This window comes from Budorcas taxicolor, chromosome 9 (genome assembly GCF_023091745.1).
Source record: "Budorcas taxicolor isolate Tak-1 chromosome 9, Takin1.1, whole genome shotgun sequence".
NCBI lineage: Eukaryota > Metazoa > Chordata > Mammalia > Artiodactyla > Bovidae > Budorcas > Budorcas taxicolor.
Window position 1 is genome coordinate 25,376,941 of NC_068918.1, and position 288,358 is coordinate 25,665,298.

General features: G+C 37.7%; 8 protein-coding genes and 1 pseudogene across 8 annotated transcripts; 5 read left to right on the forward strand and 4 right to left on the reverse strand.

Moving 5' to 3' along the window:
- Positions 1-24,711: 24,711 nt before the first annotated feature.
- Positions 24,712-47,700, forward strand: GPRC6A (G protein-coupled receptor class C group 6 member A). The gene is given in 16 exon segments (XM_052646095.1): positions 24,712-24,806; positions 27,826-27,862; positions 27,864-27,981; positions 27,984-28,017; positions 30,687-30,995; positions 33,356-33,399; positions 33,402-33,512; positions 33,515-33,654; positions 41,357-41,396; positions 42,124-42,213; positions 42,216-42,295; positions 45,679-45,780; positions 45,782-45,803; positions 46,625-46,950; positions 46,953-47,356; positions 47,358-47,700. Coding segments are annotated over 16 exon segments (2,295 nt in total).
- Positions 47,701-68,466: 20,766 nt separating this feature from the next.
- On the forward strand, positions 68,467-78,986 carry FAM162B (family with sequence similarity 162 member B). Its single transcript, XM_052646049.1, has 4 exons — positions 68,467-68,638; positions 68,775-68,886; positions 71,207-71,315; positions 78,888-78,986. The coding sequence occupies exons 1-4, from the start codon at positions 68,467-68,469 to the stop codon at positions 78,984-78,986; spliced, it is 492 nt and encodes a 163-aa protein (XP_052502009.1).
- A 5,503-nt stretch (positions 78,987-84,489) lies between these two features.
- KPNA5 (karyopherin subunit alpha 5) lies at positions 84,490-130,998 on the reverse strand. Its single transcript, XM_052645715.1, has 14 exons — positions 130,946-130,998; positions 126,780-126,915; positions 125,332-125,433; positions 125,122-125,221; positions 123,632-123,726; positions 116,970-117,101; positions 114,970-115,058; positions 99,228-99,327; positions 95,086-95,249; positions 92,736-92,814; positions 90,659-90,784; positions 89,732-89,859; positions 87,195-87,373; positions 84,490-84,677 (listed from the first exon to the last, which is right to left on the reverse strand). Exons 2-14 carry the CDS (start codon positions 126,906-126,908, stop codon positions 84,490-84,492), a joined length of 1,611 nt encoding a protein of 536 aa, XP_052501675.1. The 5' UTR covers positions 126,909-126,915; positions 130,946-130,998.
- Positions 130,999-133,046: 2,048 nt separating this feature from the next.
- On the forward strand, positions 133,047-155,113 carry ZUP1 (zinc finger containing ubiquitin peptidase 1). The gene is made up of 10 exons (XM_052645714.1): positions 133,047-133,151; positions 134,811-135,383; positions 139,547-139,657; positions 141,596-141,717; positions 143,575-143,743; positions 146,597-146,785; positions 147,076-147,241; positions 151,813-151,964; positions 153,031-153,251; positions 154,974-155,113. Exons 2-10 carry the CDS (start codon positions 134,825-134,827, stop codon positions 155,019-155,021), a joined length of 1,737 nt encoding a protein of 578 aa, XP_052501674.1. The 5' UTR covers positions 133,047-133,151; positions 134,811-134,824; the 3' UTR covers positions 155,022-155,113.
- A 2,531-nt stretch (positions 155,114-157,644) lies between these two features.
- Positions 157,645-171,325, reverse strand: RSPH4A (radial spoke head component 4A). The gene is made up of 6 exons (XM_052646005.1): positions 170,640-171,325; positions 166,066-166,300; positions 163,459-164,199; positions 161,775-161,916; positions 159,759-159,876; positions 157,645-157,873 (listed from the first exon to the last, which is right to left on the reverse strand). The coding sequence occupies exons 1-6, from the start codon at positions 171,323-171,325 to the stop codon at positions 157,645-157,647; spliced, it is 2,151 nt and encodes a 716-aa protein (XP_052501965.1).
- Positions 171,326-186,153: 14,828 nt separating this feature from the next.
- Positions 186,154-186,696, reverse strand: LOC128053581 (transmembrane protein 230-like). The gene has a single exon (XM_052646096.1). The coding sequence runs from the start codon at positions 186,694-186,696 to the stop codon at positions 186,154-186,156; it is 543 nt and encodes a 180-aa protein (XP_052502056.1).
- Positions 186,697-203,841: 17,145 nt separating this feature from the next.
- LOC128053582 (amine sulfotransferase-like) lies at positions 203,842-228,015 on the reverse strand. The gene is given in 8 exon segments (XM_052646097.1): positions 203,842-203,963; positions 206,956-207,142; positions 210,921-211,005; positions 211,856-211,872; positions 212,837-212,919; positions 212,922-212,954; positions 218,802-219,024; positions 227,866-228,015. Coding segments are annotated over 8 exon segments (900 nt in total).
- On the forward strand, positions 225,879-257,482 carry LOC128053523 (amine sulfotransferase-like). Its single transcript, XM_052646041.1, has 7 exons — positions 225,879-225,923; positions 229,291-229,441; positions 231,468-231,676; positions 238,886-239,012; positions 239,874-239,968; positions 252,119-252,305; positions 257,361-257,482. Exons 2-7 carry the CDS (start codon positions 229,300-229,302, stop codon positions 257,480-257,482), a joined length of 882 nt encoding a protein of 293 aa, XP_052502001.1. The 5' UTR covers positions 225,879-225,923; positions 229,291-229,299.
- A 3,997-nt stretch (positions 257,483-261,479) lies between these two features.
- On the forward strand, positions 261,480-277,525 carry LOC128053583 (amine sulfotransferase-like; annotated as a pseudogene).
- Positions 277,526-288,358: the final 10,833 nt, after the last annotated feature.

Below are 288,358 nucleotides of genomic sequence, written 5' to 3' on the forward strand. Positions count from 1 at the left end.
TGAAGAAGATATACAGATGGACAATGGGTACATGAAAAGATGCTCAAAATTGCTATTATAATTAGAGACATGCAAATCAAAACTACAATAAGATATCACCTCACATCAGTCAGAATCAGTTCAGTTCAGTTCAGTTCAGTCACTCTGTTGTGTCCGACTCTTTGCAACCCCATGAATCGCAGCACACTAGACCTCTCTGTCCATCACCAACTCCCGGAGTTCACTCAAACTCATGTCCATCGAGTCGGTGATGCCATCCAGCCATCTAATTCTCTGTCGTCCCCTTCTCCTCCTGCCCACAATCCCTCCCAGCATCAGGGTCTTTTCCAATGAGTCAACTCTTCACATGAGGTGGCCAAAGTACTGGAGTTTAAGCTTTAGCATCAGTCTTTCCAAAGAACACCCAGGACTGATCTCCTTTAGGATGGGCTGGTTGGACCTCCTTGCAGTCCAAAGGACTCTCAAGAGTCTTCTCCAACACCACAGTTCAAAAGCATCAATTCTTCGGTGCTCAGTCTTCTTCACAGTCCAACTCTCACATCCATACCTGACCACTGGAAAAACCATAGTCTTGACTAGATGGACCTTAGTCGGCAAAGTAATGTCTCTGCTTTTGAATATGCTATCTAGGTTGGTCATAACTTTCCTTCCAAGGAGTAAGCATCTTTTAATTTCATGGCTGCAGTCACCATCTGCGGTGATTTTGGAGCCCCCAAAAATAAAGTCTGACACTGTTTCCACTGTTTCCCCATCTATTTCCTATGAAGTGATAGGACCAGATGCCATGATCTTCGTTTTCTGAATGTTGAGCTTTAAGCCAACTTTTTCACTCTCCTCTTTCACTTTCATCAAGAGGCTCTTTAGTTCCTCTTCACTTTCTGCCATAAGGATGGTGTCATCTGCATATCTGAGGTTATTGATATTTCTCTCAGCAATCTTGATTCCAGCTTGAGCTTCTTCCAGTCCAGCATTTCTCATGATGTACTCTGCATAGAAGTTAAATAAGCAGGGTGACAATATACAGCCTTTATGTACTCCTTTTCCTATTTGGAACCAGTCGGTTGTTCCATGTCCAGTTCTAACTGTTGCTTCCCGACCTGCATATAGGTTTCTCAAGAGGCAAGTCAGGTGGTCTGGTATTCCCATCTCTTTCAGAATTTTCCATAGTTTATTGTGATCCACACAGTCAAAGGCTTTGGCATAGTCAATAAAGCAGAAATAGATGTTTTTCTGGAACTCTCTTGCTTTTTTGATGATCCAGCATATGTTGGCAATTTGATCTCTGATTCCTCTGCCTTTTCTAAAACCAGCTTGAACATCTGGAAGTTCATGGTTCACGTACTGCTGAAGCCTGGCTTGGAGAATTTTGAGCATTACTTTACTAGCGTGTGAGATGACTGCAATTGTGCAGTAGTTTGAGCATTCTTTGGCATTGCCTTTCTTTGGGATTGGAATGAAAACTGACCTTGTCCAGTCCTGTGGCCACTGCTGAGTTTTCCAAATTTGCTGGCATATCAAGTGAACACTTTCACAGCATCATCTTTCAGGATTTGAAATAGCTCAACTGCAATGCCATCACCTCCACCAGCTTTGTTCGTAGTGATGCTTTCTAAGGCCCACTTGACTTCACATTCCAGGATCTCTGGCTCTAGATGAGTGATCACACCATCGTGATTATCTGGGTCATGAAGCTCTTTTTTGTACAGTTCTTCTGTGTATTCTTGCCACCTCTTCTTAATAGCTTCTGCTTCTGTTTCTCCTATGAAGACCTACAAGACCTTTTAGAAGTAACACCCAAGAAAGATGTTCTTTTCATTATTGGGAACTGGAATGCAAAAGTAGGAAGTCAAGAAACACCTGGAGTAACAGGCAGATTTGGCCTTGGAATACGGAATGAAGCAGGGCAAAGGCTAACAGAGTTTTGCCAAGAGAACGCACTGATCATAGCAAACACCATCTTCCAACAACACAAGAGAAGACTCTACACATGGACATCACCAGATGGTCAACACCAAAATCAGATTGATTATATTCTTTGCAGCCAAAGATGGAGAAGCTCTGTACTGTCAACAATAACAAGACCAGGAGCTGACTGTGGCTCAGATCATGAACTCCCTATTGCCAAATTCAGACTTAAAGAAAGTCGGGAAAACCACTAGACCATTCAGGTATGACCTAAATCAAATCCCTTATGATTATACAGTGGAAGTGAGAAATAGATTTAAGGGACTAGATTTGATAGACAGAGTGCCTGATGAACTATGGAGGGAAGTTCATGACATTGTACAGGAGACAGGGATCAAGACCACCCCATGGAAAAGAAATGCAAAAAAACAAAATGGCTCTCTGAGGAGGCCTTACAAATAGCTTTGAAAAGAAGAGAAGCGAAAAGCAAAGGAGAAAAGGAAAGATATAAGCATCTGAATGCAGAGTTCCAAAGAACAGCTAGGAGAGATAAGAAAGCCTTCCTCAGTGATCAATGCAAAGAAATAGAGGAAAACAACAGAATGGGAAAGACTAGAAATCTCTTCAAGAAAATTAGAGATACCAAGGGAACATTTCATGCAAAGATGGGCTCGATAAAGGACAGAAATGGTATGGACCTAAGAGAAGCAGAAGATATTAAGAAAAGGTGTATTCTTATACACAGAAGAACTGTACAAAAAAGAGCTTCATGACCCAGCTAATCAGTCAGAATAGGCATTATCTAAAAGTCTACAAATAATAAACACTAGGGAGGGTGTGGAGAAAAGGGAAACCTTTTGCACTGTTGGTGGGAAAGTAAGTTGGTGAAGCCACTATGGAGAACTTCCCTGGTGGCTCAGAGGTTAAAGCAGCTGTCTAGAATGCGGGAGACCCGGGTTCGATCCCTGGGTTGGGAAGATTCCCTGGAGAAGAAAATGGCAACCCACTCCAGTACTCTTTCCTGGAGAATCCCATGGAGGGAGAATCCCATGGAGGGAGGAGCCTGGTAGGCTACAGTCCATGGGGTTGCAAAAGAGTCAGACATGACTGAGCAACTTCATTTTCACTTTTCATGGAGGTTCCTTAAAAAACTAATAATAGAGTTACCATATGATCCAATAATCTCACTCCTGGGCCTATATCCAGAGAAGATGAAAATTAATTCAAAAAGATAATATATGCCAATGTTAATAGCAGCATTAATTACTAATAGCCCAGACACGGAAACAACCTAAGCACCCATCAACAGATGAATGGATAAAGAAGATGTGTTATGTGTATGTATGTGTGTGTATATGTATATGTAGTGGAATATCACTAACCATAAAAAAAGAATAAAATAATGCCATTTGCAGCAACATGGGTGGACTTAGAGATGATCACATTAAGAGAAATAAGTTGGGCAGAGAAAGATAAATATCATGATATACTTATATGTGGAATCTTAAAAAATGATACAAAAGAGTTTATTTACAAAGCAGAAACAGACTCACAGACCCACAGAACAAACTTATAATTACCAAAAGGGAAAAGGGGGAAGGACAGATAAATTAGGAGCTTGGGATTAACAGATACAAACTACTATATATAAAATGGATAAACAAGGACCTACGGTATATCACAGGGAGGTATATTCAATATCTTATAATAACCTATATGGAAAATCACTTTGCTGTACACCTGAAACTAACACAATATTGGGAATCAACTATATTTTAATTTAAAAAATCCGAAAGTGAAAACAGTAGACAACTTCATGTCATATCAGTGCTTACTTGGGAGAAATGGGCAAAACCAGAAATGCTTTTTAGTCCTAATATTCTCATCAAAACAAGGCAAATAATTAAAAGATTATATTGTAAGTATGAATTTTCAGTCATGTTATATATACTGTCATGGACAATTTTGAAGAAATTAAATTATCTCAAATTTAAGGTAGGATACATGATTTATCATAATTTCATCCTTATATTTAACAAAAAAATCAATAGTATACTTAGTTCAATAGTATACTTAGTATACTAGGTATACTTTCTGTTTATCATTGCCCAGTTGTGACATACAAGCTAAATGATTCCCTTACTTAAAATTTCCGTTCCATGAATATTGAAGATTGTAGCTTTTATTTTTTCTCAACCTTTCCATTTTTGTATTTTATAAAATTAACATGTGAATATATTGATTACAATAACTTTATTGTATATCATCATTTGACTAATAATCACTAGTACTTTTGATGAAATACATTGCTTTTTAATGTAATACTGAAATCAATAACTCTTTTCAGAACTCATGTAATTTCCTCAAGTTAAACAAGATTAGTTTTGCTTAAATCACTAATTTTGTAACTTGTCACTGAGTGGAATGGATACTATGCCTACTAACTGCAAGCTGTGGTTCTAAGACTGTGTGTACAATATATTTATTCCTCATCTCTCACTGTGTTTGAAAGCTTTTGAGACCAATACATCATCTTTACGGAACAATCTATCAATTGGAGGAGCTGAGTAAATGTTGCTCTTTCCATGACATATTGCTTTTGGGCGCCAGTAAAGGATAAATAACAATGGGACAACATAATAAGTAAGTAAACATTAGGTCAAAAGAAGAGGTAGGTTGTTAGACCTAATGTAAGGCTTAAAATGGCACTTCTTGAAGTTGGACCATCTGCACCAGAATTACCTGAAGTACATGTGAAATATGCAGATAACCAGGGAATCACTGCAAGAAATAGATTTATCGACATAGTGTCATAAATGTCTCACATCAAGACAAGGAAAATTTGCTTTTTGAAGATATGAGGGAGGAAAATATCTCTCAGCCTTAGCCACAGTCTAAAACCTTAGAAGCATAACAAAGGATCTGTCAACTGGATTTGATTTGGCATCAGCTCATTTAGAATGACAATAGGGAGGAGAGAGTTGGAGAAAGGAGAAGGGAACACATATGGAGGAATAATAATATAATAATAACACATATGGAGGCTGAGGAATAAGAAGGTGATCACAATCTCTCAATAGTCTCAACAGTGCTTTCCTAGTCTCAACAGTGTTTTTTTCACACCATGGCACATGTAGAAAATGATAATGTTATATCCAACACACTAGGGTAAACAGATGAGTCTTCTCACAGACAGAAGTAAGCAGACAAGAGACTCTGAATCCCCTAAAAGAGACTGAGGGGAATCAATACTTTCCCTTGGGGACACTGTGTTGGGAACAGCCATCAGTCTCTCTGTTAGCATGTATACCACAATACACTGTTACCAATGCCTGGCACTGCCTGCATGTTCTCTGCTTTGAAGAATATAAAAGTTAGTCCCAAGAAGTTGCGAGATCTTTCTCTAGCTCCTTATGAAGTCATGGGATAATTTTTTCATTTCCATAGTCAACTAGCGAATGCTATTAAATGAATAGAATACTACATGTGGAGTATTTTTGATTATTACAAGACATAATTTAAATTTGAATGAAATAATTTAATAATTATTATAAAAATCTGGAAGAGATGGACAAGTTCTTAGAAAAGTACAACCTTCTAAAACTGAACAAGGAAGAAACAGAAATCACGAACAGGCCAATCATAAGCACTTAAATCAAAACTGATAGAAAATCTTCCAACAAAGAAAAGTCCAGGACTAGATGGCTTCACAGGCAAATTCTACCAAGTTTCGAGATGAACTAATACCTATCCTGCTCAATCTCTTCTAGAAAATTGCAGAGGAAGGAAAACTCCAAACTCATTCTGTAAGGCCACCATCACCCTGATACTGCCACGCTCCTCTGTCCATGGAATTCTCCAGGCAAGAATACTGGAATGGGTAGCCATTCCCTTCTCCAGAGAATATTCCTGACCCAAGGATTGAACCTGAGTCTCCTGCATTGCAGACAGATTCTTTACTGTCTGAGCCACCAGAGGAAAGATATCATCAAAAAAGAAAATTACAGGCCAATATCCCTGATGAACATAGATGAAAAAATCCTCAGCAAAATTCTAGCAAATAGAATCCAACAACACATTAACGGGATCATACACCATGATCAAGAGGGATTTATCCCAGGATACAAGGATTCTTCAACATATGCAAATCAACCCCATCAACAAACTGAAAGATAAAAACTATATGATCATCTCAAAAGATGCAGAGAAAGCCTTCACAAAATTCAAAGCCCATTTATGATAAAAACTCTTCAAAAAGTAGGCATAGAAGGAACCTACCGCAACATAATAAAGGCCATATAAGACAAACTCACAGCAAACATTATTCTCGGTGAAAAACTGAAAGCATTTCCTTTAAAATCAGGAATAAGACAAGGGTGCCCACTCTCACCACTATTATTTAACATAGTTTTGGAAGTCCTAGCCATGGCAATCAGAGAAGAAAAAGAAATAAAAGGAATCCAGATGGGAAAAGAAGTAGTAAAACTCATGCTATTAGCAGATGACATGATACTATACATAGAAAATCCTAAACGTCCCACCAGAAAATTATTAGCTATTCAATGAAAATAGTGAAGTCACGGGATATAAAATTAATACACAGAAATCCCGTGCACTCTTATACAATAACAATGAAAACTTAGAAAGAGAAGGAAACAATTCCATTCACCATTGAAAGAAAAAGAATAAAATACCTAGGAATAAACCTACCTAAAGAGATGAAAGACCTATATGCAGAAAACTACAAGACACTGATGAAAGAAATCAAAGATGACACAGCACATGGAGATATATATAATGTTCTTGGATTGAAAGAATCAATATTGTGAAAAATCACTATGTTACCCAAAGCAATCTACAGATTCAAGGCAATACCTATCAAACTATCAACAGTATTTTTCACAGAATTAGAACAAAATTTTCACAATTTTCATGGAAACACAAAAGACCTCAAATAGCCAAAGCAATCCTGACAAAGAAAAAATGGAGCTGAAGGAATCAACCTTCCTGACTTCAGACTGTACTACAAAGTTACAGCCATTAAGAAAGTATGGTATTGGCACAAAAACAGAAATGTAGACCAATGGGATGAGAGAGAAGGCCCAGAGATAAACTTATATACCTATGCGGGCTTTATCTTTGACAAATTGACAAAGGAGTCAAGAATATACAATGGAGAAAAGATAGCCTCTTCAATAAGTGGTGCTGGAAAAACTGGACAACTACATGCAAAGACTGAAACTAGAACACTTCCTAACACCATATCCAAAAATAAACTCAAATGGATTAAAGACTTAAGTGTAATGTCAGACACTATAAAGCTCTTAGAGGAAAACACAAGCAGTATGTTTTCATCATAAATCACACCAATCCTCTGTGACCCACCTCCTAGAGTAATGGAAATAAAAACAAAAATAAACAAATGGACCTAATTAAACTTAAAAGCTTTTGCACAGCAAAGGAAACAATCAGTTCAGTTCAGCCACTCAGTCATGTCTGACTCTTTGCAACCCAATGGACTGCAGCACACCAGGCCTCCCTGTCCATCACCAACCCCTGGAGTTTACTCAAACTCATGTTCATTGAGTCGGTGATGCCATCCAGCCATCTCATCCTCTGTCGTCCCCTTCTCCTCCTGCCTTCAATTTTTCCCAGCTTCAGGGTCTTCTCAAATGAGTCAGTTCTTCACATCAGGTGGCCAAAGTATTGGAGTTTCAGCTTCAGCATCAGTCCTTCCAATGAATATTCAAGACTGAGTTCCTTTAGGATGGACTGGTTGGATCTCTTTGCAGTCCAAGAGATTCTCAAGAGTCTTCTCCAACACCACAGTACAAAAGCATCAGTTCTTCGGTGCTCAGCTTTCTTTATACTCCAACTCTCACATCCATACATGATTACTGGAAAAACCATAGCTTTGACTAGATGGGCCTTTGTTGGCAAAGTAATGTCTCTGTTTTTTAAAATGTTGTCTAGGCTGGTCATAACTTTCCTTCCAAGCTGTAAGCATCTTTTAATTTCATGGCTGCAGTCACCATCTGCAGTGATTTTGGAGCCTCCAAAAATAAAGTCTGTCACTGTTTCCCCTGTTTCCCCATCTATTTGCCATGAAGTGATAGGACCAGATGCCATGATCTTCGTTTTCTAATGTTGAGCTTTAAGCCAACTTTTTCACTCTCCTCTTTCACTTTCATCAAGAGGCTCTTCAGTTCCTCTTCACTTTCTGCCATAAGGGTGGTGTCATCTGCATATCTGAGGTTATTGATATTTCTCCCGGCAATCTTGATTCCAGCTTGTGCTTCATCCAGCCCAGAGTTTCTTATGATGTACTCTGCATATAAGTTAAATAAGCAGGGTGACAATATACAGCCTTGATGTATTCCTTTTCCGATTTGGAACCAATCTGTTGTTCCATGTCCAGTTCTAACTGTTGCTTCCTGACTTGCATACAGATTTCTCAAGAGACCGGTCAGGTGGTCTGATATTCCCATCTCTTGAAGAATTTTCCACAGTTTGTTGTGATCCACACAGTCAAAGGCTTTGGCATAGTCAATAAAGCAGAAATAGATGTTTTTTTCTGGAATTCTCTTGTTTTTCGATGATCCAGAGGATGTTGGCAATTTGATCTCTGGTTCCTCTGCTTTTTCTAAAACCAGCTTGAACATCTGGAAGTTCATGGTTTATGTACTGTTGTTCACCCCACGTCCAAGGTCAGAGAAGCCCCAGCAAGATGGTAAACGCTGGAGTGGTGGCTGCGCAGTGCTGGAGCAACTTTGAGGAGATATCCCACTTCCAAGGGCTAAGGAGAAGCCCCAGTAAGACGGTAGGAGGGGCGAATTTGTGTTTAGAATCAAACCCCATTCCCACTAGAAATGCTCAGACAGCTCAAACAAACCTTGCATGCATCAGGACCCAGAGACCCCACAGAGACAGACAGAACTGCATTTGAGCATCTGCTGTAGGGGTACGGGTCAGCAGTGGACTGCCACAGGGGCAAGGGCTCTGGGTGCAGCAGACTTGGGTATGGCATAAGCCCTCTTGGAGGAGGTTGCCATTTAATCCCACCATGGAGCTTCCAGAACTTACACAGGACTGGGAAACAGCCTCTTGGAGGGCACAAACAGAACCCTGTGTGCACCAGGACCCAGGAGAAAGGAGCAGTGACCCCACAAGAGACTGACTCAGACTTGCCTGTGAGTGTCCAGGAGTCTCCAGTGGAGGTGTGGGTCAGTGGTGGCCTGCTGCAGGGTTGGGAGCCGTGAGTGTAGCAGTACATGCATGGGAACTTTTGAAGGAGGTCCCCATTATATTCATTACCTCCACCACAGTTTGGTTCCAGGTAAATAACAGGGAGGGAACACAGCTCCACCCATCAACAGAAAATTGGATTAAAGATTTACTGAGCATGGCCTCACCCATCAGAACAAGACCTAGTTTCCCTCTCAGTCTCTCCCATCAAGAAGCTTCCATAAGCCTCTTATCCTTCTCCATCAGAGGGCAGACAGACTGAAAACCACAGTCCCAAAAAACTAACCAATCTGATCACACGGACCACAGCCTTGTCTAATTCAATGAAACAATGAGCCATGCCCTGTAGGGCCACCCAAGATGGACGGGTCATGGTGGAGAGTTCTGATAGAATGTGGTCCACTGGAGAAGGGAATGGCAAACCACTTCAGTATTCTTGCCTTGAGAATCCCATGAAGAGTATGAACAGGCAAAATGATAGGACACTGAAAGATGAACTCCCCAGCTCAGTAGGTGTCCAATATGCTACTGGAGATCAGTGGAGAAATAACTCCAGAAAGAATGAAGGGATGGAGCCAAAACAAAAACAACACCCAGTTGTGGATGTGACTGGTGATAGAAGTAAAGTCCGATGCTGTAAAGAGCAATATTGCATAGGAACCTGGAATGTTAGGTCCACAGATCAAGGCAAATTGGAAGTGGTCAAACAGGAGATGGCAAGAGTGAATGTCAACATTTTAGGAATTGGTGAACTAAAGTGGACTGGAATAGGTGAATTTAACTCAGATGACCATTATATCTACTACTGTGGGCAGGAATCCCTTAGAAGAAACGGAGTAGCCATTGTAGTCAACAAAAGAGTCTGAAATGCAGTACTTGGATGTAATCTCAAAAACTACAGAACGATCTCTGTTGGTTTCCAAGGCAAACCATTCAATGTCACTGTAATCCAAGTCTATACCCTGACCAGTAATGCTGAAGAAGCTGAAGTTGAATGGTTCTATGAAGACCTACAAGACCTTCTAGAATTTACACCCCTAAAAGATGTCCTTTTCATTACAGGGAACTGGAATGCAAAAGTAGGAAGTCAAGGAAATTATAAACAAAATTAAAAGACAGCCCTAAGAATGTGAGAAAATAACTGCAAATGAAACAACTGACAAAGGATTAATCTCTAGAATATATAAGCAGCTCATACAGCTCAATACCAGGAAAACAAACAGCCCAATCACAAAATGGGCAGAAGACCTAAGCAGACATTTCTCCAAAGAAGACCTACAGATGACTAATAAACATATAAAAAGATGCTCAACGTCACTAATTATTAGAGAAATGCAAATTAAAACTACAATGATGTATCATCTCACACCAGTCAGAAAGGCCATTATCAAAAAAATCTACAAACAATAAATGCTGGAGAGGATGTGGAGGAAAGGGAACCCTCCTACACTGTTGGTGGGAATGTAAACTGATACAGCCATTATGGAGAAGAGTATGGAGATTCCTTTAAAAAAAAAAAGCCTAGGAATAAATCAACCATATGACCCAGCAACCCTACTACTAGGCATATATCCTGAGAAAACCATAATCAAAGAAGACACATGTACCTCAATGTTCATAACAGCATTGTTTACAATAGCCAGAACATGGAAGCAACCAAGATGTCCATCAACAGATGAATGGATAAAGAAGATATGGTACATATATACAATAGAACATTACTCAGCCATAAAAAGAATGAATTTGAGCCCTTTCTAATGAGGTGGATGAACCTGGAGATTGTTATGAAGAGTGAAGTAAATCAGAAAGAGAAAAACAAATATAGTATACTAACACATATATATGAAATCTAGAAAGATGGTACTGATCAGTCTATCTGCAGGGAAGGAATGGAGACACATATGTAGACAATGGACTTGTGAACACAGTCAGGGTGGGAGAGAGTGGGATGAATGGAGAAAGCAGCATCTATATATGTATATAAAATGTATATATATTATCAGATGTAAGATGGAAAGCTGGAAAGCTGGTGAGATGTTGCTGTGTGGCACAGAAAGCCCAGTCTGGCTCTCTGTAATAACCTGGAGGGATGGGATGCGGGGAGAGGAGGGAAGCTAAGGAGGGGGGAGATGTATACATAATTACGGTTGATTTGCTTTGCTGTATGGCAGAAACCAACACAACACTGTAAAATTTTTTTTAAAATATTTAAATAAAAAATAGAAAAAATTATTGTATCAGAAAGCATGTTACATATGTTATCTTTTTGATAAGCCATATATAGATGATGTGAGGGTTTCCCAGGTGGCACTAATGGTAAACAATCCACCTGCCAATGCAGGAGATGTAAGAGACACAGGTTTGATCCCTGTGTCAAGAAGATCCCCTGGAGGAGAAAATGGAAACCCACTCTAATATTCTTTCCTGGAGAATCCCATGGACAGAGGAGTCCATGGGATTGCAAAGAGTTGGACATGATTGAAGCAACCTAGCACACATGCACAGATGATGTGAAGTGAAATTTCAAGAGAATTTTTACTATTCTACATAAAATAAAGAAATATAAACTATAACATTAAAAATGCAAGATACATAAAAACCCATTTATTGTGATAGAACCCATTTTTATCCTTGGATGAAAACTGCTAATCATGTCGGCAAACAAACAAAAAAAAAAAATCATGCATTTCAGGTTAAAAAAAATAAATAAAGGTGAACAGGAGGAGGAGTTAATAAGAGAAAGAAAAGCAAAAAAGTGGCTTTGATATTAACTTTATAAAACCAAAACAGCTAAAAACATCAAGTGATTAATATTTCAAATACAAAGCCTTATGGATCATTTTCCTAAAATCTGTAGTACTAAAAATGTAATCCATATACACAATAAGTCAACTATGTTGAATTTTAACAGTACGTCTTTCAACATAAATTGTATGCATAAAAGTAAATTAGAAAATCTACCACTTTGAAAATAATACAACTTAAAAAATTAAATGGCACAGTAGTAAAGTATACTACAGTAACATTTACATTAATATGGAAAACAAATAATTACATACCATTATACATCTTAGGCTGATCTATCTGTAATTTCTGTTTGTTCACATCTCTAGGAACTTAATTCATTAACGCGTAAGGCAACATAAAATCTGATGTAAAACCAAAGTGTATATTAAACCTAGTCACAAACTTAGAATAAATGTGAAATAAGCGTCACTTTTACAAACAGAATAAATAGGCACTTCATCCTCACAGCATAGCTACTGTAACTATTAAAAGGGTGGTTGATTATCTGTTTCTAACCATGAGTTAATTTTGAAGGGAGACATAGGAGACATAAAAGTCAATTGGTCCCTCCAGGGATTCTAGGCAAATTGTCAAGGTCATTACTTGGTGGAGGATCACATAAGGAGAATTAAACTAATGGAAAATTCTCCTACAAAGAGTTTCCATTAAATAATCTATGAATTACCAGCTGCCTTCAGCATTCACTTAGTTAGAAATAAAAGGATCAAAGACCATAAATAAAAAAAGAAATACCAATAGTTGAGACAGGAAGTGATTAAGGTAAAAAGATGGACTTGAGTAGAGTCAGGGTCACGGTAAGGATGATTTCTGTTTTGACCCTGTTCCGGTATGTTGATAATTACAAGCCTATAGAGTGAAAAAGTAATTCCATGGTGCCAACAGCAGGCATATGTTAGACTTTCCATTATTTTATCATCCACTTTGATGGGAATGAGCCCAAATTTTTAAGCTAGAAAATGAAAATTTGTAGGGATATGAATACATGTCATGGATAATGTAATCTGAATTTAACTTAAAAGTTAAGATTGTGAAGTCATTTTTTTTTTCAAATTCATGACATTCTGATGTTTTCAGATTCATTGTGCCAGAGAATGGAAGGATATGATGTTTTCACTGCTTCATTCTGTGAGCAGCAGGCCTGAAGCCCTCTCTGAAGGGGTAGCTTTGTGAAAAACCCTACTCTTTTGTAGGAAGCAAGGCTCCCTCCTTCTCAGGGATGCACTTTGATTCTTGCATTAAGAGGACACACCCAGACTTGCTGAGGAAGCAGGCTGCCTAGCCTCACCCAACAGAATGATCTCTTCTGTACACAGACTGATGACATAGAGAGCTGAGCCTCACATTCACCTGTGGACAGTCCTGATGTCCAGCAGGGAAATAAGAGATGCTAATGAGACTATGGAGAATGAGAGAAGGGAAATTCAAAACAATCCCCAAACTAAGATTTTGATATATCTGAATGCAAATTCAAGACCCAGAAGAAATAACTGGGATAAACTGAAAGGGGTAGAATTCTTTGTACTTGGAAAAAAAACACACAGTAGAAGGATAGCACGTTGAATCCTTTAAGCCAGAATGGACACAAGTTCCTCGGGAATGAAAGAATAAATACAAAACATTTATCAATATCTGTATCATTAACAGTATATAGCACTTTGCTTATAATTGGTATTCAATATTCATTATAGGGATTAATAAACTTTGGGAGTTTTAATAACACTACATTGCATACCAGGGCTTCCCTTGTGGCTCAGTGGTGAAGAATCCGCCTGGGATGCAGAAGACGAAGGAAAGCTGGATTCAATCCCTAGTTCGGGAAGATCCCCTGGAGGAGGACACAGCCACCCAGTCCAGTATCCTTGCCTAGAGAATCCCATGGACTGAGGATCCTGGGGGGCTACAGTGCATAGAGTTGCGAAGAGCTGGACACAATGAAGCAACTTAGCACACACACACATGCATACCAAACACGAGTGCTGAGCACTGTGTTAAGTACTTTATATGTTATGTGGTTTTATCCTCACTGATTCTTTGAGATAGATGAAAACATGAGTTTTTTATAGATGAAAAAACTGAGATTCAAAGAATTTAAGTTACTTGCCTGAGGTCTCATGGTTAGTAAATGAGGAATCAGGATCGAATCCAGCCTGGCTTGATTTAAAGGGTCACAGTCTTATCAGTACGATAGCAAGCTTGCTAGACCGCCTACCAGCAAAGGGTCTGTGTCGTACACACTTGTATCAGTGGTTCTCAGCCCTATAAACCCACACCTCCACATCCCATTGTTATAAGAAATATTTTGTAATACTCACTTTACTAGAGAAATTCATAGATAAGTACACACATATTTAATCAATATAATGCACTGGCTCCAATATAAAGAGTGAACTAAAGAAAAATAATTAATAATAAGCAATATGCATTTCAAAATAGATATTCAACAGATACACTAAAACACTTTGTTAAGAAATCTGGTGCTTGTATCTAACCATAGAATCACCATGAAAAGAACAATTATACATGTAGGGTAATATTGGTGTGGGATTCTTACATGGAGCCTCAGAGTACCCAGACTATTCCAAGAATGAAGAAGTGCCCATTTCTAAAGACCTGGGCCTGGAAATTTGCATTGTGTCACTTCTGTGATATCGTATCAAAGAAATTCTAGAACCAGCCAAGATTCAAGGAGAGGGGCCATGGATCTCACATGCCATCTCTTGGTGACAAGTGTCAAAAAATGTATGACAAGCACTACAGTCCATTCTGTGACCACAGATTACTTTCATTCCTCTCACTTGTAAAATACACTCCCTCTCTTTCCAAATTCCAAAATGTATCATCCCCTTACAGCACCAGGCTCAGGCTAAGTTCCAGGGTCTCATTATCTACATCACAATCTCTTTCCCTATCTCCCATTTTCCCCAGTGTATGAGCTCTTATTCTAATCAGGATGGAATACCATCATACATTTTTTTTTCAAATCAACTTTAAAAGGCAAATACTTCATGTTCTCTTGACTTTGGGGCTTCATCTTTAAATCTTTTTCTCCCACAAGTTCAACCCTATCAGGTGAAAGTATTGGCTTGAAGACTTGTCTCTGATAAAAAAATTTAAAAGTCTTTTTCAAAATGTCTATCCAGAAACTTTTTTCCTTTGTTTTTAATCTGTATAAGAAAATAAATGTGACAGTACAGAATGGATACACCTGGGGAAAAAAATGGAGGCTGAGAGGTAATTTAGGAGGCTGTGTGATTTTGTACACCTGAGATGATGTGGACCCAAAATCCTGCTTTGGATTGAGTCAGTGATTTGTCCTCTTACCGAACGATAATGTTGAAAATTATTATTTCTTCCTTAGGTTATATTGACTCAATCCAAAAAACAGTTTATTATTCTGCCATTTGCCCTTTCATAAAATTCTTGATAAGTTCTCCACAACCTTAAAGTGCTCAGTATATGTTAATCATTATTATTAGCAGTAGTACTTTATATCTTTAAAAGTAAGAATTTTCAGTTTTCACTAATTGAATAATATTATTTAGAGTTACCAGTAGGTGGGGATGTTGAACAATATTTTTCTGGGATGTCACAAGCGTTGTTCCTGACTTAAAAAAAAAAAAAAAAAAAAAAAAAAGCCTAAAAATAAAGAACTTCCCTACTGTATTACAAAATCTCTTATTAATGGAAATTTTTTTTCAAAATTTACAAATAACTTTTTTTAAAAGTATTTAAAATAACCATTAAAAAAAAGATTGGGTTCAGCTTAGAATATGAACTCTAGAGCTCCTGGAGGGAGGTATGGTCACTGAAAGGTCAGTCTCTTGCCTCTGGGCTGCTTAGTGGACTTTACATCAATGTCTCATCTCAATTTTGGACCCAGTACTTTGAGAGTAGATTACAAAATAGAAATAAAGAATAAGTGCCTGTATCTGATCCACATGTCAAAAATACTAGGATAGAGTCTGACTCTACTTCTTTCACTAATAGTAGCTATTTAGCAACTATAGGCGGAGAAGGCAATGGCACCCCACTCCAGTACTCTTGCCTGGAAAATCCCATGGATGGAGGAGCCTGGTGGACTCAGCCCATAGGGTCGCTAAGAGTCGGACACGACTGAGTGACTTCACTTCACTTTTCACTATCATGCACTGGAAAAGGAAATGGCAACCCACTCCAGTGTTCTTGCCTGGAGAATCCCAGGGACAGGGGAGCCTGGTGGGCTGCCGTCTATGGGGTCGCACAGAGTCGGACATGACTAAAGTGACTTAGCAGCAGCAGCAGCAGCAACTACAAGTGCCAGGTGCTAAATTAGGTGCTCTTCAGATTTGGTAAGAAGGCTGAGCATCGAAGAATTGATGCTTTTGAACTGTGGTGTTGGAGAAGACTCTTGAGAGTCCCTTGGACTGCAAGGAGATCAGTCCTAAAGGAAACCAGTCCTGAATATTCACTGGAAAGACTGATGCTGAAGCTGAAGCTCCAATACTTTGGCCACATGATGCGAAAAGCTGACTCATTAGAAAAGACCCTGATACTGGGAAAAATTGAAGGCAGGAGGCGAAGGGGACAACAAAGGATAAAATGGTTGGATGGCATCACTGACTCAATGGACATGAGTTTGAGCAAGCTCTGGGAGATGGTGAAGGACAGGGAAGCCTGGCATGCTGCGGTCCATGAGGTTGCAAAGAATCAGACACAACTGAGCGAGTGAACAACAACAACAAATTCTCATAGCAACCCTAGGAGGTCGATATCATTAGCTCTATTTACAGATATGAGAACTGAGGAATTAAGTTACTTAGCTAGTTTCATTCAACTATTAGATGGTGGAGACAGAATTTCATCTCTGCCTTCATTGATTCTTCTGTTTTGCTTGCAAGCCTGTGTGTGTGCTAAGTCACTTCAGTCGTGTCCGACTTTTCCACTCCTTGTGACGCTATGGACGTAGCCCTCCAGGCTCATCTGTCCATGGGATTTTCCAGGCAAAAATAGTGAAGAATATCCTTTCTTCCCCACTCAGGGATTTTCCCCATCCAGGGATCTTCCCCACCCATCTCTGCATCTCCTGCATCTCTTACATCTCCTGCATTGACAACTGATGGTCTATGTTTTATCCTAGGAGTCAATTCTGACTAAATATCCTAAAGATGACGTGAAACCAGCAAATATCTCCCCCAGTGCCAAACTACAGCATTCAGATGAATCTGCAGCTTCAGTCTCATTGTGGCATTTATGGAAAATGAGACTTCATTTTTGAAGTTGGCATCTGTGGAAACTTCAGTTTAGCAACAAAAGAACCATCATTTCCTGACTTACCCATGAAGTTGTTTCCTTGATCTTGTCATTCTAACCTAAATGGGACATTATTTTTCTCCAATATCCTAGGGACTAACAATGGAGAGAGGTTTGAGAAGACAAGATACAGAGTGTTAGAAAATAATTTTAATTCATATATGTAGCAGAATTTATAAAGAAACCTTAAGAAGGTACAACCCTATTTTCAAATGGACAAAGCACTTAGCAGGTGCATTTTGTAAATATCTCCATGTGTCTGTACCTCTCTAGGGTAAAGGCTGAGAAATCAGAGACCTTGGCTGGGGCAAGGGATTTGGGGGGATATGCCTACTTAGTCTAATGCAAAGTTTCCCATTTAATTAAATAAAAATCCTTTTATCAAAGGACAACTATTAACATCTTAAGAAAGTTTGGGAAACATTGACCTGGAGATTTTATTTTTTCTCTTCTCTAGTTGCTCACATAAAATTCTCTCTCAGATCTTCCTAGTACTCGAACTAGGAAGTCATCAGACACCTCTCTTGCCAGAATTCTATCGTTCGTTGAAATTGTAACTCATAAGTGTTTTGTTTTTCTTATATCTCCTGGAAGATTATTTTCTTAAGTGGAGTTTAAATTTTTGGTTTACTTCACAATCAAAAGAAAGTGCTTTTATCATCTCTTGTTTACTAAAGCAAGTTCTAGTAGTTTTAAACTGAGCATGAAAGTGAAGTGTGGAAACACACCAAGTAAGAGAGAGTGGCAGAGTTCAAAAGCTGAAAAATGTCAATGATTATTCTTTTCCTGTTTGTCCTTTACTGTCTTTGAAGCCAAATGTTTGATCTTTCGCATTTTCCAAGATGGACATATTATGCTGTTGTTAGGTAAACACCAAGAAAGAACCATGAAGCTCAAAATAAATGTTTCAGCCACACTTCATTAAAAATAATATTTACTACATACTTAGTAAGAGAAAAATACAAACTGTTATATCTTTTATCTCATTTTATTGAATATTTCAGGAAAAATAGTGATAGTACAAAGTTAGAGAAATATTATGTAGTTTTTCTTGAACATTTACCTATTTCAAAATATAGGTTCTATAGCCAAATAATTTGACTTCCTGAATCTATACCCATATCCTTAGTGTAGGTATAATGGAAATTGAAAAAAGAAAAAAATTTGAATTTTAGAGTTGGCAATTTTTCTAAGTAAGTCAGCAACTTCTGTTGGCTGTGGTTTTTAAATATATCTAGAACTTGACTACTTCTGACTTTCTCTGCTATTACTAGACTCACCAGAGCCACCATCATCTTGCCTAAATTATTGTAATGACTACCAACTCTCTTCTGATCTACTCTCAACACAGAAACAAACTGACCCTTTAACAAGTTAAATCAGGTAACAACATTGTAAATCAACTATACTCCAATAAAAGCTTGTTAAAAAAGACATGAAAAAGCAATGCAGTGCTCTAAAACATGTAAATTAAGATATATATCACTCTACGATTCAAAACCTTTCAATAACTTCTCATTTAAAGTCCTTACAATGATCTACAAGGCCCTCATATGTGGCCCCCAGTCATTTCTATAATTCATCTCTTTCTGCCCCCCTCCTTACTCCCTTTACTCCAAACGCTACTCTTTGCTATTCTGGATGCTCTCTATTCAACTTTTTGTTTTTTTAAGTCTTTATTGCTTCTGCTTTATGTTTTGTTTTTTTGACCGCAAATCATGTGGGATCCTAGTTCCATGAGCAAGGATCAGACTACGTGCACTGACTGCAAGCGAAGTCTTAACCACTAGGCTGCCAGGAAAGTCTCCCTCTTCAAGCCTTTGTAACTGGATCACTCTTTTCTCCCATATCCACAGGCTCCTCTCCCTCACCTTTTAAAAATCTTTGTTCAAATGTCTTATCTTCTCAGCAAGCCCTTGAACGACCAACTTGCCTTACCAACTCTGGAACTTTCTATCTCCCTCTCTGCTGCTTTATTCTTTACAACCTTCTTAATACCTTCTAATATATTATAAAACATACATTTTCTGTAATTATTGGCCTCCTCCATTAGAGTGTAAGCCTCACGAGAGATGGATTTCTTTTTCTGTTTTGTTCACTTTTGTTTCTCCAGCACCTATGCTAGAGACAAAGAAGACACCTAAGTATTTATTGAATACAAATATAGTGTAGGCACAGTTTAATATGCCTTTTAACCAAGAAAGGAAAGAATGTATAAACAAATGAAAAGTAACTTTGATCAATGGCCAGGCAACTGAGACTATTTTAGATAAATTATACCTGAGAATAGAATTGTAAGTATAACTGATCCAAGTTCTCTCTACATTTCTCCTAAAGCATTGAGTTGCTACATGATCAGTTTACCTTTGATAGAAATGGATAGTAGTCTATCAGCACACGAATGTTTATGTTTCAATTTTATTCTTGTTTCCAATTCTCATATTCTACTTTATACATTTAAAGAGTTATATACATTTATTTCTACAATGTTTGAGGACAAATTGAATGGATTCAAAGAGCTAAACGATGCTGGTCAATCTAACCAACTAGGATTCTATATAGCAGTCATAAGTATAATTGTTATCTTTCTTAGTAAGATATCTGTTTCACTGTCTTTTGTAATCATAACAGAGAAGATTTTTACCTGTTTGTTTTCAATAGTTCTGTTATCTCTTTCTATAAGTAAACTTTGAAAAAACCCTTCAGTGATTGCTTGCCAACAGAAGCAGCTAGATCTGCAATAATTCACCAACCTGGTTTAACCAAATTTGTCTGCCTTTGTTTGAGGGATTAAATCTGTTGATTATCTGGACTCTCAAGGGTGGAAAAGTTGAGCTTGTCTCTTACACTGGGTCCTATTTTCCACTCAAACTCACAACCTCTTCACTTCTGCCTATGTTGATGAGGAACCTATAAAGGGAAATAGCCCCATTCCTGAGCAACTTTGCTGTTTTTCCACTGATGAGCTGTTCATATGACAGAGTTCTGAGTTTCTTGTCTACTTACTTATGACTTACTTTGGCCTGTTCCTATTAGTGATTTAAATTGAACAGCTGCATGTGTAGCAATAAAAAAGGTATTTATCCTTAAAATTCTCACATGTGACATTCACAATGTGAACTGCGAACCTGATGGAGTATGTTGAAAACAAATAACAGGTCAGTAGTGAACAGTCTGTTGGGGCTACAATCAGCCAGGTGCTCACTATTTCAACTCATTAGGAGTGGAAGGCGGAGAATGAATAAATAGGGGAGCAGGTATCATTGACTTCAATACAAATCTTCCTTCTGCGATCACAAACCAGAGAAAACCAATGTGAACTTGGGAGGTTCTATTTTTAGCTGCTTTTTTTGTAGGATTCACCAATATTCAGCTTTAAGGGTTTCTATGTGTGCTGTAGATTCCTAAAGCTATGTGCACTCAGTCAAGAACAGCGGTCTAAACTGTAGCCATTCATTTTTGTCCTGTTTCAAAGTATGCATTCATTTGTCCAACAGCTTGTTATTGAGTGTCTACCATGTGCTGGGCCTGTATAAGATACTGGATACAGTCAAGTAACCTTATGGACATAATCTCTATCCTTGTAGAGTTTTAAAATATAATGGAAGACATGGACAGTAAACAAATAACTCATGGTGGGAGATATTAATAAATGCTGTGAAGAAAATGAGTAAGTTCTCTAAGGAACTTACACATTTAAAGCCAAAACAAAATACAAACAGGTTGAAAACAGTATCAACATCAGTAGGGTAACAAAAAGTGATCTTTAGACTTTTTCAACTTTGGGCTCAACAGAGTAACCTGGGTAAGAAGGAACAGGTTTATCACTAACACAAGCATTGTGTGCAGAATGTTTAGTAGGGAATGTGGGGATACAGGAACACAGTTTAGAAATTTCTGAAGAAAGTTTATTTAATAAATTAAGCATTACTTATTATCAATCACAATAAACTGTGGAAAATTCTGAAAGAGATGGGAATACCAGACCACCTGACCTGCCGCTTGAGAAACCTATATGCAGGTCAGGAAGCAACAGTTAGAACTGGACATGGAACAACAGACTGGTTCCAAATAGGAAAAGGAGTACGACAAGGCTGTATATTGTCACCCTGCTTATTTAACTTCTATGCAGAGTACATCATGAGAAATGCTGGGCTGGAAGAAACATAAGCTGGAATCAAGATTGCTGGGAGAAATATCAATAACCTCAGAAATGCAGATGACACCACCCTTATGGCAGAAAGTGAAGAGGAGCTAAAAAGCCTCTTGATGAAAGTGAAAGAAGAGAGTGCAAAAGTTGGCTTAAAGCTCAACATTAGAAAACTAAGATCATGGCATCTGGTCCCATCACTTCATGGGAAACAGATGGGGAAACAGTGTCAGGCTTTATTTTTGGGGGCTCCAAAATCACTGCAGATGGTGACTGCAGCCATGAAATTAAAAGATGCTTACTCTTCGGAAGGAAAGTTATGACGAACCTAGATAGCATATTCAAAAGCAGAGATATTACTTTGCCAACAAAGGTCCGTCTAGTCAAGGCTATGGTTTTTCCAGTGGTCATGTATGGATGTGAGAGTTGGACTGTGAAGAAGACTGAGCACCAAAGAATTGATGCTTTTGAGCTGTGGTGTTGGAGAAGACTCTTGAGAGTTCTTTGGACTGCAAGGAGATCCAACCAGTCCATTCTCAAGGAGATCAGTCCTGGGTGTTCTTTGGAAGGAATAATGCTAAAGCTGAAACTCCAGTACTTTGGCCATCTCATACGACGAGTTGACTCATTGGAAAAGACCCTGATGCTGGGAGGGATTGGGGGCAGGAGGAGAAGGGGACGACAGAGGATGAGATGGCTGGATGGCATCACCGACTCGATGGACGTGAGTTTAAGTGAACTCCGGGAGTTGGTGATGGACAGGGAGGCATGGTGTGCTGTGGTTCATGGGGTCACAAAGAGTCGGACACAACTGAGCGACTGAACTGAACTGAATTGATTCATCACAGAGAAAAGAAAGCTTAGAGCTTGTCTTGGACTATATGTGCACATCAAAAAACTGAAAAGTGAAACATTCAATCAGCCAATTGTATCAACAACTTGAAAGTAGTGATTCAGCAGATATATTTTTTTCAAAGAATTTATGGCTTTTTTTCAAAGAAAATGGCTTTCAAGTATGTGCAACTTAGACGAAAGATGAAAGCCTTATAACTTTTTATAACTCCACTGAAGATAAGTGTGGGAGATTCAATTAATGCATAAAAAGAAGGCTGAAACAGTGATTGGATACTGAGGTTAATCGTCTGGGATTTTTATTTCCTTGCCTAATTTACAATTAGGGCTGAGCTGGGCAAAAGAAGTATTTGTATAACTGGAACAGTATATCAGAGTTAAAAGAGAAGATGATAAAATGCTATATTACCATTCCATGTGAGACTGTGAAAGGTAGATCTCAATGGCAACCTAAATTACTAAAGTTCTCCTCTTAGAGAGGGGAACATGCACACACCCTCAAATTATAACAAAGTATTTATTTTAATAACAGCATTTTTGCATGATTGGCAAAAAAAAAAAAAAAAGAGAAAATGAAAATAGCTTTGCACAATGAACATTTGGTCTGTTCTGTTTTGAAGTAATGAAACAGTAAAGACTGTTTTGGCTGCTTAACTTCACCAGGAAACAGCAATCCTTCCCTTCATTTTGTGGTCAGTATGGTAAGTAGGTTTTCTTAGGGTGGTGATCTAGTTGTGATCTGCTTTGCAAGTGATGAGAAGTACTTTGTGGGTCTTTTGACTGGTGGTTTTAAATGACGACTAGATATCAAGCCAATGATGAAGTTGTTAGTGGAAGATTAGTGAGAATGATTGGAGGTACAAATGGATAACAACAAAAGCAGTATCATTATCTTGGAAAACATTCCCTTGTTTCCTGGGAAGCAAGGCTCCAATCAATTCTAATAGACAGTAGTGCTTCACTTCTCTGTGGGAAACAGACTAGGAGAATCTGATAAAAGCACTGCCTACTCTCCCCCCAAAAAACACACACATGCATATCCACTCAAAATTTTTATACAATTTTAAGGGATTCACAGACTTTCATGGATATACTAGGGTGACCTGAGTAGGATAATATCCCCTATGCTGACCATTCAAGAACACTAACTTTCAAATGCTAAATCTATATATTACACACAAACAAAATGCTAGGAGAGAAATTTCAGTTACAGGCAGGAGTACAGCAGATGGTGTATGATGGAGCAGAAGTGTTGCAGTGATAACTGACAGTTCAGTGAGGAGTACCCAATGATGGAATACAGACAAGGTGAGTAAACAAAGAGGAACAAAGGAACTGGCAGATGAAAAATTGCAAGAACACCAAAATTTGACTCAATTATTTTATAATCTTCTTAAGAACCAAGTCTAAAATTACTTACATATTTGAAATCCAACTACTTTCAAAATTTGAAATTCAAATACTTACATATCTGAAATCGCTCAGTCTTGTCCAACTCTTAGCGACCCTGGACTAGTCCATGGATTATAATTATAAAGCCCATGGAATTCTCCAGGCCAGAATACTGGAAAGGGTGGCCTTTTCCTTCTCCAGGGGATCTTCCCAACCCAGGGATTGAACTCAGGTCTCCCGCATTGCGGGCAGATTCTTTACCAGCTGAGCCACAAGGGAAGCCCAAGAATACTGGAGTGGGTGGCCTATCCTTTCTCCAGGGGAGCTTCCCAACCCAGAAATCCAACCAGGGTCTCCCGCCTTGCAGGTGGATTCTATACCAACTGAGCTATCAGGGAAGCCTGGAAATCCAACTGAATGAAATCAATTACTTAGCTACACAGCTAACTAGTTCCACTGGTGATTTAGGCCTCAGCCATCTAATTTTACCTCTAGCTGAAGTTCGCTGTACTTTGTGACATACGACACAGTGGTATCCCTCTAGCATCCAATGCTACTTAAACATCATATGCATTGATTATTTGATTAATGCAAGTGGGCAATAATAGTAATAGCCCATCTCAGATGCTGATCATATCTAGTAACCACTGTAGCTCAGATTAGCTTACTGGGCTGCAGCAACTCACCCTATCAAAGTGCTATACACTAATGATAGTGCAAAGCACGCTTAGTCATTGATTTTGCATCCCTTACTGTACTTGTCCAAGCAGGGTAATGGTGTCTTTATGAGAATTACTTGGCTAGTGCTCTCACTTCTGTACTATCAGCTTTAAATGATATTAGCCAGATATGCCTTCACATAAAGAAAATTTCAAAGAAATATAGAACCTTGAGATCAGAGGAGGAGTAAGCTAGTGCCATTAGTAATTCAACTCACTGGAAATTTTTTTCCAATTTTTATCTTTCAGAAGCAGTTAATTAAAAAAAATCTTTTGGAATAGTAGCAATTATTATTGTAATTTTAAAGTCTTTTAAAATTGCATAAAATGTATAGTAATTATAGATTCAAAATGATGGCTAAAACTTTTGTCCCTGGTCCAAAATTAAATCTTGATAGTAATAGAAACTACAACAATGAAGATAACATGCCCAGTGAAATTCTGAAGTAATTAATATACCCTTATCTTTGCTTATGCTGAACTTAGTAATTGATTTACATTCTAGGGAGACTATAGCCAGCTAATGGTTCTACCACAAACATCATCATTTCCACCAGGCATGCATTTAAGATATTTGAGAAAGAGCTTTGAACAATGATTTACTTAGCCAGTTGTGGAAAGCACTCCACATTTAGGAATTAATAACTTTCAGTTTGGTTTTAGGAAGGAACATGAGGGAACTGCTATGTTCTGAATGCTTATATCCTCCCAAAATTCAGATGTTAAAACCTAAGCCTAGAAGAGATGACAAGAATACACAGAAGAACGGTACAAAAAAGATCTTCACGACCCGGATAATCATGATGGTGTGATCACTCATTTAGAGCCAGACATCCTGGAATGTGAAGTCAAGTGGGCCTTAGAAAGCATCACTACGAACAAAGCTAGTGGAGGTGATGGCATTGCAGTTGAGCTATTTCAAATTCTGAAAGATGATGCTGTGAAAGTGCTGCACTCAATATGCCAGCAAATTTGGAAAACTCAGCAGTGGCCACAGGACTGGAAAAGGTCAGTTTTCATTCCAATTCCAAAGAAAGGCAATGCCAAAGAATGCTCAAACTACCACACAATTGCACTCATCTCACATGCTAGTAAAGTAACGCTCAAAATTCTCCAAGCCAGGCTTCAGCAATACATGAACCGTGAACTTCCTGATGTTCAAGCTGGTTTAAGAAAAGGCAGAGGAATCAGAGATCAAATTGCCAATATCCGCTGGATCATCGACAAAGCAAGAGAGTTCCAGAAAGACATCTATTTCTGCTTTATTGACTATGCCACAGCCTCTGACCCTGTGTGGATCACAATAAACTGTGGAAAATTCTGAGAGAGATGGGAATACCAGACCACCTGATCTGCCTCTTGAGAAATCTGTATGCAGGTTAGGAAGCAACAGTTAGAACTGGACATGGAACAACAGACTGGTTCCAAATAGGAAAAGGAGTACGACAAGGCTGTATATTGTCACCCTGCTTATTTAACTTATATGCAGAATACATCATGAGAAACGCTGGGCTGGAAGAAACACAAGCTGGAATCAAGATTGCCGGGAGAACTATCAATAACCTCAGATATGCCAATGACACCACCCTTATGGCAGAAAGTGAAGAGGAACTAAAAAGCCTCTTGATGAAAGTGAAAGAAGAGAGTGCAAAAGTTGGCTTAAAGCTCAACATGCAGAAAACTAAGATCATGGCATCTGGTCCCATCACTTCATGGGAAATAGATGGGGAAACAGTGGAAACAGTGTCAGACTTTATTTTTGGGGGCTCCAAAATCACTGCAGATGGTGATTGCAGCCATGAAATTAAAAGACGCTTACTCCTTGGAAGAAAAGTTATGACCAACCTAGATAGCATATTCAAAAGCAGAGACATTACTTTGCCGACTAAGGTCCATCTAGTCAAGGCTATGGTTTTTCCAGTAGTCATATATGGATGTGAGAGTTGGACTGTGAAGAAGACTGAGCACCAAAGAATTGATGCTTTTGAGCTGTGGTGCTGGAGAAGACTCTTGAGAGTCCCTTGGACTCCAAGGAGATCCAACCAGTCCATTCTGAAGGAGATCAGCCCTGGGATTTCTTTGGAAGGAATGATGCTAAAGCTGAAACTCCATTACTTTGGCCACCTCATGTGAAGAGTTGACTCACTGGAAAAGACCCTGATGCTGGGAGGGATTGGGGGCAGGAGGAGAAAGGAACAACAGAGGATGAGATGGCTGGGTGGCATCACTGACTCGATGGACATGAATCTGAGTGAACTCCGGGAGTTGGTGATGGACAGGGAGGCCTGGCGTGCTGGGATTCATGGGGTCGCAAAGAGTCGGACATGACTGAGCGACTGAACTGAACTGAAAGGTGATGGTATTAGGAGGTGGGGCCTTCTGGAGGTGATTAGGTCATGAGAGCAGGGCCCTCCCAGTTGGGTTAGTGCCTATATGAAAGCAGCCTTGAGAAAGTTCCCTTGCCCTTTCTGCCATGTGAGGTTTATAGCAAGCTGTCAGTAGACACTGAATCTGCCAGCTCCATGATTTTGGACTTCACAGCCTTCAGTACTGTGAGAAATAAGTGTTTGTTGATTCTAGGCCAACCAGTTTACAGTATTTCTGTGACAGCAGCCTTGATCAACTAAGACAGGAGCCAATTACTGAGTGCCTACTAATATTAAGGAGCTTTACAAATCGATTCAGCTCAAGTTTCAGAACATATCCATGAGACAGAGTATCTTACCTATTTTATATATGAGAAAATTATTGTCCAGAAAAGTTCAGTAATTCATTCGTGGTCACATGCTAAGTGGTAGGGAGAGTCAACCAATCTGTCAGTTTGCAAAGTCTAAGCACTTTCTGCCACATGACACTGAGTTTTATAGCGCAAAGTTTTGAAACTTTCTGTTTTTCTACCTTCATAAGGCTTCTTAATAGAAATAGATTTTTCAACTTAGATTAAACTGAAAATCACAAATATCTATATTTAACTGAATTTCATTTTTTACATAGAGTTTTTCTGGGAAAATAAATTTGGGATGTTATTTTTTATAAACTGCCTTACAGTTTTTGTGCCTTGAATTTGATACCTTTGAAAATACGTAACTGTCCATTTCCAAAGTGAGAAAATGTTCCCAAACTGCTCCCTCTTAAAGATTCTATATCCCACTTCAAAAGAAATACCAACATGACTCAAAGCCTTTGACACGTCAGAAGAGTAAAAGATGCTATCACAGCGAGGACCTGTGTATAAACACACACATCACATATCAACAATGGGATATGAGAGGGTCTGATATGTTCGTATTGGTGAAGAACTGTTTTGACCATCATCAGATATCTGAACACTGGGTGTTTCTGGCCCTTGACAGTGTCCCATGCTGTATACGTGTTTACAGGTGAAATAGGAATCATGTTCCTGCCACCTGTGAGCTCAGGGATTCCTAAGAACTCTCAAGAAGTGAGCAAATGAGGCAGAAACAGGGTACTATTGATAGTACTGATAACCTGTTTTGTGATGACCTGTTTTTGCTGCTTCTCAGCCTTGCCAGACCCCCGATGACTTTGTGGCTGCCACTTCTTCAGGACACATCATGATTGGAGGTTTGCCATTCACAAAAAAAATGCTGTCCTCAGAAGAATACCCAGAAGGCCAGAAATCCAGAAGTGTGCCAGGTGAGTAAAGCCTCAGAGAACACATTCAGATTTCAAACTTGTACTGTGAGACTAGGGCATGTAAATGTTTACTTGTATTAACATCTAAATCATTTTAATAAAATTTAAACTCATATACTTTTAAGTTGCATATATTACTTCTTGCTATTCTTCCTTAAAAGAAAACTATATTAGCACTATATGTATAATCAGCCTCCAAGTACAGAGGCTATGAATGCTTCCCATTAATGTATTTATTTGGATTTTGCCTAAAAAGAATAACCCCAGAAGTTACATGAGAAAACCAATGAGAAGACACAATAGTAGCCTGTCCACCACATGCACACATAGAACATTTATATTTCTATCACCCACAGATGCAGGTTGTTCCAAACATGAATCTTAATTCTTCAAAATAGACTGCACTTAAAATTTTTCTCTACACTAATGTTTTTGTCAACACTGTACTTATTTCATTCTTGAAATAATCTAATTCTTTCATAATAAATTAAGACCCTACTTCAACTCAGAGTGTTCATATGTGAACACTTTACATTGTGAAAGCTGGGCTATAGAACAGACATTTGTCATGGTGTATTATAGAAGAGTTAAGCTGAATGGCATATTGCAGATAGCTTTCTTTAAGGAGAGCAGACTATTTGAATTCTAATTTCACTTTGGGGACAAAGTGATTTTGTAGATTTAGGCACATCATTTAAACTCTTTGAGATCCAGTTTCTGATTTTTCTCTTCTGTAAAACAAGGGCCTAGATAACTTTTACAGGCAGGCGGCATCAGCTTCTGCTGCTCTGGCAATGAGATTCCAGCGCTTCCTGCTAACTGCCAAACCTTGATTTTTTTTATCTTGATATTTTTGGATGCAAATTTTATCTCATTTTCTCATCTCTCTTTTTTTTTTTAAAAAAAAGCTTTTTATTTTGTATTAGGGTATAGCCCATTAACAATGTTGTGATAGTTTCAGGTGAACAGCAAAGGGACTCAGCCATACATATACATGTATCCATTCTCCCCCAAACTCCTGTCCCATCCAGGCTGCCACATAACATTGAATAGAGTTCCATATGCTATACAGTAGGTCCTTCTTGTTTATCCATTTAAAATATAGTGTGTACACGTCCATCCCAAACTCCCTAACCATCCCTTCCTCCATCCTTCCCCAGCAATTATCTGTTTTTTAAAATTCAAAAGTATTTCGCAAGTCCTATGTGAATGCTTTCAGGTAAAATGTGTTCCCATGTCATTCTAATATTCCTTCCTATCATTCTCTCCAGAAATTGGGCATTTTGAGCTACTGGCATCTTCATCATTGATTATCAAGTATACCAGTGAACACTGCAGAAAACATTAATGACGATTTTTCAGAGCACTAATTGGCACCCAAAAAGTGACTATAGATTTAAGGCCACAATCATAGGTCAACTAATAAGGATGGAAAATGTTTTTTAAAAATGTCATCTTGTTTAAAAAAACTTATTCCCAAAAAAGGTCACTGAACATCCTTTGGTCTTATTGTCACTCCTTGAGAGAAACGGTATTCACTCAACACTGAACAACTCTTATTAAATGTCTATATTACCTTGGCCCTATTCTAGGCATGGGTGGTACTGAGGTGAACAAAAGAGATTCAGACTCCCATAGAGCTAACGCATAGGGGACTCTGAAAATAGTATGCATTTTATTTGCCAGACAACTCATTACTTTAACTCTCTCTCTTTTGTATCTTTCTTTAAGTTAAAAACTTAAAGCTCATTGCCAAACTTCACATTTAGATGACAGTGACAAACAGCATTATCCAAATATAATTTAATTTATGTTAACTAAATGAATTAAAAGAAACTTGAAAATATCTGTTCATTCAAAAAATATGTCTTGAATTCTTACTATATATTAGGCACTGTTTATAACCTTTTGTATATAGTGGTGGGTGAAGTAAGCGTAACAGTGTGTCGATAATCAAACAATTCAGTGCTCTGGAATAATTACAAGTCCCGAAGTCAACTGGAAAAACCCACTAAATGAGGAAATACCCATGCCTCGGAACTAAAATATTGCACGTTATCTAGGAGAAAGCTACTGGTCTTTTACCCAGAGCCTGTTTTGTAAGTAATTCTTAAGACTCTTATTCATCTGTTTTCCAACCACAATAGCTTAGCATCACAAAACTAAAAAATGGGGAAGTGAGTCTATAAGAGCAGATTCTTGAACAGCAATAAAATGCTGACATCTAACTACAAAAAGGAACAGATATCAGATACATCTTCATACTGTAGAATACTAAGTTGAGTATTCAAAATCATCCTGAATAATCAAGAAAAGGTTAAATCCTGTTACACAGACTCCATTCGAAAAGCTGTGGATTCCTATATACATTAAAAAATATTTTTTTTGGCTGTGCCGTGCAGCATTGAAAACACTAGACTACCAGGGTAGTCCCACTATATACTCCTGAGAAAGGTGTCATTTTAAATGAGATTAAATTTGCATCCAAAAATATCAAGAAAGATGACATTTTAAAAACCTGTTTTTAAATAAAGTTTGGATCCTCCGAAAGGTAAACTTCACTGATTCAGGAATTGTCCATCATAAGGCAGAAATTAGGATAAAGTTGGATATTAACATGTCTGAAGAAGAGCTATGTTCTAATTTCAAAAACACTTGTTTCTCAACAGCTTTGAAATATCAACTTTTCTTCAAACTCTTGCCATGATACACAGCATTGAGATGATCAATAATTCAACACTATTGTCTGGAATCAAACTAGGGTACAAAATCTATGACACGTGTACAGACATCACAGAGGCGATGGCAGCTGCTCTGAGGTGTGTTTCTAAGTTCAACAGCTCCACAGAAATCGTGGAGTTTGAGTGTGACTATTCCAACCTCATGCCAAGGGTTAAGGCTGTCATAGGTGCTGGCTACTCAGAAATAACCATGGCTGTCTCCCGGATGTTGAGTTTACAGCTCATGGCCACAGGTGGGTTTTGTTCTACCACCATTGGGTGGGTGTGATCATATTCTTCATCCTAAACGGATCAGGGTAATCTAGGAAACTAGTTGAGGAGATACCTATACTTTAACTTTTCTTTCTCTTCAGAAAGAAATAAAGGATGTGCCCTAATATGGATAGTATAGTGATCAAAGTACTAAGGAGTAGTCACCCCTCAATCTGCCAGGTCTAGTTTCTGACAGCTTTTAGCATGATTTAGATGAGACAGATGCCTCTAAGCCACTCAACTGTCTTGTTTCTAAAGTCACATCAGTTAGATGCCATGAACAAAACTGAAAAGGAAGTGAGAGGTAAAGGGGCCCAGAAGTCCAGGAATACTCTCAAGGAAATGATGGCTAGCCTGAAACTTGAATGAGAAGAGACAGCCAAGAGAAGATGGGGGAGGAGTGGAAGGCATCTAGGCTGAGAAAACAGTTAAGTGCAAAGATGAAATGTCCCAAGAAAAGCAAAAATCGACAGGGCTAGACCAGTCTGAGCAGAAAGGTACAGACTAAGAGATGCATTCACAGAGATGTGTAGGGGCCGGGCATGCAGCATCCTGTAAGCTACGGTGTGCCTGGTATTTCATTCTGAGTATTACGGAAGGGCTTTGAGCAGAGACTGGAATTACTGAGCTTCCTATAATGTAAGCCTTTACCAGGAAGTAAGCAACACGGTCTCTGAAAGACCAAAGCATGTGTTTGAGAGCCCTGCACTTAGTTCCTGTGCATTACTCAAACAAGTACCCCGACTTTAATTTTGAACTAACCTTCATATGACATCACTCTATAACTCAGTAGATCACTGCTTCCAAAGCTCAAGGAAGATTAGAAGCCAAAAGTTAGACAAGAAGTGACCATCTGATAGAAGTGAACAGATAAAAATATATATGAATAATATAATAAATATGTGTAAGAATTCAAATTATATAACTCTCTGGAGCCAGACTAAATAAATGTGTATATCCCTGTAAGACTCTGAGAATTCCATTATATTGTAGCCTAGCAAAGTTGATAATGAAAAGTTTAAACTAAAAAAATAAAAAAGAACTATTCCTCCAAATATCTCAGAGATAAGGCTTTGGCCCAAAATTTCTAGACTATGTATAAAACTAGTTAGGTGACAAGTAAGAAAAGTAGAATATTTTTAACAATGGATGTTTAATGTAAAAATGTAATTTCCATGATAGCACAATAGTAGAGAGGACTCGCCATGGTAACACAGATTTCACAGAAGCCCAGGTAGCAGAGTGAAGGTGAGCATAGCAATGTCTCTGGAGGTAATTAAGGTTTAGTGAATGAATGTCCACTGTGTGCCAATATCCATTTAAATCATTTACATTTTCTCCTTCAGTCTTCACAAGAATCCTGTCATTTCACAGCGAAAGAAATGTTAACTAACTTTGTCAAATTTATTGCAGTTGGGATTCTAACAGTTTGTTTGACTTTAAAGTGTATTGTGTTTCCTTGCATACCAGTAGCTGCTATAAATAGTAAAAAAAAAAAAGAAGGAAAAAAATTCACTGAGCAAGTGGCATGGTGCAATGGCAACTCTGGAAGGTAATCACTCTCCCTAGAATAAAACCAACACAGCTGTAAATTAGGCAAAACTTTGCACACAGTAGGGAGATTTTCCAAAATGCTACTGCTCATTTGAGTAGATTAGGAGTCAGAAAACTATATAGCCTGTGGATCAAATGTGGCTCTCAAGGTCTTGAGTTCTCAAGCTAAGAACGATTTTTACATATTTTTTTGAAAGTTTGTTACAAAAAAATACAAACATAATATATGACAGAGACCATATGTGACCAACAAAGCTTAAAATATTTTACATTAGGTCCTTTACAGAAAAAAGTTTGCTGACCCCTGGACAGATGATTCTTTGTCTGGATGATTTATCTAGAATAAAAGTCATCAAAGTTGCCATTTATACAAATTTTGAACAAACAAGGAGTCCCAAAAGTCATGGTGCTTATTTGACTGGTTGCATTTTCTCATATTTATTTCTAAGTTTGTAAATAATATACACTGGTAGCCCTGACCTGAGATATAAGATAGATATAAATAAATACAGGCATGTAGACAGAGTTATAATACAGAGCCTGAACCTTTGCTTATACTATACACAGACAAAACAAGTGAGAGGCAATGACTCAACAGTCGTCAGGTCCTAACTATCATGATTTAAGCTATTTATAAAGTAGTTCGTTGAAGGGGAAGGATAGAAAGGATCAAAGAATTTAGAAAACTTTATGGAAACTCACAGAAATCAAAGAGACGAACATCTACTATGAATAGCCACCTGCAGCTCATCAACACCACAACTAAGATATTCTGTCCATTTCCAGGTGAGTTACGAATCTACTGCAGAAACCCTAAGTGACAAAATTCAGTTTCCTCATTTTTATGGACAGTGCCCAGTGACTTCTACCAAACTAAAGCAATGGCCCACCTGAATCAGAAATCTAGACGGAATTGGATTGGCATCCTAACCACAGATGATGGCTATGGACTCTCAACACTTTTGCAGTTCAAATGGCAGCAAATAATGTGTGCATAGCCTTCAGAGAAGCTCTCCCAGCCTTCCTCTCAGATACTACCATTGAAGTCAGGATCAATCAGACACTTGAGAGAATCATAGCAGAAGCTGAGGTTAATGTCATTGTGGTGTTTCTGAGTCAATTCCATGTTTTCAATCTCTTCAGTAAAGCCCTTGAAAGGAATATAAATAAGACCTGGATTGTTAGCTGCTGCTGCTGCTGCTGCAGCTAAGTCACTTCAGTCGTGTCCGACTCTGTGCAACCCCATAGATGGCAGCCCACCAGGCTCCTCCATCTCCGGGATTCTCCAGGCAAGAACACTGGAGTGGGTTGCCATTGCCTTCTTCATAGCTAGAGCTGGTCAACATCCACCAAGATTGCTACCATTCCTGATATTAAAAGGACTGGCAAAGTTGTGGGGTTTACCTTTAGAAGAGGGAACGTGTCCTCTTTCCATTCCTGTCTTCAAAATCTGTGTGTGTTTCCCAGTGATAACAACAAACACTTAGATGAATCTGCCATGCCCTAATCTGCTTTGTGCACATGCTGAAGACAGTGATCTGGGTCGATGTATCTCCAACTGCTCTCAGGGCACTTTGGCCACTAAGGACACAGAAAGGAACTTCTTCCTGAGAACTGACTTCCTGTGGGATTACACCGAACTGGGACTTGTTCACAGTATTCAGCTAGCAGTATTGGCCCTTAGTTATGCCATTCAGGATCTGTGACAAGCTTGAGACTATCAGAACCCCAATGCCTTTCAATCATGGGAGGTAGTAACTCACACATACAAGAAAATTCCCCTACCATCATTTCTTTCTTTCCTTTAATTTGCAATATTGCTATAAACTGCTCTAAATTTTAATTCTTTTATAAGTAGATACTGTCAGTGTTGAATAACCTTCATTTCTATTATTAGTTCTTTGTTCTTAAGCATAACAGAGTTATTTTACCTTCACCTTCTATTCTTTTCCACCAAAGTTGTATTCTCTTATTTTCCAAGAAGATTCTGCTGATAGTGTTATTTTCCTTTAGCTTGTGGATTTATATCTGATCTTGCAGTTTTTCAAAACTTCATACAAATTATCTCTTCTGATGCTCTTAACAACACAAGACCAGGCATGTTTAATGATCCCTTTTATTATTGCTAAATATTGTGGGTAAGGAAGCTAAAGCCAAAAGTACTAGACTCTAGTCTGGGTCTTCTGACTCCATACCCTTTGGGTGATTACAGACCAACGCCTTCAGTTAGGACTCTTTCTTAGGGCAGTCTTTCTAGGACTCCAGTCTTCTTCAAAAGAATGTTATTAGGTCAATCATAACAAGTCCTGTGTTATCTCAGGTTTAAATGAACCACTAATTGTGTAAAAGTCTTTCTCTTTCTTCTCTTCAATCAGTTTGTAGAAACTCTAATTAGAGTGGCCCTATTTAGTGAAGATTATCCACTGTGTCTTTAAAATGTTCATAAACAAGGCGTTTGAAAGCAAACTGCTGCTTTGTATGATAAATTTAACTCATCAAAAACAAATTTCTCAGCATTCAAACTTGTCTATCTTAAGAATCATGTTCTAAAATTTATTTCTTTTAAATTTGTTAGGGAAAAAAGGTAAAAGGGAATAAGATCCAGTTTTTTCTGATCACACAAGTGATCTGAACAGGGCTGGATCAGTCCAGGGCTGTTTCTACTTGTGTCATTTTTAAACATCCACAACCACAAGCTCCGAGGTTTGAGGTGATCAGCTTTGGGTGAATCATGTGATGGTCAGAGGGTGTTTTAAGTGGCTCACATTAAAACTAGTTTTCACTTCGTAAATGCAAGGCAAAAAAGAAAATAATGAAGAGGTAAGACTAGAGATTAGGGTTTTTATTTTTAATTAAAAGTCTCTTTAAAATATATAGCACTATACACACACACATGCATATTTATATGTCTAGTTATTTTAAGGTGGCTATTTGAAAGCATACTCTTTGTAACATAAAACTTTAACAATGGATTAGTTAAAAAAAAAAAAAAACCTATACATTAAGTGGACCAACATAATAAAACCTACTAGGTGAAATTTTTAAGAATGAGAGGTGAGAGCTAGTAATGGAGAGAAAACAGACAATTGGAGACAGATGGGATAAAGGGGAGGAGCTATAAAGAGACTTGTAAGAAAAAAGAAATACAAATAGCAATAGTTACTTATCCTCTGGGAAAGTATTTTAAATCAGGAATAAGTCTCAAACATTCTGAGGAAGATCTTGAGAAAATATAATCGAAGCAGCTCTTCTAAAATGTTTTATTTAAACACTGGGAGCCTGGGGTCATTCTTTATTCACCCCCTGGGACATGGTAATCCAGAAACAGACAGAAACAGCTTGGAAATGAGGAGGAGAGGAGTGTCTTGGTCCTTTGATCACCAGTGAGCCATGTCCCGGCCAGATCCAATAGGACAAATACAATAATGCAAACGGTTGTCTTTTTAGGAAGAAATCTCCATATAGATATTAAATTGAAAAGATCAGCAATATTTAGGGTCACTAAACAAGGATATCGTCCTCAAAATTATTTTGTCCCCTGGCAAAATTCACTAATACTTAAATAATACTTTCTGAGTGATTTTAGAGTCAAATAACATCAAAGGAGTTAGTTTTCTCCAGTATTGAGGATAATCCTTACTTTGGCTCCACATTTGGTGACATCTGTGAGTAGTATTCAGGGAGAGTGCAACCATATTTGTTTTACTGCAACAGATTTTTTTATGTTCCTCAGATGTGTGTGAGGACTATTACCTCCTCGTCCTGAATAGTAATTATGGTTTCCTTGCTTGTTTTCCTTTATTCTGGATCAGGTACAAGGTAGTGAGTGAGGTATGTGGGACAAGAGAATGTATAAGAGCCAAACTACTATTCACACAATTATTTGCCAAATATTTATTGGATGTCTCGGTGTTCCGGCCATGGTGTTGAATTTTGAAAATATTATGGGCAACGAGATAATTCTCTCCCTGAAGGAGTCATGTGTCTAGAGGAGTAAGCAGTCAAAGAATTAAGGAGCTGATTACAGTGCAGAATAATGCATTACAATGTTTCATATAAATACAAGACGGCAGAGAATACTCTCCAGAGATCGTGACATCCCTGGTGAATATGATAGATGACTGGGTGCTAAGCAGGACAGAAACACTCCAGCAAAGTCACAGAGAGAGAAAGCATGGCATCTTCAGGGATCAGAAAGTGGCACCACAGAATTGGAGTCTTTTGTGGAAATTACAGAGTGAAGGGTTAGTGAAGCATTCATCATTAGGGCTTGACGATCAGAGCATCTCAAGCTCTGCTGGAGTGTTAATTACCTGGTAATCTTATTATCATGTTGATGCTAATTCAGTAGTTCCAGTGAGGGGGACCTGAATGTCTGCACTTCTAACAACCTCTCAGATGATTCTGATTATTGCTGGTACAAAGACCACCCTTTCAATGGGAAGTCTGCAAGCTATGTTTAAAGGTTTGGACTTGAGAAAGCAAAGGGGAGCCAATTAGAGCTATTTTTAGACAGAAGAGTGATGTGACCTACCATTGTAGAAATGGTATTTCTACTGCAACGTGCGTTGATTAGATGAACACAAGACTAGCCAGAGAACGTTTGTTAACCCAGGAATACATTAAGTATGCCTTATACTTCAGGTATAAGTACTACAGGTACTAAGAATGTGACAATGAGGAAGGAGTGATATACACTTAAGAGAAAAGATGAAGAGTCTTTGGAGATAGATTGGATGTAAAGAATGAGAGAGAAAAGCAAAGATGCTGCAAATGATTCTAAATTTTGGCAACTGGTGCCACTTATTGAGTTGAAAATGCAGAGAAAAGTGAAGGTCTGGTAAAGAGAAGAAGTATTTAGCATTCCATTTTGGACATGTTGAATTTGAAGAACTTAGAACACATTCAAGTGTACTGGTCTGGAAGTCAGAGGAGACATTGGGACTAGAAGGGAAAGATTGCGAAGTGATGAGGACAATAATAACTAATAATTAAGGCTTACCAAACCAAGCCTTGGGGCTTCCCTCATAGCTCACTTGGTAAAGAATCCACCTGCAGTGCAGGAGACCCCAGTTTAATTCCTGGGTCAGGAAGATCCACTGGAGAAGGGATAGGCTACCCACTCCAGTATTCTTGGGCTTCCCTTGTGGCTCAGCTGGTAAAGAATCCGCCCGCAATGTGGGAGACCTGGGTTCGATCCCTGGGTTGGGAAGATCCCCTGGAGAAGGGAAAGGCTACCCATTCCAGTATTCCAGCCTGGAGAATTCCATGGACTATACAGTCCACAGGGTCGCAAATAGTTGAACACAACTGAGTGACTTTCACTTCACTTCACAAACTAAGCATTAACATACCTCATCTCTGATCTTAAACTATTATGGTAGGTCCACAGATTCATGTTCACTGCACTTCATCCTAAAGAACTGGCAGGTTTTCCTGGTGACTGAGACTCGCAGCAGTTTAGAGATGGGGGGACCTCAATTGCAAGGATCTGGGGCCCATCAATAGCCACAGATGAGCAGCAAAACTCTCCCAGTCTTAGTCATGTACTTCTGCTACACCATGGAAAACTTTACAAAAGTAAAAGACATGGGTTGGGTACCAGATAGAGATGCAAGGGTGCTTCCTCTGCAAGTCTCTGCTTGACTCACATAGATGTCTCTTTTCCCAAGCACAGCTCACTTACAGAGTTGCAGTGGGCAGCAGAGCGGCTGAGGACATGGAAAACAACATGGACCACAGCAGCTTAATGGGAGCGGCCTCCTGACCTTGTGTTCTCAAAAATAGGTCATCACCATACTGAGGTGAATTATATAATCAAGGAAATGCAAATCCTACTCTCTAAATATTTTGGGGTCAACTTATCATGAGGGTCAGAGTCTTGATGAAAAACAAATAAGTAATGGATGGAAGAAGTCTTTAACAGCTTAATAATCGTAGCATTAGTGTTCAGAATTTAATCCAGAGCAAACATTCAAAAGAATATTTAACAAGTAATGAATACACTGGTTTGTTTCCATCCTCTTTCCTGAAAGAACAAAGGTGGAATTGTGCCATTTTATTTACATCATACAATGTTATCATTATTTACAGAACATATATGTGTCAGAAATTTACTCTGTAAAACCTAATTAAATACAGGAAAAAAGCTGGTGGAAATTATAGTTCAAACAAGAGAATGGAAGAGGATTTGCTCCCTAAAGAACTAAGATACTAGGGCTTACATGTGTATATTGCTTAAGGAAGCAATGGAAGAAAAACCAATACACAGAGGCAGAGTTGGGAACACTGAAAGCTTGGATTTTTTTTGTTTTTTTTTTTGCCTATTTTTGTTCCCTCCATTAATTAAAAGAACTAGAAGTCTGCAAAGACATATAATAAAATCAATACACACGCTTAAAGATTTTGCTAGTTATATTTGGTCATTGACCTGACTACTGTAGCTAATATATTCACTTAAAATACAACTTGATTTTCTTACATTGTATTTGCCAAAGGGGGAAAAAACTGAAGGAAGGAAATATTCATAAAGGATTAACTGAGAAAAAACAGAGGAAGAATAACTCTGTTCAAGTAGAATAACTTCTGCCTTGTTCCATAGATTTTTGCACCCAGCAAGAACCACAGAAGCATCACAGGTACAGATGTGATGGTATTTGCTTAGCCATGATTATATATCACATTAACGATGGAGCCAGAACTCAAATGTTTTCCTCCTTCTCAGCCTAGTATTCTCTCCTGCACCACAAGTTCAATATGGCTGCCTCCTTTGTCAGTGAAACATTTTCTGTTCTAGCTGTACTGCATACAAGTTCTCACTGTACAAACTGAGTAATAAGAAGAGTAATTTTCCATTATATTTCTTTCTTCTCAGGTTAAAAACATCATTTTCTGAACTAAATTGGAAATAGAATTTAGAGGTCTCTTTATTATACCCTGGGGCTTCCCCAGTGGTTCAGTGCTAAAGAATTCACCTGCAATGCAGGAGACATGGGTTTGATCCCTGGGTTGGGAAGATCCTCTGGAGGAGGAAATGGCAACCCACTCTGGTATTCTTGCCTGGGAAATTCCATGGACAGAGGAGCTTGGCAGGCTACAGTCCATAGGGTTGCAAAAGAGTCAGACACAACTTAGCAGCTAAACAACAATTACTATACCCTCTGTTACTGAAACAGACTTAAAAACCATTGGTGATGGTAAGATTCCCCACCTTCCACCCAATGAGTATGGACTCAAAGGGAGGTCAGTAGCAGTTACTCTGTGCTCAATTGTGTCTGACACTTCTGTGACCGCACGGACTGTAACCTGCCTGACTCCTCTGTCCATGGGATTTCTCAGGCAAGAATGGAGCGGGTTGCCATTTCCTTCTTCAAGCGCTCTTTCTGACCCAGGGACTGAACCCAAGTCTCCTGCTTTGCAGGTGGATTCTTTACCAGGAAGACATCTGGGAAGCCCTAGAAGTTACATTAGGTCCACCAGTTAAACTTCTCAGGTAGGGATGCACCCAAGAACAGGGTGCATTTGTTACTGAACTCTCTGGCTTTGCAGCTCTGTCACCTCAGCCTTCATTTTGGGGCTGGTGAGCATGACAACTCCTGGCTTGGATCACCTGCTGAGACTTGGGTCAAAGACCCAGGCTGAGTGTGACTCTAGGAGAGGATGAATTTTCCTGCTTCCAAATGGCACTTTGATTATGGCTTTGAGTCAGAAGGGAAAAAAAGAAAAACACAGTGAGGAGAATTTAAACTAATATATCATTAGGTGCAACAGAAAGACCCCATAATGAAAGTCAAGATGTGTATCTTCAGAGAAGGTCTTTCACTCCTTGGCTGGGGTCCTCCTCTGAGAAAAGAGGAAGATGATCCCTGCTAAGTGTGCTTCACTGAGTTGTTATGGAGTAAAAGGGCATCACAGATTTGAGTATTAGAAAGTAGCATTTGAATGTCAGGTGACTTTATTACTTGATAGACTCAAAGCATCTTCATTTATTTGCACATCATCCCTGTTAGCTAATTATAGGTATTTAAAAGTATTAAGCTAATCTCTATTAACCCTTAATCTGTTCCTAATGCTAGGCTAAAGTGTTCACACACATGTGTGTGTGTGCTCAGTTGCTCAGTCGTGTCCAACTCTTTGGTGACCCTATGGACTGTAGCCTGCCAGGCTCCTCTGTCCATGGGATTTTCCAGGCAAGAATACTGGAGTGGGTTACCATCTCCTTCTCCTGGGGAACCACCCAATCCAGGGATTGAACCCACATCTCTTGCATCTCCTGCATTGGCAGGCAGACCCCTTATGCTGCAGCCACCTGGGAACAATTACATTTAATTCTTACAACAATCCTATTAAGTATAATAGGTTTCATTTATCTCAACTGAGGCCTAAAAAGAAGTTGTAAATGTCAAGATCACACCACTAATGAAATTTGGAACCAGAATGAGAGTGGCATCTGCTCTAGAGGACCCATTCTGAAATTATGCAAAGTGGACTACATGAAGGTGCTCAGATTTCAGTTCTGTAAGTAAGAGAATCTACCTCCATAAACATTAACTTGCTTTCTCAAATTCACAGAGCAAGACATCAGAAATTCTCAACAATTCTCAAATTGTTGCCTCATAGTTCAGAACTACTAGTCCTCAAGTAGTTTTCACACTCAGGGATCCAGAATATCCTTTTTTTTTTTTTTTTTTTATTTTTAAGTGATATTCCTTGCAAGAAAGTGTTATAATTGGGATAATGGATACACTTAAAATATTTCTATCAGTCTTTATTTCTGTTTTTATTTTTCATAGTTACTTGCTGTACTGAAAAATGTCACATTCATGGAGGGCTGCTGCTGCTAAATTCCTTCAGCCATGTCTGACTCTGTGCAACCCCATAGACAGAAGCCCACCAGGCTCCCCTGTCCCTGGGATTTTCCAGGCAAGAACACTGGAGTGGGTTGCCATTTCCTTCTCCAATGTTTCCAGTGGTCATGTATGGATGTGAGACTTGGACTGTAAAGAAAAATGAGCACAGAAGAATTGATGCTTTTGAACTGTGGTGTTGGAGAAGACTCTTGAGAGTCCCTTGGACTGCAAGGAGATCCAACCAGTCCATCCTAAAGGAGATCAGTCCTGGGCGTTCATTGGAAGGACTGATGTTGAAGCTGAAACTCCAATACTTTGGCCACTTGATGTGAAGAGCTGACTCATTGGAAAAGACCCTGATGCTGGGAGGGATTGGGGGCAGGAGGAGAAGGGGACGGCAGAGGAAGAGATCGTTGGATGGCATCATAGACTCGATGGACATGGATTCGAGTGGACTCTGGGAGGTGGTGATGGACAGGAAGGCCTGGCGTGCTGCGGTTCATGGGGTCGCAAAGAGTCAGCACAACTGAGTGACTGAACTGAACGGAACTGAATGCATGAAAGTGAAAAGTGAAAGTGAAGTCACTCAGTCGAGTCTGACTTTTAGCGACCCCATGGACTGCAGCCTACCAGACTCCTTCATCCACGGGATTTTCCAGACAAGAGTACTGGAGTGGGTTGCCATTGCCTTCTCCAATTCATGGATGGAGGGAGTTCATTTCATTCTGATGCTCATGGAGCTATGAATACTGGATACAATATTGTGCTCTGGAGGGAGATCAATGGCCACATGACTGTTACAGGATGACACAATATGACCTGAAGAATGATGTCTTCATTGTCACAAATCAAGAAACAAAAAATGAGCACAGGAATCTTGAGGTAATTTTGTATTGGTTGCTTTGTAGCATTCAAATCAATTGATACTTCAACTGCAAAAGTCCTTGTCCCCACCAGACCCTTCAGTGGCCCTACTGCCTGTTCAATGTTCCCAACTTCCCTCCTGAAATTCCATGGTCAACTTGTATATTACTGCCTTGTACACACCCTCAGTTTCCTTGCCCATCTCTCTATTCATCATTCATTGGACCAAAGTATAATCCTGATTATATTAAACTTTGTCTAACCAATACAGCTGATCTTGGCAAAAACAAACAAACAAAAAAACCCACCAACTTTGCTAACTGTTCTCACTTAAAATTCATGATCTCTAACTTCCATTGGGTTCTAAATGCTGTTGGGAAATCAGACTACTATCCTAGTCCATTCGTTTGTCTACCATCCTAGATGGTTATCTATACTTTCTTTTCTGTCCTTTTACTCCAGCACACCTTTCCTATCTTCACTTCCAGTGACCCTGCTTCCTATGTGACTGACAAAACTGAGACAATGAAAAGGGGCTGGCTGCCCCCACCACATCTGTGCTGCGCCTCTGCTTTCCATCTGGGACTGTGCGTGGGCTCTCCGGGCTCTGAGCCAAGGTCAGCTCCTCTGAATCCCAGCGCCTTTTACTTGCTCAAAGATATTTCTCTGGCAATTCTCCACTCTCTTCTGCACCCTCAATTATTGTCTCTTCTGTGTTATCTAAATGGTGACACAAATAAGCTGTTCTTCCTTCCATCTTAAGGGAAAAAAAAAATCCAAAGAACTGTATTGATTCCCGTCTTCCTCCTTCGTATACTGCCCGTTCCTGTTTCCCTTTACGGCAAAACTCCTTGAAAAAGTTGAATATATTTACTGGCCTCAATTTCTCTCCTCCCATAATTCTTTTAAATTCTTTTCAGTCCATCAAAATTATTTCTTTCTGGTTAATAAATACAAACATCATCTTACTTCGCTTACTGGCTAATTATTCTCCCCTCCGTGAAACACTTTATTTGCTTCCACGACAGCACACTCCCTGGGTTTCTTCTTCTGTGTCTGTCCACAGCTTCTCAGCCTCCTTTGCCCTTTCCTTACCATTCCTGCTCCCTCTGAACACTGATAGACCCAGAATTCAGAACTGCTCCTTTAAAAATTTTTTTTTTATTTTGGCTACACCCTGTGGCATGTGGGATCTTAGTTCCCAGACCAGGGATCAAACCTGTGCCCTATAAACTGAAAGTGTACAGTCTTAACCACTGGACCACCAGGGAAGTTCCCTGTTCTTTTCTATCTGCACTTTTCCTTAGTGATCTCATCCATGCACTTAGACAATGTCATTATATAGAAGGCAGATGACTCCCACATATTTATCTTCTGAATTTCAACTCAAGTAAATATACAATTGTCTATCTGACATCTCTACCTGGGTGTCTAATAGTTTTTCATCTTAACTGATTATCTCCAAGACTGACCTCCAAAACCTACCTCCGTCCCAGTAAATGGTAACTCATCTCTCCTAGCTGCTTATGAAAACACCCTAGTGGGATCCTTGTTACTTCTCTTCCTGTCACGCTTCCTAGCCATTCTAGGTCACACTCTCAAGATACACAGTCTACACTTTTGTCCTCTACTCCGTTGCTGCCACCACCCTGATCCAAGCTCCAATCACCTCTCACCCAGACTCATTTTCTTATTGCCACCTTTTATGTGGGGAGAGAGAAAAAAACTGTACAGCTGGGAAGAAAGGTTTCACTTTTATCCCCATAATGATGCTCAGCTTTATCTCATAGTTCAATCCTTTTGTGTCTTCTGAGCATCCTTTAGGAGTGTGGATACTCTGGACTAAGTTTTCCCTGGGGAATCCACAGGGCAGATATCCTGCCTGCTGAAAACCCAGATCAGACATAGCTGTGGTGAAGACAAGAAAGCCAGCATCTGCGAACCCAGAGCTGCTAACCTTGGCTCCTTTTCTCTCTCTCTCAGATCATTTTCATGTCCCAAAGAAAAGACTAGTTAGCTAAGGGCTTCATTTTCCAGGCTAGGAATAGCTGTTAAGACACTCTAGAGAAAGTCTCATTTACTTGTTCAGCTTTGGCTTCCCAAGGGTAAGAGTGAGACCAAAAAAAAAAATTTATCTCACAAGATGTGCCATGAGAAAGGGATTAGGAATGGGAAAAAAAAAAAAAAAAAAAAAGCTGAAATGCAAAGAGTTACTAGCTATATTGAAAAGAGATGGTTCCATAAAAGTAGAAGAGTATGTGTGACTCACATCATGACATGCAGAATTAAAACTGAAATTTTCAAGATGAATTAAATATTAAATTTTATTTATATATCAAGGGTTATCTTTTAAACTAATACTTTAATGGTTTTAAATTATAATTTTTCCATTATTTTGTTTTTCAAGATTAGGGTGAGCATGCTCCTTGGACGCCATGATTAATAACCTTCATCTAAAGTATATGAAAGTCCAATGATTCTTATATATAGTTGAACTCTTTATATAGCACAGGATTGAAAATTTCCAAAACATCATTTCTCCATTAGTTCCACCACTACACATTCTTACATCTGCTAGTGAAATTAAAAGACGCTTATGCCTTGGAAGGAAAGTTGTGACCAACCTAGATAGCATATTCGAAAGCAGAGACATTACTTTGCCAACAAAGGTCCATCTAGTCAAGGCTATGGTTTTTCCAGTGGTCGTGTATGGATGTGAGAGTTGGACTGTGAAGAAAGCTGAGTGCCGAAGAATTGATGCTTTTGAACTGTGGTGTTGAAGAAGACTCTTGAGAGTCCCTTGGACTGCAAGGAGAATCAGTTAGTCCATTCTAAAGATCAGTCCTGGGTGTTCTTTGGAAGGACTGATGCTAAAGCTGAAACTCCAGTACTTTGGCCACCTCATGCGAAGAGTTGACTCATTGGAAAAGACTCTGATGCTGGGAGGAGTTGGGGGCAGGAGGAGAAGGGAACGACAGAGGATGAGATGGCTGGATGGCATCACCGACTCGATGGACGTGATTCTGAGTGAACTCTGGGAGTTGTTGATGGACAGGGATGCCTGGCGTGCTGCGATTCATGGGGTTGCAAAGAGTTGGACACGACTGAGCGACTGAACTGAACTGAGTGACTTTTTAAAAGAGTTAATTTCCTTATTTGCTTACAAAATTTATTAATGTGACAAAAACTGTATTCTTCCTGAGCAGTTTCACTATCTGAAATACTTTCTATTTTTTTAAAGTTGTTGAAATTCCTCCAGATGACAAAAGAATTCGTTTACACTATGAAGAAAAAAACACCAAAATACTATTTTGTAAATAAATCTTTAAATTAAATCAGAGATATTATAGTTAGGGTAAATCTTTTAAAAAATTTATTTAGAATTTATTTTCACTTTGCAGAAAATTCAATCTAAATTCTCCAAGGAATGAAGTCCTGGGCAAATGAAGAAAACCACAAAAAGTCAAGATATTTGCTGCTGTGAATGTGTGACCTGTCCTGAAAAATCACTATAGTGATCAGACAGGCAATTAATTACACTCCCTACAACATGCATAGTGATACACCTGAACCATTTCTCTTAAAGCTGATTTTTTAACATGAATTCTATTTGGTTTATTTTTTTCATTTCAAAAAGTAAAAAGTGTTTTATGCTTCTGCAGCAGATGAACACTCAATACCTAACAGATGTAAAAGTAACTTCACTTCCAAGGGAAGATGTTGTTCCTCTACTAGACTTCCTCTCCCAGCACCTCTTAAAATAAGGCAAGTTCTCTGTCAGTTTTTGTCTATGTATCCCACACAGACGTGTCTGATTTGTAACTGAGACACAGTAACTATAGATAAATAAATGCTGAATTAACTAAACTGAGCATGATGGAAACCCAGAGGTGTGCATACCCTACAGATCTCATTATTCCTACCAACAGGCACTAGTTCAGTCAGCTTGTTCAAGATTACAGGACCCATAAGGGATAGAGAAAGGGCTGGAAATATGTCTGGTACCAAAGCTCTTATTCTTGACAGTCCCTGAACTGCCACCTATCATAGCAAGTTCATGAGAGGCTAGCATCTATCTTGAGTATATTAATTTTCTAAAGACTCATGGCCCGGATGAATTTTTCTCTTATCCTTTTCTCTCCCACGCTTCCTGTTCCCTCACTGTCACCCTTTCTTTCTCACCTTCCTGGGTCATGTGCATGCTTTATTTTAATAAGTAACCGATGTGACAATTATCTATATCCAGTTTCCAGTCAGAACTCTCACTGAGGAGTCTCATCTGTAGCACTGGGGACAATCACCTGGTTTAAATATTTGCAATGTAACCAAATCTGCTGTGTCTTTTAGATACGGATCATTGCCTTTTATGCAACAACGAAACTCACTGGGCCCCTGTAGGGAGCACAATGTGCTTTGAAAAGGAAATGGAGTACCTTGACTCCTTGGCTATCTTGCTCCTGGCCCTCTCTCTGCTGGGAATCCTGTTTGTTCTGGCCATTGGCATAATATTTACAAGAAACCTGAACACACCCGTTGTGAAATCATCCGGGGAACTGATGGTCTGCTACGTAATCCTCTTCTGTCCTTTCCTCCACTTTGCCGGCACAGGCTTTTTCATTAGAGAACCACAAAGCTTCACGGGTAAAACCAGGCAGACACTATTTGGCATGAGCTTTTTACTCTCTGCATCGCCTACATTCTGATGAAGTCCCTGAAAATTCTGCTGGCCTTCAGCTGTGATCCCAAGCTGCAGAACGTCCTGAAGTGCTGCTATAAACCCATCCCCATCATTTTCACTTGCACGGGCATCCTGGTTGTCGTTTGCACCCTCTAGCTCATCCTTGCAGCCCTTGCTGTGGGACAGAATGTCCCCTTGCCCAGAGTCATTATCTCTGAATGTGAGGAGGGGTCCATTCTTGCATTTGGCTCCATGCTGGGCTATACCGCCATCCCGGCCTTCATGTGCTTCATTCGTGCCTTCAAAGGCAGGAAATTACCTGAGAATTACAATGAGGCCAAATGCATAACATTTGGCATGCTCATTTGCTTCATAGCTTGGATCACCTTCATCCCCATCTACCACGTTTGGCAAATATATGCTGGTTGTGGAGATCATCATTATTTTAATATCTAACTACAGGATCCTATGTTGCATGTTCTTCCCCAAATGCTATGTTACACTTTCTAAGCAAGAGACTAACACAAAATCTGTCTTTCTCAAGATGATTTACAGTTACTCTTCCCACAGTGCAGGCAGCCTTGCCATGAGCCATAACAACGTCACAATAAGCAACCCCAGCTCTGCTGGTGGGTCTGCAATCCAGTAGAAAAGCAGAGATCTTCAGGTACGAGGCTTTGCACACATATGCAGAGAAAATGCTACATGCAGATCTAAAGCTTTGCCTCAAAAAAAATATGAATGAGTAAGACATGATATGCTTCAGAATGAAATGTTTTCTAGGGTCTTTGCATTTAAGATGTGCATTTACTTCCTGAACAAATATACACTATGTTTCTTCACTACTACTACCTGCACCAAATTTCCCCCTGTTCAACCACCTGTGGAACAAAGGAAATAGAGCCCTCAACCTGAAACTCCTTTCATTCCTTAGCCACCCCCATCAGCCTCCATCTTTACCTACTTCTTTTTAGGCACAGAGTCAAAGGTATCTTTTCTATCGAAATCAATCCGTAATGCATCATCCTTATTCCATTCTCTATAACCTCTCCTCAAACCTCTTTGTATGGGTTCTCCTCCTCTCTTGAGCATCTTTACCTTCTAGCCTTGTCTGCTGAACAGGCAGTTGATCAATTAAGGTCAGTTAAATAAGAAGTTGAGCAGTTACCATGTTCAGGTGATATGCTAAATACAAAGGTACAAAAAGGATTGAGGCATCATTTCTGACTTTAAAGAGCTCAGAATCCTGGGGAAAACAGTCACAAAATCATTGTTCCGTCGCTCAGTCGTGTCTGACTCTTTGTGACCCCATGGACTGCACCACGCCAGGCTTCCCTGTCCTTCACCATCTCCTGGAGCTTGCTCAAACTCATGTCCATTGAGTCGGTGATGCCGTCCAACCATCTTGTCCTCTGTCGACCCCTTCTCTTCCTGCCTTCAACCTTTCCCAGCATCAGGGTCTTTTCTAATGAATAGGCTCTTTGCATCAGGAAGCCAAAGTAGTGGAGCTTCAGCTTCAGCATCAGTCCTTCCAATGAATATTCAGAGTTCAATTCCTTTAGGACTGATTGGTTTACACTCCTTGCATCCAAGGGACTCTTAAGAGTCTTTTTGAAAGCATCAATCAATTCAGAGCAGTTGTGATTGATGGTTGTAATGTGAGTAGGGCACTATAATCATATCGTGAAGTAGCACTTAGCCACTGGGGGAATAATGGGAGGGTTTTAAAGAAAGTTAAATAAAGAATGTGATATTTAGCTGAAGTCCTGAAAAATGAGTAAGAGTCATGGCTACTCAAAGAAAGTACAGAAAGCTGTTCCAGATAAAGTGGGAAAACAGCAGCAGAAAATGTATCAAGAGTATGTACCCAGGGAAGGACAGTCATTTTGTATGACTAAAGAGAAGTCTTCAGCCATATGTAAAGGTGAAATTATAAATGAATGTCACAGACCAGAGTTCTTTTATGAAAACCTTAGGTCTTTATCTTATGGGTTGAAGGTGACCATCAAAGAAAGATAACAGGTTCAAAGTCTTGTTCTAGCAATTTGAATGTACTTCATGCCACTGAACAGTGTACTTAAAATTGTCAAAACAGTAAATTTATGTTGGTGGTTTAGTCACTAAGTCGTGTCTGACTCTTTGTGACCCCATGGACTGTAGCCCAACAGGCTCCTTTTTCCTTGGAATTCTCCAGGCAAAATTACTAGAGTGGGTTGCCATTTCCTTCTCCAGGGGATCTTCCCAATCCAGGGCTCAAACCTGGGTCTCCTGGATTGCAGGAAGATTCCTTACTGATTGAGCCTCCAGGGAAGCTCAAATTCATTTTATATATATTTTATCACAATAGAAAAAAGGTATGCAAAAAGAGTCCTATTTAAGGCAGATCACTCTGACACAGGCGATGGATGGAGTCTAGTTAACAGAGGATTAAGATCTATGCCAGGGAACAGAAAGAAGGATGTGGGGTGTGTGTGTGTTTATGTGTGTGTGTGTGTGTTTACGCGTGTCTTTGTGTGTTTGTGTGTGTGTGCGTACTCAAGCTATATAGGAGGTGGGAATTTATTTTGAAGTAGTTGTTGAAGGTTAAGGTAATAGGCTTCTAGCTTGGTTCATTGAAGGGTGGCATAGAATACTGGAGAAAGACTAATTTAAAGTAAATGAAGAATATTGGACTTGCCTGGAGTCTAATATTGGAGGTGCCTGGAGTCATCTCAAGATGTAACGGGCATTTACATGGATATAAGACTCTGAGCTCAGGGAATAGTCAGGCTGGTGATAAGGATTTGGATGCATGTTCATATCATTTCTATCCTTATAAAATAAATGACAAAATAATATCTCCCTCCTTTTCCTAACTGAATGCTTGAGGGAATAGTGTCATAAATGACTTGTAATCTATTTACTCTGAGATCACTAAAATCTGGCCTCTAGATGCACCAGTCTACAAAAAAGATCTCAGAAAAATGAGGCTTTTTAATCTATCAAATTCAACGGTCATTTTAAAGCATCTCCTTTGAATCTTAATGGCATTTGTGGTATAATTCCTCCTCCTTGAAATTCTCTTTCTTCATTACCGCCATAGTTTTTTTTTAAGCTTTCAATTATTCCTCAATCTAATGCAAAGGCTCTTTTGGTTCTACTCTGACATCCCTGACCATTCAGATTTGGTCTCCATTGCTGATACGTCTTCCTCCTTTTGACTCTAAATGTGGTCATTCCCCAGAGTTCCTCCACCAGTATGAGTCTCGCTTCTTTCAACCCCCTTTCTCACTACAATATTATCCCATCTTCATGTCTTAACTTTGATGCAGATAACTCGCCAGACTCTCTGGTCCAGGTCATTCTCTAATCAAACTACCTGCTTGTCGCTCTAACACTTCAAAGTCAGTATGCCTAAAATTTATTCCATTATTTCCTCCTCCTCACTCCTCCTTCTGGTGTTTTCCATTTCTCAGCTTGTTGTACTACCACTGGACTAGGTGGAACCCTGGAATTCATCCTAGTCACCTTTAACTTCACTATTTCCTTCATTCTTCTCCATTTTTAATTCATCACCTATATATTTTTAAGTCTTTTTTAATTTGTTACAATATCATTTCTGTTTTATATTTCGGTTTTTTTGGCTGTGAAGCAGGTTGGACTCTTATCTCCAAGACCAGGGAATGAACCCACACACCCTGCACTGGAAGGAAGGAAGGAAGTGTTAGCTGCTCAGTTGCGCCCAACTTGTTGCCACCCCATGGACTGTGACCCACCAGGCTGCTCTGTCCATGGAATTCACCAGGCGAGAATACAGGAGTGGGTTGCCATTCCCTTCTCCAGGGGAATCTTCCTGGCTCAGGGATCGAACCCTGGTCTCCTGCATTGCAGGCAGATTCTTTACTGTCTGAGCCACCAGAAGGCAAAGTCTTAACTACTGGATAGCCAGGGAAGTTCCTGTCTTTTATTTTCTAATTCCTGCATTTTCTCAAAATCTTGCCAAGATCTTTACCCCTGTCTTTAGTTCCTTACGCTAAGGAAGGCCTTCTTACATAGATTATTGCAGTAGGCTTCAAATCGACTCTGGTCTCTCAATGTTTTATTCTAAACATAGAGAAGGACTCACTAAACCTTCCACTCATTTCTGATACACATATTTCTATATTAAAAACCTCTTTGCTTTACTCATTTGTTTTTAAACCTGCAGTTAGCCAAAACTCCTTATCCAGATGCTCAAATTCCACAAGTCCAGCTCCAACATGTAGGTAATGTCTAGTGCCACCCTGGGGAAATGGCCACCTGCTGGAGATTGTCTGTTCCAGCCCCTCAGAACCCACCTCTTCCCCCTGCCTTAATGTCCTCTCCACCCCTCTGTCCTCCTCACTGGTTCATCAGATACAATTCAACCATCTCCTTTTCTACCAAGATTTTCTTTCTGCTTCTGTCAAAGCACATATTACATTTTACTGCATTCATCTGTTTTCATTCTAATGCATTCTACTAACATTTATCAAATGTTTTACTATACACAGGCATACCATTCTATGCAAGGGGGATATAGAAATGATGCAAGACAAACAAGTTCTCACCTCTTGAGCAGTTTACATTCTAGTGTTTCCATCATTTTGCAGTGAGCAGTCAATTCTCCTTTAGAAAGAGCTCTTTCAACTGCCCTTTCCTCTCTGCTATTACTACTGTCGGCATCACAATTTAAGCCCTTATGACTTTATCTCTCTCTTGTTGGAAAATTCCATACTAGTTACCTACCCCAAGAGTCCCCTTCTGATACACAGAATACATCATTCCAGATCAACCTCCAACAAGTTTGTTCCAATACTATCGTTTTCCTATTCAGAAAATTGAATAACCTCCTATTGCCTTCAGAATTAAATTACCCCACCTTGCTAAGCAAGACCTTCCACAGTCTTATCTCAGCATGGACTAAACAGTTAAGATAAATAAACAAATAAGCAAATGAAAAGAACAAAGATATTAACCCTAGGTGACTGCTTAGCTTAAATGTATTTACATACAATATGGTGATAATATCTCATAAAATTGTTAAGGGTATAAAATGTTCTGATGTACATGAAAGTGTTAAGAAATGAGTATTTTGTTTGTCATTTCATTAACTCATTGTGCTGTTGATATGAAAACAGTTTCTCCTGTTTACATGGGAGCAAAGCTGTGGGAACACTTTCAGATTCTCAAGTATAATCACACAAAACAGAAATCCCAGCACTGTTGTGCCAACAGAACAATAAAAGAAATATTGTTTCATAGGAGTTGTGAGCTTTACTACAGTTACAAAGCTTTCAACAGTTATTCCACAAGAAAATGCTACTCAACCTATGAAATTAAGTTCTGAATCCTTTAAACCCAAAGCTACCTCCTTGCTTCCATGTAAAATGAACAACTAAATGAATGACTAGTGTACCTTTCATTTTTCTGTTAACTTTTGAGGTTTCTGAATTCAACTAGGTATAAATTCAATGATTTTCTTACTATTTGTCATAAAGGGCTTATTTTTTATTATAAAGACAGTATACAAATATTATAAAAATGAAAACATAAATTTATTATTTCTTCCCTGGTAGCTTGTATTGTAAAGAATCTGCCTGCAGTGCAAGAGACCTGGGTTTGATCCCTGGGTTGGGAAGATTCCCCTGGAGAAGGGAATGGCTACGCACTCCAGTATTCTAGCCTGGAGAATCCCATGGACAGGGGAGCCGGGTGGGCTACAGTCTTTGGGGTTGGAAAGAGTTGGACAGGACTGAGCAACTAATACTAATACTACTAAGCAGATAAAAATAAGCAAATGAACACTCAAAAAAGGACCCATATAGTCATCTCCTTCCTCTGTTTGTGGAGATACACTAATATATTTTATTGCTAAAATGCAGGGGTGGGGAAATAATATACATCGTACCACCACTTTTATTGGCAGAATGAAATCAGAAGCCTATCAGCCCAGGGCGTGAGGATCCCAAGCGCAAGGTCCAAGTGTAATTGTGCACTCTGGGTTTGGTATAAGGCCACCTCCGAAACTGGCATTCAATACACGTTAAATGAGCGATTTTAATGTTCTCACCAATTTTCCTTACATCTCGGTCAGCACAATAACTCAGTGTTTGTGTTCCCAACTTTCTCCACAGTTCTTGAGCTATCTTTAAACCAATCCTTCAGATAGGCCCTTCACTGCCATGATCAACAAAATTAGACTTTCAGAGCAGAAAACAATGAATTGCACAACCTTCAAAAGATGGCTTAAAATAAGGTGGAGAATAAGCATGTGAGCAATGAAACATGGAAGTAAGTGACACTTCCACAGTGATACTAAAAGGAAAGGATATGCCCTCTCCCAGCTTCTTTTCCCTTCTTGCTGCTTCTGTGGAGCAATGGAGCTATGATCTCAGATCATGAGATAGAATCTGCAAGTTGAAGACAGCAGAGCAACAAACCAGAGGAAGACTTGGTCCCCCACACTCTAGCACTGCTTTTTCAGCCCTGGATTACTTATGCTTAGAGAATATGTAAGAAACACAAACAGCCTGATAAATTCATGTATGGGCTGCTTGTCTGCTTTAATGAGTGGCCAGCTACAAAATCAATGTCAAGTACTGGAAGACAAAGCACACAAATAGATGTATACATCAAAAGGTCTTTGGAGGAAAATCTCAATTGACATTTCTTGCATTTCATAATTTCTGCTCTTATATAATTTTTCTGGTACCTGGTATTATGTTTCCAGCCAAAATCAGATTATAGGAAAATAAAATTTTGAGAATGCCAGACCTAAAACAAATTAATCAAAGATCTTCTCATTTTTGCAAATAGCCATTCCTTCACATCTATAAATATGTGAACTTGATCTGTTTCTTGCTTGTTAGAAATAGAAGGCAGGACTAGAAGATGTACAAGCTGACAGTGTGAAATCTAGTCAGCAGTTAACCAGTGGGCCTGTGTTAGATTATTTCCCATCTAAAGAGCTATCAATTGTAAATACTTTAGATAAACAAAACCTGGAGGTCAAATTCTGCAAGTTAACAATGTAAAACTAATGGAATTCAGGATATTAGTCCTTACATGCCACTGTATAGACATAAGAACTGATAGTAAGAGATGCCCATGTTGGTAAAAAGCATAAGAAGAGTGAAGTGTTGAAGGGTGCAAGTTATTTATTTTATTTGCAACCACCTATTTCCAAAAAGACATCTGCAGTGTATTTTTTAAAAGGAAAATACATATAATAGAATTCTTAAACATTCTAGAAGGCAAATAATAGAAAGGCATTCTAGAAAGGCAATTAATAACTGAAATTGAAGCCAGGAGTAGTGATTGCTTTTGTGCTAAACTTAGCTCTGGGCATCTTGGCAGACAAGGGAAGTGGACACCAGCGCCCTCAGCAGGCATAACCTGCAGTGCGGTTGGGAAGTTCATCGTCTCCGAGGCTTGTTTTCTGGTCTCAGCTCCTTCTGCATTTGCTGTGTTCCAAGTCTCCATCCCTCTTTATAATTCTTTGAGGAGCTGTCTGCTCCACGTGACACTGAAAGGACTGTCAGTCCTGGAGCACTACAAGGGTGGAAAGCGTCTGTGACTGAGCCAGCCACAGAGTCCTGGCTCCTCTCTGCACTGGGAAGCAGGCAGAAAGACCCTCCTTGATTTCAGTTTGTGAACGATAGGGCTATCATACCTTCACCTTCCCTGCCACATGAAGGAAACCTGTTTGAGACAGAAGATAATGAGTTCAAATGAAAGGTGAAACTGAGCCAAGTAATACAGAAGAGGGAAGCGGGTAGAGGGGAAGAAGAAGAGGGGAGGGAGACCAACATTTGAACTTCTCGATACAGCAGTAACTAAAGCTGAACTCTCTTTAGACTATTGGCTATGAAAGCAAATAATTTTCCTGTTTTCCTCAGTTTATTTTTCTTGGATGTCTACTAATTGAAACTAAAGAATCATGGCTAAAACACTTGTGTCTCACATCACAGGTTACATGTTCTCACCTGTAAAATGAAAGACATGGAATAAATTGATTTCAAGCTTCCCTTTCCCATCTAAAATTCTATAGTTCTGACTAGATTAATATGTGAATTCCTTCACCACAAGGATATTATCTCATCAACTTTGGTATCAAAAATTTGTGCCACTTAGAAGACTCTCAATAGCTATGTCTGGGAATCAATTGAAAAAAAATAGGTGGGCCACTCTTCAAACCTATTCTATAATTATTTATTTCTAATTTTGCTTACTTATTCCCCATCTGTATCCCAAATAAAGCAGTATCAGATATATGCTCATAGGTTCTCATTCCTGGAAAAAGAGCTAAATAATGCAGCTAAATCACTGAATGTGTTTACAACCCAAGTGAGAAATACACATTGAACTATAAGTCTGATTTCATGGGAAATATAATATTCCAAGAGAGTTATTTATTAGTGACATAGTTCAAGTTAGGGAGAAAATTATTAATCATTCCACTCATAATGAACACTTAAGATTTGAATCAGAGGGAGTATAAAAGCATTTACTGGATCAGTAGCTTTAAAAAGTAGAAGCCAAACTTTGGAACTTTAGCTCATGAATCTGTTAATGTCAAGACTTATTTTCTTTCAAGTATCTACTCCTACTCCGCAGATAGAAATAAAAATGCACATTTACATACATGTCCTCCAGGATGGGGAAGAAGATGACAAATCACTCTGCTAAGCCACATGAAAGAGGGTCCTTTTCTGATTCACCTCTAAGAGCCAGTGTGTATTTTGTTCAGGAGCTATTCCTACTAACCTAGTGTGTGGAAGGCTGCAAATCAGTGCTTGTAATGAAGCTCTAGTGGAAGCTGAGAAAATAGAAGGTGCAAATTATATGCAGAACCAAGGCTTCCAGTGGTGGAAGACACAAGAGGAAACTTGCCTATTCTATTTCCAGTGGGCATAGGTGAGTGAATTGCTATACAAAAGCAATGGCTGTCTAATAATTCATAGTACTTTTATAAATTTATAAATAACACACACACATTTCTATTTTCTAGTAATTAAACTTTTCTCCATAACTATATTCAAAGAGTTTTGGCGGGAAAAGCAGAGGGAGACCTGTTGGTCACAGACTGGTCTTCTCATAGTAAACATCCTTAGGAACATTGGAAGAAATATCATATACACACAGGAGCCCCGGAAATGCTTTGCTAGGAATATTTATGTAAGTGTCCTTGTCCTTGGTATTACCTTTGTGTAGTAAGATTAGCTTCTCAAAGAAATATTCCTTGATACTGTTACCACATCTTAACTGTGCCTTAGTTTTCTTATATGCAAAAATGATGATAAAATGTGTATTCCACCTGCCATATAGGGTTACTATAAAGATCTTCCCTGGCAGCTCAGCTGGTAAAGACTCTGCCTGCAGTTCAGGAGACCCTGGTTCGATCCTTGGGTTGGGAAGTTCCCCTGGAGAAGGGATAGGCTACCCATTCCAGTATTTTGGGGCTTTCCTAGTGGCTCAGATGGTAAAGAATCCACCTGCAATGTGGGACACCTGGGTTTGATCCCTGGGTCGGGAAGATCCCCTGGAGGAAGCCATGGCAACCCCCTCCAGTATTCTTGCCTGGAGAGTCCCCATGGACAGAGGAGCCTGGTGGGCTACAGTCCATGGGGCTGCAAAGAGTTGGACATGACTGAGCGACTAAGCACAGCACAGCATAAAGACCTAAAGAGATAATGCACCATTAATGTGTTTCAAAAGCTACAAATCACTAGTCAAAAATATTATTATTATCCTCATCACTGTTATTACTAGTTTTCACAACAATCTTGTGAAGTTGGTAACTATTACCAAGGAGGATATTATGGAACAGTAAGATTAAGCATCTTGCCTGAAGTCTACAGCTATTTAGTGTCCAAACAGATGTGAATTCAGACACTCCAACTTGCTGCTAGACCATACAAATCTATGTACTCTGCAAATTTCAAGCAGAAAAGGCTTTCAGAGTTGTACATCAACACTTTTTTCATGTCTTTGACCTAAAAATGTTTAAACTTAAGGGGATACATCAGATGACTTTACAGACATCCACGTATCAGGTTAGAATCATAAACCTGTTTCTCCAGTGAGTCAATCAAAACCAGATACAGAACAAGAGGAAAGCGTGTGTTGAACACAGTGTTTACTCAACCAGGAAAAGATATTCTTGAAACCTTCAAATTGTGTTAAATTTACTAGTTTGGAAATAGGAATTATTATATACTGTAGATGAAACAGTAATTCAGGACAACTTTTTGAAGGTCAATTTGTCAGTATTTATCACAATTAAAGAACAGTCTCTGACTTAGCAATTCTCCTGCTAGAACATTCATACCTCAGAAATAAATTCTCAACTACACAGAAATATATTTATTTACAAGATATTCCTTGTAAAAAACCATATAAGGATAAATTTATTTTAAAAATATCAATTTAATACCAAAAATAAAATAAAAAATTTTTTAATTTCAAATGTTAAATGTCTATAAAGAATTCACTAAATAAATTATGGCACATTTGTTCAATAAATGACTGTTCAGCCACTTGAAAAAGTGAAGTAAGTTTATACGAACAGGTATTGAAAGCCCTACCTTCCATTCTGAATGTTGAAAATCAGTTGCAGAATAGTAAATTTTTTGCATATATAATATATATAAAGATTGGAAAGATAAGAATCTAACTGAAAACACTAGTTTTCCCTAAAGAATACTTGGTTGAGTAGACTTTCATTTGCTATGTTTCATTACTGTTTAAATTTTCATTGCAATGAGCCTGTTTCATTTCAGAATAAAAATTTTAATAAAAATAATTTCTCAATTTAGCCCATTCACTTTTTTTGTGTTATCGAAATGAAAATCATAAAAAGCTGTTTTATATATTAAAAATGGAAAATAAGTGGCAAAGAATATTCTAAAAGAGAATAAGAATGATAAAGGTGGGAGAAGTACCAGGAGTCAGTAGTGCTTCCAGATAAAGTAACAATAATTAAATGATGCAATATTGAAACAAAAACAAACATAAGTAAAACAGAACTTTAAAATCCAAATTAATCCGTTTATATATCCTCAGCGACCCCATGGACTGCAGCCTACCAGGCTCCTCCATCCATGGGATTTTCCAGGCAATAGTGCTGGAGTGGGGTGCCATTGCCTTCTCCAATATTATAGTTAAGCAGTCAGTAAAATAAGAATCATATAATTCCAGGAAAGTGATTATTATGTAACAAACAGAGAGGGATATTGAAGTACAGTTTAGAGGAAATTGATTTAGATCTAAAACGTACACTCTGAATGAACTCTCTGTCAACTATTTGATTATAGAAAAGTGACAAAAAAAGTAAAGCATTACTTACAAAAAATAAAGTTATGATAAAATTCACAGAATTTAAGTGAAGTCTGAAGAAATATCATAACATTGTTTTACTTGGACATTTTTGTTTGTGTGAACTGTGGACGTGAGTCTGAGTGAACTCCGGGAGTTGGTGATGGACAGGGAGGTCTGGCGTGCTGCGGTTCACAGGGTCACAAAGAGTCGGACATGACTGAGTGACTGATCTGAACTGAACTGAAAGTTAGAAACAACCTATGTCTACCATATAAATTAAAATAAATTATAATATATCTTTATAGCTAAATATTAAGATGCTGTATAAAAAGATAAATATAAAGATTAAGCTGTAAAATGGAAATGATTAATCATCTAATAAGTGAAAAATCTTAGATATTATGGATACTGTAATTAGAACTGTATAAATGTAGATCTGCTTGCTGATGCAGGAGACATAAGAGACACGGTTTCAATCTCTGGGTCAGGAAGATCCCCTGGAAAAAGAAAATGGCAACCCACTCCAATATTCTTGCCTGGAGAAGTCTATGGACAGAGGAGCCTGGCAGGCTATGGTCCATGGGGTTACATAGAGCCAGATACGACTAAGCGGCTGAGCACAGCACTTCAAGGAAGCATAAGAAATAGAAAATATTTGTGTTCAGGATGTGAGAATGTGGAAATTTTATGTTACCTTTAATATGACCTTAATAATATATAATGTAAATAATGTAATGGAGTACAGTGAAATTTACAAATGAAAAGACTGAGATTGTTCCCATCAACTTGCAATTCTGTTGCCACTAGTTAGAGCAAAAGTAGACTGTGAAGTAAATATAATAACCGTGAACTGAATGCCCTAAAGCACAGCTGCTTTCTAATGATAAATAATAGTTTTAATTGTCTGGAGGCTGAGAAAAATCATGAAAAAAAAAGCAAGGCCTGAAACCAAATACATTTTTAGTGGAAAAACTATCAAAGAATGTCTATTAGATTAACCTTTGGGGAGCTGCGTTTATGGCACACACCTCACATAACCGCTTGGTTGCTCAGAATCCACACTGGCAAAAAAAGACTACAGTAAACTCAGTTTCTTTTCTGATATTTGAGAATAGTCTGTATTTACATTTTTTAGCTACAAAAAGGGGAAAGGAAAAAAACAAAGTACATATACAGCTGTGGAATTCAGACTCTGAGCTAGCTGAGGGCAGGGACAGAACTTATCCTTTTCACACCTATCATGAGAATTTAGGAAGACTCTATTTTGTAGGTGTGCATTCCTAGAACCTGAGAAGCCAGTGGCAACCCACTCCAGTACTCTTGCCCAGAAAATCCAATGGACAGAGGAGCCTGGAACAATTTGGAATTCTGCTGCCACCTAGTGGGCAATCATATTTTTACTATTTATGGCCAATAGCATAATAGGAACTAGGACCCTTATAGAATGATTTTAGAATGACTTCATGATAAAAACTTATATTTATGTCTCTGTTTAATTCAATACTAACAAGCATTAAATGAAAATGTATATTTTATTAGTTTACAAGATAAAGTATTTAAGAAAGCAAACACTCTTCCAACAACACAAGAGAAGACTCTACACATGGACATCACCAGATGGTCAACACTGAAATCAGACTGATAACATTTTTTGCAGCCAAAGATGGAGAAGCTCTATACAGTCAGCAAAAAGAGACCAGGAACTGACTGTGGCTCAGATCATGAACTCCTTATTGCCAAATTCAGATTTCAATTGAAGAAAGTAGGGAAAACCGCTAGACCATTCAGGTATGACCTAAATCAAATCCCTTATGACTATACATTGGAAGTGAGAAATAGATTTAAGAGACTAGATCTGATAGATAGAGTGCCTGATGAACTATGGTTGGAGGTTCATGACATCGTACAGGAGACAGGAATCAAGACCATCCCCATGGAAAAGAAATACAAAAAAGCAAAATGGCTGTCTGAGAAGGGCTTACAAATAGCTGTGAAAAGAAGAGAAGCGAAAAGCAAAGGAGAAAAGGAAAGATATTCCCATTTGAATGCAGAATTCCAAAGAATAGCAAGGAGAGATAAGAAGGCCTTCCTCAGCGATCAATAGAAAGAAATAGAGGAAAACAACAGAATGGGAAAGACTAGAGATCTATTCAAGAAAATTAGAGATACCAAGGGAACATTTCATGTAAAGATGGGCTCAATAAAGGACAGAAATGGCAGGGACCTAACAGAAGCAGAAGATATTAAGAAGAGGTGGCAAGAATATACAGAAGAACTGTACAAAAAAGATCTTCATGACCAAGATAATCACGATGGTGTGATCACTCACCTAGAGCCAGACATCCTGGAATGTGAAGTCAAGTGGGCCTTAGAAAGCATCACTATGAACAAAGCTAGTGGAGGTGATGGAATTCCAGTTGAGCTGTATCAAATCCTGAAAGATGATGCTGTGAAAGTCTGCACTCAATATGCCAGCAAATTTTCCAGTCCAGCGGCCACAGGACTGGAAAAGGTCAGTTTTCATTCCAATCCCAAAGAAAGGCAATGCCAAAGAATGCTCAAACTACTGCACAATTGCACTCATCTCACACGCTAGTAAAGTAATGCTCAAAATTCTCCAAGCCAGGCTTTAGCAGTATGTGAACTGCGAAATTCCAGATGTTCAAGCTGGTTTTAGAAAAGGCAGAGGAACCAGAGATCAAATTGTCAACATCCGCGGGATCATTGACAAAGCAAGACAGTTCCAGAAAAACATCTACTTCTGCTTTATTGACTATGCCAAAGCCTTTGACAATGTGGATCACAATAAACTGTGGAGAATACTAAAAGAGATGGGAATACCAGACCACCTGGGAATACCTGCCTCTTGAGAAACCTATATGCAGGTCAGGAAGCAACAGTTAGAACTGGACATGGAACAACAGACTGGTTCCAAATAGGAAAAGGAGTACGTCAAGGCTGTATATTGTCACCATGCGTATCTAACTTATATGCAGAGTACATCATGAGAAATGCTGGGCTAGAGGAAGCACAAGCTGGAATCAAGATTGCTGGGAGAAATATCAATAACCTCAGATATGCAGATGACACCACCCTTAAGGCAGAAAGTGAAGAGGAACTAAAACGCCTCTTGATGAAAGTGAAAGAAGAGAGTGAAAAAGTTGGCTTAAAGCTAAACATGCAGAAAACTAAGATCATGGCATCTGGTGTCATCACTTCATGGGAAATAGATGGGGAAACAGTGAAAACAGTGTCAGACTTTATTTTGGGGGCTCCAAAATCACTGCAGATGGTGATTGCAGCCATGAAATTAAAAGACGCTTACTCCTTGGAAGGAAAGTTATGACCAACCTAGATAGCATATTCAAAAGCAGAGACATTATTTGCCAACAAAGGTCCGTCTAGTCAAGGCTATGGTTTTTCCAGTGGTCATGTATGGATGTGAGAGTTGGACTATAAAGAAAGCTGAGCACTGAAGAATTGATGCTTTTGAACTGTGGTGCTGGAGAAGACTCTTGAGAGTCCCTTGGACTGCAAGGAGAATCAGCCAGTCCATCCTAAAGGAGACCAGTCCTGGGTGTTCATTAGAAGGACTGATGCTGAAGCTGAAACTCCAATAATTCTTTGGCCACCTCATGCGAAGAGTTGACTCATTGGAAAAGACCCTGATGCTAGGAGGTATTGGGGGCAGGAGGAGAAGGGGACAACAGAGGATGAGATGGCTGGATGGCATCACTGACTTGATGCACATGAGTTTGGGTAACTCTGGGAGTTGGTGATGGACAGGGAGGCCTGGCGTGCTGCAATTCATGGGGTCGAAAAGAGTTGGACACGACTGAGCGACTAAACTGAACTGAACTGAATGTCAAGATATATCCTTAGGAGCAAAGAATTTGCTTTTAAATTGACTCAAAAAATTACAAGTTTTCATTTTGTCAAGGCAATGAACCCTATTTTCAACCTTTAAACATTTTTTTCTTTGGGGAAAACTGGTTATAGAAATGGCTTTTTTCCCTAAAGAGTCAAACTATAACACATATGAACAAAATCTTCACAATATTTTTTAAAAGTTTCCCACCATTTATTCATTCACTCAGCATTTCTTATTGTAGCCTTTCTTTTTTCATTTAAAGAAGCTCTTTTTAACACTCCTATAAAGTTGGTTCAGGTTGATGAACACTATTTTTTTCTGTCTGAGAAGCTTTCTCTCCCCTTCAATTCTGAATTACAACCATCCTGGGTAAAGTATCCTAGATCATAGGATTATAGTTTGTTTCCCCCCCGCCTCCCTTTGAGTACTTTAATTATATCACGCCACTCCCTTCTGACCTTATAACTCAATTTTTAAATACAGTGCTTACACAACTAGTAAGTACTTTAATGGCCTCTTAGAGTAGTCTAGCTTTTTATGAACCAGCTTTCAAGATTTTAGATGACTACTAGAGGAAGCCAGGAAACATTTCAAACTCAGAACATGATGTTTGTAATAGAAGTAAAGAGTATTTAACATTCAGGTACCTCTGTCTCTGTTTCCATTTAACTTTGTTAGTTTTTTTTTTTTTTTTGAATTATCTAAACAAAACTTTGTTATTGAATCAATATGTTTCAGCCTCCCAGTGTCATAATTTTTTTTGTTTTATAACTGCCATTTAGTCAAAATACACATGGAAATTCCAATAACAAGTATGTATTCAAGGAGATAGCTTTTTTAATATTATTAATGTTTTATTTTTGGATAGTCTACTAGGGTTGACTCATTGGAAAAGACTCTGATGCTGGGAAGGATTGGGGGCAGGAGGAGAAGGGGACAACAGAGGATGAGATGGCTGGATGGCATCACGGACTTGATGAACGTGAGTCTGAGTGAACTCTGGGAGATGGTGATGGACAGGGAGGCCTGGCGTGCAGCAATTCATGGGGTCGCAAAGAGTCGGACACGACTGAGCGACCGAACTGAACTGAACTGAGTAGGGTTGACTCTTGGATGTTTAGTAGTTTAAGCTTTTGAGAATAGTGAAAGAATGAAGGAATAATAAACTAATAATAGCTGATTTTTAACCTATATAACATTCTGTATCCTGGGCCATCTAGTTTTGACCTTAAAATATTTCCCTAGATTTTGATTTTTTTACCTAGCTCTCTTGTAGGAGAGCTCTGATAATTTAAGTGACTTGTGGTATTAGTGTCCTGTCAATTATCTTTAACAAATTCTGTTGCTAATCTTCATTATCACAGTCATAAATAGTAAATAATAATTTAGTGTGAATTTGTAGATGGTGGTGTAAGGAGAAATATGAAAAAAAAAAAACCTCTTGAGACTCTACCCTTTTAATTAGCTGTGCCAAGATATAATTAGACTTCACATTGGAAATCAGAAATCAGTATGAGTAGCCCCAAGAAAAAAGGGTCACAATAGCAAAAAGAAAATTATTCTGATAAGCTGATCTCTTTATCCCTGAATAGGGAAAACATTCAAATAGGCCAATTCCCCATTTCCTAGAAAATATGATCACATGAAGGACTTCCCTGGTGGCTCAGACGGTAATGCGTCTGTCTACGACGCGGGAGACCTGGGTTCGATCCCTGGGTCAGGAAGATCCGCTGGAGAAGAAAATGGCAATCCACTCCAGTACTATTGCTTGGAAAATCCCATGGACAGAGGAGCCTGGTTGGCTACAGTCCATGGGGTCGCAAAGAGTCGGACACGACTGAGCGACGTTCCTGTTCCTGTACCTGTATGATCACATGAACCAAGAGAGAGAAGAGCAGCCGAGAGAAGCTGAAGCTCTGAATAGAGGCATGTAGGGAAAGAGGCAGTTGTTTTAAGAGAACGTGAGATGGCATCATTCACATCATGCGTATGAAAAAAAACACCACCACCTTCTTCAATTGTAACTGTATAAGTAAGGTATTATATCACACATTTATAAGGGACCTTTCCTATTCGTGTGTAAGGAGGATGATGTGGGACTCGGAGCTGGAGAAGTACTAGCAAGCCATTATAAATTTCTATTGCAAGATACAGGTTTGAACCACATAAAGGCATGACTGTGCCTCAAGGGTGTGAAGTCTGTAGCAAATTCAGGGTTGGAGACCATAAAATCCTCATTTTTGTCATAAAAGATTGTTACTAGGAATTCTGGAGTTTGAAATTGATCATGGGTGCCAGAGGCTGCTCTGCCAAAAATGACTAGCAATTACATAAAATCTGACATTTATGTGTCTTTATAGACATTCAAGCAGGCTACAAAAATAACATTTCAGCCAAAAAAAGTGAGAGACATGACCACTACAGATGCCTCTTCACTGTCCTAGGGGACAGTTTGCATAAGTAGTACTTCATAAATATGCTTATATCTCAGACTTGCTATTTCTAGAAAAAAATGCAAGCTATGTATTACTGAAAATATAAAAGGCTTTGATTGGTGCAGAAGCAGCTAATGCAGCCTGGTTTCTTCTGAATGTATTTCTCAGACTAATGTTTAGAACAATGGGACAACAAGCAACTCAGTCAGTCAGAACTCAGCCGTGCCCTGATGAGTACTGTGCCTACCCAGCTATATAAGCCAGAACTAAACCGTGATGTTAGTTGATTGCTGTTGTGTGTCACTATTAGCACAGAGTAATTCAATGTAATCTACCTACCTGTGCTTAGTGACATTTTAAATGTCTAGGGATATGACAAGGGCATAGATTTGAATCAAACTAGGCAAAATATCAAAGCAGAAGACTTTAAGAGTCCTCCCTGCCTCACTATAAGTTTTTTCAGGGTCCTTTTTGTAGTCTGGGGGTCGGGATGTGGGGAGCAGGATTAGAAAAGGAATAGGGAAGAGACTGGCACCAACCATGAAAGTTTTACACGATAACATCCATGTTTTAGAAAACTATTTCTGGCAACTAGGCAGAGAAAGGACTGGAGATGGAATTGACCAGAGACAGGGAAGATACTTTGGAGGTCCTTACAATAGGATGATTGAAAGAGAATAAAAGACTGAGCTGCAGCAATGAAAACGGAAATTAAAAGGAATAACATGAAGAGAAGTACATAGATCTTTTCAGTTTTCGAGATCTCATTTTGAACTTTGGCTGGTGTCCTCAGCACACACGTAGTACAGAGCAGGTAATCCAACACTTACCTGGACCACCCACTTGGTAAGGCTGCCTGAACCACTGGACACCACTGTAACCTGGGTCTGCCAGGAAACTGTCACTTTAGAACTTTCCCTACAGAGGGACTAGTAGGGGATTGGAAACAGATTAGTTAAAATCCCTCCCAGCTCCTCCTTTGGGAGCAAGGCATTTCCTGATGAGGGAATATCATCCCAGCCAAACTGGGAACTTCTCCCGGACTGTGGCAGTCTTTGCATTTCCTACCTTCGCCCTGTGCTGAGCACACACTAGCTTTCAATAATAAAAAATGATAATAATTAAAAATTGCCTACACTTTCCACTTACTTTATGTAATAACTTTATTCTAAAAAGTTATATATCTATAACACAAGTAAATAAATTAACTGTAGGAAATGGGAAAGTAAACTATACTAATCCAAACAAGCTTTGAAGGAGCAAAACTGAAAACAGTACATGCAAATTAGATGAACCATCGGACTGAGAAATAATATTGAATGGAATGGGTAAACTGACAGCGCCATGGATTAGTAATAAGCTCTATGAGAAACAAAAAATTTTGTATGTTTACCTGCTATGCTATGACCTCAAAGCCCAGAACAGTACTCAGTGCACAGGAGACACTCAATGAACATCTGTGGAATGAAGAAATGAACTGTCCTGGTTTAAAAGAAAGAAAGAAATATAATTGGCGTTTTTTTTTTCTATTAGGAGTTGATTTGAGTTTGTTTATGTTTTTGTTTGGTTGTCCCAATTCTAGAGCTAAAGAAAATATCTCTCATGCTGCTGTAACTTTTTAAAAAATGGAGAACACTGCCAAATAGTGGTATTTTAATCCCATCAGGAACAGAGAACAGAATGCAAACTGTTCTTTCTCTCATGACGTAAGCCACGATTCTCTTTGCCCTGTGGTTCTGCAATGCTAGAGAAGGCTGAGATAGAAAACCATGTGTCGATGCCTGACATTTGGTTCTCTCCAGGGAAATAAATTTATTTAACTAGTTTAATATTTCTTGGTGCACTATTAATGACCGGCTGATTCACAGAGATGTTTTTCTCTAGCTCTATGGATATACTCGATGACGTGTAGAAAATTAAAATAATAAAGGAAAAAACAACACATTTGAATAATGGGAGAATTTTCAAGTGGCATATACGTGCAACCATCAAATATTACCTTATGGCAACATAATTTTTCAGGTAGGAATTCATTCTGTTTATCACGCAGCATGTCCTAAGTGTCCAGTATCTTCTTAAACTCGCCCAGATGCAGTCTATTTTATTATTGAAGATTCACATTAATTTTTTCATTTGTGTAAGATTAAAATTAAGTATCTATTAAGAGCCAGTGTTTGGGCTATACCCATAGAGAGCTCATAGCCTCCTACAGTTCCCTACAAGGGATTTCATGAATTAAAATGCACTTGTGCTTGGGAACTAGTTAAAGAATGTGAAGGGAAAGAAACATCTTTGAAAGGTTATTAACGTGCCAGGGACATTTAGAAGGGTATCCTTAACCCTCCTCTCTAAATAGTTTCTACCTCATGTCTGCTTACTTTTTCTCATCCTGGTCTTTTTTCCCTCTTCATATGCTAATCCCCACTAGACATTGTTCACTGCTCTATGCCCAGCTCTGAGGAGTAGCTGGGCATAGAGCAGGGTGGTGGTGTTTTTTTATAGCTGTTGCATGAATGAACTTGAAAGGAAGCCATTCTTATTTTACAAATGAGACCAACACTAATGACTTAAATGATTTGCTAATAATTGTGCAACTCTTAAATCACAAATTAGGGGTTTAAACCTTGGTGTGAACACAAAGCTCATGGTACTTTCCATTATCACATCTCTCAACGCATGTTTCTTTACGGAGATATGAATGTTTTCTTTTGTTGAACACGTTACATGAAAGATGCAAAGTTACAGAGATATTGCCCTCAAGAGCTGGACACTTCTAGTTAGGAAGGAAAGAAGTATCTGGAGACCCAACTAAAAGTAGCTCAGTGTCTGGGTTCAGAAAAACCTCAGAGACAGAAACAGGGAGGGTGAGCTGGCCTGCGCTCCCTCCAGGGGAGCACTTTAACTTGGATGGGGTCTGTGGTCCCTTGAATCTGAGGAAGTTGCGTGTTATGTTAGTCCTCAGTCCTGCTGGCTCTTTGCAATCCCATGAACTGTAGCTCTCCAGGCTCCTCTAACCACGGAATTCTCCAGGCAAGAATATTGGAGTGGGCTCCCATTCCCTTCTCCAGGGGCTCTCCCCCACCCAGGGAACCCACGTCTCCTCATAGCAGGCAGATTCTTTTTCCTCTGAGCCACCAGGGAACATGAGGACATAGAATAAGTATATTTCTTTAGAGTTGACAGTTTTCCTACAAGCCTTTTTTTTTCTGAGTTCCTATCCTCATTTAGATGCCAAAGAATAGAGGATTCTCCCCTCTTTTTGAGAGGGAAGATGGTAGAAATGTAGAAAGGCTCATTTTGAAGAGTGTTTGCAGAGTTTGCGGTCTAAGAAATGAAGAGGTGGAAAAAAACTGTAGGAACTGAGGTTGTTTTGTCTGGAAAAGAGAAAAGTATGGGAGTGGAGGGTGAGGTGAAGAGCTAACTTCAAAAAGTCGCCTGACGGGAAAGTCAGAAGTTGGTTGAAAGCCCTTACACTTGCTTGGTAAACAACTGAAACGACCTGCACTAGAAGGCCTGACTGTTGGCTTTCCCTGGAAGAGAGAGAGGTGAAATTCATTCTCTTAAGCGCCGAACAGTGAAATTTAAAAATACATATATATGTGATGGAAACACGTTTCTATTCAATACCAAGAATTGCCTTTAAAAGGCATGGAGCTGTTCGGGAGGAAAGTCTTCCGCGGCGCTCCAGGGGACCGACAGCCCCAGGGTCAAGACGCCCGATCGGGGGGTCGCAGGCTGGGGGCGGGGACCCGGAGCCCAGGGTGCGCACGTCAGACTCCAGCTGCGCATCCGGGGCTCCCCTGGGAGCGGCGCGGGGCGGGGCGGCAGGGGTCCCGGGAGCTCCGGCCCTGGCTGGGCTGAGGGCGCCGGACCAGAGCTCAGCAGCATGCTGGCCACGGTCGGGAGCCTCCTGCGCCTCCGCCTAGGGCGCATCCCCTGCTGCGCCCCGGGAGCGCCCCCAGATGTCGAGAGGCGGCCGGTCGCGTCTCTCTGGCCCCGGGGTCACCCCCAGTACTCCAGTGGCGGGAGCCCCGGCCGCTCGGAGCCCCCAGGTTCTGGTGAGCAGGGGCTGGGAACGACCCGGGAGGGACGGGTCCGTGGAGCGCTGAGGCTGGAGGATGGAGGCGTGAGTGCGCCCCGATCACTGGGCCGTCGGTCTCTCTGTCACTCTGTATGTCCCTGTCGCTTTCGCAGCCGAGAAGGTCCATAGGGTCCCCGCTGAGCACAAGCCGTCGCAATTCGACAAGAGAATCCTGCTGTGGACCGGGCGTTTCAAAGCGATGGAGGATATCCCGCCTCGGATTCCGTAAGTGTGCCGGGCCGGGTTGAGGGCCCCCTGGAGGGTCCGCCCCAGGCCTGGAAGGCTCGGGGTCCACCCACTTCCCGACCTGGGCGCACAGAGGTCGGGAGAGGTGTGCAGAGCCACACGGGTCTTCATAGTACTACTTACCACTCTAAAGGAATTACTCACGCGCCCCTAGTGCGGTTAAATGCCAAGCTCCTTTACTGGACTGTGAGAGACAAGCTAAGCTTATGGGGAGACTGTTGAAGTCGGGTGAAAAAAAATCCCGAAGTTCAGTGGGTACTTCCACGGTCACTCAGATATCCGCCCCTGGCAAGCTCCGGGCCGGGAGGCAGTGGAGCCCTTAAGCCAAACAAAAACCAAGGTCCTCGCATACGCCCGGCTGGCTGAGAGGCGGAGGGGCCCTGGCCTGGGCTGGGGAGGGGTGGAGTTGCGGCTCCCTGATCCACCCAAGGAAGGATCATGACTCGCGGGGTGGCCGGAGAGTCTCTGGGAAGAAGCCACATCCATGTGACCTCCTCTTCTGGGGCGGGAGATGCCTGGTGTACGCGGTTCTGCAGCCCTCTGAGCGCGGGTTTTCTGGGACTAGGAGCCAGGGCGCATCTGTGTCTCTGGCCTCCTCATCCCATACCCAAGACAGACGCTCGCTTGATAAAACCTAAGCTGACAACTTCAACACCAGGGTAAATGTAATCTTTTACGAAAACAAAAATAAAGTAAACGTCACCCGTAAAAAACATTTTTTACAGCTTCAGTTTATGCAAAGCCCAGAAATCTTCCCAGCACCTTACAAGGGAGTGGTTAAAAGGGGAAGGAAGGAAACTAAAGATAAAGCCAATCTACCACTTTTTAAACTGATCTCAAAAAAGAAGTGAGACTAGAACTATAAAATCAAATAAGTATTTCAGATGTTCAAGTATTATTTTATATGATGTGATCAATGCCTGTTAGAATAGATGATGGAAACTCGGTCTACAGCTTGTTCTGTGCATATTGTGCACACTTTTTATTGATTGTTAATTTATTAGTCATCAAAAGCATTTCAAATGGGAAAAATACGGTGGAAAATGTTCAGTAATGAATTCTCAAGCATTTTTATCCCTTTCTTGGATTAAATGATTTAATGAGGAATGGACATGGAATTTGAACTCTGTTTTCAGCACTTATTCACCATGGAGATCTTTTTTTTTAATATTATAAAACAAATTTTGTTTTCCTTGAGATCTATAATTTAGCTCAGAGCAGAAATTAGCCCCAGAAAAGCTTAAAAAGACCATCCTCAGTGTTTTTGGATTTTGGATTTTAGGGCTATATGAGAGTAATCAAAAATGTAAAGAACCTGCATTATTGTAAATTAACGCATGTCTAGAGATTCTAGACCTAATATTATAGCAATATAGCTGTATATGTGAAGAGACCCATTTTACAGAAATAATTCTTCCCCAGGATCACAGTCAAAGAAATATCGTAAAAAAGGAGAAATTCTGTTAAATTAACTTTGAGCAAGGTGCCTAGGAAAAGTATTGTAGTTTTGGGTTGGAGACATGAAAGTATTTGAATATTTTTTATTATTTTCTATAATTTTCAAATCATTGCTATTTAGGAGAGATATGCCTCCTAAGCTAACTGTTAGATTTACAATGTAAACAGCTTTCACTTTTATGCTTTTAATGGACATATAATTAACAAGTGACCTACAATTTTTGTACCATACACTAACGATATTTAATAATGACTGTACTTTTCCCTTTCTTTTTAGTGTTAAACTAATTTGGTATAGCAGTTCAAAGACAGATGGATGGGTAAAAAAGATCAGATCTTTCAGGTTCCATCTGGAACAAAAATCAACAAGTGTAATCTAATAATGTACTAATATTCACCTGTTTGCAACTAATATCTTAAAACTTATATTAATCTGGCTAAAACCTGAGGAAAACAGGCTAGATATTGGTTTTCTGTGTTCTTTCAACTAGTGGAAAGTTAAAGATATATTTTTTAAGAGGAATTGCTTTTTTTTATGTTACTGCATTCTATTGAAAAGACATAGATAAGAAAAAATACTGCTGAATACTTTCTCAGAAATCATTCTTTACTTATATCTATTTATAAGCTGCCACTTCATATTACTGCAGCAATATAAATAATAAATATCTGTTAATTTGAAATTAGTAAGATAATGTACTAGAATGTGTAAGGCTTTCACATCTGCCAGTTGCATTCAGGGAAATTTTTGGAATATTTATGTAAAAAATCATTGTCTGTTATGCCAGTCAGGAAATCATATTGCTTTAATGTAATTAATAGAATACACATCTTGGTTTAGGCCAGAAATGATAGATGCTGCAAGAAACAAAGCTCGGGTGAAAGCTTGTTACATAATGATTGGACTCACAATCATTGCCTGCTTTGCAGTGATAGCATCAGCCAAAAGGGTGAGTACCACTTTAAAGTAAAAACAGACTTGTGAATTTTAAGAAGGATTATGAGCTTTGTTCTCATTTGGGGGATTATTGCTAGTTTTCCAATATAAGAACAGTCTCATCTCAGACAGCTTGACCCATCCTCACTTATCAGTTGTACTGAAAACAACACTTTCATGGAAATTTGAGTCAACAAATTAACTATCTGGACAGAAGGGACAGAAGCTTGTTTCCATTTATAAGACAAAGAAAAATGAGAAATTACAGTTTATAACCTGGTTAAAATAGGCGAAGGAAGAACTTTTTTGTATGAAAGTTATCCAAACTACACCCTTCCTTAAATCATGAACTGTTTAGCTATGGCATCAGTTCAGTTCAGTGGCTCAGTCATGTCCGACTCTTTGCAACCCCATGAACCGCAGCACGCCAGGCTTCCCTGTCCATCACCAACTCCTGGAGTGTACACTCATGACCATCGAGTCGGTGATGCCATCCAATCATCTCATCCTCTGTCGTTCCATTCTCCTCCCACCTTCAATCTTTCCCAACATCAGGGTCTTTTCCAATGAGTCAGTCCTTCGCATCAGGTGGCCAAAGTATTGGCATTTCAGCTTCAGCATCAGTCCTTCCAATGAATATTCAGGATTGATCTCCTTTAGGATGGACTGGTTGGATCTCCTTGCAGTCCAAGGGACTCTCAACAGTCTTCTCCAACACCACAGTTCAAAAGCATCAATTCTTTGGCACTCAGCTTTCTTTACAGTCCAACTCTCACATCCATACATGACTACTGGAAAAACCATAGCCTTGAGACTATGTAAAAGATATTGCAATAAACTAGGCAACAGATGGTTATCTCAGACAAGGGTGATATCAGGAGAGACAATGTGGAGTGGTCCAACTGGGATATATTTTTAAACAGAGCCAATAGGATTGCTGGTGTATAATGACTTACTTATGAGTAGCTGGGAAGATAATAAAATAGTACCTGAGTGAGAGTGTTTCAGATGCAGTGGTTAGGGAAGCTCACTCTGAGAAGAATGAGAATAAGTCATCAGGGTAAGGCCAAGAGAATGAGGAAAGCCTATAGAGAGTAAAGTGTCTGGTGTATTAAAAACAAAACAAAACAAAACACACAGAACTAATGTGGCTGAAGTATAAAGGGAAGACAGTTTGAAACATGAAGGGTCCAGGCAGTATTGGAATCCAGTCTGTCATTTAGGAGCTAGAGAATCACCAACTGGATAGGCAGGTTACTAAGTAGGTTAAAAACTAGAGATGACTGAATTTCTTTATTTTTATGTGTAAGTGTTCATCCCAATAAACATTTACTAAAATTTCCATTTGATAAGAATAATTTCAAAGGCTAAGTTATTTGCCAAGCCAACAGAAAGAAACAGATATGTATAAGGACTTCCCTGATGGTCCAGTGGTTAAGACCATGTTTCCACTGCAGGGGCAAGGCTTCCATCCCTGGTCTGAGAACTAAGATCCCCACATGCCACGTGGCATGGCCAAAATAAAAGAATAGATATATAGGTAACATCAGGGCTTCCTAGATGGCACTAGTGATAAAGAACCCGCATGACAGTGCAGGAGACATAAGACACATATAGGAAACAGGAGACACGGGTTCAATCCTTGGGTCGAGATCATCCCCTAGAAGAGGGCATGGTAACCCACTCCAGTATTCTTTCCTGGAGAATCCCGGGGACAGAGCTGCCTGGCAGGCTACAGTCCATAGCATCACAGAGAGTCAAAGATGCTTGGTTGGTTCCAGGCAAACTATTCTGTGTGATGAGGCTACCAAAATCCAGTTCCATCCCTGGCTGTGTTACTAAAACACAATTCCAAAACAAAGAAGTTATAATTACACTCTAATGGGCTCAGTTGTAGGTGCCACCATGAAGAAGGACACTGATAAACTGGAGTGTGTCCAGAGGAGAGTTCAACACAGAGGAAAGTTGTTAGGGATGGAGAAAATCAGACTAGAGAAAAGATGATGCACAGAGATATCAATATTTGTGGGGCTGCATTTCATGGTAAAAACTAATCAGCAGATGCAAGAATTGGGGAAAAGCAAGAAGCAAAATTAGAGAGTTATTACCTCATAATTTCCCTTCAGAAAATACATATTAGAGATGGCAAGGAAAAGGGCTCATATACAGGACACAGGCAAACTAGACTCCGTGGTCATCACTTCAAAATTTTGCACTTCTAAATATTTCATGATTCTATGCCACAGACATCCTGGAATGTGAAGTCAGGTGGGCCTTAGAAAGCATCACTACGAACAAAGTTAGTGGAGGTGATAAAATTCCAGTTGAGCTATTTCAAATCCTGAAAGATGATGCTGGGAAAGTGCTGCATTCAATATGTCAGCAAATTTGGAAAACTCAGCAGTGGCCACAGGACTGGAAAGGGTCAGTTTTCATTCCAATCCCAAAGAAAGGCAACGCCAAAGATGCTCACAGTACATACAATTGCACTCATCTCACACACTAGTAAAGTGATGCTCAAAATTCTCCAAGCCAGGCTTCAGCAATATGTGAACTGTGAACTTCAGATGTTCAGGTTGGTTCTCGAAAAGGCAGAGGAACCAGAGATCAAATTGCCGACATCCGCTGGATCATGGAAAAACCAAGACAGTGCCAGAAAAACATCTATTTCTGTTTTATGTCTATAAAGAAGCCTTTGACTGTGTGGATCACAATAAACTGTGAAAAATTCTGAAAGAGATGGGAATACCAGACCACCTCTTGAGAAACCTATATGCAGGTCAGGAAGCAACAGTTAGAACTGGACATGGAACAACAGACTGGTTCCAAATGGGAAAAGGAGTACGTCAGGGCTGCATATTGTCACCCTGCTTATTTAACTTACATGCAGAGTACATCAGGAGAAAGCTGGGCTGGAGGAAGCAAAAGCTGGAGTCAAGATTGCCAGGAGAAATATCAATAAACTCAGATATGCAGATGACACCACCCTTATGGCAGAAAGTGAAGAGGAACTAAAGAGCCTCTTGATGAAAGTGAAAGAAGAGAGTGAAAAAGTTGGCTTAAAGCTCAACATTCAGAAAACTAAGATCATGGCATCCGGTCCCATCACTTCATGGCAAATAGTTGGGGAATCAGTGGAAACAGTGGCTGACTTTATTTTTCTGGGCTCCAGAATCACTGTGGATGGTGATTGCAGCCATGAAATTAAAAGATGCTTACTCCTTGAAAGAAAAGTTATGACCAAACTAGATAGCATATTAAAAAGCAGAGACATTACTTTGTCAACAAAGGTCCGTCTGGTCAGTTCAGTTCAGTTCAGTTGCTCAGTTGTGTCTGACTCTTTGCGACCCCATGAACCGCAGCACGCCAGGCCTCCCTGTCCATCACCAACTCCTGGAGTCCACCCAAGCCCATGAGTTGGTGGTGCCATCCAACCGTCTCATCCTCTGTCGTCCCCTTCTCCTCCTGCCCTCAATCTTTCCCAGCATCAGGATCTTTTCAAATGAGTCAGCTCTTCTCATCAAGTGGCCAAAGTATTGGAGTTTCAGCTTTAGCATCAGTCCTTCCAATGAACACCCAGGGCTGATCTCTTTTAGAATGGACTGGTTGGATCTCCTTGCAGTCCAAGGAACTCTCAAGTCTTCTCCAGCACCACAGTTCAAAAGCATCAATTCTTCAGTGCTCAGCTGTCTTCACAGTCCAACTCTCACATCCATACATGGCTACTGGAAAAACCATAGCCTTGACTAGACAGACCTTTGTTGCAAAGTAATGTCTCTGCTTTTTAAAAATATGCTGTCTAGGTGGGTCATAACTTTTCTTCCAAGAAGCAAGCGTCTTTTAATTTCATGGCTGCAATCACCATCCACAGTGATTTTGGAGCCCAGAAAAATAAAGTCAGCCACTGTTTCCACTGATTCTTCATCTATTTGCCATGAAGTGATGGGACCAGATGTCATGGATTTTAGTTTTCTGAATGTTGAGCTTTAAGCCAACTTTTTCACTCTCTTCTTTCACTTTCATCAAGAGGCTCTTTAGTTCCTCTTCACTTTCTGCCATAAGGGTGGTGTCATCTGCATATCTGAGGTTATTGATATTTCTCCTGGCAATCTTGATTCTAGCTTGTGCTTCTTCCAGCCCAGCATTTCTCATGATGTACTCTGCATGTAAGTTAAATAAGCAGGGTGACAATATGCAGCCCTGACGTACTCCTTTTCCCATTTGGAACCAGTCGGTTGTTCCATGTCCAGTTCTAACTGTTGCTTCCTGACCTGCATATAGGTTTCTCAAGAGGTGGTCTGGTATTCCTATCTCTTTCAGAATTTTCCAGTTTATTGTGATCCACATTGTCAAAGGCTTCGTTATAGTCAATAAAGCAGAAATAGATGTTTTTCTGGAACTCTCTTACTTTTTTGATGATCCAGTGGATGTTGGCAATTTGATCTTTGGTTCCTGTGCTTTCTCGAAAACCAACTTGAACTTCTGGAAGTTCACAGTTCATGTATTGCTAAAGCCTGGCTTGGAGAATTTTGAGCATCACTTTACTAGTGTGTGAGATGAGTGCAGTTGTATGGTAGTGTGAGCATCTTTGGTGTTGCCTTTCTTTGGGATTGGAATGAAAACTGACCTTTTCCGGTCCTGTGGCCACTGCTGAGTTTTCAAAATTTGCTAGCATATTGAGTGCAGCACTTTCACAGCATCATCTTTCAGGATTTCAAACAGCTCAACAGGAATTCCATCACCTCCACTAACTTTGTTCGTAGTGCTGCTTTCTAAGGCCCACTTGACTTCACATTCCAGGATGTCTGGCTCTAGGTAAGTGATCACACCATCGTGATTATCTGGGTTGTGAAGATCTTTTTTGTACAGTTCTTCTATGTATTCTTGCCACCTCTTCTTAATATCTTCTGCTTCTGTTAGGTCCCTGCCATTTCTGTCCTTTATTGAGCCCATCTTTGCATGAAATGTTCCCTTGGTATCTCTAATTTTCTTGAACAGACCTCTAGTCTTTCCCATTCTATTGTTTTCTTCTGTTTCTTTGCATTGATCACTGAGGAAGGCTTTCTTATCTCTCCTTGCTATGCTTTGGAACTCTGCATTCAAATGGGTATATCTTTCCTTTTCTCCTTTGCTTTTCACTTCCCTTCTTTTCACAGCTATTTGTAAAGCCTCCTCAGACAGCCATTTTGCTTTTTTGCATTTCTTTTCCATGGGGATGGTCTTGATTCCTGTTTCCTGTACAATGTCATGAACATCCATCCATAGTTCATCAGGCACTCTATCAGATCTAGTCCCTTAAATCTATTTCTTACTTCCACTGTATAGTCATAAGGGATTTGATTTAGGTCATACCTGAATGGTCTAGTGGTTTTCTCCACTTGCTTCAGTTTCAATCTGAATTTGGCAATAAGGAGTTCATGATCTGAGCCACAGTCAGTTCCCAGTCTTGTTTTTGCTGACTGTATAGAGCTTCTCCATCTTTGGCTGCAAAGAATATAATCAGTCTGATTTTGGTGTTGACCATCTGGTGATGTCCATGTGTAGAGTCTTCTCTTGTGTTGTTGAAGAGGGTGTTTGCTATGACCAGTGCGTTCTCTTGGCAGAACTCTATTAGCCTTTGCCTTGCTTCATTCTGTACTCCAAGGCCAAACTTGCCTATTACTCCAGGTGTTTCTTGACTTCGTACTTTTGCATTCTAGTCCCCTATACTGAAAAGGACATCTTTTTTTGGGTTTTAGTTCTAGAAGGTCTTGTAAGTCTTCTTAGAACTGTTCAACTTCAGCTTCTTCAGCGTTATTGGTCGGGGCATAGACTTGGATTACTGTGATATATAATGATTTGCCTTGGAAATGAACAAAGATCATTCTGTCGTTTTTGAGACTGCATCCAAGTACTGCATTTTGGACTCTTTTGTTGACCATGATGGCTACTCCATTTCTTCTAAGGGATTCCTAAGCTATGGTTTTTCCAGTAGTCACGTATGGATGTGAGTTGGACTATAAAGAAAGCTGAGCTCCAAAGAATTGATGCTTTTGAACTGTGGTGTTGGAGAGGACTCTTGAGAGTCTCCTGGACTGCAAGGAGATTCAACCAGTCCATCCTAAAGGAGATCAGTCCTGGGTGTTCATTGGAAGGTCTGATGTTGAAGCTGAAACTCCAATACTTTGGACACCTGATGCGAAGAGCTGACTCGTTTGAAAAGACCCTGATGCCTGGAAAGATTGAGGGCAGGAGGAGGATGGCATCACCAACTCAATGGTTTGAGTTGGGTAGGCTCTCTGAGTTGGTGATGGACAGGGAGACCTGGCATGCTGCGGTTCATGGGTTGCAAAGAGTCGGACACAACTGAGCAACTGAACTGAACTGTATCCATCTTCTTTCTCTCCAATCACCTGTCACTTTGAATAATTAATATGTTACCTTATCTAAGATGCTGTCAGATAGAGATGGAGAAATGGTTAGCAATTTGAGATGTGTTCGGAAAGGTAAAAAGGATAGACCTTTATGGTAAGTTCAGTGTGGGAAGAGAAAACAAAATGGAAGAATGACATCAAAAAAGCCTGGATTTCTGCCTTTAGAATGTAAGATGGATGGTGTTGCCATTCCCCATGTGTACAGCTGGGGAAAGAACTGGTAGGCCTGACAGACAAAATATATCAAGTCCTCTATTTTGGATATGTTAAGTGTGATATGCATAACAGACTTCCATCAATATCTATTAGATTTTTTTTTTTTTCCTGCAAAGTACTTTGTATGTTCTTCAGTCTGAGGGACCTATAGCTTTGCTCACTTCTGAAAAAGTGTAAGCTGTTATTACTTCAAATATGACCTCTCCCCTCATTCTAATAACTCACCTGGTGGGAATATGTGTTGGAATTTCTAATTTATTATCCATGTCTCTTAACGTCTCTATTTTTTTGTACTTATATCTCTGTGCTGCATTTAGATTATTTCCTCTGATCCGTTTTGTAGCTAGAGTTCTTTCCTCCTGATCACAATGCTAATTATCTTCTCTTTTTACAAGTAATTTTTTCTCCCCCAGGTAAATGCTTAGTGTTCTTGCCAGTTATCAAGCTGGTAAGAGCTTTAGTCATTTCACAGGAATACCTCAGCTCCATGCCCATGATCTAAATCCTGAACTTGCCTATTGGTATAGCGATTCAACTTCTAGCCCACAGCTGTTAAAGCCATTATTTCCCCCTAATAAAGCCATTTCTGTCTATCCTGGCTTTTGTCCTTCTCATTCCCCATCAACTTATGCCTTTTGCATTCTTTTTGTAAAAGGTACCTGAGGATTTCCCTTTCTTGATTTTGAGTTTAACTATTTGAAAGTGATTTATTTTTTGTCCAACAACTATATCTTTGCGTGCCAAGAGGAGGTGGGGGCAGATTTCTGATACAGCGGTACTGTTGTCTAGAAGTCTAATAACTTAGGCAGATTTTTTCTGTATCAAAGTATCGTTTTTCTTAAATGCTACATGTGATTGATGCTTTGTTATTTTTCTTCTTTCATGGAGTCTGCTATGTATCTCTAAAATACAAATTTTTCCAGAGCGTCAAAATGCTTTGCCTTTTGCTTCTGCAGGCTGCAGAACGACATGAATCTTTAACAAGTTGGAACCTGGCAAAGAAGGCAAAATGGCGTGAAGAAGCAGCGCTGGCTGCACAGGCCAAGGCTAAATGATATTCTAACTGACAAAGTGTTCATCGGAATATCATCACTATTACCAGCAACAATAAATGATAGGTAAAAGAGAATATTTAACAAAGTACTTGTCAAGGCTTTATTTTGGTAACAAGAATGGCAAAATCTTTTTTTATTTCTACTTTTAGTAAATTTTTGCTGAAGTATAACATACATTTAGAAAGTGCACAAAAGTGTACACAGTTTGATAGAATTTTAGTGAACACTCCTGTATAACTGTTCAGGTCAAGACGTAAAACATCTCCTTTCTGCCTTATTTCTGCCCTCAGTCATTACCACACAGACAAAAAAAGATGTTGTTTTATCACCGTAGACTAGTTTTGCTTGTTTTAACTTTATATACACAGAATTATATAATATACACTTGTGTAAATTCTTATACTCAGTATTATACTGTGAGATTCATCAACAGACTGTGAGTAGCAAGAAGTCATTCATTTTCATTGTTATAGTATTCCAGTTTATCTGGTTATTTGGTCCAGTTTTTAGCCACTAGAGATAATGCTAAAATGAGCATCCTGGGGACTTCCTTGGCGGTGCAGTAGTTGAGACTCTGCACTTCCACCACACGGGGCACAGGATTCATCCCTGGTTGGGAAACTAAGATCCCACATGCCTCGGGAACAAAAGTAAAACAAACTTCCCCTACCACACATCACGATGTAGTCACAAAACAGAACAGTGAACAGCAAAGAGAATGAACAAACCACACATACATGCATCAACATGAATCTCAAAAAATGTTAACACTGAGCCAAAACCCAAAACTCCCAGATATAGAAAATATATGTAAACTTCCAGTTTACACATTTAGAAAACAGATAAGTGAGGCTATATTTCTTAGGGATATATACACACAAGATGAAACAATGAAGAAAAGCACAAGGATTATTAATAAAATCCAGAGTAATAGTTACAAGGGACTGATAATAATTAAATTGGATGGTGAATACACAGGAGTTTTATTATTCAACTGTCTTCTTACACATTATTCTTTTTGTGTATTTTATAATAAAACAATTTAGAAGGTGGAATGCTCAGAAAATAATGATTCAAGTTAAACCCCTAAAATTTTGCCATACTCTTTTAGACAACAGTTTAAAAAAACAACCATGACTGAAAGGGAACAAGAGGGATCCCTCAAAAGTAAAGCTGTCTGAAGTTTAGAACTCCCAATTTTTAAATAACAGGTACTTTTGAGCATTACACATTAAATTCCCCAAATTGCCTACTGCTTCCAAATTTAAATGTTTATGCAAAAGCTAGGTGGGCTGCCGTCTATGGGGTCGCACAGAGTCAGACACGACTGAAGTGACTTAGCAGTAGCAGCAGTGAGCATTTTAAGCTTTTTACTTGGTGGGGTTGCTCCCAATCAACATTTTAGTTCTGGTGGTGCTGTACAGCAATGCTTGCAAGTGCAACTATTTGATTGAATCGCTAGTCTATGTCTGACGCAGGATACAGCATGCTTGGGGCTGGTGCATGGGGATGACCCACAGAGATGTTATAGGGAGGGAGGTGGGAGGGGGGTTCATGTTTGGGAACACATGTAAGAATTAAAGATTTTAAAATTAAAAAAAAAAAATCAAAAAAAAAAAAAGAATGGAAAATTGAAATGTTAAAGTGACTAATAATGATATGATGTATGTGTCTCTTAAAATTGCAGATGGCTTTATTGAGAGCAAGAAACCCTAAAAATAACTGACATAACTACTTTTACTACTCTATGATTAACAAAGTTTCAAATACTGAAGGAAATGAGGCCAGATGAAGCAAAAACAAAAAAAATGGTAGTAGAATAAGAAAATAAAAACACTAAACTAGGGGCGGAGGCTAAGCTTGGCTACTGTGTGATTTTGTGTTTCAGAGCACACTAAGAAAGTTTAAATCAGATATTCCCTTCTATTTCCATATATTAGGTTTAAAACTCTAAGCCTTAAATAAATTCAGTGTATTGCATTAAAATAATAGAAAAGGAAAAATAATCTCAGCTGAAACATGTGAATGTCCCATTAATTGCCAAGGCATGAGATACAAACATAAATTAGATACATCCTCCATTATAGTTGAATATATAAGGTCTAAAATAAACGCAACATACTACTTTATCAGATAGTCCTACTAACGAAATCTTACTGGTTTTAGAAAGGGGATGGAATTTTAATCGAGGGCATCTATTTTTGCTCCGTTAGGAATACACAATCGTAAGTGAGAACAAATGAAACAGACATGCTTATATAAATGCAACTGTAAAATAGCATTTTATTGTTTTTAATATAGTGCTGTAACATTTCATAATATTGCATATTACTCAAATGTTGACTTTTTTTAGTCGAGAACATCTTCCCCATCCCACTTCCCAATCAGAACTTAAAGACACATTATCCTTCTAGAGCTCTATCATATGGGCTCCTAATATGTTACATTCTGTGAAACAGTAATGCTATGAACTAAAATGAATAAAGGTTAACAATTACTTTGATTTCACAGTTTCACAAAGCAGCTGAATTTAGAACAGCAACAAAAATCCACTAAGACTTTGTATTGTAATTACTTTTTCCATAATGCTCCTTCTTAAGAGAAGAAAAAATATGAAGGCAAAGGTAATGTTTTGTCCAACAAAAGTCCTTTATCAACAAATCAATCTTTATCCGCATATAGGTTTTACAGTTACCGAATGATATGCTGTTTCTGTGCCAGCAGATTTTACTACACTTTTTTTGTTTTTATTTTTTGCTTTCCTGTTCTAGTGCTACCAATAAGTGAACAAAATGACACTAAAAATTAAGTTCTAGAAACAGTTTTCAAAATAAAACTGATAGTAAAAACACCCGGGTCATTGAGTCAAGTACTTACAAATATAAAACAAGTAAGCATAATTGCATAGATTAGCTAGGAAAAATTCAAATTCAGACAAAACTAAAACACCAAATTTAATTAAACGTAAAGGACTCTTTCAAGTATTTTTTTTTATTTCTGCATTAATGTTGCATGCATTGCCCTTTAGAACATGTTTTCTTTTCTTTTTTTTGGCACAGTTTCTCTCGGATTTAAATATAATAAAGCTTAGGAAAGCAAGTTGAAAAAAGAAAAAAATTTCCCACAAGGGCCAGGGAAGATTAAGGAAAATACATTTTGGAGCATTTAAAATAGCACATTTGAAAAGAGTAGTCATATTAAGAAAAAATTTAGAAACAAGTATTTGCTAGTATTGGTTCAATAAAGTTATTACCATACTAATAGCTGGTCCTAACAATTACATATTGCCCCTTGCACTTAAATCTAATCAAATCAATTATCCTAGTAACAGATCCAATGAGTTAAATATAATTTTTGTATATAAATGCCTAAAATATGGTCAAATTCTATACTTAGAGGTATAATGCTTGCTTTACTGGGAAAAATTTAAAATTAAAGGCCATTCTATTATTTCCATTATTTTTCCTTCTGTAAGAACTGTTTTGTTTGAAAAACGTGGCTTAGAGATTTATTAATATAAATCTCCTAAACTGACTACAGGGTCCTCAAAATAAAAGCAGGCACAGCTGGTTAGTTTATGAATTATGCTGCATTATCAAGTTCAATTGATTAGAAAGAGTGGAATACCCTGTCACCTGATACTTATACTATCAGCATCACAAAAAAGTGTTGATCTGATAAATTCACCATCAGTTTGGTAATCTTTAATATAACTACCCTGTTCTTTTGAATATACACATACTGAACTTCATAACTTCTACTACAATAAAAAGGGCACAGATACAATACTCTACTGAACAATATAAAAGAGGTTTGGCAGATGCAGTCAGCGTTATGGACACCATTTAAACCTGTACTCTATAGCCTGTAGGTTTTAAGTGTCTTGCCAAAAGCTTAGTTTCATGATATATAATTTTACAAAGTGTCATACTGTTTAAAAGTACTTCTGTATACATTTTCTTCTTGTTAACATGCCTCTGATTCCCAGCAGAAACATTATAAATGATACCATAAATGAAATCTTTCTTTACAGAATAGACTATGAGTCATATCAAAAATGCTTTTAGTTTCTATCTTAAAACAGCAATAAACTAATTTTTAAATAAGTATTTTAGATATATAACTGGAAATGTAAATAGCCTGTATGTAACTATAAATGAAAAGACTGAGTTCAACAGTACCATATCTGCTTAGAAAACTACCGAGTATAGTACCGTGAAAAAAAACACATAAGACACATGCATATATATGGATCTATAAATAAATATATATATATATAATTTTCTATTGAAACTTTCTTAAGTTTCACAATATGAAGAGGTTTTTGCTGTTAATACATAAACACTTACATTATATTAACCAATCTGATACAAATGTAATCTAATACAATGGTACATTGATAAGCAGCAGTATGACCCTTTGAGTATTACCAAAGGGGAAAAAAATCCTAATATAGGTTTCAACCAATTAAAGAAGCCTTAGTAATTTTCATTAGTATCATCCTTTTGTGTCCAAACATTACGTACATTTAATAAAATTTAATACATAACAAGGTGATTTCTTCAGGACAATTTTGCCATTCAAGTACCTAAGTTCATTATTACACAGAAAGTGAAACTTCTCAATTACTGCTCTGAAAAATCAGAGAAAGGAATACAGTATTATTTTTGCTATGCAGCACTACTTTAGATTCATAATGGCATCTCTATCATGATGCTCTCTAAAATGAGCAGTGAAAAAATAAAAAAACACTATTTCAAAAATGTTAGCATATTTGGTCAAAATATAAAATATAGCATTTATATGTTAAAAACACAAATATTTAAATGTTGTGTAATTATTTTAATGTGTTCAATATGAAGAACAGCTTCTCTCTTCACAATTGCTACATTTTAATTATCAGTACAATATTTTTCCTATATTTTATAAGTAACTTTTACAGGTTTTGTCCAACCTTTTTTTTTTTGCAAAGTATAACCTAGAGCACAGTGATTTATAATTTCTGGTAACATCTATCTTTACATTCTAATTTAGCCTCTTCTCTATTTCACGCTTCTGAAGCTTTTTTGTTTTGTTTTTGCTTTGAGAGGTAGATTTAGTAGAGAACGGGAATGTCCAACACTGCCAAAATGCAATTATCAACAGCTGTACTGTTAATGTGCAGTTTCCAAGAGCGCTAGAAAAATTCAGAACCATTATTGTCATACTTTACCAAAATTCTCCTTCTCAGGCTTAAATTATTAAATAATGTATTTACCTGTTCTCAGATAGACACAAAAAAAGATAAAACAATGAAAGATATATATACAGGCAGGCCAACATAACAACAAAACTATAATAAAAGGTTGCATATGAATGGAAACTTTTGCTTTGCTTTCTAAAAGTGCATCTTCTTTGTTTTTTTGTTCTACACAAAAACACATCAAATATTCCTACTGACAATGCAAGAAAGGGGAGATATGTAAAGCTACCCTTCTTAGCCATTAATTTACCTCCTACCAAGTTAAAGTTGGAACCCTTCCATTGGTGCTTCCTGCTGCTGAAATACAAACTGTTGCTGATTTTCATCCACTTGAGGTACAATACTGGGGTCATCATCTTCTACACCAAAGTAATGTTCAATCAGATCAAAAGCCTTTTGGTAAATTTCCTGATTTTCATGGCTTTGCAGAAATTCAATTTTATCTAGACCTATTATATAAAGCATATATATAAAATCAAAGTTATTACTCAGATTTCAACATATATTTAAATCAAAATAATGAATCAATAGATCACCAGTCCACTGTCAATGGAACTGTTATTTTTAATCTAATTTTAAAAATTAAAACATAATTTTTAAAGGTTGTATTCCATTTACAGTTATTACAAAACATTGGCTATATTCCCTCTGTTGTACAATACATCCTTGAGCCTATCTTACCCAATAATTTGCACTCCACCCCCACTGGTTGCACTGGTAACCACTAGTTTATATGAGTCTACTTCTCTTTTGTTATAGTCACTAGTTTGTAGCATTTTTTAGATTACACATTTCAGTGATTCTGTAGCTTTTATCTGATTTTTGCATATAATGATAGTCAATACTTATGCTTTATAGTTCACAAATAAAAATATTGGGCAATAAGGTATGAAGAGTAAGCATAGGCTGGGCAGTAGAAAGATCATAGAATCCACCTTTCTAGTTGTATGATTTTTCCCAAATAAGTTTGATTCCTCTGTACTTCAGTTTCTGAGTTTTAAAATGACAGTTTTAGATCATGTAAACTCCACAAGTTGTTTCCAGGGTAATCATGTTAAATAAAAAGCACAAAAAGGGAAAGCAACAAAACAACAACAACAACAAAAAAACCCTAAAATTAATGAGCAAACTAACAATAAGTTCTCTCACAGAATAAGCCAAAGTGTATCAATAAGGAATAAATGAATACTATTTGTAAATCCAATACAGTTTATAAGTGAAACTTAAAAAACCCATTTTCATAGTGTAAGGAGAATCTACGGTGTTTTATTTTACTGCTCACAAGAAAATAATCCACATGTAAGTCTGGATGATGCTAAAAGTATTTTTCACTTAATTATAGATAAACCTCTTCAATTTGTTGCAGGATATAAATATATCAAGTAATCATATCTATATATACTCATAGAATAGCTTAAACTCTAGTATAACTTGGGGCCAAAATAATGATTGTAGCAGGAAATATTCTTAAATCAGCGATTAATATCTTTCGTTTATATGATGTCTTAACCAGTGACATTATGTAATTTGAAATAAAGGCAAAGTGGTCTCCCAGGTGTGGCTGAATGGATATAATAGGACTTAAGACAGAAAGTGAATATTTAATGGAAATACACTGAGAGGAAAAAGAACTGACTTAAGATTCATGCCTCATCTGGAAATAAATTCCATGGTGTTGGTTACAGTTGTTTGAATTCTGGATCTGATGCCAAACACAAAGGACAAAAAAGTAAAAATAAACAAGTGGGACCACATTAAACTAAAAATCTTCTGCACAGCAAAGGAAAAGATCAGCAATATGAAAAGATAACCTAGGAAATGAGAGAAAGTATTTGTGAATCATATACCTAGTAGGGGGTTAATATTTAAAATATATAAAGAACTCATATAACTCAATACCCCAAAACCAAACTATCTGATTAAAAAATGGGCAGACAATCTGAATGAACATTTTTTCAAGGGAGATACACAGATGCCCAATAGGTATATGACAAGATGCTCAACATTATTAATCATTAGGGAAATGGAAATGAAAACCACAATAAGATTTCACCTTACACCTGTTAGAATGACCACTGTCAAAAAGATGAGACAGAAAGTGTTGGTAAGGATGTGGGAAAAGGAAACCCTTGTGCACTATTGGTGGGAATGTAAACTGGTGCAATCCCTATGGATAACAATATGGATTATATGGCAGTTCTAGTTTTAACTTTTCACATTTATTTCTTAAAATATAATCCAGCAATTTCACTTCTTGATATTTATCTCAAGAAAATGAAAAAAAAAAAAATGAACTCAAAGATATTATGAACCCCCGTGTTCACTTCAGCATTATTTACCACATCCCAGACATGGGAGCTATCTTATCTATCAAAGAATGAATTGATAAAGAAACTGTGGTACATATACACACAAACACATACACATACAGAGGAACAGTATTCAGTTTTTTTAAAAAAGAAGAAAACCTTGCCATCTGCAACAACCTGGATGGACCTTGGGGGCATTACACTCACTGAAACAAGTCACAGATACAGACAAATACCCTATAATCTCACTTATATGCAGAATCTAAACAAACAAAGAGCTCAGAGTAAGTGCATTGATACAGGGTACAGACTGGCTGTTGTTCGAGACAGGAGGTGAGGGGTTGAATTAAATGGGTGAAAGGGGCTGTCAAAAGGCACAAACTTCTAGTCTGTATAAGCTTTGGGGAAGTAATATACAGTGATGGGGACCACATTTAATAATACTGTAATATATATATGAAAGCTGCTAAGAGTAAATCTGAAGAGTTCTCACTACAAGAAAAAAAATTTTAACTATGGTGACATGAACTATAATTATTACATTCATTTTGCAGTATACACAAATACTGAATCATTATGTTATACACATGAAACCAATGTGTCACTTGGATCTCAATTAAAACATTGATAGCAATATAAATTTTACTGAATGCTCACCATATGCTTCTTCAATGAGTGCACAGTATGGATTAATGCCTATTCCATTCTGCTTAGATTCTTGTTCCCCAAGCCGTAAAATATTTTCAAGTCCATTTAAAGCCACTTGAACTATTTTAGAGTCCATAACAGTCAACAGATCACAAAGTGGTTTAATGCAGCCTAAGGCTACCAAATACCTTCAGAATAATTAAAAAAAAAATGTGGAGGAGAAACATTTTAAAATACTTAAATATTTATAGCAATGACATGAAAACATTCTTCAGTGAAATGTTACATAAACACTTAAGTATTCTTAAAAATACTTAAATTTTTACTTATATAGGAACCTGAAAATTCTTACTCTTATTTTCATAATTTAACATAATTAGCAATTAATGGTATTACAAATATTACAAAAATACATATAAGCAAATTGGTACTTATAGTTGTTTTTGCATAGCATATGAGTGCAAAGAATAGTTGGCTCAAGGTTTATTTTTGTTTTAAAGGTTAGTTAGCCCGTGTAACACATGAAGCCATATCGGGGTAGGTAGAAATGAAGACGGAAAAGAGACACCTAAATCAAACTGAAAGAAATTTTCCACAGAAACAATCGTAGTTAATGTTCTAAAATATAGGCTGTGTTTCAGAAGCACAGAAGGCTTCTAGAAGCAAAACAGGCCATGTTGTGAATAATCTTAATAAACAATGATCACAAAAATTGTTCTACTCATTTCCTAATGCTTTTTCCTTTTCTAGTTGTTATTAGATCTTTAAAATAGCTAATTTCTTCACCTGGCAAAAAGTCCATATTAAGCATGTTCTAAAGTCCATGTTAAACATGCTCTGAAGCCAAACTGCATGGTTTCAAGTCCTAATCCCACTCCTTATTAGTTGTGTGCTTTTGTGTAACCTCTCTGTGCCTCAGTTTCCACATCAAAAGTGGAAATAATAATAGTACTAAACTAGAATGTTGCTGTGAGAATACTGCAAATATTCAGTAGAAGTTAGTTTTCATCCCCACCTCTTTTAAATGTGCATATCTTCACTGGAATACTCACTTGCCATATACTAACCTGTGACTGATCAAATATAACTGCTGAATGAATAACTATCTCATAGTTATAAAGTTAATGGAAATAAAATACATGAAAGCATCTGATGTACTACTGATGCTCAACAACTGAAATGACTTAGCATAACAACTAGCAGTCAATAAAAATTAGTGATATGAATGCTGAACCTTATCTGAGATCAAGTCTTCTTCCCCTATATGTAGAGTTAATGCAATGATGGAAATGGCTAGAAAAATAATTATCTCAATTTGGACACCTGATTCATACTAATACATTTTAAGGAACAGACACAAAGATGAAAATAAATTGAAAAATAAAATACAACTGTTTATAAACTGTTTACAAACTTTGGGCCCCAAAACAGACAAAAATAACATCAGCATCAAAAAAATATACAAGTTAGAACAAATGAAAGATCTTATTTTATTACTATTTGTATTCATGACACAAATGAAATGAAAATAATACTGATTAAATCAAAGAGGAGGAATGAAAAATAAAAGGCAGAGACAGATGGTATCAACATATCTGAGAAAAGAAAATAACAGTAGAAATGAAGGCAATAATAGACAATGATCTCCCAAAAAGTAGATTTCAAAATCCTCCTAGTGATTTATAAATTGGCATAGCAGCCTAACTTCTTTTGTATAAATTAAGAATTAAATAAACATGTATTAGAAAATATTTCCTAAATAAGCACTTCAAGAAAGCAAAAAAGTATCGAGTTTCAAGAAGTGATCCTCACAACAAGAAGATTCTGTAGAAAGTCAGGCTTTTCTAGAACAGCAAAGTAGAACTTTCCTATGGAGGAAAAAAGAGTGAAAGCAGGGAATTCTCTGGCAGTCAAGTGGTTAGAATTCTGTGTTTCCACTGCAGGGGATATGGATTTGATCCCTGTCCAGGAACTAAGATCCCGCAAACCACACAAAGCAGGAAGAAAAAAAGGTGACAGCAGAAAAGAGAATACCGATAATAAAAATTAATGATGATTACAAATAATAATGATAATAGCTAATCTTAGTAGAGAGCTTAATGTTTAGGCACCATGCTAAAGCACTGTAAGACTGTAAGTGTACAAATTACATTTAATTGTCAATATACTACCATAACGTACTATCCATTATTCAATCATTTAAAAAATTGAAGACAATCATGGATTAGAGACATGCATGAGATTTTAATGGTCAAAAAAATACTTAATGCCCATAATAGTATAGTTTTCAAATTAACATATACTTCTTTTTCAGATTTTTAATCTCTGATTTTTCAGTTTGCCTAGGAGAATATCAATTATACTTTGACAAAAATAAACCACTGTGAATGAATAAAAGATATAACAAATGCTATCATTTCACATTAGAAATGCTTACAAAACTTACTTAGAAATAATGTTTTAGTTTTATCAACAAATAAAAAGTATGTATTATTCCAAATTTTGTCCTATTTATATTTAAAAAACAATTAAAAAATTTTTCTCACCTGATCTGTTCTGGAGTGCCTCCTGATGTTGCATTAGTTACAGCCCAAGCTGCTTCTTTCCTAGTGCGAAACTCTGCTTTCTGAAGAATCTCAATTAAAACAGGAAAAATATTTGCATCTATAACAGCCTGAGGAGAAAAAATGATATAGCATAATCAATGCAAATAGTGTCTTATAAATATTATGAATTAGAAGAATCCTGAAACTTGTTGGCTTTAAAACGTCAGACTTTTTGGAAACACCTTTAGAAATAATTTATTTCTAAATTTTCAACAAACTCTCACATACTTTCCTTTAAAGACTGGAAAATATATTAGCAGAATATAAATTTTAAAGATGATAAAGCACAGGCTGGTCATTGATCAAGATGAAATTAGTATTAATGACTCAAGCAGCTTGATGGGACACTAATAAATCATTATTTAAAAGCAGTGAGAGGAAGATTATTGCCTAGTGTGTTAGTTGCTCAGTCATGTCTGATTCTCTGTAACTCCATGGACAGTAGCCCGTCAGGCTCCTCTATCCATGGGATTTTCCAGGCAAGAACACTGGAGTGGGTAGCCATTCCAAGAATACTGGAGTGGGTAGCCAATCTTTCCAACCCAGGGATCAAACCTGGGTCTCTTGCAGGCAGATTCTTCACCATCTGACCCACCAGGGAAGTCCAATCATTGCTGATATTGAAACCTAATGAAATTCAAGCTCTTCTTAATGACTGTTACATGTCAGGCACTATACTAGAATACCTACAACAGGTAAATGTTATTATTTTAGAGGAGGAAAATTCAGTTTCTATAAAAAACTTTTCAAGGATCTTTTGAGAAAATGTTTTTAGTAACTCACTAAAAATATCACTGATAAAATGCTGACTTTTGTCCAAAATAACTCCTGAGGTCTCCTTTTTTTTCAGATATGAAAGCTATTTACCTGAATCTGAGCTCTGTTTCCAGCAGTGATATTTGAAACAGTCCAGCAGGCTTCTTTTCTGATTGACTCCTTTGAGCTACTCAATAAGTGTAAAAGACAGGGTAAAGCAGAGCAATTCAAAATTACCTAAAACAACAATAACAAAATGAAAAGTTTTATTGGAAAAGAACTACACAAAAATATACTATTTAGAAACACAATAATAATTCTGGAAAACGTATTAAGAAAAAAGAAATTTCTCTCAAAGTAAAACTTAGTTAGGCACTTGCTGTCTTCTACTCTCCCAATTTGCCAAAACTTGGTGTAGTGAAGTGCCCTGTTCTCCATCCACTCATTTGCAAATATGAAGAAAACAGAGGTGTGCCCTTCAAGTTTACAAATACATTCAGAGCTCAACTGACACAACTATTTGAACAGAGATTTAGTGATTGGTCAGGATCCAACCACTTAAGTTTTGCCAAATAAATTAATGGGGAAAATGTATCTATATTTATACCTCAAACAGTTTGAATGTATCCAACTCCGTAACTGTTAAGAAATAGTGTCTATTAAGAAATTGTTAAGAAATGTGTATATTAAGTCTATTTGTTTCATTAAAATTTATACTGTCCTATTTTCCTTTTGTAAGTAAGTACAGTTTGCTTCCCTGGTAACTCAGCTGGTAAAGAATCTGCCTGCAATGCAGGAGACCCTGGTTCAATTCCTGGGTCAGAAGATCCTTTGGAGAAGGGAAAGACCACCCACTCAAGTATTCTTAGGAGCTTCCCTAGTGGCTCAGACAGCAAAGAATCTGCCTGTAATGCAGGAGATCCGGGTTTGATCCCTGGGTTGGGAAGATCCCCTGGAGGAGGGCATGGCAACCCACTCCAGTATTCTTGCCTGGAGAATCCCATGGACAGAGGAGCCTGGTGGGCTTCAGTCCATGGGGTCACAAAGAGTCGGACATGACTGAGTGACTAAGCACAGCATGGTTTGCTTTGTCTCTTTACATTCTTTATTTCACAGCAAGATTAATTATGCTCCATTTTCACAATAACCACAATGATTTACATTAAGTTTACTTGGTGAAGAACATATGAAGCAGTGCACCAAAATTCTGCTGAAAACAGTGTATGTGTGGAAGTGCATTTTATTTTAAAGAGCTATTTTAAATTAATAGTTATCAATTACTAAAGATCTGTTTAATAACTAAATATCTAAATATGACTTCAAAAGACTAAAACTTAAAGAATGTAGATTAGAATATATAGTTCATGATAGCAATGGATAATTTAATGTTTCTGAGTTTAAGTTTGTATCTTTAAGAAAGAATATTCCAGATCTGAAATCAGTTTGACATCACACCTTTTTTTTAAGTCTCACCATCATCCAAGACAGGCAAACAAACACGTAGACACACACAGACACACACACATGCAGACACAGACACACAGTTAGTTATCAATGTGGGAAAATGTTTCCTTGCTATCCCTCCTTCAACTCTCATAATCTAATTTTCAATCTATTACAAAGACCCTTGCATTTCCAACCCAACTTTTAACCTGTAAACATCTCCTAAGCAGTTTTTTTTCCAGCCAAGTTTAACACCTCTTAATCATAACTCACACATGTGTGCCTCTACCTTATGACCACATAAATTTCTTCCAGTCTACTGAAATTCTTCTCCAGCTGTAATTCCAACTCCTTTACGGAATCGACAAAGATTTCTCAGCACACCAATTAAAAAAAAATTTATAGTATTTAAGGACAAATCAGTTCTCAGGAAACATACTACCTTAGGTAATTTGCTTTATTTCATTATATATTTTCTCCTCAACTGAAATGTAAACGCCTCAAGAGCCAAAGTCCTATCCTATACTTCTTTACATTGATATAGGTCTATGATAGTGCCTTCATATAGGGGTATTTGAGATGGATTACTTATTACTGAGAATATACTTACTGACATGTAACAGATGCCTGCATAATTATGGTAATACTAACATCTTGATTAACATGTACTCAAGTCATATGAAAATGATAAACTTCTTAAAAGTTCCTTATGTTACCAATTTATCATATTAAAGTCTGAACTCACCTGTGTTTGAATATCATCACCAGTCACAATATTACCAACTGCTCTTAATGCAGGTGATACAACTTTATAATCATTGTGCCTAAAAGTAATAAAAATATGAACTTACATTCTATATTAAAATTTACAAAAAATTTGCAAAAATAGTACAGAAAATTCCTCCATACTCTACCAGAGATCCTTTTCAAGTTTCACTAATTTTCCCAGTAATATTCCTCTAACAAAGAAATCTAACCCAGAATCATGTGTTGTACCCATGTCTTTCCAGTCTCTTTGAAGTCAAAAGAATTCCTTAGTTTTCCCTGTGACAATCAAAAGCTAATTATTTGGTTTTGTTCAGGGATTAAGATGAAGTTATATGCTTTTGGCTGAGATATCAGAAATGCTACAGTCTTTTCATTACATAGTATTATATGGCATATGGTATCTATTTTGTCCACTATAGTGGCACTGGCCTCTGTCACTTAAATAAGATGGTGTCCACCAGATTTCTTCACTACTGTTTTTCCCCTTATAGTGTTTTGTGAGAAAATAATACTTTTAGACTATGTAAAATACCATTCCTTAATCCACTTTCACCACTAACTTTAGCATATTCTGATATTTATTGTCTGAATTAATAATCATTATTGTTGCCAATGATGAGTTTCTAATACTATCACTTACACTATATATCTTTTTTTTAAATCTATTGATCTATCTACTTATTTAAGTGTGGACTTATGGATTGCTATTTTATTCAAAAAAGTTGTAATGTTACTACAATTTATTTCAATGTTCAAATCATTCCAGGTTTAAACTGTAGAAGTCCCTTCAAGTGGCCTTCTGTGTCCTTTTGATATTTCTCTCTTCTTTGAGCTGGAGAAGGCAATGGCAACCCACTCCAGTACTCTTGCCTGGAAAATCCCATGGATGGAGGAGCCTGGTAGGCTGCAGTCCATGGGGTCGCAAAGAGTTGGACATGACTGAGTGACTTCACCTTCACTTTTCACTTTCATGCATTGGAGAAGGAAATGGCAACCCATTCCTGTGTTCTTGCCTGGAGAAACCCAGGGACGGGGCAGCCTGGTGGGCTGCCGTCTATGGGGTCGCACAGAGTCAGACAAGACTGAAGCAACTTAGCAGCAGCAGCTTCTTTGAGCTCTCAATACTTTCTGGGTTCATCTTGCCTTTTTTTTTTATGCTCAGCCCTGGTATTAGTCATTTTTCAAGAACCCATGACTCTACTTGATGAGAGCAGTGTTTAAAAACCAAGACTTGTCCATTTGGTGTGCCCATCTTGTTAGTATAGGTTTGTCACTGCTCTCAGGCCCTCTAAGAGGAAACATATACACACATACATGTATATGTACATATTTATTTATTTCTGTCTCTTTATGATGAAAGCCATGAGGCCACATTGATACCTTTACTTCTGATCTAGCACCATAACATTATTCTGGCTTTTCTCCTTTCCATGCATCTATCTCCATTTTCTAAGAATAAGAAGCTGGCTTCCATTATCACAACCTCCCTATGTATGACCAGCTTCTGATTCAGCTAGACTGCTATCAGGTACTGGTTCCAATTCCTGCTCCAGCCTGCTTATCTGCTCTGTTCTAGTGGGTGTCATCGTCAGTATGGGCCCTGATCCGATCCCTCGGTCGCACTGTGTTCCCCTCTTCCTCAGATGCTGTCTTCAAGCTAGGGTCACAACCTCTTACTGAACCTCTCTTTTGTACCATCTTCCTTGTTTGAGACTACCTGATGACTATTTGAAAAAAGAAAAATGGCAGAAAAATAACACACTTTTTTAAAAGAAGAGGATGAGGAAACTAAAATAATCTTTTTAAAACAAGTTTTCTTACAAGTTTTTAATTTCTTTCATAGAAAATCTGTTCTTTTTAATAAAGTAGCAACAATAGCCCAGCAAAGAAAAACATGATCTTTAATACAAGCAAAATACTAAATGTTTTTCACTGCATGGACACATACACAAATTGATTACTATAATGAACAGTTAACTAGATTATTGGTTCTGTGAGAGCAGAACTGTGTTCCATACATTATTAACATATTGCACAACACTCTAGCAGGTGATAGGCATTCAATAACTACTTGGTGAATTAAGTCCTGCCCATTTATGAAGAGATTAAACTAGTAATATTCATTAACAAACTGTTAGTTCCAAATAGAGGATATGAAAGCTAAGTTTAAGGGTCAGATTTTCAGTATTTCAGCTATTCTGCAGAGTGGATTCAGTAGCTTTTCAATCCTTCCTGAAGTTCATAACTTGAGATGTTTAGAAGACCATTACTCTAACTGCTAAACTTAAAACACAATCATATACTTATTAACCATAAATTATAGTTACATCAAAAGTTCCACCAATCTTCGACAGACTCCAGAATCAATGACTGCTTGAATTTTATCATTGGATCCATCGGAAAGATAAGAAAGGGCCCAACATACATCTGCTAACACATCTGGGTCACTGCTAAATAACAATCGTGACAGGACATTTAAGCAAGGTGAAACCTGGAAGGGAAGAAAGAACCAGTATTTAAAATTTTTCTCTATCCAAAACAGTTTCTTCAGGAAAATAATTTCTACTCAGTTTAAAATAATTTTAAATACAAAATTTAAGCTAGAAAAACATCAGAGAAATTAAGACATTCCACTGTTAAAATTATGATCGTGAAAACTACATATAAACATGAAACTGATTATGATTCCTATTTATCTTATACTGGATAAGTTATTTGGCAAAGTTTGTAAAAATAATTATGTATTAGGGATCTCCTATGTCTGAGTCATATACCACACCCCTACTATGATTTAAAAAACAATGAAGTCCTACAGAGTTCTAGTTTTAAGAAAACAAAATAAAAACATTTTTGCCCCACTGTCTTCTCAGAAACTAGAAAAAGAAGAAATAGAAATACGAATTCCATCTTTGAGGAGTCCAGTAGACATTTATAATCCTGACTACAACTGGGGAGCTACAGAAACTGAACTTTGGGGTACAGTTCATAGAAGAGGCTGAAATGAAACACTGGACTGTAAACTAGAGAGATTAAGAAAACATGGTTTTGCTACCCAATTAGTCTACAGTGAAGCTCGTAAGATGATGAACCTATATACCCATCTTTCAATCAGCATTTTAGTTCCTGCCTCTGGAGTATTTCCAGAGTGTCAAGGATCACCAGCTGTATGAGAACCTCTAGTAGGGAAGAAATCAAAACAAACAGACCATAAACAAAATGAAGGAGACATCAGAAAAAAAGAAAAATTAAAAAATTATAAACCCACACATAAGACAATTTGCTGAAGTCATAAAAGAACAAAAATTTACATAAAGATGAGCAATCAAAGAATAAAAAATACTATTCTTGAAGATATAAAATATGATTGTAAAAATAAAAATTTAAAAACTTTGCATGATAAAAGAATTTCTCTCAGAAAATCACAAAAAATTTACTTAACAAAAGTCTAGTGAAAGAAAAAGACTCCTAACTTTAAGAATTTTATACTTCAGAGGAAGAAAGATTTTTTTAAATATAAATAAATCAACAAATAAACACATATTATATTAAAAGGTACTGACAAAAGTAAAATGTGGAGGTCAGTGGCTAGGGATGGTATAGATTACATTAAATATAGAAGTTAAGGTAGAGATTGAACAGGTAACTTTTAAGGAAGGACTTAAAGATGGAAATTAGGTAGATATTAAAGCAGTATTGCAGGTCAGGGGTTTTCAAAGTGTGGTTCTATGGACCCCTGGGGTATTCTTGAAACCATTCAGTTCAGTACAGTTCAGTCTCTCAGTTGCGTCCAATTCTTTGTGACCCCATGAATCGGAGCACACTAGGCCTCCCTGTCCATCACCAACTCCCAGAGTTTACTCAAACTCATGTCCATCGAGTCAGTGATGCTATCCAGCCATTTCATCCTCTGTCATCCCTTCTCCTCCTGCTCCTAATCCCTCCCAGCATCAGAGTCTTTTCCAATGAGTCAGTCTTCGCATGCGGTGGCCAAAGTTTTGGAGTTTCAGCCTCAGCATCAGTCCTTCCAATGAACACCCAGGACTGGTCTCCTTTAGGATGGACTGGTTGGATCTCCCTGCAGTCCAAGGGACTCTCAAGAGTCTTCTCCAACACCACAGCTCAAAAGCATCATTCTTCGGTACTCAGCTTTCTTAACAGTCCAACTCTCACATCCATACATGACCACTGGAAAAACCATACCCTTGACTAGACGGACCTTTGTTGGCAAAGTAATGTCTCTGCTTTTTAATGTGCTATCTAGGTCGGTCATAACTTTTCTTCCAAGGAGTAAGCGTCTTTTAATTTCATGGCTGCAATCACCATCTGCAGTGATTTTGGAGCCCAAAAAAATAAAGTCTGACACTGTTTCCACTGTTTCCCCATCTATTTCCCATGAAGTGATGGGACCGGATGCCATGATCTTCGTTTTCTGAATGTTGAGCTTTAAGCCAATTTCTTCACTCTCCTTTCACTTTCATCAAGAGTCCTTTTAGTTTCTCTTCACTTTCTGCCATAAGGGTGGTGTCATCTGCATATCTGAGGTGATTGATATTTCTCCTGGCAATCTTGATTCCAGCTTGTGCTTCTTCCAGCCCAGCGTTTCTCATGATGTACTCTGCATATAAATTAAATAAGCAGGGTGACAATATATAGCCTTGACGTACTCCTTTTCCCATTTGGAACCAGTCTGTTGTTCCATGTCCAGTTCTAACTGTTGCTTCCTGACCTGCATGTAGGTTTCTCAAGAGGCAGGTCAGGTAGTCTGGTATTCCCATCTCTTTTAGAATTCTCCACAGTTTATTGTGACCCACACAGTCAAAGGCTTTGGCATAGTCAATAAAGCAGAAATAGATGTTGTCTGGATCTCTCTTGCTTTTTTGAAGATCCAGTGGATGTTGGCAATTTGATCTCTGGTTCCTCTGCCTTTTCTAAATCCAGCTTGAACATCTGGAAGTTCACAGCTCACGTATTGCTGAAGCCTGGCTTGGAGAATTTTGAGCATTACTTTACCAGCATGTGAGATGAGTGCAACTGTGTGGTAGTTTGAGCATTCTTTGGCATTACCTTTCTTTGTGATTGGAATGAAAACTGACCTTTCCCAGTCCTGTGGTCACTGCTGAGTTTTCCAAATTTGCTGGCATATTAAGTGCAGCACTTTCACAGCATCATCTTTCAGGATTTGAAATAGCTCAACTGGAATTCCATCACCTCCACTAGCTTTGTTCGCAGTGATGCTTTCTAAGGCCCACTTGACTGCACATTCCAGGATGTCTGGCTCTAGGTGAGTGATCTCACCATCATGATTATCTGGGTCATGAAGACCTTTTTTGTACAGTTCTTCTGTGTATTCTTGCCACCTCTTCTTAATATCTTCTGCTTCTGTTAGGTCCATACCATTTCTGTCCTTTATTGAGCTCATCTTTGCATGAAGTGTTCCCTAGGTGTCTCTAATTTTCTTGAAGAGATCTCTAGTCTTTCCCACTCTGTTGTTTTCCTCTATTTCTTTGCACTGATCACTGAGGAAGGTTTTCTTATCTCTCCTTGCTATTCTTTGGAACTCTGCATTCAGATGGGAGTATCTTTCCTCTTCTCCTTCACTTTTCACTTCTCTTCTTTTCACAGCTATTTGTAAGGCCTCCTCAGCCATTTTGCATTTTTGCCTTTCTTTTCCAGGGGGATGGTCTTGATCTCCATCTCCTGTATAATGTCACGAATCTCCGTCCATAGTTCATTAGGTACTCTATCAGATCTAGTCCCTTAAATCTATTTCTCACTTCCACTGTATTTAGGGGGTCTTTAATGCCAAAACTATTTTCATAGTTATTATGTGTTAGCTTATACTAACATGGTCGGCCTTTTTCATTTTGTTGACATTTGCACTAAAAGTATAAAAACAATGGTGGGTAGTAAAATTATCAGCACATTTACACAAATCAAGGCAGTGATACCAAAATGTACCACAGATCGTTGTAGTCTTCACATCCATATACTTATAGTTAATAGTGGAGAGGGAGAATAATCCCAAAGAAGCAGTAAAATTACTAATTTTATTAAACCTCACTTCCTGAATATATTTCTTTTGAATATTGTGAGATAAAATAGAAAATACACATCAAGCACCTCTGCATATCAAAAAACTATGATGATGATCTCCACGAAATATATGCATTTGAGTTACAAGCTGAATTCGCTCTTTTATTTTCCCCATAGTAATATCATTTTTACTTAAAAGACTGACTCTTAATTGTTATTCAGTGAAATATTGCACAGACCTTTTTCTTTGGGAAAATAAAACAAGTGAGCCTTTTCATTATGCATCTTTTGATTTTATGTATGTGCCAACACTGTCCAGTTAATTAAAAAATAATTACTAAAAAGAGTACAGTCCCTTCAATCTCTAAAAATCTATTATAAGGAGACTTAAAAATTTTTGTAGACAGATTCCTTAATTTGTGTACTTTACAAATACCTTACTAAAGTTTGGAGGAGGATTTTTGCCTCTACATAAATTTGAGAGGGCCCATACGGCATTTCTGGTTGTTGTAAGTCTGTTTGAACTTGTTAGTAACCTGCCAAGAAAAAGAAAAAAGGAACTGTCAGTTTATATTCATTTTTCCTTTTCAGCTAGCTTCTACTATCATAACACAAAAATTCTTAATATGTCTTATAAGGAATCAAACTGATGTGGTAAAAGGAAAAGTGGGTTTTAAAGATTCATTATATTTCCAGAAAAAAAAAAAAAAACATTCAAAAGGAAAGTGTCATGGGAAATTGACTTAGTTATTTCTATATATTTTAAAAAGAATCCAGAGGGATGGGATAGGGAGGGAGGTGGGCTCAGGATGGGAAACACATGTACACACGTGGTGGGTTCATGTCAATGTATGGCAAAACCAATACAATATTGTAAAGTAATTAGCCTCCAAAGAAAATAAATAAATTTATATTAAAAACAGAAACAAAACCAAAAATAATTAAGAGTACATTATTAGATTACTTGTTTTTAACCATGAAAATAATACACAATACAAATTCATTAAGTAAGGTATACAGAGTCAAATTGAATGAAGATCAGATATTAAGAAAAAATAGTTTTTGTTTTGTTTTTAACAAACTGCCTGTCTTAGTATTTCTATCTGCAACCTGCTAGCAAACTGCAAGAAGTACAGAGAACCTAGGTTTAGGAAGAATTCTTATTCTAGAGTGACTTCGGCAAAAATGGTACAGAAGATAACCCTGGAGGCCTATCCTTCCCCAAATTACCAATTTTTTCAAACTCTGTTAGAATTAGCTTAATTAGAACTGTCCAAGATAGTAAATATTCATAGTAAGGAAGTAAACTTTTAATCAGGAAGGGGCTGAAATGTGGAAGGAGAGCTTTCTGGCAATATAACTTACCTTTTTATCCAATCCCCTCCCTAGCCTGGAAGCAGCCTTGAAGACAAAAGCTGGAGTTCCCACTGTGAGTTCTGTTTCCAAAAGGGTCTATGGAGACTGGTTTCCAAGTAATTATTGTGTTTCTCTGTTTTGACCTGTCTGGGTACTCCCTAAAAGACTGATGAAGGGTGCTTGCCTTTGTTTTGCTTAACTGGGAGTTCCCTCATTATGATCAACAGCTGATTTGTCATCAAAAATCATGGAGGACAGAGGCAATAATATACTTAAACTGCTGAAAGAAAACTATCAAACAAGAATTCTATATCCAGCAATATTACCCTTCAAAAATGAAGGAACAACAAAAGCTGAGAAAATTCCATCATTAGTATATTCACTTTATAAGAATAACTAAAATAACTAAAATGTCCTGAAATAAGATGATAACTAATAACTCAGGACTGTGTGAAGAAATAACAACACTAAAAATAACTACACAGGTAAATATAAAAGACAATATTATTTCATTTTTGGTTTATAATTTCTTCTATGATTTAAAAAATATACACATAGAGCAGTAATTACAAATCTATGTTAACAGGCACACAAGGTAAAACAATGTAATCTGCAATAACAGTAACTTATTGTAAGAGATATAAGGGAGCAGAGCTTTTGTATCATACTGAGACTAAAGTGGTATAAATTCAAAGTTATTTTAAGTTTAAGATGTTCACTGTACTCCTTAGATTTTAAAAATACAACCAAAAAATATACTAAAAAAGAAATGAGAAGGGAATAAATACAGTATATTATTGTTAAAAAGTCAATAAACGCAAGAGAAGGCAAGAAGGAAGGAACTGAGGAACAAAAAAGGTTTAAGGCCTAAGACACATAGAAAACAACAAAATGGCAGACGTACTTTCCCATGAGTAGTTTTACTGACTGTAAACAGACTGAACTCTTGAATTAGAATTAAAAAGCAGTGACTAGCAGCATGCATTAAAAGACAAATAAAAAAAAACAATAATTCATGAGCCATCTGTAATGCATTCTACAAGACACTCATTTTACATTCAAAGATACAAACAGGTTGAAAGTGAAAGGATGGAAAAAATATTCTGTGCAAATAATAACCCAAAGAGAGCCAGCATAGCTATATTAATATTAGAAAAATAGACAAGAGAAAAACTGTTTAAGAGATAAATAACATTACATGCTGATAAGAATGACAATCCATCATGAAGTTTTAACATTTACCAACAAAGCAAATTGTACAAAGCAAAAACTGACAGAATTGAAGAGAGAAATAGACAGCTGTACCATCATAAAGGCCTTAATATAGTTTTCAGTAATAGCTAGAACACTTAAACAGAAGATCAATAAGAAAATAGTGGACTTCATCAACACTATACATCAACTAATAGTAAGACACCTAACAGTCTATGGGGACACAATGAGTTGGACACGACCAAGCACAGCACATACAACACTCTTCTCATTAACAGGAGAGCATACATTCTTTTCAAGTGCACATGGGATATTCTCCAGGATATACCATATATTAGACCACAAGGTAAATCCTATATATTTTTAAAGATTGAAATCATACAGAGAACAATGGAATGAAGCTAAAAATCACTAAAAGATGAAAAACTGGAAAATTCACAAATATGTGGAAATTAAGTAACATAATCTTAGACAACCAATAAGTCAAAAAAAGTCACCAGGAAATGAGGAAATATTTCAGAATAACTGAAAATGAAAACCCAACATACTAAAACTTACAGAATTCACTGAAAGCTCACAGAGAGAATTATAACTGAAAACACCTACATTAAACAAGATATCAAATAAATAACATAAACCTTCATCTTAATTAAGAAACTAAAAAATCTGCAGCAAACTAAACCCCAAGCTAGAAGAAAAAAGGCAATAATAAAGAGCAGAGATAAATGAAACAGAGAAGAGAAAAACACTAGAGAAAATGAACTCCATCAAGAGTTGACACTTTGAAAGAAAAATCAACAAAATAAACATTTACCCAGACTGACAAAGAATGAAAGACTTAAATCAGGAATGAGAGTTAGGGATATTACTACTTACCTTTCAGAAACACAAGTAATTATAAGAGAATACTATGAACTATAAGCCAACAAATTGGATAATGCAAAGGATATGAACAATTTCTCAGAAACACATAAACTACCAAACTGATTCAAGAAGAAACAGAAAATCTAAATAGATATATAACAATTAAAGATAATGAGTAATCAAAACCCTCCTAATAAAGAAAAGTCAAACACGAAACAATTTCACTGGTAAATTCTACTAAACATTATAGAAGAATTAAATCCTTCTCAAACTCCTCTAGGAAATAAAAGAGAACATTCCTACCTTATTTTATGATGCCTGCATTACCCTGATACCAAAGCCGACATGACAAGAGTGTGTGTGTGTGTGTGTGTGTGTGTGTTACTAACATACAAAAAAATCTTCAACACAATTCTAGGAAACTGAATCCAGGAACATATTAGAAGAATTATATACTATGACCTACTGAGATTTATCCTAGGAATGCAAAGATGGTTCAATAAACAAAGACCAAACAATACATTCACCACATTAACAGCATAAAGGAAAACAAAACAAAACGTGATCATGTCAACTGATGCAGAACAAGCATTTAACAGATCCCAACACCTCTTCATGATAAAAACACTCAATAACCTCAGACAAGGAAACCATCTCAATAAGTAAACGATATTTATGAAAACCCACAGCTAACATTATTTTCAATGGTGAATGAGTGATAAAAAACATAATGTCGCCACTTTTATGCAACATTATGGTGGCTCACTGGGTAAAGAATCTGCCTGTAGATTCAACTCACATATGGATGGTCAATGCCTTTTCACCAAAGGTATCAAGATCATTCAACAAGGAGAGAAGAGTCTCTTCAAGCAACCATGTCAGAACAAGTGGATGTCCACATGTATCTCAAGTCACACAAAAAAATTAGCTCAAGATGGACCAAAAATGCAAATGTAAGAGGTAAAACTCTTAGAAGAAAACAGTGTTTCATGACCTTAAATTTGGCAACAGTTTTTTACATATGACACTGAAAACATAAGTAATAAAAGAAAAAATAGATACTACTGGACTTCATCAAAATCAGAAATTATGTGAATCAAAGAAATTATCAAGAGAGTGAAAAGAAAACCCACAGAATGCAAAAGATATTCTAAAATCATCTATCTGATAAGAATCTATCCAGAACACATGAAGAATTCTTACAACTCAACAACAAAATGACAATTGAATTTAAAAATATGTGAAGGACTTAGATATTTCTCCAAAGAAGATACACAAATAGCAAACAAATGTATGAAAAGATATGCAATGTCATTAGGAAATGTAAATCAAAGCAAAATTAAATACCACCTCATACCCACTGCTGCTACTGCTAAGTCACTTCAGTCGTGTCCAACTCTGTGTGACCCTGTCCCACCAGGCTCCCCTGTCCCTGGGATTCTCCAGGCAAGAACACTGGAGTGGGTTGCCATTTCCTTCTCCAATGCATGAAAGTGAAAAGTGAAGGTGAAGTCGCTCAGTCGTGTCCAACTCTTCGCGACCCCATGGACTGCAGCCTACTAGGCTCCTCCATCCATGGGATTTTCCAGGCAAGAATACTGGAGTGGGGTGCCATTGCCTTCTCCCCTCATACCTACTAGGATGGCTTTAATCAGAATAACGGACAACAGAAGATGGCAGAGGAATAGGATGGGAAGACCACTTTCTCCCCCATAAATTCCTCAAAAGATCCTTTGAATGTTGCGCAACTTCCACAAAACAATTTCTGAATGCTGGCAGAGGACATGAGACACCCAGAAAGGCAACCCATTCTCTTTGAAAGGAGGTAGGACAAAACATAAAAGGAAAAAAAAGAGAAGATTTAGGGATGGATATCTGTCCTGGGGAGGGAGTTGTGAAGGAGAAGTTTCCATAGTAGAAACCCTCTCAGAGGCAGGTCTGTGGGGAGTTTTGGAATCTCAGAGGGCAATATAACCGGGAGGAAAAAAAACAAAAACCACACATTATGTGCCTAACCACCACTGCCAGTGGAGAAGTAGCCCAGGGGCTTGCTGAGGCTGGGTTGTATCATCAGACAGGGCCTGAATGCCCTGAGGACAATATGAAGGATCTAACATGAGATAGCAACCAAAACTGTGGGATCTCCAGAGAGACAAAAAAAAAAAAAAAGAACTTTCCCAAGAGGGGCTCTAAGGCCTATGTCCTAGACAGCTGCGAATAGGCCCCTACCCAGCCTGGAGGCAGCCAGAAGGCAAGGGTGGCCCCAGAGACCAACATTTCAGCATCTTCCACCAAACTGAGCAGGCACCCAGTTGCTAACCACGTCTTCCTGGGATCCTGGGTGGTTGACATCCACCAGGAGGATCGCAGCCTGAGATCAACTCCCCAGAGGAAACACACAGACCACCTGAAACGGTGCCATTGCAGTGCACCCGGGAAACCAAGCGCCTGGGACCAGGGAGGTGATTCAGACGCACGTACGGCCCATCTGGGACAGTGCGCTCGCCAAGCACCTGGTCACCTGAGCTGCTTGGACCTGGGAAGGGCACAAATGCATGCCTAACTGGGTCTGTGCCCTTGTGGAGTACCCAAGAACCTGCGTGGTTTAGACCTGGGAAGCGCATGAAATGCAGGGTCCACTTGGGACAGTGACCTTGCAGAGTGCCCTGGTGCCTGAGCAGTGTAGACCCAGGAAGCACATGCTGCTTTGGGTTGTGGCAAGCTCAGTGTGGTCCATATGCTGCAACCACTCCCCTGACACCAGATATTTGTTCACAACTAAACAAGTGAGCCTAAATAAGTAACCACCTTTGCCCCCTTGTGTTAGGGCAAAAATTAGACACTAAAGAGACTTGCAAACAAAGGAAGCCAAAATAAACAAAGAGGGAACCGCTCTGGAAGTGAGAGGTACAACAGATTAAAACCCTGTAGTTAACATTAACTGCATTGGAGGGGGCCTATAGACCATAAGTTGACCTTGAGTAAAAGCTGGAACAAGGAACTATCCGAAACTGAACTGACCCACACTGCCTACAACAGCTCCAGAGAAATTCCTAGGTATATTTTTACTATTATCACTTTTTAATTTTTTTCAAGTTCTTTATTATGCCTTTAACTTTCACTTTGATAACCTACTATTACCTTGCAAAAAAAAAGACCCTATTTTTAAAGCAAATTTCATGTATATATTTCTTTTAAAATTTTTGTGATTGATTTTGTTTTGTAATTTTTATATTGTATTTTTGAGAGTCTAACCTCTATTCTAGATTTTTATTCTTTGCATTTTGGTATTTGTTAATCAATTTTGTACATCTAAGAATCTAATCTTCAATATCCATTTTCACTTAGGGATGTAATTACTGGCTTGACTGCTCTCTCTCCCTTTTCTCTCCCAGGTCACCTCAATCTCCTTACTCCCTCTCCTCTTCTCTACTTAACTCTGTGAATCTCTCTGGGTATTCTGGGCTGTGGAGAACACTTAGGGAACTGATTACTGGCTAGACTGGTTTCTCTCATTTTGACTCCCTGTCTTCTCCTCCTGGTCACCTCTATCTCCCTCCCTCTTCTCTTCTCTATGTAACTCTGTGAATCTCGCTGGGTGTTCTGGATTGTGGAGAGCACTTAGGGAACTGATTACTGGCTAGACTGGTTTCTCTCATTTTGACTCCCCGTCTTCTCCTCCTGGTCACCTCTATCTCCCTCCCTCTTCTCTTCTCTATGTAACTCTGTGAATCTCTCTGGGTGTTCTGGATTGTGGAGAGCACTTAGGGCATTAATTACTGGCTAGATTGCTCACTTCCTTTTTGACTCTCCCTCTTCTTTTCCTGGTCACCTCTCCCTCCTACTTCTTCTCTTCTCTATGTAACTCTGAATCTCGTTAGGTGTCCCTCGCTGAGGAGAATTGTTTCACCATTAACCTAGATGTTTTATCATCTGTGCTTTATGGATGGAGAAGTCTTGAGGCTACTGTAAGAGAAGGACTGAAAGCCAGAGGCAGGAGGCTTAACTCTAAAACTTAAGAACATTAGAGAACTCCTGATTCCAGGGAACAGTTACAGACAACAGCTCACCCAAAAGTCTCCATAACTACACTGAAACCAAGTTCCACCCAAGAGTCAACAAGTTCCAGGGCAAGACATACAATGATAATTCTCCAGCAAAGCACGAACAAAGCCCTGAGCATTAAAAAACAGGCTGCCCAAAGCCATGCCAAACCCATAGACACCCCAAAACTCACTACTGGGCATTTCATTGCACTCCAGAGAGAACAGATTCAGCTCCACCCACCAGAACACAGATACAAGCTCCCCCCAAGCATGAAACCTTGACAAGCCACTAGTCCAACCCCACCCACAGGAAGCAGACTCCACAATAAAGAGGAACTATGAACTTCTAGCCTACAGAAAGGGCACCCCAAACACAGCAATCTAAACAAAATGAAAAGACAGATAAATATTCAGCAGGTAAAGGAACATGATAAATACCCACCAAACTAAACAAAAGAGGAGAAGACAAGGAGTCTACCTGAAAAATAATTCAGAATAAATGATATTAAAGATGATCCAAAATCTTGAAAACAAAATGGAGTTACAGATACACAGACTACAGACAAGGACTGAGAAGATGCAAGAAATGTTTAACAAGGACCTAGAAGAAATGAAGAAGAGCCCATCAATAACGAATAACGTAATACTGAGGCCAAAAGCACCCTGGAGGGAACCAACAGTAGAATAACTAAGGCAGAAGAGAGAATAAGTGAGGTGAAAGACAGAATTGTGGAAAAATGAAGCAGAGAGGAAAAAAGCAAAAAGAATTAAAAGAAATGAGGACAACCTCAGAGACCTCTGGGACAATGGTAAACACACCAGCATTCAAATCACAGGTATCCCAGAAGACGAAGACAAAAAGAAAGGGCATGAGAAAATACTTCAGGAGATAATAGTTGAAAACTTCCCTAAAATAGAGAAGGAAATAGGCACCAAGTCCAAGAAAGCCAGAGAGTCCCAAACAGGATAAACCCAAGGTGAAACATCCCAAGACACATATTAATTAAACTAAGGAAGATCAAAAACAAACAATAACTATTAAAAGCAGCAAGGGAAAAGCAACTAGTAACCCACAAGGGGATCCCCATAAGGATAACAGCTGATCCTTCAACAGAAACTCTTCAGGCCAGAAGGGAATGGCAGGACATACTGAAAGTGATGAAAGTAATGAACCAGTGATGAAAGAGAAAAAGCCAGATTACTGTACCCAGCAAGGATCTCATTCAGAGATGAAGGAGAAATCAAAAGCTTTACAGGCAAGCAAAATCTGAGAGAATTCAGCACCACCAAACCAATTCTTCAACAAATGCTAAAGGATCTTCTCTACACAGGAAACACAGAAAAGGTTTATAAAATCAAACCCAAAACAACAAAATGGCAACAGGATCATACTTATCAATAATTACCTTAAATGTAAATGGGTTGAATGCCCCAACCAAAAGACAAAGACTGGCTGAATGGATATGAAAACAAGACCACTATAAATGCTGTCTATAAGAAACCCACCTCAAACCAAGGGTCACATCCAGACTGAAAGTGAAGGTCTGGGAAAAGATATTCCATGCAAATGGAGACCAAAAGAAAGCAGGAGAAGCAATACTCATATCAGATAAAATAGACTTTGAAATAAAGACCATGAAAAGAGACAAAGAAGGACACTACATAATGATCAAAGGATCAATCCAAGAAGATATAACAATAATAAATATATATGCACCCAACATAGGAGCACCTCAACACATAAGGCAAATGCTAACAAGTATGAAAGAGGAAATTAACAGTAACCCAATAATAGTGGGAGACTTTAATACCCTACTCACACCTATGGATAGATCAACCAAACAGAAAATTAGCAAGGAAGCACAAGTTTTAAATGATACAATGGACCAGTTAGACCTAATTGATATCTATAGGACATTTCACCCTAAAACAATGAATTTCACCTTTTTCTCAAGTGCACACAGAACATTGTCCAGGATAGATCACATCCTGGGCCATAAATCTAGTCTTGGTAAATTCAAAAAAACTGAAATCATTTCAAGCATCTTTTCTGATCACAATGCAGTAAGATTAGCTGTCAACTACAGGAAAAAAAAAACTATTAAAATACAAACATATGGAGGCTAAACAATATGCTTCTGAATAAACAACAGACCACAGAAGAAATCAAAAAGGAAATCAAAATATGCATAGAAACGAATGAAAATGAAAACACGACAATCCCAAACCTCTGGGATTCAGTGAAAGCAGTGCTAAGGGGAAGGTTCATAGCAATACAAGCTACCTCAAGAAAAAAGAGAAAAATCAAATAACAACCTAACTTTTCACCTAAAGTAACTAGAAAAAGAAGAAACGAAGGACCCCAAAGTTAGCAGAAGGAAAGAAATCACAAAAATCAGAGCAGAAATATATGGAAAAGAAACAAAGGAGATATAGCAAAAATCAACAAAACGAAAAAGTGGGTCTTTGAGTAGATGAATAAAATAGAGAAACCATTAGCCAGACTCATCAAGAAAAAAAGGGAGAAGAATCCAATCAATAAAATTGGAAATGAAAATGGAGAAATAACAACAGACAACACAGAAATACAAAGGATCATAAGAGACTACTATCAGCAACTATATGCCAATAAAATGGACAACTTGGAAGAAATGGGTGAATTCTTAGAAAAATATAACCTTCCAAAATGAGCCAGGGAGAAATAGAAAATCTTAACAGACCCATCACAAGCATGGAAATCGAAACTGTAATCAAATATCTGCCAACAAACAAAAGTCCAGGACCAGATGGCTTCACAGGTGAATTCAACCAAAAATTTAGAGAAGCGCGACCACCTATCCTACTCAAACTGTTCCAGAAAGTTGCAAAGGTAAACTCCCAAACTCATTCTATGAGGCCACCATCACCCTAATACCAAAACAAGACAAAGATGCCACACAAAAAAAGAAAACTACAGGCCAATATCACTGATGAACATAGATGCAAAACTCAAGAAAATTCTAGCAAGCAGAATCCAACAACATATTAAAAAGATCACAAATCATGACCAAGTGGGCTTTATCCTAGGGATGCAAGGAGTCTTCAATATTTGCAAATCAATGTGATACATCACATTAACAAATTGAAAGAAAAGCCATATGATTATCTCAATAGATGCAGAGAAAGCCTTTGACAAAATCCAACAATCCATTTATGATAAAAACTCTCCAGAAAGCAGGCATAGAAGGAACATACCTCAAAATAATAAAAGCCATATAGGATAAATCCACAGCAAACATTATCCTCAATGGCAAATAATTGAGAGCATTTCCCCTAAAGTCAGGAATAAGATAAGGGTGCCCACTCTCACCACTACTATTCAATATAGCTTTGGAAGTTTTAGCCACAGCAATTAGAGAAGAAAAAGAAAAAAAGGAATCCAGATGGGAAAAGAAGTAAAAGTCTTCCTGTTTCCATATGACATGATCCTCTACACAGAAAACCCTAAAGACACAACAAGAAAATTACTAGAGCTGATCAATGAATATAGTAAAGCTACAGGATGTAAAATTAATACACAGAAATCCCTTGCATTCCTATACACTAACAATGAGAAAACAAAGAGAAATTAAGGAAAAAATCCCATTCACCATTGCCAACGAAAAGAATAAAATACTTAGGAAAACCTTGAATAGCCAAAGCAATCTTGAGAAAGAAGAATGGAACTGGAGGAATCAATCTGCCTGACTTCAGACTATACTACAAAGCTACAGTCATCAAGACAGTTTGGTACTGGCACAAAGACAGAAATATAGATCAATGGAACAAGACAGAATGCCCAGAGATAAATCCACAAACCTATGGACACCTTCAGAGAAGGAAATGGCACCCCACTCCAGTACTCTTGCCTGGAAAATCCCATGGATGGAGGAGCCTGGTAGGCTGCAGTCCATGGGGTTGCTAAGAGTCAGACACGACCGAGCGACTTTCCTTTCACCTTTCACTTTTATGCACTGGAGAAGGAAATGGCAACCCACTCCAGTGTTCTTGCCTGGAGAATCCCAGGGACAGGGGAGCCTGGTGGGTTTCCGTCTATGGAGTTGCACAGAGTCGGACACAACTGAAGCGACTTAGCAGCAGCAGCAGCACGGACACCTTATCTTTGACAAAGGAAGCAAAAATACACAATAAAGAAAGACAATCTCTTTAACAAGTGGTGCTGGGAAAACTGGTCAACCACTTGTAAAAGAATGAAACTAGAACACTTTCTAAGACCACACACAAAAATAAACTCAAAATGGATTAAAGATCCAAATGTAAGATCAGAAACTATAAAACTCCTAGAGGAAAACAGGCAAAACACTCTCTGACATAAATCATGGCAAGATCCTCTATGACCCACCTCCCAGAGTAATGGAAATAAAAGAAAAAATAAACAAATGGGACCAAATTAAATTTAAAACCTTTTGCACAACAAAGGAAACTATAAGCAAGCTGAAAGACAGCTTTCAGACGGGGAGAAAATAATAGCAAATGAAGCAACTGACAAAGAATTAATCGCAAAAATATACAAGCAGCTCATGCAGTTCAATACCAGAAGAATAAATGATCCAATCAAAAAACAGGCCAAATAACTAAACAGACATTTCTCCAAAGAAGACATACAGATGGCTAACAAACACATGAAAAGATGCTCAACATCACTCATTATCAGAGAAATGCAAATAAAAACCACAATGAGATCCCATCTGACACAGGTCAGAATGGCTGCTATCAAAAAGTCTACAAACAGTAAATGCTGGAGAGGGTATGGAGAAAAGGGAACCCTCTTAGACTGTTGGTGAAAATGTAAACTAGTACAGCCACTATGAAGAACAGTGTGAAGATTCCTTAAAAAACTGGAAATAGAACTGCCACACGACCCAGCAATCCCACTGCTTGGCATACACACTGAGGAAATCAGAACTGAAAGAGACACGTGTACCCCAATGTTCACTGCAGCTCTGTTTATAATAGCCAGGATGTGGGAGCAACCTGATATCCATCGGCAGATGAATGGATAAGAAAGTTGTGGTGCATATACACAATGGAATATTACTCAGCTATTAAAAAGAACACATTTGAGTCAGTTCTAATGAGGTGGATGAAACTGGAGCCTATTATACACAGTGAAGTAAGCCAGAAAGAAAAACATCAATACAGTATATTAATGCATATATATGGAATTTAGAAAGATGGTAACAATGACCCTATACATGAGACAGCAAAAGAGACACAAATATAAAGAATAGACTTTTGGCCTCTGTGGGAGAAGGCAAGGGTGGGATGATTTGAGAGAAAAGCACTGAAACATGTATATTACCATATGTGAAATAGATGACCAGTTCAAGTTCAATACCTGAAACAGGGCAATGAAAGCTGGTGCACTGGGACGACCCAGAGGGATGGGATAGGGAGGGAGGTGGGAGAGGGGTTTGGGTCCGGGGGACACATGTACACCTATGGCTGATTCATGTCAATGTATGGTAAAAATCACCACAATACTGTAAAGTAATTAGCCTCCATTAAAATAAATAAATCAATTAAAAAAAAAGAATAACAGACAACTGTTGGTGAGAAACTGGAACTCTCACACATTGCTGGTAGAAATAAATGGTGCAGCTACTATGAAGAAATTCTGGTGATAAAAGGTAAAGACAGCATTAGCACATTATCCAGCAATTCCACTGATAGGTATATACCTAAAAAGAATTGAAAACACTGGTGTTCAAACAAAAACCTGCACACAAATGTTCACAGGAGTACTACATATATACAGTAACCAAAAGGTGGAAATAACCCAAATGACCATCACGTGATGAATGTACCACAAAATGTGGTATATCCATATAATGGAATATTATTTAATTGTAAGAATGAAGTACTGATACATTCTACGATATGAATGAACCCTGAAAACCATATGCTAAGTGAAAGAAGCAGACACAAAAGGTCACACAGTGTATGATTTCATTTATGTAAAATATCCAGAATAGGTAAATCCACAGAGACAGAAAACAGATTAGAGGTATCCAAGTACTTGGAAAAAAGGGTATTGGGGCTTCTGTTTGGGATGACAGAAAGTTCTAGAACTAGACAGTTGTTTTGGTTGAGAAACACTGTGAACATACTGAGTGGCAGTAAATAGTACATTTTTAAATGGTAAATTTTTTATTGCGTATATTCTGTCACACAAAAAATATGCTCTAAAAGTTTTGCTATAAAGAGTATTTGAAACATCCTAAAACCATAATTCATTTAGAAATAAGTTAGTTATACTGACTTACTACATCAAGAAATGACAAAGTATTATTTATTTTTAGTATTATTTAGTAGTATTTATTTTCAGTAAATACTTTTGGCTTCACAGGCCTTCCTCTGTTGCAGCCACTGAACTCTGCTGATACAGCATGAAAGCAACCACAGACATTAAGTAAGCAAATTGATGTGATCCAGTAAAAGTTAATTTTCAAAAACAGAGGACAGGCCAAATTTGGCATGAAGACTGTACTTGGCCAAGCTGTGATGCATATTATCCTCCTTGTATTAATGGGAGTATTATGAGAAATTACAAATCTTTTCTTGTCCAAATTTGCTATATTATAAATTAAAGTTGCATTAAATTAAAACAACAAAGCTATATCAGTATATTGGGATCTTCCCTCGTAGCTCAGTCAGTAAAGAATCTGCCTGAAAGGCGAGAGAGCTGGGTTCGATTCTTGGGTTGAGAAGATCCACTGGAGAAGGAAATAGCAAACCACTCCAGTATTCTTGCCTGGAGAATCCCATGGACAGAGGAGCCGGGCAGACTACAATCCATAGGGTTCCAAGAGTCAGACACGACTTGGTGACTAAATCACCATATCAGTATATAAAGTCCATAATAGTAAAAGCTTTACATTTACTGAGAATCAAAAGGCAGAACTGATAAAACTGTATTATATTGATAAAAATTTTATACATACTTAACACATTAGCTAAATGTTAATTTAACTTCAATGTGAACTACAGATTATCCATAATCTTCTTAAAGTTAATACCATTTTTCCTTTTTGACCAACCACGGTGAGAACATCTTGACATACCTTCCTTCTTATCACCTTTCTCAATTTTTTAATGAAACTTTGAAAATTTCTAAACCTACTCTTTTTCTGAAATTTATTATGTTTATAACCATGATTCAATAGCTGGGTACTGTTTGTTTCTCATTAGACCTTTGTTTTTTAGTTTGGTTTCTTTTGTCATAATTAAAAGATCGCTAAGAGTTGGGCACGACTGAGTGACTTCACTTTCACTTTTCACTCTCATGCATTGGAGAAGGAAATGGCAACCCACTCCAGTATTCTTGCCTGGAGAATCCCAGGGACAGAGGAGCCTAGTGGGCTGCCGTCTATGGGGTCGCACAGAGTTGGACACGACTAAAGTGACTTAGCAGCAGCAGAACATTTAGAGTAATTAGAACTAAGAAATGCTTACTTACCATTTCATAAACCATTACCAACTTTAAATATTAACAAATAATAAATGACCCAAACACAGAGAGCAAAGAATATGGCCTAGAGACAAAGTAAAAAGAGAAACCAAGTGCTCACAGTTAATCTACAAACCATAAAATCAGGCCAAAAAAACCCTAAGTTGAAAATTTAAGAGATACTTTTGGTAGTATGAACATCAAAATAATTCTGATATTGAACCCTAAATCAGTATTTTCCTTTATAATTGGACTAACTACTCAGATATTATTTTGAATAAGCCCAAAGTAAATGAAATCACAAGTGGTTCAGTGGTCTGAACATAGTTAAGTACTCAGTGTGAGTTGAGTGAAATGATGCTGAGAAATCCATTTTGTCCATGGAAAGTTACACATTCTAAAACAATAAAATATATTTTGCAAAACTGTATCTAAAAACATATTCTTTCTGTTTGTATCTAAAAACAAAACAAAACTGTATTTAAAAACATATTCTAATTTCTAAGCTTGGAAAGAATGGCGAATGGCACAGAAATGGTAAGAGTAAAATTTTCCCTTTCAAAATATCTCCTCAATTACTTTTTCCTTTTTTACTATTTGCCAATGGTATTCAGCCTAAATAAAAATTCTCTCAGTAAATGATAACCAACTTGGATAAATAAACCTATCTTTCAAATAATTTTATGTCATTTCTGTAAAGAACCCTATATTATGGGGAGCTTCTTTTCTTAAAAAAAGTATTAGAAAAAGGAACCACTAGCTGAGTCATTTTAAGTAAAATTCTAATTCTGAAAAAATTTCTCTGTTCTCTGAACATTTCAAAATCAAATATGGAAATCTGACAAGTTCAACATATCATCTGTTCATCCACTCAATATTATCTGCTTTAGTAACTTAAAAATTTTTAGTGTATTCAAAACTACTACTTATCCTTGTTCTCTAGAATAATTGTTTTAGCACAGTAGGCATCAAGTAAGCAATGAATGCTGTGAAGTGTGGCTTAAGGGAACATAAAAGACAGACATGATACAACCAGAAATTTTCTTTGTTAGTTTTATATAATTTCAAGCTATTTCAGGCTTGGCCAAACATAAGCAAACTTTAAAAGTATCACTGAAGAAGTAAATGTGTATGTAGAAATATAGTGTACAAAATAGTTTGCTTTTCCAAAAGTTAATAGTATTTAATTGTGATAAACTTAAAGTACTTACTCTAAAAGAGGTGGAAGTATTTCACAATTCAAAACAAAATCTCTGCATTCTGCATTGTCACCAGCAATATTACCAAGTGCCCAAACAGCCTTCAAAAAATAATAAAAAATATTCTTTTACAACAATATCTTAAATAAGATTCTCTCTTAAGAATGAAATGTTATTGTAAAAGGAAAAAACTGGTTAAGTTTTCAAGATGTTAAAAAAAACATGCTAGAAGATAAGAAAGGAAAACTTCAAAAGTATCTTTAATAATATTCTTAGTCAAATTAAAATACAGGGCATTTAAAAATTTTTTCTTACATGCTGGTGAAATGTTTATTCTCTATAAGAAGGAGATAGTTTGTCTACTTCGAATCTACATGGAGAGACAAAATATAGTTGACCTTTGAACAATTTGGCAGTGAGGGGCATCAACCCCTGCACAGTAGAAAATCGATGTATAACTTCAAAGTTGGCCCAAGATCACTTGCAGACTCAACCAACTTCAGATTGTGTAGTACTGCAGTATGTATTTATTGCAAACCAAAAAAAACCAAAAAAAACTGTGTGTAAGTGAACCAACGCATTCAAACCTGTTTTGTTCAAGGGTCAACTGTACATCTATTTAGGTAATTTTACAATTACCTACGCTAGAGGTTTGCTACTATGCCAAAGAATCCACTCACTGGGAAGGAACTGACTTGTAAAAGAAAAAAGGAAGGAGAGATAAAGCATAGTAAACTAAGGTAAAGCTAATGTGAGCACTGTCTTGAATCAATGCTTAAAAATATGCTTAGAGATAGTCCAGGTTAAATAAATGACAGTAAAAGATCAAATTATTCATGTATTAAATTTCAATTAGATAAGAAACTACACAAATGCAAATGATCATTATATTTTCATTTCAAGTTTCTCATATAAGTACAAAAGTAGATATAAGTTAATTTTTCAACTGGGAAAATTATATTTTAACATTTAAAATTTACACTAATATTTTTAACATCTACTCTAGACCTAAGTTTATTTTTCAGATTTTTAAGAAAAAGTTTTTAAAATGATGACATTTTGCACCCTAGGAAGTATTTTGTTTGTGGCATATCAATTTTTATAACATTTTGGAAGTCAACTTTGAAATAGTAAAAGCACTTTAAAAGCTTTTCTTTGAGTATAATCATTTTTCCCTAATGAAATAATCAAGGCATATATTAATGTCAAGACATATTACTATCAAGATTGATATATAATGATGCTCACCACAATATTAACACCAATAAGCTAGAAATAATTGTACAACTACTGAGGAATAGATAAATTATGGTAGCTACCTGAATGGATAATGAGTAATCAGTAAAATTTTCTTCAAGAATAATTAATGCCATAAGAAAAAGCTCTCAATACTATTGTTAAGTAGGAAAAATTATAAAAAATATATATATAAATAAACAAATGGAATGGTAGTGAGATCTACAGATCAATTTGCATGAACATGAATCAAAACAAAAATAACAAAACATTTGACTTTCTCTAGATGGTAAAAATCTTATGTGATTAAATTTTCCCTGTTACAACAACTATGATAATTTATATATAGTCTAATCTAAAATGGTTTATTAAAAATAACATGACATATTAAAAAGAAACAATAAAATAATCTACATACATGTAAAGAACAAGGAGTCAGGCTGGTTTAAAAGTCAGCCAGGTTTAAAACCTGGCTCAGTCCTTCGCTGTGACTTTGGGTAAATTACTATCTTTTCTGGGTCTCAGTATGCTCTTCTATAAATGGGAATAGTAATTCTCAATAGCTGAAATCTATGTACAAAGGAGCCAGGACTATACCTAAAACAGTTCATTCTTCCTTCCAATTTGACACTAAACAGAAATAATTATATTCTAACAAATGTAATGCACAGGCAACTTGGTAAAAATGAATTTCAAATCATAATCATAATCACAAATGATACTTTCAACAGAAAATTAAAATCTAGTAGATAAAACAGTTAAAGTTAGAAACTTACCTGTTCTTGAACATCTTCATGCTCTGAATTAAGAAGTTTGATAAAAATTGGAACAGCCCCAGTTTCAATCACTACTTTGGTATGCAGAAAAGTTCCAGATGCTATATTAGTTAATGCCCATGCAGCTTCAAACTAAGGAAAAATAAAAGCAAAATAAATGAAAGCCCCAAAGAAATGTCAGAAAGAGGAAGAAAGGGAGAAGAGAGGGAGTCAAGACTTAGCTGAATAAGTCTGAGAGAAAGATTCACTTACGATAAATAAGATTCAATGTGAAATCAGATTTGGTAGGTAAAGATATTTTTTTTAAAAAGGACTCTTTAATCTGGAAAAATAAGAAATGAGAAGAATATAACAAAAATTTATAAAACCATGGACAATAAATGAACACATCTGAATTTATATTTCATAAGACCCCTGATGTTTACTATTAGGGAGACAGGTATTCTAAATCAAGCAGTTTAAAACAAAATGATACACACTACTTAATTAATAGAATATTTATGGAACTTAGAATCATAAAAGGTTACTTTTGTTTCCCTAAGGATCATCTATTCCTAACTTCCTCACTTAAGAAGTAAGAAAAACTATAAAGCCATACATTTAGGTGGTTAGTTCAAGGTCAAAGAGTTCATTATTAGCAGAGCCACAAGAACTTGTGGAACTCTTTCAAGCAGCAGAGCCTCTGGGAAGTTACTCATAACAATCAGAATTCAGATATACTTATCTGTGATGGATTTATAATGATGCAATTGAAAAAAATTTAACTCATGGTTCTCTAACAAACTAGCAAATTAGACCCGCAAATTAAGGAGTGAGGATAGTGACAATAGCTTTAAAAATATTTGGCCTAGACAACTTCTCACATTAAGGTAGGTATTATTATGATTAATAAAAGTGTAATAAAAAGCATTGGTGAAAGGCATGAAAAGTACAGATAAAACTAGAGAAAACAGTTATATTTTTAAAAAAGAAAAAAAAGGGGGGGGGCAGAGCTCCTATTCGACTCCACTAGATCTTTAGTATGTGGCAACAATGCCAGTTCTTCTGATTTGTAAAAAGAAGCCCTAAATCTAGACTTCCATTTGAAATTCTTCAACTTCTGAAAGTCTGATATCTGAATTCATATATTTTAAAACATGTGCAGGCCAAACATGTAGGTCCCCAGTTTGAGGCCTCTCAATTACAGTAAGTTCCCTACATATGAGCCTTCAAGATGCTAACTTTCAAAGATGTGAATGTGTGTTCCATCAACATCAGGCAAGAGTGAAACTGCAGCTTAACCTCCATCTCCTATTGTTGAAAATCCTTCAGCTCTATCATCTCCCACTTTCTCTCCCTTCTCCAGTCAGTAACTCTTCTCGCCTGGCATGTCAGCCCCTGCCTGCCAGCTGCTGTACTACACTACTGCACTTTTCACGGTAGTATACTATGAGATTAAAAATGTTTTATTTTTTGGTTGTTTTTTATGTATTATTTGTGTGGAAAGTATTATAAACCTTTTACAGTACAGTACTATATAGCCAATTGTATTAGTTAGGTACCTAGGGTAACTTTATTGGACTGATAAATGCACTCTCAGAACAGAACTTAGTAGTATAGTTCAGTTCAGTTCATTCACTCAGTCGTGTCCAACTCTTTGCGACTCCATGAATTGCAGTACACCAGGCCTCCCTGTCCATCACCAACTCCCGGAGTTCACCCAAACCCATGTCCATCGAGTTGGCGATACCATCCAACCATCTCATCCTCTGTCGTCCCCTTTCCCTCCTGCCCTCAATCTTTCCCAGCATCAGGGTCTTTTCAAATGAATCAGCTCTTCGCATCAGGTGGCCAAAGTATTGGAGTTTCAGCTTCAGCATCAGTCCTTCCAATGAATATTCAAAACTGATTTCCTTTAGGATGGACTGGTTAGATCTCCTTGCAGTCCAAGGGACTCCCAAGAGTCTTCTCCAACACCACAGTTCAAAAGCATCAATTCTTCTGTGCTCAGCTTTCTTCACAGTCCAACTCTCACATCCATACATGACCACTGGAAAAACCATAGCCTTGACTAGACAGACCTTTGTTGATAAATTAATGTCTCTGCTCTGCAATATGCTATCTAGGTTGGTCATAACTTTTCTTCCAAGAAGCAAGTGTCTTTTAATTTCATGGCTGCAATCACCATCTGCAGTGAGTTTGGAGTCCAAAAAAATAAAGTCAGCCACTGTTTCCACTGTTTCCCCGTCTATTTCCCATGAAGTGATGGGACCGGATGCCATGATCTTCATTTTCTGAATGCTGAGGTTTAAGCCAACTTTTTCACTCTCCTCTTTCACTTTCATCAAGACACTCTTTAGCTCTTCTTCACTTTCTGCCATAAGGGTGGTGTCATCTGCATATCTGAGGTTATTGATATTTCTCCTGGCAATCTTGATTCCAGCCTGTGCTTCCTCTAGCCCAGCATTTCTCATGATGTACTCTGCATATAAATTAAATAAGCAGGGTGACAATATACAGCCTTGACATACTCCTTTTCCTATTTGGAACCAGTCTGTTGTTCCATGTCCAGTTCTAACTGTTGCTTCCTGACCTGCATACAGGTTTCTCAAGAGGCAGGTCAGGAGTCTGGTATTCCCATCTCTTTCAGAATTTTCCACAGTTTATTGTGATCGACACAGTCAAAGGCTTTGGCATAGTCAATAAAGCAGAAATAGATGTTTTTCTGGAACTCTCTTGCTTTTTCGATGATCCAGTGGATGTTGGCAATTTGATCACTGGTTCCTTTGCCTTTTCTAAATCCAGCTTGAACATCTGGAAGTTCACGGTTCACGTATTGCTGAAGCCTGGTTGGGAGAATTTTGAGCATGACTTTACTAGTGTGTGAGATGAGTGCAACTGTATGGCATTCTTTGGTATAGTTAGATCTATGGTTTGAACAACATATTTCATATTAACTTGGATAATATGACACACCATATAGCTTCCCCAAGAACACACTATTGAATTTCACTAGGTTTCAAGTATAATGATTAATTGGAGGTCAAAATGTCAACTTGCTCCAGTATTCTTGCCTGGAGAATTCCATGAACAGAGGAGCCTGGAAGGCTACAGTCCACAGGATTACAAAGAGACACGACTGAGTGACTAACACATACACAATGATTGATAAACACTCAAATCCCCAACATTCTTGAATACTGTGTGCTTTCTACATATGCTATTTTCACAACCTGAAATTACTTTTCCTTTTATTCAGCCTGTTAAACTCTCATTCCCCCTTAAGACTAGCTGTGTAACATTGTAAATATAAGCTGTTATGTTCTCTCTGCTCTCAAAGTACTTTGTATAATTTTCTGTTAGCACTAAGCATACTATAGTATCACAGATCTATTTAGGTGTTTGTCTTCCCCAACAGAGTGAAGAATTTCTACAAAGAGAAAAATATCTTACCAATCTGTAACTACAATGCCTTATACAATGTATTGTTTAAACTAACATTCAATTTTATCCATTCATTTCTTCTTTCAATCACTTAGAATTAAACAGCCAAATAATAAACTGCTATCAGGAGGCTTAGGTTTTAGTCTGGACTCAGAGCTTACAAATAAAGTGAATGACCAAACCATGACTCCCAACCCTTACAGCACTAACGTAAAGACTCTAGTTGACAGATTTTAGGTCAGACTCAAATTGAAGAAAGTAGGGAAAACCGCTAGACCATTCAAGAATGACCTAAATCAAATCCCTTATGATTATACAGTGGAAGTGAGAAATAGATTTAAGGGCCTAGATCTGATAGATAGAAGGCCTGATGAACTATGGAATGAGGTTTGTGACATTGTACAGGAGACAGGGATCAAGATCATCGCCAAGGAAAAGAAATGCAAAAAAGCAAAATGGCTGTCTGGGGAGGCCTTACAAATAGCTGTGAAAAGAAGAGTGGCCAAAAGCAAAGGAGAAAAGGAAAGATATAAGCATCTGAATGCAGAGTTCCAAAGAATAGCAAGAAGAGATACGAAAGCCTTGCTCAGTGATCAATGCAAAGAAACAGAGGAAAACAACAGAATGGGAAAGACTAGAGATCTCTTCAAGAAAATCAGAGATACCAAGGGAACATTTCATGCAAAGATGGGCTCGATAAAGGACAGAAATGGTATGGACCTAACAGAAGCAGAAGATATTAAGAAGAGGTGGCAAGAATACACGGAAGAACTGTACAAAAAAGATCTTCACGACCCAGATAATCATGATGATGTGATCACTAATCTAGAGCCAGTTATCTTGGAATGTGAAGTCAAGTGAGCCTTAGAAAGTATCACTATGAACAAAGCTAGTGGAGGTGATGGAATTCCAGTTGAGCTATTTCAAATCATGAAAGATGATGCTGTGAAAGTTCTGCACTCAATATGCCAGCAAATTTGGAAAACTCAGCAGTGGCCACAGGACTGGACAAGGTCAGTTTTCATTTCAATCCCAAAGAAAGGCAATGCCAAAGAATGCTCAAACTACCGCACAATTGCACTCATCTCACATAATAGTAAGGTAATGCTCAAAATTCTCCAGGCCAGGCTTCAGCAATACGTGAACCGTGAATTCCCTGATGTTCAAGCTAGTTTTAGAAAAGGCAGAGGAACCAGAGAGCAAATTGCCAACATCTGCTGGATCATCGACAAAGCAAGAGAGTTCCAGAAAAACACCTATTTCTGCTTTATTGACTATGCCAAAGCCTTTGACTGTGTGGATCACAATAAACTGTGCAGAATACTAAAAGAGATGGGAATACCAGACTCCTGACCTGCCTCTTGAGAAACCTATATGCAGGTCAGGAAGCAACAGTTAGAACTGGACATGGAACAACAGACTGGTTCCAAATAGGAAAAGGAGTACGTCAGGGCTGTATGTTGTCACCCTGCTTATTTAACTTATATGCAGAGTACATCATGAGACATGCTGGACTGGAAGAAACACAAGCTGGAATCAAGATTGCTGGGAGAAATATCAATAACCTCAGATATGCAGATGACACCGCCCTTATGGCAGAAAGTGAAGCTAAAAAGCCTCTTGATGAAAGTAAAAGAGGAGAGCGAAAAAGTTGGCTTAAAGCTCAACATTTAGAAAACGAAGATCATGGCATCCGGTCCCATCACTTCATGAGAAATAGACGGGGAAACAGTAGAAACAGTGTCATACTTTATTTTTCTGGGTTCCAAAATCACCGCAGATGGTGACTGCAGCCATGAAATTAAAAGATGCTTACTCATTGGAAGAAAAGTTATGACCAACCTAGATAGTATATTCAAAAACAGAGACATTACTTTGCCAACTAAGGTCCGTCTAGTCAAGACTATGGTTTTTCCAGTGGTCATGTATGGATGTGAGAGTTGGACTGTGAAGAAGGCTGAGCACCAAAGAATTGATGCTTTTGAACTGTGGTGTTGGAGAAGACTCTTGAGAGTCCCTTGGACTGCAAGGAGATCCAACAAGTCCATTCTGAAGATCAATCCTGGGATTTCTTTGGAAGGAATGATGCTAAAGCTGAAACTCCAGTACTTTGGCCACCTCAGGCGAAGAGTTGACTCATTGGAAAAGACTCTTATGCTGGCAGGGAATGGGAACAGGAGGAGAAGGGGACGACCGAGGATGAGATGCCTGGATGGCATCACGGACTCTATGGACGTGAGTCTGAGTGAACTCTGGGAGATGGTGATGGACAGGGAGGCCTGGTGTGCTGCAATTCATGGGGTCGGAAAGAGTCGGACACGACTGAGCGACTGAACTGAACTGAACAGTCCTTATAGCACTATCATTTAATTGACAATAAGACTGTCCTTATTGTAAACATTCTCAGCATTTTTTATAAAGCTCATGATGGATAATATTCACAAGTGCAGCACATTTCTTTGCTTATACCTAGAGACAGGATCTTTCCCAAATTACTCAGATTAAGTGGAACACTATTCTAAGATGTAATTTCAAATTATTCAAATACCAGGAACAGTTCTCCAATACCAGTAAGAGCATTGAGAAAGTAGGTGTAGGTTATATATATAGTAATGAAAGTCAGGAAGAACAATCTTAAACAGTAAAATATTTGTAAAGTTCAATACTTTTAATAGTCAATTATTTGGAAGACATCTTTAAATTTTCACTATAACTGAGAAGCAACACTCTTTAAGACACACTCAACTTTGGTCACATTTTAAGTAGATTTATACTGATTTGTTCTTTCTTAAAAAAGAAAAAAAAGGAACTGATCAATCAGATAAAAATGTTTTAAGAGGTACAAGAGTTTATACTAAAAAGTTACAACTTTAGTTAGGAGCCAAAATAAATTTAACCATTAAGAAAGTTAAGATTTTGATTTATGATTTTCTAAAGCAAAAGTTATTAAAGGTTGACAACTATAAAACTTTTCTTAAAATTACAAATGATTTAAAATATATTTTTCAAAAAAAAATTGTTTAATGATAATAGTTTCAGAGAAAGTAATAGTTTCTAGAAAAAATTAGCACTGTAAACTTGACCAGGGCAAGACAGGTAGCACCACCTTTAATCGCCACCTACTGATATTTACTGAATGCTTACAATATATTCAGTACTGTAGAAGTTGCTTTCACTAGAAACTAATCCTACGTCATTTCTGGAAAGAGATAATTAAGAACATAAACTACAGAACTCACTTGTAATGTACAATTTTCATTTCTTTCAAGAAATTTGACAAATCTCTGCACCACTCCTGGTTTCTGTATAACTTGATCAATTGGTGGATTAGGTTCTAAAAATTAAAAAAGAATGAAGCTATTATGCAGATACAAAGCACAATGATCTGGACCCTGTGTCAGTTAACAGGACACACAAAATAACTCTTTCTAGATTTCACTGCCAGATTTGAAACCTTTAGCTGGATGTAACTGAAGAAGACAAATGCTCTCATAACTGCAATGTTTGCTGCAAAAAAAAAAAAAAGTACACAAAAAAGCAAATTCTTTTTCATTAGTGTAACTGTAAGAAAATTTTAAAATATTTCCTAAACAAATATTTAAAATTCATAAATTAAAGGCTATTTAGCAGGTCACCTTTACAGTATGGGAGTATTTCAGTCCAATACTCAAAACACCAATCAAAGGATAATAATCCTTCTAAGGGTGACAGTCCTTCTAATTCTTCATAACCACACTCCAATTTCCAGGGATGTCCCTTTCACTATCAACCATGAACTGCCTAATGTCTTTCAGCCAGACAAGTCCTATCTTCTCAAGATGTTATTTACAAAAATGCTATTGAACTATGTAGAATTCTTGATAAACTCTCACGATAGGTGAGGACTTATGAGAATAATAAAATCTCTGAGAAGTTTAAATGCAAATTTAAAATAAATGCAAAAAGTAAATGCAATTAAAATAAATGCAAACTTAAAATAAAGATATTTCTGGGATTCCCTGGCAGTCCAGTGCACTTGCAATGCAAGGGGCCCAGGTTCAATGGTTGGGAACTAAGATCCCACAAGTCAAGCAATGTGGTCAAAAGAAAAAAAAAAAAAGGAACAGACTTTCTTCCTTTTCTTTTTTCTACAAATTTGCTATCCTAACTTTTTCAAAAATTGGGAGATTTCTGCAAAGCTAGTAAAATACTACAAAGTTTTGTTTTGGTGTTCTACATGAAAAGTCTGGATCCTTCAAAATGTAAATTCCAGACTACAGCCTAAACTGCTCTTACAGTTATAAAACGTCAACAAGATAATACATAATATTAATGCTTTTACTCCCACCCAACATAAAATACAAACTAAATTTTTTTTTTAATTTGGAAAAAAAGAAATATCTGATTAAATTGTTTTACATTCATGCTCTCCTGTCATGCTGCCATTTTTAAAAAGTCTGAAAAATATTTCTGTAAGAATTTATAAATATGTATCTCTAACTCTCTTAGCAATGGGACTGATTTGGGACTATTTTGCTTCTTTAAATTCTTCTATATTTACAGATATTCTACAATCAACATGTGTTACTTTGACAGTATAATGGTTTTAAAAAAGAGATTATTATAGAAAAAATCAAGACGTACTGGCAAAGAAAGTGTCTTAAAAAAAAACTAACAAAATTGCACTACAAATTCCTGTAACATCAGGAAATAAGTAACATCAAATAAGCACACTGAAAATAATTCTTGCCTTTAGAAAGCAGCTTTCTAAATTTCTGTGTAGCTGTTAGTTGTTGATCAGCATTATTAGAAAAAATCATCTGAACCATATCTGAAGTAATAACTTCTTCCTAAAACACAGAAAATATAATTATTATCTAAATATTTTAAATTAATAATTTTGCAGTACATCTCTGAAATACTGAGGAAATATAATTTGAAATACATTTGTAATATCTACCTCCGGAATGGGTACAGTGGAACTGATGTCTGGATCCTGGATAGGATTTTCTAACATAGATTCATCATTTCTGGGCAAAGAGACATTTCTGCGTTTGAATAACTATAATAAAGAGAAATAATATATTAAGTTTTCCATAAAACACTAAATTTCCATAGAATTATTTTTTCCTTTAAGTGAACAAAACAAAACAATCATCGCTTAAAGTTCTGAATCTTTTAGTATTTCGTAATCACCATACCATAAACAACTAAATTATTCAAGAGAAGTTAAACATCTGGGGCTAGATTAGCTCTTGTCCTATAGACTGCTTTGGGGCATTCTTAATCTCAGGTCTTTTAACCAGTTTCCAGTACCATAAACAGAACACATATTTATATTTTATAGCACTTGGAAAAACACATATGCCTACACTGAATTATGAGATATCTAAGAAGGAAACCAGATCTATTGCACGAGTGAGATAATGTGATATATTAACAGAGCCAGTATATTGGACTAACAAGTAACAAGAACACCTCTCAGGAAAGATGACCCTATGCTTAATAACTGAGTGAACATAAAGAAAAAAAAAAAAGAGGAAGAAAGAGACATGGTCAAGTCACTGAGCATGATTTACAGGTATATTTCATAAATCAAAACTGATAAAAAAAATCTGGTATCATAATCTTTTTGATAGCTAAATAAAATTCTGCTCTTTTCAGTCTCTACACAGTTCTTTTCCTATTCATTTATTCAACAGACTTTTTTTTCTTAAGTACCTACTGTAATATAGTAGAGACTATGTTAGATGCTATAAATAGGGGAGATAATCATATTTCTAAAACAGGCTTTTTTTTACTTTCTACATTGCTAGTCCCTTTTACATAGTAGTTCTAATTATGTATGTGAGGACCATACCCTTCTACTTATTTATGAATACTTCTAAATTTCAGTGTATCTTGGAATGAAACATGTGGAGATGCATTCTTCTAAATGAATTTTTCTATTCCTTATGTTCCATATATAAAGCTCAAACAGAGCAGGCTAAGAGGTCTGCCTGGTGAGACTACAGGAGGAACAGTATGAGTAGCATAGGAAAATGATTATGATTAACTTAGGGGCAAGGGTTATGAAAACCACAAAGTGACAAATGGATACAGTTAATGTTTTTCTAGGGGGCAAATTTTACAGCGCTGAGTGGAAGTGATACAAATAGGCTCAAGAGTAAATATGTCTGGGGATAGAAATATTGGGGTGGAAATATTGACATAAAAGGTATATCGATGGAATAGAAAAGGCATTCTTGTCAGGGATTAAAAATAGCATAGGGTTCTGATTCATGAATTTGCTAATATTATTGGATTCTAACAAAAATATATTTATATTCAATTTCCTAGAAAAAAATTTTTCGTTTAAAATTATCTAAAAATTAGCAATAACAGAATTAAATATTTTAAAACACCTACCTGTTCTTCTCTTTTTTGTTTTCGAAGCTGTATTCCTTCTTCTTCTCTTCGTCTACGCATCTCCTGGGGGTTTAGGGCTTTATTCTTGTAACTTTTCATTCTATAGTTATCTTTCCCGGGACTAGCCATGGCATCTTAAGATTAGGAGAGGAAAATAGATATATATTACTTTCAAAATAACATGAGATGTTTACTCTGGGACAGCCAAATTCAGGCTCGTGGATCAAATACACCAACAAAACTCATCCTGAAAATTATGTACAATGAATACATCCTCTCACTCCCACATCAAAATTGGAGGAAAATGATCAAATTTTTTAGGACTTTACTATCAAACAAATAATAGATTTTGGTCTAAATACAAAGTCATTATCATAATTTCACTGACTCGGAGAGGCACTCTCCTATCCCTGGTATTTTAACCTTTCTATAAGTGAGGTGCATCTTAAAATAACTGTTAGCCAGGAAACAATCATGGAACAGCTGGATAAAAAACTTCTAAATCACAGCTTCTGGAAAAATCAAGAAATAATCAGCAATGAATTGTCTTATTTTCAACAAAATATGGCATCAAGTTTCAGTAAGCACACCTTATGTATTTATTGGTGTCTGGCTTCTTTCATTTACTTAAGGAACTGCCTAAAGAACTAAAACCACATAGGTCAGGACTTGAGTTATGACTACAATACCAATTTTCAGTACTAGAGTATAATTATTTCATTTAAAATACTGAAATGTTTCTATACTTTAAGTAGTTTTATTATACATATTTTAAAAAATTAACACATAAACATTTTATAAATATACAAAACATATTAACATAAAGTATATTTTAAAAGGGGCAGGAGATAAAACCAGAAAGGTAGGTAAGGCTGAAATATATAGTTCCTGCAATCTAGCTGAGAAATCTGGTCTTGATCCTAAGGAAGAATTAAGAAATTAAAGAGAAGGTTGTTTCAAACATTGATGATAAAAGACCTAAAGTAAATTAGTAGCTGCACTGAAAAACACAGAAGACAGACTGATGCCAGAAACATTTCAGATATTGATTCAATAAGAATCAGAGGCCAAGAGAACGTAAGGAATATGTGCTAAGAAAGAAAAAGGAGTTGAGGATGATTTCATGGTTTTCAGCATGAACTCTTTCAGAATAATGACAAAATAACCCAAAACAGGGAATACAGATGGAGGATTGGCGTGGTGGTTTTGTTTTTTTGCCTCCTCCTTGTTTTTGAGATGAAAACAATGAATTCAATTATTTTATTTTTCATTTACATACAGCAAAAATCACTCAGTACACAATTCTACGAACCTGACACAATGCTCAGGCATATAACCAACACAATTAAGATATAGAACAGCTTCATAATTCCCCCCAGAACTTCCTCATGTTGCTCCTATTTAGTCCTTCTCCTACTCCTAAAACCTGGTAACCACGATTTCCATAGCTCTGCCTTTACCCAAATTTCACATAAATGAAATTATAACAGTATATAGTCTTAATTGTCTTCCTTCATTTAACATAGTATATCTGTGAGTCACCATATTGTCGGCATGTATCAAAATTCATTCTTTATTATTTAGTAATATTCTATTGTACAGATATACCATAGTTTATTGATTCACTAGCTTAAGGACATTTAGGCGGTTTCTAGTTTAGGGCAGTTACGAATAAAACTGTTATTAACACTCAATGTACAGGTTGTGTAAATGTAAGTTTTCATTTCTCTCAGGTAAATATGTAGGAGTAGAATCTATGGATAATAGGACAAGCATATGCTCCACATTTTATAACTGCCATTCTGAAAAGTAAGTATACCACTTTGCATTTTCATTAACTATTACTGTTGCTCTGTATCCTGGCTACCCTTATTAGAATTTTGTTATTGTTTACTGCAGCCACTCTAATAATGTATAGTGACTTTAATCGTAAATGTGTTAAATTTATAGTACATAGAACACAAACAGAAGGTTTTGATTTATAGATGGTTAAAAATTATGAGTCAAACTCAGGAAAAGAGTATTGAATGATCATTCAAGAGCATTAGAGCTATAAAAGAAAGATGCCCAAAGGAGAAATCTTAAGAATGTTCACATTTCCATGGAAAGCAAAGGAAACCAAACATAAATAGAAGGATCAGAAGAAAATAAGAGTCATGAAAAAGAAGGGAATTTAAAAGATAAATATTTCAGTTGCAGTGACACTAAAAAAAAAATAGTCACTCAATTTATTCATTCATTGATTTATCCCGCAAATATTTAAGTGTCTGCAATAAGTCAAGTGCCATAGGAAGGTAGACCTGATAATCAGGTCACTGGTAAAGACAGAGAAATTTCTTTAGTGGTGGAACTAAAGGTAGAATGGAAAGGGCTGAGGACTTTACAATGCTTTAAAAAGTACTTTGCATCTCTTAACACATGTATATAGTTGTGCAATTAAAATACATGTATAATCAACCAATATCTCTTTATAAAACAGTCAATAAATTAATTTTAGCAATACTGTGTGCATCTACAAATACTTATGTCTAGAAACAGTTCAATCTAACTTTCTTAATAACGTTTAGCATTATTCTCTATTTTATATATAAAAGCTCTGTTGCACTAATAAAAGCTTAGGCTTGGAAGGGAAAAACAAAGTTAATTACCAAGCAAACTGGGCTTCATATTAGTTGTTGAATTACACTCAACAGTATAATATCTTAGCAAAATGAAATGTTCGCAGCAATAAACCTCTTTACAATATTTACCACCTATACATTAGGCATCTTCTAAGCCACTGGCCTCTAAACTTTTGATCACATATCCTATGCACACAAAATACATTTGGGAATGCACCCTCAATATGCTTGTTTATTTATATATGCATATTACTAACTTAATAAACTATCCAATTATAAATTCACAGAAATTTTTTTTAAAAGAATAGTTTTATAAGATAAGCAGAAGTTCTAATATCTTCTCCCCACATCTGATTGAATTACCTTGTGCCTCCCAACACACACAGCAGACAGTACTCCTAAGATCATCAATCTAGGCAATGACAAATTAAAATCTTTCAGTATAAATGCTAACCAAATAAAATCTCGCGCCAGCAACTCATATATTATTTGTTTGTTTTCCTTCTATAGTACTAACTTCTTGTCTCTTATTTAACATCTGCATCCTCACTGCAGTTGCTTTAAAGGGGATATAAAGTTCAAGGAAAATGATTTTTTAAAGCTGCCTCACCCAAGGGGATTTTCTTTCTCTGGAATATAGCTTAAAAGACTGTACTTCAAAGCCTGCTGTCTCATACAAGTTATTTCAAATATAAGAAATGCCAATCAAACACTATAATGTTGCCAGAGGAATTTTTTTTTTTTCAGTCATAAGCTTATTTTTGACTCCACTCTTTGAAAAAACTGTGCTGAGGTTAGGCAAACAACTGGAATCTGAACTTTTTCTAAAACATATTAACGGAATTTCTTGTCTCCATAAACCCTGCGTTTCTATGGGCTTGGGTGTCTGTTAGTAAAATGACAAGATCAGTACAAAGGGGAAAGTGCAGCAATCAGAGCCCCTACAAGCAAACAAGCAGTACTTGAAGATCTAAAGGACAGAGCTATTTCCTGTTTACCATGAGAGAAAGTCACTTTTTTTTTAATAAAATATAAATCATGGAATGCTGTAACTAAGAGACATCAGATCAGGTTTTTTTTTTTTAAAGTGTTCAAAAAAACGAAGAGTAAATGCCAGTGTCATATTCTTTTGAAGTAGCACTATCCCTTCTCACAGATTTCAATTCCTCTCATCTCTTGTGCATTAGTGAGGAGACACTATTAAACTGTCAGCTTGGAAGTGATCTAGCAGAAGCATCTAACCCGCGCTGGCCCGCGTCAGCACTGAGCCCTTCCAGGCATCTGCGCCAGGTGGACCGCAGCGCTGGAGGTAGAGGGTGCGACATGTAGGCCCCTGGGGCTGAACCTGCCTTATTCTGGACACAAAAGAACTTCTAACAAGCTGAGCTGCGGAACAGATTGCTGAGCCCCTGAAGTGACAGGCAACGTCCGATAAGACCATGTACCGAAAAAAAAAATAACTGCCGAGAGACAGCGGAGCAAAGCGGCGAGAAGATCCTGTGCCTAAAGCTCCTGAGCATCATCAGGGAGGCTCTGAGCTCCCTGCGCCTTCGCGTCCTCAAGGGAAACGTCTGGCCGCCACGCCCCCGCCACCGCTGTCTCCCTCTGGAGAAGCTGAGAGAACCCGGCCCGGCCCGGAACCCTTTGTTGCTGCTGCTACTGCTGGTAAGTCGCTTCAGTCATGTCCGACTCTGTGCGACCCCATAGATGGCAGCCCACCAGGCTCCCCCGTCCCTGGGATTCTCCAGGCAAGAACACTGGAGTGGGTTGCCATTTCCTTCTCCAATTGTAGGGGAAGATAAAAACAGTGGCCTCAGGAACTAGTAGCTCCCGAAAGGACCAAACCCGAGACTCACCCCACCTGGCGTGTGTCACTCCCACTTACCCATTAATGTGGCACTAGCCGGCGCCCTGACTTCCCAGTCCCCGGCTGTGGCGGCTGCTGCGGTAACTGTGGGGTCAGCACTCCGCCCCTAACGATGGGTACAGAGACCAGGCTCACAACTCAAGATGGCGGCCTCCTGCGCCCCTTACTCTAGACCCCCAAGTCTGGGCTCCCAGAAGCCCTTGCACGCGGCAGAGGTGGTGGCGGCGGCGGCGGCGGGGGCGGCGGCGGCGGCGGCGGCGGCAGCGAAGCTGCGGCTCCGACAGGCAGAGGGGCGGAGAGACGCGGACGCCCCAGCCCCACCCACTCATGGAGGATCCGGCGACTTCAAGACTGGGATTTTAACTCTGCGCGTTGCTGTGGCAGAAGTGTGTCCTACTGCCCTGACAGCAGTAGTGCTCCCTGCCAGTTCTGTCATTCACCCGTTCGTTCTTTTGTTCATCCATCCGCCCAAGCTTCCATCCATTCATTTATTCATTTTACAGCGTAGTATTGACGGAGGGACTAATCTGTGCCAGACTTGATTTGATGTTGGAGGTACAATAGTGTACACAACGGATAAAAATCCTGACCTCGTGGAGCTTCATTTTCTTCAACCTCATTCACTTCTTCCTATCTTCTCTGTTCATTTGTTTCAACCTTTCAGTTGAAAATTTTTGGATGCCGTGACATCTGTGGATTTTTTTTTTTTTGCAAAACAGTAGCCACTGATGTATGAAATAAATAACTCCAAGTAAAGTACTCTTGATTTTTTATAACACACATACAGCCTTGTTCAACACATGATTCAACCTTGGGGTTGAACAAGCAGTATTGAAAACAGATTGTTTTCTCTATGTAGTTCTAGGCACAGAATATGCAAGATAAATAACACATGATTCCTTCCCCAAAGAAGCTCCTGTTTTCCATCTCTTGTTCTTTTTGTTCTCTTTTCTGGGAAAATTTTTGGGTTACCTTACAGCTCTCTATTAATATGATTTTTTAAATTCTGATATTGTATTTTTTAAGTACCAAGAGCTGTTTCATGTTTTTAATTCAGGGATCAAAATAGCGTTATCTTGTAACCGTGAGGAAAGAGCAGGTCTTTGCCACCCTCCATAGTTAGAGGACTTTGGCACGCTGTAACATTATAAGCCCTTGCTTGATAACGTGAGAGTGCTACTCAGTCAGGCCCTGCTGCTGCTGCCAAGTCGCTTCAGTCGTCTCCGACTCTGTGCGCCCCAGAGACGGCAGCCTACCAGGCTCCCCCGTCCCTGGGATTCTCCAGGCAAGAACACTGGAGCGGGTTGCCATTTCCTTCTCCAATGCAGGAAAGTGAAAAGTGAAAGTGAAGTCGCTCAGTCGTGTCCGACTCCTAGCGACCCCACGGACTGCAGCCTACCAGGCTTCTCCATCCATGGGATTTGCCAGGCAAGAGTGCTGGAGTGGGTTGCCATTGACAGTGGATATTGTGGATTCGTGTAATGCCTTAGGACACAACCTGAGAATTCATTCATAGAGACCTCTGAGTCTAGTGTCTCTTCTTAAATTAGGCGTTGGAACCTTGACGGGGAAACGACTACGACTCCCACAATCCACCACGACCCAGATTAGCGTGCAGAGGTTCATGCTGGGATTCCTTCTCTTCCGGGGAAGAGAGGAAAAGCTTTTTTGAATGTGCGTCCGGAGGCTGAGGCTTTTCAGAGTCGCTGGTTCTCTTATCGGTTAACCGTCAGTGTCTGGGTAAAAATAAGGGCCTACCTCAGTTTTTCAGGCCGGGAAAGGGAATCGACACCGCGCAGCACTCCTTTGCCCGCGAGCCAGACGGCATCTGCTGCGGGATCCGAAGAGGAAGGGCAGTGTGACAGCTGCCGGCTCTTCAGGCGGGTAGGAACTGACCGTCCCAGCCCCGGATCCCTAGGCCGAATGCTTTGACCCAGTTAGAATCGGGACTGGTTTCATGTCCTGGCCTTGGGAGGTTGCCATGGACCTTTGGGCAGGCTCCGGCACCCTCCGCCGACCTCCACACATGTGTCATCCACTTGTCCTAAGTGTTGGGGAGCTCAAGCACACCATTCTGGGTCCCGGCCCGGGAAAAGAAGAAAATTCTCTGAGTGTCACATTCTTTGCACTGATGGTTTGGGAGAATTTACATCAAAATCAGAGACTGTTTTCACTTGTCTGAGGAAAAGGGGTGGGGGGCAGGGAGACGAAGTTGGGCGATTCTATTAAACTAAATTTATTTAAATGGTGGGGATAGTTTCCTTATTTTCATTTTCTGTTTGTTTTAAAACAGTTTCTAGCTGAAAGATAGTCTAGGTAGTAGAAAGGTTGTGACTGTGCTTGCTTTTAAAAAACTTCTTAGCAAAATTTGTGTCAGAGCCAGAACTTTGTAAAACCCAGAAGTGACTGCTGATTCAGTGTAACTCATTTTGTAGGCCGAACCTCAGAAAGGTGAGGTGTGTCATCTAAAATTATGAAACCTGAGGTTATAACCCAGTTCTCTTGACTCTGGAATCAGTGCTCTTTTTAACTGTGTTCACTGTGCTTTTATATTTTGGGTGGAGAGTGCACCTCTGGAGCCTGACTGGGTTAGCATTTGGGCTAATCATTTTCTGGTGCTGGTGACTTTGAGCCAGTTTCCTTCATTTATGATCGTGTGTGCCCAGTCAATTCAGTCCTTACAACCGCATGGGCTATAGCCTGACAGGCTCCTCTGTACATGGGATTTTCATGGCAAGAATACTGGAGTGGGTTGCTATGCCCTCCTCTAGGGGATCTTCCTGACCCAGGGATCCAACTTGCGTCTCCTGCATTGCAGGTAGATTCTTTACCACTGAGCCATCAGTGAAGCCCAGAATGATAGTAATAGTGCTTTAATTAGTTTGACATATAAAACTCTTTAACTGTTAGCTGCTATTATGAAATTTGTTTATTTGTGCAACTGATTGTTAACAACTTTAAAGTTTTTGTATTTAGATATATTGGTTGATAAGGTTTCTTCTCTTTGTTTTCTCTTACTTGGCTTATTTTACCTGGGCGAGTTTATATATATTATTTTTTCTTTACCTCAGTCCAGACACACTTTGAAATTTTTGAAAAATTTTTTATTTCAATTTGCAGTATCATTGCCTTTGTTTAGGGATTCCCTGGTGGCTCAAACGGTAAAGAATCTGACCCAGGGCTCCATCCCTGGGTCAGGAAGATCCCTTGAAGAAGGAAATAAGAACTCACTCCAGTATTCTCGCCTGGAAAACCCCATGGATGGAAGAGCCTGATGGACTACAGTCCATAAAAGTCAGACACGACTGAGCAACTTCACTTTCGCTTTGCCTTTGTTTTATCCAAACCATTAACTTGAAATACAGTAGTTGAGATTTATAAATAAATTAGTATATTTGAGGAACAGTAAGGACATTGAAAATTTCATCTAAATAATCTAGTTATAAATAACATATATAGTTGTTCCAAATCCTTTTATAAAATGTATTTTCTTTTTCTTCAGCTCTTACTTTCTAACATAAATAACATTGTATTCTTTTCTAGTTACCTGCTCTACCATGCTATCTTGTGATATTTGTGGTGAAACAGTATCCTCAGAACCAGACATGAAGGCTCACCTAACTGTTCACATGGAAAATGAAGTTATATGTCCATTTTGCAAGTTGTCAGGTGTGAATTATGATGAAATGTGTTTTCATATTGAAACTGCTCATTTTGAGCAAAATGAACTAGAAAGAAACTTTGAGAGGATTAATACAATACAGTATGGAACTTCCGATAACAGGAAGGACAGCAGCCTACAGTGTAGAGCAGACATTAATTCAAGTGTTCATTCAGCTTGTGCATCTAATCAGCCAAAGATTTCAGCTCAAAGCCTGCCTAAGGACGGTACTTTAAAACATAAAGACTTTTATTCAGAGAACTTAACTGAATCTAGAAAATTCCTGAAAAGTACGGAAAGACAGTCTGACCGAACCAAAATTAAAGAATCAATTTATGAAACGATGTACAGTCCTCCTGAATGTCCATTCTGTGGAAAAATAGAAGATAATAGTCAAGATATGGAAACTCATGTGAAAACAAAGCATGCTGATCTTTTAGACACTCCGTTAGAAGGTAAAGTATTCATTTTATATAATAAGTAGAATATGTAGTATCCCAAAAGTTGGTTTGTAAATAAGATTACTACAAATGTGTTTTTAATTTCAGTTTATAGCATTGCTCATTTGCCATTATTATAATATGAAACTACTATAACGGAAAAGAGTTTTGATGCAAACAATAAATGTTTCATCTACTTCGAAAGTAGCTGTAGAAACTTGAGAAGAAGTAGACTCACAGTCTAGTTTCCAGAGGAAGAAAGTGAAAATGGAAGTGTTAGTTGCTCAGTCCTGTCTGACTCTTTGTGATCTCATGGACTATAGCCTACAAGGTTCTTCTGTCCATGAAATTCTCCAGGCAAGAATACTGGAGTGGGTTACCATTTCCTTCTCCAGAGGATCTTTCCAACCAAGGGATGGAACCTGGGTCTCTTGCATTGCAGGCAGATTCTTTACCAACTAAGCCACAGGGAAGACCAGTTTCCAGAGGGTATTCTTTTATTTACCACCCAGGCCAGTGGCATCTGGATTCTCTGGGATTGTGATTTTCTGTTACTGAGTTCTACTTTGATTCTTTCTTGATCAGAGAGCAAACTATGATTTAAGTTCTTTTGAATTTGTTGAAGTTATTGAAACTTGTTTTATGGCCTAAGATATGGGATATGGTCTGTTTTAGCACATATTCACATGTTCCATAGACATTTGAGGAAAAAAAATTCTGATGTTGTTGGATCAAATGTTCTATATTTGTCAGTTAGAGTGTGTTGTTTGATTGTGTTCAGATCTTCCATGTCCTTACTGATTTCCTGTCCAGCAGTTCTACCAGTTTTTGGAAGGAGGTTACAGTTCGCTATTATGATCTATATATATCTATATATCCCAGTATATTTGTCTGTTTTTCCTTTAGGCTCTATCAGACTTGTTTCATATATTGTGAGGCTCTGTTGTTGTTGCATACAGATTTAGAATCATGTGTCTCTTTGATACTGTTGAGTTTTAAGAATAATTTATATATTGTGGATGCAAGTCCTTTATTGGATTTTACAAATATTTCACAGATATTTTCTCCCAGTCTGAGACTTGTCTTTTCATTCTCTTAACAGTGTCTTTCACAGAAGTTTTTACTTTTAATGAAGTTTGCCTTATTTGATTTCTTTTTTCATGGGTTGTGCTTTTGGTGTTGTATCAAAACTCTGCCAAACCCAAGGTCACCTTTCCCATGTTATCTTCTAGAAGTTTTGAATTTTACATTTAAGTCTGATTCATTTGAATAATTTTTATGAAAGGTTAAGGAGAGAAAACCTATATGCAGATCAGGAAGCAACAGTTAGAACTGGACATGGAACAACATACTGGTTCCAAATAGGAAAAGAAGTACCTCAAGGCTGTATATTGTCACCCTGCTTATTTAACTTATACGCAGAGTACATCATGAGAAACGCTGGGCTGGAAGAAGCACAAGCTGGAATCAAGACTGCTGGGAGAAATATCAATAACCTCAGATATACAGATGATACCACCCTTATGGCAGAAAGTGAAGAGGAACTAAAAAGCCTCTTGATGAAAGTGAAAGGAGAGTGAAAAAGTTGGCTTAAAGCTCAACATTCAGAAAACGAAGATCGTGGCATCTGGTCCCATCACTTCATGGCAAATAGACGGGGAAACAGTGGAAACAGTGTCAGACTTTATTTTGAGGGGCTCCAAAATCACTGCAGGTGGTGACTGCAGCCATGAAATGAAAAGACGCTTCCTCCGTGGAAGGAAAGTTATGACCAACCTAGATAGTATATTGAAAAGCAGAGACATTACTTTGCCAGCAAAGGTCCATCTAGTCAAGGCTATGGTTTTTCCAGTGGTCATGTATGGATGTGAGAATTGGACTGTGAAGAAAGCTGAGCGCCAAAGAATTGATGCTTTTGAACTGTGGTGTTGGAGAAGATTCTTGAGAGTCCCTTGGACTGCAAGGAGATCCAACCAGTCCATCCCTAAAGGAGATCAGTCCTGGGTGTTCATTGGAAGTTCTGATGCTGAAGCTGAAACTCCAGTACTTTGGCCACCTCATGCGAAGAGTTGACTCATTGGAAAAGACCCTGATGCTGGGAGGGATTGGGGGCAGGAGGAGAAGGGGATAACAGAGGATGAGATGGCTGGATGGCATCACCGACTCAATGAACATGAATTTGAGTGAACTCCAGGAGTTGGTGATGGACAGGGAGGCCTGGCGTGCTGTGATTCACGGTTCACCAAGAGTTGGAGACGACTGAGCGACTGAACTGAAATGAACTCAAGGAGAGGGCATATATTCATTTTTTGAATTTTAATAAATGCTATTGTTTAGGAAAGTACAGGTTCACAGTAAAATTGAGTAGAAAGTACAGGGAGTACCCAAGTACCCCCTGTCCCTATATCCTCCTAAACTCCTCCAGCATTCAACAACCCATACCAAGTGATACATTTGTCAAAGTCAGTGAATCTGCGTTGATGTCAATATCACCCAAAGCCCATGTTTATATTAGGGTTCACTCTTGGTGATGTACACAGGTTTTGACACATGTATAATGACATGAACCCACCATTTAGTATTTAGTATCATACAGAATAGCTTCACTGCCGTGAAAATCCCCTGTGCTCCACCTATTCATCCTTCGCTCCCTGTGGCCACTGGCTACCATTGATCTTTTTACTGTCTACATATTTTTGCCTTTTTTAGAATGTCATATAATTGGAATCACATGCCATGTAGCTTTTTCATATTGGTTTATTTCACTTAGCAATGTGCATTTAAGATTCCTCCATGTCTTTTTATGGCTTAATAGCTTTTTTTTAAATTGAATAATATTCTTTTGGATGTTCCACAGTTCAGTATCTGGTCACCTACTGAAGGTCCCTTTGGATGCTTCCAAGTTTTGGCAATTACGAATAAAGCTGTTATAAACTGTACTGGCTTTTGTGTGGACAGAAGTTTTCAATTCATTTTGGTGAACACAAGGGAATTCGTGATTTTTGGATCATATAGTAATAGTATGTTTGGTTTTATAAGAAATTGCCAGACTTTTTCAAAGGGATTAGACCATTCTGCATTCCCACCAGCAGTGAATGAAAGTTCATGTCCTTGCCAGCATTTGGTGTTGTCAATGATTTTGTTGTTGTTCGGTCACTAAGTCACATCCAGCTCTTTGTGACCCCCCATGAACTGTGGCACACCAGGCTTCCCTGTCCTTCAATATATCCCTGAGTTTGCTCAAACTCCTGTCCATTGAGTCAGTGATGCCATCCAACCATCTCATTCTCTGTCACCTGCTCCTCCTCTTGTCCTTAGTCTTTTCCAGCATCAAGGTCTTTTCCAAAGAATTGACTCTTCATATCAGGTGGCCGAAGTATTGGAGCTTCAGCTTCAGCATCGGTCCTTCCAGTGTATGTTCAGGGGTGATTTCCTTTAGGATTAACTGGTTTGATCTCTTTGCTGTCCAGGGGACCCCCAGAAGTCTTCTCCAGCACCACAGTTCAAAAGCATCAATTCTTCAGTGCTCAGTCTTCTTTACGGTCCAACTCTTACATCCATACATGACTAGGAAAAACCAGAGTTTTGATCATACAGATTTTGACTAGCCAGATTTTGGTCATTCTAATATATATGTAGTGTTGTTTTATTTTAATTTGTAATTTTCTAATAACATCATCTGTACCCAGTATCAGCTAGGTCTTGGTCTTATAGAGGTACCATTTCTCTCTTGGGCAAGTTGTACCTGTCTGTCTGAGGTACTGGTTAATGGATGCAGCTCTTTGATCTTATGCTTCCAACTAGGGCATTTGATCCATGCCCAGCTTTGTGCTGAATGCTTGAATTCTGCCTATCACCACTTAGTTTGGAGGGTACTGAGAATCCAGCCCCCAAAATCCATATCTAGACTGACCACTATTTACCATTTTTTTTTCCTTTCTACTTTTCTTATTTTGACTACAGAGCTGAATATTTATAATTAATATTTTCTTTCACTGTAGTGATAAGAGGTTTGTGCTTATGCTCAGTCTTTCATTTAGAAGTAGAAAATTGCTTTAAATCCAGCTACAAAGAGCTTTTACTTAATAAAGTTAGTGAGTAGTAGACAGTCTTTGACTTGATGTGAAAAATCTAAAGATTTTAAAAATAAAACCAACTAAATTATATTTCTAATACAGACTGTAATCAACTACTCTATGACTGCCCTATGTGTGGGCTCATCTGTACAAACTACCATATTCTGCAGGAACATGTTGACTTGCATTTGGAAGAAAGCAGCTTTGGACAAGGTATGACTATATGTTTAAAGATAAGGATGTTATGATTTAATTTCTACTTCCTAGGACATTATCTACTTTTTAGATTAGTATTATAGAGGGGAAGAAAACACATTGGTTAAAAATAAATCTGTCCCTTAAAAAATTTTTAATACAGCTTCAACTTGTCAAAGATTTTTCACAGAAAAGATTGTAAAGGATTAACTGGTGTGACTAGCAATTGAATTAGGGGTGTGCATCCAGGGTTTTGACCCAGAACATCAGAAGATAATGAAATATTGTACCATTTTTTAAATCTTTTTGATTTAAAAGTTGAGGCCATTCTTCCAGCAGCTGGAAGTAATTGAATTTAACATCTTATCAGTAAAAGTTGTTGATGAGCTCAGAAGCTGCCATATGGCACGTGTCATTTTAAAAAGAATGTGAAGTATGTGACTTCAAAGTTTTTCAAGTACATTTTCAACTACTCTTCTAGCTTCTTTATTACCACTGACTAGTTTTATAAGAGATTCTAAAGTTTTCTTCTGTTTCCCTATCTTTTTTGCTAGTGGCATTGATTAAGTAATCATGATGGTGCCTTAGAAATGGAAAGATCCTATATGAGTTTCACAATTCCATTGAAACAAAATATAAAGTAGACAAAAAGAGAAACCAATTGTGTTCTACTGGATATCAGTTTCTTAAGGTACATAGATATCTCCTGTTACTGCAGAGGTTTCTAGTATTCATTATCAGCGATCCTAGTACAGTTAGTGATATCCATGGACAGCATTACCCGATCACTCAGCCTAATACCAAGATGAGAATTGCTGGAGTAAAGATGGAACAGTTCTTTACTAATTACGGTGGAAGAATAACTCTGATGTTGAGTTTCTGATAATTCTTTGTTTATGGTAAGCTTTGTATGCTGCTGCTGCTACTGAGTCACTTCAGTCCTGTCCAACTCTGTGTGATCCTATGGACTGCAACCCACCAGGCTCCTCTCTCCATGGTATTCTCTAGGCAGGGGTACTGGAGTGGGTTACCATGCCCTCCTCCAGGGGATCTACCCAACTCCAGGATCTAAACCGGGTCTCAGGCAGATTCTTTACCACTGAGCCACCAGGGAGACCCAAGCTTTGTATGGGTACATGAGTTATTTTCTGTAACCTCCATAGGCTTACACATAGGCTATGTGTACTCCATAGGCTGGAGTCTGAGGTGAATCTGAGTGAATCACTGTAGATAGCCTCATAAGTATGCTAAAAATCAGTTTTGGATTGTGTATTTCTGCCAGTAAAAGTGGGGACCAATTAGGAAGAGGTATCAGAGGCTGAGCGATTTGAAGGGAAAGAAAGAATATTCAGATACATAATTAAACCATCAAATTGAGAGGTCAAAGAGATGCTAGCCAGAGGGCACTGAATAATAGATGTGTAGGACACTGGATAGAGAGCAAAATGGGCAAGTTATACTATTTGCTTGAGGTCAACATTAGGTTATGATCTAATATCTGTACTTTGCTCACTTGTTTTTTATTCTCTTAATTATTTCCATCCTCCCCTCCCCCCCACCAAGTATTTCTCTTAAAAACTAATCTGCCTTATATGTATTAATGAGGGGCACCACTCCAGGGTGCTATTAATTTCTCTTAAGTTCTGGTTTCTTCAACAGATAATAATACTTAACTTCCTAACTGTTATGAAGATCCAAATGAGATATTTAATGAGAATTAATGAGACGTGTTTGTCACAGCCTAAACACTCAGTGAATATTAGTGACTTAAGTGAAGGTTGTACCCTTACAGAGGCAGTTCAAGTTCTGCTGGATTTATACTCAGTATTTCTATGACATCATAGTCATGAATAAACGGCAAAATAATAGCGTTTACTCCATTGAAAAAATATGTACTAACATATAAGTGAGCCTTGATTTCAGTCTTTTATTCTAAATATTAAAAATATATAATAGGTGTGAACAGAGCGCAGTGTTGTAGAGATCTAGAGTTGGCTCAGCAGCTTCAACAAGAAGAAGACAGAAAGAGGAGATCTGAAGAATCAAGACAAGGAATGGAAGAATTTCAGAAGCTGCAGGTACAATGATTAATAATAATTATATTATTTTGGTTTAGTTAGAGTTCTTATTTTTCAAACATGCTGTTAAGACTTCAGTTTATTAGTTTTGTCTTTATTATAATACAAAATATTTTTTACATATATTTTTTTATAGTTCATAACAACCACCGTTCGTAAGTATGCATTTACATACTGGAGCAAACACTTCTTATAAAGTGGCAGTCCCCAACTTATTTGGCACCAGGGACCAAGACAGTTTTTTCATGGACCTGGAGTGGCAGGGAGAATGGTTTCAGGTTGATTCAAGTCCATTATGTTTATTATGCTGCTGCTGGTCTGACAAAAGTTTCAGACAGTAATGCAAGTGATGGGGAGCGGCTGTAAATACAGATGAAACTTTGCTCACTCACCTACTGTTTATCTCCAGCTGTGCGGCCTGGTTCCTAACAGGTCATGAACTGGTACCCGTCTGTGGCCCTGGAGTTGGGGACCCTGATGTAAAGTATCTTACAGTCTTCCATACTCCATGAAGTTATTTTAGATTTTTTTTTTTGAACAGCAGAGGAAGAAATGGAAACAAAGAGTGCTTTATGTAGCTTAACTTGTTCAGGATTGGGCAGTATCAAATGGTGAAGCCTACTTTTAAACCTATGTTAATGGAGAAAACTAAGAAATTGAGACACAGAATTTTAAACGTTTGCATAAATACTTAAAACAGAAACTTAGAATTAATGTCTCCTGAGTCTTAAATTCTTTTAGTGACTGCAGTTCAGGAATTTAGAAAGAACCACTTTTAATGGAAAATGCTTTTTCATGAAGTTTGAGCCTATCAGGTGAATGGTAGTATCTACTGAACTAAACTGGTAGCTTCTTTTATATTTTAACAGCTTTTTCGACTCTTTTCAGTCCTAACTTGCTGTGGACTATGTAGTCATTTGCTAATAATGCTCATAGATTTTAAATGTTCTTTTTCTATGTGCTTATAGGATAATGTCTGAATAAAAAGGGTTTATGAATGAATAGGTTTGAAAATGTTCAATTAAACAGGTTTGTGTACCTGATGTCTTCTTAAAGCCTTTAATATACTAATATGCATTGTACATATCGTAATCTTCCTGAACTTGTTTGACCTCTAACTTTTTTTCCTCTGATTTCTTGCACATGGCTATTCTTTCTTTAGAATATCTAATTTAGGCTATTTTTCTCATCCATGGTTCATCTATTTGCATAATTATTTTCCCACCAAGATTCAGAGGAGAAAAAAGTTGACTTTTCCTATATCTTCTCTACCTTATATTATCAATACAGCAGTTTTCAATGTTTACGGGAGTATTAAGTTGATTATGTAACTTTGCAGGTTAGTTGTTTAGATCTCAGAAATATTTTTGTAGGGGCTGTTTTAACATATTATTTTAGGTTTTCTGTCAGTGTGCAAAAACATAGTTCATTTACTGCATAGAGTAAATACCTGAGTGAACTGTGGATTAAATAGGCCTTTCTAGGCTAGCCCAGGAACCAAGTAACAAGTACAGGTTCCTTGACAGGTTGTCTTGAAAAAAATCAGCAATATGGTCAGAACTCATCTGCTTTTCACATTACTATTAATAGGAAGATTGGATTCTCTACTTTCCCTACTTCAAGGAAAACAAGTCTCTTGCCATGATGGTTGTTTGTAGAGAAAGGCTGTTATTAACTCAAGGATTTTTTTGTGTGCGTGATTATTTTTCATAAAAATCTGTAAGTTGACTCATATAGAAGTCTATAAACCAGAATGTTTCAAAATATATTTCCAGATATATAAAATAGTGGTAAATTTTTCACCTCATTGATATAAAGGGACATAAAAATTAAGTCATTTGTTTTTATGTTCAATAGAGACAATATGGTTTAGATAATTCTGGAGGGTACAAACAACAGCAGCTACGAAATATGGAGATAGAAGTAAATAGGGGAAGAATGCATCCATCTGAATTTCATAGAAGAAAAGCTGATATGATGGAATCACTAGCTATTGGTGTTGATGATGGAAAAACAAAAACATCTGGTGAGTATTTAAATATCCAAATCATGGTTTTAATATTGCATACATCACTGAAGTAATAGGATTATTTGAATTGTGCTTGATTTTCACAACCCACTGTTTATATAGTTTTAGGTGAGACCATGTATTCAAATAATTTTTTTGTGTGTTGTTTTAAAACTCCTGACCTTTTATTTTTATAGTAAATGATTCACTTTTATCTTGTATCAATTTACTTGACATTTGAAAACAGACCTTTGAGAATAGTTTTTATTGAGAGCTTACTATTTTCCAGACAATTGCTGTCTAGTAGAATGTAAGTGAGCCACATAAATAATTTTAAATTTCCAATAGTCACATTAGAAAAATAAAGACTAGGTAAAATTAATTTTAATATTTTTCCAGTATATCCAAAATATATTTCAGTGTGTAATCAGTATTAAAAATTATCAGTGCAGTATTTTGCAATCTTTGTACAGTCTTTAAAATGCAGTGTGTATTTTAGTTTGCAGAACATCTGAGTTTGGACAAGCCACATTTCAGGTGTTCAGATAACCATATGCAAATAGTTTCTGCCCTATTGTTCAGTATAGTTTTAGACACTAAGACCTTTATATGTATATATTGTGTCATGTAACTCTCAAAAGAAAAATCTTGTGTATTAGATTTTTCTGGATAAGGAAATTGTGTCTTAGAGAGATTAAATTACTTTCCTAAGGTAAGGTTGGGCTTCACAGGTGGCGCTAGTGGTAAAGAACCTGCCTTCCAATGCAGGAGACATAAGAGATGCAGTTTCAGTCCCTGGGATGGGAAGATCCCCTGGAGAAGGGCATGGCAGCCCACTCCAGTATTCTTGCCTGGTAAATCCCATGGACAGAGGAGCCTGGAGAGCTACAGTCCATAAGGTTGCAAAGAGTCAGACATGACTGAAGCAAATTAGCACAAGGTGAGGTTGTGTAGCTAGTTATTGGCCCAGTTGGTATTCACAATCAGATCTGCCTTGTTCCAAAGAATGTATTTTTTTCCTGATATCTTCCACATTTATAAAAAACTATATCTGTTAGTATAGTTAAAAAATATTATATGAAAACAGCTTTGTTCCTGCCACCCAATTTTTATGAAACTTAATGTTTTTAAGCTGTAAAACCTTTTAGATGTATTTTAAACCCTTTGTGTACCCCTCTTTGATTTCTAATTTCTCCTCCTCCACAAAGGGAATCATTATCCTGAATTTGGCATTTATCAATCTCATATATGTTTTAGTAACTTTATCTTGTATGTGTTTCCATAATAATATATAATCTTTTATATTTTAAACTATATGTAGGTTGGTGTACAATATGTGTGCTCTGATTGGATTTGCTTAAATATGTTGATTCTTAAACTGTGCTGCTTTCACTTTGCTGAATAGAATTTGCTGTTATGACTTACATTGTTTCCAGTGTTTTATTCTTAAAAATTATGAACAGGTTTCCTCCTCAAAAGTTTCTCTAACATCCAGACCAGAAATACTAGATTAAAGGATATTTGCATAATTAATTTCATTAAGAGTATTATGAAGTTGTTTTCTAGAATGGTTGTAACCTGCATTAGATCGTTGTGTTTTTGACTCACACTTTATATTGTGACACTTTTAAGTTTTTGCCATTTAATGGTAAGATACTTAATTGTATATCTCTGATGACTCCTGAGTTCGTTTCTTCTGTAAATAACCTAGCCCCTTTCCTCGTGTCCGTTGGGTTGTTTGTCTTTTTCTTATTGATTTTTGGCAGTCCGTTAAGTATTCAAGATATTATTTCTTCATTGATGATATGAGGAGCAGTTTTCTTTTTCAAACCTATAATTTGCCTTGAACCCAGGTCTCCCGCATTGCAGGTGGATTCTTTACCAGCTGAGCTACAAGGGAAGCCCGAGAATACTGGAGTGGATAGCCTATCCCTTCTCCAGCAGATCTTTCCAACCCAGGAGTTGAACTGGGGTCTCCTGTACTGCAGGCAGATTCTTTACGAACTGAGCTATCAGGGAAGCCCAAATTTTGTATGTGGTGTCTTTAATTAGGCAGAATTTTAAATTTGAATGTAATCAGATTTCTCAGTCTTTCCCTTTACTTGTGTCTTAAGTGTCTTATTTAAGAAATTCCTCCATCTTTGATATCATAAACATATCCTTTTATATTCTCTTTAAATATTTATACCCTTAAAATGGATAACCAGCAAGGACCTACTTTATTAGATATATAGCACAAGGAACTCTGTTCAACATTATATAATAATTGTAATGGGAAAAAGAATTTTTAAAAGAACAGAATTATGTATAACTGAATCACTTTGCTGTATACCTGAAACTATCACATTGTTAATGTTAATCAACTATACTCAATATAAAATAAAAAGTTAAAATAATTATGTATATATATGTACATAAAAACAACTCTTTCATGTAGATCTTGGTATTTTTTAATGCCAACTGGAACTAATTATATCACATAAAAATCAACTCACTGTGATAAACCATAATGAAGTTTTTAAATTGGGAGCAAATTGATTAGAACTGAGCTTCAGAGAAAATGATGTCCAGCACAATGTATAATAAAATGGAGAGATAAGAAGAACATTCATTCAGCAGTGTACTTTTATGTTGCAGAAATAAAAAAGGCAAACAATTTCAATTCAGCATAATAAGTGATATGCTAGTGTTAGGAATCTTGCATTGTGTAAAACAAGCAGGACAATAACTAAGACTATGTCAGTAAAAAGGTAGAAGACTGAATTGGCAGGATTTACATGTGCCTTGAGAAAGAGATTGATACTGGAAATGTATGAGACAGACATAGAAAGGTGATACCCTTCTAAACCTTCTAAATCTCTTCCATTTTAGGAATTATGGAAGCACTTTATAGGTATTATCAGAATGCTGCCACAGATGTGAGGCGTGTGTGGCTTTCTGCAGGAGTGGATCACTTTCATTCATCTTTTGGTGATAAAGGTTGGGGTTGTGGTTACAGAAATTTCCAAATGCTGCTTTCATCATTATTGCAAAATGATGCTTATGATGATAGCTTGAAAGGTATGTGAAATACAGACTCTGAATTTACCATCTAATAAAGTACATATGATGTGGAATGAATTAATATATAGTATGCATATTAAAATTAATAGCTTTAATAAAGATGTATTTTAGTGGATATCTGCATTACAAATCTTCATTCTGGTTGTAGGAAGAGAAAATGATATAGTAGATGTCAGAAATAACTGTCTTAAAAATGATAGGTTCTTGCAGAATATATGATGTACTGCTAAGTATTATTCAGTACTTTAGTAACTGTCATATTACATGTTTGCTTTGTATAATTTTAGGTATGTCAGTTCCTTGCATTCCAAAAATTCAGTCTATGATTGAAGATGCATGGAAGGAAGGTTTTGATCCCCAGGGTGCCTCTCAGCTTAATAACAGGTTACAGGGAACAAAGGCCTGGATTGGAGCATGTGAAATATATACCCTTCTCACTTCCCTAAGGATAAAGTATGTACCTAAAAAGCCAAGTTAATGTTATTGTCATATCTAGGAAGTTTTTGTTGTTTGTGTTTTTTATCAAAGGGATAGTTTAAAAATAAAATTTCAGTTCAGTTCAGTCGCTCAGTCATGTCCGACTCTTTGCGACCCCATGAATCGCAGCACGCCAGGCCTCCCTGTCCATCACCAACTCCCAGAGTTCACTCAAACTCACGTCCATCGAGTCGGTGATGCCATCCAGGCATCTCATCCTCTGTCATCCCCTTCTCCCCCTGCCCCCAGTCCCTGCCAGCATAAGAGTCTTTTCCAATGAGTCAACTCTTCGCCTGAAGTGGCCAAAGTAATGGAGTTTCAGCTTTAGCATCATTCCTTCCAGGGAACACCCAGGGCTGATCTCCTTTAGAATGGACTGGTTGGATCTCTTTGCATTCCAAGGGACTCTCAAGAGTCTTCTCCAACACCACAGTTCAAAAGCATCAATTCTTCGGCACTCAGCCTTCTTCACAGTCCAACTCTCACATTCATACATGACCACTGGAAAAACCATGGCCTTGACTAGACGGACCTTGGTCGGCAAAGTAATGTCTCTGCTTTACAATATGCTATCTAGGTTGGTCCTAACTGTGCTTCCAAGGAGTAAGCATCTTTTAATTTCATGGCTGCAAAAACCATCTGCAGTGATTTTGGAGCCCCAAAAAATAAAGTCTGACACTGTTTCCACTGTTTCCCCATCTATTTGCCATGAAGTGATGGGACCAGATGTCATGATCTTAGTTTTCTGAATGTTGAGCTTTAAGCCAACTTTTTCACTCTCCTCTTTCACTTTCATCAAGAGGCTTTTTAGTTCCTCTTCACTTTCTGCCATAAGGGTGGTGTCATCTGCATATCTGAGGTTATTGATATTTCTCCTGGCAATCTTGATTCCAGCTTGTGCTTCTTCCAGCCCAGCGTTTCTCATGATGTACTCTGCGTACAAGTTAAATAAGCAGGGTGACAATATACAGCCTTGACGTACTCCTTTTCCTATTTGGAACCAGTCTGTTGTTCCATGTCCAGTTCTAACTGTTGCTTCCTGACCTGCATATAGGTTTCTCAAGAGGCAGGTCAGGTGGTCTGGTATGCCCATCTCTTTCAGAATTTTCCAGTTTATTGTGATCCACACAGTCAAAGGCTTTGGCATAGTCAATAAAGCAGAAATAGATGTTTTTCTGGAACTCTTGCTTTTTCGATGATCCAGCAGATGTTGGCAATTTGCTCTCTGGTTCCTCTGCCTTTTCTAAAACCAGCTTGAACATCTGGAAGTTCACGGTTCACATTAAGGAGCAATAATAAAATGAAAGACTTACAATGGAAACCAACCACACATACCCTGTTTCTTGATCTTCTCTATTCTCAAGTCTTACTTCTTAGAGATGGCTGTCACTTTCATTGTTTTTAAATAATATGCTTTCATGGCTTTTTCTTGGTTTGTCAGCTTTAGACATTGTCTGTTACATTCTCCTTGTATCTCCCACCTGTTTCTCCTCACTTTTTATAACACAGTTAAATCTCAGTTTTTATTAAGTTAGAGTCATAACTATGTAAATATTATTCACTAATGATTTTATATCTTTCCTGAAAAGCTTTTTAAAGTTTTCCTTAAGAATTGCCTTCCCTTTTCCCTTTTACTGTTTGTCTACATCATGGTCAAGTTTTTGCAGAAACTCCACTTATGTAGCCTGAGGAACTCCTTATTCCTGGAGACGTTTTTCTTAAAGCCGATTGTCCTTCTCTAGTCTGGGTTTTTTGCTTCTAGATCCTTTCCATAGCTCTAATCATGTTGCATACCTTCACTCTGTTGAATTGGATCCTGGAGTTTTTCCTGGATTCCATGTCTTTCTCGTTTTTGGATTATTCTCTTTCACTTGAACACTTCCTTTATTAGCTTCCTAAGAAAGGACACCTAGGCTTGTTACTGAGTGATAGTTTGTGTTGCTCTATTATTCTTAACTCAGAATCATTTATGGATCAGATTAGGTTGTTCCTCTACTGGCTTCTAACAATCAGTATTACTTAATGAGAAGGCAAGATGTACCTGGAGAATCCTGTGGACAGAGGAGCCTGGTGGGCTACAGTCCATGGGGTCGCAAAGAGTTCAGTATGACTGAGGGACTAAGCACATAGTGGTTAAGAGCTTAGACTTTTTGAAATAAAATTGCCTACAACTGATTCTAGCTCTCTGCTTATTAGCTCTATGATTTAACTTGTTCGTACCCTAGTTCCACCATTGAAAAAAGAGCATATAAATAGTGACTGCATCATAGAGTTGTAGTGATAATATAGTGCTTAGACTGTGACTGGCATGTAGTAAGAGCTTAAGGGTTCACTGTTGTTTGATGAGTATGATCTCTCCAGTTTCTTTATTTTTCTTTCTGGCACTCCTGTTGGCTGCTGAACTTTTTTGACTTTTTGATTTCACTGGTTGTGTCTCACTTTTTGATCTTTGCTTTTTGTTTTACTATCTGGATTCTCAACTTTATCTCCTCACTACTGTATTGAAATTTTTATTTTAACAATGTTTTTCGATTTTAAGAAGTAATTTCATAGCATCATGGCCTTTTATGGTTGTAAAATTTTTCTATTCCTTGCATTTTTCTGTTTCCTCCATGTTAAGTTAGTTTCATGTCTATTTATTTTAGTCTGTTCATTTAGAAGACTTTCTTCTAACTTTTAAAAATCCTTACTGTTTTTCCTAAAGTGAAGAATGAGGCAGTAAAAAAGCTGATTGGCAGTCCTGTAGGGTTTCATGGAGCTTGTAGTTGAGAAAACTTCATTTCTCAGGTGGAAGTTTGCTGTGTGGTTGGGGACTCTCAAATATTAGTATAAGAGGGAGCCCTTTTCTCAGAGTCCATTCTTGCCTACAGTTCCTCCACTAGGTGAGGAGTTGATTAGTGACTTGCTCTGTTTATTCAACCTTCCAGTTAATCTCTGTTTTCAGCCTCAGTACTACTCTGTCCAGTACCTGGTGTGCATTAAACTTCTGTCCTCTTTTGGGTTTTAAGAAAGTTGTCTCTATTTCTCTGCATTCACTTTTATGTTTACTCTCTCCTGCTATCCATTTTCCAGAAATGTGTGCCAGTTTCTTGTCGGACCCTATTCTCTTTCTCCATAGGTGTTTAAATCATTTTCTCCTTCAGTATTATGTTGTTGCGCTTTCAAGAGGCATCAGAGATAAATGCTTATGATCATCTTTAATAGAAAGTTTGCCTTAAGCTTCATGACTGTATATTTCCTTTTATGTTTGTTTCCAAGTCATTTTGCCAGTGTTTTACATCATTTCTATATATGAGTTATATTCAGAGATAAAAATACTTCCTAAATTTTAAATAGAAAAATGACTGTGTGTATAATAACTTTCTTGAATTATTAAATTCAAAGGACTGTTTTAATGCCCTTTAAATTTTTCTTCTTTTCCTTTTTGCCAGTCTGTTCACACCTTCAGATTATTCATACTATATCATATTTTGAGCTTTTAAGTCATTTTTAAGGAAAGGAAAATTTTTGTTTAAAGTACCTGATATATCATGCTGTTTTCTTGGTACCTGAAATAAATTAGTTCTTTGTAAAGCCTTTTTATTACTATACCCTCAATTTGTTTACTAGTTATTTAAATGTCTTCCTTTTGCTCTCTATGAATTTATCCATAGAATACCATTCAAATTTTAAATCTAAACCTATAGTCAACTGCTAACCCAAGATCACTGTTCTTACTTGTTAATAGCTTTTCCAGAAGTTCATTTCAATATTTAAAGCTCAGGAGTAATCAGCTGAAAGTTATAAATATTAAACTTACTGAGGCTGAAGATAGCAACTAGTACAATGTGGGTGTATTTGGAAACTTTATGGCCAAGAAAGACAAGAATAGGATGTCTGTGCTATACTTTAAAGTGCAAATAAGTCTTAATTGTTTTTCCTTTCCTTTATACTCAGTCTTTTTAAAATAGTTGTTGAGAAATATAAATAATGCTCCTGGTTAAAATAATTTGATTTATTCATGGTTGACTTCCTCTTGAGGAAACAGTACCGGCATGGTCTGTTGCCAAATAGTAGATAGATATATATATAGATGGGGGTACACACAGGTTTTCTGTGATCTTTACAGGTATTCTTTTCTTGTCTATTATTGAAATTTGAGAGAACTGATAGGAAAAATATTTAGGATATTTTGATAACTTCTTATGGCTGCTGAGGAATTAAAAATCAACTTCTAATTAATCATCAGGTTTAGAGACTTTAGAATAAAAGTCCCCATGTCTCAGGTTATATGTAGACTCTTTAAAATCAGGTATGATCCTCATTTACTACGAAGGGAGATTTTCAGTGTGAGAAAATTTTTGTAACTTTGATAGCTATCATCAACCTTAAGTTATTTAAAGAATTTCCTCCTAAAATAACAGTTTTCAGATAAATAATAAAATTTTATTTCTTCTTAGGAAAACAATGATGAAATAAAATTAATTTAAAATGTTTGCATTTTATAACTCCATTGATAAGTTTTTAAAATATTTTCTAAATAATCCATTTTGTCAATTTTTTTATAGGTGTCGTATTGTTGACTTTCACAAGTCAACTGGTCCTTTGGGTACACACCCTCGCTTATTTGAATGGATATTGAGCTACTATGCTTCAGAGAGAGAAGGAAGTCCAAAAGTAGTGTGTACGTCTAAACCGCCTATCTATCTTCAGCATCAAGGTTAGTATAATTTATAGATACTGAGTGTAACTTATAAGATGATTTATTTATATAAGACAACTAATTAGCTTTTGCTTTAGGGTATGTTAAGATTCTGATAATAGAGGAGAGAAGTATACTGACAGTACTCTGATTTGTAGAGCTATATTGTCATCATAATACATTGCAGTAATGGATGATATCCTTGATATCTTTGGGGCGACCTGATTCAGGGCTACCTCTTCCTTTATTATTCATCGTTAATTTTTTTCAGGGCTTTACCTCACTTCAATGAGGCCTTCCCTGACCACCCTTTAAAAATTTTTAGCTCATTATTCTATCCCACTCTAGCACTAGCATTTCCTTTCCCTCTTCCCTGCATTATTTTGCTTTAGCTAACATATATAGACTTTACTCATTTACCTTGTTTATGGAGTATTTCTTCCTATTAGAATGTAAGCTCCATGAAAGCAGACATGTTTATTTTGTTTGCTTTTGTGTCACGAACTGTCTGGAACAGTGCCTAATGTGTGGGTATTTCATGAAATTTCTCAAGTGGGTGATTTGAATTGACAGGAAGAAAGAGAAGTAAATGTTAGGAATTTCATTGTTTAGGATATAAGCTATAAAAGTTAAGCCCTTCCCATTGAAATTATCTTATATATAAATTAACTTTTGTCTACCTTTTGGAACCATGAGTTTTTGTTCCCCAGCAGTTAAATTTCAAATCCTTTTATCTGAGATCACTTGAATAAAAAGGACTATGGGATTAGGAAAGGAAACTAAAATATTTGACATAGTAGAAGTAGAATATTTTGCCATGAAGCCTTTGGAAAACTAAAACTGAACGAAAGAAAACTGGAGGTTAGGAAGTAGAACTAAAGTTTTGTGTCTGAGAACTCAAAGAACTCAGATAACCAATATGTCAGAGGGACTGACTGTATTTATATACGAAACACACATAAAAAGTATATATAGGGTGTGTATATATGTGTGTGTGTGTGTGTGTGTGTGTGTGTATAGTAACTTACAGCTGCTCAAATAGGTATCTCTCGCACATTTGTACTCTTTTTTTATTTTTCTACAGGTCATAGTCGAACAGTTGTTGGAATTGAAGAGAGAAAAAACCGAACATTATGTTTACTAGTATTTGATCCTGGATGCCCTTCTCGAGAAATGCAGAAACTCTTAAAGCAAGACATGGAAGTTAGCAGTCTCAAGCAACTACGGAAGTTTGTGGGGAATTTAAAACATAAGCAGTACCAGATAGTGGCAGTAGAAGGTGTGCTTTCTTCAGAGGAGAAAATTGTAAGTATCTAAATATTTTTCATGTGATGCTTGGACAGGTTTAAGTTAAAAATCAATGTTATAAAAAAAAAAATCAATGTTATTCCTTTGTAACTCCTAACACCTCATTCTATAACATTAGATTGGCAAAGATCTGTTGTTGTTCACTACATCATTTAATTCCAGAATGGACATCTTTAAATTTCAGATGATACCCAAATATTGTCAGATACTTTGCTCAGAACTTCATAAAAATATTTAATTTTATAATACATTATTTAATTTTGATTATCAGGGGAGTAATGAAAATGGCAACAGTATGATAAGAAAGTCTAACTTAATCAAGGAGTTCAGCTCATATTGGTCTTAGTTGATTAAATGTGATTCTAGAGATTCCTGAGTCTCTATGTTAGGCACTTGGATATATTGGATGTACTATTGGAGGTATAATTATCACACTATTGAGAGAGTTAAATACTCTGAGGGACATGTTTTTCTTTCAGATTCAAGAACTGTTCATACACATAATACTTACTGGATATATACAGTTCCAGAAATTAATTCCAGTAGTGTTGCCTCTTTATCCCTTGCATTTAAGTGATGAGCAGTACATTATAGAAAAATTCCTAAGGAGTGGAGCCCCTCCATTTGTATAAACAGAAGCTATATGGTAGCATATCAAGTCTAGAAAATTTACAATTCTCTAATCTTGAAGAAAAAAAGTCCCTCTTAAGTACTCCACATTTGTTTCCCTCTAAAGAGAGAAGGGCTTCCCTTACGGCTCAACTGGTAAAGAATCCTCCTACAATGTGGGAGACCTGGGTTCAATCCCTGGGTCGGGAAGATCCCCTGGAGAAGGGAACACTTACCCACTCCAGTATTCAGGCCTGGAATTCCATGGACTGTATAGTCTGTGGGGTCACAAAGAGTTGGACAAGACTGAGCGACTTTCACTTTCAAAGGGAGAACAGACACCCAGTAGAGAGGAGCATTAATGAAGAATAATAGGATCATGAGGGAAAGGACTAAAGTTGTTTGAAATGAGAGAGAGCTAGAGTAATCTTTTTAGCCTCACAACTTGGGATATAAAGGCAAGGATTGTTGAAGAAGTTCTTCAATTTAATTATGATAAGTTTCTTTGCAAATGTTTATGCAGAGGTTTCTTTGCAATGACTTAAATACCAGAATTGCATTCCTTTTTTTAAACCCTATCATTTATTTGGCTGAATGAAGTTAGAGGTTAATTTTAACTGTTAGAAAAAGCAAGATGCTTGCTCACCAATATACAGATAACTTTTGAGATCATAGATGAGGTTAGATACTAAGATGGAGTTTAGCTGAGTATTTTATTTGGCTGTTACTTTTCTGGTCTTGAAAGAGAGGCATTGGTGGTATTTCTCTGCTCATAGTCTCATCTTTATCTCTCCTTCCCTGTATTTACTTGTCTCTTTCTGAGTTTCAGCCACATTTTTACTTTGGATTCATTATTCCATAAAAAGGTGATATTTTCTTTTTAATTTTTTGCATTTTATCTTTATCTCAAATTTTCTTTAATTTTTTATGGCTTGACTTTAAAAATGATTTCCTAATTTCCTAAATTTGAAGTTGTACTGTTCCTTACAGGATTTTCATGATCTTGAAAAAAAATTCCAGATTTTAGTTTTTTTTTAATATTAGATGATAATGCATATTTTAATTAATTGACTTGTCACTTACTTAACATTTTTAAAATTTCTTTTCAAGGCTAGGAGACAAGCTTCTCAAGTCTTTACAGCTGAGAAGATCCCTTGAAGAAGTCAGCATTTCAGTGATTGTGGAATTTTACTTTTTTTTCCAAATTCTGGTATTAACCTTAATACAACATATGAATCTGTGGATTTTCTAAATACTCCATTTATATTTTAATTTCTGAAATGTCTAAATTATACCTTTAGTGCTTCATTGTTTAGTAATTATTCCAATAAAATATCTTGTTTGCATTGTGAGTTTTGTATTTCTTGATTTATCCATGTTTCAGAAACTAGTTTTGTGTTATAGTCATATGACTATTTGTTGAGTTCTAACTTATGTTAGGTATTCTCAGTATTTTGCATGTATCAATTAGTTTGATTTCCAAAATATTTTATAGTTTTGTGAGACAAATACTGTTATTAGCCCTGTGAGGAAGCTGAAACTTGCGAGATTAGTAATTTGCCCAAGAAAGTGGCCCTAATCTAAGATGTGAACCCAGACTGTCTCACCTCCAAGCTCTTACCATTATAGCATTCTGCTTTATTCTGTTATTATTATATATGTAATGAAATTCCCTCCTCACTAGATAGAAAGAACCTTAATACTTCATAGGCATAATTCTGAAAAGAGTAATTTGCTTTTGTTAAATATTTACACTCTTAAATAACTGTGAGAGTCTTATGTTTAATGTGTCCTGTAAGAAGGAATCTTTCAGTTTCATGTTAGGATTGCCAGTTAAGGTTGAAGCAAGAATCTTATTCTGGCCAGTTTTAAGCAGAAGAGAATTCGTTCAAATTATCAGAAGTTCACAGAATCCACAGGTAACTAGGGAGCTATTCTAGAACAAAGGCAACAGTTGAGGCTAGAATATGGCCTAATACAGCAGGGGCAATCAGGTTAGGAGTTGGGGTAGAATGTCTGCTTAGATTTCAGATTCCAGAGAGAGCGCATCTGATTAGCATGTGACTGACTGTCTGCCATGGGTCAGAGGCCCTTTCTCAGAAAGAAATCTGGGTAGATGGAAAAAGAGATATTAAAAAGGAGAAGCAGTAAGGGGCTGCTACCCCATTAAAAAACGAACAAGAACTTACTTGAATGAAGTTCTATGAATATTGTCTATTGTATTAAATACTAAGTGTTGTACTCCTGGAATGAATAGTATTGCCAATTGGAAAATTCTGGAAAACCTCCTTTCTAATACTGTCATTCAGACTGGTAAACAGATTTCCACTCTATATCCCCATGCAGTTATGGTGCTTCATGCCCTCATTATCTCTTACCTAGACAGCGTAATATCCTCCTAACTGGTCTGCTTGTCTTGATCCATCTTCCACATAGAAGCCAAATTGTTCTAAAATACAAATACGATTTTGTGACTGCCTAGTTGAGTCCCCTTCATTGCTCATGGTTAAAATCCAAACTTCCTACACAATCTGGGCTCTGCTTACCTCTTCAGTTTCATCTCTCACCATGCTCAAAGTTTCACTCCTTTCAGCCTAAAGTCCTTTGCCAAAATACAGCTGGCGCTGCCTAGGACCCTTTCCCCCTTAGTTCTCCTCTTGGAAGGGCTTCCTCTTAGAAGTGCTTCCTGAACGGCTCAAGTTTGGATTAAATACACGTAAGAGTTTGATAAGCAATGTTGCTCGAAGATAAGATCACTGATCTGCAAACCGCCAGTCTATGACAAGAATATTACAGAAACGACAATTACTGATACTTTTATTTTACACAGATAATGACCATGGAGTAGAAGGGTTTTTTATTTTTATTTTTTAATTGGTTCTTCACCACAGGGCTTGACACTGTACTATGGCATAATATTTGTATCACAAAATATTTACCTCCTTGAATGTAAGTAAGCTCCTAAGATTTCTGAAGCAATGCCTAGTTTTTAACAGTAGCCTTGGAGTGCCAGGGATATAGGACTTAAAGATACTTTTTCAGTGAATAAAAATAACTAGTTTTAGAAAAGCAGTGATAGAAAATATCAGTCTGAAGTCTTCCCCAAATCAGATAAAACCAATTTCCATACGATGAAAGAAGAGTTACATTGAGAAGTTTCTTTAAGAAGTAACAGGTAAAAGCTAAAAAATTTGAATGTTCCTACAGTCTTGGAGCAGGTAATAGAATTGTATACCCTCTCCACACAGAGGGTTGGGGGGAATAGATAGATAGATGTATATACATACAGTATTTGCAATAGTATCACAAATTGCTGAAGAACACATGCTCTAACTTAGTTATCAATATTTTTGGTCTCAGTATTCCTTGACACTCAAAAAATATTTAATCCCCCCAAGTAGCTTTTGTGGGGTGTATATTACCTTGTTTGCCTATTAGAAATTCAACCTGAGGCTTAAAAAAGTACATATTCGGTTAGCTGAAGCCATCAAAACAGTAATTTACAATATTGTAAAGTAGCCTCCAATTAAATAAATTTAAATTTAAAAAATAATTAAAAAAATGATTTTAAAAAAAAAGAAAATGTCATTTCACCTCTGAAAAATCTGTTGAGCATCTTTCTAAAAGTACATATTAATAGTTCCAAATGTGAAATTCCAAATTTTTATTTTCAGGGAATGACATTTTACACATGAATAGTTGTAATTTATATATATAAGTCAGTCCCAAATAAGGAGTATGTGTGTATCGGTCTCATAAGACTGGGCTAATTCTACTTGTATTAGTCATAATCATCTTCCTCTTCCTCAGTTTCTTCATTCTCCTCTGTTGAATTTGCTGCTGCTTCTTGTGCAGCCCTGAAGGCCTGCTCCTCCTCCACAGTAGGATCATCCATTTCCGTAATTTCTGGTCCACTGGGGTACTCTTGATAAACAGCTGGGGGAACTGGAGGTGTATAGCTGTCTGGACTGTATTTATGACCCCAGCCTATGTAGAAATTTTCAAACTTTCTGTAATTTAAAAATAAAATGTAGATCATATAAGTTTTCAGTAAGAAAAACTTATCCTTTTCTGTAAGAATAAAGTACTTAAGAGTATCATAGTTCCATAATGTTAAAACAGTACAGCATATTTAAAATGCATTAGAGATGAAATATCCCTAAATGATTCTTCTACCACAGGGAGCTGTGTGTGTGTGTGCTCAGTTGTGTCCGACTCTTTGCAACCCCGTGTACTGTAGCCCGCCAGGTTCCTTTCTGTCCATGGGATTTCCCAGGCAAGAATACTGGAGCTGGTTGCCATTACCTCTTCCAGGGGATCTTCCCGACCCAGGGACTGAACCCACGTCTCTCACATCTCCTGCATTGGCAGGTGGATTCTTTACCACGCACAATCTGGGAAGCCCACAGGGGGTTACTATGAGCCAAACTGCTCAAGCTGGTTAAGAAAACATAGTCAAAATGTACCTTACACCTGAACTGAACCACAGCCTTTGATCTTTTAATTATTTTCAGAAGAACGAAACAACTAAGTTAAAGGTTGCATACATTCTTTAGAGTTAGGAAGAGTTAAGAAGTTGCCAATCTAGCAAACTTGGCTGCATGAGGATTTGGGCTTGTGGTCAGAAACCTATGCATGGTTTTTCAGGTCCAGCCTTGGGCAATCACAAAAGCTTTCCCTGGTAGACCTCATGGAGAAAAGTGCCCTCTCCGCAACAGACTTGGTGCAGAGCCAGTGCACTGCAGTCGCAGAGGAGTTGTGGGCAAGGACTCTGGCCCCTCTGGCCTGTCATGCTTTTGATAGAATTGTGTTTCTGGCTCAGGTGCCTTTATTCCCAAGCCTCTTCATCTGGGGCCTTCAGCAGAAGTCTTCAGGTCCCTCTGCCAAGGCTTCCTAATGGGGGTTGAGTAAGAGAAAAGGAGAACTTATAGATGCTTTCCCCTACTCTGACTCAGTACCCAGTCGTTTTTTGGTTTTGTTTTTTATTTTTGGCGTTATGGCATGTGGGATCTAGTTCCTTGACCAGGGATCGAATCTGGATCCCCTGTTGTGGCAGCTCAGAGTCTTAACCGCTGAACCACCAGGGAAGTCCCAGTACCCAGTGCTTTTTCCTAGCCCTCCCCACCTTCCTCTGGTCGCAGGTTCATAAAACTGCAAAAGCCTTATGTGGAGGACTTCCTTGTCAGTGGGATGCCCTCACAACTGTGCTGACCCATCTGACCTTCCACCAGTGTGCCGTTCCACGTGGGCAAATGGAATGAGGTGGCGGACAGCGAGTAGAATCAGTGCTTCAACTTGCTTATGCCATCACAGTAAGTGATTAAAGGCTTGAAAACACTTTCATTTTTGGCTTGTTGATCTCATAGCTACTCTGACATTTGACCACTCAGTTCTCCAGCTCAGCCAAGCTTCTGACCCTAGGTTATTAAGTAAGAAATGGAAGCATAAGACAAATGGAAGTATATGCTCTGGGTGACCAAAGGACATTGACTATCCTCTTATCCTAATTCTCTTGAAAGTGATAGCCTAAACATACATATTTTAAATTATCTTTTCTCAAGATAACTAACAAAAGTAAGACTCAATTTAACAGTGCTTAGAATTACCTCCATGAAATGATTATCAATTACTCAAATAACCATAGAATAAAAAACATTTTAGCTCCATAAATTGGATAATTCAGATAAAAACACAGAAGTCTGAATTACTCTAATGTTATGAATTTGATGCTTTGTTTTATAAGATGGATGTTGTATGAATTCATCTTATGCCATTACAGACTTTACATGCCAAAGAAGAGTTAAAACAGCAGTAACTTAACATTCCAGTGATAACTTATAATTTCCAGAAGTTAAATCATCAAAATAACAGCCTTACACGTGGGCACATACTTACTTGCCATTGGAAAAGGCATATGCTCCAGGCCAAAGGTTGGATCTAAGGACTGCAATCGCATATTGAGGAATGAGATTTGAGGATAACCGTGTTGTCCAAGGTGATGTATTCTGGATCTCTGTAAACCAAAGGAAATTCAAAATAGATTTAACTCCTAAATAGACAAGCATATAACTGTGCAACAGAAAAGCTATATTTATATACCTTAAAACACACACACACTTGACATAGAAAAGTTAAAACATCTGTTTAACACAGAATCAGGAGGGTACTATTTGAACATTGTGGAACAATGAAATTTGAAAAAAAAATGTGTATTTATATATACTTGTCTGTGTTTATATATGTACATTTGAACAACAGAAAAAATAAGTTTTACCAAGGGAAAGGAGGCCTGTGTGGTAGAGGGAAAAATACGTGATGATCAAATCAGTATTATGAAAGAGAGCTAGGGTTTGGAGCATGAACACTCCAAAACTGAATAGGAAGAAAAGAAGAATATGAGAGCAATAGTATATTGGGAAAAAATAGTACTTCATGATATTTTACTCTATGTCATGTGTTTATGATCTGTAGAATGCAAAACAAGTGTTTTAAAAAGAGATAACTGTCAGCATTTCTAGTAAGAGCCAACTTATGTTTCCGCTCTGCAATACACTCCTGCAACCTCTGTCCTAGAAAGTTCTTTGTGGGGCTGGCCACGTTACATTCTTTACTGCCACCATTAACTACAGTATGTGTGTGTGCGTGTGTAATGGTTTCCCCCACTATCCAAAAGTAGAGCGCTCCTATGAAACTGTTTGTAAGCCGAAATGACATACAGCAAAGAAGTAATTACTTTAGGACACATCTTGCTAATAGATTGTCAAGATAAACAGATAAAGCACAGAAGCTCCAAACACAATTCAAAGCAATGACTTGATGCTGAGTGTAGTTCCTGGGAAAGGAGCTTGGAGGTGCTGCTCTGACAGCCTGAAATGTGTGCTGCTCTATAACTGCTCACTGCAAAAATGCTGAACATTACTTTTGTTTTGCCTTTTTTAAAAATTTCTATCAGTGAAAATTGGTACTAATGTAGTTCTCTCATAAAAGCAAAGTGCTGTAAAGTGATTTTTTGAAAAGCCAGAAATACCTGTGTATATATTCATATACAGGTTTCGCTCATAGCTCAGTTAGTAAAGAATCTGCCTGCAATGTAGGAGACCCCGGTTTGATGCCTGGGTCAGGAAGATCCCCTGGAGGAGGGCACGCACTCCAGTATTCTTGCCTGCAGAATCCTCATGGTCAGAGGAGCCTGGTGGGCAACGCCCAAGGGGTCACAAAGAGTTGGACACGACTGAGCAACTTTGCATGCAGCATGTCACCATGCCAAGATCTTATGTTATTTGGACTATATTCCCCACACCTTACATTTCATAGCCATGACTGATTTATCTTGTAACTAGAAATCTGTCTCTCCTAATCTCCCTCACCTAATTCTCTCATCCCCCCACAATATAGTATTTTCTAATTAAGGCATGTACATTTTTTAGATATTATGTTATTGTACACTTAAGACTGCAGTAGAGTGTAAACATAACTTTTATGGGCACTGGGAAACCAAAAAGTTGACTCATTTATTATAATATTCACATTTTCTGCAGTGGTCTGGAATCTGTCTTACAATATCGCCAAGATATGCTCGTAAATGGGCTTCCCTGGTGGCTCAGAGGGTAAAGCGTCTGCCTGCAATGAGGGAGACTGGGGTTCGATTCTTGGGTCGGGAAGGTCCCCTGGAGAAGGAAATGGCAACCCACTCCAGTATCCTTGCCTGAAAAATCCCATGGACAGAGGAGCCTGGTAGACTACAGTCCATGGGGTTGCAAAGAGTTGGACACGACTGAGCGAGTTCACTTTCACTTTCATGCTCGTATATACATGTGTACATATTTATGTATTCCTGTATACACACACACGCACACACACATATATATACATATATGGACACACATACATATGTAGGATATGTAAAATTACCTAAATCTTCAGAGATTGGTGTCAAGAGTGGAGGCCCCACTTCCTGTTCTATGTCATCAAGCTCTTCTCCTTTTTCTTCTTCTTTTTCTTCATCTTCTTCTTCCTCACTTTTTTGTATGGGGTTGAACCAATTACACCGACCCTAGGCAAAAATACTGCAAGATCTAGTGGTCTAATGAGGACCTTAAAATGCCAGAATATTCCTTTGGATTGAAGTAATTATCTGCATGGTGTTCCACTGTGTGGCATATTGACCATTCATTCATTCAATGTATATTTACCAAATGCTATTTTGATCTACGTTATTTCAAGCAAAATATTGTTACAGGGTATTTATATATTAAAATTATTCAAACCTTAGTGAAAAGGTAATAATGCATTTTACTAATTAATATGATGGTAAGGTACTATTATTATTAACAGCAACAATGTGATAATAAGATTAGGTATGGAGTTTTGGGAGAAGGCAATGGCAACCCACTCCAGTACTCTTGCCTGGAAAATCCCATGGACGGAGGAGCCTGGTAGACTGCAGTCCACGAGGTCACTAAGAGTTCAGACACGACTGAGCGACTTCACTTTCACTTTTCACTTTCATGCATTGGGGAAGGAAATGGCAACCCACTCCAGTGTTCTTGCCTGGAGAATCCCAGGGGCAGGGGAGCCTGGTGGGCTGCTGTCTATGGGGTCGCACAGAGTCGGATACAACTGAAGCGACTTAGCAGCATGGAGTTTTAAGATTGTAATTTCTCATTTAATTAACTCATCTAGAGATATTTAAGAATATCTCTTATCTACATCAAAGTATAGTGAAGATATTCTACCCGTCAATGAGACTGTTTACCAGATTGTTTAAGAGTGTGGACTCTGGATCCATTCTGCTCATTCACATCTGAAACTTATTAGATATGTTAGCCTTGTGATATTTCCTAAACTTTCTGCCTTAATTCCCTCATCTGTACAATAAGGAAATGAGTCTTCTATACAAGTGTGAGTTTTAAATGAGCTACTATATATAAAGTGCTATTAAAAACTGGCAGAATAGGTTCTATGTAACTACTATATGACACTTTATTGTTTTTGTTAAAATCTTTTATTGTTCATGCAAAAAAAGTTCCTTGGCTAATAAGAATAGAATAAAAGAACTCTTCCCAAAATTAATGTACCCATTTATATCTAACATATAAAGATAATTTCACAACACACCTAAACCTAAATTCTTCCATAACTTGCCAAATAACCCCATGTATGCTTAGTCACTCAGTTGTGTCTGACTTTTAGTGACCTCATGGACTGTAGCCCACCAGGCTCCTCTGTCCATGGGGATTCTCCAGGCAAGAATATTGGAGTGGATTGCCATTCCCCCCTCCAGGGGATCTTCCCAACTCAGGGATCAAATCCAGGTCTCCCGCATTGCAGGCAGATTCTTTACCATCTGAGCCACAAGGGAAGCCCAAATAAAATGAAGCCCATTTTACTTCCATTTGGAAATAAAATCTGTTTGAAGATCCTGGGTCTAAACAACTTGGCAATTATATACTACTTTGTGTTTAGATTTTTTAATTGTCTCTGTCCTTGTCTACAGTCTGAAGGCCTTTGTCTTGAATATACTGTGTGCGTTATAGACAGAATTTAATAAATATTTACTGACTAGCTGATAGTCTGAGAATTGCAAAACGCCTACCTGCGGGAGGATATGTTGTACATGATGAACCCAATTGGATAGGGATTCCACCAGATCAATCACTTGGATGCCTTCAAAATCAGGGTTTTCTTCAAAGCTATCTCGCCCACTTTCTATTTCTTCTTCCTCTTCTCCTTCTTCCTCACCAAAATGATAGAATCCTAGAGGGCTGACATGGGTCCCTGCTGAAATCCTGGCAATTTGTGCTCGTAAGTAATTACTCTCATTTCCTGGGAAGGGTGGGTAGCTTATAATGGGAGTATCCAATCGCCCAGTGAAAAACTTCTTGATTTTTCTTGCAATAACGATTTGTGCAGGTGTCACTGCTGGTAACTTCACCCATGGTCTTCCTGGTTCATTGCAAACAAAATAGACATATTTGTTGGCACCTGTTCTGCTTTCTTCTTTTGGAATAGCCTGTGGGGCCTTGTAAAAGGGCCTTGGTAATTCATCTGCATCGTCTTCACCAGCTTCACTATCTCCATTGTCCCTCTCTTCAGGTACGTCTTCCTCTTCCACCTCCTCTTCATCTTCTCCCTCACGGAATTCCACTTCAGCTACAATATAATTCATTTCCAGACCTAAGATCTTGCCCCAGAAACGACATTTTTGGATTGGGTGGGTGTCAGTAAGCTGCTTGAGGGCAAGAAATATGCGGTAAGTCTCATCTGTGCCCAAACCAACTCCAGCTTGTTCAAAATAAAAAGCTGATTCCATTATGTTTGGAAGAGCGTGTTCTGCCTAGGAATACAAGCACTGTGATTAATATTTTATCCATAAGACAACTGCTTGCAACCCAAAGACTTAATACAATCCCTATAAAAATGACCTTTTTCATAGAACTAGAACAATTAATACTAAAATTTATTTGGAGCTACAAAGACCCAGAATAGACAAAGTAATCCTGAGGGGAAAAAAAAGTTGGAGGTATAACCCTCCCAGACTTCAGACAATACTACAAATGCTATTATAATCAAAATAGCATGGTATTGGCACAAAAATAGACAAATAGATCAATGAAACAGAATAGAGCACCTAGAAGTAAACCTGTGTACCTATGGTCAATTAATCTGCAACAAAGGAGGCAAGAATAGTGTGCAGTGGAGAAAGGACAATCTCTTCAGCAAGTGGTTTTGGGAAAGCTGGACTACTACATACAAATAAGTGAAATTAGAAATTTCTCTCACACCATCTACAAAAATAAACTCAAAATGACTTAACAACCTAAATGTGAGTCATGACACCATAAAACTCCTAGAACAGAACATAGGCAAAACATTCTCAGACATAAATCATAGCAATATTTTCTTAGATCAGTCTCCAAAGGCAAAAGAAATAAAAGCAAAAATAACAAATATTTGATCCCCGCAGGCTGTTTGTCCCCAGACTTGTCCATAACCAAGTGTTTTGAGTAAGATGTTTTTAGAAAAGATCAGCTAATGTCAAGTCGTTGACACCTATCACTCGTCCCTTCTGACTATTCTATATCTCGCTGCGTCATTTGTGTCTCCTTATGAAGGCTACAGAGCTCTAGAGGGTTTGTGTGTGTGTTTACTAAGCTGCTTCAGTCATGCCAACTCTTTGTGACCCTATGGACTGGAGCCCTCCAGGCTCCTCTTACCATGGGATTCCCCAGGCAAGAGTATTGGAGTGGGTTGCCACGCCCTCCTCTAGGGGATCTTCTCAAGCCAGATATCTAACTCACGTCTCTTAGGTCTCCTGCACTGGCCGGCGGGTTCTTTACCATTAGTTCCATGTGGTATATCCCTACCCGACCTATCTTTCCTTGACTGAATTCTGCGTCCTTTTTTGAACATATCTTACTCCAAACATCAAATTTGCAAGTATGTAGACAGTTTTAAATAGCCTAACAGTAATGGAACATAGAAGCTCGGTAGATGTACAGTATAAATTACTCAGTAGAATAAATTGCAAATATGCAGGCATTTAGGAAACAAAGCGGATACTGATTTGAAATATTTGAAGGTAAAATTTCTGTAATACAGCTGATTTCATTCTTGAATGATAGCTTGTAATCTCTGTCACCAACTTTCTCTGTAAATATTTTTAACAATTTATCTTTGGGGATTAAAAGAAATCTTTTATTTCTCTCCTATTATGTCTCATTGACATAATATATATACTGTCATGTTACAATATGAAGAAGTAGCCTTGGAAGAAAATGCAAATGACATTAGAAACTCTTTTAATTTTTCCAGTAAATTAAAGGGGAAAATATGCATCTTGATTTAAAGCCAAATTTTAAATTATGTGCCATTTATTCATTCATTCAACAATACTCAATAAGAAACAGCTATGAACTCAGGCTGTCCCAGGCACTTTGGAAAATATAAAAGATGAAGAAAACATTTTCACTGATACCAAGGAGTTTAGCCCCACAAACATAAAATAGCTATATCTGTGAAATACTAAAACACAATGTGAAAACATAAGAAACTCTAACCAAGGAAATGAGTGGTGTGAAATGAGGTTGCAAATACTATTTAGTAAGCTATAAAAATGCAGTGGGTATGAATTTAAAGCCACACCCCATTCACCTCAAAAAAAACAGAAGATTGACCTATTCAAATTTACAGAGTGACTTACTATTTCATCTTCCAGTTCTTGGTCAGCTCCTTCTAAATTTCCCTGAAGAAAAAGAGTTTTCTGTTTCTCTGCCATTTCATAGGTTGGAAGCATCTCATTCTCATTTTGGAGTGTATCTAATTTTTTACTAAAATGTTCCATCTTGACATCTTGGCTAATATTTTCAATGATGTCCACAGCATTTTCAGGACGCTTATCTAAGACCTTGGTCAGCATTTCAGAAAGATGATCATATCTACCCGAAAAGAGAAAATTCCAAATAATATCCCTGTCTAAAGCATTTGAAGAAATAATTTCATACATATTCACTGGATTTTTAGGAAACTTCAACAACCTAAAGACTTGAGAGATTTTTAGTGGAAAAACTCAGTAACTTTTACCACTGCCAAGAATAACTTATCCTAGAACTTTTTAAGAAATTCCTTCAATATGATATGAATATTTAACTTATTAAAGAAAAACACATTACAGCAAGATACATGTTCTACATCAGCTACAATTTTTACTTTTAATTTCATATCAAAATCTCTCAGTTATGTATTTAAAAGTGACTAAGCTTATTTTTCATTCTTTTAACATAACTTCTTTCCCATCCCCCTTTCCTACCCCTCATCAAATACAACTTGATTTTTAAATACAGCTGACTCTTTTAAGATCAATTCTCTTATCACATTTCCTAAGCCAGTTATATACTTCAGTGTTTTTAGACCTACAAGAGATACATTTCATATTGCAACCCCAACCCACCCCCTAGACACAAACGGAGAGAAAAATGTCATCTGATGTTACTCACGTTTATTAAAATGTGATGCACTCTAATATTTTTTGTCCTTTTCTGTTAAAACCACTGCTGTAGCTTTTTATTTCATAACTGAGTTAGTGAAGCTGCCTCTAACCTCTCTATTGATTCATTAATTAATCTCTGCTGCTGCTGCTAAGGCACTTCAGTCATGTCCGACTCTGTGTGACCCCATAGACAGCAGCTCACCAGGCTCCCCCGTCCTTGGGATTCTCTAGGCAAGAACACTGGAGTGGGTTGCCATTTCCTTCTCCAATGCATAAAAGTGAAAAGTGAAAGTGAAGTCGCTCAGTCATGTCTGACTCTTAGTGACCCCATGGAATGCAGCCTACCAGGCACCTCCATCCATGGGATTTTCCAGGCAAGAGTACTGGAGTGGGGTGCCATTGCCTTCTCTAATCTCTCATTAATTCATTATATTTTACACATAACTGCTAGGAGGTGCAGAATGGCATTCTATCATGTATACTATCATGTAAGAATTGAATCGCTAATCTATGTCTGACGCAGGATACAGCATGCTTGGGGCTGGTGCATGGGGATGACCCACAGAGATGTTATGGGGAGGGAGGTAGGAGGGGGGTTCATGTTTGGGAACACATGTAAGAATTAAAGATTTTAAAATTAAAAAAAAAAAAGATACCAGTTTTTCAATGTGAAATTTATTACTGAAGAACCCAAAATGCCTGTCACACTGCTCTCAGGAGAGATAGAAATTCCTCTGTCTGGTTTGAGGACTTGCATAAATTACCTCTCTGATGGATAAGCACTGTCTCTCTCCACTTTCATTTCTAATAATTAGTTCAGTTAGAATGTCTGCCCAGCAAGGTAAATGTCTGTCCAGCATCTTGTTGCTGTCTGACTTGAGAGCCCCTGCTTGTCGTGTCCTATACATATTTTTCTCAAGAAATGATTTAAAATACAATTAATCCTCAAAGCCTTACCATTCAGGTTATTCCTGAAACTGTTCTTCCTCAGTGTGGACTGGGCCTTCCTAAGATCACTGATACACTGTGGTGTAACTGTGTATATCACATATTTCTCATTCAGCCTCTGCAGTAGGTTCTTCCAGGGCTGAAATTAGGTTTTTGTTTATTGTTTTAATATATCTCCTTCCTTATTATAGTGAAACAAAATGGATGTTCAATAAATTCCTATTTTAACCTGCCCTTGTTATTTAATTCTTTCTTTAATATTTGTATTTGTCTAATGGATCTTAAGAATGTCAAAGAAAAATAGGTAAATTATAAGCACAACTAATGTGATGGACAGTTTGCAAATATTATATATGAAGAATATCTTCTTCTTTCTCTGAAAATTGCTATTTTTATAAATGAACAGAAATGTTATGACTGGCAGAAAAGAAGGAAGCAGTCTTTTTTGCAGGCTTTTTATTCAACAATATGAAAACCAATTTTGTATTTTAGTCAACATTGTTTTAACTGCAATAAAAAATAGCTTTCATGGTTGTTAAATAATAGCTGTATATAAGATATGGAGTTTAGTTCATCTTTAATGAGCCATTTTTAACTACAGGCTATAAAGCACTTAGAAAGTAATAGTGAATATTATGGACGGTATTCATTCACCACCTCAGAGACTTAGCATTTGGATGCTAAATTAAATTTAGCTATTTAAGTAATGTCAGTTATAAAATAATTCAGTAAAAGAAAATTTCCCATTTTATGTTTTGTATTCAGTTTTAAATTGTGAACTTTCCAGTATTTATAATGAGCTTTTTTGACATTTTATCAAAGTTTGTAAATTCTTGCTTGTTATTTAACCTAGAGAATTGTGATAAGAAGTTTATATCAGCAATTCAAGTAGAATCCAGCAAATCACATCCCTGAAGTTTAAGTAAATTGTAGTTAAAGACAGTAATTTATAAATAATATTTTAATTTGGGTTTTGTGAAGGCTTCTCACATTATATATTAACTGATATCTTATTCTTCAGACTTTAAGATTATACTTCATATTTTTTTTATACTTCATATTTTTAAAAGCCAAATAATAGCTTTTTTTACAAGCTTTTGCCACATACGTATATTGAATGGCACTCATTTCATGTTTGCTGACTAATCAGGAGGCATCTCAGCAAATTGTTTTGGGGATTGTTGTCATTGTTTAGTCGCTAAGTTGTGTTCAACTCTGTTGCAACCCCATGGTCTGTAGCCCGCTAGGCTCCTTCTGTCCATGGGATTTACCAGACAAGAATACTGAAGTGGGTTGCCATTTCCTTCTCCAGGGGATCTCCAGGAGATCCCAACCCAGGAACTGAACCTGCATCTCCTGCATTGCCAGATGAGTTGTTTACCGCTGAATCACCAAGGAAGCCCCCATGTTGAGAATTAACTAGATTCAAAAGGTCTAGACTGTGTCTCCTGTACTGCCATTAATTAATTAATTCTTTAGTCAGTAAATAGCTGATAACACTGTGCTAGGCATTAAATATATAGTGGTGTTCAAAACTCAAATGGTCCCTGTACTCGGGACCTGCACTTTAGTGGGAGAGTCAAACATTAAATATAAATCTGTAAGTCTCTATACAATTATAAATGACCTTAAGTACTATGAAGGAAAGAGCAGGCAGTTATAATAGAGTTCTATGGAAGCTGATTCCTAAGATGTGAAGACAGCCAGCAAAGACTAAGGAGGACTTAGGGAAGAAGCCACTGGGCCAAGGCAGCAACACTGGAACTGACGAGGCCATGTGGCTGAAGCAGAGTGATGGAGGAAAGGGAAGAGTCAGAGAGTGTTGTAGCCAGAGAAATGTTGAGCAAATTAATTTTTCCGTGATTAGTCCCCTCATTTAAAAAGCAAGCGGATTATATTAGATGTTTTCTCAAGTCCCTTCTAGCCCTGTAATTTTGTTGACCCTATGATTATGTAACCCTGGAAGCAAGAATCTCTAGAAATCTGGACTCAATGATGAGATCTGAATCTTAGCTATAATAGGATGGTCAGAAAATTCCTGGGTCATTGGTTACCACATTTTAAAAGAGATCTGGATAAAATGGCATGCACTTGGGGTGGCCTGTATAGCAAGGAATTCTCCTGATTTGCCTCGGACTGAGGAGTTTCTCAGGATGCCATGCTTAGTTGGGACAGCCCCAGGTGAAGCAGGTAATTTATCATTCCAGCACTGGCCTGGGTAGGGACTTGAAACCACACCATGCACTGAGAATGCTTAGATTTTGGTAGACAGTCCGTTTTAATAAGCATCCTGGAAATATACTTTCAATGGCACCTCACTCCAGTACTCTTGCCTGGAAACTCCCATGGATGGAGGAGCCTGGTGGGTGCAGTCCATGGGGTCACTAAGAGTCAGACACGACTGAGCGACTTAACTTTCACCTTTCACTTTCATACGCTGGAGAAGGAAATGGCAACCCATTCCAGTGTTCTTGCCTGGAGAATCCCAGGGACGGGGGAGCCTGGTGGGCTGCCTTCTCTGGGGTCGCACAGAGTCGGACACGACTGAAGCGACTTAGCAGCAGCAGTAGCAGAGATACTTTATGGTTTCTTTCAAACCCCAGATTCCATAATTCCTAGATTTTATTTCTGTGTATCTAGGATCTTTAAAGAAGCTAAAAGAAACTCCACCAGTGACCTGTCTTGAGTCCTACGATACAAAGAGTTATGAAGTCACTCTCTCACTAATTCAGACTTTTCAGATATATTTTCATTCACCCACAGAAGCACATCCTCACACAAAGATAATCATACCCCCTCCCTTTGCCAGTTTTTCCTCCCTCTTTTCCTCCAAGACTTACAGATTTAAGCCCGACTTGCTACTGGTCTTCAGTAGGTAAGCCTTAGTATTTTGAACAGCAATCTCAAGCACGCTGGGGGCCACTTCAGAAGCCCCAGACTCAGGCTGATCTAGATGATAGTTACTGTTTGAGTCGTCTTCTTGAAAAATGTCAAATCTCAGCTCTTTCTGTTTAGAGGTGTGGTCACTCACATCTCTCAGTTCATACAGGGGATATTTAGTTTGCTGAGACTGATGAAAGTTGTTTCCCTTTGATTGACATGTTTGATGAGGAGTTGATCCACCTTTATCAGATAATTGTTCCAAATGGCCAAAATGAGGTGTCTCAGCTTCAGAAATAACACTAGTGGTCTTGTCTGACTGCCATGGTGCCATAAAATCCTGCCTGGCCAGAGCCAGGGGAGAAAGAGTGGAAGGGAGCCCCTGAGATGAGGAAGATGGAAATGATGCGCGTAGTCCTACGAGGTCATCCACAGGTCGATCCGGCGTTCTGGCTCCAGAGACGGGCATCCTAGCAGGGCTGCTCCTGGTCTGGAGTCCAGTTTCTGGCCCCTGCTCCAACTCTAGGGCCTCGGCTAACCCAAGCTCAGGATCTTGGGAAGTAGTTACCGTTTCTTCCCACGGCCGCCCTGTTTCCGCAAGTTCTTGGTGTTCTGTTTTTTGGTTGACGGGGATGGAATCTTCCATGGAGGGAGTCAAGAGAAAAAAAAGTTTTGGATGAAGAGGGCGTGCAGATATGGAAGGCAGCAACGCAGGGCACTGGCTTTGCTTAGGTTTGCTAGGCGATATCTGGGTCCGAGTTGCTCTGCAAGCCGCAGCGTCACGTCTCCATAGCAACCCCAGGCTGGGTTCCCCTAAGAGAAACAACGCACTCCTGTTGCCGAGAGTCTAGGGAGGAGACCGAGAAGGACGAAAATCCTGGATTTGTGATTTGGTGGAGCCTCTGCTCCTCCAATAGCTCAGCCAATCTAATCTGCCGTCCATCAGGCCCGCCTGGAAACCTGAGAACTGGGCCGACACCGAGGAGGAGCCCTGGGAGAATTTTCAGGGTCTGGTGCTAATATTTTGATTCAAATTGAGCGTTGAGGAGTGGGTCTTGCATTAATGGGGGCGGGGGAGAATGCATTTACAGAGCTTGTGTGTGTTTGGGGGAGAGAGAGTGTGTGTGTAACAGAGAAGAGACTGACGGGGGTCAGGGCGAGGTGAAGACCTTGGAAATCTGGAGGTTCAGGTGACAAGGAGACTCCAGTGTGCAGAACATCAGAGTCCAAAACTCAGAAATCAGAGTCTCGTTTGTGCCAACCAAACGGGAGACTTTTGGACAATAAACAAAGGAGCCCTGATTTTCCTCTTCTCCCTCCTGTGAAATCTGCCAGATAAGTAGGCAGAAAATTACCTTCAAGGAGAAGGTAATAAGAAGGTTACCCTATGTAAATAGATAATTCATGGGTTACCTGTTTTCTAATAACCGAAATTCAAATTAACCCTAAAACTATATTAGTATAATGTAATCTTTCTTTGATAATACACCTGTGATTTCATAATTTTGCAGTATCTAAGGTCATGGTTATGACTATTAATTAATATTATTCCATCTCCAACAAAAAGAATGTATAGAGGATGGAATCATACATACCTGGCTTTGACTAAAAACTGTAAATTAATTAAAGTCTTTCGTGTTAATTTGTTCTGTATCTCTCTTTTAAAACAAGCCAATTAATACTTGATATAACTTCTAATTGACAACTTGTTGGTCATAAATTCTAACTTCATGAAAGAGCATCATATTTACCACCACCCACCCCAAGTTTAGTGGAGGTTAAAAAGCAGAACTCCTCTTCAATACTTTGTTCAAAGCTGTGGATCTTTACCCCTCCCAAAATGTACGTGGGTGTGCACACACAGAATGTTGTATGTAATTTCTTCTAGTTCAGGGACTCCTTGAAGTCAGAAGCCCCTGATTAGAGCTCTTGGAATAGATTCTAAAAACAAAATGAAAGATAAGCTAGAATTATAAATTGGAGATCTTATTTTTTGTAACTGGTACAAGGATTGAAGGGGGGGGTAGCATTTTTTTTTTTTCCCCTTCATAGTTCTATTCTCTCCACCCTTGAAGCTGTCAAGAAGTGATGGAGGCTTTTTTCTTGGACTGACAAGCCAGAGCAGGATGGTAAGACCAGGAGAAAGGGATGATAAGGAAGAGTTTTTTGCGTCTCTATTCTCAAGAAGTATTTATCTGTAGTTTCTTTTTCTTGTAATGTCTGTCTGGTTTTGTTGTTAGAGTAATTCTGGCTTCATAGAATGAATCAGAAAGTATCTTCTCTGGTTCTGTTTTTTAGAAGAGATTGTAGAGAATTGGTAGAATTTACCTGTGAATGCATCTGGGCTTATTTTTGAAGATTATTAATTATTGATTCAATAGATTCACACACACACACACATATATATGAGGAATTTGTATATATATATAAGTCTATGTATGTTTTGGCAGACTGATTTTTTTCAAGGAATTGGTCCATTTTACCTAAGTTATCAAATTTACAAACCTAGACTTGTTCATAGTATCTTTTATTATCCTTTTAATGTCTGTGGGATCACTAGTGGTATTATATCTTTAAGTTTTGAATTAGTAATTACAACTTCTCTCCTTTTTTTTCTTTTACTTAACCTTGCTAGGCCTGGCATGCTGTGATTCATGGGGTCGCAAAGAGTCGGACACAGACTGAGCGACTGAACTGAACTGAACCTTGCTAGAGGCTTATTAATTGATTGACCCTTTCATAGAAATAGTTTTTGGTCTTGTTAATTTTCTGTTTTCATTTTCATTAATTTCTGCTCTAATTTATATTGTTTCTCTTCTTTTGCTTACTTTGGATTTAATTTGCTCCTTTTTTCTAGTTACCTAAGGTGGAAGTTTAGATGATTGAAGCTTAGATGACTTACATGTTTCTTCTTTTCTGATATATGTGTTCACCTATATAAATTTTCCTCTAAATACTGATTTTGCTGCATTCCCCAAATTTTGATGTTATATTTTCTTTTCATTTATTCCAAAGTATTTTGAGATTTCCACCTATTTTTCTGTTATTGATTTATAGTTTAATTCCATTGTGGTCTATACGATTTTAATATTTATTTTCTTATATCCTTTAAATTTGTTAAAATGCTTTTATGGCCTAGAATGTGGTCTACCTTAACAAATATTCCATCTGGGCCTAAGCTGCTGCTGCTGCTGCTGTTAAGTCACTTCAGTCGTGTCTGACTCTGTGCGACCCCAAGACGGCAGCCCACCAGGCTCCCCCGTCCCTGGGATTCTCCAGGCAAAGAACACTGGAGTGGGTTTCCATTTCCTTCTCCAATGCATGAAAGTGACAAGTGAAAGTGAAGTCACTCAGTCATGTTCAAGCCTCAGCGACCCCATGGACTGCAGCCTACCAGGCTCCTCTATCTATGGGATTTTCCAGGCAAGAGTACTGGAGTGGGGTGACATTGCCTTCTCCACTGGGCCTAAGCAGAATGCATGTTCTGCTATTGTTGTATGAAGTAGCCTATAGTTGTCAATTACAGTCTGTTGATTGATGGTATTGTTGACTTTAACTATGTGCATATTGATTTTCTCCTTGCTATATCTGTCTATTCTGATAGAGAAGTGTTGAAGTCTACATCTCCAATAGTGGATTCACTTATTTATCCCTGTAACTCTATCGGTATTTGCCTCACGTATTTTGACTTTTTGCTTGTAGGTGTGAAGCCACTATGACTGTTATGTTTTCTTGCCTGGCGTGCTGCAGTCCATGGGGTCACAAAGAGTCAGAAACAACTGAGTGACTGAACTAAACTGAACTGATGTCTTCTTGGGGGCTTTCTAGGTGGCTCAGTGGTAAAGAACCTGCCTGCAATGCAGGATATACAAGAGATGCAGGTTTGATCCCTGGATCAGGAAGATCCCCTGGAGAAGGAAATGGCAACCCACTCCAGTATTCTTGCCTGGAAAATTCCATGGACAAGCAGAGTCTGGTGGGTTATCGTCCATGGGGTCACAAACAGCTGGATATGACTGAGCAACTGAACACATGTCTTCTTGGACGACTGATTCCTTATTATGTGATGGCCCTCTTTATCTCTGATAATTTTCCTTGCTTTGAAGTTAGCTTTGTCTGAAATTAATATAGCTGCTCCGAGTTTGAGTGTTAGCATGGCATTCTTGCTCATCCATTTACTTTATCCTATGTGTGTCTTTGGTGATGTTTGTGGCATAAGATTGCGGAGTAGAAGGATGTGCGCTCATCTTCTCCTGTGAGAACTCCAAAACTACAGTTTGCTGCTGAACAACCATTGACTGGAAAATGTTGGATCCCACACACAAAAAAAGACATGCAATGTCCAAGGGCAAATGAGAAGCCCCAACAAAACGGTATGGTGGTGAAATTGCATTTAGAATCAAACCCCTTACCTGCCAGAGACACTCAGAGGGCTCAAACAAACCTTGTGCCCACCAGGACCCAGAGACCCCACAGAGACTGAGCCAGAACCGTGTTTGAATGTCTCCTGCAAAGGTATGGGTCAGCAATGGCCTGCCACAGGGGCAGGGGCTCTGGGTGCAGTAGATCTGGGTATGGCATAAGCCCTCTTGGAGGAGATTGCCATTAACCCAACCATAGACCCACCAGAACTTACACAGGACTGAGGAAACAGACTCTTGGAGGGCACAAACAGAACTTTGTGTGCACCAAGACCCAGGAGAAAGGAGCAGTGACCCAACAAGAGACTGACCCAGATTTGCCCGTGAGTGTCCAGGAGTCTCTGGCAGAGGCGTGTGTCCACAGTGGGATGCTGCAGGGTCAGGGGCACTGAGTGCAGCAGTGCATGCAGGGGACCTATTGAAGGAGGTCACCATTATCTTCATCACTTCCACCATAGTTTGGCCTCAGGTCAAAAAACAGGGCGGAACAAAGCCCCACCCATCAACAGAAAATTGGATTAACGATTTACTGAGCATGGCCCCGCCCATTAGAACAAGACCCAGTTTCACCCTCAGTCAGTCTTTCCCATCAGGAAGCTTCCATAAGCCTCTTATCCTTCTCCATCAGAGGGCCGACAGAATGAAAATCACAATTACAGAAAACTAACCAAACTGATCACATGGACCACAGCCTTGTCTAACTCAATGACTATGAGCCATGCCCTGTAAGGCCCTGTAGGGCTCTCCAAGATGGACAGGTCATGGTGGAGAGTTCTGACAAAACATGGTCCAATGGAGAAGGGAATGGCAAATCAGAACCCCCCATGAACAGCATGGAACGCCAAAAAGGACACTGAAAGATGAACTCCCCAGGGCAGTAGGTGTCCAATATGCTACAGGAGATCAGTTGAGAAATAACTCCAGAAAGAATGAAGAGATGGCGCCAGAGCTCCATCTGTGGATGTGACTGGTGATGGAAGTGAAGTCTGATGCTGTAAAGAGTAACATTACATAGGAACCTGGAATGTTAGGTCCATGAATCAAGGCAAATTGGAAGTGGTTGAACAGGAGATGGCAAGAGTGAACGTCGACATTCTAGGAATCAGTAAACTAAAATGGACTGGAATGGGTGAATTTAACTCAGATGACCATTATATCTACTACTGCGGGCAAGAATCCCTTAGAAGAAATGGAGTAACTATCATAGTAAACAAAAGAGTCTGAAATGCAGTACTTGGATGCAATCTCGAAAATGACAGGATGATCTGTTTGTTTCCAAGGCAAACCATTCAATATCACAGTAATCCAAGCCCATGCCCTGAACAGTAATGCTGAAGAAGCTGAACAGTTAGTTCTATGAAGACCTACAAGACCTTCTAGCACTAATACCTCCAAAAAATGTCCTTTACACTATAGGGGACTGGAATGCAAAGATAGGAAGTCAAGAGATAACTGGAGTAACAGGCAAACTTGGCCTTGGAGTACAAAATGAGGCAGGTCAAAGGCTAACAGAGTTTTGACAAAATGAGGCAGGTCAAAGGCTAACAGAGTTTTGTCAAGAGAACACAATGTTCACAGCAAACACCCTCTTCCAACAACAAAAGGGAAAACTCTACACATGGATAACACCAGATGGTCAGTACTGAAATCAGATTGATTATATTCTTTGCAGCCAAAGATGGAGAAGCTCTGTACAGTCAGCAAAAAAAAAAAAAAAAAGACTGAGAGTTGACTGTGACTCAGATCATGAGCTCCTTATTGCCAAATTCAGACTTAAATTGAAGAAAGTAGGGGAAACCACTAGACCATTCAGGTATGACCTAAATGAAATCCCTTATGATTATACAGTGGAAGGGACAAATGGACTCAAGGGATTAGATCTGATACACAGAGTGCCCAAAGAACTATGGACAGAGGTTCATGGCACTGTACAAGAGGCAGTGATCAAGACCATCCCCAAGAAGAAGAAATGCAAAAAGGCAAAACAGTTGTCTGAAGAGGGCTTACAAATAGCCGAGAAAAGAAGAGAAGTTAAGGCAAAGGAGAAAAGGAAAGATTTACCTATTTGAATGCAGAGTTCCAAAGAATAGCAAGGGGAGATAAGAAAGCCTTCCTCAGTGATCAGTACAAAGAAATAGAGTAAAGCAAAAGAATGAGAAAGACTAGAGATCTTTTCAAGAAAATTAGAGATACCAAGGGAACATTTCATGCAAAGATGGGCACAGTAAAGGACAGAAATGGTATGAACCTAACAGAAGCAGACGATATTAAGAAGAGGTGGCAAGAATACACAGAAGAACTAAACAGAAAAGATCTTCATGACCTCCATAACTACAATGGTGTGATCACTCACCTAGAGCCAGACATCATGGAATGCGAAGTCAAGTGGGCCTTAGAAAGCATCACTATGAACAAAGCTAGTGCAGGTGATGGAGTTCCAGTTGAGCTATTTCAAATCCTGAAAGATGATGCTGTGAAAGTTCTGCACTCAATATGCCAGCAATTTTGGAAAACTCAGCAGTGACCACAGGACTGGAAAAGGTCAGTTTTCATTCTAATCCCAAAGAAAGGCAATGCCAAAGAATGTTCACACTACTGCACAGTTGCACTCATCTCACACACTAACAAAGTAATGCTCAAAATTCTCCAAGCCAGGCTTCAACAGTACATGAACCGTGAACTCCCTGATGTTCAAGCTGTATTTAGAAAAGGCAGAGGAACCAGAGATCAAATTGCCAACACTGGATCATCAAAGAAGCAAGAGAGTTCTGGAAAAACATCTATTTCTGCTTCATCGACTTACGCCAAAGCCTTTGACTATGTGGATTACAACAAACTGTGGAAAATTCTTTAAGAGATGGGAATACTAGACCACCTACCTGTCTCCTGAGAAATCTGTGTGTAGGTCGAGGAGCAACAGTTAGAACATGGAACGAAAGACTGGTTCCAAATTGGGAAAGGAGTACATCAAGGCTGTGTATTGTCACCCAGCTTATTTTACTTATATGCAGAGTACATCATGTGAAATGCCGGGCTGGATGAAGCACAAGAAGGAATTAAGATTGCTGGGAGAAATATCAATACCCTCAGAATGAAGATGACACCACCCTTATGGAAGAAAGTGAAGAAGAACTAAAGAGCCTCTTTATGGAAGTGAAAGAAGAGAGTGAAAAAGTTGGCTTAAAACTCAACATTCAAAACACTAAAATCATGGCATCCAGGGTCATCACTTCATGACAAATACGTGGGGAAACAATGGAAATAGTGAGAGATGTTGTTTTCTTGGGCTCCAAAATCACTGTGGATGGTGACTGCAGCCATCAAATTAAAAGATTCTTGCTCCTTGCAAGAAAACCTATGACCAACTTAGACAACATATTAAAAAGCAGAGACATTACTTTGCCAACAAAGGTCCATCTAGTCAAAGCTATGGTTTTTCCAGTAGTCAGGTATGGATGTGAGAGTTGGACTATAAAGAAAGCTGAGCACCAAAGAATTGATGTTTTTTAACTGTGGTGTTGAAGAAGACTTTTGAGAGTTTCTTGGACTCCTGAATATTCATTGGAAGTACTGATGCTGAAGCTGAAACTTTAATACTTTGGCCACCTGATGCAAAGAGCTGACTCATGGAATAGACTGGGAAATCTGATGCAGGGAAAGATTGAAGGTGGAAGAAGGGGATGACAGGATGAGATTGTTGGATGGCATCACGGATTCAATGTGCATAAGTTTGAGTAAGCTCTGGGAGTTGGTGATGGACAGGGAAGCCTGGCGTGCTGCAGTCCACATGGTTGCAAAGAGTCGGACATGACTGAGTGATTGAACTGACCGATATGTGTCTTTATATTTAAAGTGGGTTTCTTGTAGATAAGATATAATTGACTTTGTTAAATCTTTTATAATTGAACTGACATGCCCAGTGTACAAACAAAACCTTTGGTATGTACAGGAAGCTAACACCATAACTACTTGACCTTAGTTCGGCATCATTATTCTTTGTCCACGGTATGGAGTATGAGTATTAAGTAGATAAAAAATGGACATATCATTATGCTCTCGCTCTCCTGTTTCTAACTGCCAATTTAGTAGACCAATTTCACTTCAGAATAAAAAATACTGGAAGAATGCAAAAAAGACAAAAAGAACTAATATTGCATCTCAATAACCTCTGACATATATAATAGCCTATCACATTAGCTTACTCAGACTTCATTGTTATCTCACACTTTAGAAACAAACCACTTGCTCCCTGATAGTGATATGTCTTTCTGTGAGAAATGCTTGTGAATTACAGACTCTCAAATTGGGGCCAGATTACTGTTTAACTCTTGAAGAGAGGCTTCTAATTCTTTTGTAATTCTCAAATTACTTTGAAAGAAACACCTTTGCAGACAATGAATATACAACTTGATACCAGGTTATTTGGGGGAACTTCTTATATAAATAGGCTCCTGGCTCTCAAGCTTTTTATTGAGAGCCACTCTACAATTTCACAATTAATGACTCCCTGAAATAGCTCTTGCTAATGTGGGATATAGTTTATATAATATAGTCACAAACTCTTTCCATTTTAAAGATATGCTTTTTCATTCTGCCCACTGTCATTCTCTACCATGTCATTGCTATCATTTTAGACAAAGCTAGCAATTCTTAAGATGAAGGGTGGCAGTGGCATTTGGGTTTGTTCACAAGATAAAAATCTATTGGGTATTTATGTAAAAACAGGATGAATTAAATCTATTACCTGAAAAATGTTGTTAGCCCTCTAAACTTAGAAAGCTGTCCAGTTTTCTGTTTAATTTTCTGGCATGGACCTGGTGATTTTGGTTGTGATTCCACTGCCATCTTTGGTATTCCTTTTTTTCTTTTTGCCAGGACTTAAACACATAGAATTGTGAATTCCAGTCCTGGCTCTCTACTTACTAGTTATGTGCTAAACATAGGTAAGTTTCTGAAAGACTTCTTGCCTCAGATTTTATCCATAAAAATGTGGGACTAATACCTATAGAGGGTTGTGGTAAGAATTTCAGGACGTGTAGTCAAATAGTGGTATTATGATTAACATCATTATTTTTAATACAGTTAGATATTAAACTTACATTGAGTTTCGTATTTGGAGACATTCTCTAAAGTACTTTCACCTGATTGCTTTAATGACACAAATTACTATTATTTAAGCATTCTCACATCTTTATAGATCTAGTACACATAGTTTATTTTTGATAGGATAAAATTTCATTATTCAGGGTACTTAAAAGTAGTTCTCAAACACAGAAATAATATGTGCTCATAATAAACATTTAAACAGTATTAGTATAATGTAAAAAAGTTTATGTACATACAATTTTAAATCCATTAATCAAATATGAACAGTGTACATTTCTAAGCCAATTGATAAAAATGCATGAACTTAGAAAAAATATTTTCCCACTGTTTAGTTTATCTTTCTTATTAAACGAGGAGGGAATATATGTATTTGTGAATTTACTTTGTAAAGAAACAAACAGGATAATGTTAGGCACTATTCTAGAACTGTTTATTACATTCAATAATTATTCAACATATTCTAAAATTTTTGCATATATGTGTATATAACATATTTGATACTAAATATGTTCTATAATTTATTTAACCCTAATGGCTATTGATGGAGACTTAGTTGTTCAATTTTTAATATTTGAAACAGTGTAACACTTAAACATCTTACCACAATTATGTCTGTTCAGATCATAAAGTATATATTATATGTGTGTATACGTATTTATATATATGTGATAAATTCTAAATGTGAAATTTCTGGGTCAGAAGTTATGTACATTTAAAATTTTTATGTACATTGTCAAATGATAGCCAACAAGATTGATAGTGACTTCCCTGGTGAATCTGCCTGCCGATGCAGAAGACAAGGGTTCAGTCCCTGGGTTTGGAAGATCCCCTAGAGAAGAAAATGGCAACCCACTCCAGTATTCTTTCCTGAGAGATCCCATGGACAGAGCAGCCTGAAGGGCTATAGTCCATGGAGTCTCAAAAGAGTAAGACATGACTTAGTGACTAAATAACAACAAAGATTGATAATCTACTATAATTGTTACATTTTTAAGATGTCTGAAAACTCTGGGGCAATATGTGAACTGAGAAACTATTTGAGTTGTGTAGATATGAATGGCTTGTGCTCATATTTATAAATTAACCTCAATAAGGCAAGCTCCAGGAGATAGTGAAGGACAGGGAAGCCTGGTGCCACAGTCCATGAGGTTGCAAAGAGTCAGATACAACTGAGCAACTGAACAAGTCAGTTGGTTAAATAATATCTTACCTGAAATATTCTGATTCTGTATAAAAATTTTCTATTAAATTGTATTTATAAATGCTTCATTTTCCAGTTAAATTTTTATATGGAGAAACAGCAATGCAACCATCTTAAAATGTCAGTACATCAATTACATTGATGTCACAGAGAATGTGATGCAAATACAAATAAATACCATGATCTAGTATTTTGGCCATTCAAAACAAGTTTGTACTCATTTACATGCTATGTGATATACTCTTTATAACTTAGCACTCAGATAATGCACATAAACATCTAATGAACCATTTAAAATTAGAAGCTAAATGTATCTGTGTAAGAATATCGGGCTTTAAAGCACCTTATTGGCTGGTAGTAGTGCTAAGAGTCCAGACTGTCTTGTTTTTATTCCCCATGTACTGCCCTGTTACACAGTGAATAGTAAAGAAATTAAGCTCACTTTTTCTAAACTGTTACTCTGCTTTAGTAGCATTTCACTGAACAATGGCAGATCAAAACAAAAGCCGTTGATAATCAGTGGTACACTTTCAAAACTCTAACTTTTCATGCCCACTTTTGAACCCAAATTTTCTAAATGTGCTGGAAGACTTTGAAATCCATGCTACTTATCTTTATTGATTCTTATCTGAAATATATTAAGTCATATAATTGTTTTTATTTTTAAAACATTTTAGTGTATATATCTGGAGGAGGCAATGGCAACTCACTCCAGTACTCTTGCCTGGAAAATCCCATGTATGGAGGAACCTGGTAGGCTGCAGTCCATGGGATCGCGAAGAGTCAGATGTGACTAAGCGACTTCACTTTCACTTTTCACTTTCATACATTGGAGAAGGAAATGGCAACCCACTCCAGTGTTCTTGCCTGGAGAATCCCAGGGATGGAGGAGCCTGGTAGGCTGCTGTCTATGGGGTCGCATAGAGTCGGACATGGCTGAAGCGACTTAGCAGCAGCAGCAGTGTATATATCAATAATCACTAGAAAATATTATTAGAAGTATTTATTATCATTTTTTTAGGAATAATTTTTTTCCCAAACATGTCCCAAGAGAGGAAAGGTGTAAGAAAGTATGTGTATCCTGATCAGTTTTAATGGAATATATCACTTCATTGTTAAATGCACAAACCATTCTTTCCTAACTTGAGGGAGCCCAAGAATTCCCAATCATTGATGACTAACTTGAAAGATCTTAGAGTGTGAGCTGGATCTACTGAAGGTTAGAAACATTTTCTTCTACTTCCCATTTCCTTTTTCCAAGTATAGCTCTATATGATCCTGTTTTCTTTTTTTGTTTTGTTTTGTTCTTGTTTTCCCAATACTTTTACTTGTCGACTTTGTCAAATAGACCCTTTCATAAAGTATTTTGAGGAGGGAAAGGCAGAAAGGAGAAGGCATGGAAAAAAAGCTCATTTGACTGCTCCACTAGCACCTGTTCAGCAGGACCAGTGTCTTGTTTTTTTCCCACATTCATTTAAATGATATATTTGAAGCTGAACGTGCTGTCACAGGATAGGTGTTTGTCTTTGTGTCTCCCACACAAATCTTGATGATGGGACCCAAGTTTACTGGGCAGGTACATCTAGTCTGTTTAAAATTTTGACAGGTAATATTCTCAATTCAGTACAGGTTTTAAGACTTGACATGTTCTACAAATTTCTTGAAAAGCAGCTGATGAATGAGCTTGTGGAATCCGCAGTGAAACAGGCTACTTTCAAAACCGTGGAAGAAGACCTCAGAGTAAATTATGAGTTTGTGGCCCACACTCTTGGGAAGACAGAGAAATAAGACTTTCTTCCAAAAATTAATGAAGTACTGTGCTCTGTTTCAAAATCAAAGATAAGCTCCTACTATCAGAATGTTATTAAAAATATTCTTCTGTCTGGAGATGGGTTTTGCTTCTTACACCCTCTCACCATCTCTTGTGTCCAATGACTCAGCTTGGTGAGCCAATTAACTGTTATCAGATGGCTGTCAGGCACTGCTTGGAACTAGTCGTTTCAAAAGGATGTTGTTCTAGGAAATTTGTCTAAACTCTGTATAACAAAAGAAAAGGCACATAAATATAAGTTACAATTCAAGAAGAGTGGTTAGACATGTGACTTGGTAAACTAAACTTATGAAGTTACCACATATACTATCCATACAATGTGGAGTTAAAACAATGTTTGGATTTCTAGTATTATCTTCTGTGGTATGATCATGCCCTCACAGCATGTCTTTACTGACCTAACTGTGTTCTTTGGGATGAGGTTCATCTCTGAACAAAGGTTTACCACTACTGACTTTATTTGGATCTTTGATTTTATGAATTGGCATTCCTTAACTAATGTTGCACAGATTTATTGTTCTTTAATATTAATTACTCATATTGAACCTGTGGTGAACTTTTTACCAGTTACTTTCCCAATATACTCTTCTGTAAATTCTGTGGTTTCTAATAAGAGAGTGGATTATGATAATGCTATCTGAATCCAAACAAATTACATTTCATATTATCCCTGTTTATTTAGCACAATTTGATAAATATCAAACTAATATTTGGAGCTTTGTTTTTCACATTCATTATGTATATGTCTAGGTATGAACAATAATATAATACCCATGGAAGATCACCAAATTCTTTTTTTAAACTTGAGTACATCCTGTTTATTCTAACAGTAACACATCTGAGAGTACCTTCCTTCTCTTTTATGAATTGATAATATTCTTTGTCCAGAAAATACACTCCTTTCCTTATCTTTCACAAATCTATGTTCTTTATTACAACACTTCAAAAAGTATTTGTTTTTATATGATGATATACTTTTCTCTAGAAAATGTTACTAGTTTGTTCAATATTACCTTTATTATGGAGCCACAGCCTTGACTCCATATTCAGTCCTCTTCTCTAGATCCTTTCTTCACTTTCTCTAACAGCCAAATTTATCAGAAAGCCAATGAGACTTACGCATCAGGGCCCCACCCTTGTATATGCCCCTTGATAAGCCCTCTGTTTAATTCTGTATTCACAAATTTGCATTCTATTTCTTAAGAGACCACCCCCCCCCATCCAAATTATAGAAAATTTAGGCACCACAAAGCCTGGATTTGCCCTATTCCTTTATAGGAATCAAGAGAAGGTTCATGCAAATAAGAAGTAATGCTGTGTCTGGATTTAAACTTGTAACTTTGCAGATTAGCAGTCCAGGTCTCTCTGGTGGCCAGGTCTTCTATGTTGTTTGAGGTGAATAGATGTAATTCATTTATTGCTTAGTGCATTCTTCTATAGAACCCTATTTTGCCGTGAGAAATTAACACTTTTGAAAACACGTATGTGCTATGTTGTTGATATGGAATTTTTTTATTTAACCCCCACTAGAACCCAAAACTAAGATCATGACATCCAATCCCATCACTTCATGGCAAATAGATGGAGAAACAGTGGCTGACTATTTTTCTGGGCTCCAAAATCGCTGCAGATGGTGACTGCAGCCATGAAATTAAAAGATGCCTACTCCTTGGAAGGAAAGTTATGACCAACCTAGACAGCATATTAAAAAGTAGAGACATTACTTTGCTAACAAAGGTCCGTCTAGTCAAGGCTATGGTTTTTCCTGTGGTCATGTATGGATGTGAGAGTTGGACTGTGAAGAAAGCTGAGCACCAAAGAATTGATGCTTTTGAACTGTGGTGTTAAGAGAAGACTCTTGAGAGTCCCTTGGACTGCAAGGAGACCCAAGCTGTCCATCCTAAAGGAGATCTGTCCTGGGTATTCATTGGAAGGACTGATGTTGAAGCTTGAAACTCCAGTACTTTGGCCACCTGATACAAAGAGCTGACTCATTGGAAAAGACCCTGATGCTGGAAAAGATTGAGGGCAGGAGGAGAAGGGGACGACAGAGGATGAGCTGGTTGGATGACATCATCAACTCGATGGACATGGGTTTGGGTGGACTCCGGGTGTTGGTGATGGACAGGGAAGCCTGATGTGCTATGGTTCTTGGGGTCGCAAAGAGTTGGATGCAACTGAGCAACTGAACTGAACTGAACTGAGAACCCAAAACTGTAGGAATTATGGTCCCCAACTGTGTCTCAGAGTATTAATTTGTCCAAGCTTATACAGCTGGAAAGTTTGCCTCTGGGATTTAAATGGAGCTCTGTGTGACCCTAAAGCTTGTAGGGCCTCCATACAACACAGCTGTAGTGCTCTTTTAATTTTCCCTCAATTGATATTTGGTTTTATCAAGATCATCCATAGAATACAAAGTTAGAGATTAATATGAGGGATAAAATAGAAACTTTTCAAATAAATCACTTGGTAATAAATTTAACATAATTATTGCATTTTTCTATTTGCCACAAGATATAATAAAATTGTCAATGAGGACTATTTAAAAGAAACATTCAGCTCTAACTAGGTGGTGGCAACATTTTACTTTCACAGAGTAAGTCTTCACTTCCTCACACAATTAACATTGCTATTCCTCCTGGATACATATCCAAGTGGAAAAATTTGTCATGGGATTCTGCAAGGGCCAGGAAAATAAAAAAAGACCACGTCCTCTCTTAACTTCCTAGTTGGCTAACTGTAAACTCAATTAACATTTGGAGGATGGATTTAGGAAATTTGGCCATAGTTGGGCCGAACATTTATTTGCAAAACGGTAGATTTCCTTAATTCTTAAGCATAGATTTCCGCAACTTCTGTCCAGTGCCTTCAACTCTGCTCACCCCTACCTGTGACTCCTCTGGCTGGGGTGGGGGCTAGTGATCAAAATCCGGAAGGTCACGGAAGGAGCAGCCCTGGCAGCCTCGGTAGGCTCTGTAGGCGACGATCAGGTAGTAAAACCCGGGGAGGAACACCAGGATGCCGACAGTCAGGACTGGGAAGGCTCGATTGGCGCCCACTTTGCTGATATAGCCTGCCAGCAGGAGGCAGCCCGTAATAATGAGAAAAGCACCAACCAAAAACTGTGAGAAGGCGCAGGCAATGGCCTTAAAAGGAATGTCAGTACAGCTTTTCTCCAATACATGAGGTCCTACGACACCTGGGCATCTTTTCGGCTTTAAGCTCTCTTTGGAAGGTGAAGTTTCCTTCTGACTGTTAATTTGTCCGCTGTCGGGGCTGGAGAGCTTTGCGTATCTCACTTTGCCGCTGGGCATGCCAGCAGCCACGTTGGTGGGAGTGGGCACGATAACCGCTGAGCGGGTGCGGAGCTTGCCGGTGGTTACACAGCGGGCGGAGGCGCCAAGGCCAGGGCGTCCAACCCAACGGCCGCGGGACCACGCGGTTGGCTTCCCCAGCATCTCTCCTTCATCTGCCTTCCCCTTCTGGGAGACTGCCCTGTTTTTGATGGAATCTTTCTTTTAACATGTGAGTTTGCCATTGTTTCCATAATCATCAGGTTATTGGCTGTATTTGTTATTTTCTTAAGCCAGTTCTAGTAAACTCCCAAATCCTTTACCATTAAAACTGTTTAGATTGAGCAGATTAGATTATTCTTTGTTTTCATTTAGTCAATTTCATAGAATTTCCATTTATACTTGCTTATAGCAGATGCGCTCAATAAAGCTCAAATCCTGACATGATGATCAAGGGCAAAATATGTTCAAAGACGTCAAGGCGTTTCACTCCTAAATTTTGGCTCGTTTTATAGGGGACAGCTCTCCTGTAGGATGTATTGTCTCAACACTGATTCGGTGATTGTGGGAGTGATAAGCTCTTTGGAATGTTAGAGTTTAATGAGAAGCAGTGTGATGTTTTAGGAGATTGCAGAGGGGGGCGGTTCCTACTTTGTGAGAGTTCAAACTGAAACCTCAAAGTTCTCTCTCAGTATCTAAAGAGCTTGGTCCAGAGCTGCAGCCTCTGATCAAGGTTCTTCACCAACCAAACGTTTGACCCCTCCCCTTTGCTGTGTTCTATGTCTACTACTTACTGACCTGTGTGTCTTATAAGTTTATTGCTAATTGCTAAGTGGCTTCAGTCGTGTCCGACTCTGTGCGACCCCATAGACGGCAGCCCGCCAGGCTCCCCCATCCCTGGGATTCTCCAGGCAAGAACACTGGAGTGGGTTGCTATTTCCTTCTCCAATGCATGAAAGTGAAAAGTGAAAAGTTATAAGTTTATAATTCATCTTAAAATTTCTTACCTATTACATCATCATCCTATTTAATTCAATTTGACCTCATTTGGAATGTGCATTCTAAATTCAATCACAAAGTTCTGTTTTTTAAAACATATTCTTTTATATTTGGGATTACCTCATTATCCTAACTAGAGTATAAATTTGTTTATGGAAGTAACAGTATGACTTCCCCATTCATTTAACCACAGAGATCCTAGCAGTGAGCCCTTGACCTTCTGTAAACCTAGTGTTAATGTTGGTTAAATTTACTACAAAATGCAAATATTGTTGTTGTTGTTCAGTTGCTAAGTCCTGTCTTCTTTGTGGCCCCTTAAACTCATGCTTAAACTCATGTCAATTGAGTCAGTGATGCTGATAATTTTCCCTTAGCTATTCAAAGTTAAATTATAATTTTTTTTATTTACATGAATTTTATAATGTATAGCTCTTCTCCCTAACATATCTCAGAAATATAAAGTTGGAGTGGTACATTTGACCCCAAGGTCACACAGCTGGAAATTAATGATATGAAGAACATCTCCCAACTACTATGTTATATGCATATTATCACATTTGATATGAGCCAAATGAGAAAGATAGTGTCTCAGACCTGTACGTTATGGGCTGTTGAAAGGAGATCTGTGCAGTATGAAAGAGCAGAGCATTCAGAAGAGGTATCTTTGAGAAAAGAGAGTTGAGCTGAGTCAAGGGAGGACATTCTTATTTCAAACAGGCCAATCTCAGAGAGGCTAACCACTTTCAGTGAGATCATGCTGGCACAAAGGCGACTCATGTCTGATGTTGAAATTGTGCTTCTGGGAAACAAGAGGAAAAGGTATAAATCAGAGAGCATAAACTGTAGGGCAACTCTGACATAGCAGAATACAGAGGAGTTTGGTAATTCATTGTAGAAATATATTTCAAATAGCTTAACATTATTATTTCATTAAATTGATTTTATCAACTAGGATGCTCCAAATTATGTTTTGTTTGCTTAAATAAGGCTAAGTTTATTTTATGCATATGTAGGTATATGAACAATTTTGAAGTTTAAGAATATAGTAGATATAAATCTCAGTACTCATTTAAAATAATTTAGGGTCCAGACTTCACTGACATTATGTGACAATTTGGCCAGTTGTTAACTTGGGATCATTAAAATGAAATGGTAGCTTTGCAGACCTGACCCAGGTATCACCTCATGTGTGTATGTGTTAGTCGCTCAGTCATGTTCAACTCTGCAATCCCATGGACTGTAGCCCTGCAGGCTCCTCTGACAATGGAATTCTCCAGGCAAGAATACTGGAGTAGGTAGCCATTCCCTTCTCCGGGGGATCTTCCTGGCCCAGGGATCAACGAACCCAGGTCTCTCACATTGCAGGCAGAATCTTTACCATCTGAGCCACCTACCTCACACTTCTCTAAATTATAAGTGGTCAGGATGCAGTAAATTATTCAGAGATTTGAAGCTTTCAACAAAATATGCCTTATTTGTGCAAAACTCACTTGCAGCTGACCTTTTTACTATTTCCTCCCATCTGTACCCACCTCTGTTACATATGGTTACTGGCAACTGACAGCAACAAAATCATGAATTTTTTTTCAGGAAAAGATGAAAAATATTCCTGTTGAGTTTATCTGGGGGTAATAATGAGCTTTAAATTCAAGGCAACAGAAAATCACCTATGATATTTGTGCATTAGAATAACACAGATACGTAAAACAATGCAGGCGCTTTCTTGATTCTTTAATATTTTGCTCTACATTGCTTCTTTTAAGCTTTGAGCTTAATTTTGGGCATAGTTTTTTCCCTTGACTAGATGGGGTGAATTTTGACCTTGACTACTTAGAGGAGACACATTTCCTGCTTCTTAACTTATAGACTATTTTAAACTCCCATACCTCTGTTTACCAAGAGAGAAAAATGGGACTGGTGGAAAGACTATTTCCATAGGATCCTTTCATGAATATGGTCCCTCAGTTACAATTCAGTCTTGTCTCTGGTAGTATGCATCACAATGGTTCTCTCTTTTCTCCTTTGATGAGAAAGAAAAGATTGTCACAGTGAAATAACTCCAGGATCAGCAGCCACTCATGCTTACCATCATTCTAATAGCCTCGAATATGCCGTCTATCTCTGTTTCCTCATAACACTTCTTTTTGCTTTCCTTTTATTGCAATGCATGCATGCTAAGTCGCTTCCATTGTGTCTGATTCTATGCGACACTATGGATGATAGCTCACCGGGCTCATCTGTTCATGGGATTCTCCAGGAAAGAATACTGGAGTGGGTTGCCATGCCCTCCTTCAGGGGATTGTCCTGACCCAGGGATTGAACCCTCATCTACTACAACTCCTGAATTGCAGTCGGATTCTTTTACCACTGAGCTGCCAGGGAAGCCCTTTATTGCAATAGCTGTATAATAACCTTGCTATACAATACCTATTTTCTTCTTGTGGAAAAGCTTCAATTAAATGGTTGTATTACTGGATCATTAGACTTGGACTTGGTCTGATTATTCATCTACGTATGTCTCGTTTAATTGAATTAGATTGTTTACAATAGGTACCTACCCCTCCCCCCACTCCTCACCCCCCACTCCCACCCTCCTGCTATGGGCTACAACAGAAGCTGTTCTGTCGGGGGCAAGATCAGATAGAGACAATAGATTCTCCTTTGTCCAAGGTTTTGAAGAAATTGTCTATTTAGTTAAATGATTCCTGTTTAGAAATAATTGTTATGAAGATCACAAGTGACTCTATACATCAGCAATTTTGCCAGAATTATTTCGATTAAAAACATTTAACAGTACTCTCCATTCATATACACATGTGCTTTTCATGGTCTGTTGTTCACTTGAAGATCCATTCATAATTTAGAAAACAATAGTGGAAATATTAGTATTTCCTTCTTTTTAAAAGAATTAGATGCATTACTGGACATGCTTATGTGTTTATTAACTTTTCTTATCCCTTTCCTTTTATCCTGTAATCCTTAGGTGATTTTCTGGGAATTTGTCTTCAAATACACCTTTTCTGTATATTGTCTATCCTTTGCTGTGTGCCTACTGACCTCTGGCCACATCAAACTATCTGGCGATTCACAAGAGCATCAATACTCTTCTCATCTTGTGAGTTTTCATACTTCCTACTTGTTTTCCCAGGAGTAATTTCCCCCTTTCGTCTGCCTAATTACTTTTATACTCCTTTGAGAGTTAACTCATTGAACAATTTTTTTGTGTGTGTGATAACTATGTACCAGGCCCTGTGAAATAATAGAAAATAGTCAGTCCCTTTTCTCACAGCGTATTTAGTCCCAGCATAAGAGTGGAGAGTGGAGTGAGACTTCCCTGACCCAGGGGTTAGGACTCCGCACTTTCACTTCATGGGGCCTGGATTCAATCCCTGGTCAGGAAGCTAAGATCCCACATCTGCAGGCAGTGTGGTCAAAAATTTAAAAAAAAAAAAAAAGGAAGAAGAACGGAGAGAGAAGAAGTGTTAAATAAAATACACATATATAGAACTGTAGACTGCAATAAATGTAATATGAAAAAGTAAATGAATCAATAACACTAATTGAGTGACCTACACCACATTAAGAAAGCAGGGAAATCTTACAGAGAACATATATGTGGGTGAAAGGACTATTGCTCAAAGAGACTGTGGCTCTGTAGACACTGATAGGAGACAAAGTGGCTGTAGAATAGCAAACGAAAAGCTCAGCAGTGTAGGCTGAGACTGCAGTTAGACCTGGACTAGCCACACTGGATTTTTAAGGCTATAAAGGGACTGAGGTGAAGGATGTGTGCTCGCTTAGTCACTAAGTTGTGTCTGACTCTTTGTGACCCCATGGACTATAGCCCACCAGGCTCTTCTGTCCAGGCAAGAATACTGGAGTGGGTTGCCATTTCCTTTTCCACGGGATCTTCCGGACCCAGGGATTGAACCGGCATCTCCTGCATTGGCAGGCTGGTCTTTACCACTGGGCCACCAGGGAAGCCATATATGTATATATATATATATACACACACACATATGTACATACATAGATGTAACCAGCATTGTAAATCAGTTGAGTTCAGTAGCTCAGTCGTGTCCAACTCTTTGTGACCCCATGGACTGCAGCATGTCAGCCCTCCCTGTCCATCACCAACTCCCTGAGTTTACTTAAACTCATGTCCATTGACAGAGAAGGCAAAGGCAGCCTTCTCCAGTACTCTTGCCTGGAAAATCCCATGGATGGAGGAGCCTGGTAGGCTGCAGTCCATGGGGTTGCTAAGAGTTGGACGCGACTGAGCGACTTCACTTTCACTTTTCACTTTCATGCATTGGAGAAGGAATGGCAACCCACTCCAGTGTTCTTGCCTGAAGAATCCAGGGATGGGGCGGCCTGGTGGGCTGCTGTCTATGGGGTCACACAGAGTCGAACACGACTGAAGCAACTTAGCAGCAGCAGCAGCAGCATGTCCATTGAGTCAGTGATGCCATCCAACCATCTCATCCTCTGTCATCTCCTTCTCCTCCTGCCTTCAATCTTTCCCAGCATCAGGGTCTTTTCAAATGAGTCAGTTCTTTGCATCAGGTGGCCAAAGTATTGGAGTTTCAGCTTCAGCATCAGTCCTTCCAATGAATACCCAGGACTGATTTCCTTTAGGATTGACTGGTTGGATCTCCTTGCAGTCCAAGGGACTCTCAAGAGCCTTCAACAACACAGTTCAAAACATCAATTCTTCAGCACTCAGCTCTAATTTTTATTTTATTTTATTTTAATTTTTTACTTTACAATACTGTATTGGTTTTGCCATACATTGACATGAATCCGCCATGAGTGTACATGAGTTCCCAATCCTGAAGCCCCCTCCCACCTCTCTCCCCATATCATCTCTCTGGGTCATCCCAGTGCACCAGCCCCAAGCATCCTGTATCCTGTATTGAACCTAGACTGGTGATTCGTTTCTTACGTGATAGTATACATGTTTCAATGCCATTCTCCCAAATCATTCTACCCTCTCCCTCTCCCACAGAGTCCAAAAGACTGTTCTATACATCTGTGTCTCTTTTGCTGTCTCACATACAGCGTTATCATTACCATCTTTCTAAATTCCATATATATGTGTTAGTATACTGTATTGGTGTTTTTCTTTCTGGCTTACTTCACTCTGTATAATCGGCTCCAGTTTCGTCCACCTCATTAGAACTGATTCAAATGTATTCTTTTTAATGGCTGAGTAATACTCCATTGTGTATATGTACCACAGCTTTCTTATCCATTCGTCTGCTGATGGACATCTAGGTTGCTTCCATGTCCTGGCTATTATAAACAGTGCTGCGATGAACACTGGGGTACATGTGTCTCTTTCAATTCTGGTTTCCTCGGTGTGTATGCCCAACAGTGGGATTGCTGGGTCATAAGGCAGTTCTATTTCCAGTTTTTTAAGGAATCTCCACACTATTCTCCATAGTGGCTGTTCTAGTTTGCATTCCCACCAACAGTGTAAGAGGGTTCCCTTTTCTCCACACCCTCTCCAGCATTTATTGCTTGTAGACTTTTGGATCGCAGCCATTCTGACTGGTGTGAAATGGTATCTCATTGTGGTCTTGATTTGCATTTCTTTGATAATGAGTGATGTTGAGCATCTCTTCATGTGTTTGGTAGCCATCTGTATGTCTTCTTTGGAGAAATGTCTATTTAGTTCTTTGGCCCATTTTTGATTGGGTCGTTTATTTTTCTGGAATTGAGCTGCATAAGTTGCTTGTATATTTTTGAGATTAGTTGTTTATCAGTTGCTTCATTTGCTATTATTTTCTCCCATTCCAAAGGCTGTCTTTTCACCTTGCTTATATTTTCCTTTGTTGTGCAGAAGCTTTTAATTTTCATTAGATCCCATTTGTTTATTTTTGCTTTTATTTCCAGAATTCTGGGAGGTGGATCATAGAGGATCCTGCTGTGATTTATGTCTGAGAGTGTTTTGCCTATGTTCTCCTCTAGGAGTTTTATAGTTTCTGGTCTTACGTTTAGATCTTTAATCCATTTTGAGTTTATTTTTGTGAATGGTGTTAGAAAGTGTTCTAGTTTCATTCTTTTACAAGTGGTTGACCAGTTTTCCCAGCACCACTTGTTAAAGAGATAGTCTTTTCTCCATTGTATATTCTTGCCTCCTTTGTCGAAGATAAGGTGTCCATAGGTATGTGGATTTATCTCTGGGCTTTCTATTTTGTTCCATTGATCTATATGTCTGTCTTTGTGCCAGTACCATACTGTCTTGATGACTGTGGCTTTGTAGTAGAGCCTGAAGTCAGGCAGGTTGATTCCTCCAGTTCCATTCTTCTTTCTCAAGATTGCTTTGGCTATTCGAGGTTTTTTTGTATTTCCATACAAATTTTGAAATTGTTTGTTCTAGCTCTGTGGAAAATACCGCAGGTAGCTTGATAGGAATTGCCTTGAATCTGTAGATTGCTTTGGGTAGTATACTCATTTTCACTATATTGATTCTTCCAATCCATGAACATGGTATATTTCTCCATCTATTAGTGTCCTCTTTGATTTCTTTCACCAGTGTTTTATAGTTTTCTATATATAGGTCTTTAGTTTCTTTAGGTAGATATATTCCTAAGTATTTTATTCTTTTCATTGCAATGGTGAATGGAATTGTTTCCTTAATTTTTTTTTTCTACTTTCTCATTATTAATGTATAGGAATTCAAGTGATTTCTGTGTGTTGATTTTATATTCTGCAACTTTACTATATTCATTGATTAGCTCTAGTAATTTTCTGGTGGAGTCTTTAGGGTTTTCTATGTAGAGGATCATCTCATCTGCAAACAGTGAAAGTTTTACTTCTTCTTTTCCAATTTGGATTCCTTTTATTTCTTTTTCTGCTCTGATTGCTGTGGCCAAAACTTCCAGAACTATGTTGAATAGTAGTGGTGAAAGTGGGCAGCCTTGTCTTGTTCCTGACTTTAGGGGAAATGCTTTCAATTTTTCTCCATTGAGAATAATGTTTGCTGTGGGTTTGTCATATATAGCTTTTATTATGTTGAGGTATGTTCCTTCTATTCTTGCTTTCTGGAGAGTTTTTATCATAAATGGATGTTGAACTCTCAAATCTGTACATGACTACTGGAAAACCATAGCTTTGACTACGGACCTTTGTTGGCAAAGTAATGTCTCTGCTTTTTAATATACTGTCTAGTTTGGTCATAACTTTTCATCCAAGGAGCAAGCATATTGTAAATCAATTATATTCCAATTAAAAATAAATAATAAAAAATAAAAAAAAATAAATAAACTAAAGAAATCAAATTGTGTCCATGCACTGTAAGGCTAAAAATAAAAAAGAACTGACTACCAACACTGTAATCCAGTTGATAGATTTCTTCTCATAGAAATATGACTCGGCAACAATAGTACTCACATGTGTACTAGTGTTGAATATATAAGCAAGTGGATTGTGGAGATCACTTTTTCAGTGTAAGAGAAAGAGGGAACTTTGGGACTACACACTATCTTTGGAAAACTTTTGTAGATCTACTTATTTAAAAATAAAGAGGTTTGAAAATAGATCTTGATCACTGTCTAGGATGAATTCTCCAGCTTTGTTCTTCTGTTAAACTAATTAAACTCATGTTCTATTTTAACTGTTAAACTGATGTTCTATTTTATAATTTTTATTTGGAAAGAGTTTGCTCCATAAGAACATGTAAAAATAATACAGAAACTCATGAAGTTCCCGTCTCCATGTTTCCTCCAATAATAATATCCTACATAACCATAATACATTATCAAAAGCATGAAGTTGATTTTAGTAAAATATTAACTCAAAAACAGACATTATTAAGATTTCACCAGTTTTTACATGTACTTGTTTTGGGGGGCTGAGGTAATCATACTCCTATGAAACATTATCTCATGTAGAGTCATGTAAATTTCAGCACAGTCAGGAAATACAAAGTGCCCCATCACCACGAAGACACCTCTTGTCATTGCCCATTAGTATTTACACCCACACACCTACTTTAGCCCCTGGATTTTTCTTAGCTGCTTTGCATTACTATAGTTTTGTCAGGTTGAGAATGTCATGAAAATAAAATCATAAACTATGTTACCTTTTGAGTTTATCTTTCTTCAGTTAGGGTAATGCCCTTGAAATCTGTTGAAGTTATTGTGTTTTGTACATTTCATTTTATTCCTGAGTGAAATGCCACTGTATGGCTATACTGTGGTGTCTTTATCTGTTCACCTACTGAAGGGACATTTGGGATATGTCTAGTTTAGGTTATTACAAACAGACGTAATAAAAATTCATGAACAACTCTGTGTGTGAATAAAAGTTTCCCTTCTCTAGGATAAATGCACAACAGTGGGATTGCTTAATTACATGTTGTTGTTGCTGTTGTTTAGTCCCTAATTCATGTCCAACTCGTTTGTAGCCCCCATGGACTATAGCCTGCCAGACTCCTCTGTCCATGGGATTTCCCAGGCAAGAATACTTGAGTGGGTTGCCATTTTCTTCTTTAGGAGATCTTCCTGATCCAGGGATCTAACTGACATCCCTTGTATTGGCAGGCAGATTCTTTACCATTGAGCCAGCAGGAAAGCCCAATCATATGTTAAGTATATGTTTAATTTTATAAGAATTTTCCAAACTGTCTTCCAAGTGGCTGTGACATTTTGTGTATTACTCAGCAATGTAAGAGAGATCTATTTGCTCCATATCATTGGCAGCATCTGGTGTTGCCAATAGTTCATAAAATAGATTCAAATAAGTAAGCAGTGATATCTCACGATTGCTTTACCTTCTGTTTCTCTGGTGCCTAACGGTGGCACATAGAGTTTGAAGTGTTTATTCACCATTCCTTGGTCCTCTGTGATAAAGTGTCTTTCAAGTTTTTTGCTGATTTTCTGATTGGACCGATTGTTTCCTGACTGTTGAGTTTAGAGAATTCATTTTCCCTGGATACAAGTCCTTTAGGAGATACTGTATGTGATCTGAAAATATTTCCTTCCAGTCTATGGCTTTTCTTTCTTTCTTTTTTGAAAATAAACAGCTTTATTAAAGTAGGAATATTCAGAGTATACTATATTAATTAAAAAGCTTTCTACATCTCCTAAGAAAATAATTTGCAGTGTGAGTTTTTTTCTTAAATAAGTTCATTATATCTTTTTAATGGATGACGCCTTGATTTCACGGCTAAGAAATTTGTGCCTAAGTCATGAATATTTTATCCTATGTTTTCTTCTAAAAGTGTTATAGATTTATGTTTTATATTTATATCCATGATGAACTTTGAGTTAATTTCTGTTAGATATAATATTTAAATCAAATGTCATTGTTTTTGTTTATGAATGTCCACTTATTACACCACCATTTGCTGAATAATCTATTTTTCTTGATGTAATGGCCTTTGCAGTTTTGTCAAAATTCAGCTGTACATCTGTAATTTTATATGTGGGACATTTATTCTGTTCCATTGGTCTGTGTGTCTTCTGTCAATATGATGCTGCATTGATTAGCTGCTCCTCTACGGTCTCTTAAAATTAAATTTTGTGTCATAATTTCTATAAAGAACATTTGAACTGATTACCATTTTTGCAAAAATGTGTGAGACTGTTTATTTCATTCTACTCTTTCAAACATTGAGCATTACTGAGTTTTTAAAATTTTGCTAATTATGAATTGGGCTTCCCAGGTGGCATTAATGGTAAAGAGTCTGCCTGCCAAAGCAGGAAACCTAACAGATGTGGGTTCAATCCCTGGGCCAGGAAGATTCCCTGGAGGAGGGCATGGCAACCCACTGCAGTATTCTTGCCTGAAGAATTCCATGGACAGAGATACCTGGTGGGCTACAGTCCATGAGGTTGCAAAGCATTCAGCATGACTGAAGCAACTTAGCATGCTTGTATGCAGGTATGAATTAATGTTTTGTCTTTTCTATAAATGGCAAGCTTTGTGTTTAGTATATAAAATGTTTTCATATTTGTTATTTATTTCACATATTTATTAAATATGACACAAATACAGGAAAATTCAAAAATTATTGTGAATAATAATGTTTGCAAAATGACTGAACCTATGGAACTACCACTAAGATCAAGCAATAAACTATTTCTAGGACAAACTAGTGGTTTCCAGTGGGGAGAAGGAAGGGAGGAAGGGCAATATAGTGGTAGAGGAATAAAAGGTACAAACTATTATGTATAAAATAAGCTACATGGATATATTATACAATACAGGGAATATGGCAACCCACTCCAGTGTTCTTGCCTGGAGAATCCCAGGGATGGGGGAGCCTGGTGGGCTGCAGTCTGTGGGGTCACAGAGAATCGGACACGACTGAAGTGATGCAGCAACAGCAGCAGCATAAATGGAGTATAATCTTTAAAAATTGTGAATTATTATATTATACATCTGTAACTTATATAATATTGTACAGCTACTATAACTCAATTAAAAATATTACTAAGACCCTAAGACTTTTCTCATTTGCCTAATCAGTTGACTCATTGGAAAAGACTCTGATGAGGGATTGGGGGCAGGAGGAAAAGGGGACGACAGAGGATGAGATGGGTGGATGGCACACTGACTTGATGGACGTGAGTTTGAGTGAACTCCGGGAGTTGGTGATGGATAGGGAGGCCTGGTGTGCTGCGATTCATGGGGTTGCAAAGAGTTGGACACGACTGAATGACTGAACTGAACTGAACTGTATCAGTTACTATACCATCCTCAAAAGGTAATTACTCATCTTTTCAAACCATAGATTAATCTTACTGTTTTTTAATCTTTTATAAAGAATTGTGTGATGTGTCTATTTTTTCCAGTGAATATTATATTTCTGAGATTCGTATGTTTTCCATGTAGTTGTAATTCATGCATTCTTATAGTGTTTCCTTATATAAAGCCACACAATTTCTTTATTTGTATTGCTGTACATGAGTATTGGATTATTTCTATTTGTTAACTGGATAGTAGTCCTCAAAATGTTTATAACTGTAAATTTACTAATTTTTTAAAGTTTCTTCCACTGCTTCTATGGTTCACAAGATTTTTGCAATTTGAAAATTATGATCAGATTCACCTATACTTTTCTAGCTGTTCAAAATGGTTTTTTCTTAAATATTAAGTATTAAATATAGCCAGAGTTAGTTGTTAGTTTTGTGTTATGAACAGAACTATATTTTTCATCCAAATAGTTAAATGATTAATTTACCTTGAACTTTTGATCTTTTGTGAAAACTGTGATGTGGTAAATTATTAATAGATGTCTGTATTTACATGTGATTTCTCAGTTTCAATATTTACATTGAGTGTAAGCAAAGCATTAAAGTTTAATTTGAAGGATGAAAAGACTGTTTAACATTTGATTGATCCTAAATTTAATTGAGACAAATAAAAAGTATACACTACAGAAAACTCAAGACATTTACAATTTATGTTGTATGCTTTTTGTCTTTCCTTTATCATTCAGGCTAACAATGCAGACCATCATTTTAGTTTTTGAAATTTCAAAGTGTTCATCAAATTCATGACAACTAATCCAAGCACAGTTTACTGATTTTGTTAATGTTATAGTTAACATTTATATTAGAAATACAAATGAATATGTATATTAAAATATGCTCTATAGGTAGTGAATTTCTTTTATATGATTTTTTTTATAAATTGTACTCCTCATTTATATCCCTGATGAACTTAAAGGAAAATATCTCATCTTCCTTTGGAATACTCTGTCAGATCTTTCATTTTGCTGCACTGTCAAGTGATGCTTCCAGTTTCCAACCATACCTAGTAGGACAAGCACGTGTGTATAGTTTCATGTAACCATGAGCACAATCAGGGTACAAACTGATTCCTCAACAGGAAGAAACACTTCCTGTGTCACACACTTCTTTGTGTCACCCATTAGTATTCACAACCACTCCCCACATTTAACACCTGGAGATCACTGATCTGATCTCCCTCACTATACCTTTGTTACTTTGAAAACGTCATAACAAGAAGATAATGAACAATGCAACCTTTTGTGTTTGGCTTTCTTCACTTAACATAATGCCCTTGCAATCCACTGAAGTTATTGTGCTTTGTTCATGGCTGTTCACGTCCATTCATCCATTCCATTGTATGAATACACTAGACATTTTTTAATCCGATTACCTATTATGGGACATTTTTAAAGGTTTCTTCACTGCTCTTATGACTCACAATTTTTCCCCCATTTGAGATTTGTGGTCAGATTCACCTATATTTTTCTGGTTGTTTGAAATGATTTTATCTTAAACTATTTAGCTTATTAAATACATGTGGAATTAGTTCAGCGAGTGATATATTACAGATACAATTATTTTTTTCATGCAAATAGTTAAATGTTTGAACCATTAGATAATTTCTCCATTTCTGAGCCTTTGATCATTAGTGTAGACTTTGTGATCTGGTAACCATTTCAGTATTCTTGCATTGAGAACCCCATGAAGAGTATGAAAAGGCAAAAAGCTATGACACTGAAAGATGAAACCCTAGGTCATTATGTCCCCAGTATGCTACTGGAGAAGAGTGGAGAAATAATTCCAGAAAGAATGAAGAGGCTGAGCCAAAGCAAAAACAACGTGCAGTTGTAGATGTGACTGGTGATGAAAGTAAAGTCCAAAGCTGTAAGGAACAATATTGCATAGGGACCGGGAATGTCAAGTCCATGAATCAAGGCAAATTGGAAGTGATCAAACAGGAGATAGCAAGAGTGAACATCAACATTTTAGGAATCAGTGAACTAAAATGAACCTGAATGGGTGAATTTAACTCAGATGACCATTGTATCTACTACTGTGGGCAAGAATCCCTCAGAAGAAATGAAGTAGCTCCCATAGTCAACAAAAGAATACAAAAGATTTCAGTACTCAGATGCAATCTCAAAAATGACAGAATAATCTCTGTTCATTTCCAAGGCAAACCATTCAATGTCACAGTACTCCAAGTCTATGCCCCAACCACTAATGCCAAAGAAGCTAAAGTTGAATTGTTCTATGATGACCTACAAGACCTTCTAGCACAAATACCAAAAAAAGATGTGCTTTTCATCACAGGGGACTGGAATGCAAAAGTTGGAAGCCAAGAGATACCTGGAATAACAGGCAAGTTTGGTCTTGGTGTACAAAATGAAATAGGGCAAATGCTAACAGAGTTTGCCAAGAGAACACACTGATCGTAGTAAACACACTGAGCATAGCAAGCACCCTCTTCAAACATCACAAGAGACAACCCTCTACACACGGACATCACCAGATGGACAAAACCAAAATTAGATTGATTATATTCTTTGCAGTCAAAGATTGAGAAGCTTGACACAGTCAGCAGAAACAAGTCCGGAGCTGGCTGTGGCTCAGATCATGAACTCCTTATTGCCAAATTCAGAATCAAATTGAAGAAAGCAGGGAAAACCACTAGACCATTCAGGTATGACCTAAATCAAATCCCTTATGATTATACAGTGGAAGAGATGATTAGACTCAAAGGATTTGATCTGGTGGAGTGCCTGAAGAACTATGGGTGGAGGTTCATAACATTGTATAGGAGGCAGGGACCAAAACCATTCCCAAGAAGAAGAAATGCAAAATGGCAAAATGATTGTCTGAGGAAGCCTTACAAATAGCTGAGAAAAGAAGAGAAGCTAAAGGCAAAGGAGAAAAGGAAAGATATATCCATCTGAATGCAGAGTTCCAAAGAACAGCAAGGAGAGATAAGAAAGCCTTCCTCAGTGATCAGTGCAAAGAAATAGAGTAAGTAAAGCAACAGAATGGGAAAGTCTAGAGATCTTTTCAAGAAAATCAGAGATATCAATGGAATATTTTATGCAAAGATGGGCAAAGTAAAGGACAGAAATGGTATAGGTCTAAAAGAAGCAGAAGATAGTAAGAAGAGGTGGCAAGGATACACAGAAGGACTATACAAAAAAGATTTTAATGACCCAGATAACCATGATGGTGAAATCACTCACCTAGAGCCAGACATTCTGGAATATGAAGTCAAGTGGGCCTCAGGAAGCATCACTACGAACAAAGCTAGTGCAGGTGATGGTATTCCAGTTGAGCTATTTCAAATCCTGAAAGATGATGCTGTGAAAGGGCTGCACTCAATATGCCAGCAAAGTTGGAAAAGTCAGCAGTGGCCACAGGACTGGACAAGGTCAGTTTTCATACTAATCCCAAAGAAAGGCAATGTCAAAGAATGTTCAAAGTACTGCACAGTTGCACTCATCTCACACGCTAACAAAGTAATGCTCAAAATTCTCCAAGCTAGGCTTCAACAGTACATGAACCGAGATCCAGATGTTCCAGCTGGATTTAGAAAAGGCAGAGGAACCAGAGATCAAATTGCCAACATCTGCTGGATCATAGAAAATGCAAGAGTATTCCAGTAAAACATCTACTTCTGCTTCATTGACTATGCCAAAGTCTTTGTGTGGATCACAACCAACCATGGAAAATTCTTCAAGAGATGGGACTACCAGACCACCTTACCTGCCTCCTGAGAAATTTGTAAGCAGGTCAAGAAGCAACAGTTAGAACCAGACATAGAACAATGGACTGGGGTTGTCTGTTGGCGTATGTTGTCACCCTGTTTATTTAACTTATATGCGGAGTAAAAAATGTGAAATGCCAGGCTGGAGGAAGCACAAGCTGGAATCAAGACTGCTGGGAGAAATATCAATCACCTCAGATATGCAGATGACATATCAATCACCTCAGATATGCAGATGACACCACCCTTATGGCAGAAAGCGAAGAAGAACTAAAGAGCCTCTTGATGAAAGTGAAAGAGGAGAGTGAAAAGCTGGGTTATATAAACCTCAACATTAAAAAAGGAAGATCATGGCATCCGATATCATCACCTCATGGCAAATAGATGGGGAAACAATGGAAACCCTGACTGACTTTATTTTCCTTGGCTCCAAAATCACTGCAGATGGTGACTGCAGCCATGAAATTAAAAGATGTTTGCTCCTTAGAAGAAAAGCTATGAGCAACCTAGACAGCATATTCAAAAGCAAAGACATTACTTTGCCAACAAAGTTCCATCTGGTCAAAGCTGTGGTTTTTCTAGTAGTCGTGTATGGATGTGAGTTGAACCATAAAGAAGGCTGGGCACACCAAAGTATTGATGCTTTTGAACTGTGGTGTTGGAAAAGAAGCTTGAGAGTCCCTTAGACTGCCAGAGGATTAAACCAGTCCATCCTAAAGGAAATCAATCCTGAATATTCATTAGAAGGACTGATGCTGAAGCTGAAGCTCCAATATGTTTGCCACCTGATGCGAAGAACTGATTCATAGGAAAAGATCCTGATGCTGGGAAAGACTGAAGGCAGGAGGAGAAGGGGACGACAACCACCTCAAAGGATGAGATGGTTGGATGGCATCACTGACTCAATGGACATGAGTTTGAGTAAACTCCAGGAGTTGGTGATGGACAGGGGAGCCTGACGTGCTCAGTCCATGGGGTCGCAAATAGTTGTTCATGACTGAGTGAATGAACTGACTGACAGAAACTATTAAAATGATGCATGTTTTATTGAGAGTTCTTTATTTCAACATTCACATTGATTTTAAATCAATACGTAAAATTTCTTAGAAAGATGAAAGAATTTTTAATGTCTGATCCTAAATTTAACTATAAATAAAGGAAAAATATACACTATGGAAAATGGTCTCAAAATTTTTAAATTCATGTTCCATGCTTATTTCCTTTCCCTTTATCATACATAATACCAGTGCAGACTATCACCCAAATCATTTTACTCTTGAAATTTCAAAGTGGTCATAAAATTCAAGGCAACAAATCTAAGCAGAGTGTCCTCATTTTGTTTATTAATAAAGTTATCTAAAGATTGAGGGCAGGAGGATAAGAGGGCGACAGAGGATGAGACGGTTGGATGGCATCACCAACTCAATGGACATGAGTTTGAGCAAACTTCGAGAGATAGTGAAGCACAGGGTAGCCTGGAATGCTGCAGTTCATGGGGTCACAGAGCTGACATGACTTAGCCACTGAACAAGAATAAAAGTTATGTAATTAACTTTACCTTATAATTTGTAGGAGAATCACAAATTAATGTGTATGTTAAAATATGCTCTGTCACTTCAGTTCAGTTCAGTCACTCAGTCGTGTCTGACTCTTTGCGACCCCATGAACCGCAGCACGCCAGGCCTCCCTGTCCATCACCATCTCCCGGAGTCCACTCAGACTCGCATCCATCGAGTCGGTGATGCCATCCAGCCATCTCATCCTCGGTCGTGCTCTGTCACTAGTAGATTTTTATATGATTCTTTCACTCTGATTCTACTCCTCATTTATATCCCAGATGAACTTCAAGGGAAAATCTTTTGTTTTCCTTTGAAATGCTCTGTCAAATTTCTCATTTTGCTCCGTAGTCAAATGACGTTTCCAATCGCCAATGGTACCTAGTGGGACAAGCACATGAAAAGCACCTGAGTAGGAAGGTAGCACAGTCAGGACCAACATTTTCTACAATCCACTTAATCTCTTCTTCAAGCCAAGCTAAATATTTATTAGATTTCCACAGGATTTTATCTTATTTCCCTTTCACAACTTTGAGCTAAGAAAACTTTGCATGCAGTAAACACTGAAAATAGAGTTATAGTTCACTTCCTTATCTGTTTGACTTCCACCAACTATTACCATTAAATTATAACCTTTCTCTAGAAAACCCTGGGAGGGATCGGGGGCAGGAGGAGAAGGGGACGACCGAGGATGAGATGGCTGGATGGCATCGCTGACTCGATGGACGTGAGTCTGAGTGAACTCCGGGAGTTGGTGATGGACAGGGAGGCCTGGTGTGCTGCAATTCATGGGGTCGCAAAGAGTCAGACATGACTGAGCGACTGAACTGAACTGAACTGAAACTATTAAAACATCTAAGTATGTTTTACTAAATTCCATGTACCATGCTAAGCAAACTACACCTATCATGTAGTATAATTCTTCGCAAAACTCTTCAAGTTAAGTATTTTTCCATTTATAAAATAGAGAAAAATGAGACCCAAAGATTTTAAATAATGAAATCAATATCACAGAGGGTATTCTGAGCTGTTATTTCTGCAGTTTTACTTGATGGAAGATTAAAACCATTATTAAATAATTTTTTAATTAAGATTAACATTTGGTATCTTTAGCTATCAGATTTTCTACTGTAAATATTATTGTCGGCATTTGTAAGAGTAAACAAGCTCTTACAGGCATGAGAAATGCTTTACACAGTTGAGCAACAAGAAATGAAAATCAATAATAAATAGGACAGAAGAAGAAGCAGTGATTTTTTTAGATAATCAATACCTATAGCAATTTCAGTAAAATAACTTTACATAATGAAGAATATATGCTCATCAGCATAATATAAGTTATGTATACATTCAGTTCAGTTCAGTCGCTCAGTCGCGTCTGACTCTTTGCGACCCCATGAACCGCAGCACGCCAGGCCTCCCTGTCCATCACCATCTCCCGGAGTTCACTCAGACTCACATCCATCAAGTCCGTGATGCCATCCAGCCATCTCATCCTCAGTCGTCCCCTTCTCCTCCTGCCCCCAATCCCTCCCAGCATCAGAGTCTTTTCCAATGAGTTACTTCTTCGCATGAGGTGGCCAAAATGCTGGAGCTTCAGCTTTAGCATCATTCCTTCCAAGGTAATCCCAGGGCTGATCCCCTTTAGAATGGACTGGTTGGATCTCCTAGCAGTCCAAAGGACTCTCAAGAGTCTTCTCCAACACCACAGTCCAAAAGCATCAATTCTTTGGCACTCAGCCTTCTGCACAGTCCAACTCTCACATCCATACATGACCACGGGAAAAACCATAGCCTTGACTAGACGGACCTTAGTCAGCAAAGTAATGTCTCTGCTTTTGAATATACTATCTAGGTTGGTCCTAACTTTTCTTCCAAAGGGTAAGCGTCTTTTAATTTCATGGCTGCAGTCACCATCTGCAGTGATCTTGGAGCCCAAAAAAATAAAGTCTGACACTGTTTCCACTGTTTCCCCATCTATTTCTCATGAAGTGATGGGACCGGATGCCATGATCTTCGTTTCCTGAATGTTGAGCTTTAAGCCAACTTTTTCACTCTCCTCTTTCACTTTCATCAAGAGGCTTTTTAATTCCTCTTCACTTTTTGCCATAAGGGTGGTGTCATCTGCATATCTGAGGTGATTGATATTTCTCCTGGCAATCTTGGTTCCAGCTTGTGTTCCTTCCAGTCCAGCGTTTCTCATGATGTACTCTGCATAGAAGTTAAATAAGCAGGGTGACAACATACAGCCTTGACGTACTCCTTTTCCTATTTGGAACCAGTCTGTTGTTCCATGTCCAGTTCTAACTGTTGCTTCCTGACCTGCATACAGATTTCTCAAGAGGCAGGGTAGATGGTCTGGTATTCCCATCTCTTTCAGAATTTTGCACAGTTTCTTGTGATCCACACAGTCAAAGGCTTTGGCATAGTCAATAAAGCAGAAATAGATGTTTTTCTGGAACTCTCTTGCTTTTTCCATGATCCAGCGGATGTATGTATACATTAGGGGATAAAATCTTAACATAATAGAGAAGTACAAATTATGTTTTAGAATAATGTGCATTAAAAATTGAATTTAAAATAAAGTTTAAAAGTATTGGGAGGGAAATAGATTTATTATTAATGACTCCAGGCATGTTACAAAAATACAATAGACATTTACTACCTATTGTTCAATGACTGAATTTATAGCAGATTGGTTTGATGAGGTATCAGCCTACTTTTTACAAGAAGAAATCTGACACATGAGAAAATAACAGTAATCCAAACACCCTCCCTCAGAGGAAAAATACATATTAACTAAATCTCTAGTATGTTCTAGGAGAAATAAAGGAAATTGAAGCTGGAAATCTCTTTTGCCACTCCAGTACTCTTGCCTGGAAAATCCCATGGACAAAGGAGCCTGGTGGGCTGCAGTCCATGGGGTCGCTGAGGGTTGGACACGACTAACGACTTCACTTTCACTTTTCACTTTCACGCACTGGAGAAGGAAATGGCAACCCACTCCAGTGTTCTTGCCTGGAGAATCCCAGGGATGGGGGAGCCTGGTGGGCTGCCGTCTATGGGGTCGCACAGAGTCAGACATGACTGAAGTGACTTAGCAGCAAGGCTTGCTTACAGATGTTAGAGTAGGGTCATTGTGATCAGAAAGGAAGATCCTAATATTCATTAGTCACATTAAAGTGTCCAGCTCTGTACTGTTCTGTTTCCTGGAATACTTTTTAGGGACATTTTCAGTTAGGATTTCGTTTCTCTCCAGGGACCAAATGGCAGACTGGGAGAGACATTTTGGAAGCACTACTTAATTAGTGTAGTAGCCAAGTACTCATGGAAACTCTCAACAGTTTTGCTTCTATAAACCTTTGAATATCACCTTTGCACAGGAAACACCCTTCACTTGTTCTTGTCCCAACTTCAGATGTCAGAATACTATTGTAATTAGCTCGTGGATCGTCCTTCATATTCTGAAATGAAGCCTGCTTCACAATAGCATGCACATCCTCTTCATTCAGTTCCTTCTCAAGAAAATTGCTGATTTTAGGCACAGAACTTCTGAGATCCTGAAAGAATTGTATGAGAAACTATTCAGTCTATAAAGAATACATGAGTTACAGCCCAACATCTTTACCATGTTTTGGAAAACTGGAAGTCCTTGGGTTTATTTTACGTCTAGAGCTTTTCACTCTTGCCTGGAAAATCCCATGGTCAGAGGAGTCTGGTAGGCTGCAGTCCATGGGGTGGCGAAGAGTCGGACACAACTGAGCGACTTCACTTTCCCTTTTTACTTTCATGTACTGGAGAAGGAAATGGCAACCTGTTCCAATCTTCTTGCCTAGAGAACCCCAGGGACGGGGGAGCCTGGTGGGCTGCTGTCTATGGGGTTGCACAGAGTTAGACACGACTGAAGCGACTTAGCAGCAGCAGCAGAGCTTTTCAAGGATATATCACAGAGCACACATGAAAAGGAGTGTTCTGATTGTCAGCTGTGTTAGAACTTCCTACTGATTGATTTTATAAGGATGGCTCATCATTCAATCAGCACTTTTAGAATATATTATATATTTCAGAAACTGTGAGAATTGCTCGCAAAGACTGAGAACAATAATATGCTAATCTGTGCTTAAGAGTCACAATTTCAAGAGGAAAAAGTAATTAAAGAGTAACTAAATTCAAGTAATTAAATATAGTGGGCACATGAAAAAGAAAGCTCAGGCTTACATGGCTTTCCTGGTGACTTCTATCAAATATTTATAGAACTAACATCAGTCCTTCTCAAACTCTTCCAAAAAATTGAAGAGGAGGAAGCATTCACAAGATTATCCTATAAGGCCAGCATTTCCCTGATCCCAAAGTCAGAGAAAAGCACTAGAAGAAAGAGAACTAAAGACGCACATAACTTGTAAAATGTAACTGCAAAACTCCTCAAAAATTAGTGGCAAAATAAACTCAGCAACATATTAAAAGGGTTATATACATCATGATCAAGTGGGATATACTCCTGGGAAGCAAAGATGGTTCGAAATATGAAAATTAATTTTTGTAATACCACATGTACAGAGTGAAGGGAAATAAACCACACAAGCATCTCAACTGATATAGAAAAAAAGCATTTCATATCCAACACATGTTCATGATAAAATAACTCAATGAATGAAGAATAGAAGGAAAATACTTCAACATTAAAAGGACATATGTGAAATACTCCTGCAGCATCATACTCAATGGTGGAAGACTGAAACTATTCCTGCCAAGATGAGGAAGAAGGCAAGGATACCCATTCTCATCATTTATTCAAAATAGTACTGACTATCTAGGCTAGAGTCACTAAGCAATCAATCAATGAAAGCCATTCAAATTGGATGTAAGAAGCAAAAGTACTTCTCTTTGCAGACAAGATGATTTTATACACAGAAAATCCCAAAGATGTCACAAAATCTTTTAGAACTAATAAACATATTGAACAGAGTTGCACAGTGCAAAACCACAAAAATGAGTCGCATTCCTATATAATAAGAATGCACAGTACAAAGAGCAAACTAGCAAAAAAATTCTTTGAAGTATAGTTGATTTACAATGTTTCAGGTGTACAACAGAGTGATTCAGTTATACATATACATGTGTATCTCTCCTTTTTCAGATTCTTTTCCATTGTAGGTTAATGAACATCTTCATAATTACCTTGTAGGTGACAACTGTCAGTGGAATAGTTTGAGTGTTAGTTGGTGAGTAAAATAACAGGACCATCTTTACTATATTATTTCTACAAATAATTTTTATATAGAATAACTTATGTAAATCAAAATATGCAAGAACATTAAGCAAAAGACAACACAGTCAACAATCAGCAAAAATATAGTAATAATAGAATGATGCATTTTACAGATGCTGCAATTAACTGAAAATTTAAGTTACTATGCTTATGGTATTCAAGGTATAAAGGACAAAAATAAAAATTTGACAGAAAACTGAAAATGATAAAAAAAAAAATAATAGAGGGGATTTCAACATATGAACTTGTGAACTGTACTCCAAACGAGACAATGAGCGCCCTTCTCCCTTATCACTCTATGACTTCAGCCTCCAGAGACTACTTCACCCATACACATACACACACGTACACATAAAAGTGTGTATGCGTTTCTTTATGAAGGTTTCAGCCAACGTCAATATATGAATGAAAGATCACAAAAGATGAAAGATTCATTCTCTCCCCAAATTAGGCTTTAGGCTTTCTCTAGGATATGTCACTCAGGAGCTTCCCATTTCACTTAAGATAAATTAAAGTCTTCATGAGGTGTTTTTTACATTTAACCAAACATACATGTAGAAAAGGCATAAAATAAACATGAAGCATAATGAATTATTATGAAGTGAATATTCATGATTACAACCTGCTCATCAAGTTAAACTGCCAGGATTTCAGATCCCCCACAATATACATCCCTTTCCTAATCATAAACCTTGCCCTCCACCCCCTAAATAACTACTGCCTTATTTTTATAAGTACTATTTCTTTGATTTTATTTTTAGTTTACTCACTTAAATATGAATCTCCAAACGGTATGGCCACCCTTGCCTTCATTCCAAATACATACTGCTTGATACTTGAGACAGGGTAGAATCAAATGACTCTTCATGGTCACTATGATCCTGGTGACAATACCTCCAAATCTGTGGGAAACATGCAAAATCCTCTGAGATACGTTTTATGTGGGCTTTGGGTATTTCCTATGCAATTAATTAGCAAGCCAAGCATCAATAGTTTGAGGTAAAATTACCAAAAAATTTCCATGGGAGGTAGTAGACACAGAAAGACCTAAAATTCCACAACATAATGTACACTCAATAGCTTGAGAAAATTGAGATCTTCATCTAGACAGAGTTTTAAAACAGAAAACATAATTTGACTAAGATCTATTTTTCTTTGATAGGGGAAGTTGAATAAAGATTCTCTCCATATTATATAACCAAAAAATTATTATTTGAAAGGCTGGCAAAAACCTAGATCAAAAATACACAAATAATTGCTACTTGACAGAAGGTAATTTAAAAGTGATGTCTGGTGATAGTGTATTGATGACAGACAGAGAAATATTAACATTCAAGAGATCTTGCCCAGTTCCTCTGTGGTCTTTATGTCCAAATCGTCAATAAATTCTGTATTTATAGATAGTTTTGTCATGAGCACATTTATATGGAGAAAATAAGATCTAAAAATAGGGAAAAAATCAGATCTTGCTTTTTGAGTTGATAACTCTGGTTGAAAAATATGAGAATAAATGTTGATAAGCTGAGATTGCAGGTAGGTAGACCAATTAGGAAGACTGATCTGGACTAGGGGAAAGGGTAACATGGATTGAGAGAAGTTTGTCTTTCACAAACATTGTTTGGTTTATGCAATATTTTAAGACAGTTTTGATCAGATGCCTGCATGGAAACATTTTGTGATTTCACAAGAAAGCTACCTTAAAAAAGTCTCCTTAAAATTGGGAAGAATTTGCATCAATAGCACACATTCACTTCTAATTAGTCATAACTTAGTGGCTCCTCACCCCAGTGCTCCCACAGTCCCTTTTCAATTTTTCCAAGTTATGGTTGCTCTGCACATTTGCGTTTGCCTTTATAGCTATAAATTTTTACGTAAAAAGGAATCACAAGAGATGACTTGTACACAGTGAGAGGAGAGCTCTGACAAATGAAGGGGCAGGAAATTAGAAACATCAAAAGAAGCTTGAATAGTTAGGTATAAAGATAACTATAGGAGAATATGGTTCATTGAAACCAAGATAAGAAAGGATTTCAAAGAAATAATTAAAATAAGAAAAACACACCTCTTACCGTCTTCATCTCTTCATACATCAGGACCAGTATATTGAAGTCATGTCTGTGCTCATACCAGCCTCTGATGTGATCAAACCAAAGGCTTTTAACACTGTGGGAAAATTAATAAAGAACAAGATACAGTTCTTATACTTATTGAACAATAACCATAGTTTCTTTTTAGTTCTGGATTTCTCACATGGACAAGATTCCACCATTGGACATCTTTACTATCTTTAAAAAATCGTGTTCAGGGGAGCTATTCCATCATTTGAATACCAAATCCACCTTTGCAACCTACTGTCTGTGTCTACAGGAAAACAGCAATGTAGACAAAAGAATCCCAAAGATCTAATTTTGAAAACTTTGTTAAGGTAAGCCCCTTTCTTTTCCTCCTTCTTCCATCTGAAAACATACATCTTATTGTCTGTTTTAAGGTCTGTGGACAGCAATTTTAACTATCTACAACAGGACAGCAGCTGAATATAATCTTTTAAATGAGTGACAGCCCTGACCCAACATTGCACAAGCCTCTTGCATCAATCTATTCTCCTCAGTGCTGGAATGAACATTCCACAGCTGCCATATAAGACCTACCTTAAGTCCATGACAGAGTCCAAAACCTACACCCATCCTGAACATTAACTATTCTGGAACACTTGGAGGCTCTAGCTTTGAATCTGGCTAGTATGAGTTGTTAGACTGTTTGTGATATCTTATGCTCTGGTAAAAATATTTCCTGTACAATTGCTTCTGCAACCTTGACAATCCCGTGTCCCTCATGAGGACACAAAAGCCACTGGATGGCAGACTTAGTAGACAGACAATTGTTGTTCAGTCTCTAAGTTGTGTCCAACTCTTTGCGACCCAATGGACTGCAGCATGTCAGGCTTCCCTATTCTTCACTGTCTCCCAGAGTTTGCTCAGATTCATGTCTGCTGAGTCAGTGACACCATCCAACCAGCTCACCCTCTGTCATCCTCTTCTCCTCCTGCCCTCAGTCTTTCCCAGTATCAGGAACTCTTCCAATGAGTTGACTTTTCGCAACAAGTGACCAAAGTATTGGAGCTTCAGCTTCAGCATTAGTCCTTCAAGTGAATATTCAGGGTTGATTTCCTTTAAGATTGACTGGTTTGATCTCCTTGCAGACAAAGGGACTCTCAATAGTCTTCTCCGGCGCCACACTTCAAAAGTATCAATTCTTTGGTGCTCTGCCTTCGTTACGGTCCAGCTCTCACATCCATATGTGACTACTGGAAAACCATTGGTTTGACTATACAGACTTTGTTGGCAAAGTGATGTCTCTGGTTTTAATGTGTTGTCTAGGTTTCTCATAGCTTTTCTTTCAAGGAGCAAACGTCTTTTAATTTTATGGCTGCAGTCACTGCCTGCAGTGATTTTGGAGACCAAGAAAATGAAATATGTTACTGTTTCCACTTTTTCCCCATCTGTTTGCCATGCAGTTGTGGGATCAGATGCCATGGTCTTAGTTTTTTAAATATTGAGCTTTAAGCCAGCTTTTCCACTCTAATCTATCACCTGCATCAAGAGGTTCTTTAGTTCCTCTTTCCTTTCTGCCTTTAGAGTGGTATCATCTGCATATCTGAGGTTGTTCATATTTCTCCAAGCGATCTTGAGTCCAGCTGTGATTCATGCAGCCTGGCATTTCCCCTGATATACTCTGCATGAATGTTAAATAAGCAGGGTGACAATATACAGACCTGTCGTACACCTGTCTAAGTTTTGAACCAGGCCATTTTTCCACGTCCAGTTCTAACTAGAGTGACCTTCTGTCTTCTATGTCCATTCTCTCCTTATGATTACCACCTCCCCATCTTCCTAAAATATGTTTCCCAGGTTTGAGAATTTGGCTACAAGCCAACATTGCCTCATAAACATGTTGCTTGATGAATAAATTTACAGTTACCTTTTACATCTAGAAACTGCTCTACGAAATCCCCTATGTTTTCTGGAGCTTCTAATGTAGCCACTGAATTTGAAAAATGAAAGAGTGAGACAGAACATCGGTGGGGTTTCTATAGATGTGAATAATCAGCAGGAGGAATACTGAAATAATTTTAATAATTCTCGGTTATCTTTACAGAGTTTTTAAAGCCTATATAACATTGTTACATCAATGAATAACAAATTCTTAATATTTCATGCAGTATATTATACATAGAAATTTATTTTTCCCAATTTTTTGCTATTTCAAAGATCATTGTAAGAAATAACTTGGCTCATATGATATTTCATACTGTGCAAGCATACAGGACTAATTTCTGTTTATTTGTAAGTTTAATTAGAACTGGAAATTACCCTGCATTGAATTTGTTTCAATTTATTCTCCATGAATATTAAGTGATATTAAGGTAACATTGGACATTGCTGAAACACGGAAAACCTGCTTCACTGATAACGGTGGAGCAAATAAATTTCCATATAGCATAAAAAGGACCAAAGAAAATAAATTTCAACCTCACAGCATACACTCAAACACGTTTATGAGTGAATTAAGGATCTGAATATGGAAGCAAAACCTCAACATCTAAAACAATTAAGAATGTATTCTAGCCTTGGATAAGTAAAGGATTTCCTAAACAGGAAAAAATATTTAAAATAAAAATTGATCAATTGGCATGCATTAAAATTAAAAATGCTGTCAAAATATAGCATAGTGTTACAAAATGCAAGAAAATATGAGAATCAGTGTATATAACCTATAATAGATCTGTATTCAGAGTGTATATATTTGTTTATATATCAAATAACAAATCAAAAAGAAAAAGATAAGTAACATCATAAAATATTGAGCAAAAGTTGTAATAATTTCACAGAAGAAGAAATAATTATGGTCAATAAATGTATTAAAATGTGGTTAATTTTGAGAAAAACATCTATTTCTGCTTTATTGACTATGCCAAAGCCTTTGACTGTGTGGATCACAAGAAACTGTGGAAAATTCTGAAAGAGATGGGAATACCAGACCACCTGACCTGCCTCTTGAGAAATCTGTGTGCAGGTCAGGAAGCAGAAGTTAGAACTGGACATGGAACAACAGACTGGTTCCAAATAGGAAAAGGAGTACGACAAGGTTGTGTATTGTCACCTTGCTTATTTAACTTATATGCGGCGTACATCAAGAGAAATGCTGGGCTGAAGAAGCACAAGCTGGAATCAAGATTGCCCGGAGAAATATCAATCACCTCAGATATGCAGATGACACCACCCTTATGGCAGCAAGTGAAGAGGAACTAAAGAGCCTCTTGATGAAAGTGAAAGAGGAGAGTGAAAAAGTTGGCTTAAAGCTCAACATTCAGAAAACGAAGATCATGACATCCGGTCCCATCACTTCATGGCAAATAGATGGGGAAACAGTGGAAACAGTGTCAGACTTTATTTTTTGGGCTCCAAAACCACTGAAGATGGTGATTGCAGCCATGAAATTAAAGGACGCTTACTCCTTGGAAGGAAAGTTATGACCAACCTAGATAGCATATTCCAAAGCAGAGACATTACTTTGCCGACTAAGGTCCGTCTAGTCAAGGCTATGGTTTTTCCTGTGGTCATGTATGGATGTGAAATTTGGACTGTGAAGAAAGCTGAGCACCAAAGAACTGATGATTTTGAACTATGGTGTTGGAGAAGACTCTTGAGAGTCTCTTGGACTGCAAGGAGATCCAACCGGTCCATTCTAAAGGAGATCAGCCCTGGGTGTTCATTGGAAGGACTGATGCTAAAGCTGAAACTCCAATACTTTGGCCACCTCATGGGAAGAGTTGACTCATTGGAAAAGACTCTGATGCTGGGAGGGATTGAGGGCAGGAGGAGAAGGGGATGACAGAGAGATGGCTGGATGGCATCACCGACTTGATGCATATGAGTCTGGGTAAACTCCAGAAGTTGTTGATGGACAGGGAGGCCTGGAGGTCTGCGATTCATGGGGTCTCCTAGAGTCAGACACTACGGAGCAACTGAAATGAACTGAACTAAATTTCAAAGTTTAAGAAATGCAAATTGATATATAGTTTGAGATACTATTTTGTAATTATATATTTATAAAAAATTAAGAAGTTTGAGAGGAAAATTACTAGATGAGAAATAAGAGCTCATATATTGATTTCAGCTTGAGTTAGCACAACTGCTTTGTTGAAAATAAAACGGCATCTTCTTATAAGGTTGAATGTTTTTGCATTTTTTTCCTTTGCATTTCTATTCTAGGGTGTTTACTTCTAGGGAAGCTCATTCAAATGTGCACCAGGGTATGTGCTCAAGAATGTTTATAGCAGCATGTGTTATGATGACAAAATATTCAAAGAATCTCATTATTCAGTCAGGGAAAGTACAGTTCAGATAGGATAATATACACAACTTCTAAAATTATAAAACAATGAAAAATAATATTATAAGTCAAGAACAAAAAACGGCATATGGCAAAATCCCAGGGTGGAAAAAGAAACAGTGTCAAAATAAAGTTTAGTAAAATGTGAAGTCAAATAATTTAACAAAACAACATGTAATTTGTTTGCAATGACCGAAAGACAGGAAATTTTGTGTAATAAATAACATCAAGGTATAAATAGTACAGTTTCTAGTAAGTCACTGAAGATTTTGGCTTAGCAACAATCATAGGGGGAGTTGTAGGCACATTTATCTTTAGACTTGAGTTAAAAAGATTAACATAATAAATTCACACTATCATTTAACAAAATATACTATATATGTGTGTTTATCTCATGCCTGATACATGGAATATACACTACTTTCTCATGAAGTCATAGATCATATTGAAAAATTGATCGTGCATTTGGCCATAAAACTTATTATTAAATCTTAAAAATTGGAACTCTTTAGTACCATTACCTCATGACAGTATCATAATACTATAATCAGCGATGAAAACATTTTAAAAAGAAAATTGTAGAAAAAGCCTTGGAAAAAACCTTCAAAATAATTTTTATTATAAAATGATCATTATAATTTATAACATATATTTAATTATCTAATATATTAAATTTATATATTATATATTATTTTATTACAAAATCAAAACTGAAATGATAGATTATTTATAAACTAACAAAATTACATCCATACCTATACTAAGAAGAATTTTATCATCTTAAAAGGTCAATTTTGGAAAAAGATAAAATTAGTAATTAGACACAGAACAATATTTGCAGGAAAAATGCAAACAATTAGGAAATAATTTATTAAAATAAAAGCAGAAGTTGATGAAATAGAAAACCTTAAGTTATCTTTAAAAAAGAAGCCAGACTTTTGAAAGAAAACCATGTAATAGAAAAGTGCTGATATCCTGAAAAGTGTTCAAAAACTGTAAAAATTTTCAAAATTACAAATGTATGAAAAAGATGTGCAAACAAGACAAAATGATCAAGTCATAACAGAATTCATTGTGATTTTTTTCAGTGTTTTGCAGTCTAGATGAAATGAGGATAATTTACCCTGAAAATAAAATTATGTTGTTGAATTAGGAAAGGCAGGTAAGTTAAACTCAGGAGAACAAGACAGATGTTGTAGATTATAAATTTAACAGGATCAGACATATTTATAATGGACTATACTCAAATCTTCAAAAAATTATGTTGTCTTATATTTGAAAATCACTTGATGACTTAGAAATAACACACAAAGCTTCAAAAAATCTGCAACATTAGATTTCTAGTGATTCTATGGTTAAATAATAGAGCAATTATGGAATGTTAAAGTGTGTTTTTTAAATAGCAGTAACAACTCCTGAGTTAAAATTAACAAAACTATTCCAGCTGTTTGTTAACATAAGAACTCTACTATAAACAAGTAGGATTTACCCAAGGAATAGAACATTAGTAAATTATTAGTGGATTTCATTTCACTCTAGATTAAAGCATGGCAGGAAGGACATGGTACACTGAGTTGCCTAAAAAGGCTTTTTATGTAATTAGACCTCTACTGAATAGTAAAAGCAAACTACAAGTAAAACTCTAAGTAAACTAAGATAACAAAAATGTATTTCTCAGCATTATGTCTCTCAAAAACCAGTTGCAAAACAACATAAAACTAAGAAAACCAAGAAAGATACTAAGAGTACTAGAGGCAAGGACATTTGTCGTAATCTCTGTTATTGTATATTTTTCTGCAGATTTTACCCACTGAAAGAGAAGGAAAAGAAGGGCAAAGATTGGAAAGGAAAGCAAAAATTGTAGTTTCTTAAATGAAATATGTTCAAATTAATAAAACTAAAAAAGAGATTAATGGAGCCAACTAAAATAGTGTAACAAAACCAATGCCGCTATTTTAAAACAGTAATAACGAAATAGAAATATCACAGTGAAAATTTTCCAGTTTCTCCTATCAATAAAAAAACGATCAACTGAAGATTCAGGAAAAAATATGTAGAAGCATATAAAACACATCACATACAATGGGCATGAAAATAGACTTGACAAAGAGTGAGACAATGATGCTGGAAGGAATGGGGGAATATTGCAATGCAATGAATGTCCCAGAATTAATATGTATCTTTACTCAAATCTAATCAGAATCTAAATCAATGGGAATTTGCCTTAACAGGTATAATATTTAAAACAGTGAAGAACTGTCACCTATTAAACAGATTTACCAATTTTAGGAATAAAAATGCAAACTCAGAGGAAGGAACTAAGGAGCATTAGTATATCAAAATGTAAAGTTCAAAATAATATGTAAAAAGCAAATGCTTACACTATATTGGGTCCATCGGCCAGCCAGTTTGGCATAGATCATGCAACAGTCATAGTTCAAATCACATGTAGTACAGATATAACTTACAATTAAAAATAAAAGTTCATTAGAAAATCTGGAGAGAATTTGCATATTTGTGGAGGAGGTGTTTTTTTGGGTGTCTCAAGAGCCAGAAGTTATGAAGGAGAGATTAATAGAGTGGTTCTATAAAATTAAAAGCAGTGAACAATTTTTAAAGGTAAACTGTTAACTAGAACAATATTTGCCCCTATATAAATACTTCAATAAAAAAGAAAATAAAGGACAGGCTAAAGAAAAATGAATAAAGGATATAAAGGACATGTGAAGGCCTAGAAAAGTAAAAAAAGATGCTCAAACTTTAACAAGAAAAAAGGGCTTCAGATTCCTCAAGATTAGCATTGTATTTCTCTAGCACATTAGCATAGACTGATAATGTCAGTCTTTGGCAAGATGAGAAAAAAGTACTTTGTGAAATGCAAATTGATAGATTTTAGAATGCAAATAGATCATACCTACCAACATATAAAATATCTGGACCCTTTAATCTGAAAACCCCACTTTCAGGGAAACATTTCACCAGAGACCAAAAAAGCACAAGGATCTATGAGAACGTTTAGCGCCATTTGCAATTTGGTGTGTTATTTGTGGCCACCTGCCTGTCCAGCATGCTATATGTTCTACTGCCGTCCTGAAATTATGAAAGAACAGAATTTCGTGTGCTGCCATAAAAGAGTTTTTGCTGTATGTGATATTGGGCTTCCTTGGTGGCTCAGACGGTAAAGAATCCACCTGCTATGCGGGAGACGTGGGTTCGATCCCTGGGTTGGGAAGATCCCCTGGAGGAGGGCACGGCAACCCACTCCAGTATTCTTGCCTGGAGAATCCCATGGACAGAAGAGCCTGGGGGGCAGCAGTCCCTAGGGCCTCAAAGAGTTGAACATGACTGAGTGACTAAGCACAGCACGTATAATAACACTGCAAGCAATGTTTGTGATGATCTAATTTACACATATATTGGTTTAATGTATGAAACAAGATCAGAACACTTATAATAATCCCATTTGAAAGAATGTGGATGAGTAGGGATGGAGAACAATATTTGAAGAAAATATTTTTGTTTATGCAAAAATATTCATAAGTTATTTCTCTGTCGTACTTTAGCTTTTTTGTTTTTGAGATATTTTGGTGCCAAATAATTTGACATGTGGGAAGAGAAGACGAGAGGGGATGGTCTCTTGTCATGGTCTCTTGTGTGTAGTTTGTATTCCAGGAAGGGGACTCGATTACCAACTGTTTCCACAATTTCAGTTCTGTTACGATGTCCCTCAAAATAAATCAAGCTTAATATCTGCTGAGACCAGATATTAAGACCAGATATCTGAGGCCATCAGATATCTGGTGGTGCCTGTAAAAATAAATAATATTGTTTTCAACCTTGAATAAATTTTTCATAGTAAATATCAACAGTCAAAGCCATCCACTTCAAAATCATTTGGAGCTTTTAATTTCTGTTAGCCACTCTAAATGTCCCAATGAATTTGCCCAAGCTTTTTGTTTTACTTGTATTTTTACATCAACATTAATAAAGGTGGAATCATGGCCTCTTACTTCCTTTTCAACCTGAAGAGCTGGGGTGATGCTGATTCCAAGATATTAGTGATTCAGATTAATCCTTCAGCTTTGCTGTCTCCTGTACTTCAAGTAAACTCCCTTTATACAATTTTCTGAGGCTCCCTGTTTCTGCTTCCATAGTCTCCTCTCTTACAGCTTTATCTTTTAAAGTATAGACTAATTAAGAGCTCAAGACTAAAAAGAGCTTTCACTTCTTTTTCTATTTTATTATCTGGTAGCACAGAGTCGGACACGACTGAAGAGACTCAGCAGCAGAGGAAGCATGTCTTCTTATACAGTGTGGAATAAAACTAAGGACAGCAGGCATTCTTGTCTTGTTCTGGATTTTTCGTGAACAAGAAACATTTTTGAAAACATTTTCCATAAGATGTTTCACTGTGGTGTATGATGTTTGTGGCAGTTTTTGTAGGTTCTCTTCTTCAGGTTGAAAGTGTTCCCTTTCCTCCCTAGTTTGCTAACAGTTTCCTGCATGAATGGCTGCTGAATTTTACTGAATGCTTGTTCTGCAACTCTGGAATTGATAATACAGGCTTTCTCTTATACTCCAGCAATATGAATGAAACCTTTCAAACCAACCTTGACTATTGAAATAAGCCCACCTTTGTCGTCGTGTATTTTTTTTTAACATTGCTGCACTGGTTTTGCTTACAATGGTTTTAGGACTTTTGCATCTATTTTCACAAAAAGAGCATCAGTAATCTAAAAGGATATGAGATGTGAACAGTCCTGGAGTGTCACTGCTCTACTGATTTCTATAGATGATTGATTGGATACAATTTATAGTGAATCCTGGAGACTCTGTAAGTTCTTCTCTAAAGGTGAATGAAACCCAGCAAGCTGGACTGACAACTGGGTATTCTGTCACTTCAGTCCCGTTTGACTCCTTGTGACCCTGTGGACCTTGACCCACCAGGCTCCTCTGTCCATGGGGATTCTCCAGGCAAGAATACTGGGGTGGTTTGCCATTTCCTCCTCAGGGGATCTTTCCAACCCAGGGATAGAACCTGAGTCTCATGCCTCCTGCACTGGCAGGCAGGTTCTTTACCACTTAGTGCTACCTACGAAGCCCTTATGAAGTGAAGTAAAGTGAAAGGCATTCAGTCATGTCTGATTCTTTGTGACCCCATGGACTATACAGTCCCTGGAATTCTCCAGGGCATGTAAATTGCTAGATGAAACCAGATGCCATGATCTTAGTTTTCTGAATATTGAGTTTTAAGCAAACTTTTCCACTCTCCTCTTTCATTTTCATCAAGAGCCTCTTTAGCTCTTTGCTTTCTGCCATAAGGGTGGTGTCATCTGCATATCTGAGATTACTGATATTTCTCCTGGCAATCTTGATTCCAACTTGTGCTTTATCCAGCCCAGCATTTCACATGATGTACTCTGCATATAAGTTAAATAGGCAGGGTGACAATATACAGACTTGATGTACTCCTTTCCTGTCCCATGTTGTTCCATGTCTAGTTCTAACTGTTGCTTCTTGACCTGCATACAGATTTCTCAGGAGGCAGGTAAGGTGGTCTGGTTTTCCTATCTCTTTAAGAATAACATTCATACTGGTCAGCAATACAGAACATGCCAGCAAGAGAGAATGATATGTGGTGAATTACAGTAACTGTAATCATTTTCAGGAAAAGCGCAGTGATCTTATATAGCACAGGGAACTCGACTCGATATTCTCTGATTACCTACACGAGAACAGAATCCTACCAAAAAAGAGTGGTTACATGTATATGTAAGGCTTCCCTGGTGGCTCAGATGGTAGAGCGTCTGCCTGCAATGCTGGACACCCAGGTTCGATCCCTGGGTCAGGAAGATCCCCTGGAGAAGGAAATGGCAACCCACTCCAGCACTCTTGCCTGGAAAATCCCATAGACAGAGGAGACTGGTAGGTTACAGTCCCTGGGGTCACAAAGAGTTGGACACGACTGAGTGACTTAACCCAATCCAATGAATATGTATTTCACTTTGCTGTACATGTGAAACAAATACAGCATTGTAAATCAACTATATGCTAATAAAAAATTTTTAAGTACAGTGATATAGAATCTTTGTGGGTAATTGTTTTATACATTGGCAATCCTGTGATCTTATTAGGATATGATAAGAACAATTGAACTGTTTATTTCCATTGAATAAGTATTTACTGGCTGCTCACTCTGCTCTAGACCCTGAGGTCACATGGAACCAAAAAACTGGTCTCTGTCTTCAAGGAAATTGAAGGCTTTACACCTAAAAGTATTATGCAGTCATTAAAATGACTAGAGATAAAGGAAAGAATGTGAACAAATGGGAAAGTTCAGTGATAAACAAGGTGTCAAATTATGACATCCCAATTTTGGGGGGTAATAAAATTTGGACACACAATTTTGCAGTTGTGCTTAGAATTGATTCCCAAGTATGCTTGCTTTAGAATAGTGTGAACGTGAAAGTCCTTCCATTGTATCCAACTCTTTGCAACCCCGTGAACAGGAGCCTGCCAGTCTCCTCTGTCCATGGGATTTCCCAGGCAAATCTACTGCAGTGAGTTGCCATTTCCTCCTCCAGGGGATCTTCCCAACCCAGGGAACAAACCCAGGTCTCCTACACTGCAGGAGGATGCTTTACCATCTGAGACACCAGGGAAATCCTAGAATGATGAACCTGGCCTTATAGTATATTTTAATTCCCAATGTTTTACAACTGTGGAAACTGAAACTTAGATAGATTAAATAACCTGACATACAATTAGTAATTCTTAGAAATGCAGTTAGACACAAGGGCTCCTTTTCACATGAAGCCTAAGTAGTTCTTATCTATTAATTCTACATAATCCCAGGTCCTGAACATTCACAGCTCAGCCTTGTATCGGTTGTCTGACTGATAGTTAGTTTCTGGACACTCCACTTTTAATGGTGACATTGACAATAACTAAATCACTGAAGTGTGTTGAATAATAAATATAGTGAGCTTTAGTTTCATATTACTACACAACAAGCCTATGGTTTAAAATATCACCCATTTATTATCTCAGAGTTCTGTGGACAAAAGCTCCAGCATGATGGCTAGGTTCTTTGCTTAAAATCACCAAGGCTAAAATCAAAGAGTTGGCCAAATTTTATTTCTTTTTGAATACTCTGCAGGCAGGGGGGGGAACCCACTACTAAGTGCATTCGGGTTGTTAGAAAAACTTAGTTGTGGTTGCAAAACTGTTTACTTGACAGGTGGCCCCTTCATCTTCTAACAAGCCATGGCCTCTTGAATCCCTCCTGTGCTTCAAATCTTGCTGACTTTCCTTTCACCTTCCTCTTCTGCCCCACAGGTTCCCTGGATCACATTGAGCCCAAATGGATAAGCCAGGATAGTTTTCCAACTTTAATTAACGTCAGCAAATCACTGCAGATGGGACTGCAGCCATGAATTTAAAAGACGCTTACTCCTTGGAAGAAAAGTTATGACAGTCTAGTCAAGGCTATGGTTTTTCCTGTGGTCATGTATGGATGTGAGAGTTGGACTGTGAAGAAAGCTAAGCACTGAAGAATTGATGCTTTTGAACTGTGGTGTTGGAGAAGACTCTTGAGAGTCCCTTGGACTGCAAGGAGATCCAACCAGTCCATTCTGAAGGAGATTAGCCCTGGGATTTCTTTGGAAGGAATCATGCTAAAGCTGAATCCAGTACTTTGACCACCTCATGGCGAAGAGTTGACTCATTGGAAAAGGCTCTGGGAGGGATTGGGGGCAGGAGGAGAAGGGGACGACAGAGGATGAGATGGCTGGATGGTATCACCAACTCGATGGATGTTTGAGTGAACTCCGGGAGATGGTGATGGACAGGGAGGCCTGGCATGCTGCCATTCATGGGTCACAAAGAGTCAGACACAACTGAGCGACTGAAGTGAACTGAACTGAATTAGTAACCTTAATTACATCTGCAAAGTCCTTTTTTTGCCTTGGAAGGCAAACACATGCATGCTTATGTAGAATGGGGGAACTTCTTGGGAGAAGATTCAGATCTCTGCCTATCCCAGAATGTTGATTTGACTTAAGCCCCATAGCAAGAGCTCATCAGTTTCTATGAGGATGGTAGAAATACTAAGCTACCCCTTTGTTCACTTGCCCTCTGCCTTTTAATGGGATGGTTAGAGAAGGAAATGGAGGCAATCCCCTTCTTAAGCAAACTGTCTTTTTCTCCTTTTAAAAACTTTGAATCTTGGAGTAATGGCATCTATGAAGGCAGTAAATGCTATATGGAAAAAGTAGGACCACCATAAGGACCACTTCCAGAAAGAGGGAACCTTGAAACTAAAAATGGCATGTCCTCCTTTAAGATGGACCTTAGTGACTTTTTTTCTGTCCAGGCTACATGGCATGCATGCTGTATCTTAGTTCCCCAACCAGGGATCAGATCTGTGCCCCTTGAAGCAGAAGCACAGTCTTAACCACTGGATAGCCAGAGGAGTCCCCTTTAGGGATTCTTTAACATGGACTCAGTGAAGGATTTCTTCGCAATAAAGAACACACAAAAAGAAGTACTTAAATGAAAAGTGGGAAACTAGTCAGATACGTGCAGTCTGACCAATGCAAAATAACGGGCTTGTGTGCTCAGAGGACCAGTAACATTATCAATAATCAGGACTATTGTCCAAGTATTACACCTCATACATTACAGTCCACACTCCCAAGTGAGAAACTGGACCTCTCACCTGCACCCTGAATTCATATCAATGAGAAAGAACACAGGAGTCTGGGGGCACACCAAGAAGTTGGGATAAAAATGGTAATATACAATATTAGGCTGTCATTTATTATTTTAGTATAAGATACAAAAGTTGGTAATTCTATAATTATAACTAAGTCTATAAACTTATTTCCAGTTTTAGAAATAAGGTATTATCTTACCACTGTGACTTATGTGTCTGTTCCAAATGTTAACTAAAGGCAAAATGGAAGAAAGGGTTTAAGATTCAAATTGTTCCAGAACTGGTCAGATGCTGGAACATCTGACCAGTTTCAAGGCTGGTTCTGGTGTCCTTTTGACATGTCTCCAAGACTGTTTGTATACCTCTTTTCTTTCTGGTATAATAAGATGATCCAAACTCCTTTGCATTTTCTTTGCCTCATCTCTGTAATTAGTCATTTCTCCTGATTTCTGAAAATAGAGATTGGTATTGAGAAACCAAGATCTTGGTTTTATTTGTACTCACTGCTCTGACTTTTCATAGCTTTTATGTCCCCTAGCAGACAGACATAGGAAATATAAAAGGGTACAGTCTGAGATGATATGAAATAAGGTGCTCCCACTTACCTCAAAGGACATAGAAAAAAGATGAAGTGATTATTTGAAGTGAGGAAGAGAAACCACTTACTACATCACGACTATATAGGACTTTCTAAATTCTTTCTTCCATTTTACCTTTAGTTAATATTTTGAACAGACAATTACAGTGTCATCCAAAACCTTAGAAAGCTAAGATTTCCATAAGCCTTGGAAAGTTCCATGGAAAAAAAGATTACTAATATTCTTACTTGCTACATGAACCATATCATTGTTCGGTATATAAATGAGACAAATAAAACAATGCTTTTGATCACTGATGCAGCACTATTTTTTTTAAACTTGTGTTACTGCAGATTAATCTAGAAATAATGGGGGAAAGAGCTCAGAGCATCTCAAAAGACCCCTCAAGTATTTAGTTTAATGAAAATTCATGTGGTACATTCAGAAATTCTTGTCTGAGATATTAATTTTAATAACAAGTCTTTTATCCTTGATTTTTATCTTTAAGGCTATGCTACTCTCACAAAAAGGATTAATGTTTAATTTGCAAACATTGTAAGAAACCAGACAGATGGAACATTTAGAAGCTTAACTCACCCTCAGATTAAACACTAGCTCATACCAGTGAAGATTTGTACATTGAAAGGATTAAAAATTTCCTGTAGGATCAAATACTGGGTTTCGTGGAAACCTGAGAATCATTATTGAAGAGCAGCTTATGCAGGTTAGCTAACAGAATAATGAGTGAAAACTCCAAAGAGATGTTTGCACAGATCTGAGACAAATGTTAATTATGTAGAATATAAAAAAGATGGGCTGAATCTTCTGTAACATCTAATAAAAAAAAAAGAGCAATGACAGGCATCATTTAAGTGATGGACAAGTCTGGGCATTTTGAAAAACTGATTTAAATAGTCAGTGAGTTAATAAGGCTTTGGGATATTTCCATAGGCAGTTTTACATGGGGTGATATAAAGAAGTGAAGAATGCACACCTGCCCTCTGAGATATATCTAGAAGATTTTACTAACCTCCCTTCAGGCCCAACAAAGTTGTTTCTATAGCTTTCAAATATTATACATCCTTTTGTGTGTTGTACAGTTCTCAAAGTTAAGTAACTATGACTTACTGGCTACCTACATTTCTCTTTAGTATCTCTGACCGTTTTGACTACTTTTCTGAGCAACCTGATATCCTTTCCGTAATGTCAACAGAATCTTATTCAATTTGTTTATCCACACTGGGCTACCAGCTGACATTCTAGAACACTACTCATTGGTCAAATCAAACTCTGCAAAGAGTATTTCTTCCTCAGCAACACGTCAATCCCTAACATCCCTAAGGCTGTATCAGAGTGAATCCTGCTTCATCAGTTCACCTCTAACAGTGAGTAGTAACAGGGTAGACTCAGCCTCTTTCAAGTCTTACCCTCTCTTCAGCACACAAACACATTTAATTTTTTCTCCTCGGTTTGCTGGGTTTTTTTTCCCCCTTCTCCTTTTATTTTAGACTTCAGTGCAAGAATAAGGAGAAACAAGATGTCCTTTCTCTCTACTGCTACTTTCTCCTATATTCATCAAGAAGATATATACAAGTCTTGCCAATGCTGAGATCCTGTATGAATCCACCCCATAACCAATTCTTCTCTTGCATCTGTGACAAGCAACTCATGATTTTCTCTTAAAGCTGTGCAAGACAGACTGAACTATTAATAGCAAAGAAGTGGTGTTCAGAATGTTTGTGTGGACTGCCTGATACACTTTCAACTTTTCTTAACATTCAGTGTCTGGAATTTGTGTTTTCTAGGCAGTTGTTTGGGGCATTGTGAGGTGTCAAGTGGTTTGTGACACTGGCTTATTTTCATCTTTGCTTGCACTTCAACTATATTTTCTATTTATGAACTTCTGCATTTGTCTATGTTATACAGTAAAAATGCTGCCACAACACACTTCACAATATGAATTTGTCATGGTTTTTCATGGCATCTTTGTGATGCCAATGTCAAAATAGCTCTACAGATGTTAAAACCATTCTTTGCAGGTTATCAGTCTAGTCTGTTCTCAGTCCTCAATAGTTGAGGTTCTGTGGACTGCAACTTGAGTGAGATACTACTAGGCGGTTGGTAAAACTCTAACTGAATCTTCAATTGAGAGGCAAATTGTTGTTGTTGTTGTTTATTCGCCAAGTCTTGTCCCACTCTTTTGTGACCCCATGGACTATAACGCATTAGGCTTCTCTATCTATGGGATTTCCCAGGCAAGAATTCTGGAGTGGGTTGCCATTTCTTCTCCAGGTGATCTTTTCCACCCAGGGATTGAACCCACATCTCCTGTATTGCAAAGCAGCATGCCCCAAAGGCTTCTCTGAAAGTTGAGATAAAACATCAATTGAAACAAAAATAGTGAATTAATATTATTTTGATTCTCATCTTTGGAAAGGCTAGGTTGTTAAAATGCAGATTTCCAAGTTACACTCCCCAGAAATTCTGATTCTGCCAGTCTGAAATAGGGCCTACAATAGGAAAGCTTGTCCAGACTCCCAGGTGATTCTAATACAGGTGATTTTTTTCTCTTCCTTAGCAAACTAAGCCCAACTTTTATCTCCCTTTAATGATAAGGTGGTCTTTCCCAGGGGGTTCAGTGTAAAGAATCTGCATGCAATGCAGGAGATGCGGGTTCAATCCCTTGAAGAAGAAAACGGCTACACACTCCAGTATCCTTGCTTGAAAAACCTCATAGACAGAGAAGCCTGGCAGGCTATAGCCCATTAGGTCACAAAAGAATCAGATACCACTTAGTGACTAAACAACGACAGCAGTAATCAAATGAGTTAGATTGTCTGAAAGGATTAAATGTTGTTTTGTATTAAATATAGCTTTGTTGATTAAGCTATATTTGCAAAATTCTTAACAAATTCATTTTCTAGTGTGCACAGAAATTTTTTAAAAGTACATAACTAAAATATATGCTGGCTCTAAATATAATATCATTAGAACTTCTTGGATTCCCTCATCTATTTAACAATTAGAAATAGATTTCTCTCTAATAAAGGGCCCCTGGACAAGGGCCCTGTCCTTTCCTCACTCAGACCCATCAGCAAATCTTACTTCCTGACAAAAAAGAATATTAATAGTAAAGTCTTCGAGATATATTTAAAAATAGAATAGATTTCTCTGCCAGAGCTAATGAAGAAATGTTTGGCAGGCATGATTTTTGAAGATGTATCTTTAGACTGCTTTCAATTTTTGCTTTCCTTTTCTTTTTTAGACTTATTTCAGAATTCTGATTTAAAAAAACACAAAACTTCTATTGGAAAATATAATAATTACCAAATAGGATCTTACAACTATATGAAAGAATATTTCCGATATAAATCCAATTGGTATTTCTCCCACAGAACATACACCACAATTCATCTGATAGAGCGTATCAGATCCAAGAACCTCAAAAGCTTCTTTCAGACATAGCAGATTCTTCATGTTCCAGAAGAAGAAGAGAAGTTAAAAGTACATTCATTAAAGAAATGTCTACTTCTAAAACAATGAAAAGCATGTAATGTGTAAACATATAAGATCATAGGAAACTGTATGGTAAAATGTTTAAGAGCATGGACTCTGTTGCCAAATTGTCTGGCATCAAACTGAAAGGTTGTTGCTGAGCCATGAAAGACACTGGGATTCTTGGCCTCCAGAGGAGAAGAATTCAATCCGGGCCAGCGACAAAGTTTGATTGCTCGGAGCTTTTGTGTAATAATGTTTTATTAAAGTATAAAAGAGATAGAGAAAGCTTCTAACACAGCCATCAGAAGGGGGCAGAAAGAGTGCCCCCTGCTAGTCTTTAGCAGGATGTTATATAGCTACTAGCAGTCAGCTAATTAAAAAAAGGAAATGTCCCAAAACTCATCAATGGCACCAGGCCCCTCACCCACAACATGCATTTTGAGATAACATTGGCACAGTGTGAGTTGTCCTGGACCATAAAAAGATTGACATGAATCTTGAAGAAAGGCAGGTATCCAAGCAAATACAGTCTCATTAACATAGCTTAAGAGAACATTTGCTTGAGTAAAACATACTGGTTTCTCAAAGTCAGTTCTGAGTCTTAGGCAAGAACTGACTTGAAGACAGAGTCTAGGATAAATACATAGTTCATTAACATAGCTTAAGATAAACACTTCCATAAGAAAAATGCATTGGTTAGCTCAAGGTTTCAGAAAAGTTAAGTTCTGGTGGAAGCAGGTGTCCTCCTTATGTCAACACAGAATTTTAAAAGAAATCTCTTTTTAAAAGAAACCCCTTTTAAAATTTCTATAGAGAAGGGGAAATTTCTAACACTTGTAGTTTGTTTCCTCCTGCTGCTTAAGAGAGAGAGAAAAAATGTCTGACACTTGCAGCCTATTTCTTCCATTTCAAGACCCTGGCCTTTCTGCCTGTCCTCCTCTCAAAATCTTGCAGCTCTGGTAACTGGGCCACCTTGAGCAGTTTGCTGATTTACTCACCTGTGTGTTTGAAATCATGAAAATATTGCCTTCAAGGCAGGCACTTTAACTTAATATCTTCCTTTCCTCATCTTTAACACAGTGGTAATAACAATATCTCTAGCAAAAAAGGGTTCCTGTGCAGATTAAATGACATACTATATGTGAGCTGGTTTCTCTGGTAAACAAGTTGATCCATATTGAAAATTCAGGAAGTCTTAGTCATTATTGTAAATACTAAGAACTTGAATTGTATTTTATCTGTTTTTACTTGTAGGTGATAATTATGGATAATGAAGACAAATATTTATTGAAATTTAAAGGGTATAATTTTGAACGTTCTTTGGTTGATATTGACTTTCTAGAAAATCTAGAAAACTTTGAAATTAGAGATGATGATGTCTTCATCATTACATACCCCAAATCTGGTAAGTCTGAGGAGTGGCCACCTGTTTCATTCTTTACTTTGGTTTGGTAATACATGTGGACACATGTACTCTTATCCAGACTTTGACAGTAGCCCAGCCAACAATTAGGTAACCATTCAGGATCAGAAGAAGAGTTAAACAAATTCTCATGCGTCTATCTTACAAGGTCATTTGAAATGCTTATATTGTCATCTCTTTTAGCACCTATGAAGAAACCAAATAGGAAGCCAAGAGGAGATACTTATTAAATGCTGCCCTTGGTCTGAGAACGAAGAAAAGACATTAAAAAAAAAAAGCAGGATTTTTGTTAGGAGCATATCTCAGCCAGAACAAACTCATGATTTCAAAGTTCTCTAATTGCTTTGTATTTCCATATAATAAGAAACCCCAGCAGCTCAGACAGTAAACAATCTGCTTGCAATGCAGGATACCTGGGTTCCGTCCCTGGGTTGGGAAGATTCCTTGGAGAAGGAAATGGCAACCTACTCCAGTATTCTTGCTTGGAGAATTCCATCGACAGAGGAGCCAGGCAGGCCACAGTTCAGAGGGTCACAAAGAGTTGGACACAGTTGAGCAACTAACACTTTCCAAATAATAAGAAAATAAATTTCTCTAGGACAAATTGTCCTCAACATGAAATTTTTACAACTTGTTTTTTTTTTTTTTTAATTGGGCTTCCCTGATGGCTTAGATGGTAATGAATCTGCCTGCAGTGTAGGAGACCCGGGTTTGATTCCTGGGGTGGCAAGATCCTCTGGAGAAAGGAATGACCACCCACTCCAGTATTCTTGCCTGGAGAATTCCATAGACAGAGGAGCCTAGTGGGCTACAGTCCATGGGGTCCTAAAGAGTCAGACACAATTTTTCATATCAGACAATTTTTTATATTACACTGTTTAGAACATAAGATGACTGGGGCCACTGAAGCAATGTTGTATGAAGTGAATAATGTTCTCAAAGACATACTGGAATCTAAGTCAATGGAAATAAAAACATTCCTGATTTTTATGAAAATACTCCAACTCTTCCCTTTACCATCTACTTTGAAATTCATGACCTTGTTTGCTTCCCTGAAATAGTAATACATCCCTTTACCCCTGGATTCTCCCACTCTGCACAACTTATTAACACCTCTGATTTGGCGATTATTTTTCCCCCCTTAGTTGTCAGTGGCATCTCAATGTGCCTAGTTTTAGTTCTAACACTGAAGTCCATATCTAGTTTTTCCTTTATCCTTAATTTTGCCCAAGTATTTTGTCAGGAAATAATAAGTAAGCAAAAATAGTGAAAGAGGTCTTGAGCTCTTAATTTGTCTATTCTTTTAAATGACAAAGCTTCTATATGCAAGACAGCAAAAGAGACACAGATAAAAGAACAGACTCTGACTCTGTGGGAGAAGGCAAGTGTGGGACGATTTGAGAAAATAGCATTGAAACATGTATATTACCATATGTGATATAGATTACCAGTCCAAATTCAATGAATGAAACAGCACAGTCCAATTGGGTGCACTGGGACAACCCTGAGGGATGGGATGGGGAGGGAGGTGGGAGAGGGGGCTCAGGATGGGGGACATGTGTACACCCGTGGCTGACTCATGCCAATGTATGGCAAAACCCACTATAATACTGTAAAGTAATTAGCCTCCAATTAAAATAAATATATTAATTTTTTTTAAAAAGGAGACTAAGGAAAGGGAAATAGAGTTAGAGAAAATTTTGGAAACAGACTTTACTTGAAGTAGAGGAAACAGAAAGAGCTGAAGCATGGATCTGATTCACTACTATTATGGAATCAGAAACCCCACAGGTCTTCAGAGTGAAAAAGGAAGTAAAAGCCCTTGGTATCATCTCTAATAATTTTAATGTAAAACACAAACCAACAGAAAACTTGGACGAATTCACTGATGTCTTTAGGGTGGTTAAAAGAAAGCTGCTTCAAATAATTTTGAGATGGATGGCATTATTATTGACATTTATTGTTAAAAATTAATTCAAGGTTGAAAACAAGATATGTATTTTTACAGGTACCATCTGGACTCAGCAGATATTAAGCTTGATTTACTATGAGGGACATCGTAACAGAACTGAACTTGTGGAAACAGTTGACAGAAGCCCCTTCCTGGAATACAATCTGCACAAAATAGACTATGAGAAGAGACCATCCCCTCGCCTCTTTGCTTCCCACATCCCATACTATTTAGCACCAAAAGGTCTCAAGAACAAAAAAGCTAAAGTATGTCACACAAATAGCTCATGAACCTTTTGAACAAACAAAAATAGTTTCTTTACATAATGTCCTCCCAAACCCACTCATTCACATTCCTTCTAATGTGATTATTATAATCTTTCTGATATTGTTCTTAGTCTCTCAGTCCTGTCCGACTCTTCACAACCCCATGGACTGTAGCCCATCAGGCTCTTCTGTCCATGGGGATTCTTCAGGCAAGAATACTGGAGTGAGTGGGTTGCCATGCTCTCCTCCAGGGGATCTTCTCAACCCAGAGATTGAACCCGGGTCTCCCATGTTGCAGGTGGATTCTTTAGAGTCTAAACCAACATGGATGCTGGAGAATCCTATCCCTTCTCCAGGGGACCTTTCTGACCCAGGAATCAAACCAGGGTCTCCTGCACTGCAGGTGGATTCTTTACCACCTGAGCTACGAGGGAAGCCTGGTACTTGCTATACCCCACCAACTAAAAATATTACCTTACACGTTAAACCTGTATATGAAATTGTAACTATATACATGGATTGGGATCTCAAAAACATTGTTTGCCATGTAATTATAAAACATATAGCAAAAATTATTTTCTATCACATAAAATTCTATTTTCTTTAACAATTTGAAAGTGAAAGTGAAGTAGCTCAGACATGTCTGACTCTTTGTGACCCCATGGACTGTAGCCTACCAGGTTTCTCAGTCCATGGGATTTTTCAGGCAAGAGTACTGGAGTGGGTTGCCATTCCCTTCTCCAGGGGATCTTCCTGACCCAGGGATTGAACCCAGGTCTCCTGCATTGTAGGCAGACGCTTTACCCTCTGAGCTACCAAGGAAGCCTTTAACAATTTAGTAGGATTTTATTCTATGACTATATATACAATATATATGATTGTGAATTGATGAACAGGTTAAGTTTTAGAAAATGTCTGTACCATGTTGCAACAACCAGTCTTATAGATCTTCACACTTATTTTGTTCTGGTGAAGTGTTTCCCTCAAAGTGAAAATTTCAGCTTTAGATGTCCAAATTTTTAAATGTTGGTAGGTATTATCTACTTGCCTTATAAAATCTATCACTGACACTTCATCAAATAGCATATAAGAATGTGTTTTTCTTTACACACTCACCAAAGAATGAAATTATAAATCTTTGCTAATGCGTTAGGTAAGAACTATCTTATTCGTGAGTAAGTGTAGTCCTTTTAGTTTTAATAAACTTGAGCCCCTTTCTGTGTATTTCCAGGCCTTGAAATATCCTTCATATCCTTTGCCCATCTTTCTTAAAATTTGCCTTTATTTACTGTTTGCTTGAAGCATTTATATGGGGTAAAAATTGTTCTACTTAACAGTTTACCTTTAAAACTTGTTGAATGCATTTAATTTCACGTAACCAACTTAACAATCTTTCCTTCGTAGTATCTTGCTGTCGAATTTTGTTAACAAACACTTCTCAGCCAGAAAGATTGTGCGAATACTTTCCAGTTTTCCTCTCTGCTTTTATTTTTTACATTTAATTATAAATTATATCAGATATCACAGGTGATTTGAAATATGACTATTGCATAATAATTGCCAGTGGGATTGGCCAATTGATCCAATATGATTTCAGCATTTAGTCTTTCCCTACTGTTTGCAAGTCTACATTTTGATACTGTTTCCATATTTCCTTCCTCTGATTATTCATTCTTCATTCCCAAAATTAATAGATATATTTAGTATGTGCCCATTCTTCACTGTTTTGAATGTATAACTGATAAGGAAAATCCGAGGAAGTTTATTCTTTAATATGTTAATTTCCCAATAATATTAAATGATGATTAGCATTAATAAAATAAGATTAAGTCTGAGAAAATCAGTATCATAGCTCTTTTCCAACATTCCATCCAGCAATATTCTATTGCTCTTTTTTTTATCAGATATACATTCATGTCTGGGCTTCCCAGGTGGCTCAGTGGTAGAGAATCTGCCTCTGAAGCAGCAGATGAGGATTATAAACCTGGGCTGGGAAGAGGCCCTGGAGAAGGAAATGAGAAACCTCTCCAGTATACTTGTCTGTAGAATCCCCATGGACAGAGAAGCCTGGCGGGCTGCAGTCCCTCGGGTCACAAAAGTGGCGGACATGACTCAGCAACTAAACAAAAAGAACATTTGTGTCCACCACGAGTGTTGTGATGCCCTTTGTATGCTTCCTACGTTTTTTTTTTTCCTGGATTGCCAGTTTTTGGCTTAAATTTTACACACGTAATTAATTGGTTTTCATTATTGCCTTCTCTATTTAGCTATTATTGTTATAAAGTAAATGATACTGATCTTGTTACACTATTATATTTGGCTCCACAAATCTCTTCATTTGTTTTATTAATTTCCCCTATGTTCTCTGAAATACATTTTATTTTAAAATAATAATATATTCTATATTTCTGTGCTTTTCAATATTTGCACTTCCATCTTTTCTGATTTAGGACTTAAAAATCTGTAGAAAAGAAATAGAATATTGAGGTGATGAGAAATATTATGTCCTTGACTGACATTTTTTAGTATACTTTTCTCGATTTTGTTTTATGTTGCAATGATTTTGAGGTACACAATGCTGAGAAATACTTTTTTGCCCTTTCTCACTTTTCTTGAAATTTGAATTTTGTTCTTCAGAAAAGTTCTAATCACTTAAAAGTCCTTTTTTGGCACCCTATACGTACAATGTTCCCTCTTTCTCACCTTCAAAGCAAAAAGAAATTGATTAGATATTTACTAAGGCTTTATTTCTGAGATAAATCTTACATTTTTATATTATTGTATTTTATTAACATTCTGCTGGAAAAGTTTTATTTTTTTTCAGGAAATTTTATCTGTAATTATTTTTGAAATAGACAATTTTCTATGATATTGAAAGATATTTGATTTTAATATCATTGTAAGTCACTTTTGTAAGACAAATTTTGAAGCTTTTAAAATTTGGTTAGTTTTTCAAGTATTTTAAAATTGCAAATAAGAAGAATATTTTGAAGATATAATTAAATTCCACTACAATATGTCTCATACTGATAGCTCTATAGTTCTAAAACATTTTCCCTTTTTCAGTTTATTTTATTTAGCTACCTTTCCCTAAATCATTAGTATAATTTAATTTGCAAAGTAAATTATCACCCTTTCATCTATATTTCAAAACTTGAAAAAAACTGCAACATATACTTTCATGAACTAATGAATATTTATCTAATTCTATGATTACATCTTATCATTCATTACTAACTGAAAATTTTTTCTTTGTACATTCTTTGTTCTTTTCTTTGTACATTTTTCAGACTATGGGCATTTTCTTATTATATTGGTTTTTTTTTTTGCTGCAAAGAACTAAAATTTTTAAACATAATTTAATATTTTCTACTTCATTGATTTCTGCTTTGATTTTAACTTTTTCTCATATTTTGTTTGAATATATTTTTGTCATGTGGTATCCAATATTTATTTGTTAAATACTGATATTTTAAAATGAATATCCATTTCAGCATTGCCATGGGTATAATGTTGTTAGCATCAGAGTAACCTATCTTTTTATTTTTAATTTTCTCATTGGTCCAAATTATTCTGAAGAATTTTTATTTTCAAATAAAATGTTTATAAATATTTATAAAACTAAAATTGTTTTTCAGTGTTGATAATTAATATTAAGGAGTAGTAATTATGGAATCAGCTAATGGTATAGTAAGAATTCTAAGTTTTGAAATACATTAAGAAGTTTTATGGCCATTTACATGTAGATCAATTTTTCAATACATTCCATGACTACATGAGAAAATAATGTGCATTCTCTGCTTGGGGCACCAGAAATTGAAAGTGTTAGTCATTCAGTTGTCTCCAACTCTTTCTGGCCTCATGTACTGTAGCTTGCCAGTTTCCTCTGTTCGTGGAATTCTCTAGGCACGAATACTAGAATGGGTAGCCATTCCTTGTCTAGGGGATCTTCCTGGCCTAGGGATCAAACCCAGATCTCTTGACTTGCAGGAAGATTCTTTACCATCTGAGCCACCTTGGGACACTAACACAAACATATAAAATAAATTTTGCCAAATAACATTATAAATTTATTATGTTAATCCTTTTATGCTTATGTCTGAAGATAAGTGTGTAAATTTTCATGATTGTAACTAAATTGAAATCTTTCCAGAGTTTCTAGACATTGTGCTATTCACATTTTTCTATTAATGCAGTATACAGATTCCTATTCTGTTGGTCATTAGAACCAATTTTTTAAATTGTCCTATTAAAATATTTGGCTTTCAATTCTACTTAGCTACATATTATCAATTGTTTTCCCTTTCCCTGAGGTTTTGACATGTGGCTTGTCTTGTTCTTTATTTTCAATGTTATTTTTGACTGTTGTATAATTTTATACGTTATGTAAGTAATTCTATGAGACCCACACTTTTCCTTCATTGAATACTTAGCTTCTTCCATTATTTTGTTATTAGAACATGCCCTGTTACATTACATTCTTGAGCATGTCCCGTGGTGAACATCACATGAGCTTCCCTAAGAATAGAATAGAACTGCAAAGCCACAGAGTACAAAAATATTTAACTTCATAAAATGGCGCTATTTTTTTTTCAAACAAAGTTGTTGCAGCATAAACAGTGAAAACTATAAAATATGAGTTTTTATTTTTCTTATAGTATTTTTTTCTATCAGATTTCCTAATTTTATCAATTTGGTGATTATAAGATGCTATCTAAAATTGATCTTAATTTCCATTTATTTAATCAATAATGAAATTAAGCAGGTTTTGAAAACCTTATTGCCCACAGTTATTTCTTATTCAGTGAAATTATAATAACTTTTGTCAGTTTTTTTATGTTACCTGTTTCATAGAGATTTGTATATGTATCTTCTGTTTTATTTTGTTGTTGTTGAATCTCTAAGTCATGTCCGACTCTGTGGGACCCCATGGACTGCAGCATGCCAGGCTTCTCTGTCCTGCACTATCTCCTGGAGGTTACTCAAACTCATATCCATTGAGTTGGTGATGCTGTCCAATCATCTCATCCTCTGTCACCCCCTTCTCCTTTTGCCTTCAATCTTTCTCAGTATTGGGGTCTTTTACAATGAGTAGGATCTTTGCATCAAGTGGCCAACGTATTGGAGCTTCAGCATCAGTCCTTCTGATGAATCAGAGTTGATTTCCTTTAGAATTGATTGGCTTGATCTCCTTACAGTCCAATGGACTCTCAAGGGTCTTCTCCAGCACCACAACTGGAAAGCATCAATTCTTTGGTGCTCAGCCTTCTTTATGGTCCAACTCTCACATCCATACATGACTACTGGGAAAAACACAGCTTTGACTACGTGGACCTTTGTCAGCAAAGTGAACTCTCTGCTTTCTACAGTGTCTAGGTTTGTCATAGCTTTCCTTCCAAGGAGTAAGCATCTTTTAATTTCATGACTGCAGTTGCCATCTGCAGTGATTCTGGAGCCCAAGAAAATAAAATCTAACACTGTTTCCACTTTTTCCCCTCTATTTGCTGTGAAGTGATGGGACAAGATGTCATGATTTTCATTTTTGAATGTTGGGTTTTAAGCTAGCATATTCACTGTCCTCTTTCACCCTCATCAAGAAGGCTCTTTAGTTCCTCTTTGCTTTCTGCCATTACAGTGGTATCATCTGCATATTTGATGTTGTTGATATTTCTCCCAGCAATCTTGATTCCAGATTGTGATTCATCCAGCCTAGCATTTTGTATGGTGAACTCTGCATAGAGGGCTTCCCAGGTGGGTAAAGCACGTGCATGCCAATGCAGGAGATGTAAGAGACTTGGATTCAATCTCCGAGTCAGGAAGATCCCCTGGAGGAGGGCTCACAACCCACTCCAATAGTCTTGCCTGGAGAATCCCATGAACAGGAGGCTGGTGGGCTACAGTCCATGGGTTGCAGTGAGACAGACATGACTGAAGCAACTTAGCACACAAGCACTCTGCATAGAAGTTAAATAAGCAGGGTGACAACACACAGCCTTGATGTACTCCTTTTCAATTTTGAAGAATCCATTGTTCCATGTTTGGTTCTCTGCCTTTTCTAAATCCAGCTTGTACATCTGGAAGTTCTTGGTTCACATACTGCTGAAGCCTAATTGCATGATTTTGAGCATTACCTTGGTAGCATGTGAAATGAATGCAATTGTATGGTAGTTTGAACATAATTCTAGATACTAATGTATTATTGGTATCTGTGCTGCACTTGGAGAAGGAATGGCAACCCACTCCAGTACTCTTTCCTGGAAAATCCCATGGATGGAGGAGCCTGGTAGGCTATAGTCCATGGGGTCGCGAAGAGTTGGACATGACTTTCATGCATTGGAGAAGGAAATGGCAACCCACTCCAGGGTTCTTACCTGGAGAATCCCAGGGACAGGGGAGCCTGGTGGGCTGCCATCTATGGGGTTGCACAGTTGGACACAACTGAAGTGACTTAGCAGCAGCAGCACTGCTGCACTTATATTTTCTTGCTTTTTGTAAAGCTTTGGTACATTTTGATGAACAGCTTTCTTATTTTAATGGAGTCTGATTGATCCATTTTTATGTATTTCTATATGGGAAATATTTTCTTGTTTGAAAAATAGTTTCTTTATACAAGGTCAGTAATACTTTTTTTTTTATCTTTTTAGATTCTAAAAATTTGCCTTCAAAGTTAAATCCTTTATCTTTTTGTAAATATGTTTCTATACATTGTGTGAAGTAGAAATCCATTTTTTAAACATGGATTATTATTTACCCAACATCATCTGTTAAGTAGATTTTCCTTTTCTCACTGATCTCCAATGCTACCTTGTCTGTATATCAAATATCATTAATGCTCACAGAGGGTAAATGGAACATCTTTTATGGAAGGTAATTTGCAAACTTAATCAACCTTACAATAAATAATTTCAGTTTTAGAAATTAGCCCTTCATGCTCACACAAGTGAAAATTAATAAGAATAAAGATTTTATTGCAATGATTCTTTTAATAGAAAAAACCCTGGGAACAAGTTAGTTTCTGTCAGTAGTAGCCTGGATAAAATAAATTACTTTGCATTCATATAATGAAATACTAGTGAAGTCGCTCAGTCGTGTCTGACTCTTTGTGACCCATGGACTGTAGCCCACCAAGCTCCGAAATAATAAGTAGGTATTAAAAAATCTGTAAAGATAAAACAGAATTGTTCAAATTGTTCATTATTCCCTCTGCAGGTAATTTACGTCTACAGAAACCCCAAGGATGTTTTGACCTCATTTTTTCATTTTTCTAATTTGTTGATTATATTAGAAGCTTCAAATAACATAGGAGATTTCATGGAAAGATTTCTAGATGGAAAAGGTAACTATGAATTTATTTATCAAGCAACATGTTCATGAGGACACGTTGTCATTTAGCCAAATTCTCAAACCAAGGGAACATATTTAGAGAGAAGAGAAGGCTAATCATAGTATGTTCAATATACACAAGTGGTTGGTATTGGCTATCTACTCTCCTTCCTATAGCTCTTTTTTTTCTTTTAAACTAGGACCACCTATTCTGAGAATTGTCAAGCCTGCACAGTGTATAAGAGAAACTTTAGCCAGGGAACAATAGAACCAGAAAAGGTCTAGATCCAAAGCTCATCCAGAGTAGCTAATGTAGGCGTCTTTTTATGCTCTGTCGTGGTCCTGCGGTAGACCTTATGTGGCAGCTGTGGGATTCTCATTCCAGCACTGAGAAAGATAGACTGATGCAAGCGATTTCTGGAATGTGGGATCTGAGCTTTATCACTTAGAAGTTTATATTCATGTGCTGGTTTGTCAGTAAAATAAAGTTATTATACATGATCGTTAAATGGACAATAATAGGAGAAATAAAGATGTATGTTTTCAGGTGAAGGAAGCAGAAGAAGGAAGGGAGTGATCTTAACAAAATCTTAGTTCTTAACTAATGTTAGCTCTTACCTAAGAATTTAGTTCTTCAGGATTCTTTTCTCTGCATTGCTGCTTTCCTACAAAATAGAAGAACTTACAAAAGAAGTTTTATATTAAAATGGTGCAATTGTTTCTCACAACTCCACTTTTTAAAAGATAGCATAGATGTCCAATGGTTTGGAGCTTGGTGTGCCTTTTGAGGATTCTTGAATGGAAAAGACAGACTATAGCTTGTTATATAATAAGTGTGACATCTTTACCTGCTAACTCATTAATTTTCCCACAGTGACAGGAAGCCTTTGGTTTGATCACATCAGAGGCTGGTATGAGCATAGACATGACTTCAATATCCTGTTCATGATGTATGAGGAGATGAAGAAGGTAAGATAAGAAAGTTATTTTTAAATTCTTTATTGGGAATTCTTATGGTTTCAGTGAACCACGTTCACCTACTTATCTTTGTATGGTTGACTTTAAAAATGCACTATGTAAAAGCCGTGATGACTAGACTGAACCTCGACATTCTAGGGATCAACAAACTAAGATGGACTGGAATGGGTGAATTTAACTCAGATGACCATTATATTTACTACTGTGGGCAGGAATCCCTTAGAAGAAATGGAGCAGTATCACGGTCAATAAAAGAGTCTGAAATGCAGAATTTGGATGTAACCTCAAAAGTGACAGAATGATCTGTGTTCGTTTCCAAGGCAAACCATTCAATATCACAGTAATCCAAGTCTATGCCCCGACCAGTAACACTGAAGAAGCTGAAGTTGAACAGTCCTATGAAGACCTATAAGACCTTCTAGAACTAACACCCCCAAAAAAATGTCTTTTGCATTATAGAGGACTGGAATGCAAAAGTAGGAAGTCAAGAAACACCTAGAGTAACAGGCAAATATGGCCTTGGAGTACAGAATGAAGCAGGGCAAATGCTAATAGAGTTCTGCCAAGAGAACACACTGGTCATAGCAAACACCCTCTTCCAACAACAAAAGAGAAGACTCTACACATGGACATCACCAGATGGTCAACAGCAAAATCAGATTGATTATATTCTTTGCAGCCAAAGATGGAGAAGCTCTATACAGTCAGCAAAAACAAGATTGGGAGCTGACTGTGGCTCAGATCATGAACTCCTTATTGCCAGATTCTGACTGAAATTGAAGAAAGTGGAGAAAACCACTAGACCATTCAGGTATGACCTAAATCAAATCCCTTATGACTATACAGTGAAAGTGAGAAATAGACTTAAGGGACTAGACCTGATAGACAGAGTGCCTGATGAACTATGGACGGAAGTTTGTGACACTATACAGGAGACAGGAATCAAGACCATCCACAAGAAAAAGAAATGCAAAAAAGCTAAATGACTGTCTGAGGAGGCCTTACAAATGGCTGTGAAAAGAAGGGAAAAGAAAAACAAAGGAGAAAAGGAAAAATAAAAGCATCTGAATGCAGAGTTCCAAAGAAAAACAAAGAGATAAGAAAGCTTTCCTCAGTGATCAATGCAAAGAAATAGAGGAAAACAATACAATGAGAAAGACTAAAGATCTCTTCAAGAAAATTACAGATACCAAGGAGACGTTTCATGCAAAGATGGGCTCAACAAGGGACAGAAATGGTATGGACCTGACAGAAGCAGAAGATATTAAGAAGAGGTGGCAAGAATACACAGAAGAACTGTACAAAAAAGATCTTCATGACCCAGATAATCGTGATGGTGTGATCACTAGAGCCAGACATCCTGGAATGTGGGGTCAAGTGGCCCTTATGAAGCATCACTACAAACAAAGCAGGTGGAAGTGATGGAATTCCAGTTGAGCTACTTCAAATCCTAAAAGATGATGCTGTGAAAGTGCTGCACTCAATATGCCAGCAAATTTGGAAAACTCAGCAGTGGCCACAGGACTGGACAAGGTCAGTTTTCATTCCAATCCCAAAGAAAGGCAGTGCCAAAGAATGCTCAAACTACCGCACAATTGCACTCATCTCACACGCTAGTAAGGTGATGCTTAATATTCTCCAAGCCAGGCTTCAGCAATACGTGAACTGTGAACTTCCAGATGTTCAAGCTGGTTTTAGAAAAGGCAGAGGAACCAGAGATCAAATTGCCAACACCTGCTGGATCATGGAAAAAGCAAGAGAGTTCCAGAAACACATCTATTTCTGCTTTATTGACTATGCCAAAGCCTTTGACTGTGTGGATCACAAGAAACTGTGGGAAATTCTGAAAGAGATGGGCATACCAGACCACTGACCTGCCTCTTGAGAAATCTGTATGCAGGTGAGGAAACAACAGTTAGAACTGGATATGGAACAACAGACTGGTCTCAAATCAGGAAAGGAGTACATCAAGGCTGTATATTGTCACTCTGCTTATTTAACTTCTATGCAGAGTACATCATGAGAATCGCTGGGCTGAAAGAAGCACAAGCTGGAATCAAGATTGCCGGGAGAAATATCAATAACCTCAGATATGCAGATGACACCACCCTTATGGCAGAAAGCAAAGAACTAAAGAGCCTCTCGATGAAACTGAAAGAAGAGAGTGAAAAGGTTGGCCTAAAGCTCAACATTCAGAAAACTAAGATCATGGCATCTGGTCCCTTCACTTCATGACAAATAGATGGGGAAACTGTGGAAACAGTGTCAGACTTTATTTGGGAAGGCTCCCAAATCACTACAGATGGTGATTGCAGCCATGAAATTAAAAGACACTTACTCCTTGGAAGGAAAGTTATGACCAACCTAGATAGCATATTAAAAAGCAGAGACATTACTTTGTCAACAAAGGTCCGTCTAGTCAAGGCTATGGTTTTTCCAGTAGTCATATATGGATGTGAGAGTTGGACTCTAAAGGAAGCTGAGCACCGAAGAATTGATGCTTTTGTACTGTGGTGTTGAAGACTCTTGAGAGTCCCTTGGACTGCAAGGAGATCCAACCAGTAAATCCTAAAGGAGATCAGTCCTGAATGTTCATTGGAAGGACTGATGTTGAAGCTGAAACTCCAATACTTTTGCCACCTGATGCAAACAGCTGACTCATTTAAAAGACCCTGATGCAGGGAAAGATTGAAGGCAGGAGGAGAAGGGGATGACAGAGGATGAGATGGTTGGATGGCATCACCGACTCAATGGACATGGGTTTGTGTGGACTGAGAGTCGGTGATGGACAGGGGGGCCTGGCGCGCTATAGTTTATGAGGTTGCAAAGAGTCGGACATGACTGAGCGACTGAACTGAACTGAAAAGCTGTGAGTTATGTTTTATTTGGGGCAAAATGAGCACTGCAGCCCAGGAGACAGCACCTCAGATAGTTCTGAGGAACTGCTCCAAAGATGCAGGGCCGAAGTCAGTATATATGCGATTTTGGTGAAGGAGGACACGCACAATCGAGCACATGTTTTCCCAGAAGGTTTCTTCTAGTCTTGTGTAGTTTTTCTATCCATGGGAACAGTTGTTGTCATGCAGGATTTTAGTGCTTTTCTAGACATGAGAAGATACAAGAACTGGGCTCATAAAATCAGCTCCTGACCATATCTCACTCTCTGAAGACCTATCCTGCCAGTTTTTCCCTAAGCGCAGAGTGCCTCATTTCTGCTTTCCAGCTGAACTCCTTTCAGGGGGTGTTGAAGGTTGGCAGCTGCAGCAGCACATGATTTAATCGTGTAGAAGTAGACAGCAAGTGCCAATTTGTAGTTGACAGTATCTAACTACTTTTCAGGGTTATTTTTTTCTTCGAGGGGAGGGGTTTAATTTTCTGCAGCTCATTACTGGTCTTCAGTGCTCTCTTCTCACTGTACGCACTCATCATTTTTGATTCCTCTTCATATAACCATTTGTCACAATAAAGACATATTCAACTGTGTAGAGCACTCATTTCAAAATAGAGAAAGAGTACTAGGCACCACTGAGGTGAAGAGCTACTAAAATATGGCTAATTAATTGAGGTGAATGTGTGCTCTGTGATGGAGCTCTTCCTGTTTTTTTTTTTTTTTGAAGCAATTGTTGAAACCAGCTTTCCTGCATAATCTCATAATGTTTATTCTTTGTCATTCAATTAAAGCTGTCTTAAAATATTGATAAACCCAAGAGAACACGTTTAAGTTCACTATTTTGTAACCTGTGATTGATATGTTCATTCATAAGACATCATTTTTTCACTCATTTCATCAGAAATTATTGAATGCCTAATATGTGACAGACAGTAAATTATGAGAAAAACAGAAGTGAACCTTTTATTCACACAGCTTATCATCTAACAGGAAAGACAAGTATTCCCAAACAAGTATAAATAATTTAAAACTATGATAAGTAATATTTAAAAACCCTGCAGATTTCATATAAGTATATAGAAAAAGAGGATCTGGTATCATCAAAGGTGATAGGCAGTGTTTTCTGAAAAAGAGTAACCTGAAAACTGCAAGCTAATAAATCAGTTCAGTTCAGTCACTCAGTCATGTCTGACTCTTTGCATGAATAGCAGCAAGCCAGGCCTCCCTATCAAACACCAACTTCCAGAGTTCACTTAAACTCATGTCCTTCGAGTCAGTGATGCCATCCAGCCATCTCATCCTCTGTCGTCCTCTTCTCCTCCTGCCCTCAATCCCTCCCAGCATCAGAGTCTTTTCAAATGAGTCAACACTTCCCATGAGGTGGCCAAAGTATTGGAGTTTCGGCTTTAGCATCATTCCTTCCAAAGAAATCCCAGGCTGATCCTCTTTAGAATGGACTGGTTGGATCTCTTTGCAGTCCAAGGGACTCTCAAGAGTCTTCTCCTACACCACAGTTCAAAAGAGTCAATCCTTTGGCACTCAGCTTACTGCACAGTCCAACTCTCACACCCATACATGACCACTGGAAAAACCAGAGCCTTGACTAGACGGACCTTTGTTGACAAAGTAATGTCTCTGCTTTTTAATATGCTATCTAGGTTGGTCATAACTTTCCTTCCAAGGAGTAAGTGTCTTTTAATTTCATGGCTGCAATCACCATCTGCAGTGATTTTGGAGCCCCCCAAAACAAAGTCTGACACTGTTTCCACTGTTTCCCCATCTATTTCCCATGAAGTGATGGGACCAGATGCCATGATCTTCGTTTTCTGAATGTTGAGCTTTAAGCCAACTTTTTCACTCTCCTCTTTCACTTTCATCAAGAGGCTCTTTAGTTCCTCTTCACTTTCTGCCATAAGGGTGGTGTCATCTGCATATCTGAGGTTATTGATATTTCTCCCGGCAATCTTGATTCCTGCTTGTGCTTCTTCCAGCCCAGCATTTCTGATGATGTAGTTTGCATATAAGTTAAATAAACAGAATGACAACATGCAGCCTTGACGTACTCCCTTTCCTATTTGGAACCAGTCTGTTGTTCCATGTCCAGTTCTAACTGTTGCTTCCTCACCTGGATACAGGTTTCTCAAGAGGCAGGTCAGGTGGTCTGGTATTCCCATCTCTCTCAGAATTTTCCACAGTTTCTTGTGATCCACACAGTCAAAGGCTTTGGCATAGTCAATAAAGCAGAAATAGATGTTTTTTGGAACTCTCTTGCTTTTTCAATGATCCAGCGGATGTTGGCAATTTGATCTCTGGTTCCTCTGCCTTTTCTAAACCAGCTTGAACATCAGGAAGTTCATGGTTCACGTATTGCTGAGGCCTGGCTTAGAGAATTTTGAGCATTACTTTACTAACATGTGAGATGAATGAGATTGTGCGGTAGTTTGAGCATTCTTTGGCATTGCCTTTCTTTGAGATTGGAATGAAAACTGACCTTGTCCAGTCCTGTGGCCACTGCTGAGTTTTCCAAATTTGCTGGCATATTGAGTGCAGCACTTTCACAGCATCATCTTTCAGGATTTGAAATAGCTCAACTGGAATTCCATCACCTCCGCTAGCTTTGTTCATAGTGATAGTTTCTAAGGCCCACTTGACTTCACATTCCAGGATGTCTGGCTCTAGGTGAGTGATCACACCATCGTGATTATCTGGGTCGTGAAGATCTTTTTTGTACAGTTCTTCTGTATATTCTTGCCACCTCTTCTTAATATTTTCTGCTTCTGTCGGGTCCATACCATTTCTGTCCTGTATTGAGCCCATCTTTGCATGAAATGTTCCCTTGGTATCTCTAATTTTCTTGAAGAGATCTCTAGTCTTTCCCATTCTGTTGTTTTCCTCTATTTCTTTGCATTGATCACTGAGGAAGGCTTTCTTGTCTCTCCTTGCTATTCTCTGGAACTCTGCATTCAGATGCTTATATCTTTCCTTTTCTCCTTTGCTTTTCACTTCTCTTCTTTTTACAGCTATTTGTAAGGTCTTCCCAGACAGCCATTTTGCTTTTTTGCATTTCTTTTCCATGGGGATGGTCTTGATCCCTGTGTCGTGTACAATGTCACGAATGTCTGTCTATAGTTCATCAGTCACTCTATCAGATCTAGTCCCTTAAATCTATTTCTCACTTCCACCGTATAATCGTAAGGGATTTGATTTAGGTCATACCTGAATGGTCTAGTGGTTTTCCCTACTTTCTTCAATTTAAGTCTGAATCTGGCAATAAGGAGTTCATGATCTGAGCCACAGCCATTTCCTGGTCTTGTTTTTGCTGACTGTATAGAGCTTCTCCATCTTTAGCTGCAAAGAATATAATCAATCTGATTCAGTGTTGACCATCTGGTGATGTCCATGTGTAGAGTCTTCTCTTTTGTTGTTGGAAGAGGGTGTTTGCTATGACCAGTGCGTTCTCTTGGCAGAACTCTATTAGCCTTTGCCCTGCTTCATTCCGTATTCCAAGGCCAAGTTTGCCTGTTACCCCAGGTGTTTCTTGACTTCGTACTTCTGCATTCCAGTCCCCTATAATGAAAAGGACATCTTTTTTGGGTGTTAGTCCTTAAAGGTCTTGTAAGTCTTCATAGAACCATTCAACTTCAGCTTCTTCAGCGTTACTGGTTGGGGCATAGGCTTGTATTACCATGATATTGAATGGTTTGCCTTGGAAACGAACAGAGATGATTCTGTTGTTTTTGAGGTTGCATCCAAGTACTGCATTTTGGACTCTTTTGTTGACTATGATGGCTACTCCATTTCTTCTAAGGGATTCCTGCCCACAGTAGTAGATATAATGGTCATCTGAGTTAAATTCACCTATTCCAGTCCATTTCACTGATTCCTAGAACATCGACGTTCACTGTTGCCATCTCCTGTTTGACCACTTCCAATTTGCCTTGATTCATGGACCTGACATTCCAGGTTCCTATGCAATATTGCTTTTTACAGCATTGGACCTTGCTTCTATCACCAGTCACATCCATAGCTGGGTATTGTTTTTGCTTTGGCTCCATCCCTTCCTTCTTTATGGAATTATTTCTCCACTGATCTCCAGTAGCATATTGGGCACCTACTGACCTGGGGAGTTCCTCTTTCAGTATCCTATCATTTTGCCTTTTCATACTGTTCATGGGGTTCTCAAGGCAAGAATACAGAAGTGGTTTGCCATTCCCTTCTCCAGTGGACCACATTCTGTCAGCCAAGCTAATAAATACATATTAACAAAAAAGAGATGGGGAAAAAAGGAAGCCAGGGAAAGAGAACATGCTAATTTCCTGATACATTAAAGTGGATGAAAAATGAAGGAAGAAGAACAGGCAAAGTGAAAGTATTAAAAGGTTGAGTGGTCAATAAGAGTCAAGCTGCTCAAAGACTGTAATAAATGATGGTGATTTCTTTCCCCTTGAAGGCAGTAAGAAGTCTTTAAAGAATCACAAGAAGGAGAGTTATGTAATGCAATTAATATTTTTAGAATATCATTCCTTTTTGTGGATTGAAAATGATGTTAGTGAATAAAGGCAAATTAGTAAGATGCTAGTGGGATAACCCACTGAACACCAACAATGCTTTGGTTTAAAATGGTCACTCTGAGACTGGAGAAACTGCAGAGCTTTACCACATATGTTAAAGGTCAAAAGGAAAGGGATTATATACAGGAAAAACGAAAAAGGGAGAAATATTAAAATGCTTTCTATATTCTGGCTCATATACCTGTGTTGATAATGATGTCATTCATTTAGTGCTTAGGGAACACTGAAGCAGGGTAAAGCTGAAAAGAGAGATTGTTAGCAGAGAGAGAGATTATGAGAAAAGAGAGATTATGAGATTGGTTTTGACATATGGAGTTTAAGATGATTTAGAAGTATTCAAATAAAGGTATTTGAAAATTGGGGGAACATACAGGCCTACATTTCAAAGAGATTTGCTCTAAAATTATCAATGATATTAATTTGGACATCATCACTGTATAGACTATAGTTGAAACCATGGTTATGCTTAAAATTGAGAGTGAGGAGGAAAAGGACAGAAAAAGAGGAGGAAAAGAGAAATGAAGAAAGAGAGTGTATGGGAGAGAAAAAGGGGGAACTATTACTGAGAGAATTTAAAACATAATGTTTGGGTAGAGAGGGTGAGCCCAAGAAGAACACTGAAAAGGAACTATCAGAGAGGTAGGGAGAAAAAAAGGGTGTGCTGACAGAAGCTAGGCAGGTGTGTCAAGAAACCTTTTTAAGACTTTTTAACCTCTCAGTGTTGAGAAGTAAAAATGAAAGTTTAAAATATCCATCAAATCTAATTACATGAAGTATAGTGTGCAGTAGAATAAACTGGGTTGGAGGGGTTGGGGTGAAATTGATGAATCCTAGATATATAACACTGGCACAGACACATGTATTAATATATTGCAACTGTCTTCTCTATCCCTATTTGTATAGCTAATATTTGGACTTCAAAAATATCCTGCCCCCAGTAGAATTATCATCTCCCAACAAAAGCTGCCTATTCTCCCATAAAATGTACTATGTCTTGTGACCTAAGTCAGAAACTAGCCTTCATGCTTGATATCTCCTTCACCCTTGTCTCTTAATTTCACTAGTGAGTAAAAGTCTGAATTCTGTCTCTGATTCCATTGTGGAAGTTGCAAACATACCAATCTATATTGCCCCTTCCATGGTCCAGATCACCATTATCTTATGCTTAGTTTCTAAAGCAACTTATCTAACTGATTTGCCTACTTGCAAATCTCAGTCCATCTCCATTTATTCTCTATTCTTCAACCCGTGTTATCATCTTAAAATGCAAATGTGTTCCCTTCCTTATTTTTATATTTGAGCTGTTCCATAAGAATGTGAGCACAAAAATATATTCATAAACAGCAGATTTTGCTGGAAATGTGGATATAGAAGACACTGAGTAAATTATGCAAAGTCCTGGAGTATTTGTCTGTTCTGTCATCAGTATACTATCACCAGGTATCAATTTTAACTTACCTTCCACCAAGTTGCCCATTGTTGATATATTTTTGTTCTAGTTTTTTCATCGGTTTTTCAAACAGATATTTTTTTCACCATATCTTGGGGAAAAACTATTAACTTTCTCTCTCCAGGAAAAAAGAATTTGGTCAACTCAAGTTTCTGCTTTAAAGCCCTTTCTAAAATGGGATCCCTATTTAGGTCAAGCAGTTATGTACCATCAATACTGATGCAGATTTTGAGGTCTTCTTTGTCTACTACTTCCCTTGAATATTTCTTGATAATTTGAGGTAATACAATTTATGTCTATTCTTTAATTGGAATTAACAAGCCCATATAGATTATCACAAAGCACTTTGATGATTTCTCACAGAGCTGAGAATCCCAGAGACAGAGGAGCCTAGTGGGCTGCCATCTACGGGATCGCACAGAGTCGGACAGGACTGAGGTGACTTAGCAGTAGCAACAGCACAGAGCTGAAGGTGATATTCTTAATTATATAGTGTCTATGTTGAAACATTTTCTAGCTACTTGTGTCAAGTGTATCAAAGTATGTAGTTTAAATGAAGGCAGAAGTAGCTATGTTGTTTGGAGATTCATAATAAATGATAAAACTATGAGTAAAATCAAAGAAGTAGGTATATAAATAAGGATAGGGGTTATTTGGGGGCACTTCTTTTCTTCCTCTACTCCCATATCATTGTCACTCTATTCTTCTGACTCTAATATGTGAGTAAACTTATTCACCAAGGTCTTCATTTCTATTCATGAATTGGGATCTCTTGTAAGTCTGCTCTACTAATTTATTCAGATTGTAAAATATATCAGAATTGCCTTTCTTTTGAAGGGTGAATGATATTCCATTGCATCTATATATTTTGTTTATGCATTCATCCATTGATGGACACATGAATGACTTCCACTTTGTGGCAATTGTAAATAATGCTGCTATTACCATGAGTGTACACATATCTGATCCTCATCTTCATTTGTTTTGCATGTATGTGCACAAGTGGACTTGTTGGATATGAACTTTAATTTTTTGAGGACTTTGAAAGAGTAGTAAACTTTGAAAGAAGAGGTCTAATGTGTCTATATGTGATATTCTCATTCAAAACTCTTTTGGATATCTAATGCCCCCTTGAGATTCCATTTGAATTTTACAATGAAATTTTCAATGTGTAAAAATATCATTGGGATATTGATAGGGATTGCACTGAATCTTTGAATTACTTTGGGTGGTATTAACATCTTGACAATATTAAATTTTCCAGTTCACGACCATGGATGTTGTTCTAGTCAACTTTCTAAAATGTTTTCCAGAACACAATATTTTACCACATTGATTAAGTTTATTCCTAAGTATTTCATCAGTTTTGAAACAATTGAAATTGGAATTATTTTGCTATAAGTTAGCCTTTTGGAGAAGGAAATGGCAACCCACTCCAGTATTATTGCCTGGAAAATCTCATGGACGGTGGAGCCTGGTAGGCTACAGTCCATGGGGTCGCAAAGAGTCGGGCGACTGAGCGACTTCACTTTAACTTTCACTTTTAGCCTTTGAATTGTTCATTGTTAGTGAATAGAAATATAAGAGTTTTGCATGTTGGCTTTGTATCATGCAACTTTGCTCAATTGTCTATTAGTTCTTACAAGATTGTGTGTGTGTGTAGAATCTTTAGGATTTTTCTATGTCTGAAATCATGTTGCCTGTGAACACTTTTCCTTTCTGATTTAGATGCCTTTTATTAATACTTGTTTATTTTTCCTAACTGTTCTGGCTAGGACTTCCAGTACTATGTTGAAAAGTGGCGAGAAGTGTTGAAGTGGACAGAACAAGCATCTTTAACTTGTTCCTGATTTTAGTAGAAAATCTTTTGAGTCTTTCACCATTAAGTGTGATGTTAGCAGTAGGTACTTTATATAGAGCTTTTTTAATGTTGAGATAGATTCCTTTAATTCTTCATTTGTTAAGTGTTCTTGAATCATGAAAATGTGTTGGATATTGTCAAATGCTTTTTCTGCATTAAATAATGTGATCACGTGGTCTTTCTCTTCATTCTGTTTCTGTGATATTACACTAATTAATTTTCATAGTTTGAACCATCTTGCATGCCAGAAGTAAATCCAACTTTATTATGGTTTATAATCTTTTCAATATGTTGTTGAATTTACTATTAATTTGTAGAGGAATTTTGCACCCTATGTTTCATAAGTGATATCGGTCTTTAGTTTTTCCTTACACCATTTTTCTGGCATTGATACCAAAGTAATTCTTGCTTAACTGAATGATTTTGGAAATCTTTCATACTCTTCAAGTTTTTTGAAGAACATGAAGAGAATTGGTGTTAATACTTATTTAAATGTTTGGTAGAAATCACCAGGAAAGCCATCAAGACTTGGGTTTTTCTTTGTACTCAGTTAGTTGCTTTATTCATTCCCTTATGAAGTATGGACTCTGGGGGGCTTCCCAGATGGTGACAGTGATAAAGAATCTGCCTGGCAATGCAAGAGATGCAAGATATGTGATTTTGATCCCCACATCAGGAAGATCCCAAGAGTAGCAAATGGCAACCCACTCTGGTATTCTTGTCTGGAAAATGCCGTGAACAGAGGAACCTGGTGGGTTACAATCCACGGGGCTGCAAAAAGCTGGACATGACTGAGAGGCTGAGCACACACACAACAAACACAGAGAGAGTATTATCAACCGGTTAACGTACTGCAGAACTTAGTAGTTTCCGAAATGTATGCAAGTGTGCATGCTGTCACTTCAGTCATGTTGGACTCTTTGCAACCCTGTGGACTACAGCCCACCAGGCTCCTCTGTCTATGGGATTCTCCAGACAAGAATGCCTGAGTGGGTTGCCATGCCCTCTTCCAGGAGATCTTCCCAATCCAGGGATCAAATCCATGTCTCACATGTCTCCTGCACTGGCAGGCAGGTTCTTTACCACTAGTTTCACCTGGGAAACCCTCTGAAATGTATATAATAAGTCTAAAAGTGTTGCTTGAATGGGTGACTGAAGCTGAGCTCTCCTTGTAAAATCAAATGATAGGAAACTCTAACAAAGCTGACAACATCACTCAGTTTAATAGAATGAATGTTACAGATTTTAGCCAAACTTAAGACTTAGAAAAAGCCCAAGCACAGTCAGTTTTCTAAAATGTGGTAAAGATGTTGGGCTATAACTCAGGTGTTCCTTATAGAATGAACAGTTTCTCATACAATTCTTTCAGGATCTCAGAAGTTCTGTGCTTAAAATCAGCAGTTTTCTTGAGAAAGAACTGAGTGAAGAGGATCTGGATGCTGTTGTGAATCAGGCTGCATTTCAGAATATGAAGGTTGATCCTCAAGCTAATTATGATAGCATTCTGAAAAATGAAATCGGTCTGAGAACAAACAACGGACAATTCCTGCGCAAAGGTGATGTTAAGTGGGTAATAGAAGCAAATGTGTTGAGACTTGCCTTGAGTCCTTGGCTGCTGCTGCTGCTGCTGCTAAGTCGCTTCAGTCGTGTCTGACTCTGTGCGATCCCATAGATGGCAGCCCACCAGGCTCCCCCGTCCCTGGGATTCTCCAGGCAAGAACACTGGAGTGGGTTGCCATTTCCTTCTCCAATGCGTGAAAGTGAAAAGTGAAAGTGAAGTTGCTCAGCCGTGTCCAATTCTTTGCGACCCCATGGACTGCAGCCTACAGGCTCCCCTGTCCATGGGATTCTCCAGGCAAGAGTACTGGAGTGGGGTGCCATTGCCTTCTCCTCCTTGGCTGCTAGATTAAGTTAAATGTGGCCTGCAACATGTCTCTCCAAGAATCACTGTTAAACAGAGAATCAATGATCCTAACTAAAATGAACCTGAAAATTATCCCAGGAAACAGAACAGAACTTCAGTATCTGATTAATAAATATTAGATTCCTTCTTTCTTAACCATATGACCCTACTTTAAAATTTGTTAAAAAAAAGTCTTACTGAAAGGCAAAAGATATGTGTCCAAGAGAGCTCCAATTCTTGGTTTACCTTATTGCTCTTTAGAATATTCTAGATGGAAGGTTAATATGTATTTTGTTTTGAGAAGGATTTTTATATCATTTCTTTCCTTTCAAGTTGATATTTCTTCATTGTAAAAAGTGGATTGCTACCTCATTAACCCAATGTGCTATGAATTCAATCATCTAACAACATGAATAAATTTTTATTATGCTCCATTAAGTTGCCAGGGGTTGCTAAGAATAAATATATTTTCTCCTGATACTCTTTAATTTCAATTTTTTCATTTAATCTTTTTATGGTACATTATTCTAAAACATAATTTGCACTTATCTATATCACTAGACTCATATTTCATCCTAATATATTCATAACAGCACTATGACAATAGACACTGATTAAATTTTAATTATATAAAGATCTTATTAAAATTACTGTGGATACCAATATTTTAAAAAGTCATTGCTTCCTCTTTGTCCCATTTATTATCAGTTTTCACTTATCATTGCTCAACTAGATCAGATATAAAGCATTTCTCATGCCCATGTAACTTACTGCCAAGACCATAATATAAACAAAATAAATTCTGATAGCTAAAGATGCCAATATATCCATCTTTATTACATAATTGAATTAATGTTGGTTTCAAACTTCCATCAAGTGAAACTTTTGTATTAATGACAGCCCTTGGCACCCTCTGTTCCTTGAATTTATTACTTGAAAATCTATTTGTAATGGTTCCTCTTTCCATGGGATGCTCCAGGCAAGAATACTAGAGTAACTTGCCATGCCCTCCTCCAGGGGATCTTCCTGACCCAGATTGAACCCCAGTCTCTTGTGTCTCCTAAACTGGCAGGCGGGATACAGTTTATTTACAATATTATATTAGTTTTAGTTGTACAGCATAGTTCAGTTCATTCAGTTGCTCAGTTGTATCTGACTCTTTGCAACCCCATGGACTGCATCATGCCAGACCTCCCTGACCATCACCAAGTCCTGGAGTTTATTGAGACCCCATGTTCATTGAGTCGGTGATGCCATCCAACCATCTCATCCTTTGCCATCCCCTTCTCCCACCTTCATCTTTCCCAGCATCTGGGTCTTTTCTAATGAGTCAGTTCTTCACGTCAGGTGGCCAAATACTGGAGTTTCAGATTCAACATCAGTCCTTATAACGAATATTCAGGACTGGATTCTGGAGCATGGACTGGATAGACCTCTGTGCCATCCAAGGGACTCTTAAGAGTCTTCTCCAACACCACAGTTCAAAGCATCAATGCTTTGGCCCTCAGCTTTCTTTCTAGTCCAACTAGATGGACCTTTGTTGGCAAAGCAATGTCTCTGCTTTTTAATATGCTGTCCAGGCTGGTCATAACTTTTCTTCCAAGGAGCAAGCATCTTTTAATTTCATGGCTGCACTCACAACCTGCAGTGATTTCAGAGCCCAAGAAAATAAAGTCTGTCACTGTTTCCACTGTTTCCCCATCTATTTCCCATGAAGTGGTGGGACCAGGTGCCATGATCTTAGTTTTCTGAATGTTGAGTTTTAAGCCAATTTTTTCACTCTCCTCTTTCACTTTCATCAAGAGGCTCTTTAGTTCCTCTTCACTTGCTGCCATAAGGGTGGTGTCATCTGCATATCTGAGGTTATTGATATTTCTCCTGGCAATCTTAATTCCATCTTGTGCTTCCTCCAGCCCAGCATTTTGCATAATGTACTCTGCATATAAGTTAAATAAGCAGAGTGACAATATACAGCCTTGACATACACCTTTCCCAATTTGGAACCAGTCTGTTGTTCCATGTCCAGTTCTAACTGTTGCTTCCTGACCTGCATACAGATTTCTCAAGAGGCAGGCCAGGTGGTCTGGTATTCCCATCTCTTTAAGATTTTCCAGTTTGTTGTGATCCACACAGTCAAAGGCTTTGGCATAGTCAATAAAATAGAAGTAGGTGTTTTTCTGTAACTCTTTTGCTTTTTTGATGATCCAACAGATGTTGGCAATTTGATCTCTGGCTCCTCTGCCTTTTCTAAATTCAGCTTGAACATTTGGAAGTTCACAGTTCACATACTGTTGAAGCATAGCTTGGAGAATTTTGAGCATTACTTTACTAGTGTGTGAGATGAGTCCAATTGTGAGGTAGTTTGAGCATTCTTTGGCATTGCCTTTCTTTGGGATTGGAATGAAAACTGATATTTTCCAGTCCGGTGGCCACTGCTGAGTTTTCCAAATTTGCTGGCATATTGAGTGCAGCACTTTCACAGCATCGTCTTTTAGGATTTGAAATAGCTCAACTGGAATCCCATAACCTCCACTAACTTTGTTCGTAGTGATGTTTCCTAAGGCCCACTTGACTTTACATTCCAGAATGTCTGGCTCTAGGTGAGTGATCACACCATCATGATTATCTGGGTTATGAAGATCTTTTTTGTATAGTTCTTCTGTGTATTCTTGCCATCTCTTCTTAATATCTTCCACTTCTGTTAGGTCCATACCATTTCTGTCCTTTATTGAGCCCATCTTTGCCAGAAATATTCCCTTGCTATCTCTAATTTTCTTGGAGAGATCTTTAGTCTTTCCCATTCTATTGTTTTCCTCTATTTCTCTGTGTTGATCACTGAGGGAGAAGGCTTTCTTATATCTCCTTACTATTCTTTGAAACTCTGCATTCAAATAGGTATATCTGTCCTTTTCTCCTTTGCCTTTCATGTCTCTTCTTTTCACAGCTATTTTTAAGGCCTCCTCAGACAGCCATTTCGCCTTTTTTCATTTCTTTTTCTTGGAGATGGTCTTGATCACTGCCTCCTGTACAATGTCAAGAATCTCCATCCATACTTCAGGCACTCTGTCTATCAGATCTAAGCCCCTGAATCTATTTGTCCCTTCCACTGTATAATCATAAGGGATTTGATTTAAGTCATACCTGAATGGTCTAGTGGTTTTCCCTACTTTATTCAATTTAAATTTTAATATGGCAATAAGGAGTTCATGATCTGATCCACAGTCAACTCCCTGTCTTGTTTTTGCTGACTGTATAGAGCTCCTCCATCTTTGGCTGCAAACAATATAATCAGTCTGATTTTAGTATTGACCATCTGGTGATGTCCATGTGTAGTCTTCTCTTGTGTTGTTGTGTTTGCTATGACCAGTGGGTTCTCTTGGCAAAACTCTATTAGTCTTTGCTCTGCTTCATTCTGTACTCCAAGGCCAAATTTGCCTCTTACTTCTGCTATTTCTTGACTTCTTACTTTTGCATTCCAGTCCCCTATAATACAAAGGACTTTTTTGGGGGGTGTTAGTTCTAGAAGGTCTTGTAGGTCTTCATAGAAGTGTTCAGCTTCAGGTTCTTCAGAATTACTGGTCAAGGCATAGTCTTGGATTACCGTGATATTGAATGGTTTGCCTTGGCAATAAACAGAGGTCTTTCTGTCGTATTTGATATTGCATCCAAGTACCATTTCAGACTCTTTTTTTTGACTATGATGGCTACTCCATCATGCATGTACAGCATAGTGATTCACTATTTTTGCATATTATACTCCATTATAGATTATTGCAAGGTAATTGCTATAATTCCCTGTGCTATACAATGTGTCCTTGTTGTTTATATACTTTGTACTGGAATCCTGGAGCCCAGGGTTCTCCAGCCTTTCTAACTGTCCCAGTAGTTGTCCAATCGGCCAAAGTCTGATGTACCCAGCTCACGGCATCTGGCAGCCTGTTCATTCCCCAGTGTTGTCTCACATGATCTCACTTTTCCTCTGAGTCTCTCCCAAGGGTCAGAGGTCCTGGCGCGATCGCCCTTTTTCCCTTCATACGTGTGCTACCTTGTAACTTTCTGATAGTCCTGGTTTTCCAGGAGTCTCACTGCCTGTTTCTAGATAGAATTCTTTCAGTGAGAAAGAATCAGTTAGAAGCAAAGTTTCAATGAGAATTCTTCCACACGAAGGTGTATTTTTGATATGTTCTTGGGGAGAGTTGAAGTTCAACTCCTTTTGCTCACCATCTTGATCTCTCTTCCTCTTAAAAATCTTTGGGTCATTCTCTCTATCTCTCTCTTTTTTTTTTTTTTGCAATTTTAAAGGTGAAGAAAATACTTACTTTGAAGGGTATCATTAAGAACTCTATTATGTGAAATAATAGATGTGGTTTGCCAAGTATGGTGTGTGGAACTTCGTAAGATATATTTAAATATTCTAATCTCTTTGAATATTTAGCTTTATTTTTCCTTCTTAAGAAAGTTCTATATTAATGGTAGTGGATAATGAAAATTTAAGATAAGGAAGTGGATTATCACTCTGTTTTCTGTGTTATCATGTCCTAAGTGTGTTTTTAGCTCAGCCATGTATAAGAGAAAGTGAGGCATCAAACTCCATGGAAAACAAATAGATAGTTATCTGCTTGAGAAGATAATAAAGTGGTTGGAAGGAAGCTTTTGCCCAACAGTGCTACCTCCTCACCCAGGGCTATCTCTGTGTTTGTCCCACCAGGTACCATTGGAGACTGGAAACATCACTTGACCGTGGAGCAAAATGAGCGATTTGACAGAGTATTCCAAAGGAAGATGAAAGATTTTCCCTTGAAGTTCATCTGGGAAATAGATGAGGAGTAGAATCAGTGGAAAATATAATAATACTGTAAAAATCTAACAACTGGAAAGCATATTTTAATATACACATTAGTTTGTGCTTCTCATACAAATGTTAATTATAAAACTTTATTAATTGACAAAATCAGTAAACTCTGCTTAGATTCATTTCCATGCCTTTAATGAAACTTTGACATTTCACCAATTATAATGATTTGGATAATCTGCATTGTTAGCCTATATGATAAAGTGAAAGAAAGAAAGCATGCAACATGAATAGTTTGAGAGTGTTTTCCATTGCAGGCATTCATTATTTATCTATAATTTTCTAATTGAAATTTGATAATTTGGCTTTGAATCAATGTGACTAATGAGTAAATAGAGAAATCACATGCATGTGAGAAGCAGATTCATCTATTTAATGATTTACCAATTCACAAATTTTATACTAAGGAGTTAAGTTTCAAAGGTAGATTGATCATCTAATAGTCTAATTATTTAACTATTTGGATGGAAAGAAATATTTGTATCTATATAAATCACTAAAGTAATACTATCTGTATCTAAGAGTTGCATATTTAGAATAAAATTACTTTGAACAAGAGAAATATAGATAAATATGTCTTTAATTCCTAAATGGAGAAAACATTGTGATGCATAAAAGTGTTATAAGAAAATTAATAAAATTCATAAATTCACAGTGAAATACCTCAAGGTATCACCCTCCATCAGTTCAGTTCAGTTAGTCGCTCAGTTATGTCCAACTCTTTGCAACACCATGAATCGCAGCATGCCGGGCCTCCCTGTATATCACCAACTCCCGGAGTTCACTCAGACTCACGTCCATTGAGTCCGTGATGCCATCCAGCCATCTCATCCTCTGTCGTCCCCTTCTCCTCCTGCCCCCAATCCTTCCCAGCATCAGAGTCTTTTCCAGTGAGTCAACTCTTCGCATGAACTGGCCAAAGTACTGGAGTTTCAGCTTCAGGATCATTCCTTCCAAAGAAATCCCAGGGCTGATCTCCTTCAGAATGGACTGGTTGGATCTCCTTGCAGTCCAAGGGACTCTCAAGAGTCTTCTCCAACACCACAGTTCAAAAGCATCAATTCTTCAGTGCTTAGCTTTCTTCACAGTCCAACTCTCACATCCATACATGACCACAGGAAAAACCATAGCCTTGACTAGACTGTCATAACTTTTCTTCCAAGGAGTAAGCGTCTTTTAAATTCATGGCTGCAGTCCCATCTGCAGTGATTTGCTGACGTTAATTAAAGTTGGGAAACTATCCTGGCTTATCCATTTGGGCTCAATGTGATCCAGGGAACCTGTGGGGCAGAAGAGGAAGGTGAAAGGAAAGTCAGCAAGATTTGAAGCACAGGAGGGATTCAAGAGGCCATGGCTTGTTAGAAGATGAAGGGGCCACCTGTCAAGTAAACAGTTTTGCAACCACAACTAAGTTTTTCTAACAACCCGAATGCACTTAGTAGTGGGTTCCCCCCCTGCCTGCAGAGTATTCAAAAAGAAATAAAATTTGGCCAACTCTTTGATTTTAGCCTTGGTGATTTTAAGCAAAGAACCTAGCCATCATGCTGGAGCTTTTGTCCACAGAACTCTGAGATAATAAATGGGTGATATTTTAAACCATAGGCTTGTTGTGTAGTAATATGAAACTAAAGCTCACTATATTTATTATTCAACACACTTCAGTGATTTAGTTATTGTCAATGTCACCATTAAAAGTGGAGTGTCCAGAAACTAACTATCAGTCAGACAACCGATACAAGGCTGAGCTGTGAATGTTCAGGACCTGGGATTATGTAGAATTAATAGATAAGAACTACTTAGGCTTCATGTGAAAAGGAGCCCTTGTGTCTAACTGCATTTCTAAGAATTACTAATTGTATGTCAGGTTATTTAATCTATCTAAGTTTCAGTTTCCACAGTTGTAAAACATTGGGAATTAAAATATACTCTAAGGCCAGGTTCATCATTCTAGGATTTCCCTGGTGTCTCAGATGGTAAAGCATCCTCCCGCAGTGTAGGAGACCTGGGTTTGTTCCCTGGGTTGGGAAGATCCCCTGGAGGAGGAAATGGCAACTCACTGCAGTAGATTTGCCTGGGAAATCCCATGGACAGAGGAGACTGGCAGGCTCCTGTTCACGGGGTTGCAAAGAGTTGGATACAATGGAAGGACTTTCACGTTCACACTATTCTAAAGCAAGCATACTTGGGAATCAATTCTAAGCACAACTGCAAAATTGTGTGTCCAAATTTTATTACCCCCCAAAATTGGGATGTCATAATTTGACACCTTGTTTATCACTGAACTTTCCCATTTGTTCACATTCTTTCCTTTATCTCTAGTCATTTTAATGACTGCATAATACTTTTAGGTGTAAAGCCTTCAATTTCCTTGAAGACAGAGACCAGTTTTTTGGTTCCATGTGACCTCAGGGTCTAGAGCAGAGTGAGCAGCCAGTAAATACTTATTCAATGGAAATAAACAGTTCAATTGTTCTTATCATATCCTAATAAGATCACAGGATTGCCAATGTATAAAACAATTACCCACAAAGATTCTATATCACTGTACTTAAAAATTTTTTATTAGCATATAGTTGATTTACAATGCTGTATTTGTTTCACATGTACAGCAAAGTGAAATACATATTCATTGGATTGGGTTAAGTCACTCAGTCGTGTCCAACTCTTTGTGACCCCAGGGACTGTAACCTACCAGTCTCCTCTGTCTATGGGATTTTCCAGGCAAGAGTGCTGGAGTGGGTTGCCATTTCCTTCTCCAGGGGATCTTCCTGACCCAGGGATCGAACCTGGGTGTCCAGCATTGCAGGCAGACGCTCTACCATCTGAGCCACCAGGGAAGCCTTACATATACATGTAACCACTCTTTTTTGGTAGGATTCTGTTCTCGTGTAGGTAATCAGAGAATATCGAGTCGAGTTCCCTGTGCTATATAAGATCACTGCGCTTTTCCTGAAAATGATTACAGTTACTGTAATTCACCACATATCATTCTCTCTTGCTGGCATGTTCTGTATTGCTGACCAGTATGAATGTTATTCTTAAAGAGATAGGAAAACCAGACCACCTTACCTGCCTCCTGAGAAATCTGTATGCAGGTCAAGAAGCAACAGTTAGAACTAGACATGGAACAACATGGGACAGGAAAGGAGTACATCAAGTCTGTATATTGTCACCCTGCCTATTTAACTTATATGCAGAGTACATCATGTGAAATGCTGGGCTGGATAAAGCACAAGTTGGAATCAAGATTGCCAGGAGAAATATCAGTAATCTCAGATATGCAGATGACACCACCCTTATGGCAGAAAGCAAAGAGCTAAAGAGGCTCTTGATGAAAATGAAAGAGGAGAGTGGAAAAGTTTGCTTAAAACTCAATATTCAGAAAACTAAGATCATGGCATCTGGTTTCATCTAGCAATTTACATGCCCTGGAGAATTCCAGGGACTGTATAGTCCATGGGGTCACAAAGAATCAGACATGACTGAATGCCTTTCACTTTACTTCACTTCATAAGGGCTTCGTCGGTAGCACTAAGTGGTAAAGAACCTGCCTGCCAGTGCAGGAGGCATGAGACTCAGGTTCTATCCCTGGGTTGGAAAGATCCCCTGAGGAGGAAATGGCAAACCACCCCAGTATTCTTGCCTGGAGAATCCCCATGGACAGAGGAGCCTGGTGGGTCAAGGTCCACAGGGTCACAAGGAGTCAAACGGGACTGAAGTGACAGAATACCCAGTTGTCAGTCCAGCTTGCTGGGTTTCATTCACCTTTAGAGAAGAACTTACAGAGTCTCCAGGATTCACTATAAATTGTATCCAATCAATCATCTATAGAAATCAGTAGAGCAGTGACACTCCAGGACTGTTCACATCTCATATCCTTTTCGATTACTGATGCTCTTTTTGTGAAAATAGATGCAAAAGTCCTAAAACCATTGTAAGCAAAACCAGTGCAGCAATGTTAAAAAAAAATACACGATGACAAAGGTGGGCTTATTTCAATAGTCAAGGTTGGTTTGAAAGGTTTCATTCATATTGCTGGAGTATAAGAGAAAGCCTGTATTATCAATTCCAGAGTTGCAGAACAAGCATTCAGTAAAATTCAGCAGCCATTCATGCAGGAAACTGTTAGCAAACTAGGGAGGAAAGGGAACACTTTCAACCTGAAGAAGAGAACCTACAAAAACTGCCACAAACATCATACACCACAGTGAAACATCTTATGGAAAATGTTTTCAAAAATGTTTCTTGTTCACGAAAAATCCAGAACAAGACAAGAATGCCTGCTGTCCTTAGTTTTATTCCACACTGTATAAGAAGACATGCTTCCTCTGCTGCTGAGTCTCTTCAGTCGTGTCCGACTCTGTGCTACCAGATAATAAAATAGAAAAAGAAGTGAAAGCTCTTTTTAGTCTTGAGCTCTTAATTAGTCTATACTTTAAAAGATAAAGCTGTAAGAGAGGAGACTATGGAAGCAGAAACAGGGAGCCTCAGAAAATTGTATAAAGGGAGTTTACTTGAAGTACAGGAGACAGCAAAGCTGAAGGATTAATCTGAATCACTAATATCTTGGAATCAGCATCACCCCAGCTCTTCAGGTTGAAAAGGAAGTAAGAGGCCATGATTCCACCTTTATTAATGTTGATGTAAAAATACAAGTAAAACAAAAAGCTTGGGCAAATTCATTGGGACATTTAGAGTGGCTAACAGAAATTAAAAGGTCCAAATGATTTTGAAGTGGATGGCTTTGACTGTTGATATTTACTATGAAAAATTTATTCAAGGTTGAAAACAATATTATTTATTTTTACAGGCACCACCAGATATCTGATGGCCTCAGATATCTGGTCTTAATATCTGGTCTCAGCAGATATTAAGCTTGATTTATTTTGAGGGACATCGTAACAGAACTGAAATTGTGGAAACAGTTGGAAATCGAGTCCCCTTCCTGGAATACAAACTACACACAAGAGACCATGACAAGAGACCATCCCCTCTCGTCTTCTCTTCCCACATGTCATATTATTTGGCACCAAAATATCTCAAAAACAAAAAAGCTAAAGTACGACAGAGAAATAACTTATGAATATTTTTGCATAAACAAAAATATTTTCTTCAAATATTGTTCTCCATCCCTACTCATCCACATTCTTTCAAATGGGATTATTATAAGTGTTCTGATCTTGTTTCATACATTAAACCAATATATGTGTAAATTAGATCATCACAAACATTGCTTGCAGTGTTATTATACGTGCTGTGCTTAGTCACTCAGTCATGTTCAACTCTTTGAGGCCCTAGGGACTGCTGCCCCCCAGGCTCTTCTGTCCATGGGATTCTCCAGGCAAGAATACTGGAGTGGGTTGCCGTGCCCTCCTCCAGGGGATCTTCCCAACCCAGGGATCGAACCCACGTCTCCCGCATAGCAGGTGGATTCTTTACCGTCTGAGCCACCAAGGAAGCCCAATATCACATACAGCAAAAACTCTTTTATGGCAGCACACGAAATTCTGTTCTTTCATAATTTCAGGACGGCAGTAGAACATATAGCATGCTGGACAGGCAGGTGGCCACAAATAACACACCAAATTGCAAATGGCGCTAAACGTTCTCATAGATCCTTGTGCTTTTTTGGTCTCTGGTGAAATGTTTCCCTGAAAGTGGGGTTTTCAGATTAAAGGGTCCAGATATTTTATATGTTGGTAGGTATGATCTATTTGCATTCTAAAATCTATCAATTTGCATTTCACAAAGTACTTTTTTCTCATCTTGCCAAAGACTGACATTATCAGTCTATGCTAATGTGCTAGAGAAATACAATGCTAATCTTGAGGAATCTGAAGCCCTTTTTTCTTGTTAAAGTTTGAGCATCTTTTTTTACTTTTCTAGGCCTTCACATGTCCTTTATATCCTTTATTCATTTTTCTTTAGCCTGTCCTTTATTTTCTTTTTTATTGAAGTATTTATATAGGGGCAAATATTGTTCTAGTTAACAGTTTACCTTTAAAAATTGTTCACTGCTTTTAATTTTATAGAACCACTCTATTAATCTCTCCTTCATAACTTCTGGCTCTTGAGACACCCAAAAAAACACCTCCTCCACAAATATGCAAATTCTCTCCAGATTTTCTAATGAACTTTTATTTTTAATTGTAAGTTATATCTGTACTACATGTGATTTGAACTATGACTGTTGCATGATCTATGCCAAACTGGCTGGCCGATGGACCCAATATAGTGTAAGCATTTGCTTTTTACATATTATTTTGAACTTTACATTTTGATATACTAATGCTCCTTAGTTCCTTCCTCTGAGTTTGCATTTTTATTCCTAAAATTGGTAAATCTGTTTAATAGGTGACAGTTCTTCACTGTTTTAAATATTATACCTGTTAAGGCAAATTCCCATTGATTTAGATTCTGATTAGATTTGAGTAAAGATACATATTAATTCTGGGACATTCATTGCATTGCAATATTCCCCCATTCCTTCCAGCATCATTGTCTCACTCTTTGTCAAGTCTATTTTCATGCCCATTGTATGTGATGTGTTTTATATGCTTCTACATATTTTTTCCTGAATCTTCAGTTGATCGTTTTTTTATTGATAGGAGAAACTGGAAAATTTTCACTGTGATATTTCTATTTCGTTATTACTGTTTTAAAATAGCGGCATTGGTTTTGTTACACTATTTTAGTTGGCTCCATTAATCTCTTTTTTAGTTTTATTAATTTGAACATATTTCATTTAAGAAACTACAATTTTTGCTTTCCTTTCCAATCTTTGCCCTTCTTTTCCTTCTCTTTCAGTGGGTAAAATCTGCAGAAAAATATACAATAACAGAGATTACGACAAATGTCCTTGCCTCTAGTACTCTTAGTATCTTTCTTGGTTTTCTTAGTTTTATGTTGTTTTGCAACTGGTTTTTGAGAGACATAATGCTGAGAAATACATTTTTGTTATCTTAGTTTACTTAGAGTTTTACTTGTAGTTTGCTTTTACTATTCAGTAGAGGTCTAATTACATAAAAAGCCTTTTTAGGCAACTCAGTGTACCATGTCCTTCCTGCCATGCTTTAATCTAGAGTGAAATGAAATCCACTAATAATTTACTAATGTTCTATTCCTTGGGTAAATCCTACTTGTTTATAGTAGAGTTCTTATGTTAACAAACAGCTGGAATAGTTTTGTTAATTTTAACTCAGGAGTTGTTACTGCTATTTAAAAAACACACTTTAACATTCCATAATTGCTCTATTATTTAACCATAGAATCACTAGAAATCTAATGTTGCAGATTTTTTGAAGCTTTGTGTGTTATTTCTAAGTCATCAAGTGATTTTCAAATATAAGACAACATAATTTTTTGAAGATTTGAGTATAGTCCATTATAAATATGTCTGATCCTGTTAAATTTATAATCTACAACATCTGTCTTGTTCTCCTGAGTTTAACTTACCTGCCTTTCCTAATTCAACAACATAATTTTATTTTCAGGGTAAATTATCCTCATTTCATCTAGACTGCAAAACACTGAAAAAAATCACAATGAATTCTGTTATGACTTGATCATTTTGTCTTGTTTGCACATCTTTTTCATACATTTGTAATTTTGAAAATTTTTACAGTTTTTGAACACTTTTCAGGATATCAGCACTTTTCTATTACATGGTTTTCTTTCAAAAGTCTGGCTTCTTTTTTAAAGATAACTTAAGGTTTTCTATTTCATCAACTTCTGCTTTTATTTTAATAAATTATTTCCTAATTGTTTGCATTTTTCCTGCAAATATTGTTCTGTGTCTAATTACTAATTTTATCTTTTTCCAAAATTGACCTTTTAAGATGATAAAATTCTTCTTAGTATAGGTATGGATGTAATTTTGTTAGTTTATAAATAATCTATCATTTCAGTTTTGATTTTGTAATAAAATAATATATAATATATAAATTTAATATATTAGATAATTAAATATATGTTATAAATTATAATGATCATTTTATAATAAAAATTATTTTGAAGGTTTTTTCCAAGGCTTTTTCTACAATTTTCTTTTTAAAATGTTTTCATCGCTGATTATAGTATTATGATACTGTCATGAGGTAATGGTACTAAAGAGTTCCAATTTTTAAGATTTAATAATAAGTTTTATGGCCAAATGCACGATCAATTTTTCAATATGATCTATGACTTCATGAGAAAGTAGTGTATATTCCATGTATCAGGCATGAGATAAACACACATATATAGTATATTTTGTTAAATGATAGTGTGAATTTATTATGTTAATCTTTTTAACTCAAGTCTAAAGATAAATGTGCCTACAACTCCCCCTATGATTGTTGCTAAGCCAAAATCTTCAGTGACTTACTAGAAACTGTACTATTTATACCTTGATGTTATTTATTACACAAAATTTCCTGTCTTTCGGTCATTGCAAACAAATTACATGTTGTTTTGTTAAATTATTTGACTTCACATTTTACTAAACTTTATTTTGACACTGTTTCTTTTTCCACCCTGGGATTTTGCCATATGCCGTTTTTTGTTCTTGACTTATAATATTATTTTTCATTGTTTTATAATTTTAGAAGTTGTGTATATTATCCTATCTGAACTGTACTTTCCCTGACTGAATAATGAGATTCTTTGAATATTTTGTCATCATAACACATGCTGCTATAAACATTCTTGAGCACATACCCTGGTGCACATTTGAATGAGCTTCCCTAGAAGTAAACACCCTAGAATAGAAATGCAAAGGAAAAAAATGCAAAAACATTCAACCTTATAAGAAGATGCCGTTTTATTTTCAACAAAGCAGTTGTGCTAACTCAAGCTGAAATCAATATATGAGCTCTTATTTCTCATCTAGTAATTTTCCTCTCAAACTTCTTAATTTTTTATAAATATATAATTACAAAATAGTATCTCAAACTATATATCAATTTGCATTTCTTAAACTTTGAAATTTAGTTCAGTTCATTTCAGTTGCTCCGTAGTGTCTGACTCTAGGAGACCCCATGAATCGCAGACCTCCAGGCCTCCCTGTCCATCAACAACTTCTGGAGTTTACCCAGACTCATATGCATCAAGTCGGTGATGCCATCCAGCCATCTCTCTGTCATCCCCTTCTCCTCCTGCCCTCAATCCCTCCCAGCATCAGAGTCTTTTCCAATGAGTCAACTCTTCACATGAGGTGGCCAAAGTATTGGAGTTTCAGCTTTAGCATCAGTCCTTCCAATGAACACCCAGGGCTGATCTCCTTTAGAATGGACCGGTTGGATCTCCTTGCAGTCCAAGAGACTCTCAAGAGTCTTCTCCAACACCATAGTTCAAAATCATCAGTTCTTTGGTGCTCAGCTTTCTTCACAGTCCAAATTTCACATCCATACATGACCACAGGAAAAACCATAGCCTTGACTAGACGGACCTTAGTCGGCAAAGTAATGTCTCTGCTTTGGAATATGCTATCTAGGTTGGTCATAACTTTCCTTCCAAGGAGTAAGCGTCCTTTAATTTCATGGCTGCAATCACCATCTTCAGTGGTTTTGGAGCCCAAAAAATAAAGTCTGACACTGTTTCCACTGTTTCCCCATCTATTTGCCATGAAGTGATGGGACCGGATGTCATGATCTTCGTTTTCTGAATGTTGAGCTTTAAGCCAACTTTTTCACTCTCCTCTTTCACTTTCATCAAGAGGCTCTTTAGTTCCTCTTCACTTGCTGCCATAAGGGTGGTGTCATCTGCATATCTGAGGTGATTGATATTTCTCCGGGCAATCTTGATTCCAGCTTATGCTTCTTCAGCCCAGCATTTCTCTTGATGTACGCCGCATATAAGTTAAATAAGCAAGGTGACAATACACAACCTTGTCGTACTCCTTTTCCTATTTGGAACCAGTCTGTTGTTCCATGTCCAGTTCTAACTTCTGCTTCCTGACCTGCACACAGATTTCTCAAGAGGCAGGTCAGGTGGTCTGGTATTCCCATCTCTTTCAGAATTTTCCACAGTTTCTTGTGATCCACACAGTCAAAGGCTTTGGCATAGTCAATAAAGCAGAAATAGATGTTTTTCTCAAAATTAACCACATTTTAATACATTTATTGACCATAATTATTTCTTCTTCTGTGAAATTATTACAACTTTTGCTCAATATTTTATGATGTTACTTATCTTTTTCTTTTTGATTTGTTATTTGATATATAAACAAATATATACACTCTGAATACAGATCTATTATAGGTTATATACACTGATTCTCATATTTTCTTGCATTTTGTAACACTATGCTATATTTTGACAGCATTTTTAATTTTAATGCATGCCAATTGATCAATTTTTATTTTAAATATTTTTTCCTGTTTAGGAAATCCTTTACTTATCCAAGGCTAGAATACATTCTTAATTGTTTTAGATGTTGAGGTTTTGCTTCCATATTCAGATCCTTAATTCACTCATAAACGTGTTTGAATGTATGCTGTGAGGTTGAAATTTATTTTCTTTGGTCCTTTTTATGCTATATGGAAATTTATTTGCTCCACCGTTATCAGTGAAGCAGGTTTTCCGTGTTTCAGCAATGTCCAATGTTACCTTAATATCACTTAATATTCATGGAGAATAAATTGAAACAAATTCAATGCAGGGTAATTTCCAGTTCTAATTAAACTTACAAATAAACAGAAATTAGTCCTGTATGCTTGCACAGTATGAAATATCATATGAGCCAAGTTATTTCTTACAATGATCTTTGAAATAGCAAAAAATTGGGAAAAATAAATTTCTATGTATAATATACTGCATGAAATATTAAGAATTTGTTATTCATTGATGTAACAATGTTATATAGGCTTTAAAAACTCTGTAAAGATAACCGAGAATTATTAAAATTATTTCAGTATTCCTCCTGCTGATTATTCACATCTATAGAAACCCCACCGATGTTCTGTCTCACTCTTTCATTTTTCAAATTCAGTGGCTACATTAGAAGCTCCAGAAAACATAGGGGATTTCGTAGAGCAGTTTCTAGATGTAAAAGGTAACTGTAAATTTATTCATCAAGCAACATGTTTATGAGGCAATGTTGGCTTGTAGCCAAATTCTCAAACCTGGGAAACATATTTTAGGAAGATGGGGAGGTGGTAATCATAAGGAGAGAATGGACATAGAAGACAGAAGGTCACTCTAGTTAGAACTGGACGTGGAAAAATGGCCTGGTTCAAAACTTAGACAGGTGTACGACAGGTCTGTATATTGTCACCCTGCTTATTTAACATTCATGCAGAGTATATCAGGGGAAATGCCAGGCTGCATGAATCACAGCTGGACTCAAGATCGCTTGGAGAAATATGAACAACCTCAGATATGCAGATGATACCACTCTAAAGGCAGAAAGGAAAGAGGAACTAAAGAACCTCTTGATGCAGGTGATAGATTAGAGTGGAAAAGCTGGCTTAAAGCTCAATATTTAAAAAACTAAGACCATGGCATCTGACCCCACAACTGCATGGCAAACAGATGGGGAAAAAGTGGAAACAGTAACATATTTCATTTTCTTGGTCTCCAAAATCACTGCAGGCAGTGACTGCAGCCATAAAATTAAAAGACGTTTGCTCCTTGAAAGAAAAGCTATGAGAAACCTAGACAACACATTAAAACCAGAGACATCACTTTGCCAACAAAGTCTGTATAGTCAAACCAATGGTTTTCCAGTAGTCACATATGGATGTGAGAGCTGGACCGTAACGAAGGCAGAGCACCAAAGAATTGATACTTTTGAAGTGTGGCGCCGGAGAAGACTATTGAGAGTCCCTTTGTCTGCAAGGAGATCAAACCAGTCAATCTTAAAGGAAATCAACCCTGAATATTCACTTGAAGGACTAATGCTGAAGCTGAAGCTCCAATACTTTGGTCACTTGTTGCGAAAAGTCAACTCATTGGAAGAGTTCCTGATACTGGGAAAGACTGAGGGCAGGAGGAGAAGAGGATGACAGAGGGTGAGCTGGTTGGATGGTGTCACTGACTCAGCAGACATGAATCTGAGCAAACTCTGGGAGACAGTGAAGAATAGGGAAGCCTGACATGCTGCAGTCCATTGGGTCGCAAAGAGTTGGACACAACTTAGAGACTGAACAACAATTGTCTGTCTACTAAGTCTGCCATCCAGTGGCTTTTGTGTCCTCATGAGGGACACGGGATTGTCAAGGTTGCAGAAGCAATTGTACAGGAAATATTTTTACCAGAGCATAAGATATCACAAACAGTCTAACAACTCATACTAGCCAGATTCAAAGCTAGAGCCTCCAAGTGTTCCAGAATAGTTAATGTTCAGGATGGGTGTAGGTTTTGGACTCTGTCATGGACTTAAGGTAGGTCTTATATGGCAGCTGTGGAATGTTCATTCCAGCACTGAGGAGAATAGATTGATGCAAGAGGCTTGTGCAATGTTGGGTCAGGGCTGTCACTCATTTAAAAGATTATATTCAGCTGCTGTCCTGTTGTAGATAGTTAAAATTGCTGTCCACAGACCTTAAAACAGACAATAAGATGTATGTTTTCAGATGGAAGAAGGAGGAAAAGAAAGGGGCTTACCTTAACAAAGTTTTCAAAATTAGATCTTTGGGATTCTTTTGTCTACATTGCTGTTTTCCTGTAGACACAGACAGTAGGTTGCAAAGGTGGATTTGGTATTCAAATGATGGAATAGCTCCCCTGAACACGATTTTTTAAAGATAGTAAAGATGTCCAATGGTGGAATCTTGTCCATGTGAGAAATCCAGAACTAAAAAGAAACTATGGTTATTGTTCAATAAGTATAAGAACTGTATCTTGTTCTTTATTAATTTTCCCACAGTGTTAAAAGCCTTTGGTTTGATCACATCAGAGGCTGGTATGAGCACAGACATGACTTCAATATACTGGTCCTGATGTATGAAGAGATGAAGACGGTAAGAGGTGTGTTTTTCTTATTTTAATTATTTCTTTGAAATCCTTTTTTATCTTGGTTTCAATGAACCATATTCTCCTATAGTTATCTTTATACCTAACTATTCAAGCTTCTTTTGATGTTTCTAATTTCCTGCCCCTTCATTTGTCAGAGCTCTCCTCTCACTGTGTACAAGTCATCTCTTGTGATTCCTTTTTACGTAAAAATTTATAGCTATAAAGGCAAACGCAAATGTGCAGAGCAACCATAACTTGGAAAAATTGAAAAGGGACTGTGGGAGCACTGGGGTGAGGAGCCACTAAGTTATGACTAATTAGAAGTGAATGTGTGCTATTGATGCAAATTCTTCCCAATTTTAAGGAGACTTTTTTAAGGTAGCTTTCTTGTGAAATCACAAAATGTTTCCATGCAGGCATCTGATCAAAACTGTCTTAAAATATTGCATAAACCAAACAATGTTTGTGAAAGACAAACTTCTCTCAATCCATGTTACCCTTTCCCCTAGTCCAGATCAGTCTTCCTAATTGGTCTACCTACCTGCAATCTCAGCTTATCAACATTTATTCTCATATTTTTCAACCAGAGTTATCAACTCAAAAAGCAAGATCTGATTTTTTCCCTATTTTTAGATCTTATTTTCTCCATATACATGTGCTCATGACAAAACTATCTATAAATACAGAATTTATTGACGATTTGGACATAAAGACCACAGAGGAACTGGGCAAGATCTCTTGAATGTTAATATTTCTCTGTCTGTCATCAATACACTATCACCAGACATCACTTTTAAATTACCTTCTGTCAAGTAGCAATTATTTGTGTATTTTTGATCTAGGTTTTTGCCAGCCTTTCAAATAATAATTTTTTGGTTATATAATATGGAGAGAATCTTTATTCAACTTCCCCTATCAAAGAAAAATAGATCTTAGTCAAATTATGTTTTCTGTTTTAAAACTCTGTCTAGATGAAGATCTCAATTTTCTCAAGCTATTGAGTGTACATTATGTTGTGGAATTTTAGGTCTTTCTGTGTCTACTACCTCCCATGGAAATTTTTTGGTAATTTTACCTCAAACTATTGATGCTTGGCTTGCTAATTAATTGCATAGGAAATACCCAAAGCCCACATAAAACGTATCTCAGAGGATTTTGCATGTTTCCCACAGATTTGGAGGTATTGTCACCAGGATCATAGTGACCATGAAGAGTCATTTGATTCTACCCTGTCTCAAGTATCAAGCAGTATGTATTTGGAATGAAGGCAAGGGTGGCCATACCGTTTGGAGATTCATATTTAAGTGAGTAAACTAAAAATAAAATCAAAGAAATAGTACTTATAAAAATAAGGCAGTAGTTATTTAGGGGGTGGAGGGCAAGGTTTATGATTAGGAAAGGGATGTATATTGTGGGGGATCTGAAATCCTGGCAGTTTAACTTGATGAGCAGGTTGTAATCATGAATATTCACTTCATAATAATTCATTATGCTTCATGTTTATTTTATGCCTTTTCTGCATGTATGTTTGGTTAAATGTAAAAAACACCTCATGAAGACTTTAATTTATCTTAAGTGAAATGGGAAGCTCCTGAGTGACATATCCTAGAGAAAGCCTAAAGCCTAATTTGGGGAGAGAATGAATCTTTCATCTTTTGTGATCTTTCATTCATATATTGACGTTGGCTGAAACCTTCATAAAGAAACGCATACACACTTTTATGTGTACGTGTGTGTATGTGTATGGGTGAAGTAGTCTCTGGAGGCTGAAGTCATAGAGTGATAAGGGAGAAGGGCGCTCATTGTCTCGTTTGGAGTACAGTTCACAAGTTCATATGTTGAAATCCCCTCTATTATTTTTTTTTTTTATCATTTTCAGTTTTCTGTCAAATTTTTATTTTTGTCCTTTATACCTTGAATACCATAAGCATAGTAACTTAAATTTTCAGATAATTGCAGCATCTGTAAAATGCATCATTCTATTATTACTATATTTTTGCTGATTGTTGACTGTGTTGTCTTCTGCTTAATGTTCTTGCATATTTTGATTTACATAAGTTATTCTATATAAAAATTATTTGTAGAAATAATATAGTAAAGATGGTCCTGTTATTTTACTCACCAACTAACACTCAAACTATTCCACTGACAGTTGTCACCTACAAGGTAATTATGAAGATGTTCATTAACCTACAATGGAAAAGAATCTGAAAAAGGAGAGATACACATGTATATGTATAACTGAATCACTCTGTTGTACACCTGAAACATTGTAAATCAACTATACTTGAAAGAATTTTTTTGCTAGTTTGCTCTTTGTACTGTGCATTCTTATTATATAGGAATGCGACTCATTTTTGTGGTTTTGCACTGTGCAACTCTGTTCAATATGTTTATTAGTTCTAAAAGATTTTGTGACATCTTTGGGATTTTCTGTGTATAAAATCATCTTGTCTGCAAAGAGAAGTACTTTTGCTTCTTACATCCAATTTGAATGGCTTTCATTGATTGATTGCTTAGTGACTCTAGCCTAGATAGTCAGTACTATTTTGAATAAATGATGAGAATGGGTATCCTTGCCTTCTTCCTCATCTTGGCAGGAATAGTTTCAGTCTTCCACCATTGAGTATGATGCTGCAGGAGTATTTCACATATGTCCTTTTAATGTTGAAGTATTTTCCTTCTATTCTTCATTCATTGAGTTATTTTATCATGAACATGTGTTGGATATGAAATGCTTTTTTTCTATATCAGTTGAGATGCTTGTGTGGTTTATTTCCCTTCACTCTGTACATGTGGTATTACAAAAATTAATTTTCATATTTCGAACCATCTTTGCTTCCCAGGAGTATATCCCACTTGATCATGATGTATATAACCCTTTTAATATGTTGCTGAGTTTATTTTGCCACTAATTTTTGAGGAGTTTTGCAGTTACATTTTACAAGTTATGTGCGTCTTTAGTTCTCTTTCTTCTAGTGCTTTTCTCTGACTTTGGGATCAGGGAAATGCTGGCCTTATAGGATAATCTTGTGAATGCTTCCTCCTCTTCAATTTTTTGGAAGAGTTTGAGAAGGACTGATGTTAGTTCTATAAATATTTGATAGAAGTCACCAGGAAAGCCATGTAAGCCTGAGCTTTCTTTTTCATGTGCCCACTATATTTAATTACTTGAATTTAGTTACTCTTTAATTACTTTTTCCTCTTGAAATTGTGACTCTTAAGCACAGATTAGCATATTATTGTTCTCAGTCTTTGCGAGCAATTCTCACAGTTTCTGAAATATATAATATATTCTAAAAGTGCTGATTGAATGATGAGCCATCCTTATAAAATCAATCAGTAGGAAGTTCTAACACAGCTGACAATCAGAACACTCCTTTTCATGTGTGCTCTGTGATATATCCTTGAAAAGCTCTGCTGCTGCTGCTAAGTCGCTTCAGTCGTGTCTAACTCTGTGCAACCCCATAGACAGCAGCCCACCAGGCTCCCCCGTCCCTGGGGTTCTCTAGGCAAGAAGATTGGAACAGGTTGCCATTTCCTTCTCCAGTACATGAAAGTAAAAAGGGAAAGTGAAGTCGCTCAGTTGTGTCCGACTCTTCGCCACCCCATGGACTGCAGCCTACCAGACTCCTCTGACCATGGGATTTTCCAGGCAAGAGTGAAAAGCTCTAGATGTAAAATAAACCCAAGGACTTCCAGTTTTCCAAAACATGGTAAAGATGTTGGGCTGTAACTCATGTATTCTTTATAGACTGAATAGTTTCTCATACAATTCTTTCAGGATCTCAGAAGTTCTGTGCCTAAAATCAGCAATTTTCTTGAGAAGGAACTGAATGAAGAGGATGTGCATGCTATTGTGAAGCAGGCTTCATTTCAGAATATGAAGGACGATCCACGAGCTAATTACAATAGTATTCTGACATCTGAAGTTGGGACAAGAACAAGTGAAGGGTGTTTCCTGTGCAAAGGTGATATTCAAAGGTTTATAGAAGCAAAACTGTTGAGAGTTTCCATGAGTACTTGGCTACTACACTAATTAAGTAGTGCTTCCAAAATGTCTCTCCCAGTCTGCCATTTGGTCCCTGGAGAGAAACGAAATCCTAACTGAAAATGTCCCTAAAAAGTATTCCAGGAAACAGAACAGTACAGAGCTGGACACTTTAATGTGACTAATGAATATTAGGATCTTCCTTTCTGATCACAATGACCCTACTCTAACATCTGTAAGCAAGCCTTGCTGCTAAGTCACTTCAGTCATGTCTGACTCTGTGCGACCCCATAGACGGCAGCCCACCAGGCTCCCCCATCCCTGGGATTCTCCAGGCAAGAACACTGGAGTGGGTTGCCATTTCCTTCTCCAGTGCGTGAAAGTGAAAAGTGAAAGTGAAGTCGTTAGTCGTGTCCAACCCTCAGCGACCCCATGGACTGCAGCCCACCAGGCTCCTTTGTCCATGGGATTTTCCAGGCAAGAGTACTGGAGTGGCAAAAGAGATTTCCAGCTTCAATTTCCTTTATTTCTCCTAGAACATACTAGAGATTTAGTTAATATGTATTTTTCCTCTGAGGGAGGGTGTTTGGATTACTGTTATTTTCTCATGTGTCAGATTTCTTCTTGTAAAAAGTAGGCTGATACCTCATCAAACCAATCTGCTATAAATTCAGTCGTTGAACAATAGGTAGTAAATGTCTATTGTATTTTTGTAACATGCCTGGAGTCATTAATAATAAATCTATTTCCCTCCCAATACTTTTAAACTTTATTTTAAATTCAATTTTTAATGCACATTATTCTAAAACATAATTTGTACTTCTCTATTATGTTAAGATTTTATCCCCTAATGTATACATACATCCGCTGGATCATGGAAAAAGCAAGAGAGTTCCAGAAAAACATCTATTTCTGCTTTATTGACTATGCCAAAGCCTTTGACTGTGTGGATCACAAGAAACTGTGCAAAATTCTGAAAGAGATGGGAATACCAGACCATCTACCCTGCCTCTTGAGAAATCTGTATGCAGGTCAGGAAGCAACAGTTAGAACTGGACATGGAACAACAGACTGGTTCCAAATAGGAAAAGGAGTACGTCAAGGCTGTATGTTGTCACCCTGCTTATTTAACTTCTATGCAGAGTACATCATGAGAAACGCTGGACTGGAAGGAACACAAGCTGGAATCAAGATTGCCAGGAGAAATATCAATCACCTCAGATATGCAGATGACACCACCCTTATGGCAAAAAGTGAAGAGGAATTAAAAAGCCTCTTGATGAAAGTGAAAGAGGAGAGTGAAAAAGTTGGCTTAAAGCTCAACATTCAGGAAACGAAGATCATGGCATCCGGTCCCATCACTTCATGAGAAATAGATGGGGAAACAGTGGAAACAGTGTCAGACTTTATTTTTTTGGGCTCCAAGATCACTGCAGATGGTGACTGCAGCCATGAAATTAAAAGACGCTTACCCTTTGGAAGAAAAGTTAGGACCAACCTAGATAGTATATTCAAAAGCAGAGACATTACTTTGCTGACTAAGGTCCGTCTAGTCAAGGCTATGGTTTTTCCCGTGGTCATGTATGGATGTGAGAGTTGGACTGTAAAGAAGGCTGAGTGCCAAAGAATTGATGCTTTTGGACTGTGGTGTTGGAGAAGACTCTTGAGAGTCCTTTGGACTGCTAGGAGATCCAACCAGTCCATTCTAAAGGGGATCAGCCCTGGGATTACCTTGGAAGGAATGATGCTAAAGCTGAAGCTCCAGCATTTTGGCCACCTCATGCGAAGAAGTAACTCATTGGAAAAGACTCTGATGCTGGGAGGGATTGGGGGCAGGAGGAGAAGGGGACGACTGAGGATGAGATGGCTGGATGGCATCACGGACTTGATGGATGTGAGTCTGAGTGAACTCCGGGAGATGGTGATGGACAGGGAGGCCTGGCGTGCTGCGGTTCATGGGGTCGCAAAGAGTCAGACACGACTGAGCGACTGAACTGAACTGAATGTATACATAACTTATATTATGCTGATGAGCATATATTCTTCATTATGTAAAGTTATTTTACTGAAATTGCTATAGGTATTGATTATCTAAAAAAATCACTGCTTCTTCTTCTGTCCTATTTATTATTGATTTTCATTTCTTGTTGCTCAACTGTGTAAAGCATTTCTCATGCCTGTAAGAGCTTGTTTACTCTTACAAATGCCGACAATAATATTTACAGTAGAAAATCTGATAGCTAAAGATACCAAATGTTAATCTTAATTAAAAAATTATTTAATAATGGTTTTAATCTTCCATCAAGTAAAACTGCAGAAATAACAGCTCAGAATACCCTCTGTGATATTGATTTCATTATTTAAAATCTTTGGGTCTCATTTTTCTCTATTTTATAAATGGAAAAATACTTAACTTGAAGAGTTTTGCTAAGAATTATACTACATGATAGGTGTAGTTTGCTTAGCATGGTACATGGAATTTAGTAAAACATACTTAGATGTTTTAATAGTTTCAGTTCAGTTCAGTTCAGTCGCTCAGTCATGTCTGACTCTTTGCGACCCCATGAATTGCAGCACACCAGGCCTCCCTGTCCATCACCAACTCCCGGAGTTCACTCAGACTCACGTCCATCGAGTCAGCGATGCCATCCAGCCATCTCATCCTCGGTCGTCCCCTTCTCCTCCTGCCCCCGATCCCTCCCAGGGTTTTCTAGAGAAAGGTTATAATTTAATGGTAATAGTTGGTGGAAGTCAAACAGATAAGGAAGTGAACTATAACTCTATTTTCAGTGTTTACTGCATGCAAAGTTTTCTTAGCTCAAAGTTGTGAAAGGGAAATAAGATAAAATCCTGTGGAAATCTAATAAATATTTAGCTTGGCTTGAAGAAGAGATTAAGTGGATTGTAGAAAATGTTGGTCCTGACTGTGCTACCTTCCTACTCAGGTGCTTTTCATGTGCTTGTCCCACTAGGTACCATTGGCGATTGGAAACGTCATTTGACTACGGAGCAAAATGAGAAATTTGACAGAGCATTTCAAAGGAAAACAAAAGATTTTCCCTTGAAGTTCATCTGGGATATAAATGAGGAGTAGAATCAGAGTGAAAGAATCATATAAAAATCTACTAGTGACAGAGCACGACCGAGGATGAGATGGCTGGATGGCATCACCGACTCGATGGATGCGAGTCTGAGTGGACTCCGGGAGATGGTGATGGACAGGGAGGCCTGGCGTGCTGCGGTTCATGGGGTCGCAAAGAGTCAGACACGACTGAGTGACTGAACTGAACTGAAGTGACAGAGCATATTTTAACATACACATTAATTTGTGATTCTCCTACAAATTATAAGGTAAAGTTAATTACATAACTTTTATTCTTGTTCAGTGGCTAAGTCATGTCAGCTCTGTGACCCCATGAACTGCAGCATTCCAGGCTACCCTGTGCTTCACTATCTCTCGAAGTTTGCTCAAACTCATGTCCATTGAGTTGGTGATGCCATCCAACCGTCTCATCCTCTGTCGCCCTCTTATCCTCCTGCCCTCAATCTTTAGATAACTTTATTAATAAACAAAATGAGGACACTCTGCTTAGATTTGTTGCCTTGAATTTTATGACCACTTTGAAATTTCAAGAGTAAAATGATTTGGGTGATAGTCTGCACTGGTATTATGTATGATAAAGGGAAAGGAAATAAGCATGGAACATGAATTTAAAAATTTTGAGACCATTTTCCATAGTGTATATTTTTCCTTTATTTATAGTTAAATTTAGGATCAGACATTAAAAATTCTTTCATCTTTCTAAGAAATTTTACGTATTGATTTAAAATCAATGTGAATGTTGAAATAAAGAACTCTCAATAAAACATGCATCATTTTAATAGTTTCTGTCAGTCAGTTCATTCACTCAGTCATGAACAACTATTTGCGACCCCATGGACTGAGCACGTCAGGCTCCCCTGTCCATCACCAACTCCTGGAGTTTACTCAAACTCATGTCCATTGAGTCAGTGATGCCATCCAACCATCTCATCCTTTGAGGTGGTTGTCGTCCCCTTCTCCTCCTGCCTTCAGTCTTTCCCAGCATCAGGATCTTTTCCTATGAATCAGTTCTTCGCATCAGGTGGCAAACATATTGGAGCTTCAGCTTCAGCATCAGTCCTTCTAATGAATATTCAGGATTGATTTCCTTTAGGATGGACTGGTTTAATCCTCTGGCAGTCTAAGGGACTCTCAAGCTTCTTTTCCAACACCACAGTTCAAAAGCATCAATACTTTGGTGTGCCCAGCCTTCTTTATGGTTCAACTCACATCCATACACGACTACTAGAAAAACCACAGCTTTGACCAGATGGAACTTTGTTGGCAAAGTAATGTCTTTGCTTTTGAATATGCTGTCTAGGTTGCTCATAGCTTTTCTTCTAAGGAGCAAACATCTTTTAATTTCATGGCTGCAGTCACCATCTGCAGTGATTTTGGAGCCAAGGAAAATAAAGTCAGTCAGGGTTTCCATTGTTTCCCCATCTATTTGCCATGAGGTGATGATATCGGATGCCATGATCTTCCTTTTTTAATGTTGAGGTTTATATAACCCAGCTTTTCACTCTCCTCTTTCACTTTCATCAAGAGGCTCTTTAGTTCTTCTTCGCTTTCTGCCATAAGGGTGGTGTCATCTGCATATCTGAGGTGATTGATATGTCATCTGCATATCTGAGGTGATTGATATTTCTCCCAGCAGTCTTGATTCCAGCTTGTGCTTCCTCCAGCCTGGCATTTCACATTTTTTACTCCGCATATAAGTTAAATAAACAGGGTGACAACATACGCCAACAGACAACCCCAGTCCATTGTTCTATGTCTGGTTCTAACTGTTGCTTCTTGACCTGCTTACAAATTTCTCAGGAGGCAGGTAAGGTGGTCTGGTAGTCCCATCTCTTGAAGAATTTTCCATGGTTGGTTGTGATCCACACAAAGACTTTGGCATAGTCAATGAAGCAGAAGTAGATGTTTTACTGGAATACTCTTGCATTTTCTATGATCCAGCAGATGTTGGCAATTTGATCTCTGGTTCCTCTGCCTTTTCTAAATCCAGCTGGAACATCTGGATCTCGGTTCATGTACTGTTGAAGCCTAGCTTGGAGAATTTTGAGCATTACTTTGTTAGCGTGTGAGATGAGTGCAACTGTGCAGTACTTTGAACATTCTTTGACATTGCCTTTCTTTGGGATTAGTATGAAAACTGACCTTGTCCAGTCCTGTGGCCACTGCTGACTTTTCCAACTTTGCTGGCATATTGAGTGCAGCCCTTTCACAGCATCATCTTTCAGGATTTGAAATAGCTCAACTGGAATACCATCACCTGCACTAGCTTTGTTCGTAGTGATGCTTCCTGAGGCCCACTTGACTTCATATTCCAGAATGTCTGGCTCTAGGTGAGTGATTTCACCATCATGGTTATCTGGGTCATTAAAATCTTTTTTGTATAGTCCTTCTGTGTATCCTTGCCACCTCTTCTTACTATCTTCTGCTTCTTTTAGACCTATACCATTTCTGTCCTTTACTTTGCCCATCTTTGCATAAAATATTCCATTGATATCTCTGATTTTCTTGAAAAGATCTCTAGACTTTCCCATTCTGTTGCTTTACTTACTCTATTTCTTTGCACTGATCACTGAGGAAGGCTTTCTTATCTCTCCTTGCTGTTCTTTGGAACTCTGCATTCAGATGGATATATCTTTCCTTTTCTCCTTTGCCTTTAGCTTCTCTTCTTTTCTCAGCTATTTGTAAGGCTTCCTCAGACAATCATTTTGCCATTTTGCATTTCTTCTTCTTGGGAATGGTTTTGGTCCCTGCCTCCTATACAATGTTATGAACCTCCACCCATAGTTCTTCAGGCACTCCACCAGATCAAATCCTTTGAGTCTAATCATCTCTTCCACTGTATAATCATAAGGGATTTGATTTAGGTCATACCTGAATGGTCTAGTGGTTTTCCCTGCTTTCTTCAATTTGATTCTGAATTTGGCAATAAGGAGTTCATGATCTGAGCCACAGCCAGCTCCGGACTTGTTTCTGCTGACTGTGTCAAGCTTCTCAATCTTTGACTGCAAAGAATATAATCAATCTAATTTTGGTTTTGTCCATCTGGTGATGTCCGTGTGTAGAGGGTTGTCTCTTGTGATGTTTGAAGAGGGTGCTTGCTATGCTCAGTGTGTTTACTACGATCAGTGTGTTCTCTTGGCAAACTCTGTTAGCATTTGCCCTATTTCATTTTGTACACCAAGACCAAACTTGCCTGTTATTCCAGGTATCTCTTGGCTTCCAACTTTTGCATTCCAGTCCCCTGTGATGAAAAGCACATCTTTTTTTGGTATTTGTGCTAGAAGGTCTTGTAGGTCATCATAGAACAATTCAACTTTAGCTTCTTTGGCATTAGTGGTTGGGGCATAGACTTGGAGTACTGTGACATTGAATGGTTTGCCTTGGAAATGAACAGAGATTATTCTGTCATTTTTGAGATTGCATCTGAGTACTGAAATCTTTTGTATTCTTTTGTTGACTATGGGAGCTACTTCATTTCTTCTGAGGGATTCTTGCCCACAGTAGTAGATACAATGGTCATCTGAGTTAAATTCACCCATTCAGGTTCATTTTAGTTCACTGATTCCTAAAATGTTGATGTTCACTCTTGCTATCTCCTGTTTGATCACTTCCAATTTGCCTTGATTCATGGACTTGACATTCCCGGTCCCTATGCAATATTGTTCCTTACAGCTTTGGACTTTACTTTCATCACCAGTCACATCTACAACTGCACGTTGTTTTTGCTTTGGCTCAGCCTCTTCATTCTTTCTGGAATTATTTCTCCACTCTTCTCCAGTAGCATACTGGGGACATAATGACCTAGGGTTTCATCTTTCAGTGTCATAGCTTTTTGCCTTTTCATACTCTTCATGGGGTTCTCAATGCAAGAATACTGAAATGGTTACCAGATCACAAAGTCTACACTAATGATCAAAGGCTCAGAAATGGAGAAATTATCTAATGGTTCAAACATTTAACTATTTGCATGAAAAAAATAATTGTATCTGTAATATATCACTCGCTGAACTAATTCCACATGTATTTAATAAGCTAAATAGTTTAAGATAAAATCATTTCAAACAACCAGAAAAATATAGGTGAATCTGACCACAAATCTCAAATGGGGGAAAAATTGTGAGTCATAAGAGCAGTGAAGAAACCTTTAAAAATGTCCCATAATAGGTAATCGGATTAAAAAATGTCTAGTGTATTCATACAATGGAATGGATGAATGGACGTGAACAGCCATGAACAAAGCACAATAACTTCAGTGGATTGCAAGGGCATTATGTTAAGTGAAGAAAGCCAAACACAAAAGGTTGCATAGTTCATTATCTTCTTGTTATGACGTTTTCAAAGTAACAAAGGTATAGTGAGGGAGATCAGATCAGTGATCTCCAGGTGTTAAATGTGGGGAGTGGTTGTGAATACTAATGGGTGACACAAAGAAGTGTGTGACACAAAGAAGTGTGTGACACAGGAAGTGTTTCTTCCTGTTGAGGAATCAGTTTGTACCCTGATTGTGCTCATGGTTACATGAAACTATACACACGTGCTTGTCCTACTAGGTATGGTTGGAAACTGGAAGCATCACTTGACAGTGCAGCAAAATGAAAGATCTGACAGAGTATTCCAAAGGAAGATGAGATATTTTCCTTTAAGTTCATCAGGGATATAAATGAGGAGTACAATTTATAAAAAAATCATATAAAAGAAATTCACTACCTATAGAGCATATTTTAATATACATATTCATTTGTATTTCTAATATAAATGTTAACTATAACATTAACAAAATCAGTAAACTGTGCTTGGATTAGTTGTCATGAATTTGATGAACACTTTGAAATTTCAAAAACTAAAATGATGGTCTGCATTGTTAGCCTGAATGATAAAGGAAAGACAAAAAGCATACAACATAAATCGTAAATGTCTTGAGTTTTCTGTAGTGTATACTTTTTATTTATCTCAATTAAATTTAGGATCAATCAAATGTTAAACAGTCTTTTCATCCTTCGAATTAAACTTTAATGCTTTGGCTTACACTCAATGTAAATATTGAAACTGAGAAATCACATGTAAATACAGACATCTATTAATAATTTACCACATCACAGTTTTCACAAAAGATCAAAAGTTCAAGGTAAATTAATCATTTAACTATTTGGATGAAAAATATAGTTCTGTTCATAACACAAAACTAACAACTAACTCTGGCTATATTTAATACTTAATATTTAAGAAAAAACCATTTTGAACAGCTAGAAAAGTATAGGTGAATCTGATCATAATTTTCAAATTGCAAAAAACTTGTGAACCATAGAAGCAGTGGAAGAAACTTTAAAAAATTAGTAAATTTACAGTTATAAACATTTTGAGGACTACTATCCAGTCAACAAATAGAAACAACTCAATACTCATGTACAGCAATACAAATAAAGAAATTGTGTGGCTTTATATAAGGAAACACTATAAGAATGCATGAATTACAACTACGTGGAAAACATATACGAATCTCAGAAATATAATATTCACTGGAAAAAATAGACACATCACACAATTCTTTATAAAAGATTAAAAAACAGTAAGATTAATCTATGGCTTGAAAAGATGAGTAATTACCTTTTGAGGATGGTATAGTAACTGATACAGTTCAGTTCAGTTCAGTCATCAGTCGTATCCAACTCTTTGCAACCCCATGAATCGCAGCACACCAGGCCTCCCTATCCATCACCAACTCCCGGAGTTCACTCAAACTCACGTCCATCAAGTCAGTGATGCCATCCAGCCATCTCATCCTCTGTCATCCCCTTTTCCTCCTGCCCCCAATCCCTCATCAGAGTCTTTTCCAATGAGTCAAATGATTAGGCAAATGAGAAAAGTCTTAGGGTCTTAGTAATATTTTTAATTGAGTTATAGTAGCTGTACAATATTATATAAGTTACAGATGTATAATATAATAATTCACAATTTTTAAAGATTATACTCCATTTATGCTGCTGCTGTTGCTGCATCACTTCAGTCGTGTCCGATTCTCTGTGACCCCACAGACTGCAGCCCACCAGGCTCCCCCATCCCTGGGATTCTCCAGGCAAGAACACTGGAGTGGGATGCCATATTCCCTGTATTGTATATCTATGTAGCTTATTTTATACATAACAGTTTGTACCTTTTATTCCTCTACCACTATATTGCCCTTCCTCCCTTCCCTCTCCCCACTGGAAACTACTAGTTTGTCCTAGAAATAGTTTATCTCTTGATCTTAGTGCTAGTTCCATAGGTTCAGTCATTTTGCAAACATTATTATTCACAATAATTTTTGAATTTTCCTCTATTTGTGTCATATTTAATAAATATGTAAAATAAATAACAAATATGAAAACATTTTATATACTAAACACAAAGCTTGCCATTTATAGAAAAGACAAAACATTAATTCATACCTGCATACAAGCATGCTAAGTCGCTTCAGTCATGCTGAATGCTTTGCGACCTCATGGACTGTAGTCCACCGGGTATCTCTGTCCATGGAATTCTTCAGACAAAACTACTGCAGTGGGTTGCCATGCCCTCCTCCAGGGAATCTTCCTGGCCCAGGGATTGAACCCACATCTGTTAGGTTTCCTGCTTTGGCAGGCAGACTCTTTACCATTAATGCCACCTGGGAAGCCCAATTCATAATTAGCAAAATTTTAAAAACTCAGTAATGCTCAATGTTTGAAAGAGTAGAATGAAATAAACAGTCTCACACATTTTTGCAAAAATGGTAATCAGTTCAAATGTTCTTTATAGAAATTATGACACAAAATTTAATTTTAAGAGACCGTAGAGGAGCAGCTAATCAATGCAGCATCATATTGACAGAAGACACACAGACCAATGGAACAGAATAAATGTCCCACATATAAAGTTACAGATGTACAGCTGAATTTTGACAAAACTGCAAAGGCCATTACATCAAGAAAAATAGATTATTCAGCAAATGGTGGTGTAATAACTGGACATTCATAAACAAAAACAATGACATTTGATTTAAATATTATATCTAACAGAAATTAACTCAAAGTTCATCATGGATATAAATATAAAACATAAATCTATAACACTTTTAGAAGAAAACATAGGATAAAATATTCATGACTTAGGCACAAATTTCTTAGCCGTGAAATCAAGGCATCATCCATTAAAAAGATATAATGAACTTGTTTAAGAAAAAAACTCACACTGCAAATTATTTTCTTAGGAGATGTAGAAAGCTTTTTAATTAATGTAGTATACTCTGAATATTCCTACTTTAATAAAGCTGTTTATTTTCAAAAAAGAAAGAAAGAAAAGCCATAGACTGGAAGGAAATATTTTCAGATCACATACAGTATCTCCTAAAGGACTTGTATCCAGGGAAAATGAATTCTCTAAACTCAACAGTCAGGAAACAATCGGTCCAATCAGAAAATCAGCAAAAAACTTGAAAGACACTTTATCACAGAGGACCAAGGAATGGTGAATAAACACTTCAAACTCTATGTGCCACCGTTAGGCACCAGAGAAACAGAAGGTAAAGCAATCGTGAGATATCACTGCTTACTTATTTGAATCGATTTTATGAACTATTGGCAACACCAGATGCTGCCAATGATATGGAGCAAATAGATCTCTCTTACATTGCTGAGTAATACACAAAATGTCACAGCCACTTGGAAGACAGTTTGGAAAATTCTTATAAAATTAAACATATACTTAACATATGATTGGGCTTTCCTGCTGGCTCAATGGTAAAAAATCTGCCTGCCAATACAAGGGATGTCAGTTAGATCCCTGGATCAGGAAGATCTCCTAAAGAAGAAAATGGCAACTCACTCAAGTATTCTTGCCTGGGAAATCCCATGGACAGAGGAGTCTGGCAGGCTATAGTCCATGGGGGCTACAAACGAGTTGGACATGAATTAGGGACTAAACAACAGCAACAACAACATGTAATTAAGCAATCCCACTGTTGTGGATTTATCCTAGAGAAGGGAAACTTTTATTCACACACAGAGTGGTTCACGAATTTTTATTACATCTGTTTGTAATAACCTAAACTAGATGTTGGAGAAGGAAATGGCAACCCACTCCAGTACTCTTGCCTGGAGAATCCCATGGATGGAGGAGCCTGGTAGCCTGCAGTCCATGGGGTCGTGAAGAGTCAGATACTACTAAGCAACTTCACTTTCACTTTTCACTTTCACCCATTGGAGAAGGAAATGGCAACCCACTCCAGTGTTCTTGCCTGGAGAATCCCAGGGACGGGGAGCCTGGTAGGCTGCCGTCTATGGGGTCGCACAGAACCGGACATGACTGAAGTGACTTAGCAGCAGCAGCAGCAAACTGGATGTATCCCAAATGTCCCTTCAGTAGGTGAACAGATAAAGACACCACAGTATAGCCATACAATAGCATTTCACTCAGGAATAAAACGAAATGTACAAAACACAGTAACTTCAACAGATTTCAAGGGCATTACCCTAACTGAAGAAAGATAAACTCAAAAGGTAACATAGTTATGATTTTATTTTCATGACATTCTCAACCTGACAAAACTACAGTGATGCAAAGCTGCTAAGAAAAATCCAGGGGCTAAAGTAGGTGGGTAGGTGTAACTACTAATGGGCAATGACAGGAGGTGTCTTTGTGGTGATGGGGCACTTTGTATTTCCTGATTGTGCTGAAATTTACATGACTCTACATGAGATAATGTTTCATAGGAGTATAATTACCTCAGCCCCCAAAAACAAGTGCATGTAAAAACTGGTGAGATCTTAACAATGTCTGTTTTTGAGTTAATATTTTACTAAAATCAACTTCATGCTTTTCATAATGTATTATGGTTATGTAGGATATTATTATTGGAGGAAACATGGAGAAGGGAACTTCATGAGTTTCTGTATTAGTTTTACATGTTCTTATGGAGAAAACTCTATCCAAATAAAAATTATAAAATAGAACATCAGTTTAATCAGTTTAACAGAAGAACAAAGCTGGAGAATTCATCCTAGACAGTGATCAAGATCTATTTTCAAACCTCTTTATTTTTAAATAAGTAGATCTACAAAAGTTTTCCAAAGATAGTGTATAGTCCCAATATTCCCTCTTTCTCTTACACTGAGAAAGTGATCTCCACAATCCACTTGCTTATATATTCAACACTAGTACACATGTAAGTAGCATAACAATTGCTGAGTCATACTTCTATGAGAAGAAATCTACCAACTGGATTACAGTATTGGTATTCAGTTTTTTTTTATTTTTTAGCCTTACAGTGTATGGACAAAATTTGATTTCTACAGTTTATTTATTTTTATTTTATTTATTATTTATTTTAATTGGAATATAATTGATTTATAATATGCTTGCTCCTTGGATGAAAAGTTATGACCAAACTAGACAGTATATTAAAAAACAGAGACATTACTTTGCCAACAAAGGTCTGCAGTCAAAGCTATGGTTTTTCTAGTAATTATGTACAGATTTGAGAGTTGGACTATAAAGAAAGCTGAGTGCTGAAGAATTGATGCTTTTGAACTGTGTTGTTGGAAAAGACTCTTGAGAGTCCCTTGGAATGCAAGGAGATCCAACCAGTCCATCCTAAAGGAAATCAGTCCTGCATATTCATTGGAAGGACTGATGCTGAAGATGAAACTCCAATACTCTGGCCACCTGATGTGAAGAACTGACTCATTTGAAAAGACCCTGATGCTGGGAAAGATTGAGGGCAGGAGGAGAAGGGGATGACAGAGGATGAGATGGTTGGATGGCATCACTGACTCAATGGACATGCTGCTGCTGCTGCTAATTCACCTTAGTCATGTCCAACTCTGTGTGACCCCATAGACAGCAACCCACTAGGCTCCCCCATCCCTGGATTCTCCAGGCAAGAACACTGGAGTGGGTTACCATTCCTTCTCCAATTCATGAAAGTGAAAAGCAAATGTGAAGTTGCTCAGTCGTGTCCGACTCTTAGCGACCCCATGGACTGCAGCCTACCAATCTTCTCCATCCATGGGATTTTCCAGGCAAGAGTACTGGAGAGGGCTGCCTTTGCCTTCTCTGTCAATGGACTTGAGTTTGAATAAACTCAGGGAGTTGGTGATGGACAGGGAGGCCTGGCGTGCTGCAGTGCATGGGGTCACAAAGAGTTGGACACGACTGAGCTACTGAACTCAACTGATTTACAATGCTTGTTACATATATGTATGTACATATGTGTGTATATATATATATACATATATGGCTTCCCTGGTGGCTCAGTGATAAAGACAAGCCTGCCAATGCAGGAGATGCCAGTTCAATCCCTGGGTCCGGAAGATCCCATGGAAAAGGAAACGGCAACCTACTCCAGTATTCTTGCCTGGACAGAAGAGCCTGGTGGGCTATAGACCATGGGGTCACAAAGAGTCAGACACAACTTAGTGACTAAGCGAGCACACATCCTTCACCTCAGTCCCTTTATAGCCTTAAAAATCCTGTGTGGCTAGTCCAGGTCTAACTGCAGTCTCAGCCTACACTGCTGAGCTTCTCGTTTGCTATTCTACAGCCACTTTGTCTCCTATCAGTGTCTACAGAGCCACAGTCTCTTTGAGCAATAGTCCTTTCACCCACATCTATATTCTCTGTAAGATTTCCCTGCTTTCTTAATGTGGTGTAGGTCACTCAATTAGTGTTATTGATTCATTTACTTTTTCATATTACATTTATTGCAGTCTATAGTTCTATATATGTGTATTTTATTTAACACTTCTCTCTCCATTCTTCTTTTTTTTTCTTTTTTTTAATTTATTTTTGACCACACTGCCTGCAGCATGT

Excerpts from the sequence above, each read along its gene's own strand:
- LOC128053523 (XM_052646041.1), top strand. The coding sequence starts at position 229,300 with ATGGATAATGAAGACAAATATTTATTGAAATTTAAAGGGTATAATTTT. Across the intron at positions 231,677-238,885 it reads TCAAGAACAAAAAAGCTAAA|GTAATTTACGTCTACAGAAA; the intron begins GTATGTCACACA and ends TTCCCTCTGCAG. Across the intron at positions 239,013-239,873 it reads AAGATTTCTAGATGGAAAAG|TGACAGGAAGCCTTTGGTTT; the intron begins GTAACTATGAAT and ends ATTTTCCCACAG.
- RSPH4A (XM_052646005.1), bottom strand. The coding sequence starts at position 171,325 with ATGGAAGATTCCATCCCCGTCAACCAAAAAACAGAACACCAAGAACTT. Across the intron at positions 159,877-161,774 it reads ACCAATCTCTGAAGATTTAG|AGATCCAGAATACATCACCT; the intron begins GTAATTTTACAT and ends TTTGGTTTACAG. Across the intron at positions 157,874-159,758 it reads TATGCCTTTTCCAATGGCAA|AAAGTTTGAAAATTTCTACA; the intron begins GTAAGTATGTGC and ends TTTAAATTACAG.
- FAM162B (XM_052646049.1), top strand. The coding sequence starts at position 68,467 with ATGCTGGCCACGGTCGGGAGCCTCCTGCGCCTCCGCCTAGGGCGCATC. Across the intron at positions 68,639-68,774 it reads CTCGGAGCCCCCAGGTTCTG|CCGAGAAGGTCCATAGGGTC; the intron begins GTGAGCAGGGGC and ends TCGCTTTCGCAG. Across the intron at positions 71,316-78,887 it reads TGATAGCATCAGCCAAAAGG|GCTGCAGAACGACATGAATC; the intron begins GTGAGTACCACT and ends TTGCTTCTGCAG.
- KPNA5 (XM_052645715.1), bottom strand. The coding sequence starts at position 126,908 with ATGGCTAGTCCCGGGAAAGATAACTATAGAATGAAAAGTTACAAGAAT. Across the intron at positions 125,222-125,331 it reads CCACTGTACCCATTCCGGAG|GAAGAAGTTATTACTTCAGA; the intron begins GTAGATATTACA and ends TCTGTGTTTTAG. Across the intron at positions 87,374-89,731 it reads GGCACTCCAGAACAGATCAG|GTATTTGGTAGCCTTAGGCT; the intron begins GTGAGAAAAATT and ends ATTATTCTGAAG.
- LOC128053581 (XM_052646096.1), bottom strand. The coding sequence starts at position 186,696 with ATGCTGGGGAAGCCAACCGCGTGGTCCCGCGGCCGTTGGGTTGGACGC.
- ZUP1 (XM_052645714.1), top strand. The coding sequence starts at position 134,825 with ATGCTATCTTGTGATATTTGTGGTGAAACAGTATCCTCAGAACCAGAC. Across the intron at positions 143,744-146,596 it reads TGGAAAAACAAAAACATCTG|GAATTATGGAAGCACTTTAT; the intron begins GTGAGTATTTAA and ends CTTCCATTTTAG. Across the intron at positions 147,242-151,812 it reads CTCACTTCCCTAAGGATAAA|GTGTCGTATTGTTGACTTTC; the intron begins GTATGTACCTAA and ends ATTTTTTTATAG.